Below are 257,221 nucleotides of genomic sequence, written 5' to 3' on the forward strand. Positions count from 1 at the left end.
CCAGACAGATGGTGAGTAGAATGTATGGTTTCTTAGCTGCCAGCAAGGGGAAATAAAGCTAGCAGGACTATGGAAAACAGAACCCTTTTTACCCGTGGAAGTAAGGAACACTAGAAGTCAAGTGCTGCAAGAACAAGGAGCAGAGTGCAGCTTTTGAGCCCAGGCACTTAAGAGCACCTCTCACCTAACTCCACGGTAGTTTGAGACTAATTCTTGTTCCAGGCTGCCTGTGGAAGGGCGCTGCTCCTGCAGTCTCTACTCGCTCTCCTCTGCCACGCTGTCTGTAGCTTTGGGGGCTCCCGGAGGCCCCTCAAATTCCACGCGCGGCTCCGGCGGTGCGGCCGCTGTCCCGGGCGCGGGGGGGTGCGGGGCAGGGCCGGGCCGGTGGAAGCGCCGCCCCGGCCGTGACTCAGCGCGCGGGGTGACGGGCGGACGCGGCGCCCGGAGCCGGGGCGGGGGGTTCGGGCCCGGTCTCTTTCCTTTCTCCAGCGGGGGCGGCTCGCCCGGCCCCGGGAGGGGCGGCGGGGCGGGCGTTAAGCCGGGGGAGCGCGCCGAGCCGGGGCCGGGCGGTGGCGAGGCTCCGCGATGCCGCTGCTGTTCCTGGAGCGCTTCCCCTGGCCCAGCCTCCGCACCTACACGGCGCTCAGCGCCCTGGCGCTGCTGGGCGCCGGCCTCAGCGCCTACCGCGCTCTCAGCCAGGCGCCCTGCGGGGCGGCGGGCACCGAGCCGGCCGAGCCTCAGCGCTGCGCCGGCCCGCGGGCCCTGGACGTCGCCTACTACCTGCTCTCGGACAGCCTCTGCGTCTGGGTGAGCCCGGGGCGGCGGCGGGGCCTGCGGGCCCGCGGCCTGCGGGGCTGGCAGCGGGATCGGCCTCTGCCGGCACCTCCCCGCGGCCGAGGGGCGGTGGGCGGCTCCGGGGGGTGTTTCGTTATTGTTGTTTGAAAACTGCTCGCGAAATGAAGAGGGGGCTTGGCTTGGTTTCCCCTGCCCGCCCTGGGCCGCCTCCGCAGCCGCTTCCCTTCCTGCCTGGCCGGGGCGGTGGGGCAGCATTAGAGCCGAGCGCACGGAGTTCAGCCCGCGGCTCGTGCTTCTCTCCCCGAGCGTCCCCCGCTCGTCCTGCCCGGGGCTTTGGCAGAAGCTGTTGGGAGCGTTTGTCGCGGACCCAGGCGCTTGATGGGCTTAAGCTTCGCCAAGCGCTGCCCGACCTGCTCTGCCAAAAACCTGAGTAAGGGGCTGTCCGGTATTCTTGCCCAAGCCTTGCCGCCTTTATTTATTTTTGTTTTAAAATAGCACTGAAAGTCTTGTAGGTAAGAGGAAACACTCTCACCATTTAAGGAAAAAAAAATTCTGTACCTTTTAAGACCCAAACCTCATAATGGTTTATGAATTTTGGCTCACTGATTTGTAGTTGAAATAAAGGCTCAACAAGGGGTTATTGGGATACCTTGCTGAGCTGTTGCTGTTGAACTTTTCATCTATCTGTTACTCAAAGGTGGCAGTAGTTGGACATCTGCTTCACAACATACTTGCTTGACTGAGGTACTGTTTTTTAATATACCAAACATATTCATCCTATTGAAACCCGGTCTCACAGCCTTAAGAATCCTGGAGAAGTTACGTCCTTTGGAAATGACAGGGCAAAGCTTTTTCATCATCTACCTTTTTAGTGTCCTGCTAAGGTCAAAAGTTAATTACAAGTGCCTTTGCCAAATGTGAGATGTCAGTTTTCCCAGGCCCATATCTTCTGCTTCTTGCTACTTTGCTGTGAAAAGTTTCCCAAGAAAGCCTCAAGAAGTGTTTTTACTGAAGGGGTGTGTGTTATTCAGCATGTTTTGAGGCAACCTCTGAATCCTCTTACTGTAAGAACAGATTCAAACTGGATTTTTCTCATCTGCCATATGTTTAACAAAATAACCATCTTGGTGATCTCTAAGTTTTGTCCTCATGTTCTTTTATGAAATCTGTTAGTCTGTATGAAATAATTTATTGTGAAGAGGTAGAGCAGTTTGTTGGCTTTACTGCTGTATCAAACTGTGTTAGTATTTCTAGAAAAAAAAAGTTAAGACTTATCAGCTACTTTATGTGTCTTGAAAGAGGCCAGGCTTAAATTTCATCAAAAGAAAAGGCAACTAATACTGTTCTGTGAAGAATGGCAGGTTTTGTTAGACTCTCCTTCTCTCCCTTCTTCTAAATAGGGCAAAAGCATTTGTCACTGACTGCTTTATTTCTTTCCAGGTACTAGTGAACACTGCCTGCTGTTTTCTGATGCTGGTTGCTAAACTAATCCAGTATATGGTGTTTGGTCCTCTTCGTGTCAGTGAGAGGCAGGTGAGACAGCAAACAGGGAAACTGTAAAACATGACAAATGATGTGATTTTCTGTATGGAATTGCTGAAACTGTACAAGAAAAATAAATTTACAATATATGTCTTACCATATACCATTTGGTTACCTAGTATATTCACAGCCACAAGCTTCTGCTGTATTTTGAAGGGAATTTTTCCTATTGTATTTTATAAGCCCACAGTCAACTTAAGAATCCTGTGTCTTTAATGGACTGTGTTAGATTTCTTACAAGCATGCCTCACTTCAAAACTCTTGTAACGTGTTCTTCTCTATCCTGCCTGCACCTGGCAGCATTTCTCCATTGCTTTTTGTAGTTGTCAGCACTGGCAGTTTTTGACTTTTGTACCTTGACTGCTGGAGAAGTGCTTTCCATTTTCATACACTGAGGGAATGGTTTATCATTCCTGGTTTAAGAGGGAGTAGGCAAGAAAATCCCCAGAGAAAGGAGGTGGGTAGGACAGAAAACTGAGGCTGTTTAGTCCTGCTCTTGTCTGTGTGTGAATGGTTATAAAAATTCAGCAAAGGAGCTATGAAAGCCCAGAGTTTTTAAAAACAGGATCCTGCAGAAGATGAAGGCAGCAGCAGGACCTTGAATAGTATCTCTATATATTTTTTTTAAAGTAAGGCAAATGTATAAGTTACTTGTGTAAATGCAGGAGCAGTGGTTTGGAGTGTGTTCACATATAAAAAAAAAAGCCTGTAAAAAGAGTTCTTTAGGAGGAATCAGGCCATGATGATTTTTGACATGCAGAACTGAGGCCCACAAAGCCTCATTAATAACTGTGGAGCTCTCAAAGCCTATTGTGTTTGTAATTCATACCTTGTAGAGGTTCTAAGTGTATTAAAACCAAGGCACTATCAAACTGCAGTGGGCCAGATTTTCTCTCCAGTCCATGTTGACTGTAAGGATGTGGAATTTTAGCTGGCGATGGTTTCCAGGATGTTCTCTGCCCTCTTAAAAACTGAAGTAAAAAGCAGTAGCAATGTGGATTGACTTGTGTTTGGACAGTGGGAGTTTGCCTCAGTTGTCATGTAAAGGAAAGCTGCTTATTAATACTGGTGAGCCCAAAAGAGCAGCATCATTAAGGAATTCAGGGCCTGTCTTAACTAAACTCCTGGTGATTTCATTGTGTACTTTAACAAAACATGTTGTTTCATAAATTTTTTAATCCACTCCGAGCTGGCTTGCTGTCTGCTGCTTGAGAACATCATATTATTTCTTCTGTACTTTGTGTGTGTGGGAATGGTTTTATTTTCATTGCTCATCCATCTCACTCTCCACTGTAGGCATTGTGATTCTGAAGCATAGACTTCATCATCTTTTCTTAATCATCTGTACTTTTTGGCAGGTTTTTGGAAGCAAGGTGCTAGGCAGTTCGGGCATCTTGAATAACTAACTGTGGTAGCTCTTCTAGCAGAGAGGACTGTGTGTTTGCAGCCTGGTAGCTGAGTTGCTTGGGCATGAAGAATCAGACTGAGATCAGACTTGCTTTGTGCTGAGCACTGTTTTAGGAATATAGCAGGAAACTGCATTGTGTGCTGTGTAGCACAGTTATGCTGCCATGGTACAGGAAACTAGATAGGCAGTAAGGTCTGCTGGTATTTTTAATATGTTTCTTACTTGAGTCTCTTTTATTACAGCATCTCAAGGATAAATTCTGGAATTTCATTTTCTACAAGTTTATCTTCATTTTTGGTGTGCTGAATGTTCAGACAGTGGAAGAAGTAGTGATGTGGTGCCTGTGGTTCTCTGGACTTGTGTTTCTCCATCTGATGGTTCAGCTCTGCAAGGATCGCTTTGAATATGTAAGTTTTGATTAAGGGCTGTCTTTTGGGGCATGCAAATTCTGTTTCTGGCTCAGGCACTGGCTCAGATAAGGTACAAACAGATCATTTAGACCTTTTCCACACCCTGCGGTACTGAACACGTGCATGTCCCATTAGCTTCAAATACTTGCTTTAAAGTACAATGTCAATCTTACTCCTTCAGTTTTCCCATGAGACAAATGGAGCTGAAGATACTTATTTTCTGTAATAAATTGCTCCTTATATGTGCCCTGTAATTACTGTTACATAACTGGATGAGATGGCTTCATAGCTCTCCTTAGTAAAGACATCTTAACAACAGAGCATCCCTTAGATTGGTGCCCTTTAGGATTGGCCTGTGGAGCCTGTTTCTGCAGATTATGTGCTCAGGTTTCACACTCACTTAGATATACTGAATTTTGACTGCCAGTGTCTTTACAATATGCTGTGCAATTTTCTCTCTAAGCTACATTCCACTTTCTGTTAATACCGGGAATAAATTAGGTAAAAATGCAGAAAATGAAGGCTAGGCAAGAAAGAAGAAACTGTAATTTAAACAGTAAATCTTGGCCTTTTAACTAAAATGGGCCTGCATTTTCCCAGGCTCCTCTCTCCCAGCATAGAACTTTTACCTGAATTGAATCCATGAATCTTTTTGGTAGCTCTGGGCTTTGCAGGTTTTTTTTTTAATAATGTCCAGTAAGGCCTGTTAATTCATGGGTAGCTAAGCACTTAAATTTGAAACTGCATTGGTTAGGGTTAGGAAAATTGAGACAGCAGTGAGCAAGACAGTCATCTGGTATTTTTAGTGTTGTTCAGAAAGCTGTGAAAGAATATGGGTCACATGGGAAGAAATCCTTATTATATTATTTTTGCATTCAAAGCATGCATAGTTGTTTTTTGCTTGGACAAATGATACTTATATGATTTGCCTTGTGAAAATGGGGCATGTGGAGCTGAACCAGATGCAAAGAAGTAAGAAAGAACTAATTTAAAAACAAAACATGGGAATCAACTTTCTAAGTCAGATCAGACTGAAGCTTTGGGCAACTCCTTCTTTCCTTGTCCTGTTCTTTCTCATCCTGCTCTGGAAAAAAGAGGATGGACCAACATCCACTTGGGTTGCCTTTGATTTAGACAAACCAGATGTAGCCCTCTGTTAAGGTAGTTTAGACATTTAGCACACTTTGCATGCTATTGAATGAGACAACTTTTTTCAGCAGAGTCTGTTCAGCAGTCTCTAGCTGCAGCTTAAATGGTTTTTTTGGGTAGACATCTTTTTCTTCCAGAAGGAATTGACAGTGGAAGAACTATGGGATGGAAGACCAAGCTGGACAAATTCACATCAGCTGTTTGGTGAAAAATTGGTGAAACATTGCTTGAAGACTGTGTGTTAGGTTAGGTGTCTTTGTAAAATGCATGTAAATCCTAAGCTGATGCTGTGGATTTGGTGCAGAAACTACTGTGTCTCTGGTTTTCTTGCACAGGTGATTTAAACAGCTCAAATAATCATGGTAATTGTAAAATAAAAAATAGTAACTGATTGTTAAAATGTGACTGTAAATGACAGTAACATGAACGAGGCTTTAGGATAGTGTGTGGATTTAGCTTTATTCTTCATAATTTATTACAACATTGCATTGTGAAATTGGTTTTATGCTAGAAAGCAAAAGATTTTCCTGAATGAAGTCTTGTTTGGTGAGATGACAATGGAAGGCAGGGTGGATGAAGTACTCATTTAAACTGTCACATATTTATGTATTTGTGTTGCAGCTTTCCTTTTCTCCTACCACACCCATGAGCAGCCACGTCAGAGTGCTGGCCCTGCTCATAGCCATGCTCCTGTCCTGCTGTGGATTAGCAGTTGTCTGTGGAGTTGTTGGCTACACCCATGGCATGCACACGTTGGCTTTCATGGCAGCAGAGGTGAGACTTCCTTCATGTGTGTTGTGGGTTCTGCTTTGCCTTTGGCCCCTCACTTGGGGGTGTCCTGGTACATGATGGATTTGCTTTTAATTCCCATAAGAAAGAAACTTTGAAGACACAAACAAATCCTCCCCTGTTTTCCAGAAGCTGCCAGATTGTCATGCTTTCTCTCTGTAGCCTTTAACCCTGAAAAAAATCTTAGTCTGAAGAAGAGAACGAGAGGGTAGACCTGTAAAGTGATCCTGAAATCAAATGGCAGCTTATGAAAAAAAGTAATGATTGTGCTTCGTGAGCATTGCAAAAAGGGTCGGTGAAACAGCACCTGAGAGATGGAGAGAGTGTGTATGAAAGTGTAATGTGCGCTTCAGCCTCTTTCTTTGAGGTTGTATTTTTTGTTTCATTTCTCCCCAAAAGGAGTGAGACATCCTTTCCTTAAGGCATACTCATGGCTTTTGCTTGTGTTTGTGTAACGAGTTGTGTCTCCGCTGAGATGAGCAAGGCATTTTTGTGCACTCCTGAACACTTTGCACTGTGGACTAAACATCAGTATGCTTGTGGAGTGAGCACCAGTATGTTTTTGATGTTGTGGTGGGTTGTTGCACTCTGCCTGAGGAAGTGATAATCTTTAACAAAGAGTGGGATCCAATCCAAGTATGTTGTGTTAGCACATCGTTAGTTCAGATAGCAAATAACATGTACAATGTATTTTTCTTCTCCTATCTTGAATTCATACTTGGAGCTAGACAGCAGGAAGGAAAACAGCTGATAATAGGAGAATATGATGCTTGTCACACCACAGTTCAGTTATCAAGATGTCTCTTTATTTTTCCATGAATATGAGAATGTGCAAGACCAGATTTGTAATGAAGCAGTGGAAGGGTACTGGAAGATTTAACAGTGTCTCTGAAAGGTGGGGTCTCTTTGGTGTCATGTCTCTTATCTTGGCTTGGCAGAAGGATTATCAGCATTGCACCAGCTCAGGGTAGGTTAATCAGGGAGTGTTGTGGAGCCTGTGTTGCCTCCTCAGAGCTGTGCTGTGTGGTAGTGTGGGTGTTTGGGGTTGCAGGATGGAGCCCAGTTGTTAATTTCGGTGGAGCTGTTCTGTGTGCTGATTAATGAAGGTGCGGCTCAGGCAGTGGAAGTGTGGGGAATGCACAAGTAAGGGTCTCCTAGCTGTGACTGCAGCCACTGGTGTTTGAGAACATTCCTGAGCTGTGGGCTGTACAAACCCATTGTGTTTGATAGTCCCAGAGGTACTCTGGAAAGTTGTATGATCATTCATTGAACTTTTTTTTTGTCAGCCTCTGTAATATCCAAAGGCAACAAATTCCACATTTACTTGGCTTTCTGTACATGAAAGATGTCCTCTTTGAGTTGTTCTGAATCTTGTGTTTGATAATCACAGAATTATTTCGGTTGGAAGGGATCTTAAAGATCATCTAGTTCCAACCCCCTGCCATGAGCAGGGAATAATGTTTAATCTTCACAGAATTTGTGATTTTATCATCGTTTTGCCTCTTCTTTACTGCCTTTCCTTCTAAGCAAAAGAATTCTAATCTGTTTAATCTTTTCTCATAGGAGATTGTATAATATCTTGGCATTTTTGAACATTTTAAATATTCCCTGTATGGATTGGGCAATCATGAGTAATTTCCTTGATTTTAATACCCAGAACTTATGTGAGTGAAATAAAATATTTAGGTTTCTTTCTGTACAAGTACTGGCAGTGACACCTCATAGCAGACTTCAAGCTCTTAGTAAAAAACAATAAATATTTGAGACTGAAATGTTTTTCTGGTGGTGGCTTGTGTGATGCTCCTCGAGAGGGACCCTGCCAAGTGTATTTCATTAGTGTGAATGAATTACATTAAGTTACATTAAGCTATTAATCTCTCTTCTGCAAACATTGATTTAGCTCAGTGTTTTCAATAAAGCAATATAGATGTTTTTCTTGTGTTTTAGGTAACTTCCTCTTGTTCTCTGTTTCTTGTCAGTGTTTTTTTTTTTTTTTTTGCTGCAGAGGGTGGATGTGAAATGTGCAAATGCCCAGAGAGAGCTGAGTAGGGACTTGCCTGTATTTTTGAGTAAACATTAATCTTTTTTGCCTTAATATATGGTGTTCAAGAATTATAGTATAGCAAGCAGTGTCCAGCCTGTATATCTTTGCATGTTTTTTTTAAAAGCCAGCTAGTAAACAGTTGGAAGATATGTTGGGTATTGCAAAGGGTTAAATATGCATAGAAGCACTTTAGGAATGCTTTTTTACAGACGGAAAAAATTATTCAAACTAACTGGCTTATTGCTACTTTGGGAAGTTAGTGGTTTTGATAGTTCTTCTGTCCTGTTCATAGTACTTATGCTGAAGGCATGCCACCAGACCAGTTTCACAGAAGTGGTTTCAGTTGCTCATTGTAAATCCCCTGCATCTCGGTGTCACTTGGCCCCTGCTACCTACAGGCTGGTATGGGCAGTCTCTGCGGGAAGCATGTCTGGTGTTTTTTACTGTGAGGATAGAATAAGAGATGGAGCACTGTGGGCTTGATGGGTTACAGAGAGGTGACAGGGCCATCTTCTCTTAGATGATGAGAGCCCATGGAAATGTAGTTAACCTTTTTGGTGACTTGTCTTTACACTTCTGATCTTACACTTTCTGATAGACTCAGGTTTTTTTCTCTGTACTTAGCCTAGAAACATAAGTATGATTAAAGAGAGAAGTTATTTTAGCAGCATTTACATCTCAGCGAAGGGAGGGAATGATTTGAAATTATCTTCCTCAAATTTCTGTTATTATTCAGTTCTTCCAGTTCTTTTTTTTTTTTTAAGAAGTGGGATAAAGAGAGGTAGTTGGTGGGATTGTGGTCTCAACACTTGCTGAGTGATAATAATTGAAAAAGGCAATACCTCCTTTGTAGTTGGGAAAAAATGACACAACAACAGCAATACTAGTGGCTGCTTTAAAAGCATGGTGTCTTTGGGAGCAATTTCTTTCATATTTATTTATAAGCTTCAAGGTTGTCTCAGGTATATTGTGCACACAGCCATCTATAATGACCATTGGTTCACAGGACTTGTTAAGGTGCAATAAATGAATTTTGTGTTTTAGCCCTGAGCTCCTGCATCTGCACCACTGTCCCTGCCAGAATGTTGATAATATGTATGGGTTTTTTCTTCCTCTTTTGCAGTCTCTGCTGGTGACAGTCAGAACTGCTCATGTGATTTTAAGGTAAGTTCTGTAAGTTCAGTTTTACAGGCTGTGTGTTCAGGATGGTCGTGCATATGGCATGTTTATGTAAGAGGTGTAGGTAATTACCTCATTGAATTGCAAATGCATGTTTGGAGATTGAGAGCAGCCCTAAGGAGAGACCTGGGGGTGTTGGTAGATGAGAAGCTTGACATGGCCCAGTAATGTCAGCCACATCCTGGTCTGCATCCCCACAGTGTGGGCAGCAGTCAGGGAGGGGATTCTGCTCCTCTGCTCTGTTCTGCTGAGACTCCCTCTGGAGTGCTGCATCCACCTCTGGGGCTCCCAACATGACAAGGATGTGGACCTGCTGGAGTGAGTCTAGAGGAGTCCTCAGAGATTTTTAGAGGAGTGGAGCACCTGCTGTGGAGACAGGCTGAGAGAGCTGGGGTTGCTCAGCCTGGAGAAGAAAAGGCTCTGGTGAAACCTTAGAGCCCCATCCAGTAACTAAAGGGGCACCAAGAAGCTGGAGAGGGACTTTGGACAAGGGTATGGTGTGAGGGAATGACTTCAAACTGACAGAGGACAAGGTTAGATTAGATACTAGGAAAAAAATCTTCCCTGTGGGATTGGTGAGTCACTGGCACAGTGAGTGGCTGCCCAGAGAAGCTGTGGATGCCCCATCCTGGAAGTGGTCATGGCCTAATTGCATGAGGCAGCCAAAGGATTTGGAAAGAGATGATCTTCAAGATCCCTTCAAATCCAAACTGTTGCAGGATTCTATGAGGTGAGCAAAGGTGGTTAGCTTTAGTCTGTGCTTTTAAGCACAAGTTCTGCAACTGACTTATTTTTTCGTTTTATGTGAGTGATGTGTGTGTCTTATCCTGAAGCCTTTATTTGAATAAAAGATTGTACTGGTGTTTAAGTAGATAAAGGAACACTTCTTTTAAAGCCACCTAGTAAACAGTTGGCAGGTATGTTGGATAGTACAAACGATTAAATACACGTTGAAGCATTTTAAGAATGATTTTTACAAATGGAAATGCATTTTAGGAGAGCTTTTTACGGATGGGGGTTGAAATGCATGGATAGCTTTAGTGGGTGGTATAGCTTGAGGCATGGATTAAAGTGGATGGGTGCTGCTGGATGAGGGTTGATAGATGCTACTTAATGTCATTCTGCAGGGTTTGTTTTAAGGCCCTGGTCTCTTGAAGGTTTGCTTTGAAAAAGTCTTGTGCATGTTTACCTGTACCACACCTGTGTGTGCATATGTGGGACATGGTGTGTAATGCAGGAGCCTCTTTGTGCAGGTCACTGTCAGCATTTCAGCTCTGACACTGAGCTGTAGTGACTCACCTGAGAAACACCTCACGTGCTGAAAAATGTGCTTCTGTAGTTACTATAGTCCTAAGATTGACTTTCAGTACCTGAAGTAGTTTTTAGCAAATGCTACATCTTTTCTATCAGCTGGCAGTGTCTGTAGTGCTAGTGTGGGCTAAGCATTGACTGCTTTTTGCTTTTTTAAAATGTCGCTGTTTGAAACCAGTAACATTAAAAAAGTCCCCCTTAAGTGAGCACAGACTGTGGGCACAGGGCCTCGGAAGGACAAAGAATCCATATCTAGAAGTTTTTTGAAATATTGACAAAATGGTTTGAATTATAGAGATGCTATTTAACAACAACAAATAAATAATGTTAATTTCCTCACTCTTGCAGATATGTAGTTCATCTCTGGGATCTCAACCATGAAGGAACGTGGGAGGGCAAGGGCACTTATGTCTACTACACAGATTTTGTCATGGAGCTAACCCTGCTTTCCCTGGACTTGATGCATCATATTCATATGCTGGTATGAAATACTGGACATAATGCTGAACAAATAGACTGGCCTTAAAATAAAGGGCACTCGGTATACATATTTTACATTTCTTTTTACTTTGCTTATTTTAGAAACCAGATATTACAGAGAAGTTACTTCCTCCTGTGTAGTTGAAGTCATCACAAATAACTTTGTTAAGGAGTATTAACCACTGTGTGTAATTATCTGTCTAATAGGTGTTTAATTAGCTTTTCTTATTGAGTAATACACGGCTGAATTATTTCATTGGCAGCAGGAGATGCTAAGCTGGACAGGACTGAATTCAGCTTATTCTCCATTATAAATGCTGTGCTACCAAATTTCTTTGTGAAGAGGTGATGAGTGGTAGTACCTTTGAACATGGGTGGTTGGTCTGAATGGACCCAACAAAAGAGAAATTCTTCAGGGCTGGTTTCTTGATTTCTTTTTCTCTTAAGACCTGATGCAGCTTCTTGTTTCTCATGGTGCTTGTTTGTAATGACTGCTCTGTGGTTTTCCCAAGCTGTTTGGCAATATCTGGCTATCCATGGCGAGCCTGGTGATTTTCATGCAGCTGCGTTACCTGTTCCATGAGGTGCAGCGGCGAATTCGGCGGCACAAGAACTACCTGCGTGTGGTTGGAAACATGGAGGCCAGGTCAGCCCCTTACTTGCTCTGCAGTCTTGATGTAGATCTAGTAGAGAGGATGCTAAGAAAGAACTTGGGATTCTTTTATGTTCCTTTGATACACAGTGGCATGGTGTAAGCTGGACAGATGCAATGTTCCAAACCTGATCTTAAGTCTCTACACTTGGAGTGTGTTTTTACCCATTTTATTTGTTAGTGGGGAGACTCTTTCTGGGTTTAACAGATATGTAGGATTGACTTGTATAATGGCAGTATTACTGGTAATGTATAAAGTGGCAAAAGAATGAACTCCTCTGTCCAGTATTTCTTCTGTATTTTTTTGCATGCTACCTTTGTTGGGTGACAGAAGTTTTGAAGAGCTCTGCCTGTTTTAGCTGTCAGATACTGGCTTTGGCTGTGATAGAAATCAATGCTCTTAATTTCATTAGGCCATGCCATTCACCTACTGACTGAAATCAAAATATTAATTAAACCCTTACTAGCTTTATCAGGGTATTTACTAAACCTGAAGCCAACTTTAAGACTTTACCTAAAGTGGAGCTAGGAGCACTTTGGCAGTACTTTAGTCCATTCCCTTTTAGTGAGGTCATATGGAGAAATTGGGGGGCCTGCTAAAACCTAATATTATACCAAATACTACTGCATTTCTGACCCAGTGTTTTAAAAATTCAGCTATGTTCTTAAATTCCCTATGGCTCTTAAAATTTTTTACTCTTTCTGTACATCACTGTACTGTTTTAATTTTGAGCCTCTGTGCATTTGATTAATTCTGATTCCTACTGCTGTAGCCTAGGTGGAGAATGCTGGCTTGTCTAGAAATTCCTGAGGGTTTTTTTTGAGAAGTTGTTTAATGTCTGTGATATTACCTTAAGAGCTGCATAATAAAGTTCATCCACAATGCATTGTTTCTTTCCAGTAAGATGCAGCCATTGAAACCCTTTGAGCTATTCACAAAGGTGTTTGAGTTGCATGTGTCACAGACTTCTTATCTGAATAACTTGATGTGTTTTGGTCATTGTGATTGTGCTGGAAGAACCACGTTCTAAATTCCCTCTGAAACTGTCATTGGCAGTTGCCTTTATGTCCCTGTTCTTCAGATATATTCCACACCATCAGTGCTGTGAAATGTTCTTACACCACTCATTTCTATATTGTCGTGTTTGGATACTGTGTAGTAAATGCTTACATGGCACTATAGCTTAAAAAAACAGGGAGAAAAGACAAACGGGAATGGCAAAATCTGAGGCCAAAATTAGTCACCATAAATGCTTATGATCCCAAACAGACAGCTTAATGGGTGCAGCTATTAAAACTCATTTAGAAAAATGACATAAACCAAATCTACACAGATTATAATTTAAGGATCTCAACAAAATGATCATATAATTGTCTCTTGGAAGGAACTAAGTCAAAGCTTTATGCACTTAGGATGTATGAGGAGATGTTCAAAAAAGTGCCTGCAAAAGGCATCAGAGGCATGTGTATGTGTGTATTCCTTTGCAGTGCAGCCTGAAGAATAACAAATAAAAAAAAAATAACAAATCTGTTGGTACAGGTCTCTTAATGAAAAGTTAGCATGGAGGGTAAGGTTTTCTCACTGCTGGATTCTCTAGAGAGGAGGCTATGCTGAGCTTGTGTAGTCATTCCTTCTGTCTCTTCCTGTTTCTTCTTTGTAGGTTTGCAGTTGCAACACCAGAGGAGCTGGCAGTGAACAACGATGACTGTGCCATTTGCTGGGACTCCATGCAGTCCGCACGGAAACTCCCTTGTGGCCACCTCTTCCACAAGTACGTGTGCAGGCTTTTTCACTCCAGTCGTTTTCATGTTTGGGTTGTTCCACCTGGTGCACTTCTTTTCCCCCAAACTAAGACCTTGTCAGCTAGTGGGTAACCAGAGTTGAGTTTCTCAAACACAGGTCAGTAGATTTGTTGTGTGGAGGTTGTGTTCATTTTCAGGTGAAGAAGAAAAATTGGAGCTGGATCCTTAAATACTCTCCAGGTATCAGCTTTAAGGAGAAAACAGGGAGTATTTTTATATAGTGCATCCTCACATGGTGGTGAGTCCCCCAGGACAGCTGTGCAGGCCAGGTCTGAATCTGTGGTTTCAAGGGGCAATGAGTCCATCAGGGCTGTAAAAGAGGTTAACCAAATCAGCAGAAATGGTCCCTTAGCAGCTGGTAGTTAGAACTGGGAGACTTTTGGCCAAGGAACCTCTCTATACACTGCTTCTTACACTCATTCAGTAGTGAATAGTAGCATATGCATATGGACATAGTGTGCTGAGATGGGTGTGATTTCCTTAGATCTTTTGTAGCAGTGCTTACACTTCCATGCCTGTGCTTAAATATGAAATGAGAAACAGGGATTGAAGCAGGCGTTTCTGGAGGGCCATGTGATGAATATGCAGGTCAGTTAAATTGTCCCTGTGGTGTTACTTTCTGTAAATAGCTTTTTGCTTTTCTGGTAACTGTCAAACCAGAGGTTGTAATCTGTGTGCTAATTTGTTGTCATTTATGACAAACCTTGCCATAAATATTTATCTGTGTTCCAAGAAGACTCTAATGAGATAATGTGCCTCCATAGCAGAAACTCCTTTTCCAGTGCTACTGAATCATGTGAATATTTAATCACCTGCTGAGCACTTGAGAAGCCCAGGGTCTTCTCTTCAGAAAGACATTTTCTCTATATTTAAAAGAATCCTTTTGTATTTTTTTTCTGAAGCAATTACAGTTCTGAATCAAGTTACACTCCTTGGTGCTTTTAGGGAGGGAACATGTTACTGTGGACAGCTTGCATATAAAACCAGATGTAGCTAATAACTCTATTTACAACCTGAGAGTGGTTTCTCTCCTCATAAAAGCCTGGTGATTTTGTCAACAGGCTGAACACTGTGTCCATTCTCAATTACGTGGGATTTTTTTCTCCACATGAGTTATTTGGAGTGGAAGAGAAGGTGGCAGGGAAGATTTGTGTGGCTGAGATCAACCCTGTGCCCAAATATTAAGGAAATTTAATGGGAGTAGTTGTCTGAATCTTTTAGGCATGTTGAAAATCTCCTTTACCTTCTAGGAAGCAGGCAATTTCAAGAGTTGCTGCTCTGAAAGGTTGCCAGGCTGGACCTGCTGTTTGCCCTCCTCCTCTCGGGGTGCTGTGAGTGACCAGGGTGTGACCACAGCTGACTTTTGGGCTCTGGTGCTGATGCAGCTGACACAGGATTGTGCCCATTCCAGCATCTTGGCTGTTGAGCTGTGGAGGAGCAGTGGTGTGGTGGCAGCTTGGGAAACTCTGGGTGTTTCCCAAGTGACCTTTGCAGTACAGCTCAGGCAGAGGTGTGAGTTTGCTGTGGGCAGGGTGGTTTTCCAGTGGTCAGGGAGGTGATGTTGGACAGCACTGCCAGTGCCAGCATGCTGGTTGTGCTGCTGACCAAGGTTTGCAGTTTTTTACTGTGGTGCTTTGGTTGTTTTGGGGAAACCCATCACTGTGTGTCCCTCCATTGCAAGATGATGGAAAGCAAAGTTTGCAAACTTTGGCAAAGTTTCAGGAATTGGACAGAATGCTTGTATCCTTGACTTCACTGTAGTCCTGCAATTAGAGCTTTTCCCTTGCTCTGTCAACCCAAACCTGTGATCTATGCCTTCATTTTGTTTACAAATACACAATTTTGGGAACAAGTTTATTTGATCTTTTTGTATGTCTTTACCTTTCTAAAATGTTTTGAGAACTTTTGGAAAAAAACCCACCTTGCAAAATGTGAAGTATGTGTTACAATAGTGAGAAGTGTTCAACCCTGTGAAATTCAGTTCTTCCACACTGAAAATTAGGTTTAACTTGAATAAATACTGTATCTGGGTATATCAACCTGAATCAAAAAGCATGCACTGCTTTGAGTGTTTCAACCTGCATTTCAAACACTCCTCACTTTCTGCAGGACAGAAAATTTCAGAATTAAGGAAGGATTGAGGCACAGAATTGTTAGTATTAATAAATATCTGTGTAGAGAGTTTCTGGAGTGGTACTGACTTTTGTGGTTTGGGTATTGGTATTTTGAAAAGCTATTTGAAAACACTGGAGGTGCTGTTGCCTCATCACAGGCAGAACTGCTATGAAAATGTGTCAGGATACATTAACTATGTGTCCAGTTGGGTTTTCCCTTTTTCATTTGGGAATGGTGAGAGAAAAGAGCTGGTTTCTTTTCCCTTCCAGGCAAAACTTGCTTATTCTGAACTAAAAGGACAGCAAGCTTGGAGAGTGTTTTAAGCTTGTGATAAATCTGCATGCATGTTTATAAAAGGTGAACACTTGAGTATTTTCAGCTGAAAGTAGTAAGAAACCTATGCCAGAGTCATCAGGAGGGCCATGTGATGAATTAAGCTCATTAAGGGTATCTCTGAGCAGTCCATGTGTTGATGTTGTGTACAGAATATGCTGCAGCTGCCTGATGTACTGGTGACAGTGGTGTTTTGGAAAAACACTGCAGGCTCACCCCAGCATTACTGTTTTTCTGTCAGCTCGTGCCTGAGGTCCTGGCTGGAACAAGACACATCTTGCCCCACCTGCAGAATGTCTCTGAATATCACTGACAGCCACCACGTGAGGGAGGATCACCAGAGGGAGAATCTGGATGAGAACCTGGTGCCTGTGGCAGCAGCAGAAGGCAGACCCCGCCTGAACCAGCACAATCACTTCTTCCACTTTGATGGTGAGCTGAGCACACCTGATACCTGCTGCTGGTGCCCATGTGAACCAGGGGAGCAGGAGCAGCCTTCTCTAGAAGGGACCTCACTCTAACCATGCTCTGCTTGTTTTTGTCAAACACCACTGTGTTTCTGATGTCTCTTTTGCAAGAGCTTTGAGATTTCCCAGAGCTGTGGAGACTTCTTGAAAGATTTTTAAGTGCTCCCCTTTTCTGGATTTGTTGTGGTCACCAACTTCAGTTACTGCCATTTATTCATTGTTTGCCATGTTGACAAGCAGAATTGGAAATTCCTGTCTTTTTTTGCTGCCATGTGATGGTTAAACAACAGCAGTCAAAGAGGAGGGAAAAAAGCCCTCTGTGGTGCAGTCTAAAAGTCAGTCTTTCCCTTATCACCTAGCTAATGTGTAGTTGTCAAAAGTCCATTTGCCACTCAGTTTACAGACACTTGCAATGCTTGGTTAGGTGCAGAAGATTGGTCTCAGAAGGAATCATGTAGCCACAACAGTTTAAAATATTTGGGGTTTTTAGTTGTGTGTTGTAAGTACTCTCAAAGCACATGTGATTCCAGGCCACAATAAGTTCTGTATATGGAGACAACTTGTTTTGAAAAAGGCAATTTATGTCATTTGTCTTCCAGATTTTTCTTAGAATTTTGGTATTGGTGAGTGCTGTTTTCGACAGTCTCCCAGATTCTGATGGCACTCTTGGTGTTTCTCAGATGATTTCAGTACTGCAAATATTGAACTTTGGGCTCTGCCCTTGTGGAGCTCCCATGAGGCAGTTGAAATGCTCACTGCAAACTTACACAGTGACCTGTTCCTCATCTGTGCTTGTTTTGAAATCTTTGGAGATTGGAGGGGGAGAATCATGGGCAGAGAAGGGTCAGACAATTTCTAGGTACATGGAAACTGGCTGATAGCTTCTGCATGGCTTCCACTTGTGGGGTGCTTTAGGTCTCCAAAGGACATTTATATTTAGAATAACACAGCATTTTTGATGGTTGTCCTCCCCAGTGCTCTCCACTGTCTTGGAGACCTGCAGTATTACCATGGAGATAGAAGGAGAAGTGGCATAGAGCAAAGCCTGAGTTTATTTAATTGGCAGCACAGAAGGAGGAGGGAGCCACCCATGTGCCCTACTCTGTTGAGCTGAAGCACACAATTGCAGCAGTCACTTTGTTCAGTTACTCTGTGTCCCTTTGAAGTAGTATTTCTCAGTGATGACCCATTTTGGGCCTGGATTCAGATTTCTTAGAAGCTGTCCTGTTTTTGTAAAATTGCTGGATTTATTCATAGATTCCAGAGCTGGAATTGACTCTGGATTATTTTAATTTTCACTTGAATAGGAACATTAAAAAAAGAAAACAAAGATGTGTTACTTCCTTGATCCTTTTGCAACCCCCAGATTGTTACAGCACTGTGACAGTGTTTTTGAAGAGAGTATGGGCAGTTAGTGATTCACTCCAGCCATCTCCATGTCTGGGAAACCTTAGGGATAGATTGCACTGAAGAACTCCCTGCACATTCCTTGTGGAATATAAAGATTTATGTTAAATACATGTAGAGGTACTTGGCCTGCTGAGATTCTCATGCTCTTTCTTGACTTTCTTGGTGATTTCTTACTCCCAGGCTCTCGAATTGCCAGCTGGCTGCCCAGTTTTTCTGTGGAAGTGATGCACACAACCAACATCCTTGGAATTGCACAAGCCAGCAACTCCCAGCTCAATGTTATGGTGAGACTGCACCTCAGCCTTCCTGTTTGTGCTGTGTAGGGGAAAAGGTTACATGGAGATGGAGAACATAAAGGGGAAGGAAGTCAAAACAGTGGTTAGACACTAGATGAAAGCTGTTTTTCTGAGAGAAGCTTTACTTCAGTCAAGTGAGGGCTATATTTGGGTTCAGATTTGCCAGCATAAAAGAACAGGTCTGGAGGTAAGTGAATGAGGTAGAAAAATGACTTGTACTTCCTGGGTAGATGAGTAGACTTCTTCTCAGCTTGCTCAGCGCAGCTTCTTCAGCTCTTTTTCAGTACTTCTGTGACAACTTGCAGCACCAAAAGGTTTGAGTCTGTAACCAGAGGATTTAGCTGTTGGTCAAGTAGTAACTGAGCAAACCATTCTATAGGTTTTGATTTGGTTTTTTAGTCTTTAATAGCACTAAGCTTCAAGATGGCAATTTCAGTGTCTTATCAGTGTGAGATGGGCTCTCTAGCACCCTCAGCTTTTGCTGGTTCACGATGATAATGGTAGTGTAGAGGATGAAATTCCATAATTGTTGAATTCATCCATAAAAAGTCTAATGCAGTACAAAAAGAAAAGGATGTGGCCTCATGAAATACTTCATTTTTTGAGAAGTGCTGTTTCCTTTGAGTTGAGCAAGATACTGTGTTCTTTCTATACCATGGTAATAAATGTTCAGTGAGGTGTCTCATGAAAGTGATGGAATTTTCTGAAAATTAGGTCTTTCCCACCCATAGTCTATACTTCTGTTTAAGCATCAGCAGGGTAAGGCCACTATTTTTAGGGTGTTTGAGGCAGGGAGGGATCAAAAAGATGTTGGCAGATGATTTATTAGTTAAATATGCAGGAACTCTCCATCTGAGGTCAGTTTAATTTTTCTTTTACTGGACACAGTGACACAAATAGGCTTTTGTTAAGGATGAGTAATGATTTTGCTAGGATTGTGTATTACCAAAAGTAGAGTAGCAACTTATATTAAAATGTCTACTTTAATGGAAAGCTGGTTAAAGGTTAGCAAATTATTAAAGTGTTATACATTTTTAATAGAAAATAAACGACATTTTCCTTTGTGTTACTGAATAAAACCCTAGGGAAATATTTTGAGGGGAAAGCCAGAGGCTGAAATGCTAAATCAGTTTGGTCACAAGTTAGTACAGTGGAGGGTTATGTTTGCAGTAGTTGCTTGTGGTTATGTTTGCAGTAGTTGCTTGTGTTGGAACTCTGTCAGTTGGTGCTTTGTTTTTGCTTTGTTCTCAAAACTTCTTCCACCTTTCTTTTCTTATTATCATTCTCATTCCCCTTTGCCCCCCATGACTTTGGGCATTAGTGAAAATGGACATTTAAATATTAAATGAAATCTAGTTCTTGGACTCTGGAAGCATATTATTTGTCTTCCCTCTTACCTTTACTTATTTAATTTGGATAATATTTAACTAACTTGAAATTCAGTCATAACAGTTCCCTGACAACTCAGTTTAATTTACTTGAGTTTTCAGACCCTATTCAGCTGCTTTGTAGGGAGGGTGGCTAGAGGGAGTAGGTTATTAAAACTTATTCCACTTGTCCTTGTCAGTACCATTTTGGAACCAATATGGCAAAAAGCAAAATAGTCTTTTTTCTTCAGTGTTGACCTAACTTTCAGTCACTCATGAGTTTTGTATAGACCTTTATTAAAAAGGCTGTCATAAGAAGAGGGCTGGGAAGTTTTTGAAACCCTTGTGCATCTACAGGCACTGTTCAGGGCCATGTGGTGTCTCCCTAGGAGCTGCAGTTTGGGTGTTGACTTCAGTGGAGGCAGCCCATTGCCCTGTAAGTCACAACCAGCATGGGTTTCCTTTCTCTTTTCTTTCTCTCTGTGGGTTTGCATATCATAAGCAGCATCTTTGAGCTGGTAATATTTTTAATCTCCTTCTGTTGACATACTTATCAACTGACTTCTATTTACTGCTGATAATGACTGTATTGCTTTCTCCAGGCCCATCAAATTCAGGAGATGTTCCCTCAGGTTCCTTATCATTTAGTTCTGCAGGATCTGCAGCTAACTCGTTCTGTGGAGATCACCACTGACAACATCCTGGAAGGGCGCATCCAGGTGCCTTTCCCCACACAGGTGAGTCATAAACTGTGCCCCTAAAATTACTTTCTTTCTTATCACTGAGCCTCCTAATAATGAGTGAGGGGAATGAAACGAGTTGAAGCACTGGTGAATCAGTGGGATTTGTTTTTCCCTGTGTTTAAATCTCTGTAAATGCTGTGTATTCAGTCATGTACCAAAAATATATTGAAAATGTCCTAGCTAGACAAGAGACAAATATTTACTCAGTTAAAGCAGCTCTTCCCAGTGTCTCTTGTGCAGAGCTTTTAGAACATTTCCAGTTGATTTCTCTGCTGACAGATGATTGAATTGTACCACTTAGGAAGATTTTTTGCAAAGAAAGTCGGCAAAATGATGCCTTGTTCTTAATTAGTACCAGCAGATTTCAGTAAAGCAGTCTGGGGACAGTGTTAATAAGAATATTGAATTCTGGTTCTGTGCACATCAGATAGTACTGTTATCTGGAGTCTGTGTGTGGGGAGGCAGAGACAATTCTCTCTCAACACAGAGCATTCTGTTTATTGCTAACTTATCTGTTTCTAAATTGAACACAACGCCTGACATTGCAGAGGGCAGAGTTTGAATGTGTTCAAAGAGCTCAGGTTTTGTTCCTCTTTCCCACACTGTATTAAACCCATGATGTTTGCATTTCAGCGTGCAGATAGCATTAGACCTGCATTGAACAACCCTGTGGAAAGGCACAGTACTGATCAGGAGGATACTGGAACTGTCACACAGGTAAATTGGCATAAAAATGGGCAGAAAGCACAATTAGAAGCTGCATGGACTGGTAGGTGCCTTTGGTTCTGTAATCAGGTCAGGTTGGTGGCAGCCCTTCCTTGAATTTCACATCAGAGCTAACACAGTCAGGCACATAAATCAGTTATGAATATAGTGCCCCTGTAAAGGATTATCTGTGTGCTTTTCTTTTTCTTCCTTGAGGGAAAGTGCTCTCAAATGCTACAAAGAACAGAAGATCATCATGTCTCTTTTCATGTCTGGTCAGCCCTTGCCTGTCTGTGGAATATGAGGAGCAGGTAGCTTTGCTCTTCCCCTTTTTCTTCTCATTCCCATTCTATACATCTCCAAACACTTCCATTAAAAGGAGGAGTATTTACTTTTTGAGTATAAGAATTCTTTTGTGTTTTGGAGGAAGCACTTTAGGACATGGGGAGCTTTGGTGGGAATGGAGTGAGATATGAACTGGACCAAGAGATAACAGCCCTTCTGGATGCAAAGCACAATAATGGGTTTTGCTGTTCTTTGCTAAGGCCTTTACTAAGCAGCATGTGCTAGCTAAAGTGTGGCAGGGAAAGAAAATTACCCTGTGAGTAAAGTAAGATCTCATTTCACTTCCGTTTTCCCTGACTGTAATAGTGACATCCTGAGGGCTTCTGTTTTATAAATCTCTCTTTCTGCTTACTGAGTAAATTTGTGAGGTATGTGACTTTCTCTGCAGCCTTTAGTGACCTGAATAGCCAACCTGTTACTACCTGGAATTCAATGTGGCGGTTTCCTTGTTAGCCGGTTGCAAGACAAAAGATCCTTTGATTTGGTCTGATTCTGAAGTTGAGGCTGAGGAAGAGGTGGTAGTGATGGTACAGATATTTGGTAAGAGCCTGAGGTAGCAACTACAGAACTGCAGGAATGAAAATCTTGGTCTGGATCAAGCATTTTTGGGTTTCTTTGAAGGTTTTGGAGGCATTTGCTCTTTAATGAGAGAAACCTCTGTTGGTACAAATGGTATCTAACCAGTTATCCTTAGCTTGATTCTGGCTTCACATCCCACTGTGAGTGATTGTGTTGCTGTTCATCTTTCTTCCGTCCTGCCTGGCACTGCCTGTATTTCTGTCCTTCCTTACAGAACCTGAAAAACCCGGGAGTGGTGTCCATACATCACAGCACATGTTCTCTAATAGAGATGCCTTTTTGCTTTGCAGTGCTGCTGAGCTCTGCTCAGATGATGTGTTCTGGCTGGAGCAAATGGTGGTTTGGATGGAGAACCCGTTTTTATCATGTAGGATAGCACAGAGATGACCTGGAGACAGTGGAACAGTTGTGAATATCCTGTAGTTTAGTTGGGCTGCTGGTGGCAACTTGTGGGGAATGAACTGGTGGCCTCTGTGAGGGTTTTCCTGGATGGATATGTACTGTGCCAGAGGGGGGAATCATAGGCAGGACCTGAGGTGGGAGACTGAGACTGCCATGCACAGAGAGAAACATGCTGCTGGGTAGTGTTGTGGAAGCTGGAGGGGGCTGCTGTCCTCGTCCTGCCTCAGAAATGCTTTGTGCATTTAGTGTTAGCTTAGGCTGCCTTTGGGCAAGCTGCTCACTCTTCTTACAGAACTCAGAGTTCTACCAAGGAGTCTTGCTTTACTCCTTGCTGTTGAGAGTATTTCTGTTGTGGAGAGGAGCCTTGGGAGCCTCTGGCTCTAGGAAACTCCTGTCACTTTTGTGTCCCCTTGATTTTGATTTTAATTTGCAACCAAATACCTGGTATGTCTCTCTCTGCTTGCCAGAAGAATCTGTTCCTGTAGTCAGTCAAAGGCTTGTCTGTGAGAAAAGGGCAAGCAGCAAACAAGCTACTTCAGCAGGGTTCACTGGAGTTTTTAGAAGCTTTTTGAATGCAAGTGGAAAGGGATATAAGAAGCTGCCATAATCTGCTCTCAATATGACTTAAATTTCCAAACTGTGGATAGATAGACATTGACACCTTATGACACAGTCTCTGAGAGAGACTGTGGAAACTCCAGTTCCTTTGGGCTGCAGCTTTAAAGTAAGTTTTTCAAGCATTCTACCTTTTTTTTTTATCCCAGCATACCCACTGGGAGTCTTTGTAGATCTCCAACAGCAAGTGGAGATCAACAACAACCCATCAGTTCTGCTTGTTGGAAACAACACTTCTTAGGGCAGCTAAGACACTCAAATAAAAGAACCCTTCTTCGTGAGTAGTGTTGGTTTTCCTAGTGCCTTATGTCATATTATGACTTCATTCTACTTAGAGTTCAAAGGTTTTAAGATAGAGCTAATGACTGTTTTTCCCCCAATTGTACCTTATGGTTTTGGGGAATAAGTGCTGATACAATGTAATGGTAGTTGAGTGGCATCTCTGAGCACCAGCGTGGTATAAAACCATGTTACATGTTTGTGAGATAATGCTCTAAATACTGACAGCCTCTATCAGTCCTGCCTGTACCCTTAGTGAGACACTGAGACACTGTGCATGTGCTTCCCTCCAGCTGTGCATGGGAATGCTGATGCTTCCAGTGATGTGCATAATGCTCTGCCTCCTCTCCATTCCTGTGCTAGATGCCTTCCCTTGCCTAAGTACTTGGTGGCAATTTTGAGACACTTCTGAGGTATCCCGTGGCTTTCATGAAACTTTTTCTCTTGGAGCCTGAAAGAAGAATAGTTTCTGTAGTACGCAGGCTTCTGCACCTGTGTTCCAGTGCATTACTGAGGCTTGTCATAACCTTTACTGCAATTAGTTGTGATAGTTTTTCTCTAAAACCTCCTTGGTGACTGTTCCTGTGCTCAGTTAGAGGATTGGCTCTAGGTATGGATGTTTGAATCTCTGTAACCTTATGAAAAACCCCCAAACCTTAGGTAAGCCAACTTACATCTTCTGATACAAATGGCCCAGGGGGACAAAGGAGTGATCTTGTCTGAACATTGACAGCAATGAGTGGCCTCCTCACTGCTTCCTCCAGCAAAGCTTCCTTTTTCCCTGCCCACCTGTGTGGGAATTGTAAGCAGCAATTGAGTTGCTCTGTACTTGTTCCACTGGGTCTGCCGAGGTCATCTTGGTCCCCAGTACAATCCATGGGATCATTCTGTGGGGCTGTCCCTCCCTCCTCAGGCAGGTAGCAGTGCTTTGAGGAAGTCCAGTGGTTGCCCTTATGTTACCCCAGTGCATTTGTGTGCGCTTTGGTAAATTGCAGCACTGGTGGTTTTGCTGAGAGAGGCTGAACACCCACACTTGTGTTTGTGGTTGCAGTGTCTGTACTGTGCTGACTTGGGCTCTGGGATTCCTGCTTGGCTCACCTACCTAATGGGAAGTGACATTTGTCTCCGTGTTTGCTCTCTGAAGGCGTTGTGTCGGGGAAATGGCATTACTGGCCTGTCTCTAGGGCTTTGGCATGACTCAACTGGTTTTGCACCTCAGCTGCCTGAGCCTGTGTGTTGTACTGAGATGCTGCCATGTCTGGGCTGTTGGGGCTGGAGCAGCAGTCCCGGGGAATCAGCCATTGCTGCTCCTTGGCAGCTCTGCCAAAGGCCCAAACCAGGCAGTAGGAGCTGCCTTGGCCAGTGCTGCCTTGGAGCATCTCACTGGCTTGAGTTGTTCTCTGGGATACCAAATGATGGCTACAGCCTTCAGCGCTTCCCTGGGGTGATTTGTTTCTTGATGCCACCACTCCTGGCTCTGGCCGTGGCTCTGCATCTCTGCATCGGGGGCTGATCTGATGGTGTGTGGCAGGGTGTGATCAGGATTGCTGTTTCCCCTCTGCTGTGCACCCACACCATCATCCAGCAGCTCAGTTTTCGGGTTAGTGTTATCAGCTGGCTGTCAGGGGGGAGAGGTGCCATGTGGGGGCTGCCAGCTCCTCTCTTGGCACACTGTGCTTGGGACAGTTGCCAGCCTTGCTCCAGCAGTCTAAACCAGGATGATTTGGGTGCTGCAGAACCCAGCGAACCGAAGCCTCATAAATTCCCTTCTTGAGCACAAATTATCTTTGCAAATACATTTGTTATTCTTTCCTTAGTATGTGGATTTCTGCTTTTTCAACTCTTTACTGTTGCATCACTTGTCAAGTCAGCTGCAGAATCTGACTTTCAAATGTCCCATTTTCAGAGAGCATTAATTATGAGTAATTAATGTTTGTCTTTGACATTACTTTCAAACATGGCATAAAAGATACAGCGTTATAGGATACAGGATCTTTGAGCATGGCTTGAAATAGCTTTGTTCTGTTTTTTGGCTGTGTTTTTCAAAGGAACCCAAAGGAATTGGGTATAGCAGGTGAGACTCTGGTTTCTTCCAGTGCCTCAGAAAATGACAATTATTTGTAGCTTCTTGTTTTGATGCAAAGAAGCCCAAATTTTGCAAAGATGTATGCTTTATTTCCTTTTCGCTTAGACTGAGAGAGTGCCACTTGAACTGAACTCCAGACTGGAAGAAATGGTGGAATTCAACGAGATGGAAGCAGAACCTAATGAAGCAGAAGATTTTGAGGCCAGAGGAAGTCGCTTTTCCAAGTCAGCCGATGAGAGGCAGCGAATGCTGGTTCAGCGGAAGGAGGACTTGTTGCAACAAGCTCGAAAGTATGTTCCTTCCTAAAACTCCACTCTTCCCACTCAGTGGAGTCCCCCAGAATGGGTTTCAAATGGATTTGGACCACTGAGAGCCTGGGTTGATATGAAAAGCAGTGAGAGGAATTAATACATCTGCCACAGCAGGCTCAGGATGCTGTACTGCTAAACCCAACTCAGAAATAGCATCATGTGTCCCAACATGCACACAGCTTCCTGTGCAGTTCATCCAAAGCTCTTTGAAATCAAAGGCTGATTTTTCCAGCTTCAGTGGGCTTTAGTCTAAGAATGTACTGAGAACAGGTTACTTGGGCTGAGTTCTTTAGCAGTCTTTAGTTTGGCTCCTGGCACAGATGTCAGCCCTCACTACCTGTGCTCTTACAGCTGAAATTCCTGTCAGGCACCACTTTTTCCAGATACAGAGCCCAGAGCAGTGCAGATCTGACAGGTGACCCTTACTAGATCTCACCAGAGGTGCTCAGCACCAGCCAGTCAGCACTGCTGAAGAGAGAGGGACCAACTTGAACTGTTTCTTTTAGCCCAACCAGTAATAGCTGTTACAGGTTGAATTCAACTTTTTTACTGGTATTCCAGTTACGTTGGTAAACTTTATTAGCATCCAGTTGCTGATTAAGCAGAAAAGGAAAAGCACTTTAGTGATGTAGAAAAAACTTTGTAGTGTTTTTAACAAGTGTTTTCCCTTCCTTGTATTGTAGGGACACTGCTGAGAGGGTCTACAACAACCCCACTGAGTTCTGGGTTCTCTGGTGTTGTCAGGCTACTGCTGCTCTTTTTCTTTTCCACACTGAAATGCCTTATACATACCTGGGGGTGTGACACCATTTATAAGTCTATAAACAGACTTGCTCTTAGACTTAATTTTTCCTTGATGTTTGAAAAAATGTCTTTTAGGAAGACAGAGTATTTTTGACTTTCTGGTTTACTGGTTTGAAGAGCTGTTGAATTTCAAACTACTGTTTTTTTGCCATTAAAGTGTAAGAATTCACTGGGATATTAACTGTGGCAGCAGCTTCCTTGCCCTCTGGCCTTAGAGTGTGCAGCCCCTAGTGCCCCTTCTGTCCCTGGCTTACCTGCTGCCATCGGGCAGTGCCTTGTTGTGGTAGGCAGTGCCAGAGGCTGAGGCGTGGAGTAACAGGAACAGAGGGACTCAGTAACTCACCTGCTGTGAATGGCTCTGAGCTGAGGACAGCCCTGACCTTTAGAACTGACTCCTTCCCAAAGGCACAAAGATCTTGCACAAAACCTAAGAGCTTCTGCCAACTCTGCAGAGCCTGTTGTAGGTGACGTGGGCTTTTTTAGGAGCACATAACTTGTGTGCACTTTTATTGAGGCATTTTCCTCCTAGTTTGCCTTCCAGCCCTCCCGACTGCGGCAATGCGTTTTTCAGAGCCAGAACGAGGTGGGTTCTGCTCACTCATCTTTTCCTTTTCTCCCTCAGGCGTTACTTGAACAAAACCTCCGATGAGGAGCTGAGCACAGAGAAGCCTTTGCCCGAGGGAGCGGCGGCCGACGCTGCCACCCTGCGCCGCAGGACCCTCGCTGCCGCTGCCGAACGGAGACTTCAGATGCAGCAAAACTCTTAGCGCTCGCTGCCCCTCCTCCTCCTCCTCGTGAGCAACGTTGAATAAATAAATTACATACAAAAAACCCTGCGCTTTCTATACCAGCAGGAAAGTGTCTCTTCAGAGTTCAGCTGGCTGTGCTGCCGAGTGAGCTGGCTGCCTCTCTGCTGTATAAAGCATGTGGTCTAATAATGTTTGGACAGCTGACAAATTAACCTTTTTTGTAATATTTTCTATGTGATGTTGATCCTCTACACAACAAAAGGCAATTTCTAAACCACGGGCATGACTTCTGCAGCTGGCATGAGCTATGGGGCTGACGGCACAGCAGAGGCTGGGGAAGTGTGTTCTGAGGTAGCTGTGGGTGCAGGTCACGGAGTGCACGGGCACGTTCTGCTCGAGATCAGGGCCAGTTACTCCGAGGAAAGGAAGCTTAGAAGCTTGCAGCAAGCCCTGCGTTAGACGAGCAGGCTCCTCAGTCCCTGTTCCTTCAGCAGCCGAAGTGTTACGTAGGGCGGCTTGAAGGGCTGGGGGAGCCTCGCTGGGAGGTTCTTAAAATGGATGAAGTTGTCTGGCTACACAACACAGAAAAACCTGAATTCATGAATTGTGCAGCAAAGCGCCGATTCCCGCATAAAATATTTCACTGTTGCTGGGCTCTTCTGCACTGGCAGAGGTTTGGCTCTGTCCATCCCCAGGGCTGCACTTTTCCTTTGCCTTTATGTCCAGGAACAAGCGAGGGACCGAGGGGAATGGAGTGAAGAAGAGGGACCTAAGGTGAGGTTACAGTGTTGCCATGAGCCCAGGGAGTCAAAACCTGCCTGTCCTGGACTCCAGCGCCACACAGACCGGATGGTGCGGAGATCGCTCCATTATCTTGCTTTTTATTTCATTTTTAACCCCACAACCTCACCCTGAGTTTATTCAGAAAGACTGGAGGAACGGGGGCAGCTGGACCTTTGCTGGCTGCAGCCCAACCTGCTAACCTGGATTTTCTTAAGAACTTTTGAGATCCCCTTGGCGCCGCTGACGCTAGCTTACATAGTTGAATTTTACATGGCAGTGACTTAATTTTTAAACTTTTGAAGAGTGAGTTCTAGTTTCACCGTCCTTTAGAAGGAGCCCAGTATTATCTAGAATTGTTGGTAATTTTTTTACTGTTGGTTTTTAGGTGAAGGTGAATTTAATGAGAGGAATTGCATCGATGTTTAGGTGAAAATAATTTATTTCAATAAAACTCTTTGGGAAGCCTTACCTTGCAATGCTATTAGTAAACCTCAAAAAATTTTTTTGAGATCTTTGGTTTTGCTTTGAACACAGCTGTTTTGTTTTTACTGTTAAAAAAAACCCAACGAAACAAAAATAAAACCTTGATCAGTGTTGAAAATTGTTTGTAAATTTCTGTAGTGTGATTTCTCATGTTTTCTCATGGTGTTTCAGAGACTCACGCTGTTCTTTCCAGGCTTCTGTTGCGCTCCTGACTTTTCCCGGCAGCTCCCTGAGGAGTGGACCCTGGCCAGCCGCTGGATGGCACCTTTGCCTGCGGCAGAGCTGCAGAGTGACCTACTTGAGCCGTGAAAGGCTGGTTTGTGCACAGGAGCACAGGACCAGTGCTGGCCTCTTGGCTGGCTCTGCCTCTCTGGGGAGGGAGGTCATCTGAGGAGAGGCCTGATCGATTTTCCCAGTGCCAGCATACGCTTCTGGTGGCTGTAAACAGCAGGAGCCTTGGAAAAGCCGTGTTGGTCAGGAGCTGCTGCTGCTGCTGCTCTCTGCCAAGCACCCCTCCCTCCCCGGGGCTGGGCAGGGGACACGCCAGGGTGGCACAGGGGGTCCTGGATGCCTGGATCACCTTGCCTATGGCTCCATCCCAGGGTGGTCCCGTGGGGTTTGGAAGTGTTCCCATAGTACGGGAGGGGATATCAGGTGTGCCCGGAGCCATCCCTGTGCCAGGCAGTGCCAGCACTGTGCCCAGGGGCTGGTGGCTCTCCAAGAGTCCCACCTCTGGTCACAGTGACCAGTGCTGGCAGGCAGAGGAGCTGGGGACCTGGGATGAAGGAGAGTGCAGGAAAAACCCAAACTGGGAAAAAACCCCAACCCCCAAAAAATTCAAACAAACCCTGAATCTCCCTGAGCAGGAGGAAGAAAACCTCAACTTTCTTGGAAAACCTTCCATTATATGTCCGGGGGGAAAACTTGAATATTGTGGGATTTCTGATGTTGCCATAAATGAAGGACTCACCCTGGTGATTAGCTTTGCATTCTCTAAAGAAATAAAAATCTTTTCTTGCCTGGGGAAATCTTTTGGGGGGAACCTTTCCTTTGGAAGCAACAGAGAGCTTCCACACCTGGCTTTCTTAACATTTACACAAATTCTATACTTGCACCCAATCTATAGTTCCCTTCTCCCTCTGCTACCAGCAGCAAATCCCCCCAGAATCTGATTTTTGGTATTTTTTCTTCCTCTCTTTGGAAGGAGGCAGGCAGGCGTGGGGTAAAGAAGGAGGCCGAGGCACGGGAGGGAGAGCCCGGGGTACAGACAAACATTCTCTTTATTGAGCTACACATGAATTTTTCCATTAGTCAGAGAAAGAGATTGGCAGTGTGTAATATATCACAGAAACCTCACTGATTGGTAATAGAAAGGCTTAGAAAGACCTGGCGCTTTTTATATATATATATATATAATATCTTTTTTTAAGTTTCCTCTTTATTTATTCATTTTCTTTTGAACAGGTGTGACTGCTCTTCTTCAGCAAAGGTAACTCGTAAAAGTGAAACTGTGAAGACGTCTGGTTACTAATCAAAGTAGAAATGACAAGGGATTGGTCATGAAAACAGTGGCTTCAATGTAAACACTACATTCGATTTTTCTTGTTTTTTTATTATTTTTTAAGTTATTTTTTTGTGGTTTTGTGTGTGTTTTTTAAAATTTTTAAATTATTTTCATTCTTGCTTTTTTTTTTAGTTTGCTTTTTTAAGTTTTTTTTTTCTTTTTTTTTCCCCTTTTTTCTTATTTTGCAGCACAAACATCCCCACATGAGAGAGAAAACACCATTCACTAAAAGGGAGAGAGGACTGGGGCAGGAGAGGGGGAGAGAAAAGCAGCACAAAAAAGCATTCACTGGAAAGAGTTAAAAATAATAACAAAACAGAACCAAAAAAATACTCTAAACAAAAAATAAAATAAACCAAAATATATATATATTTGTATAGCCCTCCCTGACGTCCCTGGTCGGCCCTGAAGGAGGGATGAGGGGGACCGTGGCTGGGGGGGCCGAGCTGTGCTTTTTTGGATACGGACCTGGAGAGTGAGCAGTGACCGGGAGCAAGGAGCTGTTAAACCAGGAGGGAAAAAATGGGGAAAACCCGCTGGCTCCAGCTGGTGAGGGCTTTGGCCTGAATTGGGGTGGGAATTCAAAAAATCCAACCTAACCCCCCCTGAAACCTTGGGAAGGAAGCAGGAGGGGGATGCCCCACTGCAGCCTTCCCCCCGAACAGTCAGGGTGGGAAATGGGAGAAGATCTGCTTGTTGTTTCCTTTTTCAGCTGTGACATATGGCTGGGGGCAGTTTCCAATTTTTTCCCTCCTTCTTAAAAAAAAAAAAAAAAAAAAAAAAAAAAAAATCTTTTTGTTTCTGAAGGTGGCAGCGGGGCCGGGGACAGGCAGGGGCAGCCCGGCCTTGCCCATGCTGGGAAAAAATAATGAAAATAACAATAATTTTAAAAAGCCAACCCACAATAATGAATCATAATAATCATAATTAAAAAATAGCAGCCCATGGTCAAATAAGTGCTGGGAGGAGAACCGGAGGGGCCCCGGGCGCTGCCCTTTCCCCTTTCCCTGCCTGGTACGGGGAGCTGTGGGATGGCGGGGCCGGGCAGAGCCCTGCGGCCCGGGGGTGCCCCAGGCTGGGACACTGCGGGCCTGAGGGACGAGCCTGGTGGGACAAGGCGATTCAAAAAAACAAACTAAAAAACGTGGGTGTGGATTTTTTATATGTATATATACGTATATATATAATTTTTCCTTATGCCTTTTTATTTACCAACTCGCATGATTATGATGACTATTTTTTTCTCTCCTTCAATCTGTTTTTTTCCGTTTCTTTTTTGTTTTTCTTTTTTTTTCCCCGCGCGTGTGTGTGTCTGTGTGTCTGTGTGTGGTTGCTTTGGGGTTGGTTTTTTTTCCCGTTATTTTTTATGTTTCTTTTCTCTCCTGGCGGCGGGATCGCCACCCAAGCAGTCGCTGAGCGCCGCGCGGGGTCAGTACAAGCCGCAGCCCCGCAGGTTGTTGGCAATGATGATGTCGGTGACGGCGTCAAAAACCACCTGGATGTTGTTCGTGTCTGTGGCACACGTCATGTGGCAGTAAATCTCCTTGTTGGGGGAGCGGTTTTTGCTCTCGAATTGTGCTTGGATGTAGGCGGCCGCATCCTCGTAGGTGTTGGGACCTGCGGGCAGAGCGGGGTCAGGCCTGAGGGCCGCGTCCCTCCCTCCCGGCACACCCGGCCCCACGCTGCTCGCGAGGAGCTTTCATTGTAACAGAAACTGGCAAAATTATTCATTTTCACCCACCCTCCCCTTCACCCCTTAGCAGGGTCCGTTTTCCTCCCATCTCCCTCCTTCCCACCCCCATTACCCTTCTGCCCCGCCTCTGCCCCATTTTCCCTGAAAACATCACACCCAAGCTCTGTTGAGGGCTCCTCCTTCCCTGGGTGTTGCTGCTCCGCTCTCTCCCCTTTTCCCCCCGGGAAGGCCAGGGCAGGGTCCCCCCAGGCAGGGCAGGGTCCTTCAGCTGTGCCTAGCCGGGCCGGGCCTGAGGGATGTCCCCATGGGGCACCCCCACAGTGCTCCTGGCCCGGGGGGGAATGGCCTGGTGGCCCCTTGGCCAGGCAGAGCTGGTGGCCACCCCAACATCACCCATGAACACCGGCTGTACCCCCTTGGTGGGGCTGAGCCCCTGTGTGCCCCACCTGGGCTGGCTGGGGGCTCACCCCGGCACTGGAGTGGTGCTGGTGGCCCAGGAGCCGTGTGGGGACACACGTGTTGTGGCTGGGAAAACTCCCAGTTTTTGCTTTGGGAAGGTGGGCTGGAGAGGCGCCAGATGTTTGAGCCGAAAAATGTGCATTATTGCCTTAAGCTGCTTAGGGCAGCGGGAGAGGCTGCGCTGGCCCCTCGCGGGAAGCCACAAAGCTGAGTTACGCCCCTGAAATCGCCTTTGCAAGAGCTGCTATTATCTGGAGATTTGTTTTCCTTTCCCAGCTCGCTAGTTCCCCTCGTTCCTGATGCAATGGGTGGCCGAAGGAGAGGGGGGCTGAGCCGGTGCCACTGGGCTGTCCCCCTCCATGGAGTGGCCTGGCTGTGCCATACAGCTGCACGTGGAACAGTCTGGATTGTTCTTTTGTGAGGAAAGTACTGGTGCCTTCGGGATGGAGAAGCCTGAATGCCTCTGGTGCAAATGCTGGTGTACTTATGCTGTAGGGGAATGGGTGCCATCTTGCTGGGGGACTTCCTTGTCCCCAGGGCTTGGCATCCAGGATGGATGTGCTCTGGGTGGAATAGTTCAGAGACATCTCAGTATCTGCAGGGGATGTTCGAGCCTGAATTTAAACTGGCTTTTTTCTTTCCCTTAGAGAATTCCAAAGGATCTACTCTTGCCCATCTTCTTGGTTATTTATCCTTTTCCCCAGGCCATGTTGGTTTCAGTACAAAATGGATGATTCTCTTGAGGTTCCACAGATTCCTGCTGTAAAGGGGCTCTTTCCTCCCCCAGCCACACCCAGCTTGAAGGCACTCCTGGGAGGATGCAGCCTGGAGGACCACGAGTCTTAGCTCCTCCTCTCACAGGAGCTTCCCAGGAACCACCAGCAAACAGGATGGCTCCAGTGCTGGCCAGTCAGCTCCTGCCAAATCTTCTTTCCACAGCTCCCTGTGCTCAGGCACGTTTCATCTCCTCTCCATTTGTCTTGACCCCCTCTCTGTCCCACCAGCTGCTTGGGCACCTTTGCCACAAGAACTGCCCAAACCAGGACGCAGCCCCAGCCCATGAGTGAGGTGCTGGAGCTGCACCACAGCTCCTGAAGGTGCTCTTGCAGTGCTTTTGCACCCCCAAAGGCACCCTGTCCCCTCTGTCCCCCCAGCCCCGGTGGCGCAGGGTGGGTGTCACAGCAGCTGTGCTGTGTCAGCCCCGGGACCTACCTGTGTACTCAGGGAAGCAGATGGTCAGAGGTGACTTCTTGATCTTCTCAGCAAATAGGTCTTTCTTGTTGAGAAAGAGAATGATGGAGGTATCGATGAAGAATTTGTTGTTACAGATGGAGTCGAAGAGCATGAGAGATTCGTGCATGCGGTTCTGCAAAGGGGAGCACAGAGGGAGAGAAGGGAGAGAGGAAGGCAAAGACAGAGTTAGAGGAGAGGAGAACATTTTTGTGAATTGAAATGGTTAGAAAGCAAAAAATAATCTCAATAATAAGACAGTGGCAAATGTGAGCTGGTTACAAAGGTGGAGGAAATGGGGTATTGTGGTCCTCTTGGGCTGGAGGCCAGGACAGGTGTGGGGCTGCAGCTGATCCTCCCCCACAGCCCTGTGGGGCCTCTCTAGCAGGGCAGACACTTGAAACCTCAAAGCGGAGAAAAAAGTCATTTGCTCCTCCCCTGCCTCATCAAAGGAGTAGGGAAGGGGCCCTGTCTCTCTTCAGGGACTGGGTGCCCCTGAAGCATCCTTTGGAGAGCCAAAATAAAGGATGGACAGACAGCATCAGCCAGCAGCTTGGGCACACTTGGCATGGAGAGAGGGATAGGAGGGGCTTTGGCCATCCCACAGTGGCCCTATGGGCCTGCCTGGAAGGGTACTTGGCCCTGAGTGGTGTCATTGTAGTGAGACCAGTGCCAAGGCATTGCCCAGAGGCTGGGGCAGGTCCTGTCCCTGGAAAAATCTTCAGCTCAGCTTTGAAAATACCCGTGGTGGCTGGGTGGCCCAAGGAGGTAACCGGCATGGTGGTAACCAGTACAGGTGCCTCTCCCAGCCCACTTCCCAGCTCTCCTGAGAGTTCTGGGCTTGCAGGCTGCTTCAGGGAGACTTTAGGCTTGGGAAAGCTTTGGTAGGAGCATAAGGGTAAATTTCTAAAAGCTGTAGTTTTGGTTTTGTTTTTTTTCCTTTTATTTTTTTTCCATTTATATTTGGACAAAACCCATAAACAGTAATCTTTCCCCTATGCTACCAAAGTTTCTTAAGAAGTGGAGAGCAGACAGCAGAACAGGAGGAGGCAAGATGAGGTTGTCCTGTGCCCCACTGGGTGCCACAGGGCCCCACAGAGCAGGGTGTTCCCATGCAGGTGCGTGCACTCACTGTTAGTGTGAAGGGGCCACTGGATAGGACAGATCTGGCCCTCCAAGAGCTCCCAGGCATTTTCTCCATCATTAACTTGCTCTTAGAATCACCAGAAAGCCATTCCCTGCCAGTCCACTGACAGCTTTGGGGGACGTTTCAGGAAGCCCCTGTGCCCCTTTCATTGTTTGTACCCAGCTCCTTTCTACTCGAACGTGCAAAGCTCCTGGTGCAAACCCAGGGCTTCCTGAATTCTGGAGCTGCTGCCCCTCCCTGTGACCCCTGCTGGGGGCTGAGCCCCCCAGTTCTGGCTCGACTGCCTCAAGCTCACATGGGGACACAGCTGCTCACAAAAGCCTTGTGGAAATCTCCTGGAAAGGCTCTGCAGTGGGTGGGGAACCCTTCTGCAGCAAACACCCCCCCACAACATCCCCCCACAGCCCCCTTTTTGGAGGCACAGCAAAGGGGGCTCTGGACTCACCAAAATCCGCGAGAACACGTGTGTTTGCTAATGAAATGATGACCCAATTACACATTTTGGAGTTTTCCATGAATGTTTTATTAGTGAGTCATTTTATTAGCTCCACTTCAACGGTAGCTTTTGCATGCAAAATTTAGCAGCTGTCTGATTTCATCTTGAAAGGCTTCGAGATTGCACTGTCGGTTCCTTGACAAAGAGTAGCTGGGGATGCCAGGCAGGCGCTTTCCAAAGCCTTGGGACTTCAATTTGATCCTTATCTTGAAATTAAAAAAAGGCTCTATTCATAGGGAAAACAGAAACTGCCACCAAAGGATGTGGTTCTTCTTGACTTGTGTTTGTTGCAAAATTGCTGGGTCTTGAGATTTTCATGGGGAGTATCAGGATGGGCTTTTCCTTGTTCATCCCCATTGTTGTCCTATACATGTATTTATTTAAATAAAGAAGTGATGGTGTTGGTAGAAGAGCAGCTGAAATAAAGCTTCTGCCCAGGGAAATGAGAATTCCCATTCAGGCAAAATAACCCTGATGACTTCAGGGTTCTGAACACCCAGGCAGAATCTGAGCAGGATGCTGTCCTGGAGAAAGTTCTAAAAATCCCCAATATCAATACACAAAGCAAAATCCTTTCCCTCTCAGCCATTTGCTTTTCTCAAAGCTGACCTGTAGTTCTGTCTGATTCATAGGATGAGCCATGTGGGAATTCGTGTCTGAGGATGGGTCCAGCTGAAGCCACATCATTGGAATTTGGTGCAGTCAATAGGAGCAATGGTTCATTTTCCTTTGCTGAGGTTTATAGATTTTCTCTTGATTTCTTCAAGTTCATTACTTCTATATTATGCCCCAAATAATGGAAGATCTTTAGTTTAAACATAAAAGAACAAACTGGCTCAAGCATTGTTTAAAAGGGAGGGAGGGATGCTCCACGTTTTGTGCTACTGCAAGGAGGAGAAGACACCATTTACTGAATTGAACCAGCAGTGGGTCTTCTGATTTTGTGCTCACACAAAGAGACAGTGGAAAAGCAAAGCTTGTGACTTGTGAAGGATTTGTAACTGATGTGGTGGAGGAAAGGGTGGGGCAGCATGGATGCTCTGCCCTGCTGCTGCCTCTGGTGAGCAAAGGAAAAAAAATCCTGCCAAATACTTACATAAAATGAAGTATCCTTTGGTTATATCTTTTTGGAATTCCTTATTTCCAGGTGGATGAGGCTCTGGTAGACAGTAGTGCTGTGTGCTGTGCAAGTGTTTGTGGAGCAGCCATAAGGTTAAATTACAAGTTTGAGAAGCTGGACGCGCTCAAGGGAGACACAATAAAACCACTCTCACACTAGAAAAGAGCTGGCACTTTATTAACATTTTGTAACTAATAAATACATTACCAACAGCCAATAAATTATTACAATAACTAATGCTCTATTAAACCAATGGACAGTCACTCTTCATACAAAATTACAGTTAATACAGTTTGGGCCATCAAACATGCAGGAGAAATGATTCAGCGGGAACCAGCAAAAGGAAAATGGTGACGGCCTCCAGTGATCCTCTGGGAATGTGCTGGGGAGCAGGAGCCCAGAGGCAGCAGGGTGATGGTCACTCTTCCCTTGTCGAGCTGAAGTGGGAAAAAGGAGGTGGGGGAACAGGGCTGAGGAGCACAAATTAGGGACTGGGCTAATTAACAGGGCCATGGCTGGTGCTTAAACAATCCTATCTGCTTGCCCAGCACCACCAGGTTGGTCCAGCACTGGAAAAGCTGGTGAGACTCAGGCACTGCTGAAAATGTGTTTTGCCTGCCATGATCTCTTCTCCCCACCTGGAGCAGCAGCTTTAGCTCTGGAGCTGATTGCCTGCACTACAGTCAGGACTGGGTCCTAATTTCCAAGACACTGGGTGGAAGAGGGCCTGGGGCAGTGAGCATCCAGCCAGCTCCCAGCCCCTCTACCTCCTCTCCTGGTCTCTCCTCCATGTGCCTACTGCACCCAGTGTCCATGAACAGAGCTGCCCTCCTGGGGAGATGGGGCTGTTTCCTGAATCCAGCTCCCTTTCCCTCTGCCTGCAGGGTGCCAGCTGGAGGCTTTGGTCCTCCTCTCACTAAGGCATCAGTGTTTAAGGGCTGCCCTTGCTTGTGTTTGCACACAAATGAAGATCTCACAGGCTGCTTGTAGGGGAATGAGTGGTCCTGTGCAAAGTCCCTTCCCATAGCCACATTCCCAATATAACTATATAGGTCATGTACCTATATCTGTCAGCATCAATTACCCTGTGTCAGTACTGGAGCTCAGAAATGACACAGTACCCTCCAGTCTCAGAGCCTTGGGGTCTGTTTGCCTGCTCTCTCCTGCAGGGAGGTGCAGGCAAGACTCTGGTCTGCAATTTTGTGCCACTTGGACCATGTCTCTGCTTTCTCGTGTGTGCACTGGGGATGCAAGTGAGTGATGGGTCTGGGTGCTCAGGGTGATGCTCAGTAACACCACTTCTACTGACCTTGACATGTCCAGTGTCAGATCACTGAGTGTTTTAGCCTCCTTGGAAATGGTTGTGGAGTTTTTGGTGGTAAGCCTGAAGACAAACCATGAAAACACCCAAGCACACTGGAACTAAGCTTCTCTAATTGACTTGACAGATGGTCAGCCTTCTTCCAGGAACTCAGCAACTCTCCCTGGCTCCAGGAGACTTTGTGACCACAAAAGGCTTGGGACATGTCAAACAAACTAACAGTGCAGGGTTGGTCCCCTTCCCAGCACTGACTGCAAATCCCCCAGGGGCAATGTCTGCCTTGTTGAGCTGCGCAGTGAGGCTGGGCAAATGGGGATTTCTGGCAAAAGGACATCTTCTATGTCACATCCTGACCTCCTGGAGACTGCACTCCTGGACTGAGAACAAGGTCTGTTCCCTTGCAGGCAAGCACTGGGCTCATGCCATGTTAGATTAAACCCACCAGAAATGTTTCAATGTACATTAAAGACCGCCCTCATTAATACCTTCAGTGTCCTGTGAAACAAAATCACATTGATAGAGGCGGCACGGCAGGCTCCTCCTGAGGCTCTGTCCCCTCCATGGAGGGACAGGCTGGCCGGCCATCCAGGAAAGCTGGCTGAAGGCAGGAAGCTAATTCCGGTACAAACTCCTGGGAGAGATGTTGTTGGAAGTGTTTGTGGGCAGGCAGTGGGGCTGTGGCCATGCAGGGAGGGCAGGGAGCGGGGGCTCAGCAGCCGGCGGCGATTAACAACTGCCTTTGGCAGCCTGGCGCTGCATTTCAGTGTGTGCTTTCCCTGGGCATGGTTATTGCTCCTTCTCCCAGCCAGCCCGGCTACTGCATCCTCCCAAGGAGCTCTGCAGCTCGGCCCAGCAGTGCTGCAAGACTTTTCTTGTGTGGGTTTCTCTATTTCATTGAAATTGTTGTTTAAATAAAGAAGCTATTTGCATTTTTGTGGTCTCATGGCTCCACAACCGACTATGGAGCAAGCCGACAGGGAGCTTCATTCTTTCTTTTTGCTGCTGTCTGAAGCTCATCATGAGTTGCTAATGCTGCTTTCAATGCTGACACCCCTTGGATGCTTCTGCTGCTGGAACAGTGACCTTAGTCATTAAAAACCTTCTGCATCCCAAAAAAGGCTTTTTTTTTTTTTTTTTTTTCAAATTCCCACATTAGCTTTCAAGGGCAGCAGGGTGTATACATAGCTGTTTCCATTTTGTGCTTTTAAAATCTATCCTCCATGCCCTGGTAGGATTTCTGATGCAGCTGTACCAGTTGCAACATCCCTGCTATGTGGAGACTGCAAACACAGCTCTGCACCTCCAAGGGTCTGGATTCAGAGCACAGCAATTGCAAAGCGCAAGGGGCTGTTAAGAAAAGGCTTTTGAAAGCAGGCAATGTATTTCAAGGTACTTTTTAGGCAACTGCTGCAAGAATTGCTTGTGTTTAGGAAAAGCAAGGGGCAGAAGATTGCCTGCAGAAGCCACATCTGTCAGGAAGGGCTTCAGAGGATGCAGAAGGCAGCAATGAGTAATGATTTGGCAGGCGCTCTGCAGACACAGATCTATACGCGGCCATCAAGCAGGAGAAATAGTAGTGTTTAACACTGGAAGCATTTCATCTTCCAAAGGCTGCTTCCAGCATTTGTCAGTGAATCCTCATGACACTCGTGTGAGGGAGGGAATGTCAGCAGCAGCAGCTGAGATGAAGCTTTAGACACACAATATGCCAAAGAAAATGAAAGAAGAGGCTCTTTGTGGCAACATTTCCTCTGCTTTTTCTCCCTTTTCTCCCCATGGGGCACCAGCTGTTGATGGTCATCAATGTGCCAGGGACCTGCTGGAGCAGCAGAGGGGGCTTGGACCTCCCAAAGCTGGGAATGGGTTACCTGAATCCAGCCTGGGGAGCAGTAAAAGTGCACTGAGCCAGCACTGGCCACTTGACTGCATTTGGCAGAGTTTGGAGTTAGTTTAAATTGTTTTTACCAAAATATTCCTGTGTGCTTTATGCTGGGAGCTCACAAAGTCTTGCTGTGGTGCTGCCTTCCCTGGGAACAGCTTCTGTTACTTATTTGCTTGGATAAAACATCAGTCACAGCAAGGGGTGGGAACAGAACATCTCCAAAACTCCAGTGCTTCTGATCAAACTCTTATAGAGCTTAATAAAAGACCTGCATCCCTGCCAGCACCAGCCATCATCACTCTGGGCCCAGTGGTTACACAGTTTAGGTATCAAATGTAACCAGTAAGTGGTTTTTCTGCCCTGATTTGACACAACACCCACGTGGATGCTGGATGTTACTGCTGGGGCTCAGACAGATGTGTGGGTGGGCTGTGGCATGAGAGGAGCAGAGAGGAGCTCCTGGTTTTGGCCAGCTCTTTTCAGGAGCTGATGTCATTGGAGGCATTTTAAGGCTGAGATGGTGAAGAGAAAGGTGGGTGCTGGCTTGTGCCAGAGCAGGGGAGGCAGGGAGTTGTGTTATTGCTGTTAGTGCCCAGCAGAGCAGCAGCAGGTCCTTGCTGCACAATAATAAATGCATCACTTAATGCTCTCTAGGGGTTACTGGCAGTTACCAGCCATGCTGGGCTGTAGCTGGTTGGATGGGTGACAGACACCTTGTTTTCCTCTGCAGGCCTTCCCTGCTTGCTCACATCCTGGCTGGGGATTTGTCACAAATGTCCCACAAATACTGCCCTGGCAGAGCACAGCCCCTGATGGGGACTCTCCTCTGGCTCCCAGGTGCCCTTCTCTTCCCATCCTTCCTGCTGTCTCAATCCTCAATCTGCCTCATCTCCCTTCTGCAGCTTGTCTCCTAAAACGTTCCCTAAGCCTCTCCCCCTGTCCTCTCCCTGCTGTGCCACCATATGTTCCTGTCACTGCCTCCTGCACACTGATGCCCACCTGGCCCCTCCCCTCCGGGCTGTGCTGCTCGGGGTTGCTCTCACACCATCTCACCTAAATAGGCACAGTGAGAAGAGATATTGTTCCTCTCAACCACAGCCCTGAAGAGACCTCCTGAGACCTGAAAGCCACTCCTAGCTCAGGCTCCCAAGAGAAGACAGTTGAACTTCTGGCCAGCCTGCAAAGATTCATGTTTTCATGATAATGGACTTCTAAGGGAGGCAGAGAAGAGGCAGGGATGGATCAACACTGCCCACCTGCCCCAAGGTGAGGTGGGCCCTGAGTGGGACCTCAGAGGTGGTTGTCTCACCCAACTAACAAGCTTTTGGGGTGGACTTCTAAGAGTCCCTCCACGTCCCCAGAGGTGACACCCCACTTCTGTGGGATTCCCACACATTCCCTTCTGCCTTTGACTCAGCAGCACCCAGAGTTCTTGGTGGTGGCCACACAAACCTCAGCCCACCTGCATTTGTCCTCTTTGAGCCCCCAGTTTTGCTGTGCTGGGTGCTACCCTCATCCTTCTCACTCTCCCATGCCCTTCCTTCTTCCTTTCCTTGCACTTTTCCTTCCTACTCCATCACTTGCTCTCCTTTGCCAGTGTTAACCATCCATCTCAATCCTGGTAGAGATGCCCTGACTGGAGACACCAACCCTGGAGCTGTCTCTGGGATGCTCAGGCAGGAGGTGACACAGGAAAGCCACTGGCTTGTGCTCAGCCAAGGAGGCTCAGAGCACCAGGTTGTGCTTCTCAAGGGGTTCAGATGCCCAAGGGGCAGTGAAGGGCCATGAGGTTCTTGCACACTTTGCTGCTGCTCAAGCACAGGGAGCCTTCCCAAAGCATCTTTCCTATCTCAGGCACTTGATGTTCAGACTCTGCCTACAAGAAGCCAGGGCTAAATATTTTTTGTGCTCCCCAGCATTTCAAGGCTGAAGTTTGGAAAGTGATGCTGTGTGTTTGCAGGAGCACCACCTCTGCTGAATCACTAAGGCTGAGAGGTGCTGTGGGAAAGGTCCCCAGGCTGGATTCCTTGTCAGGATGCCACTGAGTGTGGAGTCTCCATCAGGACACCATTCCTGGGGCATCTTCACTGCCTACACTCCAGGGGTCCCAGCCCAGTGCCTCCATGGCCTCCATGGAAGTGCCTCAGAAATGGGTTACAGCAACCACTAGATCAATTTTATCATTAATTTTGAAAAACTTGAGGTAAAACTGCTACCAGTAATGAATGCTTTTAGACAAGGCTTAGTAGATTTGTTACTGTGTCCCTGTTACTCGACACCAGCAGAACTCGATATGGCTGTTTTACTTGTTCAAATAGCTGTCTGGAAAAAAGGAGAATGTACAAATCCAAGCTATGGTAGCTGCATTTAACACCAAACCCTCCAGCTTTGGGGTCAGAACTGGAGCTGTAAGGTAACCTCAAAATGATCAGGTTGTATTTAGCACTTCCCAATGGACTAGTGTTTTTAAAAAAAGGCAAATAACCAGGAGAATGAACAATATCCCTTAATTTTCAAGGCAAAAGAAAAGTTTTGGTTCCAAACTACACTGTTCCTGACCAGTATTTTAAGGCTTTGATTTTTTTCTCTCTTTAAAACTGAAGTATTTTTGTCTTTTGGCAGTTGAAATGCACTTCGTGGGAAATGCGTTAGCTCCCTGCACAACACTGTGAATTGGAACGGAGGAGTAGAATGGGGCAGCAAGGGAATGAACCAAAAAATGAACCAAAATAAAATAAAATGGGTCTGGGGAAAGCAGAACTTGCTGCTGCAGAGTTTTCTGGGACAGGAGGAGGGAATTATGCATTTCTTCCTTGTCATCTTCTGAGGAGGAAAAACCAAGGAAAGGGAGGACCTGTCCGCGGGAGCGGAGGATGCTCCGGGCGGTGCCAGGAGAGGAGGAGGAGGAGGAGGAGGAGGAGGAGGAGGAGGAGGAGGGCCTTCAGTAGAGTCCACACCCCCGCAGGTTGTTGGCGATGATGACGTCCGTGACCGCGTCGAACACGAACTGGATGTTGTTGGTGTCGGTGGCGCAGGTGATGTGAGTGTAGATCTCCTTGTTGGCCGACTTGTTCTTGCTCTCGTACTGGGTCTGGATGTACGCCACCGCCTCCGTGAAAGCGTTGGGGCCTGCAGAGAGCCAGGGGAAAGGAGAAACAGAGGGTTAAAGCAACCGCGTCACCTGGAACCTGCAGGGTGCCTGCAAACAGCCCTTGTGGGATGTGGGAGCTGCTGCAGCCCAGGTGCCCTCTCTCCATCTCGGGGATGGGCACTGCTACCAGCCAGGATTGCTGCCAGGCAGGAGATGCTCCCTGACTGTCAGCTCAGCTGTATTTTTATTCTGAGTTGCTGTTTATAGAGATGAAATAGATGAGGGAGCTGAGTGTTAAACAGGCTGATGGAAGAAATTCCACATCGTGGTGACAAAAAATAGAAGAAATGCAGTAAGTGCTTGACCTAGGGAAAAGGCTTAGTTTTTTCCTTTTTTAGATTTTTTTTTATTAAAGCTTCAGTTTTTGATGGAAGAGTTAACATGAATTGAGGGCAGTATTGGTAGCTGTGCCCTCCTTTCCCTAAATGATTAAGAGAGAGGGACATGAAAAGATCCAGCCTCTGTTACAGGGCAAAATGGGCTTTTCTCAAAAAAAACCCCAAATCCCAACAAAAAGACTGATATGCAATGTCCCTTTTTAAAAGGGAATTAGGATTGCAGTACTGTCTGCTACAGCCATGACTAAAATCACACTGTGAGGAGTTTCTTGTGTTCATATATAGAGATATCTGTACCGAACCTCATTAACCCTCAAATTTTGTGTTAAAAAAAGCTTAGAAGAAGTCATGCAAATGAGTAGATCCTTTCTCCTCTGGCCAGCTCTGACCCAGCTCTTTTTGGGCACCTCCTTAAGGCTGATGAAGGCTCTGGTTGGCACTGCCAGGCACTGCCTGACCCCAAAAGGCTCCACAACAGTAAAAGTGCTACTGCTTTTGAGTGCCTTTCTCTCCATGATGCTTTACTGATGGGAAATGCTGTTATTTGCTAGAGAGAAGCTTACTGGGGCTGGAGATGTGCTGTGGTGGAAGGCAGCTGCTCTGGGAAATCCCACTTGCACACACATGCACTGCTAGGGGAAGACACAAATTCATGAAGATTGTGGAACTTGAGAATAAATGTGAAGTAAGAGAAGCAAAGTTTTTTCTGGGAGCAGATTCTTGCATGGAGAGCTGTGTAAAGAATCAGTTCCACTTGCTGAGCACAAGCAGGAGGTTATTTTATGAACAGGAAGTTGGTTGTTCAAACACATGAGGATTTAGATGCTTGATTCTGTCTAGGAGAGCAGGGAATCACTAATGCTAGCTTGGTTTAAATCAAGCTGTGGATTCTGCTGCTGCTTTACTAAGTATTGTGGATTAGTTAAAAGCATGAGTGAATTAAGGGGATGGAAATAGTGCTCCAGAAAACAGCAGGCAAATTTGTGGATGCAGTCTTCTAATAATTCCCTGTCAGCAGAACTAATGGACATCAGAAATTTCATTTCATTAAAAGCATTTTGTGGAACCTACTTGTGATGTTGAAAGTCTGCTTGTTCAGTTTATAGGCTTTTATAAAATAATTCTTTTAAACTCCAGGGCAACATTCTAATAATGTTGCTTTTTCATGAGGCCACGAGAGTTTCATCCTGTGGGCTGTGGCCAGCAAAACAGGGACGAGCAGACTGAATGTGTGCTTGGATCTAGAGCCTGGGCTGAATGTTAGCAGCACAGCTAACTTGCAACAGCATTGCTGAACACCTGGGTGAGATAACTCCTCACCTCAGATCCCTGTTGGATCAGTAAAAGGACTTTCAGCAGTCAGACTTCCTGCCCTCTCTGATGGCACAAGAGAGACAGGAGATCTATTGAGGGTCTCTGGTATTGTGAGAAATCCCAGCTTCCAGAAAAGCATCATGAAGAAATTAGGGCACCTCTGGGGTGCCCTGAGACTTGGGGAAGTTTGGTTTGGTTCACTTGTGGCTGAAATGCTCCAGAGAGAAGCTTTGTTTTCCTCTGTTTAATCAGCCAAGAGCTTGGCTCCATGTGTATGAATGTCTGCTTCCCCCATGAACTTCCCTCTTGGGCTGGGATAGCTTGGGAAGGAATAAAAAAAATCACATTCCTTCTTGTTCTGTCTCTCTGACATCAGGGGTTCTGTGAGAATGTTATTTCAGACTGAGGTTTCTGGGAGGCAGCAGTGAAGATCTACAAAACCAGGGGCACAAAATGTGATCAGGAAGGAGTGAGAGGTGAAGGTTTGCTTCACTGAGAAAAGGGAAGGGAAGAGGCATGACAGAAACCATCCAGGATAGACAAGTACTGCTATAAAGAAGATGGTGATGAGCTGCTCTACAAGCCATCAAAAGCAGCAATCTAATTTGCAACCAGGAAAATTTGGGCTAGGCATTATTGTGAGCTCAGCTGTAAAGACTGAAATTTCCATGATTAGATCTTTTCAGACAAATATGTTGGGAATCTGTTGGTTCTGTCTGGACCAAGCAGATGACTAGATGGCTGAAATGTGCTGGTGTGACAAACACCAAAATCTTCCCTGGAGAGGAAGCCTGCAGATGTTCTGAATTCAGCTGGAGTTGTTCAGCTCCATGGCCACAGACCATTCAGCCCAAAGCAGCAATGAGGGATCACTTTTGTCTATTCACAGTGAAAAATCAAGTGCTCAGAGATAAGAAGCTCTGGTTAATAATTTGTTGGCCTGCCCAGAACTGTGACACTCCTGGTGCTCCTGGTTCACAACTGTGTTTCCTGACAAAGAGATTGGCTTCTCTGTCTGTCGGCTTGATTCATCTGGATGTCTCCGGTGAGTTTAAATAATTCATGACGATGAAAGTTTATTTTTGTGCCATCTCAGAATGGTAATGAGGGTTTGTGGAAGCTGGGAGATGCAGAGGGAAGCAGCAGGGTGCAGCTGCAGCCTTTGCATGGGTGATGTATTCCCATCATTAGTGGGTCAGATGCCAGGCAGGCAGCAGGGGCAGGGGGTTCTCGCACACTGCCCATCCCAGAGCTCCTGCTCTCAGCCCCACGGATCACCAAGGCCTCCTTCTCCCCAGCCAAGCTCAGGGCACAGCTCACTGTGGCTCTCCTCTGCCTGTACTATGGGTTATGAGGTGTGGGAAGATCAAATATGAAACACTTTGTTTTCTACCTTCATTTAACTGGAAGTGTTTTCTTGTCCAGATGCTTGATGTCGACAAACCTGAGAGCAAAACTGGGGACTCTTCAACTGCTGTGATGAAAATGTGCTGCTTGAGCTGAAGCAGCCAAGCTGTGAGACCTCCTGTCTGCATACTGGAGGGCTGATCATGGCATCATAGAATGGTTTGGGTTGGAAGGGATCTTTAAAGGTCATCTAATCTAAGCCCTCTGCAGTGAGCAGGAACATCTTCAACCAGGTAATGTTGATTGAGAGCCCCATCCAGCCTGGACATGAATGTTTCCAGGATCATGATGATTCTACAGCCCACAGTGCCTGGAAGTGGAGAAAGTGTCCAGGAACTGCAGAGGGGTTCTTTCTCTCTAGCTCTGCATCTTTAGCCTTGTTGCCTGTGATACACTACAGCATCAGCCTGGCTGGGGAGAGCTCTGTGGGCCCTTTGCTAAGCACTCCTGTACAGCCACATTTCTCATTACCTGTGTACTCAGGAAAGCAGATACTCAGTGGAGATTTCTTAATTTTTTCCTCAAATATGTCCTTCTTGTTTAGAAACAGGATGATAGATGTATCTGTGAACCACTTGTTGTTGCAGATGCTGTCAAAAAGCTTCAGAGACTCGTGCATGCGGTTCTGCAATAGAAAGGAAAAATCACATCAGGCCAAAGCCAGCGACCCAGGGATGTTCAACATGTAGGGAAATCTAAAACAACTAAATTAAGGAGGAAAGCAACAAAAAAGAAAATCTACAATATACATAATAAATTTATGTATACATACAGCTGAACATATACATACACAGATGCAGTCCCTATTACATTTGACATACAATTAGTAACTTAAGGGCATTTAACAATACAGAGCTGTTTTGATTTTGCATAACATTAATTTACAGGATCCCAGCTCATAGAAATCATCATGCACCATGCATGGATGGAGAATTATTTTTGCCCTTTGATCAGATTTATGTGTTGGTGTAGCTCATGCAGATTTTCTAAAATGTTTTCAGTAATTTTTCTAAAATGTTTTTTCCACTTTCTTGAATGTGCGCGGCACACAACTGGTTACATTAACCAAGGACTGGTAGATCCTTGAATTAATCTAGAGTTGGAAGCAGACATCAAGGTGACATAATTTTGGAAATGACCTTGCCGTGACCTTTGACTGGTTTTGTTATTTTGTTTAGTGTTTTCTGTTGTTGCGCTTTTAATTTTAAAACTTTTTTGTTTTAGTTCTTTTGGAAGACAGCTCAACAGAAAGTGTCTTGTAGAGAAGAAAAAAGTGAAAAAGGAAGAGAAAATAGTATAAAAAGGAAAAACATAACAAAGAACATCTAAGAACAACCAGACTAGAAGTCAGGCAGCTACCACTGGTGTTAGCTCATGCTTCAAGAAGAAGATTAGCAGAAGAGCCATACATCCAAATGTACGCACAACGAGAAGTCAGCTTTTTGGTTATAGGTCATGCAAAAAAAGGACACGGAAAAGGAGAGCGATAAGAGGAATGGAAAAACCAGACCAGTTAGAGAGTTGCAAAGTCTGCCACATGGGTTTATGGTGGTGGAAAGAGCTCACGGCAAAGTCAACCAAGTGTCATGTTCCCCGCTGCTTTCAACTCCCAATTTGGTTTTTCTTTTTTTTTTTTTCTTGGTTCAAGAGAAGCTTCATACCTGCCAAATTTGGTTGGTCTCTCAAATGCTCATTTTTTGGCCTTTGTTTGGCTAGATAAGGTCAGACGGCCGAGGAAAAGCTGTGGAGGTGCCGAGGCTGGCGACGTTTGGCGCCGAGGCCGACGCCGGAGCGCGCACGCCGGTCGCGTGGCCGTCTCTCAGCCGGGAGCCGGGGAGCGCAGAGAGCAGGCGCGGTGAGGATGAAGCACACCCAAGAGTCAGGGGTTGTCAAAGGCAAAGCATGGTACAGACCAGACCGGCTCCTCGGCTTTTCCAGCGGGATCTCCTTGGGACTGCACTCCCCAAACCCGCCAGTGCGTGTAAGAAACCAGTTACAGCCATCACCACAGGAACACTGGAGAGAACAGGGCTGCACGGGAGGGTTTTTGGGGTGGGTGCAGCATGTCCTGTTCCCCCCAGCCCTGGATTTGGGAATGTGGAGTGGTACATGAGTCAGCTGGGGGCGTTCACCCCTCTCCCACTCCATTTCACACCTGTGCTGGCATAAAGTTGAGCCCAGCACTTCACTGATTAACACATATCTTTTCATTGATATGTTTTAGCGTCTACTGAATGTTTTATATAGATAGAAGAAGCTCAATAGATGAAAGAAACATCTGATTCAGCCCAGAGTGAAACAGGACACATGGGATTTGCTGTGCCCTGTCTTGAATGACCGCACATTTCCCCACCATTTGTATCGACACACAGGGACGACGCAATCACACACAAACGTAAAAATGCATTTGCTCATTGGGTCTCAGTTGCAACACGTCGCTTATCTGGATCATCCTGTGCCTGTGGGCTGGTTTTTGCTAACCCATTTGGTACTGGCTGCTGTGGGAGTCCCTGGAGCAATGCTCCCCTTTGCTACTTGTAGTGCCAAAATTGTAACCATGTAGAAACCTGGTGTACAAAGGTTTTGTGCAGGAGATCCTTGGAGACCCAAAGCCTTTGGGAGGAGAGAATGAAGTGGAACGTGGTCAGAGGAACAAAAACTGAGTACAATTAACCATCTTTTTAAGCAGGGTCCCTCACAGAACATTTTAAATGACATTTTTATAATTCTTGCTGATTTAAATTAAAGTGTGGAGAAACATGGGAATGCTGCTTGTGGGCTAAACCCACAGCAGCCATCAGCCACCTGGGCAGCCTCGTGCCATGGCCACCACACTGCACAGCCCTGGTGGAGAGCAGAAGGCTGGAACTGCTCTTCATGGCATGGGGAGCTCCACGGGTGACATCGGGTTTGTCTAAGAAACAGAAGCTGAGGACTTCTGAGCTGGCTTCATGGTTAGGTGAAACCAACTTTTCTACAGTTGTACGACTAGGTAAGGATCCTACAGAAGTCCTCCTACTTCTCTGGTCCAGTTTGATCAGTTTGCATTAGTGCACATTAGGAGATGAGACTGTTTTCCCAACAAATAGTGACTATTAGTGTTCAGTGGTAACCAGAATATAGAATCACAGAATCATATACACACAGCACAAACCAATACATCCCACTACAACATGAGGGTTACACTGAATGACCTCTATTCCTTTCAGATTCCAGAAACAAGGTCCAAAGCTTCCTAAGGCTGTCTGACCTGGCTTTCTGATCTCTACATGTTGATTTTTCCTCCAGCTTTGCCAGTCAGACAAGTAAACATAATGCACTACTCTGCCCACTCATCCTTATTTATGTGGGAAATGTTTTAGTCTTAAAATCCACCTTTTCTTCCCCACCACTAAAGAGAAGATGACATTATTCCAAAGCCAGAAGATGATGTTATTCAAAAGCCATAAATTGCTTTTTGTGTGTGGCAAAGGTGCAGAGCAATATTCTGGTGAGCAGGCATGGATGCTTCTGTTGCCATACCTGAATGCCGTATGGGATGCCATGTTGCATTCCAGGAGGGCTTCTGGGAGCCCATGCATGGACACAAGCTGTCCTGGTGCTGGCCAGCATCAGGAATCCTCACTATTTCCCTTTCCTTTCCCTCCCCAACTGTTACTAGTTCAATAGATGTTTGTAGGAGCCCTGCAACAGCTCAGGCAGACCCAGGTGCAGAGGCAAGGATGAGGAAGCAGTGTCTGGGTACCATATGTAAAAGGACAGACTGCTGCTGAAGGAGGAATAAGAAGTTAAATCTCCCATATCATCCCCCTCCTCCCAGTAAATCCACAGTGGAAGATCACTTTAGTCCCTTAGAACTTGGCTGGGGCCCCTTTCTGCTGTGATGGACCAGATGTGCCTATTCTGCTAGGAGGCACTAAAGATTACGCTCCTCATACTTTTAGATGAAGTGACACAATTTATTTCACCTGCTTTTGGACCCATCATGCTGCTTTTTCTCACTTTATGTTGGGTCTCTTATTAAGGGAAGAGCTCTTCAGACACTGATTTCTTAATGTCACTTCCTATTTCAAAATTGGTATTTTAAATCCTTACACTGGCAAATATTTCGTACCCCAACAAGAAAAGTAGCTCCAAGAACCATGTTGCACAGGAGTAACCACTCACCCATGCATATTGAAAGTCCAGTTAACTTCTCCTGCACAGGACAAGAGACAGAGTTGCTCATAGCTGAGATCAGATGTCATGGCCCAGCCATCACTGATGTGAAGAGCAAACAGCTTTTCACTCAGCATGACAGTCAAGACTCTGCCCAGGCATAAACACACTTATAAAAACCATATTTTTTTTTACCAGAGCATGAGAGGAGACCTGGTGTCTTCTGCAACACCCACTTGATTCAATATTTTCTGTTTTCCTTGGTGATTAAGTGCTAGCTGTCACATGAACTGTAAGGACACTGATGGTTATCCTAAGCACGGCAACTCCATATTCCCTCTCCTGCTTATATTTCCTAAGATGTCCAAGCCACTTTGCCTTGCTTTGTCACTCCTAAGGCAATTTCTGAGCGCTGCAATTCCATTTTCCTTGTCCAATGACAGCAGAGAGAGCACAGTAACCAGGTCATGCAGTGTGATACAAACCAAGAGGCCAACACTAATGCACCAAGGGTTACCAGCACAGAGCCTCCCACCCATCCCATCCTCACCAACAGGGACACAAACAACACTTGCATGTCTTGCCTAGATATGGTTGACCTAAATATCTTAGCTCCAGAGGCAGCAATGTGCAGCATCAACATCTCCCTCTCTTGCCATGACTCCTTTGAATTTGTAAGGTAAAAAAACAGAGGATAGTCTCAGTTCCCATGGCAGGTCCCATTCCATTGCTGTTTTAAAAAAATGCCATTAGGAATTCTATTTAGAAAGAACAATGGAAATCTACCTTTGTGAATCATCTTCTCTAGTTTTACTGAGTGATATGACTGTCCCTCTCTCTTCCCAGATTACAAAGCTGAGGCTTTTCCTTCTGTAACTTCAGTTTATGAAACAAAAAGATCAGTCACAAATGAAACGAAACAGCCTTGTTGTGCAAAGACATAATCCAGGGAGGTGTTCTGCCAGTTAAAGCAGGATGCTCCCACTGTGTACAAATATGGCAGAGAGCCTGGCAGGTCCTTGTGAAGGGCTTGGTAAAGGCACAGGCAGCTGTAATACCTTGAGGGCAGTGCCTTGTGTGTTGGATGGGCTGGGTACTGTTTTGCCACATGAGCTTAGGCTTGGGCTATGGCTGGCAGCAGTGAGACTGATGAAGGCATTGCTTGGATCTCTCTCATGCCTTGTTCCTCTCCCCTGGGGGCTGGGCACACAGGGACACAGTTTAGATTTGCCAACAGCAGCATAAGGTGTTGGAAGCAACGGGAGAAGTTGGATTCAGCAGTACTGGGAGTTTCTGTGAAAAGTGTGATCTTTACGGGTGTATGGGCCTAAAAAACACAGATGCAGAAAGTTTTCTTTATTTTCTTTATGTCTTTCTGATCTGGACATAGGGGAGTACTTGCTTTCCTTGACTCCTGCTGAGTGGCTCTTTGTGACAGAGAATTAGAGAGAAAATACATCCCTTATAAAAGACTGCCTGCCCTTAAGAAGCAGAGACAGCTTCAAATGCAATGATCTTGTTTTAGCTGCTGCTGGAGGGTGGGTGCTCAGTCTTTTAAAACAAAGAGCACAATAACCCACAAAACAACTTTACAAGCATAGAGCTGGGTTTGAATTTTAAAGGCAGGGACAGGTCAGAGAGTGCTTCACCCAGCCTTGTTTAACCAGCTCTTTGGAAAGGATTCACAATAAACCTGTTTGTGAGCTTTTTTTAGTGACACAAGCTGACCCTACACTTGTCCCACCTGGAGCTTACCAAGGTGAGCCTGTCCCTGGTCCACGTGATGCTGACTGCATCTGAAATGCAGTTTTCCCCACCTGAAGTGTGGTTTGACTTACAGAAGTGCAAAAAGCACCTGTGAAATCTTGTGCTCGTTGACAACAGGGTGCTGAGTGCAAGAGGAAAAGCCATTCTCTACATGCACCCAGATTTGGAAGGAGTTTTTTGGACCCTGATATGCAGTCAGGTTCTTTCTCTCTCATGGCTTCATGCCAGCAATGAAAGCTCTCTCCAAGTCCTTTCATACTCATGGAGACATCTGTACAGCCCCCAAACCTTCAGTGGCTCAACACAGCTGCCAGTGTAGTAAGTGTCCCTAAAAAATGAAGCTGGAGGAGCAGCATCCAGCTCACTTTCTCAGCTGCCTCCTCTTTGTGTGTTCCAAGTGAGAAGCAATAGAAGCTGATTGACGTCATGCAAGCCGGCAGATGTGACGGATGCAGACAGCAAACCAGCTGACTGAGGAGGAGATGCTGCTTTACTGCTGGGCTTTTGGGGAGGCACCACATTGCCAAGGAGGGGGCAAACGCTCGGGGGAAGTGTTTGCTTCCCCTTCGGATCACCTGGGAGGGGTGGGTGCTACATTTTCCACCTGCCATTTGTGATGGGGATACAATAGGGCAGGCAAGATCCAACACCACTGTTTTTCCCTGTGCACTGGCCTTGCTCAGGGCTGTTTATGTGGGTTAGGCAGGGGTGTCCTGCCGGCGATGCCGAATGCTTTCGCCATTTACGCCGAATGTGTAAATGAGCAGCAGCTGCCTCTGCCCTCCTGTTGCTCAGCATCCCCCAAAATGTGCTGTGAACAGGGACTGAAATAGCAAGCAAATGTCAGTGCTGTGCCAGAGCTGCACCAGGCTGCTCTCCTGCTGCAAAGGGAAAGTTGGAGATGCATAATTCCCAGTTTCTGCAGCGTGGCACTTCAGGGGGCAGGCTGAGCTGGCTCTGGGGTGGTGCTGGGTGAGGGACAATCACTGGCAGGGCTCTCCCCAGGAGAGATGCTCTAACCTCCAGTTCAGAGGAGCACAGTAAAGGCTGACATTTAAAAAATGGCATTGGCATTCAGGCCATTCCATTTTGTGCTCCCTGGCTTTGAATCACAGGCTCTGACTTGTGTAGATGGGCACCCAAAGGTGACCTGTATTAAATGCTGCCTTTGGCTTCACAATTTGGGTGTCACAATCCAAGCTATACTTACAGAGCACCTTGCTCTCTGCTCATATCACAGCTTTGCTCCCTGCTCCTGGACCTTCCCTCTCCCTCTGTGTTCTTCTGTGTCTCCTGGCTGATTTTGCTGCCCAGTTGCAGAGCTCTATAGTGTTGAGCTAATGGCTGGATTTTTCAAATCATGTCAGGAGATTTTGGTTCTTTCCCAGTAAATCCTACAGGGCTGAGCATCCTTCAACATATCAGGGCCAGGGTCAGAGGGAGGAGACAACTGGGGATTATAAATAAGTGGACATGACAGGATGTAGAGTGTCTCAGTCAGTATGGAGGGAGACACAGTCATGATCACAGAATCACAAGGACCATCCAATCCAGTCCTGGTTCTGCACAGAACAACCCCAAGAGTCACACCATGTGCCCGAGAGCATTTTCAAAATGCTTCTTGAACTCTGTCAGGCTTGGTGCTGTGACCACTTCCCTAGTGAGCCTGTTCCAGTGCCTGAACACACTCTGGGTGAAGAACCTTTTCCTAATTTCCAGTCTAAACTTCTCCTTGACACAGCCTCATGCTGTTACCAGTCCTGTGACTGGTAGTGTTAATATCATCCAGAATTCTGGCATCAATATGATTCAAACAACCAGGTGATTTCATCAAAGAGTTTGCTAGAGCTCATAAACCTGGCTCAGAGGCTACAAACCACAGTCCCCCTAGTCTTTTGGGACAAGACAAATGTCACCTAACAGCAATATTTCTCTCGATTCCATCCTCATCCACAGCTTTCTGCAAGCCTGACATCTTTACCAGCAGGAGAATAAAAAGCCTCAGAAAGACAGAGCTGGCAGGAGCAAGCACTCCATGCTGCTGTTGCAGATTGGGCACCGATGAAATAATTACTGAGTCTGAGTATGGCCTCCAATTCCTTTTCATTAGACAAATGTAACTGGGTGCCACCACAGCAGTTGTCATTTGTCCCCAAAACATGCATCTCCATCATACTGAATGAATGGTCAGAATGCAGCAATGAGTCTTACTGCATCCTTTTATGTGTATTCAATTCACTTGTATTAATTCACTCTAATACCAGGGAGCACACAGGTTCTTACCAGCTTTATTTCCAGATGGTATTTTGAGCCTAATGTCACAGTGGGAAGTCATAAAATCTCTCCTAGAGCAAATTACCTGAGGACTTAAACAGTTCCATTCTCACTAAGGAAAATGAATTTCTGTAGCCTGAAGAAATAGGTTATATTCCTGGGCTGAGCCCCAGGCGTGCACTGCTGTCCTGCACCTCTGCACCACAGCCTGACTGCTTCCCTGTTTAAACAGGGATACACCCAGCTGTATCCTCTTGCTGGTTATAGGTTCCTGTAATGCATTTTGAGAACACAGGTTGGCTAGAAAGGAGAAGCAAACCCTTTGCCTTTACTAATGTAAGGTAGCATTACCTGGGTATGCAGACTCGGTACCAAAGAAGGTGAAGGAGGAGAGCTCTCCCCAGGATTTCAGAGCCAAGGGGACAAAAGCACATTACTGCAGCACCCCAGGGAGCATTCGGCGATCTCTGAGGAGTTGCTGGCTGTGCAGTGTCCCACACAGAGCTGCTGGGGCCTCCAGGACCCACTTAGACTCACCGTGGTTTCGTCTTCATGGAGCACCTGGTCGTAGCCACTCAGCGCCACGCAGAAGATGATCGCTGTGACATCCTCAAAGCAGTGGATCCACTTCTTGCGCTCTGACCGCTGGCCCCCGACATCGAAGAGCCTGCAGCACAGGGGAGCACCATCACCACCCACTCCTGCCTAGCTGCCAGGGAACTTGAGCATTCTGGGCATTCTCTGACCACCTGGGTCCTGGGAGGCTCCAAACACAGAGCAGTGGGTCTTCCACTGCTAGCTTGGTCTTCTCCTCCAGAGCCTGCAGCCGAGCAGAGCCAGGAGGAGCAGTTACAGACAGGGATGTGGGGACCTGTGGGAGAGCCTGAGCAGCATGCTGAGTCCCAAAGGGTCAGTAGAGGTGGAGACCACACACTCTTGACTTTTATATGCTCTAAGTACTGCTTGTGTGTGGCTTTCTGTCGTTGTGCCCTCTTCCCTCTACTGGATGGCATCATGAGGGTCAATGTGTTGTGTTAACTACATGTGACCGACCCACTTAAGAGAAAAGGTCTGGCCAAATATTTTTACATTTTATGAGGTTTGATCAGATTTGGGGGTCAGTCTTGTATTATACATTCCAACAAAGAGGCGTTGCTTGGGTTAGAAGAAGTTGCCATGAGCTTCTATCTTACAGGCAGTGACTTTCAAGACAGGATTGCCAAACTTTTCATATTGTTGGCCCTCCAAAATGCTGTGTTTTCTGCAGTGGGAGCTGAACATGCATTAACCAGCAATTTAACCACTTCTTCTTTAGGAACTATGGGAAAGCCCTGTGATAAATAGTTGTTCTGAAAATTTAGTGTATTTTAGACTAACCTGAAGTGGAGGTTTTTGAATGTGAAATGGGTTTCTACGATGCCAGTTGTTTTGACCCTGGTTCGGAGGATATCCTGCTCCGTAGGCTGGTAGTCTGCAGCTCCAATTCGATCTAAGCTGTCTAGGTAGCTAAGAGAAGAAGGGAAAAGAAAAAGAAAACAGCTAAGAATAAGACACACATTAATCTTTGTCAATCTCAGATGGATCCTTCAGCTTCCTATTAATCTTTTTCAATCTCATTTTTCATGGCTGAATGTATTGTAGCTAAAGCAAAAAAATATCCTATTCTGGGGAAAAACAAACCTCAGTAAGCTAAGCATAAAATCTGATAGAGAACTGAAAGCAGGAAATTAAGCATGGGGTGTTGTGGGTCCTGCCTGCAATCTGTGAAAATACACAGTTTTAATATTAACTTGCTATTTTTATTCCCCAAGGAACAAGTGTCCCAATCAGTCCATTGTGCTGGATTCTGTACACAAAACCTTTTTCTGCCAGGGTTTATTCAGATAAGAGGCTGTAGCATACAGGTCTTGCTCCCAGAACACACAGGTCCAGTCCCCTTTGGCCATGCCTCTCTGTGCTGGAAGGAAGGAGGGCCATGCCAGGCCTGGCTTTCAATCAGCTCAGATGAAAGGAGATGAATCTGCACAGGTGAGTCACTGCTTCAGTTCAAAACCCAGCACAGGGCTGGGGCTGCACGAGATGCAGCTCTTGGAGAGAATCCAGGACTCCACTTAAATGGTGATAATCTGGGAGTACAAACTGGGGCTTTGGAGGAACAGAGAGGAGATTTAGCTTTCTAAAATGCTTGGGCAGTTTAAAATATGTAACTTTATTCTGCTTTAGGCTTAAAATCTATGAACACAGGCAATGCCTCCCTAGGCTGAAACTTGGGGTAGGAAGTCCTGTCTTGTGGCATGAAAGGTTTGTGTAGAGGAACCCAACATCTTTGCACATATGACCACAATCCAGTTTTCCATCCACATTCAAGACAATTTTAAAAACAATTTATAAAGAAAAGAGGAATTTGGATTACCATTTAATATGAATTATAAACACAGACCTGCATCACACAGCACAGTCCTTCTCACCACCATTAAGCCTGCACACAGACACTCCAGTTTCTCTTAAAAGGGGTTTGATGTGCATTACAGGGCATAAATGTCTACCTCTGGCCCTAGGAGCATCAATCTAATGCTCTGAGATTCTTTCAATATATTGTGAATATAATAGAGCATGACTGTGCATGAACAGTGATCTTTTCCTTTGATCCCTGTGCCTGGATGTCACCCAGAGAGGCAGTGGGGCAGGAGGTGACCTGATGCTGGCAGGACAGGAGGGCACCTATTCAGGTGCCAGAAGATGGCATTTTTGCCCAGTGCAACAGGCAGAGAATAAAAAGTACTAAGAGGAGCTGCACAGTTGCAGAGAAGGAAAAGACTGTTGTGTCAGGTAAGAGTTTGCTGGTGAGTGTGAGATGGTATGAGCTGGAACTATTCACTCAAGACAGCCATGAAGTCTATGCTTGACTTTCAGTTTAGCTAAATGCAATTTTTTTAAAACACAGAACATGGACTTAGTCCTGATGAGTAACCAAACCAACTCCCCTCATTGGCCTTGCCATAGCACATCCCATTTGGCCTGAACTTGGTCCTGACCTGCTGCTGGAGATTATATTCCTGCTGCATCCAAACCAGGAATTGCTTTCCATTTGTGTCCTGGAGGGAGTGCACTGAGCCAGAGCTCTGGAGCAGGACACCTGAGAGCTGGGGCTGTGCACTCTGCTACCCAACAAAACTCCCTGCCACTGTCTCTCATGCCTACCCCACAAGCCTGGAACAGCAAACAGACAGCCAAACTCTACACTAAGGTCAAACACAACCCTCACCCTGCTCGTATCATGTACATTCCCTACCCATCATATTTATACTTTATTTTTCCTAAACAATTCCAACAATCACGTCACCCAGAGGAAAGTATATAAGCTAAGCAGGCTTATTTTTGTTGTGCCCTTTTTCAAGCATTTAAAGGCATGGTGGTTTTGTGACAGATGCTCCTTTAATAACCCTGTGATGGGCACTGGATGGATGAATGGGGCTTCATCTGAAATCAGATCCTGGGCTGTGACGGCTGAAGCCACGATCACTCATCTATTCACAACTGGTGTCAACTGCTGTTATTTAAGAGACAGCTGCATCTCTTCACAGGGCCCTGCAGACTGGGGCAGCTCTGCAGTGCTGGTATTCAGAGACTCAGGCTCTCCTCAGGAACTTCAAGGTGATATTAAAAAGCTGAGGTGTAAGAGGGGGAATTTTCTTTTCCTCTTGAGGCTGCATTCCAAACCTGTTTAAATCTTTGGCTGCTCTACCCTAGAAAGAGACTTGGGCTGTGGCAGATATTTTTCCCCCTGCACTTGGCTGCAGCTGAGCTGGACCCTGTTGGTGTGTGCGGCCCATGAAGCTCAGCTGGAGGAGTTTGCCATGGCATGGCTGCCACACTAACACCCAGCTGTGGGAATGGGAGGATCAGCCAGGCTGCTGTTTGGATGCTGAGCTGATTTTAGCCACTGCTTGTTCTCCTGGGTTCCTGCTGGAAGCATCTCTGAGGTTTCACTGGAGTGCTGGTGCTCCCTGCCCATGCTTGGAAGGACCTGCTGGTGTGAGCCTGAGCTGGGGGAGGATGGTGTACTTTGGGGGTGCCACCTCTTTGGGAACAGGGAAACCCAAGTGGGGACAAATTGCTACACATGGTGCAGGATGGCAGCACTGCTGGTACGCCATTTGAGCTGAAAATCTCAAGGCCAAACTGTTGTGAGAGATAATTAGTTGTCACAGCCAACAGGCTCTATGACACATAATCCCCTCAGAAGCTGGCATCTGTTTAACCAGCAGAAATAAGAGCACTTTGGAGGCCTTGGAGTGAGAGCTTAGCTCTCCCTTCCACGTCAGTGGTGCTGGCACCAGAGCTCTTCCATTGCCCAGCTCCAGGGTTTGTACACTGGAGTGGAAGCATATCTGAAACGACACATCAGGTCTTACTTGCAGCCTGCCTTGCCCCGGGTTTGCAAGGGTTAAAAAAAGCTGAAGGAAGGTTAGAAGGTCTGTGAGTACATGAGTAACCCTCTAGCATTTCTGCTCCTGAGCCAAGTAGTTCCATTACTGCTTGTATCTTTTATTTTAAATGCTTTGTTTTGAAGCAGATTGCAGGTTTCTGAGTCACTCCCTATACCATGCTCAGGGAGGTGAAGCCCAACTATTTTATGCTGCTAAAAGCAAAATGCAGAGGAAATGGCAATCACAAATACAGGGAGAGGAGATCATTGAACAGAGGCTAAGAAAGGCAGGAGCTCTATACAGGCTAGTTAACAGCAAATAGCTATACACAGAAGTACTGGCCCTTCATTTGCTGTTTCCAAAAGCACCTGGTAGCAGCACTGTTGGTGCCAGAGACACTGCATGGAGAAAAGGAACTTTTGTCCAGGTGTCCCATGGGGATGGCTCAGCAGCAGCCTATGTGCAGTGTGTGCACAGGGACCCTCCTCAGGCTCTTGGCTACCACAGGAACCTTCTCCCAGGACTGTCCTGCCTGTGCCAAAAGCTCCACTGGCTGCTTCCTTGGATGAAGAAGTGCAGCTGAGGTTGCAGGCTGTGGTCAAGGCTGGATACCTGCGGCAAAGCTTACACAGACGGACATTCACATCTACTGAGCTTAATGGCAGTAAGATGGTTAAAGGTCTGTTGGGTTTTTCTTGCCGTGAGGGTGACACCTTGGCAGTCTTGCATATCCAGCTGTCCCTGTGCACACCCAAGGTGCTCACACGGTGCTGATGCCACGCTCACATCCTCAGTGCTCAACGAGCTGCGGTGCAGCAGCAGCCACAGCTGGGTCCTGCTCTGGGGCAGGTGTGCAGGGAGTGGGAGTTGGAGCTCCAACTCCAGGAGCAAGCCTGGAGACAGCAGCATCTTCCCAGTGGCTCCTCCATCCTGGCTGTCCTGAGTTCTGGCCATGTCTTCTCTGTGAAGGAAAGGCCATGTGTGTGTGGGATACCCCAGCCTCGGTTTGTTGGCTTGTGTTGTATTTGATGAGGAAGCAGATCCCCATTTGTCAACACATGCAGCTGAGTCACTGCTGGGCTATTTTGGACTCTGTGTACTGAGGCACTCAAGGGGCAGCTCCAACACTGTGTCCTGGCAAATGCTGAGTTTTTAATCAAGGTTGTCATGAGCAGGCTCCATGTCATCTAAATCTAAATGATTATGTAAAGATGGCTCTATCTGAACACTCCTTCCTTGCTCATGGATGGAAGGCTGCCTGTATCTGATCTTATCTTCCTTTCTTTCAATGATGAACACATGATTCAATGTATATTTAGCATTAAAACCATTTCATATTCAGTGACTGTAGAGTAAGGGTACAGAGGACAAAATTGGATTTAGGGAGTGTCAGTAGTGGCTCTACAACAGAGAGTAAACTCTTGTAGTTATCTCCTACCAGAGAGCAAAACCATGTGGGCACTGCTGCCTGAAGGTGTGATGCAGTTTGGTTTGGCTGCCCAGGGCAGCTGGCGCTGGGCAAGTGCCCAGAGGTCATGGAACCACAGTGTTTTTTCTGCAGACACTATGTCCAGTCAGATCTGCTGTTATATTTGAGGGAAAGGGGAAAATCAAGCACAGCCCACTCTCAGAATCCAGCACCAATCCAGCACACAAGGAAGCGATGTCACAGGTGTCTTAAATAATTATCAGTTATGAAAAGCATGAAATGTTGCCAAACAATGGCATCGTGTCCCTTCAGGAATCAATCCTGTCTGAGGGCAGAGACTGCAGAGCCCTCCTCTGCCCCTAGCAAAAGCCAGAAGGTGGCACACACTGTTCCTGAGGCGTTTCCATGTGGGTTATGGCAGGCAGGTAAAAGACCTTAGGGCATGAGTAACTCATCTGAGAGCAAGAGCATTGTCTGGTGTTTCCTCAGTCCAGCCTAGAAAAGGAAGGTCTTGGGAACTTGCTCCTGGACTTTGGGTAATGTGTTTAGTGTTTCTGGCTGTGCTGCTCCATCAGCCAGTCCTTCCTCCATGGCAATCACATGAATTACATGGCAAGCCCTAATATCTTGCTGCTGCTCCACATGATAAATCTCATCTCACGTCCAGCCAGATGAGGCACCAGCATGAAAACTCCCCAACTTCCTTCCCCTAACTTAATCCAACCAATGAGATGTCATTTCTGGTGCCTGCTTGTTGCAGGCTGCTAACAGCTGAGTGATGGTCACCAGGCTCAGGGATTACTGGGGCTACTTTCCTGAAAGAACCTTGCTGGATGCCCTGGGTTTTCATTACTGTTCTCTGGGGAGTGAGGAGGACGGTCCCTGCTATTAAAGGAAGGTGCCAAGTCTTGACAAAAGAGATGCTGCATTGTGATGCATTTTTTATGTTTTTGGCCCTGCACCAAAGCAAGGCTGTACAGGGCTTGTACATCAAGATCAACCTGACAAGTTGATATTAATACTAATGATAGGCAGGAGGAGTGAATAAAAGCAGGTTGGCGTTTAGCTGTCCTACTTAGACTTGCAGTTTTCCAAGGCATGACTGGATCCAGAATAATTTTTAGCATCACATGTGGATGAGAAGCGTCACTAAATAGCAGCTGTGTAACAAAGGTACTTGAGGACATGAGGGGGCTCCAGGTGCAAGTGCTGGCTGGCTTTGCTCACAGGTGGTCAGCTCTGGCCATGTCTCTGCTCCTTACTGCTGGAATCAAAGGCCACTGTGTTATGGTTTGAGTTTGTCATCACAGAGCTCTGGCTGGGGGTGAGATGGGTCTTGGAGGAAAAGCAAGCACGAGAAACTTAGCCAGAAAGGATTTTGGGGTCCTGGGAAAGGAGATGTGGACTTTTCTTTCTGCATGGAAGCTTGAAAATTGGATGGGATGTAAGAGGGTATGAAAAAGGTATTTTTGACATATCAGAGCCATTACAAAAGAGCAAAACAACATGTCTGGGTCAGATCAATGTCTCACCTAGCTTAGCTAGTGTCCAAGAGCAGATGTTGAGAGAAAAGTACGAATACAGGGCAAGCATGCAGTATTCAGCTTTTCCAGCCTCCAGCAGTTCATATGGATAACAGAGTCTCAAAAAGAAGTGTGATATCTTTATATTTATTACCCCTCAATGATTTTTCTTCCAGAAATTTGTTTAGACACTTTTTGCAGCAATTTAAGCTTCTAACAACCACATCTGCAGCAAGGAATTTCCAAGCTCAGCTACCCTGTCTGTGAACAAACTGCCTTTTTCCGGTTTTTAAACTGCCGTGTCAGAGTTAACTTTGTTAATTTTTGAATGGGAACAGCTGTCCTCTCTCCCCTCTCTATCTCCCACTTGTTTCTCTGTAGATATCTCTGAGACCTCTGCAACATCCACTGTGCAGCATCTTTACTCTGCTACCAAGACATTACTTCAGAGAAGCCCTTTGGAGCCTTTTGTTACATGGGAAGGGGTTTTCCTCATGTCCCAAATCCTTTCTGAGATGGAGGAAGGAGGGAGCCATAGCCGCCTTGTTTTACAAGTGACCATCTGTTTTACAGTGCCTCAATCTGATGCTATTTGGAGAAGCAGGCAGTGTCACACCAGGCTCCTGGGGCTGCTACACAGGGCAGATGTGGTGACCACAGCCCACCAGCAGTGCTGTGATGCCTTTTAGCAGTGTCCTCATCTGGGCAGTGCCACTGTTTTATATAAAGTCTGTGATTTAAATTGTTGTTTAGCTGCTGACCACAAGGCACCTTGGTTTCATAAGCAGAGGATTTTGACAGAGGCTGGCTCTGTGTGAGCCCAGGATGAGCGTGGCTTGGGCTGTGCAAGCTCCTCTGTCCTGGTGGCCCTGCACAGGGGTGTCCTCTGCACAGCAGGCACTGATCGAACTTGGGCTGAAGCAGAGGAAGGCTCAAAGCCCCAGCCTTGCTCCTGCTTTATGTAAGGCTCTGCTTCCTTCTGACACCCAGCTCTGAAGGACAGTAGCTGAGCTGGAAAAGGGATGAGAATGGTGGGACTTGGAACCCTGGAAGTGAGCAGGATCTGTGCCTAAACCTTTATGCAACAGAGTCAGTGGGTTTGAAGCTTTTTTTCTTTGCTCCAGGACTGCTGTTATAAGCTGGCTGACAGTGGAGCTGATGGTTTTCTATACTGTAAAAAGAAGAAAGGAAAGAAAAGGAGGGGCTAAAAATAAGCCCCAGGGAGTTTGGGATAATGAAGGGCTTGTTCTGGGAAGGAGTCTTGCTCAGAGAATGAAGGCTTCATGCTGCAGCAGGGCCCCTGGTGCATTCACAAGCATCTGCTGAGCCCAAAAAGGGGAGAGACATCAACTAACCCAGTTTGCTGCATGCACAGCCCCCAGTGAGCACACCAGCGCAGGCACGAAGGATTGCTTGCCCCAATGCTCCTTGCATTGCACAGCAGATATTCAATTTGGCCCCAAGGCCAAATGAGCTAATTACTCAGAATTACTCCAGCCCTGGAAAGCAGACAGCTGGGACCACAGATGAAACCAGTCCCACAGAGTTTAACCTTTTGATCAGCCGCTGGCCAGAGATATTCACTGGGGTGTGCACAAAGGCCTGGGACATCTATTTACACACTTGTTGGTGAAGCAGCGTTAACATCTCCATTTCTAAGCTGGAAGAAAAGAATTAGATAGAGTTGCAGTGTTTTGTAGTTCTTGCTGTCTGTCTGCAGCAGGGATAGCACCAGTGAGGGATTTAGATCTAATGCTGCAAAGGAAAGCATCACTTAATGAGATCTGTGTTCTCATATCAGGTAGCTGGAGGATGCCCATGGCAGGATGATGGTGCAATTACGAGGAGTGGGGTAGGTCTGTCGGGAGCTGACTTCAATCAGGGGCCCCATTTATCCACTCACACCGCTGAGGAAGATGCATTGCTGGAGATGGAGTGGGAATCATATCTCTGGATCTTCTCATCTGTCCATTTTCCTGACCTATTAGCAAGCTGTGGGGATTTCTGCTTTCAAATGTCATTTAAGCATCCCTGCCAAAAGCCATGGGTACCAAAATTAGCCAGTGCTCTGCCATGGGCAGATGTGACTCATAGGTAGCAAAAGCAAAACCTGGAAATTTTACCCTTGGCTGCACTCTAAAAATATCTCAGTTATGCCAGACATGGGTAGATCTCTCGGGCGTGTAAAATCTGTGCTACGCAAATGGACTTTCTGGTCCTTCTCAGCAGCTGTCAGGCTGAGGCTCCTTCGAGAGCAGCTTTGCTTGTGGTATTGCAGCATTTTGGTTTCAGTCCAGGCCGGATCCAGAAGGAGAGACACGTAAGGGAAAATTCATGGAGTTTCTCATCCCTTTAGAAAATGTTCAAGCGAATCGTTGTCAGGAGATTGTTTATAGAATCTCAAAACAGCTCCATTGTTCTCACCGGGAATGGCTGTCACCTTCTGGACCCCCATCTTCCCTTTCTCCCTCTTCTATTGGCACGAGAGTCTTCTGTCACCACACAGCCCCTCCTGGGGTTAGGCTCCTGCAGTCCTCCAGACAGTGGTTTGGGTTGCTCCCAGGCCTCTGCAGGAGCTGGCTGATCCCTGTGCTCAGCTCAAGATGCATCAGGGACATCTGCATGACAAAACCGATTTGGGATACTCTGCATGGGACAGCCCAGCCACAAAGCTGCTGTGGCTTTGTGGGAGATGAGCTGAGCACACCACCTCAGAGGCCTGTCCCACCACGGGGCTGGGAAAAGCTGTCTGCACTTGAGCTTGTGCAGGCTTTCCTCTGTGCCCTGGGGACATGTCCCTGCCAGAAGCAGCCTCTGCTGCCTGCCCACGGACCTGTCAGTGGCCACATCTCTTGGGAGCAGGCCACGGGCCAAGGTGCTGCAGTAAGCCAGGTGGGAGGAGCAGGAGTTCCTCCCTGCTCGTGGGAGAAGTCTGAACTGATCCAGGAGCACTTCACTTCCAGTGGGAGGATGGAGCTGGGCCAGAGAAACGCTAGGTCTGGAAAAAAGCAGTTCTTCCAGGCACGGTGGGCTTTATTCCCAATAAATGCCTTTGGTGTGCTTCCCCTTGGCTGCAGGAGGGGAGGAGAGCCCCTTGAGCAGAGGGCTGGTGAGCAAAGCATTGCCCCTGCTCCCTGCTGCTGCAGCACCTCAGCGCTTGCTGCGCAGGACTGATGTGTCCTCCCAGCCTCCCACTGGAGCAGGGAAATACTATTAATCACACTTGCTTTAGGAGGAATTGAAGTATCAAGGGGATAGGTGATTTGCCTGAGGACACGATGGGAAGTCTGTGGTGGCACTTGGAAGTCCCTTTGAGTTCCCTAATATGCAGTCAGAAGCTCTGACCACCAGAGATTTCCATATTGAGTGTTATAAACAATATTCTTCATGCTTTTAATAGAGATTTTGCCCACTTAGGGGGCAGGTACTGGTAGAAACATTTTTATTAGAAAAAAAAAGTAGAAACTGTATTTTATTAAGGCCCACTGCAAGAAAGAAATATATTCCCTACATAAAGAGCAGCTGATTTGTAACAGTGTTACAATTGATGATTAAATCACAAGTTAACCCAAGAATTTGAATGGAGATAAATAAATGCTTTCTTTGGTTTTTTTTTTTGGTGAACAAACAAGGCAGAAAATGGATGTTGTCATGTACCTTTCTGCTCCATCCAATATAATTTCATGCATTCCCTTATGGATTTTGATGAGTTCTGCAGATCAATGACACAGCACTTAAACACAAGCTAAGCAGTAATTACAGATGCATGCAAGATTTATTCATCTGGTGGCACTGCACCAGCTGATGGAAGGATCAGCCGTATCCAATCAATGCTTGAAGCTTCTCAAAATACAGAGGTTTTTTGGCTCCCACTGCAAAGTAAAAATAGAAATAACCTCCTGAATCCCAGGAATGCCTCCTTAGGTCCATACAAGGTAAGGCTGCAGGATGGATCTGGGTCATATCTGCACTGTTGCTTGTCCCTTGCCTCTTCATCCCCATAAATATTTTTCTTGTGGGGTCTTCTTCACATGCTCACTGCATGACCCACTTGCCCCTAGGGCTGAGGACTGGACTGATGAGATTTAAGGCATAGGTAAGGAAAAGAAGCAGCAGCATTGCAGAGAACAGGGCCATGCAGCAGGCATGCCCCAGTGCCCAGGCCTGGTGGGCACAGGCAGGGAGCCAGCGTGATGTGTCACTGTGGCACAAAGGGAGCACCTGGGGGACTGCAGCCAAAACCACAGAGGAGTGTAATGTGGCACTGCTGTTTTGGGAACATGGGCCAGGGGAGGAGCGTGTGTAAAGCAAGAAACTGGATTTTGTCCCATTTTTCCTCAGGCTTTCCCTGTGGATGTGAGTTATTCATTCCTATAGGTCTCACCTTCCATGCAGCAAAGCTGTTTGCTCCCCACTGTCACCATGGGCAGCCCTGACACATCAGGGAGTCCCACTGGGATGCCCTTTGCTGGGACTTCAGAGAGGGTGCTAATCCTGCACCTTGCACTGCCAGCCCTGAGTGCAGGTGGGACTGGACTGAGACTGTGGATGAGGAGATTCAGCTCTTTGTCATGTGGGGGGGAAGAGATCTTCCATCCCCAAGTGTGGTCCCTGGGCAGGGTATGGGTGGTTGAGCTCTGGGGCAGAAATGTGCAGCCTTTTTTCCTGAATTTGTTTGTAACTTCTGTGTTTGTGTCACTTCTTTGTTTATGCATTTTTGTTCAATGAGAGGGTCCTCTGGGGATTTCTTCATGTGAAGTTGCTGCTTAACATTAGTTTAATTTGAGCAAAGGTTTTTGCCTGGACTCCATTATCAATTCCCAGCTCTCTGCATCTGCTAACTAGCATCAGCCACCTCTGTCTCTTTCTTTCTTCTGTTCCTGCCCTTAGCATATTTGGCATCTCTGCACACTGGTGCAGTATTTCTCATGTTGGGCACTGCAAGAGCATGGATCTGTTTAACTGCAAATGTTTAAAGTGACATTAATGATGCTCAGTAGGATGTACTGACTAGTGTTTTCCTGAAGGAGGATTTGGAAATGGTTCTTATGCTATTGCCAAACCTCACATACCAACAGTAATACTGAGGGACTGGGAAATGCTGATCTATATCACTAAAAGTGCTGTAAAAGCCTCAGAGCTACAGTGACTGCTCACATGGTGTTTCATGGACCAGACTTGCAGTTTTAGAGCACTAAATTTCTTTTCAGTCCTGGTGTTCCCAGCAAACCTGTTGCTCAGCACTGGGGTCACAGTGTAGCCCAGCAAGGAAGGGGTTACAACGACACAAAATGCATTGTAAATCCCCAGCAAATGACTTGGACCAACCACCAAAACCAGAGCTGACACTTCCTCAGCGTGGCTCCATGGTGCAGTTTGTGCCTGGCTTCCCTCTCCCCTGTGTCTCCTCCTTCCCCTCCCAGCAGCATGGAGTAGGTGCTGCCTAAAATCTAGGCTCAGAATAATTTCTCTTCTTTTTTCCCCAATAAATTGAGTCTCCAGAGAGTCTCAGGGTGCCCAGGGACCTTTGAGGAGGTCCCTTCTCCAGGCACTCAAGCATTCAAATGCAGTAAATGCATTGGAGGTGGGGAAGGTTGTAAGCATGAGGATTTTGGCACAAGCATGGGTGTTCACTATGCTGTTCTCTGTCATGAACAAGCTGAGAAACCCTGCCCAGAGCCTGTGCCCCCCAAGCAGAGTGAGTGTGTGCCTGTCCCTGACAGTCCCTGCAGGAGCACCCTGAGAGCCTGAGCTGGGCAGGGGGAGCGGCAGGCTGGGGGATTACAGGGTTTTCTGGGTGGACTGAGAATACAGAAGTTTTGGGTTTGGATGTGTGTGATATGTCAGTGGTCTGAAGGCAAGGAACATACATGGGGAAGATGGAACAACAGTTCATGGACAGTCTCTGTTATTTTTACTGCAATAGTGTAAAAGGTGTGGATGAACGGACTGATATGAACCTAGCTAGTCCCAGCTAGTGTGTGGCACAGGCAAAAAGAAAAAAATATAGGAAAAGATCAAAAATCTGTCTGCAGTGTACTAGGCCCCCTGTGCTGATGGGGCTCATGCCCATCTTGTATGGTAGAGTGGCACATGACAGTGCCATGGCAGCATCACGTTTGTCTGCCTCCAGTTCTGCTGCCCAAATCAACAAGAGTCTCATCTGAGAGTGCTCTGGGGAAAACCAGGTACAAACAAACCCCTTGTCAGGTTTCCAAGAGACAGGGGAGGCAGGAAGGCCCCCTCTGGCACTGACACAGCCCTGGAGAGGGCTGTACTGAAATGCCAAGCAAAAGCACAGCCCCTGCTGCCTGCACAGCCTGCACCTAAATCCCCTGGTGCCAGGCTTCTCCCAGGACACTCCCTTTACCCACCACACACAGGGCACTGGCCATGGCCAAGCGTGTGCCCACGCTGCTGAGCCTGGAGAAAGGACCCCACATTTCCCCTCTTCCCAGCCAAACTGCAGCTCCATGGCTGGGGCTCGCTCAGCATCCCAGCCGCAAACACGGCCTGGATAAGCAAGACATAAAGTGCTGTTTGCTCCAGGGCTAATTAGAGCTATTGTACCAATTATTCTATGAAAGAATCGGTGCCCTCAGCTCCACGGAGCGAATCCCAGTGCACAGGACCGTGGTGTCCAGGTGCTGGGACTCTCCCAGCCCTGCTGTCCCTGCCCAGCCCCAGCAGCTCCTGCCTCGCTGCGCTGCTCTCGGTCAGCAGCTCATGGACAGCCCCTGTCATTGTCCCCATCAACAGCCCGGTGCCATTGTCCCCATCAACAGCCCGGTGCCATTGTCCCCATCAACAGCCCCGTGCCATTGTCCCCATCAACAGCCCGGTGCCATTGTCCCCATCAACAGCCCGGTGCCATTGTCCCCATCAACAGCCCCGTGCCATTGTCCCCACCGGGAACGTGACAAGGAGCTGCAGCCCTGCTGGCCGACAGCCCCACGGGGGCTGGGGAGCTCTGCCTTCCCAACAGAGGCTGTGCCACCCTCCCGTCATGGGCACAGATCTGCTGCTTCAAACCCAGCATTGCTGAGTCCTGTGATCTGGTGATTTCACAGCGTGGCACAATGTTTGCTACATCCTTGGTTTTTTCCCCTTCATTTTTGTTCTCTCAAGCCCCTCAAGGCTGGATATTAGATGGGCTATTTGCTTAAGGAAACAAAAAAGGGTTTTCCAGCTCTCCTGTTCACAGACAAAAGGCTTTAAAGTACAAGCCAGAGGGTTTAGGAAGCAGCAGATAAAAGCAATTTTCCAATGGTTCTCTTAATATATTCTGAAAAACAGGGAGTTGTAGCTAGGCTTGTGATTGGTTTTGGATTTAACTCCTAACCCTAATGTCAGATTTTGGATAAAACACCTAGCCTGAGGATGGGGATGCTGCATTCTTGTATTGGGAAGGGTGAGTGTGTGTGCACTGTCTGGTCCCCAGGAGGGGCTGGGGGGATGAGTGGCAGCAGCTGCATACCCCTGGCAGTCACTCAAAAGCCTTTGCAGCTCTCCTGCACCGTGGGGCTGATGAATGGCACCACTCTGGCACAGTGGTGTCAGAGCCTTGAGCAGGGCACAGGATGGAGAATGGGATGATCCATGGAGGACTCAGAAACTGTAATGGAAGGGAAAGGAACATAACTGGATCCTGAGCACACAGAGCTGGTCTGTCCTGCTTAGCAGGGCTTGTCCTAGGCTGGAGTGGCTCCTCTTGGGGTGTTCACCCCATGGCTGGTGCAGGCAGCTCTGCCCCAGAGTTCCCAACGTGCTGCTACCTGCTCCCTGGACTGCAGCAAAGTCCTTTTTCAACCTTTCCTTAAAAACTGGGATGACTTCTGGGATAGGACTCAGGGAGGGAGGGCACAGTATCTCCCCACTGGTGCCTGCAGACCTGTGTGGAAGACAGCTTGCTCCATCCTGGAGCCTGCCTCCAAAGAAACCCCTGCATTCCTGCCATTCTTTGCCATTTAAGGATTTCAAAGGGGTACAAACACATGGGGAAAGCACGCGCCAGGGCCAGGCTCACCTCCCAGCCTCACAGATGGTGCCAGCCCTGACGCCAGCCGTGTCAGGAGCCATGGTGGGCTCCTGACAGATTTTCCTGCAGACACGCTGCAGAGTCAGGAGGCTGAGAGCAGCCCATGTCCCCACGTGGTCACACGTGTTGCTGGGGGACAGGGCTCAGAGCCCCTGGTGCACAGAGCCGGGTGCTGACTGGCTGGCAGAAAGCAGGAATCGCACACACACGGGAGACAAATGCCTCGCTAGAGACATCCAATTCCCTAAGGAGCTTCTAGGAGCAATGGTTACCCTGAGAGCCTCTCTGGTGCACCCCTCAGCATCTCCTGCCCTCAGCCTGTGTGAGTGATGCTGTTTGTCTTGCAGGGCAGGGTATGATGGTGGAGCTGGGGGTGCACTGTACATCAAACCTGAGGGTGCAGAAAGGGAGAGGGAAGCTTGGATTCCTTGGCTTTGCAGGGCAGGAGGAGCAGGGGCTGTGAGCTCCCAGGAGAGTCTGGACTCCCTGGCTGTGGAGCTGCATCCCAGCACTGCCATGCCCTGGTGTGATGAGGAGCTTGGGGTGAAAGGTGGGAGACACAGTGAGGGGCTCACTGCAGGGTGTGAGTGCTGCCTGAGGAAGGGTGGGAGAGGGAGGATGCAGCCAGCAATAGGGGCAGCAGTGAAAAAACAAACTGAACGGAACAAAAAAAACCCAACCTCAACCCTTGGTGGCAGCCTGCCAGCTCCAGCTGGTTTCATAAGGACATTTCAGCCTAAAAATACACAAATACTCAGCCAAAAAAAGTCAAATCTTTCTGCGCCAAATCTGTCACCCACAGCCCTTCACAAGGCAGGAAGAAATTCCTGTTGGGTCTGTCAGTTGGAGATGAGAACAGATTATCTGGGGTTCAGGACTGTGGTTCAGCAGGTTTCCTTGGGGGGATGCCCTGTGCTGTGTTTAGAGATGGTGCTGGCTGCTCCTCACCACCAAGCAAAATGTGAAAAGAGGAGAGATCGTTTCCAAGCTCTTGCAGTGTCTCCTCCTCCAGGCAGTGTGAACTACCTCAGCTCCTACCCTTTTGGTGTGAGCTTTGCCAAAATGGGGACGGCCCTGATCTGATGAGCCCATTTAATTGTGTCTCATTAAATACCAATTTACTTGGGGTGTCAAGATTTTACTAATCCCAGGCCAAAGACAACACACTCACAATGCAACACAGAATGAAAAATGGCAGGGAGGTGGCAGGTACTGCCATGCCTTTGTGCTCAGGGAGTGAACTACCCATGTATCTTCTCTGCTCCTCCTTGCAGGGCAGTCTGTACCTCCTGTGTCTCTTCAGAGCTGTTCCCCAAAAGAGGGGGGGTCTGGGGAGCTCTGCCTCTGCCCTGGGGTCTGAGAGGGCCAAGTGGGATGGGCACTATGAAGAGATCCAATATCTTAGGATGAGGCTGTGCTATGCAGAGTCCTGCAGACCTCTCTGCCAAAGAAGCTCAATCCTCCTGCTTTCCTGTCAGCATTTGGGGGGATAGGAAGGTGACTTAACACATGTTGTCAAGATAATCTGATGTGGTCTCCACTCTGCTTTGAGCCAACAGAGGCAGCCCCTGGAGAGTTTGTACCCAATTTTGGCAAAATTGGGCGTTCCAGATGGATGAAGACTTAGGGGGGGATGCTGGAAAACATCCAGCTGATTTACAAAACAATGTCTTTCCAGTTGTTCTCTTCCTCCACCTCACACTCAGCCCTAGGTGAAGCCATACAATAACAGCAATTCCTTAATTTATGAGGATAATAACAAAACCTAAGACCTCTCCCAAGCCCAAGCCCTGCAAGGCTATAACAGGCTGAAGCTCAGATTGCCTGTGTCTCCCTCACCTTGCACTGCCAAGAAACAGCCCCACTCCAGAGCCAGCACCAGCACCAGCACCAGCACCAGCATTGCAGAGCTGCTCCTCCCTGGAAATAGATTTGCATCTCATTTGTGGGAATGGAGCAAGGTTGGTGATTCCAGTCAACCAGCTCTGGCCTTTATGGACTGTTTTGTTTTTCTTGTTGTAGGGGAACTTGATTATTCAGTGCTGGTGGGCATATTTACTTACTGGGGTAAATTAAACCATAAATTCAGACAAATGTACCTACCTCTACACTTGTGATGTATTTTTCCTTTCTGCTTTATTGGGCCTCAAGACACAAAGGTGCATTGTTCAATAAACAGTGCAATGCAAGTCATCCCAATTAATTGGATTGTTCCATTTATGCTGCTACTGCCTCCAATTAAATGCAAGGGAGCACAAGTGACAGGCACGAGTAAGATGGGTGTGCAGAAAACCATATTCTAATGCAAAAACTGTGATGGGAAAATGGAATCTACACACCTGATGGGAATATTAATGCAAAACCATGACCTATAATTTTTCTTTTTTCAGTCTGGGCGTGCCAGAAACAATTGCAGCTCATTAAAATGGATCATGTCGTGACAGTCCTGCATAATGACCAAGTCCCACAAGTCCCATGGTTTAAATGTTTGCCTTGCTGGTGAAGCCAGCAAAGTAAATGTTTAGACCATGGGACTTGTGGGATGTGGACATTATCATAGAGCTGCATGGTCCTGCTCGACTAGACACAGGAAACTGCAGCAAACCTCCAAGACCCCTTCTCTCTTTTAAACCCGGTGTTATCAGAGAAAGAGTGAAGGGAAAAAGAACAAACCCAAGAGCGCCAGTGCGGGTTGGAGCTCTGGAGTTCATCTGGCCCATCCCCCTTTTCAAAGCAGGACAAACTTCAAAGTTAAATTCAGTTTGAAAATTAGCTCAGGTAGCTCAGTGTTGGGCACTTCCAAGGATGGAGATTTTACAGCCTCTCTGGGCAGTCTGTTCCAATGCTGCCTTGTCAGGGCTCAATCTGGAAGCCATTCACCACATCACAACAACATCTGGCTCTACTTTCTTCACTGCTTTTTTGATGCAAAGTGTGTGTTGGCACGTGGGATGCAGTAAGAATCAGTAGGGAAGGTGATAGCGACGTGAAAAGACAATTCTTTTGCAAGAAAATAGATCAGAAAACAGTCCCACACAAGATGGGGTGAGAAGGAAGGCACTGCAGTATTTTCTTCTGAGTCTGGTGCCATTTTTCTGTGAGGCCCTGCCAGACCAATTCTTGAAGATGAAATAACCAAAGTGTTGTCCAGTTTGGGGTTGGTATTTGGCACAGACTTGAGATGTCAGTGCCGTGGTTAGCTGTGCTAGAGCAACAAACACAATTGCATCTCTTTCTCCACTGAGCAGTGAGGTCTGTATCCCTCTTCAGAGGCATCTCTCTCTTCCTTGGCTCCTGATGGAGGGAGCCAAAGGCAACAAACTTCCTAGCCCTGACACCTCTGATATGTGTGAAGATGGATGGGTTGAATGCAGGCCTAAAATATTTTACATTTTCACGGTAATTTCACAGCCCTGGCATTATCAAATGATCTTTCAAAGTACTTGGAAGCAGGAGGAGAAGAACTTGAGATAGGTTCTGGCTTTTTTGTGTCTGTGTACTTGCAAACTGTCTCTGCCTACACATCTTGCAGGGCCTGTTCCTGTTTGGAGATGCACAGGGAAAATTAGTGCTCATGTGGATGCTCTGTCTGCTCCATTTCCCCCCTGAAGTTTGGAGGCTGCTCAAAGCCAGTCCCCATCCCTGGGTGCTTAAGACCAGACTTGCCCTATGTGATGCACTCCACTGACCAGCCTAGTTAGGAACTTGAGGCTAGGAAACACAAGACAATTTTAAAATCTGAACAAAAGTCGGGCGTTAAGGAAACCAGCTGGAAACCTCTGTTTTGCTGATTTTGAAAGCAAAATGTGGGTCACAGATGTGCTTCTACAGACAGAAACCGGCTGGAGAAGAAAAAGACATCAGCATTGCCCAGACTCTTTGATGATCAGAGGTAGATTTAGCTCCTAGGCACAGAGACAAGAAAGGAAGAGGAGACTAAGTAGGAATAAAAACATAATCAAGATATTAGGAATGTGGAACGCAACCCACCCGTAAATTTGCCTTAGGGAACTACAAAAAAATGCAGTAACAAAAAAGGATGAAACCAATTGCTACATCTTACTCTCTTCCCTTGTCTTACCTTCCTTATGGTTTTGTTTTTTTCAGTCCAAGACACAGGGGGTCCATTACAGAACCTTCCCTCTTCCTCCTTTGTAAAAGTGCTGTTTTCTACTGCTCCTTTGCAGCAGCTACGAAATCCTTGCTAAGGACTGGCTGACTTTAGAGCCCAAAAGAAACAAAGCTTTGCAGGAAATCCATACTTGTCTGCATGTATCAGAGGCTAGAAAGCAATGTGCTCTGGCCCATCCGGCTCCAGAAGGGAGCTAACACTCACTTCTTTTTTAGTCTAACACAAAAGATTAAACTTATTTTCAGTGAAATTGATGACAGACTGGTAAGAGCCGTGCTGCTGACCCTTGCAGGCTGTTGATTAGCCTGTGACTTGGTCTCCCAGGGGCTGCAACAGAAGGCCTGTTGTTCCAGCCACTTAAAAAAGCTCAAGGTAAAGCACTGGAAGAACAATTAAAGACAACAGCAGCACTGACTCAAGAGAAGCCCAGGTGGTGGTTCCCTAGAAATTGCCAAGCAGCAGGGGGAGGCTCTGAAAGCATTCAGGGCATTTGGGGGGTGGTTCCTGGGGTGAAGTGCCCAGAGCACTCCTGAAGGTCTCACCTGTGCTGGCCACAACACGACCTGGTCACTTGGTGCCTTCAGGCTCTGTGACATGTGCTGAGCAGCCGTGGAGCACAATCTCCAGCTCCTGCAGGAAACCTCCCTCCTGCCAGCAAAATGCCAGCCCCTAAGGCTTAACACCAAGAGAAGCCTGAAATGAAATGCTAGTGCAGCTTACTGCCTGTCACTGTTTCTCAGACATTGGGGAACTTAGAATTCACTTCTTGTCTGGAATTTATTTTTCTCAGCCTTAATGAAAAGACATTTTGTAGTTGTTAGTATTTTAAATTGAGTATGAGTGTCAATAAAGACAAGACTTTTCCCAGGGTGGGGAAAAAATATAAAACTGTCTCAAATCTTCCACTCATGCAAAAGTAAACAACCCCAAAGCATTGAAGAATTAAATAAAATATGTGCTTCTTTTCACTGGGAGTTCACTGGCCATGAATAAGTGCCATCTGAGCTCTCACTTGCACCACCATCTCCTGTGGTGGCACCAAGGCCTAGAGGTGCAGAAGGATATGTTTTGGTGCCTTGCCTGTGACAACATCTGTGCTCCCAGTGGTGGAACCACCAGAGGCTCCTGAACACCTGCAGGGCTGTAAATGAGAAGGACTTTGTAATCTCCAGCTTCCCCATCCCACCTGGCCCAGAGAGAAAAGATGTCCAGCCACAGCACAACTCACAGTGCAGCTAAGGAGAGAGGCATCACACCACTGCCCTGGCACAGAGGGTCATCCATCCTCATCTGGATGCAGGAGATTTTGTCAGAGACACCAGAATTCATTTCGCTGGGCTGCAACCCCTAGATTGCAATTGCTGTGAATGCTACAGCACAGAGGCTCTTCAGTTGATGTCTAGAAACTGATTGTGGTTTCAGAGCTCTTGCTGATGAATTGCACAGCAGCTGGTCATACTGGGAGGGCTCTGCTTATTATTTTCAACTGCTATCTTGCATGGAAGGAAAATCAAAATACTTTCCTCAAGGTAATTGGTGCTAAAACAATTGAAGGTTTTTTCACAAAGTTGTAATGCAATTAGGACTGGCATTTTAGATAATTTATATCTCTAAAGGTATGTTTATGCCATCATACCCTTATTTTGTGGAAAAAAAAAAGAAAAAAAGGAAAAAGAAAAAGCTGCTGGCAAGAGAAAGCTTATTTTGCTACTACAGGCAATGAAATACAGATTAAAACCATCATCCACCTAGTACTGATTAAAAGGCAGCAGAATGCCAGGATCATCTCTGAGGTGTGATCATGGTTGGGTGGGAAGCTGTGTCACCAACCACACATCTGCAGGTTTCCCATCCAGTTTTCCATCAATGCCAAATGATGTTTCATCACTTGCCTTCTGCTGCAGCACCTCAAGAGCTGCTCTCCCCAGCTGCCCTGCCAGCTTGGGTGGGAGCAGCTGGTGCAGCTGGGAGCACCAGCCCCACCACACAGAGCAAAACCAGCAGCCACACCAGTGCCTGGGCTGTGTGTTTGATACCCAGGAACACCCCAAGCAGAGATGCCAGACAATCCAAACACAATAACAACTCCAGAAGTGCATGAAACAGCTGCTGAACTTGTTGATGTGGGATATTGTGACAGACAAAAGCATGGACATAGCATTGCCTGACCCCATTGGGAAGCTTCTGTTTCCCTGATTACCAAAAGGTCCAAGGGTACAGCTGGGGAGATGAATGCTCTCTGCCTGCCTGCTCCTTATGTTTCTACTTAACCACCTTTGGCTGACTCTTGCCCAAGACACAGTCCAGGGCCTGGGGCATTTTGCCTGACTGTAACAGATGCTGTGGTTGAAATTATGGGATGAAAGCCTTTGGTCTCCTGCCCTAGGTGGAAGCAAATGTATTGGATCAATTATCATTACAAATAGGTCTGAACTGAAGCTGGGGAGACACTGAACATCTCTTCAGAGCCGCAGCAGCCATTTATGGGTGGATGTCCTGTCCTCATGACAGTATGAGCCAAAGCCATGGATTCAGACAATTCCCACTGAATGACATCTGGATTTGGTCCCTAATGGTAGAGAAGTCACTGACTGCATTACAAGAGTAACTCAATACCCCTGGAAAAGTAAAGATGTCCCTTAGCCTTGGTTGTAATCCAGCTGACCTATCAGTACACTGTACAACTACAGAAAGTACAGTGGGAAAGAAAAGCAAACAGAGGAAAGAAAAGCAAACCCAAGAGCTGTACTGCTGTACAAAGCAGGTGGTCACACCCTTCTGTTCTCAGTCAGACAAAGGAGCCATCTGCTGTGCCCACAGGTTGATCTGCCTACACTCACTAGATCCATGTTTGCAAAAACCTACCTTGAGACATTTGGGAGCTGTTTGGGAACCTGGCCTTGAGGCCACAGACCTGACCCCAGACTGGCCAAGAGGGGACATGAATGTCCTGCCTGATCCTTTGTGCTTTGCAGTGGCCTGTGACACAACACACATCCCAAACTGAGCAGAGACACGTTTAGCTCCACTGCTATGAGATCATTCACTTCAGTTAAAACTTTAACAAATCAAATGCAGCTTGTTAACATGCAAGGCCATGGAAGGGATACTCACTACTGGGCTGAGTCGTTAAGCTGGTATTCCCGGGACCGGTTGAAGCATTCCTGGATCCCAGAGTCTGCCCAGAGCCTCATCATAGCTGACAGCAGCTCTGGGGAGAAGGGCTCTGTGTCCTCCATCCGACTCACGACATCGCAGACCATCTTGGCATCAGCCTGCAGAGGAAAGAAACAAGAGCTCACGTAGGTGCTTCAGGCAGAACTTGGAGCCAGAGATTTCAGAAACAGTTCACCAAACCATCAGGAGTAAAGAGGCCATGTTTCTCAGGATGGGATTTAGCATCCACACTGTGTGATCCAGCTGAAAGGGCAAAAGGAGGATGGAGGAAGGAAATCACAAGGAAAAAGATTGTTTGTGCAATCCACCTCATATCAACAAGTATTTCTATTCAACAGACAAAGCAGTCTGCACTGCACGTGTGGAATTTCATGGGAACAGATAGGAATTCATACATGTACAAGGATATTTAAAATTGTTAGCAGCAACGCCTTGCTTTAACTGAAAGTGGAAACTTGCTGAAGTGGGGGCTTTGTATCAGAAAGAACAGCAGAAAGACTCCAGAAACAATCTTGTCCAGATGCTGGTTTACTGCTTTTCCTAATTTCTTGTTTTTTGCAATGAGCCCTTGCTAGGAGGGCTAATTCATGTTAATGCAGACCACCTTGGCTGGCTGTGGTGCTCTGTGACTCAGAGGGGGAGGAATCTCCCACGGCTACAGAGCATGGCAGTGAGGGTAGGGCCAGCTGGCCATTTTTAGATGGAATCTTTTTCGGTGAGAAAAAATGAGATTCACTGGGACAGCAACATTTTCTGGAGGATAGTGCTCTGACACAACTTGGGTCTGGAAGATGTCTCAGATTTAGGATGGGAATGTCTAGACAGACTTGGAATAGCTGAGTTCAGCCTTCCTGTAATAGTCCACAGTGGCTGATGCCTCACTTGTTTGTGAAGAAGGACACCCAAATTCATGACCCCCTCTGCTTGCTCTGCAAGAAGTAAACTCCCACAGCACCCACAGACTCCTGAAACCCTTGGGATGCTGACTAATCTGCAGAGCTTTTCTTTCATTGCTTTGAAAATCTCATATTTCTACTAGCTGAAACAAACCCAGTTATTATTGCTATAATTAATTGGAAAAGAGGAGCTCTTGTTCCTTGTGCGTGTGCAGCAAACTTGTGAAGATTTCTTGTTTTACTCTCTTGTCTCTTGTGTGCTAGACTGAACCCATTCTTGGCCAAATGCAGGTGGAAATCTTTGCCTTCCAGGGTGTTTGATCTAAGCCAGCAAGTGCAGACCAGAAACACAAATCTTGAGAAGGGATTGCAGGTTCTGCTCATGCTTTGCTGGGAACATTAGAAGTGCCATCATTGAGGAGCACCACAATAACCTTTTTGTATGGATGGGAATGACAAGTGTACGGCAGGGTCTGCATGGTCAGGATGAAAACTCTGTAACCTCTTTGTTGAACACCGAAACTGTGGAAAAATTGTAGGGCACCAAACTGAAAGCACTGGAGACTGAAGCTGCTGGAGATTTTAGTGCTCAATGAAAGAGCCTCAGGTGCCTTGAACATCCAGCCTTTATGGGCTGAAGAAGTCTCAGTACTGTATGTCTCAGTATTGTATCCCATAAAACTTAATGGGGTGGACTCTATGCTTTGAAGGCTTTATGAACATAAAATCTATCTCACAGGGCACTTTACTTCATATTTTAGTGCCCAGGAATCCTCCCAGCCCTCTGTACAGACTCTGCTCATTTTGGAGAAAAAATATTGGTGACTCACACCTCAAAGCCAAGACAAACGAAGAACCTTGAAGAGTTCAGTTAATTTCAAAAGCTTGTTTTCTGCCCTGGAGTGCTTTGTGAGCTGAGTGAATATTCATAAATCATCTGTAGGGTTTGCCTGCCCTGCTGGAGCAGCAGTTCTGCTCTTTTCACAGACTCTAAATGACATAAAACCTGGTAATGGCTGCAGTCTGCCTTGGCCCCAGTATTTGTGTATGGGTGATGCATGAAAAGCATCCATGCTTCCAGTCAGGTAGAAGGATGTCTAGAAGGATGTCTTTGTATGTTATCTGGACTGCTGGAGGGGGTTACAGGTGTAAGTCACAGATCTGTCCATCTGTCTGCGATGCCAAAGCACATTTGAAGCTCTCCAGCTGTCGTGGGCATGGTCTGGGCTTCTTCTGAGTTTTGTGGATTGAACTGCAGGCTGCTCTTTGCAAAACATCAGAGGCAATGGCACAGACATCATATTTTCTGTGCTGGGAAATAGCTGCATCACCTTTTCAACTACTGAGACTTGTGGCAGTTCCCTGTGAGTAAGACCCAGCACAGGGGGGTTTTGAGCAGAAGACAGAGATGAACAGCAATGACAAGGCAGAATGGGAGTGACCAGGCACAGACATTTCTGGCTGTAGTTTTCTGTGAGTCTGTTGGGCCAGAAGTGGGGCTGAGCATGTAGGGCAGGGGATTATTTTGGTACATGCTCCTCTGCAGTAACTGGAGGTCCCTTTTGGGGACAGGAGAGGCTCTGCTCTCACAGTGTGGACACCTGCCTGCAGGGCAGACAGAGTCAGCAGGCTGAAACAGGGGAAGATCTCAAAGGAAAGTTTATTGCTTCTGCTGAACAGTGGTAACAATATTCCAGACTTAGTTTTATTTTGCAGAATGAACCACTCAACTCTTGGTTTTACAGATTCAGAAAAAGCAGGTGCAATGAGTACTTTTAAAAATACCCCTTCCCCCTGCCAAGGCTGAAGTCCCTCTGTCAAGGAGCATGGGGCCATCCAGGAGTTCAGGCATTTGTTAGATGATTTAACGAGCAATTAAGGATCCAAGAAGAGAAGATACCCCTTTCTTTTCTCACTCTCCAGGCCGTGTCTCAAGCTGGGAATGACATTAAAATCTCCAACTCCCCCTGGGCCCAGCAGGTAGATTTTTAAATACTGCCTGATTGACTTTTCCCTGCCTGCCTCCCCTGGGTGTGCTGCTCCTGCTTTTCCTGAGGTGAGAGGAGCTGAGCCTCCTGCCACGCTCTGCCTCTGTACTGCAGCCAGCAATTAAATAAAGCAAAACAAAACAGGCAAACCAGCCCCCCCATTCCCTTGCCTTGCAGTTCCCACCCGACAGGGCTGCTGTTAATGAACACCACGGTGGTATTTCAGCTACCTCGGGAGCTAAAAATAGGCAGAGCTTGGTCCCTGGGATTGCTGGAAGGAGCTACAAAATGGTGCAGGGCTCATTCCACTACTGCTGCCTCTGCCATTCCCAGCTGTTCTGTCTTCTGTCTTGGAACAAAACATCTGGGAGGAGGGCAAGAGGTCAGGCTGGTCTCCTTTGTGCTGGTTCTTACCCAGCACGAGCATCCCAGCCTGTCTCTGCAGCATTCTGACACGTCCTGCCGCCACTCCCCAGCGGCTTGCACCTTCCATAGCAGGTGAAACCTCAACACCTGAGCTGAATGCCTTTGGGCAGCTCATTATGGAGAGTGGGGTTTGACACTTTGTGTCACTCCTGGATGCTGATTCCATCCACCTACAGCAGGAGAATTAAAGCTGGCTGGGCATGGCCTGGGGAGACAGCTCAGCTGAGCTTAGAGACTGTGGTAAAGTGAAATTAGACATCCAGCCTTTAGACATCAAGCCAAGAGACCAAATAAGGCTTTACTAAAGAACAGACCTCCATTCTGGTTGGGGAATGGAGAGGGCTCTGTAAGGCCAGGGCAGGGTCTGAAATCCACAGGCAGATGTGAACAAGAAGCTTGTAAACACAGTGGGCATGTGTCATTCCTAACCCCAGGTTGTGGGCATACCTGTGCACCACAAATCCAGTTCAAAAGGGGATCTGTTCTCTCCCTAACCTGGATATAACTGCAGTTATTTAATTGTCTCCCATATGTCACTGTCACCAAGCTCACAGCCTGCGCTCAGCATTCCAAACTTGTGACTTCACTTGCAACAGCCACACAGCCCAATTAATGTGTTACCTGGCTGGAAGGGAGAGGGGCCCCTCCCTGCAATCTGACACTACTGGCAGTGGTGTTTGTCTCTGCAAGCAGGTTATTTTCCATCACCCTGATACAGACCACCCCTAATTACTTGTTTCTCACCACCACCCATGACTGGTGCCCACAAAGACACCAGCAAAGCTGCTGCCCTGGCTGCTGTAGAGCCAGACTGGAGTAGGACCCAGGTACTCATCTCTGACTACCCCAGGGCAAATCCTAGCTCTGATTCTTTGAAGTTGCCTGGACACTGACTAGGACATTTTCTATTTTAATTTTTTTTCCAAAAGGAATAGTTTTATGGAAGGAGAATTTTAAGGGAGAGGCAAAACCTTGTGTGAATCTGTGTGGTACAAATCTGCTAAACCTTACAGAGCTGTGCTGTGTTACAGCCAATAGAGGTATGAGCTGGTGTGCCACACTGTACTGTCCTTTCCTTTTGGAGAACTAAATCCCAGTAAATATCAATTTTTTTTGCTATTATTTGCTCTGATTAATGATACTTGGCACTTAGCCTGTCTCAAAGGTTAACCCTGGGGCAATTTCATTTGGTGGCTGGTTGTACCAGGAGCTGTTTCTCAGAACATATCAGAAAATCCATGCAGTGGGGGAAAAGATGAGCACTATAAGCACTCCAGTTTGGCTGGGGGTAGGCAAATCAGCACAGTACCAGCCATCAGCAAGCAATCTTGTGGAAATAGTCATGAGTCATGAACCTGGGGATAATCACACTGATGTCTAGAGACCATCCAGCACCCAGAAAGGACATCCTTGGAAGGGAAGCCTTGTGGGGGACCAGATCCTGATCTCAGGGCACAGCAGTACGTGCCTCTGCTGCTCCAGTGAGAAATGATGTCCTGTAACTTCACGGAAGAACGTGTCTCATAAACTGAAAACCTCCCCCTTCTCCTTACAGACTGTCTCAGAAATACGGACCCCACTTCCAGCCAAAGAGTGGTTGCATTGCAGCAAAAGCCAGTGATTTTCAGTCTGATTAAATCCTGGAAACAAAGCATAGCTGGTGAATATGTCTTTTCCAGAGACATCCAGGGCCCAGCTCCAAGTCCATAGAAGTTTTTGGAGACACTGAATAAATAGCTACATGTACGACTCTCCCCCTCACTCTCCCTCTCTTTCTCACACATCTGTGTTTCAGAGCTGACCTCTCAATCTGTGGAAGTCTGTCTGGCATTAAGCAGCTGCTGTGCATCGTGGGAGAGACAGCTTTCCTCCTGCACCCTTCCATCTACCCTCAGAACATTTAATTGAGGCCTCCCACCTTGGCTTGGCATTTGGCTTGCTGAGAGATCCTGGAAGGCACTGAGCAGGTAAAAATCTATCCAGTGGCTTATTAATATCTATCCCTTTGGAGATTACCTTGAGGTGGGCACCCAAACTTCACCTCTTCACTCTCGTTAGTTGGAGGTGGAAATGCAAAAAGCTCTGGACAGAGACGCCAGTGGTCTGGGAAATGGGGTTTACCCAAAAGCTCAGTGTAGTGCTGTCTTGCAGTCTGCATCACCCAGCAAAGCTAAGCCTAAAACGTTAAGTTAGGGATGGCTGGCTTTCCACGGAGTCACAGCAGCCATCCACCCTCATGCAAACCTCTCACAAAAAGGTTGGCTGACTTGGATACAATGCTGAAGGGCTGCTGTCTGTCTGGGGGCAGACAGACTTGTGTACAGAAAACACAACCAGGCAGCCACGGTGACATCCAGATCTTGTGATCTTGTGCTGTCCGGCTGGCAGTTAGCACAGCCTGGTTTTCACATCCTTCTGGAGCCAAGACGGCACCATCGCCTCTGACTATCTTGGCCAAACAGTTCTGTGTGTCTGGGAAGTGGTCTAGGATCTCTAGCCTGAAACCTTGTTATAGCTGGTTTTTTTCTGTTTGCTGCTTCCTGTTTGGGCAGACATTGAGCAGGACTGATATTGCAGATCATGATGATTCTTACAGCAGGCCAACTGCTCTGTGTTCAGTACTACCTTCATTCCCATTCTGGATGATACTGCAGTTGACCAAATAAAATTTGCCAGGCCTTATGTGGGTATTACCCTCTTTTCCCCTTCTTCAACACATATAAAATAATATTCCTGGTTTGCTTGGACTGATGACTGTCTGGCAATGCAGAGACTGGATAATGCATGGACTAGACTCAGCTCTTGGGCTGCCAGCTGCCCACCACCACAGTAAGAATTCCTATAGCTCCACATCCTGTAGAAAATAGTGGTTCATTCACTACTGGGGGAAAAATCCACGACCCAACAACACAGAACTCAACCTGCAAGGACAAGTTATTTCCTGAATTTGCTTTTTTCTAGGAAATGTAGGGTCCTCCCCTCTTCTCTAGGAGCTCAGAGTAGCTCCAGAGCTGGGCGAGACAAACGCGGTGGGTAGCTGACCTGATTTTTCCAAGCAAGAATGGGGAAGCCAGAAAGCATGTGTTAAATGGTCTCAAAATAGGTCCTGACCCACTAGCTGCAAAGGCAGGAAAGAAAACAGCACTCTGTTCATCCCAGTCCCCTCTATTTCAAGAAGAGGGCATCCCCAAGAGTCCAAGAGCCACTGCAGGCTCCCCCAGCATCGCTCCAAGAACCGGATGCTTTAATGGGCCCTCTGCCCTACAAGAACTGAGCAAAGGGTCTGGGTACAGAACCTGAGAGCCCAAATGTCATCCCTCACTGAGGACTTTCAGGCCATGCAGGCACAGACAGCACTGCCCACCAGGGAGGGGATGAGGCAGAGAGTCACAGATGGGGGACATTAGCCGCATGGCTTCATGCTCTGCAGGGAACAGCTCTGCCGCAGTGCTGAGGAGCAGGCTGGAAACATGGAAAGATGAGAGAGCAAAATCCTTGCAGCTTACTGCCCTTCTCCTCTCCCTAATATCCTCTGCTGGGTAGAAGTCCATAAAATGTAAGAGCACTGGAGTATTTGTGCTGCAGTAAACGGGCAGGGAAATGCCTGAGATGCCACAGTGGGAACACAGGTGGGGGAGCTGCACTGGCTCCTGGCATTTGTAAAATAAATGGATATTTTCCATTCATTGCAACGCGGATGGCTGAGGCTGAACAGAGTGGGAGTGGTGGTGATTCTGTGGGAACTCACTCTGGGTTTGGGAATTCCTGATGTCTTTAGCCTGTGCATCTTCCACTCCTGACATGTCCTTAAGATTTTCCACACCAACATCCCTCTGGGTGACGCTGTTAAAAGTGGCAGGGCAGAGGGGACAGTTTCGTTCCAAGCTTTCCCACCACAAAGGGGGAAAACAGCCTTTGTCTTTGGACCAGAAAGGGAAACCAGCTCCTGTGGTGGGTGCATTCCTGGGAGAAAGATTTTTTTAACATCTCTGGCTAAATGCCACTTGTGTATGATGGTTTATAGGGCAGTGCCTTCCTGCTGGGAAGTTGTGCAGTGCTGGAACCTAGTAATTAGTTTAATGCTCAGAGCTTGATGCTGAACGGTGGGTGCTAATCTCCACTCTACAATTAATCTCACAGATTTACCAGTGCCTCTGTGATGAGGGACTAAGCCTGTGGGTTACATTCAATTGTCCCTGAAGAAAGAGATGGTGTTTCAACCTGAAAGAGCCCTGTTTCACTTTATGGTCCTTTTTTACTTGATCTCTGTTGAAGATATATACCTAAAGGAAAACAGGGAGAGGGAGAATCTCTCCCTTCGCCCCAACCCTGTTAAATTTCATCTCCTTGTCGCCTCTTTTCTTCTCATAACCCATAATTTCTTCTGTAAACCATAACTGGCATATCTGGGTAGGGATTTCGTACTGCCCTCCACTGACAGAGCAGTCAGTAGGTTTGCTGTGCATACTCAAGCTTTGTGCCTGATGTGGGGGGGATCTCAAAATTATTTCTTGCATTGCTGATGTGACATTAGTCATCACAGCAGCCAAAGAATACTGATTCTTCCACTTGGCAGCAGAACTGAAAAATTAGGTGGTGTTAAAAATCAGCTTGGATGAAACGTGGATTCTCCTGCGAACCCAAAATCCTCTGAAAAATTTAATTTCACATCCAGCAAAAGCACTTGCCTTAAGTCCTATCAAAATATTTTGAGTTATTTAGGTGCTCAGTATTATTTTTTAGAAGTATGTCAAATTTCAAACAAAAATTTTGGGTTTGAATGAAAGTTGGGAAAATTAAAACAAATTGCTTTGTCCTTTCAGGAATGCAAAATCCTCTTGAAAAATTCTCACATAATTTCCTCTTGTCCATGACTACATGTACATTTTGACTGGAGTCATATATTCTAACTGGATTTGTATATTTTGACTAGATTTTACAAATTATTTTGGTTTATTTCAGACTATTTTTAGCCATTCCATCAAGCATTTCTGTCCAGTTCTATTAATAAGTAGAACAGGAACTTTCTCATCAGGCCTCCTTCATTCTCAACTTATTTTCTGTTCTAATTTCAGTTGTCACCACCTCAAATTTTCTGGTGGTTGGTCCCATGCTCTTTCACCAAATGTCCTACAAGATGCTCACTGCTGAGTTTTCCTGGCAATGAAGGGGTTTGCAGCAGTTCCCAAAGCAAATACCCAAGCTGGTGTGGTAACTTCTTGCTTTTTGGTCTCTGGCTGCAACACAACCAGTGATGGAGATGCAGGGTGACCCCAGACAAGGGGGAAGGACTTCACATGGACACATGGTAGGTTTAGATTAGAAATTAGAAGAAATTCTTCCCTGTGAGGGCGATGAGGCACCGGCACAGATTGCCCAGAGAAGCTGTGGATGCCCCGTCCCTGAAAGTGTTCAAGGCAGGTTAGTTGGGACTAAAGGCAACATGATCTAGTGGGAGGTGTCCCTGCCCATGGCAGGGAGGTTGGAATAAGATGATCAAGGTCCCTTCCAACCTAAACCATTCTAGGATTCTATGATATTCACATTGTGAAGGGGATAGAATGGAACAAGATGCCATTCACTGAGTGACTGGTGAGCAAAATTTTGCCTATGACTTCTTACTACAACAATCCTTGTTTAGCTTCTCTTCCTCTTAATTTCCAGGTGACTCTGAGCCCTTCTCTGCAGGGAGGAGTAGAGGTGGGGATAGAGGAGCATTTGGCTGAGGTTCTGCTGTGAGTGGAAGCTGCTTCTGATGGGGCTGAGGTTGAGCAGTGACTGGTCAAGGATTCTGTAGCTGTTTAAAAGGAGCCACAGAGTTCAGAGCAGATGAAAGACAGATTTTTAGCTAGCTCTCCCCTGTGCTGCTGTATTTCCAGCAAAATCAAGACTTGGGTGCTTGTAACAGGCTTGGAGGAGTTCTTCCTTTGATCAGCAGGGATTACAGAGAGTAACCTCCAGCGAGTTCCTCCTTACCGGAGCTGAGGCAAGTCACACACTAACAGATTTGCTTACGCATTGTTTCAGGTTGCTGCAGAGAAAAAATGTCCTATATTTTCCTTACAAGAGCATCAAGAAATTTCCCCAACCCTTTGATAGGGGGAGGGTGGGAGAGGAAGAAGAAGGAAAGGGGAAGAAGACAGAGGGGAAGGAACCTGTTGGGTTGAGTGTGAGCACTGCTGTTCCAGGGGAAGCTGTTCTCAGGGATATTAAGAGGAACTTTATTTTTATTAACTGCTCTTTTCAGAGAAAATGGATAAATGGGACCTCAGGTGCATCATTAGATGACAGGATAGTTCATAAGATAAGTGGCTGGCAGAGAACTACCTTTCTAACAGCTTAACAAGGGTAGGCAGAAATAGGCTGGGAGGCTGGAGGAAATCTTTGATGCTGTTGTGTGTATTTATTATTTATTCTTCTGGCACAAATATAGCATCAAAAATATCAAAACCAAAAAAAGCTCATAAACTGCTGTCACTGGATTAGTCCTACATCTCTGTAACCATGGCATCATGTAGTAACGACAAGAAAAATCTGCAACAATGGGAAAAAAGCACCCAGCATTTATGACACTTGTGAGGGTGAGGCAGACTTCTTTGCTCTGGTGAGGATGTGTCAGAAGGGATAAGAAAATCTGAGAGCATCTTACTAGCCTGGGCATCTGTGAAGCTCAGCTATGGTGGAAAATGCCACAAAACAATGGAATTGCTCCCTTGTGTGTAAGCCTGTGTTATACAAATAGAGGATAGAGGGTGGATCTCCCCCTAAAACCCTTTGCTACCATTACAGGTCACCTCAACCCCCACAGAACAGTGGGGATGGCCCCAGTGCCTGTAGCCAAGCATGGACATGGCTGCACCCTCTCAGCACCATGGTGGAGGCTCTCTGTCACTGTGAGCTGCGGGTGTTCATCTCTGGGAGTGGCACCGCCACTCCTCACCCTCTGCCTCTCACATTCATCCTCTTTCACTGCACTCCTTCCTTTCCCTCTGTGCTCCCTCTCTTTGTGTGCCACCCCTCTGGGTCTGCAAGTCCTGCAGCTGCTGCAGTGGGAAGCCCTCCCTGGTGGCTGCACAGAGCAGAGGACTGTGCTGACATGAGTAGCAAGGCACGGGCTTAACACTGTACAGACTATTTCTTGGGAAAATGTATATATTCACTTTTTAATGGAATACTTTGGCTAGATTGGAAATATTTCAACTACCATCTGGGGATTAGGGAGCTTCTTTTAATCTGCTTTTGTTTTGTTTCTTTTTACGTCTTTGCAAAAAAAGGAGAAAAAGCCTGCTCCAAAATGTCCTCCATGGAGGGACTGGGATTTGGCAGTGTCATGCAGTGATGCCAGTGGATAATGGGATGTGATAACAGTCACTGCCTGCCTCCCAGAGCCCCTCTGCAGAATGGGTCAGACTTCTCCACAGACAGATTTGGGGCAGAAGTAACCAGTATTCTCCAGCCATCCAACGGGAGCAAAGCTCTGGTTTAGGGTCAGTTCGTGCTGCCCTGGACTTGCCCAGCAGCACAGAGCAGAACTGACAGTAAAATCTTGGAGCAGAGATTTTCACAGCTGCCTAATGGGACCAGAAATCTGATTTGTTCTAAAATAAGCAGCCCAGGCCTGTAGTCACCATGTCCATCTCAGCAGCAGAGTGCACAGTGGTCCCTCCATGGCACAGCCAGTCAGCTGGAAAGTGAGAAGCCCCAATAAATCCAAATTCTGCAATTTCTAACTCCTCTCTATTTTCCCCTCCTGGCTGCTTTGGCTTTTTCTCTCCTGGCAAGCCCCTCTCCCCAGCAGTACTGCAGCTCTGCCTGCCTGCAGCCATCCCAGCCCCAGAACAGCCCTGCCTGTGCAGCACTCTCTGGAGATGCCGTTTCTCTTGCAGGCATTCAGCCCATGGTGCATCGCTAAAAACATCCCCAGAGGAGCGAATGATGCCAGTAAGGCTCTTGCCTTCCCTCCACCTCCCAGGGCTACTTTCTGCCTTGGCTACGAGCCTGCTGCATCTTTGTGTGGTTAATAAAAATAACCCAAAAGTACTCGGGAGCAGACAGAGCAATCCCAGAGACTCCAAACATCTAAGGGGCTTTGTTTCCAAGGCAACATCTTGTCTCCTAGCTGCAAAAGGCCACGGGAATGAAGGCAGCCTATGGAAAATGAATAGCTAAATGACAACAACAACAAAAAAATCTGCTGGGGAGCATTTCAGAGAGGGAGGGGTGTTCGTAGGGGGGCCAGGAAAGAGCGAAGCTAAACAAGCCAGGAGTAGCTGCACAGAGCATGCAAAGGGACAGGGTGCAATTTATCTCATGAGAAGCTCAGTCCTGCCCCCATTGAAATGCAGAGCACCACTTCCACAGACTTAATGGGAGCAGGGGAGCTTGCACAAATCAGCTATTCTTTTCTTTCCCCCCTTTTTTAAGCTACAGTGTTTGAAGATTGGAGCTAGTTAAAAATAATCTATTGTCCAAGGCAGAGACTTCCCCGGTCCCAGGAGCTCCCCAGCCAGGGCTGCAGCTCACTATTGATTTTGGTCACCCCAGTTTCCCAGTGCCAGAGCTGCCTCCTCCCTCCAGAGCCCAGGGCAGCAAGGCAGGCGGGAGGTGCCAGAGCACCAGAGCATCACTTCAGCTCTTCCAGGAAAGAAACATGTTTTCACCCATTTTCCAAGGTTTCCAGAGCCGTGCAGTGTGTTAATATCTGTGTGCAGTCCAAGCTGTAGTCAGTCCTTTCACTATGGCTGCAAGGATGGCTTTGCTCTTCCAGCTCTTTGAGCTAGCTGCCCGGATAGCAGGCTTGGAGCATCAGGCATGGGGAAAGCACAGACCCCTGTGCCCCCCATGACCCACCCGTGACAGCCATGGCCCTGTCTGACACCAGCCCCCCTTGATGAGGGCAGGCAGGCAGGTCTGGGGCTCCACCAGGGTGCTCTGATGTGCAAGCTGCCCTTATGTAAGTGCCTGCTGCAGTCAAATGCCCCCGGGATCATTTATGGCATTGATATCAGACAGGGAGGGGGAGGCTCCCCCGTGCCAGGCCTGCAGATGCACTCACTGCTCCTGTCTCTCCTCTCCCCTGTGTCCCAGGGGAGTGCTGAAAGATGAGCATCATAATGATGCCAACTAAGCTGCCAGAGCTTTTCCTCTGTGTCCCAGGGGGTGGCACAGATGCCCTGGGAACATGAGCTCAGGAGCTCCTCCAAGCTGGGTCTCTGCTCCTCAGCAGCACAACAGAGCTCCACCATGCCTGAAATGGGCTCCTGACACAGCGAGGGGAGGAGGGAGCCTGGACATTTCCCTGGGGTGGCCAGGAGGGATTGAGGGTTTGCTAGTGCTTCTCTCTGTCCTGGGCTGGAGTCAGCCTTGGGCTCAAGCTCTCCCTCTCCCTTCCTCAGAGACTCTTTGGGATGATGAACAACTCAGCCATTGATGTCCTGCCTGATCTTAAAACATTTTATTTAATTAATGTTTTTTCTTTGTTCCATCTCTCAATCAATACCATGTGGGCAAGAGGTTCCCAGAGGGAGAGCTGATGGGAAATGCTCACCTCACACTTTTTTTTCACACCGTCTGCTGTGGGCAGAGCCAATCCATCCACATGGATGGATGGATGACTGCTATTTATTATTCATCTTGGTGTGCAGAGCAGAGCCTCTGTCTGAGCAAGTTTTGAGATGATGAGGTTTGCTTCTCACTCCTCCTCCTTGAAATGGTTTTAAATTTAGCTTAACTTCAGGGAATTCCTCTGAAATTGCCCTGGAGAAGCAAGGCTGGAATTTGGTCCCTATAGCTCTGCCCAGAGCTGGAGGGCTGCCATGGGAAGCCTGCCTGTAGGGAAGTAGTGCTGGCCTGTCACCACTGATCCTGATGGGCAGTGCTGGTGTGTCACCCTCCCTGGCTCCTGGAGAGCAGTCGGGTACCTGCGGTGCAGGGCCAGCAGGCACAGTCTGACCAGTCATTCCGTTCCCCCTCTTCCCAGGGGACATTCAGTGGGGAAAACCCTGGGCAATGGGGAGCTCCTGGGGCTCAAGGATGGACCTGTAGGGATGATTGATTTAAGAATGGGGAGAGCATGGGACTTGGATGTTTGTATCAAAACCACCACAGCCATTTTACCTTCTTGTCCCCATTTCATCCTTCTTGCAAGTACCCACTGAGAGTATTGTGCACTTACTAATTTTCTATCCTAAACTCCTTTGCTGTGTTCCTGGATCACCTTCCACTGCCGTTACTTTCATCCCTACATGGCTGAACTTCACTTCTACATGAAATGATTCCTACAGATCACGCTGAGTTTTCACTTGCAAATACTCTTGGACAATTTTCAAGGCACTCACCCCCACTTAACCATGATATAAATTGTGTGGTACTCTCTGTACAACTGGTTGTCAAAACAGTTCAAAATATTAATACAGGAGCTGGGATTTTCCAAGGTAGTTGGTATTGACCTAACCTGATTCACACTGGGCTTGAGTGTAAATTGTTAGCAACAGGGAACAATGAATGTTCCTGAAAATCCCATCGCTTGGACATAATGATAGAGAAAATAGATTTTGCAGGACACATTATTATTGGTTTGTAAAAAATTCTCACCCAGTTGTCTTTAAAAATGCATCTGCTCAGGTTGTTAATGGCATTTGCATGGACAGTCTTGTCATTATGTCTGAATGAATAAATAGTATTGATTTATACTATAATAAATTTGTAGAATAAGAGCTAAAATACAGCCAGCTGGTGGCTGGATTATACTTTTTTGGAGTATTTGCTGGCAAATGTCTCATGTTTTGGTTTTTCAAGAGGGCTGAACAGAGGACAATACACCTGTTACCCTTGATCCTAATGTGATCAGGTGATAAGCATCTGTTGAGCAGTCAGGGCACTCTAACCCCCTCCTAAAAACCTGCCTGCCTCTTCATTTTCTGTACCACCCTTCTGCTTCAGGTGGCTTAGCTCATTGCCTTGGGCTCGACAGACACACACACTGAGGCTGGCTTCCAGACCCTCAGCCAGGGATAGACAATACATGCTTACATCTCCTCCACAGATAAAACCTGTCAAGCTTTCAACCTGCCTTTGAGCTGATATCTTCAGAGTAATAGGTCAGGCTGGAAATGCATTTTCAACCCTTGTCTGCCTACCAGAAGCAAGCTCTCCTTCTCTCCTTGCCACTCCTTGTGAGCCACAGCACTCAGTAATGAGGCCATTGATGGAGCAGTGGTATGTTCTTTTGTCCCTGCCAAAACCCTGCTCCCTCCTATTCAACTCAACAAGATGTGAAGCCCTGGTGCTGCCAAGTGTCTTTTCAGCTGCCAAAGGAAAAGGAGCTAATCAAACGAGGAAAAGAGCCCAAGTACCAGGCTCCATTCCCAGCTCAAAGCCTGTGCATACAATACCCACCAGCTGGCCTGGTGGGCTCTGAACAGCTCCTGTTCTGCCTGTCCTGGGGTGAGAGCTGTGGGCTCTGCTGCTCCTGGTCCACATTACTGCTGCCTCAGTTAGCCTGCGTTGGAAAGCCGCTGCATTGATCCCTCTCAAGGCACACCACAGCCTGTACTTGTTAGTCCTTTATTTTTTCTTAAATTCTGTTCTGCAGTGCCAGCTTCCTATCTGTCCCCTCCTTATTTCCCACACAAGGAGAAAAGGCTCACGCTGTGCCTTTCATGTCCCTTGGCCTGTCAGTGGACAGCACCTTTGAAGTCATCTTTTTGGCCTCTGTTTCAAACTGTGCAGCTCAAAGATTTTCTCTGTAAAAATGGCAGGACACTGTTGGTTTTCAGTATCAATATTTGAAACAGGGTGTGGATTTCCTTTCCATAGTGCTTCTCGGTCAGTGATGCTCACAGAGCTGTCTGGGCAGGGCCAAGCCCACACTGCTGTGCTGGTTTTGCTGCTGCTCCACGCCAGATGAGGATGGGATTTTTTTTGGCCGATCTGCTTCTCCACAACATTCTTCCATCTCTTCATTTTTAGCACTGACATTAAGTATTTAGAGCATAAAATGACTAATTTCCCTCTGCAGCCGCTATGTTTTGAGGCCATTTGGGAATCGCTGAAGTTATTTGCCACCTACAGCCCAGTGAGTTTTATAAAGGGATCATACATTTCCATACTACTTCTTCCTTGCAACTGCTTATTTACCACAGAGCCACCACTGTGACAATGACTGGGGGGCAGCCTCTGCTGAGGTTAAACGTAGAGATTATTGAACAGCCTGCTTACTACGCACGACAGTTTAGGATGGGAGGTGAAAATGCTGCTTTGCCAAATGAGTAACACCAAGTTATCTGTTTCAGCTGGAGCTGCTCCAGTGCTTTTGGCATTTCTAGGGCTGATGGACACCGCAAAGAATATTTAAGGAGACAAAAAGTAATCTGCACGCTTTGGAGGTTGGCCACAGTGTCTCTGTAAATGCCTCTCTGCTCTTGTAAAAAATGCCACAGGCCCTTCAAAGGTCATGGGCACTCAGCTGCTCGGGGTCACATCTCTCCTGCCAACAAGGGGTCCCTCACATTGAAGGGAGAAGTAGGACAGCTCTGAGGTGTAGAAGCATCCAGTATGCTCAGCAGCCCTGCATTCCTCCTCTGATGCTCTCCTTCCTCACAGGAAAGCCTGCCCGACCAATCTATCCTTGGGTGCACTGATCCTGGCTTGGCCAGAGCTGCTGGAGGAGGGGGCAGCCTTACCACTGCCATTGCAAACCATCTGTTGCTGGCACAGCACTGGTGAGACAGGGAACAGTGTCATGGGGCTGAGCTGGTGAGCAGCACAGTGCTCCCCAAACCCAGACACTGCAAAAACACACGGGGCTGATCAGTGTCAGCAATGGTGCTGGTGCCATATCACAGAGGGCTCAGCAAGGCCACTCCTGATGGACCTGTGACTGCTCATGCTGAACCCTGTCTCATGGCTACCCTGTACATCACTCTTCCACAGCACCTGTGGGTCATTGATGACCTTGCCCTGCTGTGATGTGAAGATGGCACAGGAGCTTTCCAGCAGCTCTGCTCCCAGCCTCATCATGGGAGGTGAAGTCTGGCATATGCCACTTGTGGACCCACGCTCCCTTCCATCACAGCCCATGACATTCACACTGCAGACCTCACCTGTGTTCTGGCTCATTCACCTTGTCACCTGTGCTCTTGCTCATTCTTTGGCTTCAGAAAAACCCCTTCTGCTCTCTGGCTGGGCTAGGCATGGTCTGGCTGCACCTGCAGTTAATGCCTGCTGAGGGCCCAAGACATGAGCCTGTGGCCTTTCTCTAGAGGCTTAGCTGAAGGGATCATGGTCTACAGCAGGCAATAATTTGTCAACCCAGTTTCTGTTTGTTGTCATGGGTGTGGTGAGTCTTGCCTTCAACACTCACCTGTGAGCTCTGCATGTTGCTGAATTAGGGATAACAAACTCCTAAGGAACAGCGTTTTGCAGGGAACATCCTTCTGAGCTGCAGCGTCAGGTGCTGGTGCCCTTCTCTGTCTGACGTGTCTGTGCCCTGGAAAAAGCTTTGCTTGCTCCATGGGAGTACTGTCTCCTCACCTTTGGCCATACTACCTTCACTGCCCAACCAGAACCAAACCTGAGTTTGTGTGATGTGGTATCTTACCTGCTTTCACTGCACTCCATCAAGTTTTCTTTCTCTTCTTTATTTCTATGACAAGCTGCTCCACCATTAGGGCCTTGTCAAACAAGTAACACCCCGCCAAACTTCCCATCCCACTGCTCCAGGCCAGCCTGATGGACTCATAACCTCACAAGCTTTTCCATTTTAATGTGAATGGTCCTCATGCCCCAGCTGGGGTACTGCCCACTGGCAGGAATTTTCTGTGTTCATAAAGATTTCCCTGCTGCTGTAAAGAGGCTGTTTTCCCACTCTTTGTATCAGATGAAGATAGCTGTTCTGCCAGCTCACCATGTAAATTTAATAGCATTCCAAAACCTCTGTCCTACATAAATATGAATGTATTTCATCCAAGAGGAACCTGTTATTGAAGGAGCTGCATTGCTAAATCATTCAGAAGGTTATTGTTTGAAGTGCTTGCAGTCAACGGTGTCTTGGCGATTACAGCTCAAAAAGGGAGGGAGGGTGGAGGAAAAGAATGAGTGGGGATCATGGAAACCTCTTTAAATGAGGGAGCTTATGTACCAAGATCATCAAGGTATAAGCAGGGCATTGCCAACCAGCAGGTCTGGCCCCAGGAGGATGGGCCAGCTGCAAGCAGCTCTACAAATTATTCACTGGCAATTGCTTTCTTGCTGCTGCCCTGACTTATTTACACTCCAAAAGATTTTTGAAGTGTGTTTATTTAAGAAAGATAAATCCAGAGGCTCTGGAAGGGGAGAGGAGCTTTCCAAAGGAATTAGGCCCTGGCACAACACAATTCATTTCACTCATTAACCCCTCCTCACAAGGAACACACTAAGTGCTTATGCATTATGTATCATCAGGAAATTCTGATTTGATGGAGACTGAAGGTTAAAAGGCATTTCTGTGCTTTTCCTTACTCATTGTCATGCTGGAAGATGGAGAGATATCATGGAGGTGGGGAAAACCGGGGGAGTGAGAGCCCCTGTACCCTGACACCAAGTGCCACAGTGCAGATGGGAAAAGCTTTATGGTTGTGGAAGGACATGTGTTCCCCTGATGTTAATGTCTCCTACTGAATTCAAACATTTCCACCCTCTTCAGTAAATTCCCTACTTTCTTTGAACAGTTTTGTATCAACAGTACACAAACCCACCCAAATCCTCACCTTCAGACCTGTTATGAAACATAGTTCTGGGTACTGCAAGAACGTGGAGAAGGCACAAGGTCCAAACAGAGACCTTGTTCAGGCACTGCACCTTCCTAAGTTTGTAAACCAACAGCTGGCAGACCTCAGAGTTTCTAAGCTGATTTCAGTCATTTAATTGATGATGCAACTGTAGATATCTACATCTCTGTCCTTTACTTTTTACTGATTCATCTGTTCCTCAAACAAATTTTTAAAATGAATTTGCTTTTTTACATCTGCAAGTTGCAAGTGTTGTATTGTAAGATGTCAGTCCAGTCTTTTGGAGGGCACATGTTTATCTGCCCATATCAAGCTGGGTGTGTTTCACAGGTAGCTGTAAGGGATAAAAGCCTTTTTACCCTGCAAAAGTGTCCTTTGGGAGCATGTGCCTCACAAACAAGGACCCCCAGTAGCATTTCAGAGATGTCCATTATGGCCATTGCTCTCCTGGTTCTGGTGCAAGGCATCCAAGACTGATGCCTGGAGAGCCCAAGTCTCTTGGGTTACCATGGCATGACAATGCCATATCATTCTGCTGTTGATCCAGCTCCAGATAAGAAGTAGTTATTTTCTTGTTGCTTTGCTCCTCCATGTGATGCTGTTCAGCCCTTTCTAGCAGCAAAGGTTAGGACCCCATCTTGTTTTTACTTAGGTTCAGCTGCATGGATAACTCATATGAAGTGCCCGCTCCCAGTGCTGCTGGCTGGAAAGGCACCTCTGATTCCACTGGCCTGGCCCCACTCTGGCACTTGAACAGCATGAACTGGTTTTTATGATGAGTGAAAGATGTCTTTCAGAGTTCTGCTGAAAGTTCTGCTGAGTTCAGGGTTCAGAATTTTGTTTTCTGGCAACGGGCTTTCACAGTCAGATACTCCTCATGCATTGCAACAGGATGAAGCTATTAAAATACAATTTAATTTTGGTCTCTCTGCTGATCAGTCTAGTGGGAATTCTCACTTTACTCAAACTTTAATGTTTTCCTTGTAAATTTCAGTGAAATCAGTAATTGGTCTGATAATTGAATTTTCAGATCATGTGTCAAAGAATAATGGCATGCATGGGATAAGTAGCAGTCTGCCTCTGGAAGCCCAAACATCTGAAATGGAAAATTCTGCAGAATTTAGATAAAGATTTGAATATACTGCTGTGGAGCTAAGAATAGACCACATTATTTATATCGTCAAAGGAAGCGGCAGAAATCACAGAGATGTTCAGAGACCAAAGATGGTGCGACAGCCATGCACAGGAATTGTGCTCACGGAGCTGTCACTGACGTCTCAGCACAGGCACACACTCCCAGAGGGCCCCTGGACCAGGCAGCATTTCATGCAGAAGAGAAATGCCAGGCTTTTCTCTCCTGGAAGTAACACTCAGGGAATCTTCCAGGTACCTGGGCAGAGAGTGGGCAGTAACATGGCCATGGCAGAGATGCCTTGTGCCCCACCAGGTGTTGTCTCCCCTGTTCTGAAGTCCCTGTGAGCTGCATTGTGTCCCATGTTTCCAGTGGAGGGACTGATGTCAGAGATTCATTAGTGTTTTCCCACTGAGTTATTCTCAAGGTCCATTCCTTAGTAGGAGCTGACTTCTAACTAGACTGGAGAATAAATTAAACAGCTAGTAAGAAAAATTCAAAACATCCTTTCAATTAAAAATAAAATAAAATATAGGCCATAACAGATGCCTGCATTTCTCTGAAGTTCACATACTTTAAGAACTGTGTCCCTCTCTCCTGGGACCATGACAGCAACACTCAGTTTTTCCTGTATTTCAGATGCTTTCAAGCTTGGAAGCATTTCCAGAAGTACAATAAATGCCTGCTTTCAGCCCTTGTTTAATTATTCTATATTTTCTCCCAAGCATGTTTCTTGTCTCTTCACTGACGTTCCACCTTCTCCTCTAGTTCACTATCTCCCAAATTCAAGGTGACCATCTCCAACCCTGAAAAAGCTGGAGGGGTCCTGCTTCCTCTCCCAGTTTGTGCCTTCAGTGGCTTTGGTGATTGCTTCTGCTCACATTAACATACAGGAGAGGAGGATGAGAGCCCACGAGCCCCCTCCTGCTGGCTCTGTGTGGTACCTCCTTCCATCAAGCCCAGGCTGCAGGGATGTGTGAGATGCAGGCTGGAGCGTGCCCATCCCAGGGGCAGGAGACAGATGCTGGGTGGGAAGCACGGCTCCGAGAGGCTCAGGTGCCAGCTGAAGGATCTGCTTTCCTGGGAGGAACAGGCAGTGCCAAGCACATGCTGCATCCAGGACACTCCCCTGCAGAGGAGGGGAGCAGGGGCTGTTCTCACCCTGCCCACGTGGGTGCCACCAGCCCCTTCAAGGAACTGCAGTCAACACTTGCAAAGAAGGTGAACACTCATCGCTCTCATCAACTTAGGTGTGGAGGGAGAGATGATGTTCACAATAATTCAGGCTTAATTCTGTTTTTCTTTTTTTCTTTTGACATGAGATGTCTTGTATGGCTTTGCCAATCCTATGTCCATCAGAGCCAGCTGGATGCTGGGGTTTCTTCTCAGTGCCATGACAAGAACTTACACTGGTTTTTGCAAAACAAATGTGCCAACAGATTTTGGCAGGTGTTTCTCCCCATGCCCTGTTTAGATAGTGTTCAACTTCAGCAGTATCAAATGTTTGCACTACAGCAATGGAAAAATATCCTCTTTCTTTTTCCTTAAATTTTAATTTTCCTCTCACTTTCATTTATCAGCTAAGCATTGGTATTGCTATGTAGGAAAAATTAAGATCTTCAAACTGTTCTGTTCAGCTTTTCACTGTCAAATATTCCTGCAGAACCACCTTCCCTGAAAATGGTGGATTTTGAAAAATCTTCATTTTTAGACAGAAAATTACTTCCAGGGAAATAAATAAAGTTGGATAGAGTACATGTGCTGGCATTAGCTCAGCTCCTTCCATCTCGGGGAAGGGGAGTTGTTTTAAAATTCAATCACTTGGATGTGCAGGAAAAAATGGCTCTGATTTGTTTTGATGATTAAAATGTCCAAAAATATCAGTTTCCTGCCCATCATTCAGAGTGTGTTTATGTCAGACAGCAAGATGAAGGCAAGTTTATCCTTGAACAGTAACAGAAGACCAAGAGACTGGCTACCTCCAGCTGCCAAGGGCCACTTGCCACTGCTGGCCTTGGTGGTCATTTCCACACTAGAACCAACCACTGTGTCAAGGTTAAAGGCTTACAGAGTTGTGAACACATTCACCGGCAGACCCAGAAATCTGTAGATAATTCCTTATTAATAGCTCCTACTGCTGTAAAGACCAGGAATTCTGTGCTAACTGATCCAACAGGCAGGTTGCAAAAGTGCTGGACAGCAAAAGTGCTGTCACTCTGATGGTAAGCAACCCCAAAGTAGGACTGGGTGGTTTTGCTGTGGGAATAGGAAGCAATCTCTGGCTTCATCCTTCAGCATTACATCAATGATGTTAACTACATGTTACTGGGAAGAAAACGTGGTCCATCTGCTACATTTCAAGAGATGGACAAAGAGAAGGGGCTCTGTAGTGGTTTAATAGCTCACAGCACCCTCAAAGGGTGACAGCCATGCTGTAGGGTGAGGAGAGCTCTTGGGCTGCTCAGGTTCCCTGGTCACTGCTGGTACCAGGCATTGTGGGAGGAAAAGAGTGGGTGGTTGTGTAGCTCTGATACACAAGGGGTGACTGTGAGATTGGCAGTCCTTTCTTCTCAAATGTGCTGATGAAAATCTAGCCTGAGAGGAATTTTCAAAAGGTATGTTAAGCTATGGACAAGTAGGTGGTTTGCAAGCAATGATGAAGAAGTGGTGGAGGGAAAGGAAATTACTTTCCAGAGTCATGTGTGTGTGATCACACTCTGGGCAGCACCAGGGATGTGCGTTTACCCAGAGCCAGCTCTTCCCCCATGCAGTTCACACAGCAGCCATGCTTTTCCAGGAAAATGTCAGGGGAACATACTGCTGTGCTGGCCTAAGCAGCATTCATTCCTCATGCATTCCTGGGGAGCCTGGCAGAGATAAGCCCTCCAAGGTCAGTGGGCAGCACATCCACAGGGGAGCACTCCTGATTTCCATGGGGCACACACAGCCAGGCTCAGCAGCTCCACACAAACACACCTCACACAGAGCCAAAGCACTGAACCCACCTCCCAGAGCCCTGCAGGCTCACTGAGGGAATGGCAGTGGGAAAGGCAGATGAACAAGTGTTAGGAGACTGACAGATGTTTCCAGTAGCTGCAAGTTGGACAGAGAGGTGTGGGATCCAGGAATCGTGTCTGTGGGCGAGCACACATCAGAGTCAGGCGGGCTGGGGAGCAGACCCTGAATCACAACCAGGAACAGCTACAGCAAGGCTCAGCCTAAAGATGGTCTGGCAAGTGCTTTGGGCCCAGTTTGTGGAGAAATTTTTTGTCAGGTGATTACACAGCCAGTACTTCTCATCTGCTAATGATGGTTAGCAGAGCCACATAAATGGACAGACTGCTGTACCGCAGGGGCCCTTGCTCTGAGGGACTGAGGAGAGCAGGATTCTGAAGGTCTGACCAGATGCAAGGAAAGCACCTCTCTGTTGTTGTCTACAATAAGTCAAGGGTGCTATGCACTGGAGAGGATACATCATGTTCAAATGTAGCACTTTAGGGCTTCTGTTAGAAAATCCATACTCTGCTTTAAGGGACTTCTGACAAGCAATAACAGGAGATTAGCAGAGTGCAGAGGGGCTCTGAAGCTCCCAACAGCAGAGTCCTCTTTAAGATGAAGCTGTTGATAGGCAACCAAGTTAAAAGTTGTCAAGATACAAATGATGTCTTCTCCCTCCCTTCACTCTCATCCTTCACTTCTAACCCTTTTAGCTTCTAACTGCATGCAATAGGTGCTCTAAAACAGTCACCTCTAAATCTGGAGAGAAAAAACTGCCCCCATTTTTTAAGGGTTACCCAAGTTATCTGCCCCTGGTCAATTCTGTCTGGAACCTGACTGCTCCTCTCCAGCCACCTGTTTGTCTGGAGGCAGCTTTGTGTCCTCTGAGCACAGAAGGACCCAAGTCATGGCTTTGAGACTAAGAATCTAAGTTTTAGACACTTTTCTTTGGGAGAGAAATAAGCTCAATCACCTTCACAATAAAGGCTTTTCTGGGCTCTGGCTCAACTGCTTGGGTGTTGCAGCAGTGTAGGAGGAACTTCTGGTTTTAGGGTTCCTGCAACTGAGAGCAGTCAGGAGCTCAGCCACAGAGGAGAGGGAAACCCAAGAAGCGTGAAATCTAAGCCCTTGTATTGCTTTTTTTAAAAGTTCCCAAAGAAGTGGAAAGTAGCAAACTGTACCAAAAACTTGGAAGTTTGACCCTTGGGAGCTCCTCTGACTTTGACTTCTAAACATATTTTTTACCTCTTTGTATCTTGTTTTTACTCTTAATTATACTACTCAGATTCTGATTTGTGTATGTGCTGTTTCCCTGCTCACCCTCTGGAAATGTGAAGCTGAATTGCCACCCTAAGGCTGTTCAGCAACCCACTGGTCAGATCCAGCCACAAAACCTCTCCATCAGACAACCCCAGGGTGCAGCCCAGTGTGCCAGGGGTAAGTGCCACAAGGAGTGTGCAGGAACAGCAGATTTCAACCTGCTGTGTCCCAACTCAAGGCATGGTACAGTCTGAAAACCCTCTTCACTCACTTAAGCTCAATTGCACAAACCATTAAAGCTACCACCCAGCTCTGGAACTGACTGATGCAAACCCTAAGTGCTTCCCAGCCCTTCCAGTGCTATAGAGGACAGTGGATTTGGATTCAGGTATCAGGAGTTCCCAGCTGGCAAGACATAAAAGCTTGTAACTTTGAAAGTCTAGTAGGCTGCTGTCTTTCAATGCCTGTGTATGAAGGGTGTGACGCTTGTTACTTGTGGGTACTGAGTCACTGGGATGCAGAACTTGGACTGAAACACTGGGAAAGTTCACAGCTCCAAACTACCTTGACCCCTACTGATGCTTCAGGTTTCAGCTTTTATATTTTTCAGATTCTGTACTGCTTCAGTGTGTAGTTCTGAGCTTCATATTAAGGGATGGTAAGCTCTCTTCACAGAGTAGCTAGACAAAACAATTCCTTTTCTAGCTTGGGACCAAGGGAAACTGATCCAAATTTCAGGCCCAAGAGCATAAACAACAGTAGACTGAGAGAGAGAGAGAAAAGAAGAGAAAAAAGAAGAAGGATGGGACTTCATAACCTAAAGTTGTAATTGGACAATTAACTCCAATATGTAAATAGACCAAGACTTATAAAAGTGAGAGACTCCATGACTGGTCGTGCATTTTGTGACCATTTTGGGTTCGTCTTGGGTGTAGCCCTGGCTGGGCTCTTGTGCTGCCCAAGATGGATCCATTGAGGCCTTTTAATAAATCCCTGCTTTGTTCTTTGACTCTGTCTGGCCTCTGTTCTAGGTCAGCCTTGACAAGGCTTCACTATGACTCGGGATGCCTGTGTAAGCACTACATGAAATGTAACTTTAAGGTCACGTTCAAAACCTTAAGACTCCAGCACTCTGAGAAACAACTTGAAAGAGTTTGGAGGAGTAACTTGCAAGAGTTTAGAGGACTAATATGAAGTAGAGACTTAGCTAAAAGATATCCAGCATCTTTGAAGGCAGGAGAATTCTCAGGATGTGGCAACTGAATGGGCAAATATTGCAACAGCCTCAGATACTCAGAGATTTCCCCACCTATTACCAGGCAGATGAGTTTGGAAACATCAGCACTCATCCTGTAAACCACCAAAATAGAGTATTCTGTGAGAGACCACTTACAGGGACAGAAATCCCTGAGGTGCTTCAAACCTCGTTTCAAGTTCCCAAAGTAGTACAGCAAAGGCAAAAGGGAGGGTAAAATTGAGAGATGTGGAGGACAAAAGGCAGAAAGAAAGATACAAACCCAAGACAAATAAATATTGGGTACTGTCTCACTTCTGAGTTTTCTTCAGTGTACAGAGCATACTCTGCTGGACTTTTTCTTGCCCTGCCAGCCTGCCATAAGCCCAAGTTAAGACTAAAGCACATTTTTTAAAATGCAGGTTCCCCCCCCGCCCATCTCATCCTGTTACTGGTATTGGACATGGGTAGCTAATATAATCAAGAAAGGAAGCACTAGAGTGAAGCTTGGAGTAAAGATCAGGAAAGCAAAGGTTATGGGAGGTGAGAATGGTCACTGGATACTTGGACAGCTTGACATGATTGACCTCATGGGAAAAAAAACCTAGAGAAGAAGCCATAGGGTGTTGGGGGAAAAGAAATAGCAGAAGAGGTTTATTGTCTCCTTGCACACATGCAGAGCATTAGGTGAAAACACGGAAAGTGAGATTGCATACCTCACCATTGGTTACGGGTCAGGCTGTCACCTCACATTAAATCATCTTACTCAACAAGCAAAATCTCTTGCTGGGTTAACTTTTCCCCAAATGCTCAATTTTTCTCCTATCAATTTTTCCTACGACAGTAACTTTCTGCTTGAGGAAAAGCTGATGTTTAGGATTACACTTGCAAATGCCAAAGTTGCCCAAGAATCAGAACAGAGCCACGATTACCTGACAAATATACTATTTTAAAATCTCTTGTGGCAAAAAAAATCGATTGTGAGGCAAAAGTATACATAAATAGCAGTCAGCTTGGTGTCATTATCCCAAATACAAAAAACATTTGGGGACCTCTTTTATGTGCTGAATATTTCATTCAGTCCTGCAGTGCAGTGACTCCCTAAACCTTCTCAAGCTGAGCTCTGCTTTTGAGGCTCTAATTTGCTGTTGCCATGACATTGTTAATGTCTGAATTGCTTTTTTTAACCATTTTTTTCCTTTTTTTCAATCTCTTGCAGAGGCATTCTGAAATAGTGGGCATGAGCTGATCTTGTGGAACAGCCTGCGTGTCCTCAAAAATAACAGAAGAGTGTTCATTTTTACAAGCTTTTTGGCTGATAAAATCTTGATGGATGGATAATTACAATCCTGATGGATGACAGCTTTTTAATTGGAGAAACCACAATGAACCTATCTGACCTAAGTGAGATTGTTTAGGCTTTGATGGGGGAGGGGAGAAGGGTGGGGGGCTACTTAATCTCTGTTTTTTCTTAAATAATGACAATCAGAAAAATTGTTATTAAAAAGAAGAAACATTTTTGTTCTCTTATGCTTAATCAGGCTTCCAAAGTGAGTAGAATGTACAGCATAACATTCAGTTTCTCAGCAGTGAGATTATAAACATACTTGCTTCCCAGATCCAAATGAGAAGGTCAGCATTAGCAGAATGGCATGACTTGCTCAGGAATGTTTTTTTTTTTTTGCAGCAGATGTACTTCCTTTAATGGGGTAATACCTTCCAATTGCCAGGCTTCATAATAAAACAGCAGCATTTGCTGGCCATGGGTTTTAAGATGATGGTTTTGGTCGTTCTGAAGCATAGGTCAGGTCAGCTCCGCCTCCCTGGGCTTTGAATTTTCCTTCTCTCTGATCAGCCAACCTGCATATGCCCATCTCTTTGAGACTGAGATGGCAGCAAATGCTCCCATTTCCCCTGTAACAGCAGCTACCCCAGAGTGGCAAATGCCCCTCTGCCAGGGAGGGAGAGGAGATGAAGCCCAGGCTGTCTCTGCTGCTTTCCTGAGGGGCAGATCTCAACAGCCCTCTGAGCCTGAAGCTGAAGTGACACAGCTGAGGTCACCTGCTGTCAGCTCCTCCCAGCAAATGCATCCAGTACTGTCCCAGTTCCTGTCCCAGCATGGGCCTGAGATAGACTCCAAAGAGGAAAAGGTGGAAAAGGGAGAGACAATCCTCTACCATCAGTATTTTGCCTTTGGGTTATGTGTCTGGTTACCAAGGCTAGAGAAGTGGGAAATGTTTAATGAGGGTCCAAATTTTAAAAAAAAGTATCAAGCTTGACCGAATGAAGAGCATATTCTTATTAATATAATTTAGTTTTAGGTGGTCCTGTGAGGAGCAGGATGTTGGATGTGATGAGCCTTATGGGTCCCTTCCAGCTGATATTCTGTCATTCTCTGATCCTCTAAAGGCACTGTTAGGATTGTAGATGGAACCTTAGCAACTGTCACAACACAGAAGGCAGGCAGGAGGGTGATGATAGTGCTTGGAGAGCTGTCCTGGCTGTCAGATGTGGCCCCTGCCAGCTCCCAGGGAAGGGCTGATACTGGGACATACTATGACACTGGCAGATCCCATTCCCATGAGCAGGGCTGTAGTGTAACACAGTGGCATGAGCAGCAGTGATGCCTCTTAATGGCACTGGTTTAAATCCTGACATACCAAGCAGAGATCCAAACCAGTTGCTCCCAAATGTTCACTCCAACAGGAGAGATGGTGTTCCTCAATGCCCTGGCCAGATGTAGTTGGTGTCTTTTCAGTCTGATCTCTGCTGGGTGGCTCTAACCTGGGCAATTTCTTGAGCAAAAACTCCTCTCTCACTAGGGCTTTCTCAAGTCAGTGATAGAATTCCTATTCAATGAAAGAAGAACAGGTCCACAAATGTTAGGTTTTTTGGGGCCATACAGAGTGCAAACCACTACTCAAAACCTAATAATCCTGTAATGGCTCTAAATATTTCCGTGCTTCAGTCTCAGTTTTTATAGGTACATCTGAAAATAAATACTGCTCTTAGAACACACTGACAGTGACATCTGAGTATTTCCAGGAACCTACACTATAAAAATGTCTGCCCACCACTGCAAGGAACACAGATCGACATTCCAGATAACAAACAAATGCCTTTGATTTTCTCTGTGTGCCAAGGAACACTGATATTGTCTCTGTCTCCTGGGCATTCCTCAATGTGCCTCATTAGAACGTTATGAAATGTTGCTCTATTTGTTCTGTTGTAAAATACCGAAACAAGCCCTGGGGCCAGATTGACTCCAAGGGAGCTGGATGTGCTCAGGCTGAGGATTGGCCCTGTGCATGGGGATGCTTGGGCCTGGTGTGGCTGGGGCAGGGAGGGCTGGGAGAAGAGGGGGGAAGGGGAGAGAGACTCCTTTGGCACCTTCCAGCTGTTTTCCTCCAGTAGCTCAGCTAAGGAAAGCCCTAACCTGGAGCTGCTGCTCTTTAACCTAGAAGCTTGACAAGACCAATTTTGCTGTATTAACACACATCTGCAGGATTTCAAAGGTTTCAGTCTCTAAGAAAGAGGTGGAGACAAAGGCAGATAGCGAGCATTTTTAGAAATGGTTGTTTTTCTGAAGTTAGAACTCTTAAGCTAAACAGATAGCTGAGAACATCTGAAAATACCAAGTGGTTGGTTTTTTTTAAAATAAACACTTACAAAAGCAAACCAGAGATCTAAGGTTAAAACATGCATGAAAAAACTTTCTGTGGCTGATTTTGCCAGTGCATTTAACAAGTCTTTGCTGTTCACTACCTGCTTTGTTTCCTAATGATCCAAAGTGGTTATCAGATCTGCACAGACAGGATGAACAGTGGTACAAACAGTCATTTACAACTCATAGAGAATCAGCCCACACCTCTTCTGCTGTTCCAGGTGCCAGTATGTTAAAGGGGAATGTCTAATCCTGCCCTGTGCTAATCCCATCATGCTTGCTTAACTACTTTAGTCCAGTTACTCCCAAGATCTTTCCCTCTACTATGAATAATCCTGAAGCTCAAGTGACAAAGGCCCATTTCCATTTTTAGAGATTTAAATGTCAGCCACAAACTTAGATGTAGATTGGTCTGGAGATCTACCAAATATGGACTCTTCAAAATTCAGTCCTTTCAGAAAGGTCAGAAGTGACTGGGATTGCAAAATCTCCTCTAGCTTGACAAACTTGCTCTGAGTTGCCATATTTTGGACTAAGCAAGTCCTAGCTTTGGACAGAGCTTCAACAGTGTCTTTTAATCCTGGTATTTCACACATTGTGATGGGATGTTGCCATGTGGACTCACATCAGCTTTATGTACAAATCAAAGTGGTGCATAATTGCTGGCTTCAAACCCTTGAAGAGTTTGCCCTGCATTATATGGTTAATACAAAACTCAAAAATACTGTGATGGAACAAATTAGAGTGGCGTGAAATAGGATTGTAGTTACAACATCTAATTAGAAAGCATTGTGAATTATACACTTTTTATTCTGTGTAAGCTGGTTATAAATAGGACAGCAAGATAGACCAACAAAAAGTTGCTTCTTGAAACCTGCAATGCAAAAGAGTATTATAGGATTGCTCTTTCACCACAAACCAGAGCACTTTATGGCTCTGGTTAGCCCTGGTCATCCCTGGATAGTTGATTCCCAGGATAGCAAAGATTAGTTTCTCTGGTTCCACATGCCCAAAGTAAGTATTTCAGCTTATGTTCTCTTCTGGGTAGAGACTAAGGGGTTGTTGACAACATTTTTAAAGTTTTTGCTTGAAGATGAGCTGCTTTCACTGAGGAATCATCTCTCAATGTACTGCACCTGTATCAGCCTAGCAGCTACAGAGGGTTGTTGATACAGAGGGTTCCTGGACCTAAGGCTCTGTTCATAATGGGCATGTCTCTATTACCTGTTTGAGGACTTCCCCTCTGGAGCACCTGGATATGGTGGTGGCAACAGAACCTCACTGTGTAGGCTGCTGAGGTTTAGCACAGCCTACAAAGGTATCGGCCTTCTTCCATCTACACATTAAGATAGAAATGGCTTTGCTGAGACAGGTGTCTCAGAGCTGGCTGGCTCCAGCATCCCTGGACTGATGTGTGAAGAAGGCAGGATGGCTGCTTTGGAGATGGTAGCAGTCCCAAAGGAACTGTCCCCTTCCCCTGTGGCACTGTGTTTGCTACAGGACCTCTCTTCCTGAATGAATGCCCAGGGATTCCCTGTGCTGACACCTTGGTGTCCTGGCATCATTTCTGTGAGACACACCAACTCTGTTTGACATTTGGTAAACTGGTCTGGTTTTAGTTTTGTTTCTTAGTTGTCAATAAAGTGCCTTATTGCTACCACAACAGAAGGACATTGATAAAAGCATGGGAAAAGCAGGGTTGGATTACCCCTAGCCTTGTCTGGCTATTCTGTGCAGAGTGGCTGTCAGTCTGTATGTGTGTGCAGCCGGGACTGTGGGGCACTTGGGTTTGACTTGGTATGAGAGAGAGAAAACATGCAGGCAGGCCTGCCAGTGATTCTTTCCTGACATCTCACCTTAGAGGGTGGAAAAAGAAGCCTGACTCCAGATAAACAGCCTCGGGCAGTGTATACAGAACAAAAGGCTCCTGGCTCCTGCCTGTGCTTTCACAGGGGTGCTGCCCAGCAGGTCTGAGCTCAGGGTGTGTGGCAGTGAGCACGGTGGCCGTGCCTTCTCTCCGCAGAGGGGCACTGCAGCATTTTGAAGCCCGGGGATGAAGGCTTGGTGGTGAGGATGGTCCACGTGAGCCATCTGCCCTCTCAGGTTGCTCCCTGCCATGTTGTGTGTTGTATCTGCAGAGGCAGAGCCTGCTTTTGGAGGCAAGCCATTCCCAGCGATAACGGATGGGACAGCTTTAGCCCTGTTTATTTCAGACTGTCCCAGCCAAAAGCTCAACTTGTGGATGAAAGGAATAGCTGTTCACAGAGCTAGGAGAGTACATGCAGATCTGACCTTTAGAACAACCTTTTGCAGTTACAGAGATGCTACGTTTATGACTCCACTACTTGCTATTCTATTTAGCATTCAGCCAGAATCTACTGCCCCTTTCTTTCCTGTAAGAGCTACAAACAACCATCAAAGGATCTTTGCTGGTGGTCCTGCACATGAAATTGAATCTCCTTTCCTTCCACACATCAAGCCCTTTATTTCTGACTGCTCCTAGCATACATCCATTCAGATTTAGGTGCTGGTCACTGCTTCAGCTGCCCTGGATTTACAGCTGTAATTTTCTGTGTCTGCAAAAGATGCTGGCGGTTCAGCAAGTTGTTTCACACAACATCATGATGTCTGGTTCAAGCCCAGAACTGTGGTAACCCTCAAGTCTCTGTGGGTCTGTAAGAATTTAATCTCTCAGTGCTACCACCTTTATCACAGGCATTAATGGGCACATTTCATTAGCAGTCTCCCTTTCCAGGCCAACTGAGAGGAAACAGAAATGAAGTTGGTGTCTCCCTGTGGGTACCCCCTGGGCTTGGCTGCCATTTGCAGAGGATACTTGAGCAAAGCTCACCTGAATCCTGCCACTTGCCTTGAGAGGAAGCAGTGATACTTACCCCAGCTCCTCCCCCAAAGGAGAGGAGCTGTCTGTCCAGCAAGGAAGATGAGAGTGAAGTCAGCATTGCCTCTGCTCACCTGATGAGGCCCCACTCTTTAGCCCATAGATCATCCCTCCTCTCCAGAGCAGCCAAGAGAAGAATGCAGTTCAGTGCTGGTGGGGGAGATTAGGGATGAACTGGAAACTGCCCTGGCACTACTAAACCTCCTTTGTGGTTTGAGTGTAGCAAACTGATCAGTAACTCGTGGTCTGAACTAGGAGCTGCACAATCAGTATGAAGTGGAATCTGATTTTTCTGTCTTGCTGGACTCATTCTTTCCAATCCCAGGCAATTCCCTCCAGCTTCTTATGGAAAAGGCCTTAGAATTGCACGGTGTGCTGGTGCTGCCTGACATGTATAATAGAGTTTGCATGGACGGCTGGGGAAAACATCTGTTTACATCTGGAATTTAGCTTGCAGAAAGCGGATGCTGTGTGGTGGGAGTTGGAGCCTGAGCTCACTTCTCTTCCTAAAGGGTCACTGAAGACTCTTGAGCACTGGAACTAATTTCTGGCAATCTCTTGGAGGATTTCAAGGCAAGTCAGATAATGACAGTGTGGACTGATAGGGTTCCCTTTCCCATCAGCCTTTACTGTTTATTTGCTGTCCATTCTTTCTTTGCAAAGTTGATGGCAAAGGAGAAAGGGACACAGTGCAATGGCCTGTTCACTCCGTCCTTTGTGCTCTTGGATTGGCCTGGGGATAGGAAGCTGAAAATGTGTGCTGGCAAGCAGTGTGACCCCAGAAGGGGGTCTTGCCTGGCCAGGATTTTAGGGGACAGATGATTAGTGGTGAAAGGGCAGCTCAGAGCTGCTGCTGCCTGTGTGAATTACCATTAGCAGCTGTCTCCTCATCATCTTTCTTCTTTATACAAATGTATCAGTTGATCATTCTTTCTGGTAATTTGGAATGTGGTGGGCATGGCTCTCTCCGTGGCTGTGCTGTGCAGCAGTGCCTGGGGAAGGACAGTCAGAGGTGTCTTGTGGTGGCTGGACTGGTTGTGGTTAAAGGCAGCTGGGGGACACTGAGCCCAGACACTGCATGAGCAGGCCAGGCTTTGCACCCTACAGCTCTTTCAGGAATGGGAAGAGGAGAGCCAGAAAAGGGGTGTCACCCCAAGAAGTGGCTTTTAAGCTGATTCAGTGTCTGTGCATACATGACTGAAATAAGCACAGCTGTGGTTTGGGTCTGATGTGTCTTGGTTTCTGAAACATCATGGCCTGGGGAGCCTTGATGCTGAAACTGCTCAGAGTCCTGATGCTGGAGGACAGGCTTCCTCCTCCTGGTATGCTGTGCAGGGCTTCAGGGCTGGGATTGTTTCACAGGTGTAAATTTTTTGCTTGCATCACCAACAGGAAATAGAAGATGCTCAACACTTGGTCTGCAACAACATAAAGATCATCTGATCCAAAAGCTCAGCCCTGCAGAGCCTTACATGCTGCTACAAATCATCCTAGAGCCTTCCCCAAGGTTCTGTTCTTGAAGAGAATGTTGAGGAAATAAGGATTTTTGCCTACTCACTGGTCACAAGACCTGCCTGAACTTGGCTCACAATCCACTGTAATGCTGAATATGGTCTTTTCAGCCCTGGTATGACTTTTGTCTCTGGAGCAAATTAAATGAAGAAAGCTGCAACAGCAGCATGCACACCCCAACTGCAGGCAGCAGATTTAACCTCGTGCCAATTCCTGGGTTAAGGATCTCATGAGTGGAAGTGAGAGTGGGAAGACTCAAAAGCCACAACAGCTATGAGATGCAGAACTTGAACTCACTAGCAAAAGGTGGAAGCTTCCGTTTTGGTGGGAGCTGCCTGCAATGTGCATTGAGGGCAGCTGGAGTTGACAAAAGCCTATTCAAAACCAAGGAACTCAAATGAGGATGACACAGATATCACCAGTTAGAAACACACCCATGGCAGAGGAACTTGGCAAGAGAAAAGCTTTCTAAAGCTTATAGGACCACTAACAGCAATAAGAAAGAATAAAAGGTGGAAGAAAAATGGCTGTGAGACCTTTGGCTAAGGTGGTGGGGAGGAAAAACTAGCTTAAAACTCCCCTGTCTTTGGCATTTACAATGTCACACTGCACCTCCAGACAGGCTGTGTTGCAAACCTGCCCTGCAGAAAAGAAAAAAACTCCACAAATGGGATGACATGTGGAAGGGAGAAACAGACGTGAGACCTGCTCCTCACTTGGAAGAAATAATTTGTAACTTTACAGAACTAACTCAAACCCACTGGATGGTGTCTACTGGCATCTCTTTCTTCTCAGGAAAAAAATATTTTATTGCCTGTAATATCATCTACCAGCCCTAAAAGCTCTCACAATTTTAAATAAAAACACAGTAAAATTGGCAAGCCAAACACTTTCCTGGACTCAGAAAACTCTACTTCTCTGCCACTGCCTCCTTTTGCTTGGCTTTGATGGCACGGACAGAGACAGGGTGGGAGCAGGGCTGAGCTGTGATCCAAAGGGAGTGAGCATGGCTGTGTCCTGCTGTGCCCTTCCTGAGGTTTCTCTCTGGAGCACAGCAGATGCTGGCTGTTAGAAGCGAGCAGGATGGGACCCTTTTTCCTTCCCAAACATGTAAAGGGTTATTTTAGAGATGTAATTCTGTTTGTATCCTCTCTTGTTGCTGGATGCTTCTTTTCCTCTGTGCAGTACAGTCCCCTCCCATCCCTACTGGTAAAACCTCATTGAACCAGAACAATTTCTCTGGAGGACAGTCTTGCTCCAGTTCTACTGTCAGACTAACTAAGGAGTTACATATATGACCATACAACCTGAATACCCAACTGAACATCTGTAAGGTGTATTCAGCATGTAAAATTGACTTAGTTCACATAAAGGAACAAACATCTGCCCAGGGAGGTTCCAAATACAGAAAGGTGGGTGACAAACACGGAAAGGTGGGTGAAACCATGCAGCTACCCTGAGCATTTACTGTAGGATTGCTCCTGTGTGTCACTTGAGTCTCCATTCCCACGATCTCAGTGAAAATCAAGAGTAATTCCCCTCTAATCAATGGAGTTAATCTAGTCTTAAACCAATCTGTAGGCAAATGAGGACTTAATTATACATAGCTAACCTCAGGGAATTATTTCTTAGTAAGGGAAAACTATCTAGCAACAGTCTCACCGTCAACACAGATACAATGTGTGGCAAACCAGAAACTCCTACAGCCCTGGAAAACGAGTAGCACAGCAAAAAGGGAGAAATGTGTTCAAAGCCTGTGGGTGAGATTTTCTTTGGCTCCTGAGTGGGTTTTGACACTCGGAAGGGATGTGCTGCTGCCTGGAGCGATTCCGGGGTGACGTGATGTGATGTGGGTCTCTGCTGGGGAAGGATGAGCTGTCCTGGGGCCCATAGTGACTGTCTATCAAAAACCCTAAACCAGACACAGGCTAATTCACATATCCTGCACTTTTTTCCTCCACATTTTCTCTCTGACTTTGACCACAAGGCTGAGCATTGCCAAGGTGCAAAATGATACTGTTTCACAGCAGATCTTGAGGATTTGTGGTTTCTAACCTTCATTTGGAGCTTGATTCTTTCCTTCCTTTCAATGGAACACCAAGAACTTCTGCCCAGTCACCTGCCACAGCAATTGTGACCTGGGTGAATGGCATCTTTGAGCTCCTGCAGCCCTGGCTGAGGCTGGTCCCTGCTGCACTGCCAGGCACCCTCACATCACATTCAGTGAGTGAGACTGAGGTCAAAGCAGTAATTGCAGCTGTTACATGAGTTCCCTTGTGGTATCTTTAATCAGTTATTACCAAGGTACACAATACTGATTAATAGCCTCAGTAAAACCTGTATTTGAGTAATAAAGTCCTCATGTGTGGCAGACATTCTGCCATCCCCATGATTGATGCAGTGCAAGGGACACGTTTGAGGTGCCACCACCCCACTGAGCCTCTCTGTGAGGGAAGGCAGCCATCCCACTCTCAGCTGATCCAGCCCACGAGAAGCAGCTGCTCCCTTTGGAGGGACAGGTTCCCTTTGGGTGGGGCTTGGGCACAGCATGGGCACATTTTAGCTTCCCTAAGGGCAGCAATCAGCTGGGAGCTCTGTGTCCAGCTCAGCAAAATTCCCCTTTTGGAAGGATGGGACTTCACAGCCACAGGCCATGAAATGGCTCCTCTGCTCCAGTGTGTTGCCTTGTCTGGGTTCATTCCAGGGTGTGAAGGGAGTGGGCTGTCAGCAAGGCCTTCTCACACCTCCCTGCTGAAGCTGACAGTGAGACCTGCTCTCACAGAGTGCGGGGTGGCCAAGCACCCGGGTTCAGTGTGCCCTTGGACTGGTGCTCCTGCAGGGGCACCTGACATCGTGCCCCTTGGGGGCTGCATTGTTTTGGGGTCTCTGGCCAGAGCAGACCATGGCAGAATAAAAAAAGCCCTGAGTTTGTGAGCATCTGCTGTAAGCAAGGAACATATTCCATGTCCCTCCTCTCCCACGTGTTTGGGCACAACAAAGCAGCTGCTCACACTCTCCTTCCTCCATCCCAAGCTGTGTCAAGTCCAGCCTGCCTGTGCTCCTGCCATTTTGGAGCAAAGATTACCCTTCATCACCACCCTTGAAAAAGCATCATACAACAAAGCCAAGGGATAGATCCCTTGTTTTATACCTTTTTGTGATACACATCAGAGATCTGTTTAAGGCCAGGAATACCCTACACAAACGTTTTCATTTTACATCTGGAAACATTCAAATAATAGGAACATCATAGAAGGCATGTGGAAAATAAATATTTTTAATGGCATTCCTAAAACTGGTGAGTAAGCAGCGTGACTCAGCAGTGCTTCCCAACATTTCCCAGAAGAGATGGAAATAAATCTACTTAATAACTGACATGTATTTGAAATGTGCTGAGTAGTTAGTAGTTATCTGCAATTGCTGCTTGGAAAGCTGACTTGCAATCATACCTGAAGGCAGCATCCAAGGCTGTGGCCAGATGCAACCTGAACTTCAGTCTCAAACATGGTGGTGACTTTCTAGAAGGACTTCAGCAAGTGCCTGATCACCCATGAAGGCAGAAACACATCTTTGAAGCCTCTGCCATGCCAGTGTTTAACTTCAGTGCCTCCATGAAGGACAGACAGTATCTGCCTGTGTTCACCCACACCAGGTGGCACCCAGGGCAAGGCCACTGCCACCTGCTCTGTGGGGAGTGGCTGTGCTGAGCCCCTTCCATAAGATGGAATATGCCTTGGCCTGGCCATCCACCAAGAAGGAGTGAATGGGGTGTGCAGCCAGCTCTCTCATGACCCTAGACCCAGGAGCTGCCAGGAAGCCCCTTTTCAAGGAACAAGGTTTGCCCCTTCTCAGGGCTCTGCTCCATCTGCCAAATATTTTTGAACAGTTTGTCTTTTGTGCTGTCCCATTCTGGTGCTTTCCAGGGGCTTCCAGAGAAGTTGTCTTCCATCACTGTCTTGTGGGAATGGAAAGCAGCACTCCACCTCTCAGTAATTTGCCACAAATGTTACAGTCCCATGTCTGCTTCACCCTCCCCTCTGTGCCTTTTCCTTGTCACACCATGGCTCTGACAGCCCTAACTGTGGCTGAATTTGAATAACAAATCTCAGGTGTAACAAATACAGGGGAAGGCACGCAGCCCTTCTTCCAAGGAACAGGAATGGGTGGGGTTTCTTCTTTTCAAACTAAAAATGTTCCCTGCATGATCCAAAAAATCAGTATCAAGCACATAAAGCTCATGGAGGAAAAATACATCCCTCTCTCAGTGAAAAGAGAAAGCTTGCACACAAGGAGGAGGGAAATCTCATCTCCCTGTGGCATGGGGTCAGCATTTTCACAGGTGAACAGGGGTGTTTGACAGTTTTAGAGGAGGTGAAGATCCTTTTCAAGGATGCTTTGGAGGATTAGGGTTGTTAATTCCTCAGAAATCAAGCCTGAAATGGCAGTTGACAGCAGAAGCACCATGAAAAACTAACATCTCTAGAGATCAATTTGCACCTGAAGAGGCTGCGTCTTCCACCACCCAGGGAGCAGACAATGCCAGGAGAACTCATCACAGATGCTTTTCTGCTGGTGGTTGGCTGAAGAGGAAGGCAATATCCATAATTTAAAAATTGCCCTTTGGGTATTTTCTATTTTCACTGATCCTCCCATACACAAACGTCCTCAGACCTCTCTTATCACTACACTCATCTGATACCCAAAGGGATGGGTGATCCTTCAGAGGCAGACTGCCCTGATCTCTCCTGATGCCATGGAGAGAAGAGGGAAAGCACTATGAGTCCAAGCTCATCCCTGACTTTAATTCACTCTCCTGGCACCAGTGACTGCTGCCTTGTCCTCTCACTGTGTTTCTCTGGGAATACTCTGGCACCATCTTCTTTAGAGCCTTTAAATGGTCAAAGATGTGATTAGACTCAGTCTGGAGCTTGGAGTTGGAAAGAGGTGACTGTGGTCTCTCTCTTATCAATGACCCCCTGAGACATCTCTTAATCTTCTGCCTTTCTTCAAAAGAAAATTAAATGGCTGGTTTTAATTGATGGAATCTGCTCTGGCCAGTGCTTTTATAGAACATTTAGCTATAAGATTCATCTCAGAATTAGGAAGGCAGCATGGACAGCAAGTATCACCAACCTACAGTGCCTGGCTGATGCCAAGTGCTCACCAAAGAAACAGATCTGGTGGCATTTTAAGGTGTGACCACATCTCTTGTTCTCATCTGGCTCCCTGAGAAATGACGCTGAAGTCCTTCACAATACTTTTTTCCCCCAGAAATGTGTTTTCTTAGAAACAGATTTCTGACTGCGCAGAGGGACTGGAAGACCAGGTGAACTTCTATTCCACCCTGTCCCCTGTCCTCTGCCCATTCACCATCCACGTCCAGGAGAACCCAAAAAGCAAATCCAGTGTTTACTTTAGAGTGAGGGTTGCTATGCCAACACCGCAGATATCATCCTGAAACAGGACCAATGTGAAAACCATCAAGCTGGCACATCACTGCTCAGCAAGGTGGCACCTTCCAGTGGGCTGCCTTCCACACCACGCACGTTTCCAACGCGCTGTGCGACTGCCGCCCACCTCCTGCTTCCTCTGGATCCATTTCAAGAGGTCTCTTTCATTCTTTAGGAATTTAAACTAAAACTGGTACATTGGGCCACCCTGGGGAAGTTTGGCTTTTTAGAGCCTTGTGAGTGATTAACAGTCTTCTGCTGAAAGAAGGGTTGCTGGTACAGCCTCTGGTGCACACTGGCCATGTGGTTCAGGCGCTTGCCTAGAGCATCCAGCTGTTTCTACCATTACTACTACATTTTCTGGCCATGATGTGTTTGCAGCCATGACTCCAGCAGCTTTTTCTCATTTCTAATACCTGTCTTTATTAGCAGCATGAGTACAGCAAAGCAGACACTGGTTCTAGGGGATCTTTTTTGCCATGTGAAGATCACTGTATGTTATAGACTTGATGATCATGACTTCAGCTCTGCAGGAGCACAGAGCCAGGCTGTACTGCTGCTGCTGCTGCAAAGCAAGGTCTCCCAGGTCCAGCCACAGGTCTCAGCTGACTTGGCTGGGATCCCTTCTGGTTATGACAGAGTTTGACTCTCCCTAAGCAGCAGAGCAAAGGCATGGAAGTAGACTGTTCCAAACTCCTTCAGCTGGCACAAAGTGCTATCATAAACTGCCTTTGTGCTCTGCTGTTAATTTAGTGCTGTCATTTATTAGAAAAGATCTTGTATTTTCAGGGGCTCAAGGGGTTTTCAAAGGAGGAAAATATATTAAGAATGTAGAAACTGCTGCTTTGTTTAGAGAGACTCCAGAGATGGTACCATGAGGCATATGGGTCATGCCCTGTGACCACGCAGGCAGAGCTCACTCTGGGCTTTCCCTTGTTCTTTGCTGTCTCCCTCTTTCTCCCACACCCTCATTTTGCAGCAAAGATTCCAAATACATTGGCCATCTTGGCTGGCAACCACAAGCGTTTCTTGAATGAGCCAAGCATCTCCCTGGCAACAAGGCAGGCTGTGACAATAACAAGTGCTTTCCTCTCTGTTTCATGTTTCCCACCTCTCAAGAAATGCCCTGCCCTTTATTTGCTCCCCACCCCTCAGAAACACAAATAATGGCTACTGAAATGTGCCTTGTAGAAGGACCAAGAGGGAGGTGTGTGAGAAAGATGGCTGCAGCCTTAATGGAACAGTGACAGACCTTTATGAAGGGCAGGCTGAAATATTTGTCCTGGACTCTTACTTGGATATTTGTACTGGGTCTGACACAGTACAGCAAATATGATTATATGTGAGCTGTGACTATGTCACAGCTATGTGACTATGTGACTAAGAAGACACTGTCTGCAGCTGGATATCTGGACAAATGCTGACACCAGGTAAAAATGGCATGTCTAGTGCCACCTCTTTATTCTGTTTTCCCTTTTCTTCCACTCCACCCTGCTCTTCTACAAAGCAGCCCTAAGTTCCCATCACTTACAACAGCAGACCAGCAAGGACTGGCTGCATCCTCAGTCAAGCAGCACAAGCCCAGGAATCCTGTGTCCATCCCCATGATCATCACCCAGTTAGCTAAAGGAAGCTTCCTACCAGCACAGCAGTGCCTGATTAACCTCACCTGCCCTCCCTGAAGTTATTAGCAGCCTTTTTGCATTTCTGAGAAATCTTGGGTTGGGGACACACAGTAGGTGCCAGCTGGTCTAAACAGATACCTGACTCAAATGAAGTAGCGCAATATCTTGAGCTGACAAGTACAAAAAGCCAGATATGCAGAGCAGATCTTATGACAGAGAGATCCTCGCCCACACTGCTCCCCTCCAGCGAAGGCAGCAGGTGACAGTGGCTGTGACTTTGCTCCTGCCACTACCAAGCAAGAACAAGAGGAAGAGGGCAGCTCCTAAATCCCCCTTTTGGCATGTGCAGAGGGGAAGGAGCTGGAGGCACCAGGTTTCTACAAGCACCTCTCTGTTCAGAAGCAGATTTGACACGGACCTCTTTGCCAGCCGCCCCGGGTGGGCTGTTCATTACACTACAGAAGGGTTTTGTCAAGGCTACTGGCCAGTATTTTAAAATGTCCCAGCACATCTTTGTGTGGCTTACAGTTCAGGAGTTGCAGACCATACATAGCAGAAGGTCACCACAGACACATTTTGCTACAAAGTCTGAAAGAAAAAACAAATCCCCATAGAAATATTTTAACATTTCAGCAGCTTTTTAGTTTTCCTGTTCATAGCTGAAGCAGAGACATGTCCAGACTCACACTGGGGAAAATGTGAAGATCACTGCCTGCCACCTCTGGACCCCAAGTGCTAAACCTATGACCTCTCACCTCAAACACTTGGATCTGAGCCATGCAAATGATATTTGCATTCTCTGTTGAGTACTTTCTGAACAATTTCAGTCTGTTTTTGTCTGATTTATGAAAATATGAGCACGCTCTTTCATACCAGCCTGCACAGGGCAGGATGCCCATTGCAGCCTGGGACCGATCCAACCTGAAGACACCCCCCAGGCCCCCCAGCCTGGCTGCAGCTCTGCCATTTCACCAAAGTGGGATTGCAAGTCTGCATTTCCAAGTGGGTTCTGGGGTCAGCATTAACCCACAGAGGAAGAGACCTTATGCTTCTTCTGGCTGGGGTTTCTGCAGCCGGACTTCAGAACCAGATTTTCAGACAGAGATATGAAAACCCATCCTTACCCTGCCCTTCCTGCTTGATCCTTTCCAAACACTTGGACTGACTTCTAGATTCCTGGTTTCAAACCTCCATTTCCCATTTCCTCTGCCTGAGTACACTGAAATGGAATCAGTGAGGAGCTTGTTTTATTAATACATTTGCACTTTAGAGGACCATTTAATCCACAGGCTACATGTTACAGCCTGACTCTTTCCTGCCTGTTAATCTGATTATCAAGGTAAGGACTGAGTAGTGCCCTACAGAGCAGCTGGAGAGTCCTGAGTAGGCAGGCAAGACTAAGCCTCAGCCTCTCTTCCTGTGCGTAACCCCTTGTCTTGTCAGGGATCCAGACCCAGGGCAGTGATGGCCCTGGAGATGAGCAACACCCACAGATGCCCCTTCTCCTGCAGCTGGCTCCTGTCTCCTCACTGATGCTCCTTTTCTGCCTGCCTTTTTGTAACAGGTGAAGGATTTGTTCCTTTGCACTTGCACAGCTTTTCTGGAGTTTCAGCCTGGCCTGCCATGCTGTGCACAGGGATAATGTGCTGTGAGCTGGCAGGATGTGCTCCTGCCTCCCCTGCTGAAGGTCACACAACAAGGACCTGGGTGCTGCCCACAGGCCATGAAACTTTCGTGAGCTGGGCAAAGCTGCAAGAAAACCCACTGCCCTGGACAAGGAGCACATATAAAAGGGAAATCTGATACTTAGGCTGTTTTGTTCTCGACCCGGGGACAAATCCTTATCAGCAGAGAGGTCAGCAAGACCTAGAGCATATGCTTTCTGTGATTTATTTTGTCTTTTTAGGTCCTATTTCCAGCACTGATCTTGCTTTGACCGCCAAAAGCAAGGGGGTTTAGTCTTCCCCCAGTCTTTTCACTTCTATTAGACTAAACTGGAGGTACAATAATGGGCAAGAGAAAAATGAGAACAGTGAGAGGATTTGGTTATTTTCTGTCAATAACATGCATTTATTAAGTAGGGGAGGGTTTTTTTTTGCTTTGATCATGGTCAAGGTACCATTTGGAAGGGATATGGGTGAAGATGATCTCTCAGAAAGAGGGATGGGGGAAGCAGTAATAGCCACGTGGTCTCTGGGGAAAACCTGTCCTAGGCCCAAGTTCCCTCCTTCCCTGCTGCTGAATCAGGCTGGAGCAGCCACAGCCTTGGCTCCTCTTCCTGAGCTCCCTTCTTTTGGGGGCTTAAGTGATGAGTAGGGGAAAATCCCCCACTAAAAGATTTGCATTGGAAACCCTTGGCTGAGGAGTGACTTTTAAAATAGAAAAGCTTTGCCTGAAAAGGGATGAACCACACAGCATAATACTCAACAAATCGCCTGTTTAATGGCCTCTCTTTTTAGCAGCTGTGCATTAATAACAAAAGCAGGGCAGCAGAAGCCATGTGCTTCTTTGTAAGATTAAAATAAATACTATTTCATACTAATACCAGCAACTTTCTGTGCCTAAGAGAAAGGAGCAAGTGGCTTGGTTTCCTTCCCTTAGTTTCCCTTTTCCTCTTGGTTTGCTTTTCCTTTGTCTGCTGCTGGATGAAGAAATATTTCTGCCATCTATGAAGGGAACAGATACACTGGACCACCCTCCCAGACAGTGATTTGGTTTATAGTGGTTTGTGGCAGGCTTGTCTCACACAGTCAGCATGACAGCATTGGAAGACAGGAGTAATTCCTCCAGAACTACATCTTAGGGAAAACAAGGCTGGGGAGAAATCAATCAAACTACTTTTTACTTTGCAAAAGCATCATACAAGGTCTTTACTGACATAAAGCATAAATTGAAACAACAGTGGTTCACACTCAACATAAGGAGAAACTTTTCATCATGAGGACTGAAAGAGCAGTGGAGCAGGGTGCCCAAAGAGGGTGTGAAGTCTCCATCCTTGAATGATTTCAGACCCAACTGGGTAGAGCCCTGAGCAACCTGGTTTGACCTTAGACTTTACCTGAGCAGGGGTTGGGCTCGACACCTCCTGAGCTCCTCTGCAGCCTGAGTTATTGTACAACCCTAGGAACATTTGGCATCTTCTCCACGGGAATATGAACGGACACAACATTTTGTTCAGCTCAGAACTCCACCTCTCGTTCCTGGCAGTCCTGATAACAGCTCTCCTCCTCCACCCCCTGTACTGTGCCAGGCCTGGCACTAAAGCACTGACAAGCTTTCCCTCCTCAAATTAGGACTTTAGGTGTTTAAAAAAAAATACATTTTAAAGCTGTCAGCCACAGACTATTTATCAGACATGGAGAATGAGTTGTTTCTGTTTTCCTAGCATAGGTTTTAGCTGTGTGAGATACGTTGCCTTGCTGGGAGCTGAGTCACTGAGTAATCAACAGATTAATGCATTCAGTTTGAAAGCCATCAGCATTAGTTCTCGGCAAGCTCACAAGAACTCCATTATGGCATCATCTCCACGTTGGGGATGGAAATGTCTCCAGGATTTAGAGTTCCTTTGGGAAAATCCCTAGATGCAAAGAAATCAAAGTACCTCTTTGTGATTGGGAGAAATAAGGTACCTTCTCATACAGTAACACCACATCAGGATTTTGGCATCCCTTCTAGGGAATGCTTTTATTATCAACACTCAGATAAGGAGTTTGGAGTATGTTGTACATCTGTCATTTGATAGCTACCCAAAAATAGTCATGACAAACTCACTGGCATACAGGACATTGCCTTTACCAGTTCTTTAATTTGAAATTATTTTATTTCCAGTGAAATCAAGTAGTTTTACCTTCTCTGGGATTGCAGCATGCAAAAAGGGTGGTTTTGACTCCACTCTAGGGTTCTGAGTTCCTCTGTGTGGGCTTGGCCTGAGCCAGAAATGCAAGGCAGAGGCTGGCAGGGGCACCTCACAGAGGAGCCATTGTTTAAAAATAGGGAGCTGGTGAAAGTAATCACAGACTAGCAACTGTAAAAGACAGGCTGGCCTAGGTGTGTGGTACAAGAAGGCTGCCAAGGATCACATAGCTGTTCTGATAAGACAGATGCCAATGCTGCTGCCTAAGAGCCTGTCCATACCAACCTTGCTGAAGTAATACATCCCCTTGTTTGCAACCGAAATTGCTGTTTGGGTACACTTAAATGGGGGATGTGTGAGTAGAAGCAAGTCAAGCCCAGTGAAGTTAATCCTAAAAGCTTTCCTACATTAGCAGGCTGGTGGGAGGGCTTTGAATGGCAGCAAGACTTCTCCCTGATTCATCAGTCCATGCAGCCTGTGTGTCCAGCACATGCACAGGAGACAGGACACATGTTCTCACTGTTTTCTCAAATCTACCAGTAGATCTGTCTAGGCTGTCCCTAGACAACAGATTATTTTTCTTCCCTGGCCTGACTAGAGCCAGGGCATGAGAGATTGTGCCTTTTGTGACACAGTGGTCCCCAAGGCTACACTTCCCAGCCTAAGTGTACAAATGGCACATCCCATGCAATTGTCTCTCTGTTGTACAAAATGCATGTGCAGGAGGCATACAGCAGTGAGTAAATCTCCCCTCCCTCCTTAGCCCTCCAAGGCACTGAGACTGTGCAAGTGCCTCCTGTTCATGGTCTGGAGCGTCTGCACCCAGGCAGTGGTGACTGAACTCACCCGTCGCTCCTTGTCGCCGTACTCAATGCCCAGGGTGTCCATGGCACGGACAATCGCTGCCAGGGACTGGATAGTGTTGCTGTAGACCACTGGCTTGTACTGCTTCACGTCTTCTCCAGAGAAGCCATCCTCATGGATGATCCTGAGGAGAATGCAAAGGACAAAAAACTCTTGAGAACATAATTTCAGTGGGAGAGACATTTAAAAGACAGCTGTGCTTTTCTGAAGAGCACATCTGCTGGCTTGATTCACTTAATTTAGTCAGCATTTCTTTTTAAACCTTTCTGGTTGTTCACCAGTAGTGTGTCTGAGCCAGTGCTGGAATTAGCATCCCTTTTGCTCTCTATCAAGAAGGTTTTGTGCGCAGTTGGTGCATATGGTACGTCCTTCCCAAATGAACTGCAAACACTGAAGCCTGGAGCACCTCGTGTTCACATGCTCAGTAGTCACAGTGGGGAGGCTTCCAGCTCCTACAATACCTTCCCAGTCAAGGTCTATGGAAATATGTTCAATGTGGACAAATGACCATCAGATCAGATCTTAACCACTGGAACAAGTGATAGAAACCCTCTAGTTCTTGTCTAGTCCTTTTAGTAGTAGTAACTTCTGGGGTATCTTACAAAAGGAACCAGAGTTGAAATACCCCGGTACACACAAGGACTCAGGCATGGAGGGGGGAAGTGTCTTAGTTATGAAGCACTTAAAATACTTACCCTCCACACTTTCTCCTCCCTCCTTCTCTCTCCTTTAGAATAATTGCTGAGATTTGTTTTGCTTTCAAGGCATGCTATGTTATCCCTTCCCCAAACAAGATGGGAATGTGACCCAGAGTCCTACCAGCTCTGTGTTCTGGATGCTCTGTGCATTGGTCTCTATTAAACTATGCAAAGGAACTATTTGATGGAGCAAGTTATTGCAGTCCCTTGCTTAGGTCAGGAGACTGACCCCTGTAATTTATTCACCTCTAAGTAACTCCAGAACCAAGTCTGGATGTGTCTCCAAAAACAACTAGGATTTGCAGAACTAATTGTGTTTGACAATAATTCTTCCCAGTGAAGACATAAGTTATGTCTTAGATGTCAGAAGAGAGGATGATCTGCTTAGCTAAAATGAAATCCTTGTTTGCTCATCCTCAGATGTCACTGGACAACAGAGGGTCCTTCAGTAACAGATCTGGTCTCTGATAAAACCTAGCACGCTTTCTGCAGCAGGATTTTTTTTTCCTAAATCAAATACACAACATCAAAGGTCCCGACAAGTGCTGGCATCCCCTGGGAGAGCGGGAGCAGTAGCTCACACCGTGAGCTTGCAATAGATCCAGTGCTGGGATGGAGAATGGGGCTGGATGCCAGCCCAGAGTTATTAACAGATGACTACACCAAGAACAAGGCTGCTAGAAACATGCTGACCAAAACAGAGATCTCCTTCCCCTGATGTGAAGCTCACAGAAAGGTTTTCTAACACAAGTGACTGACTCTCTGCTGTCCCCACCTCAACCTTTGCTTACTCAACACTGAACACGGAGCTCCTGGGAGGAGCTGCTCAACAACACCTGAGTCCTGGAAAACATGACTACAAGCAAAGACAGCCTCAGACAGACAATAATTCAAATAAATTGATTTGAGTCCTGGTGATCAGGATATTTTTAAGCTACTGATCAGAGGAACTGGGCAGAGCCCTCTGCTTGGGTACCCTCCAGCAAAGGCAAATGGTGCTGGTGTGCTGGAAACAGCACAGGGGCTGCTGGTTCCCCTCACCTAAACTGAGGAGAGCAAAGATGGATGAAAACCTTTCTGACTTAGTAAATCCAGACTTGACAATTTGCCCAAAAAATTTCAATAGCTTGTTTTGATTTTAATGGAGTTATGGGCAACAGCAGATCTTGTACTCTGTAGCCTTTATTTCCTGTGAATCCAGTGGTCGTGGTGAAGTTTTGGAACAATAGCATCTGAGTGATGGGAAGGAGGTGGGGCAGCAGAGCCATGTATCAGCACTGGTTCTCATGGATCATTTACTGTTAGTCAGACAAGTTGCTGAACTTCTGGGAAATGTGTTCTTTGCCAAAAGGAGCAGTCAACACAAAGAGTTATGGGGGGCACAAGGCAAAAGGATCTGCATCAATTCTGTTTGAATTCAAGAGAAAGTATACAGCAGCTCTTCCTCCCAGCTCTGAGCATGACAGCACAAGGCACAGCAGAGCAGGGGTCCCATGGGAGGCAGGCAGGCGGTTCATAAAAACATCACCAGGAATAATTCATTTTTTCTGGATGGTTGGCTTGTGGCTGTGTTTTGGGGCAAGCAAGATTAAATGCTGGTTTTTGAGCAACAAAGAGAAGGAAACACAAGGAGAGAGAAAGAAAGGGTGAGAACAGGCACAAGGGGCAGTGTAATGGCCTCAAGAGGATGCTGCTGAAATTTGTTTGGTCCAGCTGTTGGTCAGGATGGAGGAGATGAGAGCGATCCCACCGCTTGGGCAGGATTTGTGTCTGGCTTTTACTGACAGGCATCAACTCAGGAATTCAGAAGGCAAAAAGAGGGCTGAACAGCTGCATGGGGAAAGAGGTGAGCTTCGGTTTCTGGTCTTTTTCAGAGTTTAAACCCTTTTTAGCTTTGTGCCATGAAGCTGATTACTGACATTTTCACTTCTAAATACTCCAAGCCAGTAAGTTCCCTATTGAGTAACAGGGATCCCTGTGCTGAGGGGGCAGAATTAAGGGATGGAGAGTGGCTCTGGGATCCCTCAGTGAACACATTGTGGCTGGGCAGCAATGCTGCCGTCACTCAAACACAGAAGTGAAACTGGCACTTTTAAAGGGGGCAGAGAAAAAACACCCTGATCCTGTGTGAAATCTTTCTAGAAGGCAGCCATGGAGACTGCAAGCAGCACTGTGGATGCCAGTATGGAAGTTCTGCTGTGGGAAGTACCTATGGATTAATCAACCATGCAGTGAGCACATTACCTAATATTTGAGTGAGCAAATCCCCCCTGACTCCTCTTCCAAAGCCTGCTAGGACACTGTGAACTGGTTTATTGTCCTTTATGCTTTTCACAAGTGTTTCTCCATTTGCTTGTCTTGGTGATGTGATGGCTCCAATCCTGTAGCAGCTTTTTCCACAGTGCTTTGGAAATGCTCATGCTGCCACTCACCTGTTTGGGATACACCTTTCTTCTCACCTGCTGTTGTGCTTTACTGTCTAGAGGACATTTAAAGCTCCAACACTACTCCTGGGAGGTATCTTGCTATAGGACATGGCTTGAGGTAGCTCCTGCTGCCACAGGACACAAGAAGCAGTGGGGTCTGTGTGCTGTACTGAGCTTGACCATTAAAACCATACAGGTGTAGGAACTAACAGAAGTGACCAGCATGCCAAGACTGTAAAACCTTTACAGGTTTAGGCAGGGTAAGCTACTCCTGCAAATTATGGGAGCAGAGGGTTTTCAGCACCAAAAATGTGAATCCTCTGTTTTCTAAATGGCATATATTTTTCCCAGTGTCCGAATTACAAAGGAAGCTGCTGCAGGCAGGTTCCTCTTTGCCACACTAAAACTGGTTCTCTCCAGGGAAAAGGAAGAAAAGGGATTTAAGAGGATTCCCAGGGGCTTTAGAGGGGGGATAAAGTGCTGTAATTTAAAAAAGTGATTCTGAGCAATTAAAAAGCCATTTCATTCACCAAGTGACTAATAAAACACTGTGCTCTGAATGGAATGGTGAGAGACAACTGAAGCAACCTGATTGCCTAAGGTACCCATTAATGTCTGCTCCCCATTCCTCAGCTGCTAACAGCAAAACCCATATGCTGGCAGGTTTTGTTGTTGTACTCATTTCAGAATGGCAGTAACAAGCAGGTATTTGCTGGAGAAAATGGTTGCACTGCAGATCAGATCTTCTGCCATCCCCCAGCAAGTCATTAATCCTGAAGAAGTGCCCAGTGCCTCGGCAATTATTGCTTAATTACAAAATAAATGAAATACTTGGAAACAGGGGGTGCATTCTGTGTGGCAGCTTGCTTTGGCTTCTGTTCAACAAAGCACTTAGGTGCCTTTAGCCTTTCACTCCACAACCACTGCACCAAGAGGGCAAAGCCAGAGATGATTCTGTGCCTGTCCCTGCTGACAGCACGGCCCCTGTGCTGCGGGACAGTGCCCTGAACAAAGCCCACCAGTGCACTGGGGCTGCAGCTCAGCTGGGGGCTGATTCCACCAAGGAGCCACTTTGCCCAGGTCACTCCTGAGGGAAATACTTGTCCATCATCCTGAAAACTTCCTGGAGCAGAGGCCACAGTCATTGTCATTCCCATCCCTCAGTTCCAGCCAAGCTATTCTGGTGCTTTCCTTCGAGCCCTTCTAACCTGAGCCAGCTTTACTCAACACACTGACACTTCCCTACACCTTCTCAAGCAGGTCCTCCTCTTCGTTTTTGAGGCACAGTGCCCCAGAGTAGACCCAGCCCTCACATCTCCAGTCTGCCAAGATCATCTGAAGCTGTAAAGTTTATCCTCGGATGTGCTGAAGCACCTCTACCAGCTCCATATCACTGCCAGGGGTAAGTAATGATGTATTTCCACCCATTCTTCACTGATGAAAATTTAGAAAGAAATTGACACAGACCCCAGTGGATTCCTGGCTGACAGAGTCCTCTGCTCTGCCCATAACCCACTGATAACTGTATACTTTGGGAATGAGTTGTGCTACTCACCCATTTTTGTGTAAGACCTGTAAGGGATTTATCTGCACTATTTTTCCAGGTCACTTTTTAAAAATCCAGTGGAACTCTGACAAACCCTTCCTAAAATCTAGATATGGTACCAATTATTGCTCTCCTACTTCTGCTGAGAAATCAAATGAGACTAGTTTAACATGCCTAATTTTGTATAATCCTTGCTGTATGTCACTCATCTCCCTTTTTATCTTCTAGGTGGTTGCAAATTACATGATTGATAGTTCAATTCTCTTGAAAGCTTCTAGAAGTTGACTGGTCTATAATTCTTACTCCTCTTTTCTCCCTCTATATTTAGAGAGAGGCACCATGTTTACATTTTTTCCTGTCTTCTGGTGCCTCACCTGCCCTGCAAGAGCTCTCAAGGAGAAGTGTTTGTATTCCTGAGATGGCGCCTATAAGTATGCACTAAGAATTTCCTTCAACATGGCTGACCTGAAGGCATTTAGCCTTCCTAAACTTGTCCTTTCTGTGCCAGAAGGAGGAGTGGCATGCTCAGCAGTGGAGATTTGTGGATACCCCCTCTTGCTTCCAGTGCTCAGCAGCCTTCATCCTTTTCAGAGCTTCACATGCAGGTTCTCATGCCCCAACTGACACAGCCCTGTCTCATCTCCTGCCCTTTTGTCATCACTCCAAAACCTCAAGCCAATGCCTCTGAAATATTTCCTGCAAAATTCAGGGACCTTTGTGTGGCTTCAAACTGTCTGCATCACTGTGAAAGACATACTTATAAACTTCCAACTGCCTACCAGAGAAAATAAAACCCATACTGTTTCTGTTTTACCTAAGATGATTTACTTTCAATCAGCAAGATGTTTCCAGCTGAATGAAGTTTTCCCATATCAATGCACATCCCTACAATTACAGTGATTTGTTTGAATAAAACCAGGCAAGAAATCACCAGGAGATTATTACACTCAAAGTGTATCGCAAGCAAATACCTTACAGATGAACAGTCCCGTTCCTGTAAAAGCAGACCTGCTCCTCACCTTCGCCTGGACAAATTAAAGAATTTAAAGGTCATTGCATGGCTTTCCTACAGAGTCCTGTGCCTTGGCAAGGAGTTCCATCTCTCAGGGCTCTGGGGCACTGAGCTGGTTGGGGCTGGCAGTGGCACCACCCTGGGTGGCACCCGCAGGTTCCCTCCAGCCTGGGTGGCTCTGAATCCTCAGCAGCATCTCCTTCCACCTCAGGAAACCTGAGGTCTCTTCCAAGTCCACAAAACACTGTGGGACAATGCAAAGAGTGTGAGATGATGCTGGTGGGTGTAAAATGCTCTGTAAAAGGGAGGGCCATGGCAGAAGGGAGGTGGCATTACAGGGACAACAGAGAATTTGTCCACAGACACATTTTTGCTCAGGCTGTTGAGTCCCATCAGTACATTCACGTTTATGGTATAGACTGACCCAATGTGGATTTTAGATGGGGAATCTTAGAACCAACACACATCACAAAATCTATTTTTGCTCAGCAAACTTTTCTGATTTTTATTCCCTCCCTTCTTCCCCCTTTTTTCTTTCAAAAATAATCTTTCCTGTCTCCTACCCAGAATCAGGCACGTCATTCTGGTGGGGCTGGGCAGAGCTTGAGTCAAAAGAAAAAATCTAATTCTGAAGAAAACTCTGCAATCTTTGTTTGCAAATGGGGAAAAACAGCACAAAATCTGACTTTAATATGTAGAGAGGAGGATGATCAAATTCTGATGGAAAATCTCCTGCTAATCAGCTACTTTAAATTTATTTTTATCTTGATATGAGGTTAAAAACTTTGTTTACAGGGGAGTTATGAAGCTAAATTCCAGTGATTCTCTTCTCACTCATTTAATAGCCTGAAATGCGATTAAAAACTCCTGGATTATGTTAAACTAAATCAACGCAGATGCCCATGACCTTGTGTTCAAAGACTGCAAAGGCACAGTTCAGACCTCCGTGACAGGGTGCAAATCTCTCTAAACTCTCATTCTTCTTCCCCCCAGCTGCGCTAGGATGACATGTTGTACATCCTATTCCCACAAGAAATTCTCTGAGATGAAAATTAAGATGACTGTTTGCCTACATGCCCTTTTTTAAAAAAATAAAAACAACTTCCTTAGCCAGGGTCATCTAAAAACTGCAAATGGAGCTCATTTTAAAAAGCATAATTTTTTCAACCTGTACTTTTAACACTGGTCCAAGAAATACTGATGAAGCCCTGTGATAGACACCCAGCTGGGGAAAATCTCCTTTCTGGAGGAAATACCTTTGGGTCACTCAAAACTGAATTCTTACCACCAAAGTATTTCTTGCATGCAAAGATATTATTCTAACTAACCAGATGGTTCATGTTAAAAAATAAGCAAATCCATCAGGCGATTGAAATGCTGCCAAAATCTACAGCCCTGGAAATGGCCAAGCTTACCCAAATCAATTGCAGAAGTTTCACAGACCTGTACAAGGCAGAAGCATTCTTGCTCCTCTAAGGCACTTCAGTTTGTGCCTAATGCCTGTAAGTCCCTCTGATGCCTTCATGGAGTCTCTTTAGAGCCAGCCATGCGCTGCTGCACCTTAACTGCTGGCCAAAAAGTTTGAAGATGATGTTATAAGAAACTCTCTTGTGTCTGTTCAGAATCAACATTGCTACCATCTTATTTTTGTCTGTAGACAAGTGGCTATTGAGCCAAAAATGATTAGCTTCCAGACATACAAGAGTCAGATACTGTATCTTCCCCAAAACCTTTGATTTCAGATTGTTTTCAGGTGCATAAAATATTTACAGAATACTCTTTATTTCCAGTATAATATAGCTCTAAACTAGAAACACTTACAGCATTCCCAACATGGTGCTGTGTCCCTGCAGCCCTGTGGCTGTTTGGAAGTAGCTCTTAGTTTTCTTTTAATTATTATTATTATTTTTCAATTGAGTTCCACATCAATGCCTAATTTTGTCTTTGGGCTGTCTCGAGTGGTGATCCCTGCTTCAGCTGAATGCTGTAGCTGAGATGAGAGATGATTTCCTGGACTGCATGCTGAGGTTCCTGCTATATGTCCTTCACTGGACTGGGGTGTTGGGCTGGCTTTGGCACCCCACATTTGGGATGCACCAATGACCTTCCCATCTCTGCAGTGTGAGGATTGTTTCAGCATTTACATTTTCAACGGGAAGCAGTGGAGTGAAATACTTTGTTTTCAAGTGTGTGCATAAAACAATTTCAAGAGCGTAAACAGTCTACTGCATCCTGAAAGTAATTAATTAGTGTTGATGAATGAAAGACACCAGTCCTGATACTTCAAAAGAAGGCAAGGCTCTGCAGGCAGAGCAAAGCCAGCTACTGTGCTAATACTCCACCCAGCACAATAGGGAGGTAGTCATCCTTTGGAATTTAACACTACAAAGTCAGGAAAATCATAGAATTGTTTAGGTTGGAAAACACCTCAAAGATCATCCAATCCAACTCTTACCCTAGCATTGCCAACTCCACCAATAAACCAGGTCCCCAAGTGTCACATCTACATCTACACATCTTTTAAATGCATCCAGGGATGGCGACTGCCACTTCCCTGGGCAGCCTGTTCCAGTGCTTGACAACCCCTTCAATTCCTCTGAACTGCCAATCTAAACCTCTCCAGGTTCAACCTGAGGCCATTTCCTCTTGTCCCATGGCTTACCCGTGACAATAAGCATTTCCCACACCAAGACTGATTGTGCACAGTCAACCATACCAGTGCTTCAACCCACCTGAGGCAATTGAACAAGTTTTTTCCTGCAGAGATTTCTGGCCACTGGTCCCCAGATGGACCATCCTGCTCCCAAGTGTTAATGAACATAAATGAGCTTCTCCTTTCCTGGGAGCTGCTGGTTCTGGTGAGGGCCAGGCTATGGGCTAGCTGGGGGAGGAACACGGATGTACACAGGCACAGGACCTGACTCCCAGCATGGAACTGCAGGGATTCAGTGCCTGGCTCAGTCCCCAGCCCAAACCTCAGACCCTTCCCCTACAGCACAGATAGGGGATGGCACTGTAGGGGTGTGGCCAGGGGAAGAAAAACCCAGCACACTAGCTAGTACAGAAGCATGCACAGACCCTCTTTTTCCTGCTCCAAATGAGTTTCTCCTGCTCCTGAGAGGCAGATCTGCCCAGATGGGAAGCAAAGGGTGGGAGCAGGGTGCAGGCAGAGGCTGTCCCTGACCCCCATGTCCTGCACAAAGCTGGGAGCAGCACAGACTTGGGTTTTATGCAATGCCAGGCCACTGGCATAGTTTGGTTTTACTGAAATTTGCAGTCAGTTAACTTTGATAATGTACCCTCTCCTGGGGCCTTTAATATTAAGATCAAATATTGAATACCCTACATGGACCTAATTAGTTTTAATATGCATCCTGCTCGGCTCAGTAAGAACAGCAAAGAAACACAGTCAAAAACAATTAGATCAGGACTTTTTTTGATTAAAAAAAGACAGCTGGACTACACGGATTCCTGCAGCAGCATTTGCATTAGATGAGATTGCATTTTTCTGTGGAAAAAGCCTTGGAGCCAAAAGGGTTTCAAATAGCACCAGAGGAGGCTGACAGCTGCATTCTTTGTTGTGCATTCCCAAATAATAATTCAGTGAAGGAAAAAGTGTTCCTGCTCCGAGTGACTTATTGTCTCATCCCATGCAATGTGCTACATACTCAATCTACTTTGTCCACGCTCTGCCTGAGACCAATGAGATCCCTCAGGGAAAAAAAATCCACTGGGCTGGTGATGACCCACATGAGAGAATTCTCATTAATTCCTCGGTAATGTTACATAAGGTCATTTTGTTGAATTAAAATTATTTGGATTAATCCTCTTAAATGTTCTCTTAGATGCAAGGGGGATCCAACTGCAGCTGGATCATCCCACAGCTGGTTCTAGAAAGTCAAAATAGTGTTTTAAAGCCCCGTAATGGTTTTGTTAAATTCATCCCCTGAACAAGGACACAAAGCAGCTTTTTATGGCTTTTTTAGATCACTTACAACTTCTGTAAGCTGTCATTAACTATCATCAAAGCCTGAAAAACGAAGCAAATGGGTTCAATGTCAGTTTTACTGCCCAAACCTAAATAATATTTTTGGTTTCCCATCTGCCTCATCTGAAGTGTTTTGATAGCTGCAAGGTGACTTTGCCTTTCAAAACCTTTTCAGATGTTGCTCTCCAAATATTCTGTGGACAACAGAGGAAACAAGAGGCATGCACAGTCTCTTCACTGCCCCATGCACTTCATCCTCACAATCCACTACCACCATCAAAACCCACAATAAGGAGACAAACCTTGTGTATTTTAGCCAGACATCAAGAATGAGTGCATGACTCTCTCAGTGTATCAAAGCAAGGCTTTGGTAGAATGCACCTGGTTCCTTGCCTTAATGCAACAAACCTGGCTTCCAAAGCCCCTCCTTCCACTGAAATCCACTGGGATTCAGAGTTCCTCTTCCGTGTCTAGACCTGATCTTTGCACAGTTGACATATTTTTCTGTGTGTCCTAGTTGTATTAGTGCTCATTAGGAATTGTGTGCTGTCATGAAAACACTCAGCTAAAATAAAAAGATGCTTTAAAGCAGCTTTGCTTTTTTGGGATATCAAATCTAGCAGCAACTGTCTTTCTGAAGCAATAATTGATGTGTTTGATTAGGTCTGGTGGCAGATGGGGGTTTTTCAGTACTTTTGATGTTTCAACATGTTAAGCTGAGAAGGAATCAATTCTGGAAAGAGCGATTATGCTATTCCTTGTATCCTGTCCATCTTCTCTGGCACGATTACAGCTCAGGGGCTCCATCTCTGAGCACTGTGCTTGCCACAAGCCCCTGGGTGTGCTGCCAAGCTGACATTAGCCTCCACTAATCTCAGCTCAGAGATTTTTGAGTCATGGTGTTCCCAGCTCTGCAATGTGCTGCCTTTCTGTTAGAGGATGTAATCAAGCACCACACCACACCCCACAGAGCACAGGCCGAGGGAGAGTATCTGGCTGCTGGGAAAAATCCCTGAAGACTGCAATGGATCCTCCATCAACGGAAATTTTTGCAGTCAAAAGGAAGATGTCTGCTGTAGATGAGATACAAGTTGTGGATGGAGGAGCAGCAGTTTGGCCTCTGTCACTCCTGCGGGCAGCGGAAACCCCAACCTTGCCTGTCTAACCCTGCTATTTCTTGCAATGGGGCTGCACAGTTTCTGCTGTCTGTGTTTACTGGAGCCCCATGGAAGTCTGCCTGCAGCTGAAGCGTGGCTCTGATGGAGCAGGGGTAGGTGCCTCCCCAAACAGAGGTGGTGAGAGCTTGCTTAGGGCCCCTGTGCTCAGTAATGCCAGGTCATGGCTCTGAGTTCTCCCAGCCTGCCTGCTCGGGTCTGCTCACTGAGGCTTTCCAAGCTGAAGACTTTGAACTGAAACCTGGCAGATACAGTATTTTAGGATTCTGCCCACACTGCTAATAAGATTTCACAGCAGGAAGGAGATGTGTTGCACTTGTGGTTAATTACATGCATTTGGATATATTTGAATCATAACTTCTACACTTGCACTCAGAGAACAGGTTATCTGAAAGGAAGACAAATGCACAGCTTTTACAGCTTTTCCCTGACACCTGCCACAAGGCTGCAAATAACCCTTCAGTGGTTCTCAGATGCAGCTGATGTTGAGAAAATACCAGAGAGGGAACAAGGCCTGGGCTGGTCTAACTCAGCACATGCCCCCAGACATACCTTACCTGTAGCAAAGGGGGAAGGCCCCACCTCAGCTCTGAGTCTCCCATCTAAAACTGCTGTGAGAAAGATGAAGGAACAGATTTTTCCAGTGTTTTTCCAAGCTTTTCAACCAACCTATTCCAACACAATGCTGTTTGAAAGAGGATTTGAAGACCTTGGGCATCCTCAGTGTCTCATGGCATTTCCCGGCACAGAGGACACCTGCTCTGGTGTCCCTCTGTGTCCCTCTATTTCCTGTCTCTCTGAGCTGGGACAGCCAGTCAGAGCTGTCATGTGAGGCTCTGGGGCACAGGGTGGAACTGGGAGGTGGGTGCTGCCAGTAGAGGAAGAATACAGACATATGGCACAATGAATGCACCCACTGCCAAAAGACCACAAATAATTATTTGTCCTTGCTCTGCAGAGTGAGCTGGCACTTTGTAACCAGATCCAAGTGCTGTCCTGTGACCTCCCGGTGGCAGCAGGAGAGAAGGACAGAGCTCTAACCAGGAGAATTCCTATAAAATCAGCAGAGCAAGGGCTGGCCACTGGCACAAAGCACACCAGCTCCCCTGCATCCCTGGGTGACTCAGCCACCCTGATGGGATCTGTAGGGTTCCCTTGTGCCCCAGGCACACCTCTCACACCCTCTCTGGGTAAGGCACGGATCCCTGCACTTTCCTAGAGTTTCATGTCAGCTCTTGGCACAGCAGCTCCTGCCAGCAGAGAAAGGAGCGATCAAGAATCAAATATCTGGGGTACCCTGGCCAGACTCTTCCATCTGAAAGCCTGGCTTAGAGCCAGGCCAGCACTTAAGCTCTCCTTCCCAGGCCCATTCTTTGTTAATGGGAGCCCCAGGAGCCCGGCACTACCAAGAACCAAGGCAGAGACTGCCGGCAAGTGATCCTCTGGGGACAGCAGCCAGCCCTCTAGGGACAGCAGCCAGCCATTGGAGCCCACCCAGCCATCGGAGCCCAACCAGCCATGGGAGCCCAACCAGCCATGGGACCCCAGCCAGCCATGGGAGCCTGACCAGCCACCAGAGCCCAAACAGCCATCGGAGCCCAAACAGCCATCGGAGCCCAAACAGCCATCGGAGCCCACCAAGCCATGGGAGCCCAGCCAGCCATGGGAGCCCAACCAGCCATCAGAGCCCAACCACCCATCAGAGCCCAACCACCCATCAGAGCCTGACCAGCCACCAGAGCCTGACCAGCCATCGGAGCCCAAACAGCCATCGGAGCCCAAACAGCCATCGGAGCCCAGCCAGCCATGGGAGCCCAGCCAGCCATGGGAGCCCAGCCAGCCATCGGAGCCCACCCAGCCATGGGAGCCCACCCAGCCATCAGAGCCCAACCAGCCATCAGAGCCCACCCAGCCATCGGAGCCCGGCCCCTCCTGCTGGCACTGCCTGCTGGCCCCCAGACCCCGCAGAGGCAGCAGATGCCACGGTGCAAGCAGCTGCCCCTGGGGTACAGACTCATTCTGCTTCAGGCACCCCTGGCTTTCCAGGAGACACCATAACTGAGAGCAGAGCCACATTTAAACAGATGTAAAAATGTGTTTGCCCATTACGCTGGGAAGCGATCGCTGCTGCAAACACCTCAGAACATGAGGATATTCCTCCTACTGCTTTCATCAGTCTTTGTCATCCCCCATGTCCTCATCTTCAATTGAAAAATTCCTTATTGATTTAATTTGCAAATTTGCCTGTAAGTCTCTCCCAAGAGTACCTGAGAACATGCCAGGCAGTTCAAAGTGACTGTTTGAACCGTCTTATAAAGCATCCAGCTAGATATGGTAAATCTGCACTGTAATAAATTTATTCCACATCTGATCATCAGAGTTTAAGCTTATCTCTAGTATTATTTTACTGTCTCCAGTGTAAAAGATTACTGCCTTCTGGAGAGGTTTGATTAGATTCAGAGAGGCTGAGGTTTAATGAGCATAGACTTCTTTGACTCTCTCTTCCCACCCACGTAGTGGATGCACTGCTGCTATTTGGATGATGAGCCATTTTGATGGTGTACGCTTCTGTTTTTCCAAAACCCATCTAGGAAAGCTTGGACGACTCATTTACTTCTCAAAGCTTTCAAGTTTTCCAAACAGCACAGATCTTCCCTTCCCTCTCTGGCTGGGCTTTCCTCCTCTCACCCTTAGTCCCATGAAAAGGAACTGCTCCCAGCTTTACTACTGTTGCTCTGGGGAGATGAGCTGGGAGCACCTCTGCCCTTTGGGGGATGTGGGCAGGAAGAAAACAAACACAGCAGTGATCTAAACTTAGGAAACATAGGTAAGGAAGGGCTGATTTAGTATCTAATAGCCCTGACAATGCCCCCTTTAAACAGGGTGATTGTGGCTTACTAATACCCATATAATTAACCATCTACAGAATATGGAGAAATGCATGATAAAAAGCAGCACCTAATCAGTGAGCAGAGGCAATAGTGCTGAGTAACCTTTGGCAAACAAGTGGCTCATTAACCAATCAATTGACAGTGTTAAATGGAATAACTCACGCTGAATGCTGCTGCCCTGGCACGGCTGGGGAAGGCAGGCGGGGGAGGGGGGACAAGCCCATCCCCACTTTGGGAAGGATTGTCACAGGCGTCTCTGCTTGGGAACTGGAGAGCTGGAAATCACATTTATTCCAACTAATGCCCAAATAAGAGCCCAAGACCCGGTCAAAGGTCCCCTGAGAAAATCCTAGGAAACAGACTGGCCTTGAGGCTCCTTCATCCAGCCGATGGAAGTGAAACTTCTATTGCTGTTCTTCACTGATACCTCTCAGGGACCCCCAAATCCTTCAGAATATCGGGCATGATGCAAGATTGTTCTCTCCTCTTCATTCCTAAATCCTTCCTTTAGAGGATCCTGGGCAATGAGGCTTTCACCTATTCTCTAGGAATAATAATCCATAGCATAACACATTTAATCCCTTAGAAATAATTCCTGCTGTCCAGTCAAAATGTATGTATTGACAAACTCAAAGACAGTTTCCACAATGTCATTCACACAGTTATTTTTAGTACCAGTGTTGCCAGCAAAAATAACAGGCCTGATGTGTTTCCTCCCCCTGGCTTAGAATGAGGCTTCTGAAATTATAGAGGGGGGCACTAATTGAGTACCAAGAATGTTACAAACGATTTGCACTGCTGTAGAATCTGGTGGCAAACCAGTGTGCTTCCAACCCCACTTGCACATGCAATTATGCCACTGTCCACTCAAAGGGTGCATATCCACTGGCAGGAGTATTTGTGACCACAGATTACATTTGCTGCTACAAACCATCCCTGACAAGAAAGCATTTCGGACTTTTTACCCAAAAATAACATTAATCTTAAAGAACTTCCCCTCCCCTTGTTTTTCAGTTGTGGTTCCGCAGACATAATAGGGCTGAAATGAGTCTTTCGATTCTTTTGGTTTCTGTGGTGGGGCGATGGACTCATGCCCACGGTTCAGGACTCCGGGACCACCTCCCAGTCCCACACAGGACAGCCCAGGAAGGTTTCCTTGCCAAAGCCTCGCAAGCAGCCGTGCACAGCTAAGGCTAAACTGCAACACAGCTACCGAGCAACAAAAGGAAAGAAAAGCCTTCTGTTCTCCAGTCATTTAAACAAATAAGATAAACAGCATTTCCCAGCCCAGGAAGATTATGTGTGGCTTTTGTCTCTCCTGTTTTGGTTTCCTGTGCTAAGCACTCACTCACCCATTCACAGTCACTAATGCCCAAGGCTCAGAGTAGCACTCCCTTGTGTTGATTTCCATGTGTACTTTAGGGTTTCTTTACATACCCAAATCCTCATTATCACTCTAAACCACGGTAAATTACAGGAACAGTGGGCTGATAAAAGTCCTCCTAATTCAAAGCAATAGTGAGCCTATTGCTAGTGAAAGCACTGGTCCCTAGCTGCAGCAGCACACAAGAATTGAGTGGGAGAAATAAAAGGAACCTGGCTGGCTAAACAGCCGGGATGGAAGGATGTACCAACAGCACAGAGTGACACAGCTCCAGCGGAGCGGAGCAGAAGGCAGACAGGCCCCCCACCAAGGCTGGGGGAACAGAGTCATCTCAGAGGACTATTTTCCACCTCAAAACCAACATTCAATTTCCTGATCATTCAATTCAGATCTCTCTTGTCCCCTCTCTAGTGTCTTCCTAACTCAACATACGTATTTCTGGCTTATTTTTCTTTCAGGTGCCCCTCATTTCCTTATTTTACTCACTCTCCTTTTCTCGAAGCGTGAATATTAATGTCAATTTCGGCTCATTTCACCTCTTGTTACCTCACTCCCTTCAGGAGCTGTCTTTGGCAATTTGGATCCTCCCTTTTATCAGTTTGTCCACCCAGGGGCTCAGAGCTTCATGAAACCTTGCAAACCTGTGGCAGCAGAGGGAATCATGTCCCACAGAAAGCAGCGTGTCCGAGCCCCCTGAACCCGGCTGGCAGAGCAGCTGTGGGGGACCAGGGGCTCGGACCCTGAGCTGCCTGCCAGGTGATGGAAAGACACAACGCACTCAACGCTGAGTCCTCGCTACACTAATTTCCTGGGCCCTGTGCAATTAGTCATCAGCAAAGAGGCTGTTAAGTGCTGTATAGAAACTCTGCTGAAATCTGTGAGCGTCTCTAGTTTCTTTCCGAAGGTTGGATCAGGCCCTGGGAATGCATTTGTTTGTTTTTCCTTTGTCATCAGCCTGCCTTTGGCTGAAAGCTATCATCCATTCAGGGAGGACCTGTTTGTCTGTGAGAATAGCACCATTGCTGTGAAGAGGTAAGAGTGGGAGCGTGCTTCAGGCAAAAAAATGCAGATTATAGCCCCCTAGTAATGAATTCAGCACAGAAAGAAAGAAATGCAGGCTGTTCTAATTTTCTGAATAGATGTAATTCCATTTTGTTCCCTGTGAGTCCTTTCTCTGACAATTGTCTGAGTGGAGGGAGGAAAAAAGGGTTCCAAGCAAAACACTTGTCTATGAAGGATGTTATTAAAATGTCCTACTTGAACACAGGCTCTCTGCAGACCAGGGTTGCAGAATACAAACGTCCTCTCTCCCTTAGACAAGCTTTGTCTAAATGCAGAATGTTTGTCAATTATTTTCCAAAAGCACAATTGCTATCATCAGAATTAGAGCTGGCTTGACTTGTCCTCCCTGATTAAGCACCCACTTTAACAGGGTAGGTTCAGAAGTTCAACATGAACTTGAGGGCTGTTGGATTTTCAGCAAGCTTAAAAAATGCTCCAGAAAAAAACACGGCGAGGGAACAGATGCAAGATATACAGAAAATAGGCACAAAACCTGAGAGTGGTCACAGAAATTAAAAAAACCTGTGGTGAGTGAGAATCCACTGAAGAAACTCCATGGCCAAAGTCTTTGACTGGGTGAACTTTCACCATTTGGCTTCTGAGGTCTCATGTTCATTCACACCTGCATACAAACCTGGTTCTATAGGTTTGCTCAACCTGGCAGTTCTTTAGCCAAGAATTTGGCTGGGGGTCTGCAGCATGGATGTCAGTTAAGTTTTAGCACAGAAATTTGCCCTACCATCCTCCAACATAACTTCCTTTTCTTAATTGGTCAGGGCAACATGTCCTGTCTCAGGCATGTGCTACAAACAGGATGGGTGTCCCATGAAACAGGAGAATGTGTATTTTTGTGGCCATGTGTGGGGTTTGTTCACTGCAAAATTTAAGAGTGATGGGGCTTCCCAAGGCACTCCCTGCAATGCCATCAATTACATCACATCATGAACCTATCTAACCTGTGAAGCCTGAAAGCTCTCACCCTGTCCTCCAAGTGCTTTTCTTCAACCTCTCCTTGATTTGTGGGACCAAAGGTGTCTTAATTCTGCAGGGCTGGATTCCAACTAGACACAGTGACTACCATGGGCTAGGGCTGAAATACAAATAAACGAGAGACAGCCTGACTGTCCCTCACCCCATCACTCTTGAAGGTTGAAGAAACTTGTTCTGACCTTTCCTCTTAAACTAGAAGAAGTTTTGCATATGAATTCTGACCTGCCTCTTACATTTACATTTCCATGCCGTACAGAGGTAGCAGGGGCACCAAAGCTTTATGCCAAGAGCAAAGGGAACTGGGGAAAAGTGCTAAGGACAATCACATTCTGTTCATTATATCAGCAGCAGCACCATCCCCAGTGTGCTAGGGCCATGTCCCTTGTGAAGAGGACACAGTCCCTTCCCCTAAACTCTGACTATGTGACTGTGCTCTTATTGGTACACTCAATGCTGAATGGCCAAAGGAAAATGCTGCACTGGCTCCTGCTTTTTTCAGATACAGAAAGGACAGCAGGCACAAAGGCAAACATAGCCTCTCCTGTGCACATGTGACAGTCACCGCCTAAGTGACTCGCCATCAAAATGCCTCATTCCTCCTGACAGGTCTTGTCCTAAAACAATGTCTTAAAGTCTGCAGCTGGGCTGGATTTTCCAAATCCAGCTGAAACTGCCAAAAGAACAGCAAAAGCCCTGCTAGCAGAAAAGATGCCTCTTGGTTTGTAGAGAAAAGCCTTCCCAGCAGTCTGTCTATAAGCAGTGGACGTGGTTTGCCATTTTCCTCCTGAGTGGATGTGCAGCTGTGGCATCTTAAAGCAGAGTATGCTTGGGAAAGGGTGTCTGCTCTGCTCCATGCCTGTGCAGAGCTGTGGATAAAGGGTATTTCACAGAGAGGGAATGGTACAGTTCCCATAATCAGTGAGGGTGGGTTTCCTTTGCTATATTCACCTAGATTTGGGCTCTTGGCTCTGAAGCATTGAGTCTATTTTCACATGGCTCCTGCTTGGTACAGACCATACCCACATAAGAACTTGGCTAAACTTGGGTGAAGCACAGTTGCAGTCTGGGACAATGTAGTTTCTTCCTCTTAAATGCAGCACCTTTATATTTGTTTCTGAGTTTTACCTCATTGATTTTCCTGTGCTGTTTCAGCATCACTGATTCTCCTACTGCCCACAGAAGTGCTTGCAATTCTTCCCCAGTATTTCTGAGCTATATCTTATTCTGAATTGTACTCTTCTTATACTACCACACCAAACATGAATGGGAACACTGAATAGCGCTGTTTGAAAGCACATAAAAACAGTGTGGGCACTTACAAACCCACTGTACACTCAGTCTATGCTCAACACTATGTCTTACAAGGTGCTGTTTATAGGCTGCTTGATAATTTTTGATGGCATCTCTCACTATCAAGTTCAGGTACAGAAACACTCAGTTCTGTAATCCCTCTTTGTTTTTCTAAATTAGTGGTCTTGCTTTCTCCCCCCTGTACGCAGAGTTTTGAGGATAATCCATAAAAGAAAAAGGTGTACCTTTCCATTTCTATCCAAATGATTGCTTCTGAGCTGTTTTGCCATAAACAAGTCATCCCTTACAAATGAATGAGAGCACTTCAAACACAGCAGCCTCTAATGCTGCCACTGCAAAAGTCTCTTTGGTTTGTATCCCTTATGAGAGAGCAGGGGAAAAAAATCCTGAACTGATCAGCAACCAACCAGCCTCTCCTACCCAGATGATCCCTGGCTTCTTTCCAGCCTAAAAGAGTAGTGAGAACAAAACCCTTGCTGAGCGCGCTGCCTCTGATCCTGCCCCGCTTCAGCAAGGGATGTGTTGACACCAAGTGCTGCACGAAGACAGGCCAGAGCCAAGCTGAACTGCTCTCAGCTTGGCTGGGTGTCAAAGCACTGCTTGGAGCTCAGCTGATCCAAGGGCAGGTAGTGTGAGGTGCCTGGCTGGGGGAGCAATGCTGAGCTTTCACAGCCAGCTCAGAATACAGAGACCAAGTCCCTGTCCTTTCTCCCAGGGGTAGGTTCCCCTCCTTTCTTCCAATAATGTCTCTCACAGGTCTGTGGTTTGAAGGCTGTGGTGGCCTTGGCAAGCAACAGGGGACCTCAGGCACCTGCCTGGAAAAGGAAATGCACGGAACATCAGGAAAGGAGCTCCCGCAAAACAAATTAGCCCTGTTAACTAGCACACATTCCTTACAGCATGTCACAAGGGAATCCTGGCCAGCATTTCTAAGCTTTATCCATCTTGCAATGGTTTCCACCTTTGCTGTTGTTTACAAGCTTAACAAACTGAAGACTGTTTGAAAGAGATCACTCCTTAATCTGGCTTGTCCTAAAACCAATAGGAGAGAAGGAAGGCAAGGTCAGGCATATCCAAGGCCAGCACAGAAACATCCTTATTTATCTTCCCTAAGCTGTTTTAAATGCTAACTCCTTCAAGATATACTGAGATAGTCAAGCTTTAAATTTGGTGGTGACTGCAAGTGAAGTAGAAACCTGATACTTTGTTAGCAATTAGTTTTGATTGGGTTCGAACTTCACCTGTTTGGTCCCTTTGTGCAGGTCCAAGCCATAGGACCAAATATACAGCAAAGTCCCAGATAAGCATCTCCTGCCTGCTACTTCCTACTCAGCTACAAGCTGTGGGTCAGCCTCAGAGCCCCACTTCTGTGGCACTGCCAGGTGCCTGAAGCTTCCAACAGTCTAATTATGCATCCCCAACATGAAAAGCCATCCTCTAAATATCTGATTGGGGAACACGGAGCCAAGGAGTGAGACAGACAGCTGAGCATAAAGTTATTTTTTAGAAGCTGAGTTTAAGGCTGGCTAAAAATATGGCCTATCCCTTTCAAGGGTTATTTTGCTTACGGTGTTGACAAGAATAAAGCTATTAGTAACAGAGCATTCAGAGTATTTGGAGCTGGTGTTTGTCTGTCAGTCACTCATCCTCCAAAACACTCTTGTCAACATTTGGAAAGCAAGTGGGATGTATGCTCCAGCCCCCTCCTGGGAAGGCTGGGAGAGGATAACAAAGCTGTAAGAGTTGCAAAAACCTGGGGCTAAAGAAAACAGGATGGGGGAAGAAAGGGGGGAAAAAATCTTTTCAGAAGGAAACATATTAGAAGCCCCAAAATGTCTAGAAAAATGGTTTTAGAGGAGAAAAAAAAAAACAAGTAGAGGGAAAAATAACAAAAACAATTGTTTACAAGAAACCATGAAAATAAAATAAGAGACAATGAGTGGAGATTCCATAGGGGAAGAGGAAAAGTGACCATAGGAAAATAAAATTACCATCTTTTTCTTGCATAGCACAAGAACTGTGTTCATAGAGCATGGATTCCCAGGACATGTAAAACACTTCCCTTAGAAAAAAGAGCTCTGTGCCTCAGGCACCCCAGAAGTATAGGGCTGGGGGGCACCTTGAGCACCAGCCTTGCAGTCTGCTAACCCAGCTTGCTTGGCTGCCAGGTAGAAGAGGTGATCACAGGGAAATTGGTTTGCTGCTTATGCTTCTCCTTATCTCCCACAGCCAGTGCACGAACATCTGCAGTCTGCACTACCCCAAACCAGCCTCTTGTCTCCCTCCTCTCTGCACCTCTAACAGATCCTGTAACAAGAACATGTTGTCTCCTTTCCTCTCCTCAGCTCTTCAGGACTGAGCTCCTCGTGTCTTCCTTTTTCAAAGGAAATCCTTTACATTTCCCCTTGGTGCTCCCTATGGAAGGTAAGTGTTCTGTTGTCTCACAGCACGTTAAACACGATTGTCATTTAAAGTACCTGCTTGGAAAGGGAAGCAGGAACCTGGTAGGGGCTGTTCCCTGTGCCCATTGCCCTGGGCAAATTGCCTGCTCATTTTCTGCTCATCACAATACCAGCTCCAGCCTCACTCCGACGTCTCCACCACCAAGTTAAAGATCTGCAGAGCCGAGAGATATTCAGTGCTTAGCACAGCAATTTCTCTCGGACTAATCCTGCAGTTAGACACCTTTTCCCAGGGATCCCACTGCTGACACACAATCGGTTCCCTGTCTGCCTGGATCCATGGCACAGGGTGGACGAGAAGGCTGAGTGAGCTCAGCCTCAGCTGCTGCCTGCGCCCCTGTAACTCACAGACAAAGATGCCTCTCCCCCCGTGGTGTAGAACCTCTCACCTGAGAAGAAGGGCTAAGCTAAGCATGCCAGGCAGTAACTGTGGTCTGCAGACACAGAATAATCTCTCAGCACAGTAAAACCCTGAGGTGCCCAGCTTTGCCTTCAGATGCTAGAAATTATTAACTGAGCAGTTCTGAACCAGGGGGGTTGGACACTGAGGTACCACTTATGACAATGAAATGTGCACAAGCCAAGTGTACCTTTCCAGGCATAACCCGGGGGATGAGAAGTAACTTTACTCAGGCTCAATTTCCACCTTAGTCCGTGAAGTTGGTCTAAGCAGATTGAAAGCTGAGTCACTTAGAGCTATCTTCACAAGGAGCTCATCAATTTGAGTAAGCCATCAGCCCCAGGCTATAGCACGTGGCCATCCTTGCTTTCCCCCTCCAAAGCAGCACTGCTGAGATCCCTGGAGCTCTCTGGATTTACATCAGTAACAGCAGAGAAGGAATAATCTCAGTGCAAGAAAATGGTTATGGTCCTGCTCCTGTTGAAGCTCGTCTCAAAGCTCTCAGATGTAACCAGGGATGCAGCTGCCCTGGCCAACTGTGCCCATGAGTAAACACAGAGCTCAGGAGAAAACAAAATTATTGTAGAGGAAGAAAGCCCTGAGATGGGGTTCCTCCCCTCTCACCTGTCCCCTCTGCTCTACAGTGAGTCACTGGAATCTCACATCTGCTTATTGCTAAGCTGACAAATAGCTTATCCCTAGGCCTGAGACCAGCCTGGAAAGGCTGCCACATTCCAGAGGGCACAGCTCTCTGTGCACATGGACTTGCTCTCCAGCAGGACACACCACGTGCTGAGGGGAAATGGTGAAAGCAGCAGAGAGTCTGTGGGAAAGACATGAGCAGAACCCAGATCTCCATGCTCTGCATTAGTTCGCATGAGACCCATGAGAGCATTTAGAAGAAAACGGGGGAATTAAATGGTTTTGTGAGCAAAGACACATTTTCAGGGTTTTTCACCTCGTGGCTTTGTCATTAGCTTTCTAAAGAGGCACTTCTATGATGAAAAATGCAACCCATCCCAGTGGTTCTCCAGAAAGAGTTAAGGTTGCAGTGACCAAGGGTGAAATCCTGTTTGCTTCACTTGTGGGCCTTAAACACACAACATGCTGAAAATCCTGCTCAGTGCAGGTTTACAAGGTGGAAATCCTTTGGAGACCTTTTACTGCAGGGGAAGGAAGGTAAATATGCCAATGATACGAACAAATTCTAAATATTTAGTTGTTTAAATAAATAAAGCTTTGGAAGATTTTTGGGATCTATTATTAATGGTGTGCTGGGAGTTGTCTAGACTGTGTACCAAGGCATGAAACCATTTTAAGAGGGTTGCAAATGACATTTAGGCTCAGAAAGGTGAATCTGTTTGTGTACTGAGTGCTGGTCCAGGCCCGTGTATCACTGGACAAATAAACTCCAATTACCTCAGTACAAAATGTGCTACAATTCACTGGGCATTGTAGCAAAATGACAAATAACAAGACCAGAATGCAATTATTTTCTTTTCTAAGCATATTGAACAAGGGGGTCTCTGTCAGCAGTAACATTCCAAGGTGTACATGTCCCCAGGAAGGGGCTCAGCAAAGGTGGAAATAAGCAGCTGTGCTAATTCATTCACTGCACACGACATCAGTCTAGAAACGACCTGATTTTCAGCTTTATGAAAACACAGAACATTTGAAGTGCTTCAGTGAAATGATTTGTTTGAAGCAGTTGGAGGACTAGAAAAAAGGCCATTGTAATCCTTTTGGGATGCAGCTTTCCCAAAGCAGTATGCCAGCTCAGTGTCACCATCAGAGCTTCAACACAGGCTTCCTGCCTTGATAAAAACACCACCCTATTTCTCTAAGACTTTAAAATGCCATTCAGAATCCAGAGTTTTCCCTGTGCCTGTGTCTGTAATCACACTGCATGATCTCAGAGAAAACACAGCTAACCAAAGATGGGCTGCTCTGACCTGAGCAACTGTCTCCGTGTATTTGTGCTTTTGTCTTGGCATTTTCAGCAGGGTACAATTAATTAAAATTCCTGATTAATTAAAATGTTTTGCAACAACAGCAGCAAAAATTGCTTGGAGAAAAGCCTGTGCAAAGTGAAACTGGAGCCTGGTTGGTATGAATATGCATGGTGCCCAAAGTACACTGTACTGGCATGTGCAGCCTGTCCCTAAAGTAAATGACACAGTGAAGGAAGAGGAAAGTAGAAGCTTGACAGATGATGACACAGGGGTGTAAAAATTTGCATTACCCCCTGTATTTCCCTTAGTGCCTGTACCTCACAGTGCAAGTGCATGGAAATACAGTGGCTTTCAGTACAGCTGGATGAATGCACGGCTCTGCCAAGGAATTAGCACTTGGCTAGTGCTCCTGCTCCTTGTTCTGACCATAACTGCCTGAAAAAGCTTGTACAAGTTGCTTTCCTCTTCTGAGCCTCAGTTTCCCCTCTGTAAAATGCAAACAACACCACTTCTCTATCTTGTGTGAAGTGCTATGAGGAGGAGAGAGAAAGGAGTACAGTACAGAAAGAGAAATCCGTGTTAGCAAGTGACTCTCTTTCCTCTTGCCTTTGTCAGATCCGCGCTGTAACGGGAGCCAGCTCCGGTGGCTCGGGGCTGTGAGGAAATCCTTGTTGTGCTCTGAAAGCCCTGCAGCACACTGTCATTGTCAAAGAGCTGATGAATGGTTCCACTGGGGATCCAGAGCCTGCTCGGGCAGGAAAGCAGCAAGGCTCAATAAACAGCTCCTGCTCTTGCCCAATCCGGATAATTAACACTTCTGCAGCTCTGTACACAAAATGCCTCCTTGTTGCACAGAACGCAGGGGGCCCTTGGCCCCGTTCTGTCAGTGAGGCAGCCCCAGCCCTGGCTCTGCCTCTCAGAGGGAATGCCCTCTTTGAAATGCCAGCAAAGGGGATGAAGCTTCTCCCTTCCCCTCCTTTCATTTTTAAAACGGGGTTTCTTTGGCAGGCATGACTCCCACTTTAACAATTTAAGGGCTACATGGAAGAAGTCATACTCTGAAAGAGCAATTTCGAAAAACATCTGCCTGCAAATGGTGTGTGTTTATGCAGCAGCTCTGTTCCTGGAGGGGGTGCAGACTATGGACCGCTCATTTTTAGGGTCAAAAATTAATTTTGCAACTTCCACACCAGGAGGGCAAAGAGTCAGAAAGAGAGATCTCTTGCCTTGAGCAGGATTACCAGAACCTTTCTCCCTAGGACACATGGCAGTGCCAGGCTAAATACTCTCAGGGCAGGATGACACATAACAACCAGACCACCATGGTCACTGGCTATGGTATGTACACAAGTCAGAAAAAAAATCTTGATTATGAGATGTTTTGCAGATTTTCAGGTGTTTAAAGAGATGCCTCATATGAAATTGCTGCTCTAAAGCATATAAGAATTGCATTTCTCAAATCTCTTATATTAAAGTATAATGAACACACATAATTCTTTCAAGGTTTTTGGGTCCACTGTCAACTTCTGTGCTGCTACGGAGGATGAGATTTTATTTAAAAAAAAAGCTCTAGAATTGAGGTTTCTCAAATTCATGTGCCTCCAAGGGTTTTTAAGGAAAATTCCGGAGGTATCATAAGGCTTGCAAGAAGGAGTGGGAACCCTGCAGTGACTTTTGAGCATAGTAAACTGAAATTATGAGAGTAGAGCCACAGAAGCTTAATATTAGCTTTTTTTTTAAGAAACAAATCACCGAGATAAAATTGATAACTATCCAAAATTATTTACTACACTAGAAGTCCAGTTATGTTCACTGATTGCTCCAAAATGCTGGCTGTCAAACTGAAATGAATAATTCTTTGTGTTTTAAAGATGACCAACCCTATTTCTTCTTTATTTCAAATAATATTTCCTTGGATTATGCTTCAAAGAGGGATTGGGATTTTTTTTTCCTCAAAATCCAGCAGGTAACCAGCTAGGAGGCTCTCAGGCCCACACAGTGTCACAGCACTATGCAGTGTGCTGTGATTCAGGAAGCTCAGTGATTCAGAATCATTTCCACCAAGACTCAAAGGTAGCAAAGAATACTTCCTGGGAACATAAGTGGCCATGACAAACAGTCCTTCCAACTCAGAGAAGCACCAACCTGTTCTTTCAAATGCTACAGTTTCACCAGTGAAGTGCTCTGAGATTCACTAAGAAAAATGCTCTGGATGGGTGTTATTTTCATTTATTCATCTAGTATTGCCAGTCCTGTTGGCTTAAATGAGCTCATACATGTGAGTAAAAAGTATGCATAGGCAAAATGCTTAGCATATTAAAGGAAACATGTCTATAATATTAAGCATAAAATAATATTAAATATTAATTTCTATAGTATTTATATAACATTAGGCCACATTTAGGGCTAACAGCTGGTTGCAGAACAGAGAAACTGATTAGCACAAGTAAATATTAATTAAAATTACAGTCTGTATTCACACACAGGTTTTCTTTCCCATTCTGTTCCTCGGCTTTTTTATTAGAAAATAATCATCACATTACACAGTATTTTCCTCATTAAGCTACAAAGATCCCTTGCTTCTTTGGCCAATTAGTGCCCGTGTACAATCATCAGGAATACAAATCAAAGCATGTTCCGGCTCTGACCTAGTAAGTAATCTACACAAAATCTAAGCTCTGTGTTTTTCTGTCACTACAGCAATTCTTTTTTCTTTACCCAAAAGCAATCAGCGCTGAACAGAGCCCTTCCTTTCTTAGGAAACTACAAACCCAAATTGCATGGGCTGGGGGCTGCCAGTCACCTCCAGCATTGCTGGTGGCTTTGTTTAAATCAACAAACCCCAAGAATCCTTGTGCACTCTGCTTGGGTGCAGGGCTGGCAGGGTGGGTGGCTCCCAGGACACGAGGAGAAAGAGGAAGCTCTGGGAGACTGGAAGAAATCTGCATTTTCCTCAGGGCACATCCTGCAAACAGGGCCCTTTGTTCCTGGCGGCTGGTACCCACTTCTCACCACAAACAGATCCCTCCCCGGCCTCTCCTTTTTTTCTCCTCTCAGAAAAGGCCGTTTTCAGAGTTTGTACTTCTACATCCACCCCCGCCCCAAATCTGTGTAAGTTATTCTCACTTAGACCAATTTTGCTTTCCCACTGAGTGCCAAAGCGTTGTGAGTTACACTGCACCGTGCTGCGCACGCCCACCCGACAGCCATTTTCTGACCAATTTCCTTCTGACATGCATCTTAACCATCTTCAGCTTCACTTATCAATTTGGCCTAAATTGGAGAATAATATACTGAAACTGCTAAAAGCAGCACATAATTGATCCCTGCCAGAAGAGGGGTAGGAGCTTTTCTGTTGTTTTTCAGGGAGACAGAGGGGGAGGGTGTGCACGAGTGTGAGCGGGTGTGCAAGAGTGTGCGCAGGTGTGCAAGAGTGTTTGCGGGTGTGCAAGAGTGTGTGTGGGTGTGCAAGAGCTTCAGCTCCTGTTTTCTGCTTCCCCAGCTTCTCTTACAGCAGGCAATTAGCAGTGTCTGTTCATCAGTGTGATTCTATTTATTGAAACTTGTTAATAAGCCCGGAATTAGTTTTCCTTGTAAAAAATGCTTCAGTGAAGAATGATTTCAGAGTGGCTTTAGTATCTCTGCTTACCTAAGAATAATTAGGTTTAATATCTGCCCAGTGGTTTAGGAAACCTGGGTGAGAGCTCTCCCAAAGCGTTTCTCAGTCTGCTCTTTCTCCAGGCATCACCTGCTGCATGGCCACCCACGTGCTCCTGCATGATCCTCCTGCTCCTCTTTCAGTAATGTTTCAGTTTCTTGGTCAATTTTAGCAAATCTGGTGGAGACCTCAAAGGAACTGAGCTCCTAGAGTAATTATACAAGGTGTGGTGGAGGAGAAAAACCCTCCCTGTTCCATCTCTTGGGGACAGGCAACCCTGAGGAACCAAACTGATGCTTGCTTTTGGGACAGAACTCACTGAAGCTTGAACTCACCATTTCCAATGCACAAGGCATGATTTGATTGATTGAGAGGTTTAAAAGGAGCAGGGAGAATCAGTGAGAGCACACCTCTCTGCAGCAGGCACCACCTCTCTGTGCTGGATGTAGAGTTCCTGGTGTGATGGGATCTTGCTCAGGTTACAGCTTGCTTGTGCTCTGGCAAATCACTGTAATAGAGCTGTCCTGATCCCTTACTAACTTCCACTGGGTGGTTTTCCATGGAGGAGAGCCTTCCTCCATTACTGTGAACTTCCCTAATCTAATTACTGCTAATCAGAAGTGTGGAGAAAAGCATTTTCTCTGGGTCTCAGGTGCACAGCAGGTGGGGCAGCCAACTGGAGTATGGATATCTGTTTAAGTGGGTGGGGAAAGTGATGGACACTGCAAATCCTGCAGCATGTCAAAGCAGCTGAAAGCCCCATGAAATGTTAGGATTGGGTCTGGAATCTGTGTAATCCCTTTGAATTTTCTAGAAAAGACTATGGGAAATTTTGTGATGGCAAAGGGGTGGAATTAGCCTATTTCTGCTGTGATTCACCTCACCGTAGAATGTGTGGCACCTGCAGCTACAGACTGGCCCAATATGTTTATTTACTGAAACCATCAAACCATCTCTTGCCACGTGCTCCAATCTTCCAGCCCAAATTAGCGGTGGCTCCACTGCTCCAAGTGGAACAAATGTCAGTGTTGTGTTTCACTTGGTCTCCTGCTGCTGCTTTGTTTTATTTTGGGTCCTGCTGCCTGTCAGGGAAGAAGCACAATCCTGATTTTGTGAGGTTCAAGTGAGCAATTTCACTTTGAAGCCGAACAGGCCATTGCCAAAGGGTTAATGACCATTTTTATCAGTATCCTGGAAAATTGAATCTTTCTCCCAATGACAAATCCTAAGGGCTTTTTGTGGCCTGTGTAAGCCAGCACATATCAATTGCTGCCCTTCAGCTGGCTTGGCAGTGCGGGCACTGAGGGTGTGATGTCCCCTGTGTGACCAGTGCTGGCACACCACAGCATCCTCTAAGCAAATCCACCATTCCCAGACACTGCAAAGGCAAATCATTCCCCTGCTAGAAACCTTGGCCTCTAAAAAGCAAACCCATCAAAAGCATGTACTGCTTGCTTTACATTAATGGGATGCATTCCAGGCATATTTGCTCTGCTGATCAATGCATTAAAAAATCCATCCTTGGCTAGGTGTGCAGAAACACATCATCAGCGAAACGACCGTGCAATGGAACAAGCCCATCTGATGCAGAGGAAATTCTGTTAGCCCAACACAATCTCAGAATAGTTAAACAGAGCAAAACAACTTGTATTTGTGCTCAAATCCTGATGATGTTTATTTACTAGGACAAATATAGCTGAGGGTAGCAACTTATCAACGCTTGCTTTATTTCAAGAGCAAATTGCTGCCATGGAACCAGACACTTGATGTTTCCCTGCTCTTGCCCAACAAAGAAAGCTCGCTTTACTGACTCGGCTAATGACCAGCAAAGTCGCCTCACGTGGATTAGAAAAGTAAAAAGGACAAAAGCTCCAGGATGAAAAATAACAATTTCCCTTGCTTGCTTTTGTGATCAAACAGTAGGAAATTCGCAGCAGAAAACTCTGCTTTGAAATAGAAAAATAATAGTAACAGTGAAAATAAATGACAAGGTCTTGGTTCTATTGAGCTTTAGTGAGCCTGAAAACCCACAAGTTTTGCTGCTGGAGAGTGTATGAGGATTCATTCAAAAGTCAGTAATCAGCAGAAAGGGATTAGTGCCTTCCAATAACTGTTCTAACTACAAAGACAGTAAAAGGCTCAAGCTACAGCCATTATCTTATCCCTTTATACAGGTTCATGGCCCTGAGCTTCACATGTACCATGTTTACTATAATGGCAACAAAGCAAATTTGATCAGAGCAAAACCAAGAAATAATCAAACAGCACCATTGGATAAAATGTGCCTTGGTACTTCATGAATTTGCTGAGCTGCTGCACCCCAACCTGGGTTTCCTGGACAGTGGAATATGTTCTTGCACAGCCTGATCGCATCTGCAGGTGTGCAGCAGACTCCTGCATGCAGGACTGTGCACTTCTACCCTATGGGACAGACTTCCCTTCCTGTTCCTTGACTGACCAAAGTCCAGAACTCCCACATGTCAGCTAGGTGGGAGCAGACCAGTACATTACCAGTTTGTTCTGTGCAGGCATTGAAAAACCAGGTGTGATAAGAGCTGTTTCTCCATGTTTTGCAGTGCCTACAAATATATTTACTTAAAAGATTCATAATGTAAGAAATCATCTGGAAATGGAAAGTTCAATATCAGATTAAATTGGTTTGGCTATCTCTGACACAAAATATTTATCTACTAGGTTCCCAGAGACATCAAGGTCTGAATCAGTTATCTTAATACAAATCTACAGTTGTAAGTTCTCTCATTTTGGATTTGAAGTCACACTTCCATCTTGGGCAACAAATAGCATTTTACTGCTGTTCCTTATGGCCACTGCCCCTTCAGCTTTACTGTTAACATGTTTCTAGGTTAAAAAAAAAATTAAAAGTCATCTCCATGCTTATGCATTCTTCTCTTCATGCTTAAATTTATTCCTAGCTGAAGACCTCAGAATGCTTGGTGAACTGGTTGGCGACACCTGGCCCTGTGAATCTACCTCAGCAGCCACCCTAACAAGACAGCAACCTGAATTTAGTCTTGCGCATAAACAAGGTACATACCAGACTCTACGCTGAAGTGTGGTGCAAGCTTGCAGGGCACATTTGGTCCTGAGGGCTGATCTGCAGAGCAGCTGCACTGGAGCCTTGCAGCAAGGATGTGAGGCAGTACGGGGAAGGGCAGGTGGCTGCACATGGAGGGCCACTGGATGGCTCCTGGAACAAGATGTCCGTTTTTCTGGCAGAAAGAAAGTTGTTCTTCTCTTATGGGCTTGTGTCTTGGAGGAACTGCCCTACAAGCCACTGGTCCAGAGCAGAGTCTGAGACTTAGGTTTCTTTATTCACTTCTTGGTTTATATTTTCAAGACTTTTCTGGGAAGATCAAGCCCCTGAAGAACAGTCCCCGTGAGCCAAGTGGGATGATTGCATGATGAAAGTGTCATGCAAAACTAGGTTAATGCTTCTGTGACATCTCTGAGAAAAACTCCTCCTGGTTTCCATACCTGCACTGCTGCTGGTTCACTGTTTAATGCCAAAACCAAATGCCTGGTTTTCTTGACTCAAGTGAATTCAGTGTAGGCTGGTCACTGCTCCAAAAGTAGTTTGTCTTTTGCTCATATGGCGTCTCTCAAAGTGGGGAACACACCATATGTGTGCAGTGTCTAGGCTCTAGGAAGACATGAGGACACTGCACCAGCTGGCTTCCACTTCAATGCAAACATGTCACAGGGGGTGCTACAAGGAGTTGTGCAATGCAGAGGTCAAACTACTTTGGTGTCAACCAGCAAGCAGCAGCCCTTTTTGTAATGATGTAGTGCAGTCTTGAAATCCAGCAAGCAATGCCTATCAATGCAGTAGGGTCATTCATGGTCTGCAAACTGACTGGAGGAACCTCTTGAACTAAGGCAACCCATGGTAGGACAGATGGTGTCTCTAGAAAAGGAGTTATGAATCTCAGCGAAGGGGCCTTGTGGAGATCTGTAAGCTTGAAAAATTTGAGTCTGTCCCTATCTGTGTTTTTGTGTTAGAAAAGGCAGAGAGGTTGGGAAAGACAGGGGAGTCTAGATCCACCTTAAACACCACCAAAGAGATGCAGACTAAAAGAAAAGATAAGCCCAACAAAGGCGCTTGCTGAAAACCAACTATATCAACAAAGCCCAGCTCCTGCAGCTTGGTGGCTATGCTGCCCAGTGACTTCTGTTCATAAAGGGCTGATTCTCCTCCCTTTCAGAACACAATGTGTTCCACACACTGAAATAAATAACAGCCCCTCACCAAGGCCCCGGCAGTGTCAGGGGGTGTCAGGCTCTGCTCAGCAGATAACAAAGGCGTCAGCATGGAGCCAATCTCCTCCTGCCATCTCAGGCTGCCCTTGCTGCACTGAATGAAATTTTTCTCCTAATGGAAATGAAGAAAACCTCCAGTGCAGATAATCCTCTGTTATAATGGCCGTAGATTTGGGCAAGGGGCCAAGCAATGTAAAGAACAAGCCAAATCTCTTTTACTTAAAGCCTGGCCTGAATGTGATAATGTAATGACTTTGATTGGGATGTTTCAAATGCCATTCATTGGGATCGACTTAGCACATAGATGATATCGGCCAAAATAATTAAGAACGAGTAATTGAACAGATAGAATCAGCTGACTCCTCCTTCCCAAGAAAGCTGGCATCCTTTTCCAAGTAGTGGAGAGGACTACTTGGTTAAACACTGCTTAGTCCAACCCAGCCAGCACCCTTTCACTTCCATTGCCCCTTGCTTTCTGCAGAAGGATCAATAACTATCATCTTAAACACAGGCTGAAGTCCCAGGAGCCCTCTTTGCAAAGGCAGAGTTCCTGGTTATTTTGTGCCCAACCTCGATCTGGCCACTGCTGGTCCCACTTTGCACTCAGAACCTGATCAGAATCCCACTTAAGTCCTTGGGAAGATTCATGTTCCTTTCACTGGATTCTGGACTGTGAGTTTCTTTTTGCAATGTGTGTTTCCATAAGCGTGGTAGCCTTGGCTGTTGTTTAGCTTCCTAGTATCTGTCATAGCTAACTATTATTTCTGTTTTACAGGAATAAAATGCAGCTCAAACTCTGATACTACATGCAAGCTTAAAATGGCTTTCAATTGCTATTAGCAGGCATTTAAATGGGATTGTGGTGACAACCCGAAAGAATCAAAATACTTAGGGGAGAAATTAAGCTATTGGAATGACTGGTTATATTGAACATGCTCCTCACACAGCTGGCAAAGAGCAAAATAAAGCTGAAATAAATTGATGATGACCACATTCTGGAGGAATGGCAGTTCATCTTAAAAGAGAAAAGAACATTCAGCTTCTCTGCTAAAACAGCTTATGACACTGAGTATTTGGACACTTCTCCCACAAACCAGGAAACCAGTAGCAACCAGAATAACCACAATAGATGACTTTCTATATCCCACACCAGCATAACTGAGCACAAAATGTAAAATGAGTGCAAAATGCCACCATTCTGAATTTAATATGTCAAATTAGCATCATTCTGATGGCTACAAAGGATGGAAGGCAACAGGGGATTACATTCATTTTCCATTTCAAGTCTTCCAGTATGCAAATAAACTGAGACTTTAAAAAAAATCTAAAAAAAACCCCAAACCAAACCAAAACCAATAAACAAACAAACAAACAAAAAACCAAACAAAAAACCTCGTACATTGGACAAGCTTTGGAATGGTTAGAAGGCCAAGATCTATTGTTCTGGTTGAATTTGTTACAAGCCCTGGACATATCATAGAAGAATATCTGTATTTGAATGTTTTCATCTTCCTGGTCATCTAATTCAGCTCCTTCCAGGGAGGTAATTTATTTTCTTCACTGTCACCTTCATTCACTAGGTTTAGAGATGAAATCAAGATGCATCAGCAGCCTTGAGCAGGGCGTCAATGCTACTTTGAATTTTCCTTCTCTTCTGTTTAATTGAATTTTCATTTGTATCTCCTCAGTTGTTTCCCCTCCAAGGCCTTTCTCCCCTCTCTCCCCCCTTTTCTCCACTCATCCATATAGATGATACAAGCATTTCTGGCAAGCACCAGCTGCAGATATGAGTTCTTGGGCATCTTCTACTTTTAGAAAAGCACCAAGAGCCCAAATAACACCAGTGCTTGTTCTGTGAAGCTTGAAGTCTGCTTTTCAGAAAGACCAGTCTCTTTATTAAATCCACTGCCCTCTCAAAGACATATGATAAGACATGGAGGGCTGCAGAGCTATGCAGTTGTCACTGCAGTGGACAAAAAGCTGTGTCTGGGTTTACAGCCTCTGTTTTGCCGGGTCAGCATAGCCAAACAGGACTTTGCAGTAGCATTAAAAAGTTATTTCAAGATTTCTCCTCCACATTCCCCAGAAATTTTCCTGAGCTCCTGGCAGGCCAGCACTCCAAATGCAGTCTAGCCACAGCCTCTCCACTTCTGATTTGTTTGCCATCAGCATAATCTTTCTTTCAGCTTTGAGCCTGCTTTATCAGACACAAATTCACTAGGAGGGATCTCAGATGTAACCTGTGAAATCTCCCACCTTGAACTGGCACCGCATCCTCCAACCACTTCTTTTCATTGTGGGGATGGAACAATTCCCATCTGTGGTTGAGGATGGTCCCTCTTGCACTGGAAATCTGCAGTACAGGAAAACACACCAACTCCTCCATCCAAACTTTGATACAAAGGCTAGAAAAGATACAGTTCCTCACAGAGATTCACCAGTCATACTTACTACTCCAGCTGAAAGTGATAAAAGCTGTTCTGTGTGGAGAAGTGATTAGGAGAAGCAAGAGAAAATTTCAGACATAATTATCAAGCCGTTGGAGAAAGTTCTTTAATGCAAAAACTACCTGCAGTTGAGTGATACGCAATTCATATAACAATTTAAATACTCATGTTTTAAGTCATTTATGAATAAACCATGCAGAACACTGAGGAATATGTAATCTAATAGAATTCTGCATTAGGACAGAGATGGACAAAATGACCTTTCCATGATCTACTCCATCACTCACTGGTATAATTTCTGCTTGTAATTCATTATTCTGAAGCTGTTTACTGTTTTGTCTGTGACAAGGGCAACTTCCATCAATGAGTTCTTGAATGTGGAATTCCTGGCTCGTTCTCAGAGGAAACTGAGATTCTCATTTGAATATTCACCTTTCTTGCTCCTGTACACGGTACTTGATCCATCACTGAAAAGTTGACATTGTCTTTGGCACTGATGCTCTGTCGATCTGACATAACCTGAGAGATATTCAGGGTATGTTTTGCTACTTAGTGAAAAACTACAGCACTTCAGTCATTAATAATTAAGTGTGAGTATGCAATTGGATAGAAGATCTGCTTCTGTACCTGTGGGTTTGCATTTATTTTTACACTCAGCACACTGCTGTTGGAGATATACTGCTGGAGCTCGGGGCAAATGGTTCAGTGTCTCTCCACTTACAGTAAGGACCACCACTTGCAATAATATGCATTAAGGAGGTCTTATAGGAGAGAATAAATCAGACATTAAAGAAAGCTTGCTTGTAACTGAAGTTGAATTGAAACAGTTTTTCTCAAGGCACTTTGTATCTTTGTATCTTTTAGCTTGCAGAGTTTTGAGTCCTGCTTCTTCAGCCTCATTTAGGAATCAATCTTTGAATCTTACCATGGAAAGAGAGCTTGCTAGGATCTCTCTTGTGGGAAATCTCTTATGGTTACATCCTGCACTGCGAATGGGGGGTTGCCATTTCTGCTGCCAGCTTTTGCCCTTCTTAACAGCTCTGACAGCTCTGATCCTCTTACTCTTGGCACTTGCTTTGAGCAAGGTTCACATAAAGATGTCGGCGTCCAGTCTGTGCATTGTTGTGTCAAGCTGCTGTCATTCTTCTGGATGACTGCTTAGCAAACAACCTCATTTTGTTATCCAGAGCCTGAACTTGATCATGATTGCTTGTTTGACTCTTGCTTCAAAAGATCAAGCTCTGTCACTTTCTGCCTCTTTTTCACTATCTGCACTAAGTTCTTGTCTTGCCTGGTGGTGTTAAACCTCTGCCAGGCTGGCCATTTCTCTCCTGCAGAGAGATGTTTGTAAGTGATGTAACAAGTAAACAAAACAAGTATTTGTTATTATTTTCTATTTCCTTGGGGGATAATGCAGGAACACAGTTGAAGCCAGCAGGTAGCTACTGCAAAAGGCAATGGGAGCAGTGAATTGTTCAAATTCAGAAGCAAGTGGGGCTTCAAAGAACACTAAACAGCCTGGTGTGCTTTCTTGGTTTTTCCTAAGTTCCTTAACATAAAGCATCTTCTTTTGGGGAAAAAGGTGTTTAAGTGGGAAACCTTCTTGTAAGGAAAAGAGGAAAAACAAAAGTTACAGAGGGAAGGGATAGGGCAGGCTCCTTCTGGAGCTTTTGAGAAGCTATGAATGTGACAAATATCTTTCACAAGGAAGACTTTCTAGCCTGGTTTATTTACAGTAAGAGCACAAAAGGTGTCCTAATGAAGCTGTGAACTGGTGAGCCCTTGTGAGGCCAGAGGAGCACTGGGATAGCTCACTGTCTCAATGGGAGATGGGTGAGGATGCAATTCTCTATCACCCTTTAAAAGAAAGTGACCTATGCAAACCACCTTGAATATCAAGGTTAGGGTAACCACATCAATGACAGGCTTTTAATGCAGGCTTCAAAATTTGCTCCCAGTAACATGGAACTTGAAAATGTTGTTCAGCACTCCTGTAATCAGGATTCTGTAACATCTTGGCACCTCAAGAGGGAAAGTTACCTTATAAATGACAAAGACTGTGTCTAAGACTGAGGGAAAATAGAAGAGAGAGGTCTCCAAAGCCCAGGACGACTAAAGCTTGTTACAAAACCAGAGCGATCATTCTAGTGTGAAGCAAACCTGAGCTTTGCATTAAAAATGTAAATGTGATTGAAATAGCATAACCAGACTAAATGGATTTGACCTCTAGAAGCATGAAAGATGGTCTAAATACAGTGAAACAGCAACAAATGGCTACACTTTCCTTTTCACTACGTTATGCATCACAGGAAATTTATTTAAACAACACAGACATTTCAAGCCAGGGAGAGATTTGCATTTCTTTTACAAGAACTCACAGAGAAAATAAGGCTGGTTTGGGAAAAAACATCATTTAAATGCCTAAAGGTACAGAAGAACTTAGAAACTGCTTTTCAATCTTGAATGTGACTGATTTACCCTCAAAAATTAAGCCCTAGCACACAGAACTAGCCAGGAGAGACTGAATCCTTCAATACAAACCCACATCTCAACCTTCAGTACATTGCTGCCTTAAGGGAGCATTTGACAGACATTTCTTTCTGAGATTTTGGGATATTGTTTTGAGTTACATTAACTCATATCAGTGCCACAGTCTGGTTCACTGCACTGCCATATATCACCACACAAGTACCACCATGCCACCACAGCTGGTAGGGACAGACGCCACCAACAAAACGAGATGTTAGTCAAACCCCAGCTTAGGATTTCAGAAGGCTGGCAGTAAAATGCTGTATGGAATAAATCCAAGAAGACAACACTCAGAAGCAAAGAAACAAACCAAAGTGATGTGAAGGGGAATTGGGAATGATAACCAAACAGTCCCAGCTAAGCCTGGCTCTTTATGCACTCGCAGGGAAAATTCTGCTAGTGCTGTGCAACACCGTCCCTCTGGTTTCCAATTAGAGAGGCAGATCTTCAGTCAACATGGCCATTAGGAACACTGAGTAAGGAGACTAATTTGGATTTTCTCATCACAGAATCATTGAATAACTTGGGGTAGAGGTCCCTGTCCAGAGCAGAGCTACCATCTCACATAGGCCAGGTCGCACAGGTCCTTGTCCTGTTGAGTTTTGAAAATCTTCAGGGATGATGATTCTCCCCTTTCCTGGGTCCAGTTCCACCTTTGCATCAACCTCCCCATGAAACATTCTTTCCTTATATATATTTCCCTGAAATGCTTCTATGTTGCCTCTCATCTTTCACTGTGTATCTCTAAGAAGAGTCTGGCTTCACCTTCTCTCCTGCTCTCTAGGTGGTGGAAAGGAGCAGCAAGGTCTTCCTCAGATTTCTCTTCTTCAGCTCCCTCAGCCCCCCTTTACTCGACCTGTGCCCCAGCCCAAATACCTTGGAGGGCCCAATTTATCAGTGATTCACCCCTTGATTTAGGAGATCCAAAACTGAACGTGACATTTCAGATGCTGCTTTGTGAGCACCAAGTAAGGGGGAGGGAAAGGAAGATTTAGTTCCAGATGATTTCACACAATCTAATTTCTTGAAGTCATTAAACACATATAAAATGCTACAATTAAACTGCTCTTCCTAAAACCAGTGGTTTTTCCTTCTCCTTATACAAGTAACATGGCAAAGAACTGTAACTGAAATAAATTTGAAAGCTGGTACCTGAGAGCTCCTGTGGCAAAAGAGAAATGCATGTGGCATGAAAAAGCCCACAACACAAGAACCACTTTTCCCCCTGATCTTTTATTTTCCAAAAGGAGTAAGAAACAGAATAATATTTGGACAACGGTTAGATACACAGAGTGGCACTAAAACTGGGTGGCAATCAGCACAAGCAGAGATGATGGTCTTCAGCAATGCTCAGGTGTTAACTCAGTTCTGTTCAAGCCCATTGATGCTGATGTGCACAGCATTAGAAAACTCAGTTGTTCTGGGGTTTAGGTCTGAAAATGAATGAAACGTGAGCTACCTCCTAAACTTAACCACATACAGATCAGTGGCAGCTCTAATTTGGAAGGCCTGTAAGTCCTGTGGCCTCAGTGCAGCAGTGCTGAGCTGCACAGTCCTCACACAGCTGCTGAAAACCAACAGCAGAGAGTTAAGCATGGAGTGAATCTTCAGGAGGATCCAGACAATCGTTCTGCTGAACGAGGAGGATTCTCCTGGAGAACAGACTGAGCAGGATGTGTCTGAGAGCTTCAGACAGGCTCTGTGCTGCACCAGTGTGTGCCCAAGTTAGTGAGGGAGCCACTAAAAATGTTATGATCTTGGTTATTTCAAAAATCTCAGTATATTTATCCAGTTACTTTAGAATTTAAATACACCACTTTGGCTGGGCTTATATCATTGTTCTGGACAATTTGTAACAACTTTTTCCCAATTTTTTCCTGGAAACTCCAAAAACCTATTTTAAAGACCATGAAGGAGTAGTGAATAAAATCAGAATTTAAATTTAATCCTGTATACGATATATCTGTTTATGTCAGAAGGCCTCACCTACTTGTTTGATCACAGATGGGGAAATTAGTGCTATTTGATCTCACTGATCAGAACTAAAAGTACCAGTGTAATAATTCAATTTTCATGCTCTGTCATGTAGGAAAACCTCTATAATTTGTTCAGCTAAATATAAATTTAAAATAAAGAGATTTCTTAAAAGTATCGGTAAACAGAAATAGTAGATAAATTAAAACTTACATAGAAAAAATAAAGGTTAGATTCTTAATTATTTACTGAATGATAGTAAAATTACTAATCACTAATTACTAAAATCACTAATTTTTTACCATTTATGGGCTCTCTTAGTATTTCTTTCCTCTTCACGTTTGTTGTTGTTGAATGCTTTTAATAATTAGCTATGCTGAAAGACATTGAACAGGCATGACTATCACCACAGAAGATACCAAGATTTTGATTTGCTATCAGCATCTGGATTCCCCAGTGCCAACACTGGCTTTCCTCTGTCCTGCACATCCCACCTCACTGCAGAGATAAGATCTGGCTGGTCCCAGCAGCATGCTTCCAGGGGAATTCTTATTAGGCACAAGGCTGTGCCAGGATGAAGGTATTGGGGGCCCTTCCTTTTTTCTAATGTGACCCTGATGCCATCAGTCAGTGCTGGAGAAATGCCAACCCTGGAGCTGGGATTTGGCACTGCACTCTCCTGTTCCTCCTTACCAGTGTTTCACAAGGGCTCAGGGCATGCAGAGAGATGCAGATAACAAACCATGACCATCAGCTCATGTATCTACCCTTTAAACATCTTAAATGCACACACTGAGCAGCATCAGGTTTCTTGTTGAAGAACTGGCTGGACAGAAACCAAGAGCAACAAGTTGATACAGCACGGTGGCTTTTTTTCCTGAGCTGTAAAGGCAGGAGGATATAAATTTATCATACTGCTAAATTGAGGAAAACAAGGGCATGCTTCTAGGAGCTTTCTGCTTTATTAAGTAAACATCTCCTCATTCATGTGGAAAATTTTTTCCAATTTGGCTAAATAATTAATCACCAAAGAGTGACTGGTGATTAATGAACACTGTGATGACTTTCTGAGGTGTATGTTCATCATGACAATTTTCTTTCATCCCGGTGATTTGTGCTGGTGTTACTGACAAAATGTGATGATAAAGGCTCTGCAGTGTCTGTGGTGATACAGACATTCCAATGATACAAATCTGCCCATTTTAGAACTTACAGGAGGTGAGATGGGGTCCCCACCTAACCCTGGGAAGGAGCATCTATCACCTGGGCATCAATGCACCAGCCTGGCAATGCGTGACCAATTTCTTATTCTCTCAAGAGCACTGTAGTAAGAGCTCTCTTTGGCCAGTGGAAAGAGCTGGTTTATTTGCAACAAGCTAAACCACCCTGTAACCACCCCTGCTGTAACACCCTTTCACACTGCTTATAGATGTAAAGAGGCTGTGAGTAAATAAAAACAGATTCCCAAAATGCACTGAATCAAATACTCCGTTCTGCACTACTTAAGAAGCCAAGCTGATTGTGATACATTTAAAACTCATTATGAGGATGGTATTTCTCTCCTGTGGATGAAGCTGAGCAGAAACCTTCACACTGTGGAGGAGCACATGCCCTGCCATGCCAACCATTTAGAAGCACAGGAGAGGAGGACAAATTCACATAGCCTTAGCTATTGCTACAGGGCATGCAGATCCATGGATTGTGGTACCCTGGAAGTAATTTTAAGATCTCACCATGAATTTTGGAGAGCCCCAGACCTGGTCTGCACCAGTTCCACACAAAGTTCCTCCAGAAATGTATACATGGACTATTTCATTGCGAGACATCAAAATGAGATATTCTCCCTCCTTCGCTTTAAAGGCAGGAGCTGGATTATAGCAAGGTCCAGCTGTAATGAAAAGGAGCACTGTAATGGCAGTGGGGAATCATCTCTATATCACTGTGAGATGGCACACACTACAGCTATAGAAATCCACCTATAAAACTTCTCATTTTTTACCTAGATAATTCTGCTTAAGGTCCATTTTGTGCACTTAGCCTTTCCTGCGCACTTTTACCTTATGCCTTAAAACTGGAGCTACTAACTCCAATGAGCTCTAAGAGTGTGAGGATAAACCACCCAATTCTGCTAGAAGGTAGTACACATTTTTATCATTTAAGTGATATTTTCCTCAATAGAGGCCCATTCTCATCTTATTCCCTTCTGTAATGATTTCCAGCTGATGCAGAAATACTCCAAGTACCAGACTGTTATGGTGTGTACAAGTTGCTGTTGATTATGCTCTTGTAGACAAGAGAATTTAATACAAGTCTGAAGTTGCTGGAATCTCAAAGCATGAGTCACTGCTCTGCCTTCCAGACTGTTTGAAGCACTTGGGGGCTTACGTTTCAGCGGAGGGATGTGCACAGAGACAAAATGTCCATTGTCAGCCTCGCTGCCAAGGTGTAAGACTGGGGTCATGAATTCTCTAAAGAGGATATTTTCTCTTGTCCAAGTGAAAGGCTGCTGAACCACTCAACTGAAGACATTTTTCATGGCCTCCCAGTGGAAACATGGATCTTCCTATTCCTACACTACGTAGCCTGACACAGGCCAAAGAGAAGAAAATCCCTTTCCTTGTTATAAAACCCTATATTTCCTACCTGCATTGGATCCTGCTGAAACCTGCTCCCAATTTTGCTGGAACACCTCAATCCTAAACAGTCAGTCAAGAGCTATGGGCTTTGTCAGAGATGACATCTCAAAGCACTTACTAGGTTCAGCATCTCCCAACCTTCTGCCATAAGCAGCTCCTGCAACATGAACCAGCAGAATTTCTGCTGAAAGACAAATAGAAGATATGATAAATTGTCTTTGGCTTTTGAGGACACAAGACCCCACAGATGGGCCTGATGAGGAGAAGAGGGTTATTAACAACCATGGCCCAAACTCTTTATATTGCAGGAGGACCCTGTGTTACCCATCTCTCTTGTCTCTCTCTCAAGCTGGTGTATTCCAGCTCCTTTGTTTTAGGCTTACAGATTTTATACTCAGATAAAAGGTTTGCTGATGAACTGAAATAATTTTTGGTGACCAAGCAAAGTAGGACATGCCCAAGAATAAAGAAAAACAGAGTAATTTCAGCTCTGCCAGTCATTCCCTTTCAATGTCAAAAACTTTATTGATTAGCAATTAGAAAAAAAGAGTGATGTCAGCTTACTACAAAGTTTCCTGGGCTCCCATTTGAGGGCACTCCTCAGTTCTTTCTCAATTAACGTGAAAGCTGGGGAGAGTAAGCATTTTTATTGGTAAGTTAAGAAATGCCTCCATCAAGAGTTTTATTCTAATATCACAGTAAGTGCACAATTATTGAGTTTTGGATTAAAACACTTTTTTCTCTTTTTTTTTTACAGCACTAGAAAACCATCAGTTCCTTTGCTTCGTGTTACTCAGTAACATTTTCCAGCCTTTTGGCTTTTCTGATTTTAGGCAGATTCCTAAGAGCATCTTATAAATCAGGACTCTAATCCTCCAACCTCCCTTACATCTGTCATTTTCCTGAATGGTCTTAAAAATAAAATGAGAATGATTCAATTAATGGTTTAGGGGGATTTTTACATAAGGCAGAGCATTTCTTCAGCATTAGAAAATGCATGGCACAAATCATTAGTATTTCCCTCTAAGAGTAAGAGAAAAAAAAATTAAGGCAAGAAAAACAGCTGTAGATTTAATGTGCCAATGCCTTTCAGATCCTTTTGTTTCCTGGTTTTGGTTTTGTGAATGAAACTTAGCAACATCCAGGATCCCACCAAGTGTCACAGAAACATTTGAAATTCATCACATTTCATAAAACCTACGGATTGAACAGATATCATCTTCAGTGTAGGAAGAACTTGGCCCAAAGTCCAGAGAGCTCCAAGAGAGGATTTGGGGTCAGTAGCATTCAAATTGATTTGAAATAAGCGAGGTTGCTGGTTTCAATATTGCCGATGCTAAAAGGTATCAGGCTTCAAAAGTAACCAAGCCATTGAGATGTGTTTGATTTCCTCACCTTCATTTTGGGAATACTCAATTCTTGAGTACTCAGGCTAGAATAAGGTAATTTATTTTTTAACTTTTCTCTGAAGTGAGGAGAGCTGCAAGTTTTCTTTCAAAAACAAAGTACACATCTAAGCAAAGTCCACCTGAAATCAGAGCTGATCCAGTCATCATCTGAGCCCAGCTCCAGAGAAATAATTTCAGGCTCTACACAACTCCCAAATATCAGGAGATTTGCAATAGCACCAGGAAAAGGGACTAGACTCTATAACACCCTGGCCACTTGAATTTAAGGTTTTGGCAATTCTTACCTGCTGGAGCTCCTCTTTAAACCAATGTAATAAATAAAGGACCAAATCCCATCTTTCACACTCAGCTGCAGTCAGGGTGTAACCATGGACTTCAGAGTGTAGAGGATGGGTCTGTCTGTGCACTGTGTACTGCTGCCTCATCAGAAAAGCTTTTTGGCTTCTTCACTATCTGAGCAGGAGTTTGCAAAACTGAGCTCTTGGACCTGCACTTGCATTGTGCTTTCTGGCTGCATATCCACCAGCTTCAACACTCCTTTGTGATTTTGTATCCTGCAGATCCAGGAGAAACCAAGGGAGCTCGATACTTGCAGACACAGGCTGTAACTCTGAAAGGGGACTGAAGAAAACTAGGTAATTATGAGAGTGTGAGACATTCCTGACTGCTCTTACTCTCCAGCAACCTGCTTCTGCCTTGGCCATCAGTGAAGCACTTCTTTTCATTCTTTCTCTTGACCAGACCAAATGGAAGAGCCAACACAGTGCCTTGACCTCCATTATTTGTGTCTTTTTCATTCTTCACCCATTTTGATTATCTCCCCCATATTCCACAGGTAAGCACCCTGGAGAACTCACATCAGGTATGAAGTTGTATGTCAGACAAATGGGAAAGGACAGACTGAAGAGGAAAACCATAACCTTCTTTAATTTGTTACCTAATTCATTTGTCAATCTAATGTTTCTTACAACCTCTGGGTTAGCCAAGCCATAAAACAAAACAGATCCCTGGTTACATTTGTGCAGCAGATTCGTCTCTTTCTTCGAGCTCATTAAAACAACTGCTTTCATCTCATTAGATTGCTAAAACATTTCCAACAGGACTAGATGTGTCATGTCAGAATATGACAGGCAAATTTCTTTTGAGGTTTTAAAACTGGGTTGGAAGAGGAGAAGCTATGCAGTTCACTGTTGTCACTGAAAGATATTTTTACTTTTATGAGTCCCTAAAACAAGAAACAAATTAAGAACTGTCAAGGAAAAAGAAAAAACATGAACCCAAAATGTATTCCATCTTGCCTCCTAATATTGTTACTGCTTTTCTCTGAAATCTCTCTCAGTCTAATAACAAGAACTTCAAATATAAAAGAAGGAACTATGGTTGTTACTGGTTTGGCACAATTAAAAATCCAAGAGGAAGGAAATAAATGCTGAAAACATGATTAGTCTTTGCAACTACAAGCCACAATGAACAGCCTTACTCTCTATTCTCAGCTCTCATTCTTGCCTGTTTCAGGAGCAATCTCCCTGTGCTTTGCCGCTGCAAATTGTGGAACATGACACCCACAGCATCCAGAGATGCAAGAAAGCATCTGTGAAGGTGGGGAAAAAAGTTGTCGTGAGGGTAGAGCCCCCTCCTACAGCAGCCGTCACTGAGATGATCTCTGACACCCTGGCAGGAGACCCTGCCTTGCTCAGGGTGGGTAACACAGCGCCCAGCTGCCATCCCAACATCCCAGAGCTGCCCCAGCAGGCAGTTTGCTACTGCTTTCACTGCAGGCTCCACTGCCAAAACAGCCCTGCTGGGTCTGTGTGCCACATGCACGGAGCCAAATCCACACCCACGGCAGAGAGCACTGGGGCAGGTCTTGGGAGAATGATACAACTTCATTGGGAAGGCTGCAGCCCTTTCCCCTGCTTGGGCTGCAGCTCTTTCCCCTCCGTATTGAAACCCAGCTCAAATACTGCCCAGGTGCAGCGTGTCACTGCTCTACTTTGGGCTTTAAATCACAGAAATCCTGGAAAACAGCAGGAGACAAGTAAGGATGAGGATGGCTCGGTCTGACCTGGTGCTCCAGTGAGGTTTGTGCCTCTGGGCTGCCAGCTCCCACAATGATCAAACAGCTCCCAGATGGAAGCAGAGCTGAGTGGGGCTCTGCACCCAGTGCCAGAGGGCAGAAGAGCTGTGCTGGGGAGTGGGACAGACCATGAAGGCACAGTTTGCAGCCCTGTCCCTGGGAAGATGCTGCAGAGGCGAAGCAATTCTGCGCTGTTAGCCCCTGTGGGGTGAAGTATTCCTGAGGGAAGGGGCTGCAAGTGTGAAATCACTATGGATTTGAGACACAGACATGCAGCAAAGAGCACTGAAGTGGGTGTTCACAGCACATCATTTCATTTCAACGGCATTTGGCATCAAATTGCTGTAAAACCAGTGGGCGGGGGCTGCTTCTCACTGAAGAAGTTCATTAGATTATAAGTAATTTGGTTACATAGAGAGCAAGTAGAACCTGGGGCTGTTTTGAGGGGCTTTTTGAAAAAGGTCAGAACAATATATCAGCCGGCTGTTGGGACTGATGGCTGTTGGGGAGAAGATAGTAGATATTTCAAGATAAACACTGTACACTAGTGTATTTTTCTCCTGATTGTATATTTCCATTCTTCTCATACTTAACATAAAAAACATTTTGTGAAAATGACTGGCACAGCAGAGAAGCCTATCAACTGAGTTACTGCCAGCACTTCTGGTGAAGAGGCACGTAGCTGCTCTGGAGGACAAGCAGGGCTGGAAAGCTCTGGCATCTTGTGAAAGGGAGCAGGACCCAGCTCTCTGTGCCCAGCTCAGCAGGGGACAGAAGCTGCTGCTTCTTCAAAAGCAAAATCCAAAACCCAAGCCCTGAGATTTTTCCTGTGGGCAGGTGAAGCCGTGTCTCCTCTGGAGTGCCACACCTATTGCTAAACCCTCATTTGGGAAGGTGAAATATTGCCCTGGCTCACCAACCAGAACAGTGGCTGCTGAGTAGGTGGCAGGACCTTGTTTTTGAAGCCATGCCAGCTAACTCAGCCTCTCTGCGTAAGCACCATTAAACACTGGATTCCCTGGAAGCCTGGTGCTGATGGCAGCGGATGGTGTCCCCACCCGAGCAGTCCAGCCTTGCTCACCACTGGATCATGTCACAGATTTAAGTGTCCTGCTAAGCAGTAAGAGATGGAGATATGCTTGGTGTCCTGCTCTGCTAGGGCTTTTGATGAACAAGCATATTCACCAGAGTTTTAAGTCCCCACAAAAATATCCTAGAATAACAACAGTCTCTATTTCATGCTACAATCCAGGTATTCAAAAAAAGAAGATGATAAGTTCCAAATTCTGCATGTGCTTGACATTTATTTGAATACATAAGATCTAAAATATGTTAACATCCATTGCAGTCCTACCTTGTGAATTTACTGAGATAGGGTGGTGTGAGTGGAAGATGAATTTCTCTTGTCCAGTAACTCTCACCTTCTAGCTTGGGTTTTAAAGGAAAGTCCGAGCTTTGCTTGGTTACAGATGGTTTTTAGATTAAGCTGAGTGAAAACAGAATCTGGACACAGCCTGATTCTGAATGCTGTGGCACACTCTGGAGTCTCATTGGCTTGCATGGCACAACCATGCCTTTCAGAACTGTTCGTCTGACTAGCTTGGCTCCAACCCTTCATTTTGAGGCATGGGTAAAAGTATCTGGACTACAGAACTGGTTGTGAAAAAATACAGCAAAATTAATCAGCCAAGGTGGAGTAGTCAAAGTGCAAGGCTGAAGGATGTCAAAACAACCACGGGTTCTAAGAAGAGTGTCATTCCTAGCCTGTGTTGCCACTGTTTGAGATGTACATTCCAGACTCGTTCCACCTCTCTGTCATTCACCAGTACCTCTTGTTTTGATCGATAACCCTCCACTCACCAGCTAAAAGGTACCTCCAAATATTTAACAAAAAAATCCTGAATTACATTTACAAATCCTTATCTACATCTTGGTTACACTCTCAAATTACTGTAATTTCTACTTTTTCTCCTGCTACCTAACATTTTGAGGATTAACTGGGCATGTTCTAGTCCTATGTAACAATGTCTGCTCTCTGTTCCTTTGTCTTAGCATTCTCCAATCTGTCTCTAGATTCCTGTGCTTGTTTTCAAGGCAATATCCAAGTGTGAAGCTGCTTTAGCCATTCATGAGGATGAGATTTATTATCTAGAAGCACACCAATAATACAGTATTAAAAAAAAAATAGCACTCTTTCATCAAAATCTAATGAACATGCGATTTAATCTTTATTAAGAATTCATTAGGTTCTCAGCAAGGCTGTCTAATGGAGCTTGACCAGGTGAAATGCTAATGCCTAGATTATATTTAAATTAATTTTCAGCAGTGTTGGTTTCCCGTGTTGCTGCCTGCACATCGCTCTCCCCGCGCCCGCGGCTGCGCGGCTCTCTCCAGATGCTGCTGCCGTGCTCATAGCAACACCGCTGTCCCCACCCCAGCCTCCGCACACTTCACTGGAGTTTCCACACTCACAGATGCCTCCCAGTTTCCAGCACTATAAGCCCATCCACCATAGCAGCTTCCTTGATGTTTTCATATTAGGTACAAAGCTGCAAGCCTGGCATGCCTTACTTAGCGTAGTTTTAATGAAATTTATGTATATATATACATATATATATACACACTCACACATAAAATAGGTATATTTCAGTCCTCAATATACCAATCTAGTCCAGCAAACAGATTATTATCTTTATGTGATTTGCTTCAAAAAACAAGAGCTCTGCCTTTGGAAAACAAGAGTGATTGTATGCTTATTGTATAGCCAGTGTGGTCACTGCCAGCCCTCCTGCCTATGGGCTCTACATGTGCACTCCGCTGTTGTAGTTCCTACAGCCTCTCCCTTCAACCAAAACCCATTGCCCGCCATTCCAGCATGCTTCTGCAGAAGCAATTCCTAGAGATTAAATAATTTATTGGTGCTCATCTGCAGCGACATGTCTCCTGATCCACCTTCTGCACACAAACAAGAGCAAATCAAACCTACCCCACCCCAGACCCAAATCAGCTGTGGGGGTGAAAGGGAGAAAAGCCCTCTTTCAAACAGTGAAAGGGGATAATCAGAGCCTCTACAGAAGTAGGGTACACAAACATCAGTGGGAAAAGCCACGGACACCACTGTGCACTAGAGGCGAGTCTCCTCACAATGAGACCTCCCAGCCCCGCAGCGCCTTGGGAAAAGCACTGCCTCAGGCGGGGATGATGGTTTCATTGAACCCCCGAGGGGTGGGCACAGCGGCCACGGAGCTGATACAGAAATATCCGGGTCACCTGCTAAGCCACCCTGCCTGGAGGGAAGCTGGGCTGAAGGCCCAGATCTGCCCCCGTGATGCACGCACATGCACGCGCACATGCACACCCACATTCACACACACACACACACACACACTCTCACACACACTCACACACACACACACACATACACACACCCATACACACACTCTCACCCACACTCATACACACACAGGCACACACTCACACCCACATTCACACACACACAGGCACACACTCACACTCACATTCACACACACACACTCACACTCTCACACACACACAAGCACACACTCACTCCCACATTCACACACACACAGAGGCACACACTCACACCCACATTCACACCCACACTTACACACACTCATACACACACAGGCACACACTCACACCCACATTCACACACACTCACACTCACACACACACACTCATACACAGGCACACACTCACACCCACATTCACACACGTACACTCACGCACACCCGGGGCGGCTACGGGAGCTCAGGGCTGCAGCTTACGACGGGCACGGGCCCCTCTGCTTATTCCGCAGCCCCTTAGGCTTCTCCCGGCCCCTCCGGAGGCAGCCGAGCGCGGTGCCAGAGGGGCCCCGCCGCCGCCGGTTCGAGCCCCCGCCGGGCGCTGTCCAGCGCGAACCGCCTGAACGCCGCGCCGGGAGCCGCCCGTCGGCCCGCGCAGCCCCGGGTCCCCGCGTCCCATCCACACCCATCTCTGAGCCTCTGCTCCTCGCTAAGCAACCCCGGTCCCGAGGGGGCCCCTCCCAGGCACGGTTTCCTCTGCAACCACCAGCATCGCAAAGCGGCAACCGCTCCCAGCTGAAATCCAGACCCTGAACCAGCGCCCAGGCTCGTTCCGTGATGGCGCCCGCCTCCAACCAGCCCGTCATGTTTGTAGCGGTGGGAGGACGGGATATTTCATTGTATTTTAATTTTTTTTTAAAAATGGGTGGGGGGAGAATAGTCGCACCTCGGGTGTACCTCCACCTCTATTAGCCTTCCCTGCACCTGCTTTCCTACGGGGTGCATTTACACGAGCCACGGGGATGCTTGGAAGAGACCTTGCGGTGGGGCTCTTCACTGCTGTTTATTACACCGTTACATATAATTAAACACAGAAAAAGGGTGTGGGAAGCCCCAGCGAGGAGCAGCGCCTAGTACCATAGGGAGACTCGGATCCCAGAGCAGGAGAGGTTTGAATGAGATGAATGGCCAAGCTCGTCGTTCATTAATTAAGAGAAGAAGGTACAAGCTCAATAAAAGGGGCTTTCAGCGATAGGGAGCCTTGGTTTAAATCCGCAGAGCCAGTAGATAACACCCCGACATTAAGCTTAAGTGACAGCGGTTCGCTTCAGGGGGACATCTGCGCCGAGGAGGAAGGTGGGCTGCCGGCCTCCCTGCACGGCCGCCGGGGGCGAGGCCGCGGGGCGCCGCTTCAGCACCAGCGGGCCCTGGACAGCGCCGGGAGCGGCGGCGGCCCCGCCGCGCTGTGCCTGCGCGGTCCCCTCAGGTAAACATGGCGCCCGCGGCCCTCGCTCACCTCCGCGAGCCCCCGCCCCGCTCTCCCGCCCCGCACCGCCGCTCGCTCGCTCCCCCCTCGGGACTTACTTCATTTGCTTCACGATGGTGCTTTTTCCCGACTCTCCGGCTCCTGTTGGAAGAGAGATGAGGTGCGATAAGCACGGGGGAAGAGGAGGAGGAGGAGGGGGGCGATGGGGGGGAGACCGGCGGGTTCTCACCGAGCAGGAGTAGTTTCACGTCTTTGGCCGCGCTGATCCCGTCCTCCTTCAGGTTCTTCTCGATGGCCTTGCTCCGCTCCAGGGCGGCTCTTTCCTCAGCACTCAGGGTACATCCCATGGCGGCGATGAAAATTAAAAAAAAAAAAAAAAAAAAGGAGGAGGGGATGCAGCCCCCGCCGCCTCGGCTGGCTCCCGCGGGCAGAGAGGAGGAGGCGGCCGGGGGGCAATAAAAGAATTAAAGCAAATGGCTGTGAGGCTCCGGGTAGCGCAGCGCCTCCGCGGCGGGGCTCCCGGCTCCCTCCTGCCCCTCTCTCCCCGCGCCCGAGCGCTCAGTGCATCCAGCGGGGCTGCAGCGGGCACGGCGAGCTCTTCCCGGCCGGGAGGCGGAGGCGGAGGCGGGGGAGGAGGTGGAGGAGAAGGAGGAGGAAACGGGTTGGCGGCGGGGGAGGGTGCGTCCCTCTCCCGTGCTCCCGACTGTCGCTGTCCCCTCCTCGGCGGGCGGCGGCGGAGCCGAATGGAGGCGCGGGAGCGGCGGCGGGCGGGCGGGAGGGAGGGAGGGAGGAGGGAGCGCGGGGGCGCGCCTGGCTGCGCGCTCCCGCCGGCCTCGCCCGTGACGCGCGCGGCTCGCGCATGCTCGGGGCCGCCCCACCCGGGCCCGCGCCCGCTGCCCGCGGCGGGGCCGCCTGCTCCTCACGGGCGGGGGGCGCGGCCCCGGTGCCCGGCCCCTCGCCTGTCCCCGGACGGTAGAGGCCGTGCCTTGGGCTGCTGTCCCCCGTTCCCGGTGACTCAGAGCTGGAGACTGCCTTGGTGGAGGGTCTAAAGGGGAAGCGTACGAGGAGCGGCTGAGGGCATTTGGCTTGTTCCGCCTGGAGAAGAGACTGAGGGCAGAAATCATGGTGGGCTGCAGCTTCCTCGGGAGGGGCAGCGCAGGGGCAGCACCGATCTCTTCTTGCTGTGACAGGACCCGAGGGAACGGCTGGAGTCGTGCCCCGGGGGAATTAGGTTGGATATTAGGAAAAGGTTCTTCACCGAGAGCGTGCTTGAGCACTGGAACTCCCCAAGGCAGTGATCACAGCTCCAAACCTGGCAGATTTCAAGAAGCATTTTGTCAAGGCTCTCAGGCACATGGTGTGACTCTTGGGGATCTCCTGTTCAGGGCTAGGAGTTGGACTCGATGATCCTTGTGGGTCGCTTCCATCTCGGGCCATCCCACGATTCTGTAGGAATGGTGCAGTGCAGAGCAGAGGATGTGACAGCAGTGTGTGTGTCCGTGGGCACTGGGCTCCCCTGGCACTGCCCCGGGCACTGTGGCAACCCTGGCTCCCCCCGTGCCCTGAGGTTCCCCCACAGCTCCTGCCCCCACCCCACAATGCCGTGGTTGTGACCTGACCTGCCAGGAGCCCTTTGGGAGCTCCTCACAGTTCAGGCACTTTGATCAACACTTGCAACATGAATCGTTTACATGCTCCGTGCAAAGCATCAGGTTTCAGCACCATGTTGGATTATGTTTTCCTCAGTGTAATTAACAGATGGTTTGGGTTTTTTGTGCTGCAGTGTGGTCACAGATCTCACCAGATGACCTGCCTTCTTTTCATAACCATTCCATGACATCTAACAGTGATTTAAGAATTCTAGTGAATTAAAGTCCCATAATTTTCCTGGCAGGTTTTGCCATTTCACAAGGTTGGAAAAGAGAGAAGAAAACAAGTGTCAACAAGGAAAATAAAATAAATTGAACTTTGTTTAAAATGCTTTCCTACAGGCCCAGACAAGTCACAATATACTCAACTTTAATCCATAACATTGATTGATATGTGACAATCTGCTATAAAAAGATCTAGAGAGGAAGGAAGTATTGAGCACAGCAAGGTAAAATGCATCAAACTAAAATGAGGATAATCAAGGATTGCTACCTGATCCATGGAAAGGACACCCACCATTTCAGTAAACAAGAAATCTGCAAAGGGAGGTTTGGTTGTTTGGAAGTAGATGTGAATGCTGAGGCTGCTGATTTTGCCTCTAAAAGCCACTCCACCTCTCTGCCAAAAAGCACCCAGCTACAGGAGGCCTGACAGGAAATCCCTGTGCTGTGGGAAGGAAATGGAGGGCTGCCCCACAGGCCTTGGGGAAGGCAGGGGGGCTGCTGTTCGTGCTGTTGGATATGGGTGACCAGGTGCTTACACTGTGTAGGTTTTCCACTTGGGACCTCTGCTCACTGCCTCCTCTGTGATTGTCGTACCTGCTCTCCTGAGTTCACCAGATCCCATATCCAGGACCATTTCCTTAGGGGTAGAAATATCATTTCTAATAGCACTTAGAGTATTTTAAGCATGAAGTCACAGGCACTTTCCTTCCAGGCAGCCATCATCTCCTCCCAGTGCTCTTTCCCATTCCTTCTTCCTCACAGAAGATGTTCTTCCCATTTTCCTTCCTGACCTCTGAAACAAAAGGGAAAAACAGGACATGTGGTTAACGAGGTAAAGAGGGGGTATGAAAGAAAAGCAGACAAAAGAAAGCAAAAGTTAACTCAGTGGATTCAAAGACCAGTAATATTTACTACATGTTTGTGAGCTAATAAGTGCAGTGTATTTGAATTTTGGGTAATTTATTTCTGGAAGCTCAGGGGACTGAGATGGACAAGCAAGCCTACAGCATGTGTTCAGCAGGGAATAAATGGAGATGGGTGCGGTTACAGAGCAGTTCCTGCTCTTTCATATTCGCACAAATCTCATGTGTAAAATCAATAGGATCAGAATTTCAATCAATAAGTTTCATTTCAATGGTTCTAGCCAGAGGGAATTACAAAAAGTGCCGTATGGAAAAAACACAATGAAGAAATCCAGAGGCAGTGTCCTCATGAGATGGCTGCATTTTCTTCCCATCTCCTCCAGCAGCTTACCAGCCTTGGACTCATATTGGGAAACTCTCCAAGGGTTTTACTAAGAGAATTAGTCTTTTGTATCAGCCTCTGGCTACTCGTTATCTGACAAATTTGTAGCCTGAGTCTCCTGCCATGGAGAAAATTATTTCTCTTCTTCTTGACCAGTGTGGAGTCTGCAGTCAGCCCTTTGTCCCATGAACATCCCCATTGCTACACCATAATCTGCTAATTTCTTTCTTAAGAGAAAATCAGAAATTGGCAAGTCTTCTCCTTGCTCTCTCAGCTCTCAGAAAAATTCAGGGGAGCAGCTGTGAAATTGAGCCATTTCTGAGCCATTTTTCTCCTGCTGCTAACTGAACAGAGCCGGTGGAAACGTTTCTTTCAAAATTTTCTTAGAGGGAAATTTAATTTTTTTTAAAAATCTGCTTATTCATGGCAGATGAATTTCAAGAACATGAAAGAAAAAAGGTTGCCTCCTCCACCAAACAAAATGCATTCCAGCCTACTTGGCTTTTGAGATAAATATATTGGGTTTTGTTGCTGAAAAAGATGTTTCCCTTTTTCAGGAGCTGACAAAAGTCCTCTTTTAATAAAAGAGGACTGGTTGCTGGTAGTAACAACTTCAGATGAAAATAGGCTTCTTTTTTTTCCCCCTTGTAAATGAGAGAACCTCTCCATTAAAGGTGGAGAGGAAGAACTTTCTTTCTGGCTATTCCTGCAATAAAACTATTTCATCAAGGTGCATAAAGAACTCACTTGTTTCTGCTCAGACTGCTCTCTCCCAAACCTAAGAGTCAGCAGTGTATTTTAAGGAGAAGTCTTCATTCTCCTGTATCTGATCTGTGCCTCAGCAAAACTCAGCTTCTTTCTGCAATCAGTTTTCAAACATTGTGCTAGGAAAGTTAATCAGATAGTAATTTCTTTAAGAAGTGAAGGATGGTAACAGAACTAATGGGTGCCATTGAAAAAGACTGTGCCAAAGTCAGATATTGTGGGGTAGATGACACCTTTATGATCTCACCTGTGTTGCCTTATCCTGGCTGCTTCCAGACTGGGGAGAGATGAACCTTCCAGCATACATCACCATCCTGGACTCTGCTACCCAGCTCAAGGGTTTGTAGAGTGCTCTGGCCTTCTTCCTAGACTCACAGAACTGTTTGGGGTGGAAGGGACCTTTCAGAGCCATGTAGTCCAACCTCTCCGCAGGGAACAGGGACAACTTCAACTGGGCCGTGTTGCTCAGAGCCCTCCCCAGTCTTGCCTTGAATGTTTCCAGGAATGGAGCATTCATCACCTCTCTGGGAACCTGCAGTGTTTCACCCCCCTCAAAATCAAACATTTCTTCCTTATATCTAATTAAAATCTACCCTCTCCTAGTGTAAAACCATGGTTTCTTTTCTTATCGCAACAGATCTTACTGAAACGTTTGTTCCCACAGCTTGCCAGGAGGTAGCAAAGAGGGGTGAGAAAACTCTTCCATGGGCCTTGAGAAAGTCTCAGAGCTACCACGACACTCCCACCACCACAACAGAGGTTGCAGTAGTATTGGAGGGAGTGCCACATTGATTCCATCCCCATAATTAGTTGATATTGTGGGATCAGCACATCCTCAGAGAACTGGTGGGTGGTATGAGGAGGGAGTGGGGCAAGCCCAGAATGATGTGATCATAGGAGGAAAGCTGCAAAGCTTTGCAGCTCATCTTTCCCCTCCTACTTCAGGGTTGTTCTGTCCAATCTATAATCTTATATTCCTTCAGTGTGGTTTTAATGTACATGCTAATGGAATGGCCACCAATCCCACGGAGAGATAGCGATGCATTCTAGCAGATCTCACCATTAGGAAGTTTTGCCCAGATATTCAGCTTAATTTTTCATTCTTTAAATTGATGTCAATTACCCCCCAGCTAAACCTAGTTATGCAGTGGAAGACAGGTTTAAAATACTGCATGATCTCACTAAATTGGAGAAATGGACAGAAATCAATACAATGAGAGGCAATAAGAACACCCATAAAGGTTAAGTGGTTGATGGAGGAAGGATTAATGAAATGCACAGATACTAGGTTAAATTGCAAATATCCTTACTTCACTCTTACTAACTCCATACCCCACAAATATGTTCTACTCCAGCAAATCAAATGAGGAAGCACCTTAGAATTTGACTAGCGATTTGGAGAAGTAGAGATGAGTATTAAGGGAAGAGATGGTCTAAGGTGGATTTATTGTGCAGAAAATTGGCTATAAGACAAGAGTGAGACACCAAGAGTAAAAAAAAAAGTAACCTGTTGATAAGAATATGACCTACAATATAATTGGTGTCAAAAAGTAAGTTGGACAGCCTGATGAAGTGTAGAGAAATGCAGAAAAACCTACTTTTGTTGATAGTTTTTCATGCCTGTCTGGGTGGACAATGGTAACTACAGTACCTGGGAGTCACTGACAGCTTCTGTCTTGAAATTGGGTGAAGTTTTTGGGCTAGGGCTTATGGGGTTAACACATTTCATGGCAGAGAGATACAACAGCTTGTCTTCAAAGTACTTGGAACTAGAAAGTTTTCTGTTCAGGTCTGTCATGCCACAGAGAGAAGAACGGGGTGTATTCTGAGGAAAGTGACGAATGCCAGAGAGAAGATCTGCAGGGGAAGTTGAGGAGAACTGCATGTTCCAGGGCTGGAGGAGGTCCTGGGGCTGGTCTGTCTACCAGTCCCAGAAGACAGCAGCTGAATGAAAGCACTGCTCAGTACTGTGCTTCAAACCAATGATTTCCTGAGCATCCACATCAGTTTCTTCACAATAAAGTGTTTTTTAAATATAAAGTAAAGGTTTCTACTACTTATTGTGAAAAGACATTTATTTTGGCCCGAAACATTACCTAAGTTTGCAAAGGCTCCCAAGTTATGGTTTCTCAAAGTGAGAAAGAACTTGTCAATAACCCTTAATGTGGTGTGAGCTTCTCTCTCTTTTCTGCAATGACTTTCAACTCCCAGCTCTAAGGAGTCTTTGCAGTGTCAATGTTTTCCATTTTTTAATGGTTCATGGACACATAGTAATTAAAAGACTTGTAGGCTTACAAAAAAAATCAGAGGAGAAATTATTAACTCTTTTGCTGCTGATCATTGGGAGGAAATCAGTACAGATTCCCTCATGGTTATTTTCATTGTTTGGGACAGGTTTACATAATGATGGGCTATCTTCTCCCCCTTCTTCTGATCCAATTTCTGCCTGTGTGGAAGTTCAGATATTCATCCTTTGATGGTGATGGGAGAACCTAATGGAACAGAACTGAAAGGGGGGAAGAAGCCAACATCTATACACTTTCCCCAGTAAGAAATATGGAACAGCATGGGTGATTCAGCAGGTGCACCAGTAACCTTGAAAAGACACAAAACTGAAGCTATGCAATATTGTCCTTCAGGCAAGGGTGAAATGGTGCCAAAAATGAGACAGAGAAGCTGCCCCTGGCTTGGAACTTGATGATGACAAGGATCCGTCAGCTCTTTACTATTCCTATTTCCACAACATCAAGGGTGATGATTTAGTAGAAATTAAATTATTCCAGCCACAATCCAAGAGTGCTGGTTAGAGGCAAGGTCTTGATTACTCTGTGTAGGAAAATCAGTCATTGCTTGGTCTTGGTGAAACTGAGCTTAATCTTCTGCATTAAGCATTCAAGCTCAGGCATGCAACTGATTGCATGCAAGTGTCATTTCATTCAGCTACTGCCATCACATGCAAGACTTGGATAGACAATTAAAGCAGCTCCATTTACAGCACTTCAGGAACATTCCTGTTTTTATACAAATGCTATCCAGAAACCTTGCAGCTCTCATTCACACAAGTGGTCCTGACAAGTGATCTTATTGAGGAATGCTAATTCAGTCCCTGAAAATATCAGTGTATACTTATAAGATTCATTGCTCTCAGAAGCTAGCTCCAAGTACAAATATGCCATCAGTTACATACAACTCCTGTGCTTTTTCTCTGCAAAAAAGTCTCCTTTTTTAAACAGAATTATAATTGGTTTTCTATCAGAAATATCTGTTAAAATATGAAAAGAAGCATTGGCTCTAGCAAGTGTTGTTTCAATGTTATGCAGTGCTTCCTGATTCTAAGTACTGATGTGATTCACAAAGGCTGGCTTTAGCTGACAGAGGCTGTAATCAGTGCAGGAAAAGAGACACTCCTCTCTGGAGGATGAATAACAGGAATCATCTCTCACCTCTGATTTTGAAGAGAGCCTACAGTCTGGCTGTCCTTGGCTGAAGCTAACCTTCGTGAGCATCCCTCACAATGCCCTAAGACAAGGACTTGCTTTCACTGGGAGAGGATGTGGGAGAACAAATTCTGCACATGCAAAACAGGCAGTGGTATTCTGAGAAGGTCATGTTGGGGGAAATGACATCTCGGGCAAGAATGAAACAGTACCTGAAGCAAACTCTGTATTTGGAGGATCAGTGCACTCACTTAATATCAAAATATTGTCTCGATGCTAAACCTGATCCAGGTTCAAAAAGCAAAAGAAAACAGTTCTGTAGAAAAGATCCATCAAAGGTTTTTAAATACAGAAAATGACTGCCTCTGGCAAAAGTTGTCCCCAGGTGACAGACTGCCAGGAGCATGAGTGCAGGAGGAGAGGCTGCAGTGCTCTCTCCCTCCTGGTGCAGCCTGCACTGGCCTTGGAGACAATCGAGAAGGCTGGGCTGGGCAGCTCATCAGTCTGCTGTGGTGTGCCACCCTTTCCTACTGAGTTTGGCTGTGGCCAGCAAATACCATGAAATTGCCAAGAGCAGGGTGTTGCCCCGGGAGCTGCTCTTGGCTGTTTCTCATGGCTTCACCAGGCAGCAGTGAAACTCCCCTTGATTTCAGTGATGTCAGAAACTGAGCATCTGGCCAGCTCAAGAGACTTCTACATAAATGACTAAAACATTGAAAAATGCATTGTCACAGCATGAGGAATTCAATTTCTGTAGTAGTCCAGCTTGTCTGAGATATATTTCATTGTTGCCTGGACCAGAAATTCCAAATATTGGCTGAAAATGCTTATTCTGTGGCTGAAGAAGCATTTTTCAAATGTGCTACATGAGTTTCCTGATGTCCTAACACAATTGTTTCCAGGAGGTTTGTGTGCTGGGGTGGGATCTTTGGCAACCTGCATTGATAGTTCACATGAGCATTAAGCTGGCTGCCACTTGCTTTCTCAAATTCATGGAACATTGTATTCTTTTCTTCACCTCATTTACTGCTGGAAAACAATTACACTAAATTTTTAAACACCTGTCCTATTCCACCTTTCAGCAGGAGGTGACATGAGACACAGGAAGTCCTATAGTTTGGTGTTCTTTTTTGGGGTGAACAGATATGTAAATATAAGTTATTAATATCTTTTTGATTTTTTAAAAACCTTTGAAAAAAGTAGATGACCCATTAGCATACACATAAGGATGGCATTTCTTTCTACCCTCTCTCCTTTTCTTTGCTTGATGTGAAGAACAAAGTAGGTCAATGAGAAGGGTTTTTTTAAGTATTGAAGATGAATGCGGTAGGACTTACCCTGTGTGCAGAGCTGGAAGTTGTTTGGAAGAGAGAAAATTCTGGCTGTATGCAAGTCCACTGCCTTCAACAGGCTAATGCCAAGGTAGAATTAAAATGTGTTTTCACTAAGAAAGAAAGGATCCTAGCAATTATTTTTTCTTCCTGATGATAATCAGTGGTCATAGAGGGTTTGGTGTGACAGCTGTAGGTCTCTTTTGTCCCAGGACAGCCCTGACCTGCACGAGCTGAACATCAGAGGCATATTTTGGAAAGCCACCTGTACTCCTGGCAGGAGGAGGGTGGTTCAGGAGGGGTCCCTGACAGCTCAGCACTACAAGTGTTATCAAGCAATGAAATGTACCTCCCACGCACATCAGCCCTGTCCACTTTAGTATGTGATTACAAAATAATCAAACCAAAGTCCAGCAAGGAACTGAGGATATATCCTGGGCAGTTTTGACATAAAAAAGTAGTGAGGTCATTTATTTCCTCTATCCATTGTAGCAAATGGGTCATACTGGCTGGCTGGCTTGGGAATAAATGCAGTTTTAATCTCTTAACCAAGTCTACAGGAGATCAGTCTCAGTGAATGCCAGCTAAATGAAGAGATATAATGGATATATTTGAGGAGAGAAAAATCTGCTTGCAGTGTGGCTGGGCTGCTCGGTGTGTGGGTTGCAGGGCTCACCCTCCATTCCTGTGTGCCCAGACAAGCCAGAGGATTTTGGGAATGACAAATCATGGTAAGGCTGCACAGTGGTGCACTCCTTGATCACACCATTCCAGGAGGAGCCCAGGAGGGCTTCTTGGGGTACCTGGTCACCATCCTGAGCCTTCTCTGACGAGCAAGTGGCTTCCCTGGTTGCTGGGTGATGGCAGCATAGAACAGCAGCACAAACACATGCTTGTGTTGCCGGGCTGGTCCAAGGCAGGGGCTGGTAAAGCACAGATCTCTGCCTGTTTTTCTCTTTCCAGGTAAGAAGTTCAGCCCCATGCCTTACTCTTGGGTCCTGGTCTCTGTTTAGCCACGGTGAAACTGCATTTTGTTTTCCTGTGCAATATAAGACAAAAAGGAAATTGGGCTGTGCATTACTACCAGGAGGGTCACAAAGAGGAGAGGACCCCAAATCCTGGATGTCCTCTGGAAAGTGGCTGCTCTGTTCTCTGAAAATCCTTTTCACAATTTCTGTTACAGTGCTGTGGATAAATACATCCCAAGTCCTCAAGCATTTGCTCAAGTTGCAGTAACAGGGAACGATGCAGGGAAGAGAAGAACAGAGCACTGAATCCTTAAGTATATAGAGAGTTATCAAGTGGTATCTAAGTTCCTTGGGTTGTGACCATAGCAGGACATGTAGGTCCCTACTGTCTCCCTCCTAAAATCTCCCTCTTGTTCCACTAGACACATAGGAAGAATGATGAAGTATGTCTGAATGATTTTTGGGATTGTGTGGGGCAGATGAAAGTCTAACAAAATTCATTACTTTAGAGAAATAAGTGAAAAAGCCTTATCTGAAGAAAATCTGAACCTGTAAAAATCAGGTGTCTGAGATCCTTCTCGAGACCATGTTTTACATTTCCTCTTTTCTTCCTGTGATGTTTTGTCTCCAGATTTTTTCTCCTTCTCTCTTAACTGCCTTTCCTCATTTCATTCCACACTGCTATTCCCAGGTTTTTTTTTCTTGCTCAAATTCCTGCTCCCTTTTAGAGAGCATGGGGGTAGCTGGGAAGATGTCTGTGAGTCACAGATAAACAGTCTCCACTGTGAGTAACTATTTCAGATCTTGCCATGCAATGACACAGGGTACTGTCAGTGCCTGTTAAAGAGAAACCCTCCTTTGGGAGCATGTCCTTGCTGATGAGGAAGTTTTATCTTCCAAATACCTTTTAACCTACACTTGAGTCTGCGTTTGCTTGTCTCAAGACAAAACTCAGTGGCTGCTGTTGGTGGTGCCAATGTGAGGTGACGTGAGCCTGTGGGTAGGGGTGCCCTGCTCTGGCTTTGCTGCTCTCTGCACTGCCAGGAAGCTCTCTGAGGGTGGTTGGACACGGTTTATTTGCACAAGGCTGGGTGCTGCAAGAATTACGCTTGTGTGACTTCAGCTTAGAGCAGAGCAGATCCTGGCAGGGGGATGTGTTCCCCACTCTGTGTTTGAGTGGGAGATTCTGGGAAAACTGTCATTATTTGGAGCAATATCAACACACTTGGTAGTGATCCCCCAGCCTCCCTCCATGCCTGTGTGACAGCCTGAAAAATGTTCTTTCTCATGTGACACTGCTCTGGGGCCAGATCCAGGGCACAGGAGGTGCCCAAGGCCTCCTCTTTGGGTTTCCCAAGGGGTGCTTCTTCTAGGATCACTTGGTATGACGAGATGAAGAGCTGCAGGTCTGTGGCATGCTGCCCATGTTCCCATGGCTGTGGCATTTCAGGAAGGTGCATCAGGATCTGCTTTGCAAGTTCTGCTTGCCAGGAGATTTTCCCTGTTGATGTCCCTGTGGTGGTGGCCCTGGGTGGGCACCATGTGAGAGCAGAGCTGTTGTTTCCTACTGGCAAAGAGCAACTGAGGCAGCTCCAGTCTGTGCAGTGCCTTTGCTGATACAAACACTTTTGCTTTTCCCCTGTGACAGGACAATCTTACCTTGGTTTGCTCGGCTTTATTGAGAGAAACAAGCTGAAGGGGTAGGAGTTATCTGAAACTCCCACTCATCTGCCTGGTACATTGCTTCTCTTGCAGAATGTTTAGCTTTCAGGCCATGGAGACTGCATCAAGCTTCATCAGCTGATGTTGAATGTTTTTGAAGTTTCAATTGCTTCCTTGCCCGAGATGGAGCTATCATTTTTATTGCTTTGGTTGCTTAGGCAGGGAAAGGGAAAGATGAACAAATCAGTACAGCCCTCTTGAATTAGGATTGATTTTCATGAATTCTTCTTGTTGATTTTGAAACACAATTGTTTCTAAAACATTTAATTGATTGAGGTGGTTTTTTTTCTCCATTCTTTTCAGCAGCATTTGTCCTCAGCCATTTGCCACTGCTGGGAGAGGAAAAAAAAAAGAAAATAAGCTCTGTGTGAGATCAAGATTTCAACGCATTACACACCAAAACATTTGTTGCTATTTACTTTTAAAAGTGCCCTTCTGAGGCTGCACAGCTACAGCTGCCATCTGTTCGGGATTACGCTTTGGAACTCCTGGTTTCTCTGCAAACCTCCTGCCTGGTGCTGCTCTGCGGGCACAGGGAGGAGGTGCTGGGGACAGGGCTGGCTGCAGGGGAGCAGCACCTTCACAGCTGGATGTGGTCAGGAGACCACCAGGATGGAAGAAGATTGCAGTTAATGAAGGCGACTCCAGAGTGTTTTTTCCAAGATTCAGGGAGATAATCATTAGGTGCTTGTTGAAACTCCAGAGAGGGCCGTGCCAGGGGTGCTGCTGTACATCTCCTCTGTTTAGTTAGGCAGCAGGGGATGTGTCCAGAGTGTGCCTGAGCCCCTGGAAAAGCTTCTGCCCAGCTCAGCTTCTGGGCTGTGTCATGTGGTGGCAGAACAGAGTTTTTCAAGGTGTGGGGAAAAACATCATCCCCTGAAGTGGCAGGAGCATAACTGTCTCCTGGAGTCCATCTCTTAGGCAGGGTGAGTAACTTCCAGTGCTGGAAATCCCTCACAAGTGTGTGACAGCATGAAAAATGCTTTTTCTCACACAAGCCAGTGTGCACATCAGCTGGTGAATCAACTGAGGGAGGTTTTCTTTAGCAGCCAGTGCAGGCTGTGTTTAGATCTGTGTTTTGGGAATAAAGTGCTTTTCCAGTACAAGAAACATGAGGTTTCATTGTGGTGTGGTCTTTTGCTCTGTTTTCCAAAACAGGTTTGTGGATTAGGTCTAAGAAAATTCCCTGGGATTTGTTTGGCAAGGAAAATGGTGGAGCTCCTGTTGCCAGATGTGCAGGCCCTGCTCTGAACTCACAATTTGCAGTGGCTCCAAGAGCCTTCACTAGTCCCTCCAGGTGGTGGGAAGCTGGAGAGTCCCAGTGACCAGCCCCAAACCCAGTGGAGATGCAGGCACAGCATTTTCCTCCCTGCTTGGATCTTGCTCACAAGCCCTGATGGCAACAGATGCTAATTATTAACATAACAGTTGTCACCTTTGTGGCTGGAACTACTCTCTACACGTCCCTGTACCCTCAGCCCATCCCAGCTCCGACATCACTGATGTAACAAATGGTTAAACTACACAGGAGCCTGAAGATGGGTCTGTGTTTACCAGCTTTGCAAATCAACAAAATGATGTAATAAGGGCTGAAGGCAGGGTATTGCTTGAGCCTGCAGTGAGGGAATTCTGCCGGGCTGAAAGGGTCCTGCTTTTTGCAACATGGGCTTCTGAGGCCAGCTTTATGAAATTGCTCAGAGACATGAAAAACGAGCAGTGTTTTTCACAAGTATTCAGCAGACAAGAATTCTTCTTGTGCCAGTGCTGTGCATATGAAGGAAACTTGTTTCTCTGGGCCAGATTCTGGATGATTTTTTTTTGCATTTTTTTTGTCTTGTGGGCTTGGATATCTGGGGAAGGTCTGAATTATGGAGACTACAGTAATGCTGTTCCTCTGGGTCCCCAGTATATGCTCTGAGTCCCCAGTACACTTTTGCTACAGTGGCTAAACGGATCTGCTTTTCTAGATAGTCTCTTACTCAGATTTGTAATTACAGCCAGAAATAATAAATTTTTTAGAAACTGACAGAGTTTAACCTCCCAAGTGGTGAGCAGTTTTTAAAAATTGCCCTGCTGCTTCTCAGTGACTTGAGTAAATTAGAGAAATAGATCCTCTCGTGTGCTTCTCCTCTATTTACTTGACGCTTCTGCTGCCCAGAAATTATTTGCACAGCTACTGAAGAGGCAAGCCAAGACAGCATCCCTGTTTATAGCAGCACTGCCATTTGGAGGATCTATTCTTGCTTTGGGTCACCCTGGCCATGCAAACTCCAGCCCCCCGAGCAGCACAGTGAGCTCAGTGCTGGCACTTGCCATTCCTCAGCCAGCCCAGGGAAGACGGTTTGGGAGAAATCAGTGTGGTTCTGTGGCTTGATTCTCAGCTTTCAGTGGTAAGGAGCTGCTCTACATTTGGTGTGCACAGCACAGCTGCTCCAGCAGAGCCCTGGGATGGTCTCATCCAGTTATTTTGCTTCACATCTCAGATTTTTATGGGTTTCTCACTAGTCACTTTACATAAGCAAGGTTAGTTGTGTAGAGGTTTTGCACTTGCTGGACCCTGCTGACTCAGAAAAAAGTTTCTATGAACTTGGTGCCAGGTTTGTGAGGAGCTGGGCATGGGGAGGAATTTCTTTGCTCTTTAAGTGGCCAGATAGGCTGTGCTGTGATGTGCAAGCATTTAGCAGATCTATTCTGGAACTAAACTACATGTTAGACCTTTTCATTTCCTATAGAAGTGTTTTCTCCTTTTTCCCCCCTTGGTATCTGGGTCAATAGGATCTGGACTGAAATCGTGCCAGTGCTTTTCCAGATAATATCACCAAATGCAGGGGAAAGGAATAATGCACTTCCTGGATGGGTCCCTGGGGGCTTGCAGGGCTTCTGGTGACTGCAGGGATTCTGGCTGTGGCCAGAGAATGAGGCAAGAAGCATCTGGACAGCACTGGGCTGGGAAGGCAGTGGCCAATTTTTTCTTGGACTAATCACATCAGGCAATGGAGCCAGCAGCAAACTGTGTCACGAAGAATGTAAAATATTGGCAACATCCCAGGCCTTTCCATTAGGGCTGGATTTCCATCTCATCTCCCTCCTTCCTCAAACTGTGTTGATGCTATTTTTCCTTGAAGAATTAAAGTATGTCAGATTCTGGCTTCTGTCAGGTCACAGTGTTGTCAACTCAGGCGTCCTGCCACAGCCCAGTAGACTCTGCTCTCTAAGGTTACAAAATCAAGGCTTGAATTTTAATAGAGAATGAATCTTTTCAAATTCACCTTTAGCCCATGCAATTCTGACCATCTCCACATTCATATTGTGAGTGGGTTTTATAAATTTGCTGGAAAAAGCAAGGGATAGTTTGTATCCTCCTTGCTGGAAAGCAACATTGTTTAACCCTTTAGGTCTGATACCTGTGGCTGGAGGGAGTGGGATTGGCTTTTGCTGAAGGCTGGGGTTAAATTTGAGAGGCATGGGGGCTGAGACACAAGTGTGACCTTTCCCTGCCCGGGTTTCCAGCACTCCAAGGGTGACCAGAATCGTGGTTTGCAGCCTCTCCAGTGCTGGAAGGGTGGGCTGGCAGACCCTACCCAGAGCCTTCACAGAGCGGCCTGCAGCACTCAGTCCCAGCATCAGCAGCATGTTCAGATTCAGAGCTGCTTTTCCACTGCAGCCTCTTGCTTAAGCCCAGGATTCAGCAACTCTTTGGACAGAGATCAAAGGCTTCATCAGGGAACGGGGGTGCTGCTGCTTCTGCTTGGTCTGCAATCAAAAAGACACAACCCATCAGCAGCTCTTGTTGACAGGACACGCAGGGCAGTGAATCCCTTCTTTCTTCCAATGCTTCAGAGGTGGTTTTGATTTTCGGATGCGTGATTGTGTTCCTCGGCTGTCAGGCTGTGTTTAATTATTTAATTAGTCATGCAAATTTCCCTGGCATTTTTGTACATCCAAGTTGTTACTCTAGCAATTAAAAGGCTGCTTTGATGAGCTCCTCTCATGGTGCGTGGTGCAGCAGAGCCTGCTCAGCAAGGTTTGGATGGGGTGGGCGGTGCAGTGATGAAGGAGATTTGCTTTCTGGCTCATTGAAGGACCATCAGGGCTACAGAGAGGAGAGATCTGCTCCTGGCAGTGGAAGTCTGGTGATCTCCAGACCTTGGGAACCTGAAGACACCAAGCAATAGCTAGTCTTTGTTGGAGTGAAATGTTGGCCTGGGGCAGTGCATGAACTCACCACTTCAGTGTTACTGGTGGCAGTAAAAGTCCCCTGGAGTCCCTCAGAGGATGCATCATCAACCACACATCTAGGCAGAAACCTCCCAGTTTCCCCTCTCAGCCTCACAGGGAAGCAACAGGAGGAAACTTTTGATGGGCAATGAGCTTCTTTGAAGGAGAAACATCCAGTGCCATGTTCAGTGGTGCCTGCGGACCAAATTGTACATATTGTGTGAATTGGACAAAAACTGCCCAAGGTAACTGGAAGAGCGAGTCCTCAGGCTTGTATGATGGAGGCAATTATTTTCTAGAGAGTATGTGTATGATATGTGCTGAGCTAAGAAGCAGCATCTGTAGGTTCCTCCTCTGCCAGGGGAACTGGTGGTGAGCAGGATTCATTTCCAGTGGCCCATGTGAGCACTGTGGGAAGGGAGGTGGGGATGGTGTCACTGCGTGGGAGTGGCTCATTTTATGGAGTGTAAGTGACTTCTGTAGATGGGTCCAAGTGTTATGACCCTACAAAGCCTTGAGGGTAAAAACATGTTTTGTTGGCTCTGGAATGGCAGGAGAAACCCTTGGGAGAGAGAGTGCTTGAAGGGCACAGCCTGGTGTCATGCTGGGAGCTTTCATTCAAACCAGCATTGGTGGGCTTGAAGTGAGCTCAAAAGCTTTGGTTGTTGGTTCTTTGGAAATCCATTTATCCTGCCAATCACCCTCCTAAAATTAGGTTTCATTTCTCAGCCCTTAATTGTTTTACTTTGTCAAACATTGTTTGATGGGAAATCAATCTTAGTGTTTTTGCTATTGCTTTCTCAAGGAGGCCTCCCCTTTCTCCAACTTGTTCCATTAATATTTATTGCACTGGAAGGTAGGATCCTGAATTAAAGTTTCTATTATTTCCCCATCTCCCTGCTGCTTTCTCTGTACTTTTGATCAATGTTCAAGTTGCTTTGACTCTATAAATTCATTGCCCTACATTTTCTCTTGCAGCCTCTAAGCTGCAGCTGTATTTTGCTTGCAGGTCTCCTGAATCCACATCTCCTTAGCGTTGTCTTCTTCCAGCCTCTCTTGTCTCTGGCTCTTTTAGATCATTGTAAGGATCTAAAAGCTGCTTTGGGACCTCATTGCTCACCACTGTAATTAATGCTGCATTTCAGCCCTCTCAGTGCTGGGGGCAAGCTGGGGCTTCATGTTGGAGGTGGTGAGGAAGTTCTGCACTGGGGAGGCAGCAATTTCATTCTGTCCCCACCAGGCATGGTCACCACTGGGCTGGCACCAAGGCTGGTGTGTCTCTGTGGGGGCCTGGCCTGCTGTGCCAAAGCCAAATGTAGACAGAGGGTGGGTGGCTGGAGGGAGCTGGGGAGGCAGCTCTGCTGGCATGGAGCTGGCATGGATGCTTCAGCATGTGAGCAGCCACTTTGTGCCTCTGCCAGGGAGGTGCTTGATTTCTCTCACTGAGAATGAGACTTCCTTCCTCCTGGAAATCCTGCCTGGGAAAGCAGAGGAATGAGTTACATGAATCTGCTGGGAAAATTCACAGAATAGAAAAATACTGTTTCTGTCTCTTGGAGCTAAACAATCCAGGAGCCCAGCGGTGGGCACTGGCATGGGCTTGGCAGGATGGGCTCTGCCCCAGAAGCTGCAGCCCTGGATGAGCAGAGCTCTGCAGTGCAGGGCTGGGAGGGGAAGCTCCCCAAAGGCAGAGTTCATTCTGACCCAGCCTCTGCCTTTTGGGGCAGGGGAGTAGAAAAGATGCTCTGGGGGGAGAATGGGCTGTCATATTAAAATAGCAAATGGCTTTTGCAAGCTGGCTTACAGAGGAAAGAGGGTGTTGCTGGCAGCACAGGAGCTTGGCCTTTCTCCTATCCCAGCAAGCCAGAGGGTGAGTGCTCATGCACTGCAGCTCAATGGCAGCAGGTGAGTGATGGGAAGTGGCTTTGTCCCCATCTTCTCTCATCATCCCACACTCCAAACCCCCTACAGTCCCTACAATGGGTGCTCCAGCAGCACCCAGGGGTGCTCTGACCATCCTGCAGCCCTCAAGGAGGGGATGTTGTCACCCAGAAGCCTGGGAACACCACAGGGCTCCCAGCACAAGGGGCAATATGTTGCAATGAAATAACATTTTATACAATTAATAAAGAGCAGAAGCTCCTCTGTTTGTTACATGAGGCCAAGTACCAGATCACTTACTAACTGAGCAGAGACCAAGCACAAGAAGAGAGGGAAGAGGAATAATTCAGTGATAGTTTAGCAGAAAATGATTATTTATTTATGTTTATGGCTGGTTCCCACATCAGCACGTGGGTCAGGGTGGGATGTGCCCTGTGTGCTGTGTTTGGCAGAGGACCAGAACCCAGTCCCAGCCCAGGGCTCTCCTGCACACTCTGGCAGCTAAATGAACATTTAGAAAAAGGAACTTTGGGCAAGTCCTGGAGGGAGATGGTGTTTGTGCAGCTCAGTGAACCACTGAAGGCTGCATGGATGGAAAACCAGGACAGAGGAAAACACTGACATTAGAGTCAAGAAATCACCTACTCTGTACCAACTTGCTCAGCCCTGGCTGTATTAAAAATACATTTTCTTCCCATCTGTCTCAGAGCTAAAACCCAGCCTTGAGGAGACAACATGCCCCACTGTGGCTGAGGGTGGGACCTGGTCCCTCGGGGTGATGTGCAGGACCTTTCCCTCCCATGCTGGATGCAGAGGGCACATCTCCCATGAGGACCCTGTCCCAGCTCAGCCCTGGGCAGCACTCAGGGGAGCTCAGGTTTCAGCCCCTTGGTTTGCTGATCAGCGCTTTTGGCTGCTGCCACTTCCTGCAGCTCATTGTCTGGCCATGCTTCCTTCCTCGCCGGTCCAGCACCGCTGGGAGTGGGATCTCCTGGCTGGAGAATGAAGGATCATGCTCCCAAGTGCTACCCCCATTTTCAGCACATCCCCTTCCCCATCCTGCCACAGCAGCCATTTCCATGTAAGGCTACAGAGGAGGGGAGAGATGCTCCCTCCCTGCCTCTCCTCTTGCAATCCTTAGATCCACTGGGCACTCAAAATCCACCACCACCTTCTGAATTAATCCTAAAATGACAAGCTAAGTTGTGGCACCATCTGGGAGAAGCCTGCTAGGACACCCTGACCAAAGTGTCTCACCTTGACAACTCCCTGGTTTTAGGCTCTGATTATGTAGAAATGGGTGTTTAGGAGAAAATGTTCTTCAAAGGCTTTTGTGTCTTATGGAAATGGAGAGATAAACAGAAATTACTTGAAATGTGCTGAATGAATGATGGATGAAATCTGGCTTGGTCCAACTGGTAAAGATTTTATGCAGAACATAGTCTAGCTCATTGTTGGGCACCTAAGCTTTGCTCAACCTCAGATTTACAGAAAATAATTTTAGTCCCATTAAAATGTGTCCCAACAGTCATTCAGTCTCATCTGTAAAAGAAATTGTACCTTTCCCAAGGCCAAACAGATCTCATTTGTGCTTCATTTGTTCAGCCCATTTATGTTTCTTCTTTGTGTTGCTTCCTTTCAGCACTGTTTGAATAAACCAGAGCTGAATTATATCCTGGAAAGAATGCAATTGGTCAGTGGAAATGAGGAGCAGAAGTGGATTATTTGGATAAATATTCATTCCTAGAGGCTTTTGGAGGTAGCAGAGCTTCCAGGGAATCACATAGTCTTGTGGAGGATGGGGTGAAGGCTGGGTCTGAGCAAGGCTTGGGATAACCTCTCCATCCAGGACAGAGCTGCCTCTCTTGGGGGCCCATTTTATCCCCATGAGGTGCCTGTTCTGACCACATTTCCTGTGTCATTTCAAGACCTGTCTTCAGCTAAACCCTCCTAACCCAGCTGCTCACAGCAAGTGCCTGTGCTCTGGCAGGGCTGGCAAAATGCTTGGCCATAGCTCAGCGTGGCTGTCCCTGCTGCAGCAGTGCCAGTGTGTGCTGTGTGGTGCAGGGATACTCAGGGAGGTTCAGCTCCTCCTGCTGTCACTCACCTGGCAAAAAATGCTTCACTAATCCAGGCTGACTCATGGCCTTTGGTTTGTTTTTTTTTCTAAAAAAACCCAATAAAAATTATCTACCTTTGTTCATCTCACCTTGGGTTTCTTTTTCTGTTTTTTCTCACCTACTCCTCCCTCTCCTCCAGCTGCACTGCAGTTTCACTAAGGTAGCCCAGCTGGCCCTTCCAGACTGCAACAAACCCCTTTTCAGAAAATAAAGGGAGAGATTTTATTGTATGCCCATTCTAAAAATAAAACAGTTCTGTATTTCTAGAGCATCTTCCAGCTGCTTATTTCAAAGATCCTTGAAATTCTCAATTAGTGAAGCATCCCAGCTCCCTCGGGGAGGAGGCCCTGGGTATTGTTGTTGGTGCACCCTGTGAAGGAAGGACTGTTGCTTGTTCTGGGCTTTGCTCAGTCCCTGAAACTGTGAGCTCCTGCATGACAAGAGGGAATATGAGGGGATTTGAGGCCTGGCTTGCTGTCTGCCAGATCCCAGCAGGAGAAAAAATTCTATTTCTTGTTCTAAATTAGGAGATACGGTCCCATGCAGTCCCTGTCTGTATTCTGCTTCCATCTTGTATCCCAGTTGCAAGAGGCAAAATCACCTTCTTCCTTTCATTTTTATACAGCACTGTGTGCAGCCATGACTTAGTCCAAAATCCCCCTAAATCAGAATATGTTAAAACTGAGGGGTTTTCCCCACAACAGGCTATGTTACAGTGGAAGAGGGAATGATTCCCATGTCAGGTATGACAGAACAATAATCCAACAGCCCAGTGTGCAGGGTGGTGCAGACACCCAGCCCTACCTCAGGCTGCCCAGCTGTCCTCCCAGCAGCACATCCCCGCGCAAACAGGAGGAAAATTTCAGCATCTGTGTGAAAGCCTCCAGCACAACCCCATGTACCGAGCAAGCTTTCAAGGCCTTATGTTTTTTTTCATGAAGCATCCTTGAAATATAATGTTCCTCATGTTAGATGCTTTTTAAAAGCTTTTTTGCTTGCTGGAGGAGCGGGGCAGGAGCAGCAGCTGGGCTCTGTGGCTGCCTCACCCCGCGGCACAGCGCTCCCAGCCCGGAGCATCGCCCCCGTGTCCTCAGATGGAACCCAAGGCAGGAAGAGCAGGAATGGGAGAGAGCAAACCAGAGCCCTCAGGGCCTCTTCCCGGCCTCAGGGAGGGGAGGGATGGGGGAGGTTTATTTTGGGAGCTGTGGCTGCTCTTCCCGGCGCTGGCCATGGGGCAGCTGCGTGCACGAGCTCTGCCCCAGCTCCTGCTGGTGCTGCGCTTGTGGCAGGCTCAAAACTTGTGGGAAAGGTCGGCAAGGGCAGAAAATGTAGAATTTTACTTTTCTCCACCGATACAATGTATAGAGAACAAGCTATTTTTTCTTCTAAACACACCCCCCCCCCTACCCCAATGAGCCAAACTATGTTTGAGTTACACCAAACGGGTGGGTTGAAACTTGTTGATCCTTCTTAGCAAGAATGGCTTGCAGTCCTTTGGGGGCCAGGGTTCTGTGGGGGTCACTCCGTGTTCCTGGCTCCCTGCAAGGGACATCTCCTGATGCCCCTGGCACACTCTGCTAGAGGGGGTGGGAGCAGGGACTGATCCTCCCGGGCAAAACAGGAGAGGGGAGGAAAAAGGATGCTGAAGCTTTTTATGTGGTGCACAATATCCCTGAAGCCCTCAGATGCTGTTTTTCAGAGCTTGGAGCCCTGTTGAAGTTTTCCCCATGGTTACAAACCCATGCTGCCAACTTCATTGCTTCTGTGCCTGCTGATTTCCAAAGGAGCCAGCACAGTCCTGCAGCCCACAGGACCCACGGCAGAGATGTTCTGCTGGCATGCACAAGGCTGTGAGATCCCCACAGCCTTTGATATCCTCACTCCTGCTTGCAGCTTTTTTATCTTTCCAAGAATTGCTCTTTTCCAATCCTATTTTACTACCCCTGTAGCAAGGCTTTCATCTGCTGAGGCATCAAAAGCTTTTCTGAAGTCCAGAGTGAGTCCTGCCCACTCCTTGCACCTTCCTGAGTGTTTGATTGCCCCCCGAGCAGATGACGGCCCTGCATCATGCTCTGCCAGCCAGGAGCCCGAGCTCAGCCCGAGCCAGTTCTGGCACAGGGAACCTCAACCCATCCCATCTTCCTGCTGCTTGGATGTAAATGAGAACCCTAAATACCTACATCCATCCCACAGCCAACTCCAAAGTGGAGAGTTGTTCAGGTAGGGTACAAGGGAAAAAAGAAAAAGCAATTTTTTTTTTTGAAACGTGATTTTTAGAATTATTTTTAGAGCCTGATGCGTGAATGTGAATCATGGGTTTAGCTGTATGAAACCTCCTTTTCATCTTTTTTACCTTATCATTATCCTTGCACACTCAGTTTTATCTGTGGTTTGACATCTTTTATCCCCAGCCTTGCAGACAGCAGAAATAAGGGCAGCTCTGCTCCCCAGCACTGGAAGCACTGCGTATGCAGGGCACACCGATTTGAAATTATAATCCTCTTTTTGTTGTATCCTCTCACTGTTTATTGTTACTGTATATGCTGCTTGTTGTTGTAGTTTTCCATTTCATGCAAAATACATTAAAAAAAAATGCCACAAATGCTTGAGGTCTGTTTGTTATTCTCTGTGTTTAAAACTATTTCCTAAAAACTAACTTCCCTGAAGTGCCTGCGTTTGCCCTTCGCTTGCCATCCCTCTGACTCCACTTGCATTAGCACAAACCCTCCGAGCTTCCCAACAAACTGCAGCAAGCTCTTTGTTTGCAAAGGGTTGGAGGAAAATCTGTGAGTATGTTCCCAGAACCAGGAGCTTGTCCCTTTGCTTTGATTTGCTGCTTGGCTGATGTAACTTGGGACTGTTTAGATTTCTTTGATGTGGCTGGTGCTGTGGGTCTGTGATGCTCCTATGGCTTTCTGGGTAGTCATTATCCCGTCTCTGTCATGCTGCTGACAGCTTTTACGTGGCCTTCCCCCCCCTCACCCCCCACCATTTTAAAACAAAACAAAAATACATCAAATGGCTTGTTGTCCTTTGTCTTTAATTTGGCCCCAGCCTGCAGTTTTGGCAGTGAGGAGAGGGTTTCTGTATGCACCAGGATGCAAAGCCTTCCCCTGCAGTCCTACTAAAAGAACTGTGGAAAAAGCACCCCACAACCTGTGGATTTTCACCCTTGAGCTGTGTTTTGGGCTTCCCCTCATGCCTCTCCCTCTGCACAGTGCAGTGAGCAGGGCTGTTGGTGCTCTGGGTGAGGCTGGTCTGGTGGCAGGGCTGCTGGTGGGAGGCAGGAAGGAAGCCGTGCCCCAATCCTGAGTGTGCGGCTGCCCCAGCCCTCCCTCAGCCCCTGGCTGGAAGTGGGCCCCAGAAAAAGAGAGAGCTGTGGTCACTGCTGCTTGGTGGAGGAGTCTCTAGGGAAAGCAGGGACCAGAGGACATGAGCTGCATGCAGGGAGATTGAGTCTCTTCTCCCTGATCCAGGGCAGGAAGTCACTGATGTCCCCAGATAAAAGTGCAAAGCTGGGTGCTTCTGTTCAATGGCGTTATACAACCTGGCACAAAGAAATCTCATTTATTTTCTCCTATCAGCCTAATGTGATGATTTGGGAGAGGGGGGAAGAGTGATCTCCTGAACAGTTGGGCTGGGATTACACTTTTTCTATGGAGCTCATCACCGTAATAACCAGGAGCTCTGTTTATCAGCCCACCAGCCATGCCCTTTTAGGAGATTACCATTTTCCAATCTCATTTCTCATAAAAGAGGATTGCTGCCCATCCCCTCCCCATCCCAAACCACTTGGTTATGAGTGTTTATCTGCTCAGGGTGTTTATGAAGCTCCAAACAGGAAACTTCTGTTTATCCTCTGCGTCATCAAGAGCTGGAAACTCAATGGGATAATTACTCTTTCAACAACACATGTAGCCCATCAGTAGACTTTGGCATTTTGCTGGTGTCAATAAAATAGATATTTACCCTGCAGAGAGACATAATGCTTATTTGTTTCTCTTTGCTGTCTCTTTAACTTGGCATGAGATTGGGGTTTCTGGCTTTCAGGGTATTTCATGGAAGGGGGGATTTTTACTTAAGGTTAAGGGCATGTGCTGATTCCCTCAAAACCAGTGGCACTAAGGTGTCCCTAGCAAGAAGGGACAACTTGCCTGGACATTGCCAGCCCCAAGACATTGCTCGCTCTAGCAGGATATTACCAACTGCTCTCACCCAGCAATTGGAGAAGTCACATGTGGAGATGACTTCAGATGTTAACACAAGCACCTAGGCTGGGAGAAGTCTGGGTAATTAATCATTTATTTGGCAGAGCTCTTCCCTTTCCTCTCTCTCTGCAGGTTGCAGGGAACACATTCTGATTCCCTTCACCCTTCAGATGACAATTTTTGAGCTATGCAAAATGCAGAAGTAAGTTCATTAGTGATATCCACCCAATGAAATTCAAGATGTGAAGTGTTTTGACTAGCGCTGTTCAAATAGAGGAATCACTCAGGAGTATATTGCAATCAGTGCATTAAGATAAGATCCCAGAGCATTGGGTTTCCAGAGCATTGATTATAGATTAGCATCCCCCTGCTTCAGAAATGAAGTCAGCCATCCATGTATAAACCAGAAGAGCTGACATGAATGGACTCACGAGGGAGAGGCAGGGAACGCCAGAGAGCACCGGTGTGCAGTGTGGTCCCCACTGCCACGGCCAGCTGAGCACGGCCAGGCAGTTTGTACACAGCAGCAAATCCCAGTATCCACCTTTTCTGCAGGGGCTGCATCCTTCCTGCTCCCCAGGGGCTCCCCTGCTGCCCCCAGGGACTTGGCCTCCCTGACCATGCACGGAGCATTATTTTGGCGAGGCTACAAATGTGGAAACCTCGTGCGGTTGGTCAAAGCAAATTCATTCAAAGGGAGTGAGTGCTTGCCAAGTTGCCTTTTTTTTTTTTTTTTAATTCATTTTAGCTGTATTCACAGACCACAAATCTGCAGGCAGGAATGGGAGCCGTGTTTCTAATTTGGTAGGAAACTTTTATTCCCACTTGGCGCAGAGCTGTTGCGAACGTTGAAGGCTGTTCCTAATCCTCTGCCCTGTGCATTGGAAATGCGCTCCATCCATCCGGAAATGGAGTTATTTGCATTGCAGAGCAATTTTCGGGCGATAAATACAAGGTTCAGTGTTTGTGGGGACAAGGACGTGGCATCATTGCTGCACCATATGCAACCAGAAAGCAAAGGCAGCAGTGAAGCAACGCGGAAGGGCCGGGTTGCAGGAGCTTGTAAAGTTCAAGGCTGCCTTAAAAAATTTAAAGTCAACTTTTGCCTTTGTAAACAGAGTATTTTCAAGATCCTGTTGGAGGAAACTAGCACTTGGCTGTGTGCTTAAGAAGGGGACTTGTCCAGGTTTTATTCCAGTCGATAGTATTGGCCACATGCCGAGGGATAAGCACCTGCTTAACCAGCGGGGTGCTGGGGTTTGTGGGGCTGCTGTGCCCAAGTGAGGCAAGCCCTGCTGACCTCTACAGGTTCCAGGTGATGCTGTCTGTCAGGATGTGATGTGGGAACACCTAGGGTATGAAATGTTGTGTGTCAGGGCTAGAGGTCCTGACACACAAAAATTCTCCAAATTCTTTCACCAGTCAAGAAACTGACAAACCAAATAAAAATTATCTGCCTTGTATCAGGTGTAAATGTGTTCAACATGATCTAAAAGTGATACTTTTCTGAAATCAGCTCCATGGTTGAATCTAACTGGAAGCTAAATTTCCTTTTGGCAAGCATTCTGGCCTTCTTTTTCATGCCCTTTCTTGAATTCAGATGTTTTCCCTATGCATAGCTCTTACCCAGGGCATACCCAGAGGATATGTAGCAGAGAAGCTGTGGCTGCCCCATCCCTGGAAGTGTGCAAGGCCAGGCTGGATGGGGCTTTGGGCAGCCTGGCCCAGGGGAAGTGGCTCCTGCCCATGGCAAGGGGGACTGGAACGAGATGAGCTTTAAGGTTCCTTCCAACCCAAACCATTCAGTGGTTCTGTGATTCACAAGAGGGTTTAAAAGTCCTTATCAACATTGATACAGATGCTAACTCTGCCACAGATCACTGCCAAGGATCACTGCAGCTCTGGTGGCTGTTGGCTGTGGGCTGTGGTTATCCTCCCTTTGGGGGGCTGTATTTACCAGCAGAGTGCTTGTCTTGTTGCTCCCTTGGTGGGAACTGGATCAGCATGTGCTGACAGCTGTGAGTGGGGTTTGCATCACTGCTAGCAAGGGCCAAGGGCAAGAATTCCCTTTTCAGTGGTAGTTTTTGTCTGACAGGTGTTGTAGCCTAGGGAAGGGGACAGATGCTGCATTTGCAGAGGTATTTGTGAATAGTGGAGGAGATGTGAAAGAGAGTGGCCAGAGCAGTGTGTCTTGAAATATGGGGAAGATTATTTTGACAAACTGCATAATTGTGAGAATTTCTGTTTCATAAAGGTTTTAATAGCACTGGGAACCTCCAGGGCTTCCAGATCCTGGAGCAAAGAAATTGGACAGTAATAAAAAGAGCTCTGCACACTGCCACAAGCCTGGCACCATGGGAACACACCTTTGCTCCTCCAGCAGCCTGACTCCACGTAGGAATCCAATCCCTTCTGCAGAGCCCGAAGGAGGGGAGCCAGCACAGGCTGAGCTGCTGGGAGCTCTGCACATCCCTCCTCACACAGTGGAGACTGTGCACTGATGCCGTAAGGAGCAGCCTGGGACAAGCAGCAGGGAGCTGTGCCTCAGATGTCAATAGGGAAGAGAAGGGTGGGGCAAGAATAGCAGGGCTGTGATTATTTGCCAGAAATTTGAGTCCCAGGGGCAGCAAGCTACAATAAGGGAAATCCTTGTGTGTGCATCTCATTCCTCTGCCAGGAATGCATCTCCTGCATCACCCCAGGCCAGGAGCTGGACATTTTCATGTGCCACCTGCAACCAGAGCCTGCAGAGAGCAAGGCATGCTGAGGGCACGAGCCGTGTGCCCCCACCATCCTCTGCAGTACCGAGCAGAGGGGTTTCTCCCTGCCCCACTGCTCCTCACTCCCACCACTGGGCAGGAAATACCACAAGGAACGATGCCAGAGCCAGGGAGGGAGGCAAAGACACCCACAGAGATTGACAGCAGCATCTCCCAGGGTTGGGAGCTGCCCAGCCACGCTGGCATGTGCGCTATGCAGGTTTCCATGGAAACACAGCACACGATGTGCTGCCACAGAGCAGCACCAATGATGCACAGTGGACTGCAGGGTGACCTCTGCTCCCCACTCCGGTGCCATGGTGGGGGTTGTAGGGCAGAGGGGACATGTGAACCTGCTTTAGGATGAGCTCCACGTGCTCCTGGGGATGCTCTGGGTGCTGTGCTGCCTTTGCTCTGCTGCCCTGGAGGGAAAGGATTACAAAGGGTTCTTCAGCTGGGGCGTGCTGGGAAATTGCAGGGGTGTCCCATGGGGCCCCAGCAGAGCAGTGAGGGCATGCTTTGAGAAGGGGACGGAAACCCTGACACATCCCTGGGGTGCTCAGGCCCTGGCTAAGATTGGAATGGGGCTGAGACACCCTCTCTAGGGTGTCAAGATGGAGAAACAAGGCTGCTTCATGGGGTTTTTATGGTGCCTCTGTTTTTCCATCCTCTAAGGTTGCGAAGGATCCATCTCTGCTTAGGTTTTAATATTTCATTAAATTGCATTGCAGTTTTCCCTGCATGGCCAATGGAGAGCAGCATCTCCAGGTCAGACACTGCCAGATTCATCTTGTCTGCAGCAGGCAGCAAAAACCATGTCCTGGATGTTTCCATCAGCCCCAGTGCAGTGCGGCATCCACCTCTTGGAGATGCATTCTCCCAAGCCCTATGACTTTGAGCTGCCCATGAGGGAGTGGTCCAAGAGATGTAGCAGCTCATGCACTGCTGTGCCCCAAGCAGGGCACAGGGGAATTCTCCTGCCTCATTTCTGCTGCGAGGTGTTGTGGCCGAGCAGCTCTCACAGAGGGTGGCTTGGATTGGTGCAGGAGAGAGGGGAGCAGGATTTGGTCCAAAGGGGCCCTGCCCCTCCATGCCCACGGCTGAAAGCTGGGGCCACAGCTGGGATGAGTCACTCTGGGCTTATTTTATCATCCCAGGAGGAAAGCAGTGTGAATCATCTCATCCAAATGCAGAGGTGTGCTAGGGTGCCTGATGTACCTTTTGTTGCCTGGGGCTCCCTTCTGGCTGCACACTTTACAAGGGACCATAGGGCTTGGGAGTCAAAATCTGACTTTGAGGCACTGCGAATCAGCTGAGCTGAGCCTGTGGCTGTCCTGGATGGCCAGAGAGCAGCACACAGTCGCACAGCAATAGGTGCATCACATCCTAGAGCCAGAAAGTAAACCCCAAGGAGGAGGACCCAGGTATTGTGACCTGCAGAGCAGAGACCTTTCTGCTTCCCCACCCTTCCTTCCAAACCCCGGCTTCTCCTGACCCCACAGGCTGTACATCCCCCTTGCTCTGTTTCCTGGAACTTGATCCTCCTAACACCCAGGATTGCTGATTCCCAGTGGAAAACCTCCCTGCAGGGAGTGGTACCAGCTCCAACACCTGCCAGCGATAGCAAGGAAGGAGGGCGCCAGCTGAGGATGCTCTTCAAGGTTGTAATGAGGAGCAGAGGGGCTGTGCTGGTTTTAAATTACCTGTGGGTGCAGAGGCAGCACTTCACCAGGTGAGTGATGGAGCAGCAGTGTCATGTACCACTGGGCTGGCCAGGGAGTGTGAGATGCAGAAGCCGTGTCCGGCTCCAGGTGCTTTGCTCAGCAGTGCTGCCTTTCCTGGGATCTCCTCATCCTGTGCTGGGACCAATAACTGGACCCAGCTGGGCAGTGCATTCAGCTGCAGAACAGAGCTCATCTTCACACCCTGCTTCCTCCTGCAGAAGCACCTCCACACCATTTCCCCCTGTACCAGCTGAGTGCCCTTGCTGCCCATTGTTGGCTTTGTTGGAACAGGCCTTACTTGTTTTGTGAAAATTGGCCACAATGCAGCTCTCATACTCAATGGAGATGAGCAGTAGAATTTCTGTGTTCCTCCTGCCCTCCCCCTGGGGATACTGGGAGGATTTTGGGTTTTGACCACCTCAGCCTTTGCTGGCCTGACTCCCAGAACACCATTGTCCCTAGGCTGTAGTTTCCATGCAAACACAATCTTGGGTGTCTGACAGCTGGATAGGAGAGGGAATTGAGGGATGTGGCACGGATATAGGTGATTGCAGATAGTGCTGGCTCTGCCTGTTCCACCTCCTGGTGGTTTTCTTTGAGTTCAGGATGGAAAATCATTCTAGGCTGTGCACAGCACGTGGCACTGGTGATGTTGGATGAGCCCTCTGCCCAGAACATCACCCTGCTTGGAGCAGGAGTAATGGAATTGGTGGTGGGAGAGGCACCTGGTTCAAGGGAGTGTGAGTGGCACGTGGTGCCCTGGCACTGCTTGTGGAGGACAGCAGAACCATGCTTTGCCTTTGGAGGTAAAGCAGAACTGTGGCTCATTAAATGGAAACACAATCTCCCGACCATTTTGGGGTTTCTCAGCCAATCCTGGCCCAGCCCTTGCAATGCCTTTCAGGTTTAAAGCAAGGGCACAGATCCCCAGGGAAAACTGAGCCAGAGGGAGGTGAAAGGCAGCTCTCCCCAGGATGCTGCCCATGGTCTTCAGCTGATTTTGAGGTCAGTCCTTTGGACCCAGGAGGGTCCTTGGGATCTAAGCCACAGGGCTGGGCTTGCAGGGGGAAGGGACCCCTACAGCCCCCAGCTCAGCTCTCCCCAGAGGGCATTGCAGAGGAGGGAGAAGAGTGAGTGGAGAGACTCAGATTACAAATGTACAAGCATAGGAAGCAGAGATATATATTCCCTGGATATTAATTACCTCTAAAATGTCATTTTTCCGGTGAGTGGGTACTTTAGGCAACTGGATATATGATGGAAAGGAGACTGTGTCAGGCAGTGGGAGGACAGACACAGCACAGGCAGCTGGACACCACTGAAGGGCTGGGTGCTGCATGGAGCACTGGAGCATCCCACAAGGCTCAGAGCCAGCCAGGGACATTGCCCTCACACTCTGCCCTCTGCCATCATTGTGGTCTGACTTGGTCCCCCAGCAGCACACTCTGTTTGAGAGCTCAGTTCAGAACAAAAACCTGCTGAGGGGAAAAGCCTTGGGTTCAAATAAGAATAGGTTCAAAAAAAGTGTCTTAAAGCATCGTGCTCTGCTCTGAACTGGGAAGGGGCACCTCTGATTCCAGCAAGCAGGGCAAGAGGCAGAGGCAGGGAATAGCCAGCATGGTGTGAGTGGAGATGTTCTTCACATGATCAGCCTGTCAAATTAAAATACAGAAGTCACTGAGGAAGATATTTTGGGGACTACATTGAAAATAAGGGTTGCAATTATTTCCCCTCTGTGGTTTGGAGTTAACTCTCCCCATGGATGTTGCTAAAGGGCTCAGATGCCAGCAACTGGGCTTTGGAGATCAAAGCTGCATTTTGGGGGTTTAATATGGTGTAAACCTGCTTCTGCATGAGAGCTGGATCCAGGCAATGCTGGCACCTCCTGTGGGAGCTGCCTTGGCCTCTCCTGCCATTCAGGAGAGCAGGAAGAGGCAGTCCTGGTGTGGGACATTCTCACACTGATGCTTTAGCACAGAGTGGCAGCAAAATCAGCAACAAGACTTTTTAAAGTGTCAAAGCCTTTTGTTTCACCATTTTCCAAGTGAAGCACTGCAAATGTTGGCTTTGAACTGACCTTTGGTCACAAAATTACCTTGCCTTAATTAAATATTAAAACCAAACAGAATGTCCTGAGTGTGGAATGAATTGTTTTGCTCCACCTACAGGGATTTTTTATTTCACTTGAGTGGAAAAACTGAGAACCCAGTGTCACATTGTCTCACCCTGAAATGAATTTTTGTTCTCACTTCCTATCATTAAATGTCAGCAAATGAAGAAAAGCAATTATTTGCAGACTATTTTTATGACATGAGAATGTACCTCCCTTCCAACACCTCTGCTGGGATTTGGGTGGTTATTGCTTTTTGCTGGCTCCAGGGAAGACTGGTGCCTGATGCTGGGTTATAGTTGGACCCACAAAACCAGTTGGGCTGATGTGCTGGGGTCTCCTGCTGAGGCCTTGCTGTTCCCTGCTCTTTGCTATGTCAGTATATTCACCATTATTATTGTTTTATTGTATTATTTATTCTACATAACTGCTTTGTTGGTTTTTCCCATTGGGATGCTGAAAAATGAGCACATTTAAATGTCCTATGAATAACACTTGGACTGGCTACTGACCTTCCAGTCATCCTGACAGGAATTCTTTCATGGAGTCACAGAAGAGTGGAATGGGTTGGGTTGGAAGTGACCCTAAAGGACATTTTGTTCCACCCCCTGCCTTGGGCAGGGATACCTTCCAGACCTTCCTTCTGGACCAGGTTGCTCAAAGCCCCACCCAGCCCAGGGTGAACGCTCACAGGGATGGGGCATCCACAGCTTTTCTGGGCAAACTGTGCCAGGGCCTCATCACCCTCACAAGGAAGAATTTCATCCTAATATCCCATCTAATACCCCATGCTTGCCCTCTGTCATTTTGAAGCTGTTCCCCCTTGTCCTATCAGTCCATGTCCTGCCAGTCCAGCCCCTTTCCAGCTCTCTTGGAGCCCCTTCAGGTCCTGGGAGCTGCTTTAAGGTCTCCATGAGCCATCTCTCCCCAGTTTCCACGAATTTCCCTTCAACAGCCCAGACAGTCCCTGGCATGGCTACTGCCCTGCTATGTGGTGATGCTGAGCACTTGGGTTTCACAGAGCACTCTTCCTTTCCCTTCAGTCCTTCTGCTTTTTGGGATGGACAGAATGGATGGGTGGGGTGCTGTGTCCATCTGTCCATCTGCCTCCTGCCCACCTGGGATGGGGATGTTGTGCTCCAGCCTGGGTCACCCCAGGTTAAACCTCACAGAGAGAGCTGGCCCGAAGAGAGATTTACAGCACCAAATCCCATCCTGAGCCTGAAGATGGATATTCATATTTCACTCAACAGGGATATTTACCTACTTAGGAAAAAAAAATACAACACTAAGTGCTTTCTTCCCAGGCATGTTTTTTCTGACAATGTGTGTAATCCTAATCCCCTGGCAGGGCTAAGCCAGCGCTGGCATGGGCAGGTGCCTGGCACAGGGAGGGAGGCAGGGTCTGATGGGCACTGGGACCGAAGAAGGGCTGGAAACATCATCAAAATGGCTGTAACAGGAGAAGGAGAGGAAGAGTTGGCATAGCTCAGAGGAATCTGGGTCCTCCACCCTGCTCATGCCAAAGGCATCGTCACAGACAATACCACGAATTTTGGGACCTGAGATGTGGGGAAGCTCAGGTCTGGTTCTGAGGAGGACCACACTGGTTTGAAAGTGGGTGAAAAGGCCTGAGAGATGCCACTGTATCAGGTCTGGCACCTGGACACAGGATCCTCCCCAGCACTGTCCTCCCCAGATGCTGAGTTTGTCCAATTTCTAATTTAGAAAAGGAATGCCAAAGGAAGAAGGAACTGGTTTATATTTTCCCGAGAAAAACCAGTACTTTGCACTTTTCCCCCAGGCAGGCAGGATTAAATTGCAGCTCTGGGTATGTACAAACATTCCCTTGTTTTCCCAGCACTGAGCTGGTCGAGGGGGCTTAAAGGTCATTACTGAAGTTTGGGTTGATTTGGTAGCAAAAGGGTGACTCAGAGAACAAGTTCAGGTTATGTTATCACAGGATTATGTAGAGTTTTAGAATAAAATCTTCTTTAGAGTCCTTGGGCCTTAGCCAGATGTCAGATTCCCCTCTGAGCATCCACCCGATGGGGCTCAGCTGTGATAAGGCACCTCTCCAACAAAATGGCTTTTACTGTGGACAAATGAGCTGAGCCCTGCATGCCAGAGAAATGTGAAAGACAGAAACTGTGTGCAGCCCCTGACTGTGCTTGAGACGTCCCAGGGTAAAGGGATTTTTTGTTTGAAAACCCATTGAAGCCCTCCAGTCTGAAGGCATGTAATTTGTCCCCTAAATTGTTAGAACTGAAGGATGAGCAGCAACTGGTGGGAAATGTCTGCTCATGCTTAATGCAGTGTCTGGGAGCCTGGGAGCTGGGCTCTGTGCGCTGTCACTCTGGTTTGGCAGCAAAGAGCATCCTTCCCATCCCTGACAGTGCAGGGGTGGGGGGGAGGAGCAGTGCTCTGCTTCATCAGGGCTCTCCTCCCAAAATCAACCACATCAGCTTCCTGCTCTCATACCCATCCTCTTTCTCTGCCTTCCTCCTTTTCCTGGAGCTGAAGCTTTCCATGCCTTCTCTGAGATCATTAACCCCACGGGGATCATGAATAAATGTCTTTGCATTTATGCAGAGCACCCAAAATTTCTGCCTTTGCTGGCAGTGCTGAGTGATGGGGAGCTGGATCTCAGCAGGGGCTGTTGCCAGCATCCCCTGTGCTGTTGAATTCTTTAAAATGGCTTAATCTGGGAAATACTGTAATCCTCGTCTGACTTTGCACGCAGAGGGATCCAGGTGGCATTTTGCAGCGCCAGCAACAATCCTGTTATCCTGGCTCTGTGTTTTACACTCCCTTCAGTGTCCCTGGGAAAGATGAGCCCATCAGCTCAGCAACTGGCAGTGCTAAAGAAATAGGAAGTTTTAGAAAATCAGATCCTTTGCAGGGAAGAAGGAAAAAACAGTGCACCAGCTGCTTTGTAAGGTCTGAAATGTGTTAGCCCAGGCACAGGGCAGCACCAGGGAGCTTCCTGTCCCTGGCTGCTTGTGGATCCTGGTGGGAAGCAACCTGTAAAAAATGAAATATCCATGTAATATCATGGCTGTTTTGGTGGGTGGAAAACGAGCTAGCTCCTCAGCCCCCTGGGGAGATGAAAATAGCATCTCTGGATCTTTGCTCTGAAAAATATTTGAAATATTTTCAGAAAAAAAAATAGGAAAATTCAGAGTTATGTTTAGCAACAGAAGGCAGTTGTGTCCTGAGCTAGAAGACAATGTGGGTTAAGAGTCATTTCAGGGCTCTGGAATCACACGTGCCACACTCCAGGATTTGTGTTTGGGCTCCATGAGGAAGGGTGTGAGGAACAGAAACCTGCAGTGGATGGGGAATCTGTGCTGGGCAGTCCAGCAAAGCCTGGGGCCAGGGGGGCTGCACTGGGGGCACAGGGTGCTCCTGGCCCTGGCAGCAATCCCAGGACATTTGGGTGAAAAGTGAGCAGTCACAGTCAGGGAAATGCAGCACATCCCTCCCTGGCAGCCAGGAGAGGTCTCAGCCCTTTGATTCTCGTTACCATCATTTATATTTTATGCCTTTTTCAGGCCTAATGACACGGGAATGCAGGAGCCTCATGAATAATGTCTGCTGGTGTGAGCCTGTGTTAAAGCTTACCCAAATTCCTTCTGGGTCAAGGGAGAGGCCCCAACCTCAGCCCTTGGTTGTTTCCCACTCAACTTTGCTCTCTCTTCATCACTGCCTTTTCCATCACTCATCACCATCTTTCCCATTCTCCATCTTCTCCTTCTCCACTCTCTGTCATTGTCCTTCCCATCCTCCACTGCTACCCTCTCACCCTTCCCATCCTGATCATCTTCTCCATCTTTCCTCCATTCATGTGGTGCTGGCTCTGCCAAATCCCAACATCCCCAACGAGCCAGCACAGAGCCTTGTGAGCCACCAGCCAAGCCCCTCTTTGCACATGATGTGAAATTCAGGGATTTCTTTTGGACTTCTTCAGGGAAAAAAGGAGTTGAGCAATCACGTTCAGTTCCCTAGCAACACTTCTAATTCCTGGTTATTTTTTCCTTTTGGGGGGATCCTTCACATGGTGTGCCCTGAGGCACAAAAACTCTCTCCATCCCCAGAGCAAGGAAGAATCCAGGCAGGAGGACAGTGCCAGAATGTCCATGGCGTGGCCAGGGACAGAGAGGGCTTGAACCCCACTGCAATGGATTCCCAGACCCACAGCCCTCCTTTTACAACCCAAATCCTCCATTTTTTAAAACAAATGGCATTTGTGAGTGTGGGGAGACTCCTGCCAGTGCCCTCCCCACTCATGTGGGTGATGGGTGCTGATGTCAAGCCATAAACATCAGCAAAACCATGATGGTGAATGGAGCAGCTCTCCACAAATAATGGATGATTCTCCTCATGCACAGAAGTTATTCAATAAACCAGCCATGAACATCTCAGAGGAGATTGCTGCAAGTAGAAACAATTATGTACTTAAACAAGGAGGGAAGTAATTTTAAAGGCTTTGAAGTTATTTTAAAGAGAGCCACTGCTTGGAGGAAAGTTTTCCTCCCAGTGGTGGGGTAGGAATATGTGTCATTACTGGTTAAGGTGGCTTTTGGCTGAAAATTGAGACTTTAGGCTTTGTGGGTTTGGATCATGCTGCCAATGCTTTCCACAGGGAAAATAAATAAAGCTCTGACAAGGAAAAATGTTTTTGGGGTCTTTTAGGTCAAACATTAGGAAAATTCTCCCAATATTGCTTAGAAGGGAATATTACAAAACCCAAAGTATTTCAGGGCTCTTCACTGTGGCATTCACACAAAACCCCATCTCTCACTGGCCAGGGAGAGGAGATGAACCTATCTCCCCATGGTCCCCAACATCTCTACAGTCACCAGCACCCCTCTATCCCCTAAACTGCCTGAAAGTAAAATTAAATTGCCCTCAAATCAAGGGGCAAATGCAACATGCACAGTAAATCCACAAATGTCAACTTGAGACCCCTTTTCTGGCAGGGAACACTCCCAGGTCTGACTGGTGCAGCTGCAGGATTAGGACAAGTCTCAGGAAAAACACCCGGCTGCATTTTGCAGAGCTCTTTTGCTTTTCCATATCTTTTATATTTTTCTTCTAAGCAACATAATGGAATTTAGTACAAAGCTATATCCATGCTGGAAATTTCTTTTGCAAGTAAAAGCCTGCCAAAAATGTATGATTTAGCTCTTTCAAATTTCTAAATATACATTTGCATGCAAATTTGTAACTTGAAATTATAAATTGAAATGTGCATTTCCCCTTAGCTGATGTTAGGAGTGTTTTCCTGAAGCCAGAAACATTATCCTCATTATTTGACCGAAATGTGTAAGAATTTTATCGCCTATAAAATAAATGTTCTTGTTATTTAAGGCGTGTTTAAAAAAAAGCTCTCAATACTACTCTCTTGGCTTCATTTCACAACAAATGTATCATTTCCAATGACTGGCATGGAGCAGGAGATGAATTTAAAGTGTGTCTAAATCCAGCTGGTTTATTCCCAGCACTGGTGTGGATGTGGCCAGCCAAGCTGAGCAGAAGTGGCTGCTCCCCACACTGGAGTCAGACCCTGGTGCAGGACAGATCCTTCTCCTGGACCTCCTGGCTCAGGGTTTATATTTGAGACCAGAAGGGGTGGGGATGTCTGGCCTTCCATCCCCTGCTCCCATCCCACCACGAGAATGGTGCAGTTTGGCACCCACCTCTACCTGAGCACGTGATGAGGCGTGTATGCTCATTCTGTGTGGGTTTAAAGGCAGTAAACCACCCCCCTCCGATAACACGCCAGAAGCTCCCACGGTTCCTTTTTGTGAGCAGGGGTGTCCCACATCCCCAGGCTGTTCCGTGTGTCCCAGAGCGATGCTCCAACCCCCGGGGCCCCTGCCCCAGGGCTCTGAGCTGTCATGGTTTGCAGTTCAGCTCTGCCTGCCCTAAAATCTCTCCTCATCCTGTGTAAAATCATACATCCCCTGGGGCACACTGCCTGATCTCACCTGCTCTGTTCCCACCTGCTCCTCCAGAGTCAGGATCAACCCCTGGGAAAGGAAAGTCTTCCCCTGTCCTAAGGGTGGTGGCCAGGCTTGCAGCAGCAGCAGCAGCACAGACTCCTGTCTGGAGCTGTGCCAGGCAGCAAGCACAGAAGGATGCTCCAGGTGTTAAGCACACCACTATTTTGATCCTTTCGTTGTGGGGAAATTGCTTCAACAATCTTTTTTTGGTGTAAGCAAAGCTGGAGTAATTACTGGGGAAAAAAATTTTAAAAATCAAATGTTAACATTTCTATGAGAAAGGTCTCATGACGATTAAATATTTCAATGGGTTCCTCTTTAGTAATGCAAAACTAATCAACTTCCAGATGATATTTAAAAAGCAGAGAATGGTGTATGGTTTAATATCCTAGTTTCAATAGGCCAGGGTTTAGAAGACAGCTAATTATAAAATAATCCTTTTATGTTGTGTAAAACATCATTTAAAGCAGATACTCACTACAAACACAGGGTTTCCTTATTGCTGGAGGTAATTAGCTGGGTGCTGATTAAACACGTGAATGTGCACGTGGAGCAGCTCTCAGGATGTGCTGAGATGATGGAGGTGATTTTGGGGTGAAACATCCCCTCTTTGGGCTTGTTACCCGGGTCACATTGATCCCAAAGGATGTTCTGAGAGCACAGAGTCTCACAGCACTCAGTACATCCCCATCCCTTTTGGCTGGGATGAGGAATGGAGGTGCCTGAGCCTGGAGCTGGGGCACAGCTTGGTGACAGGAGGGGTGATAAATGCCACCAGAGCAGGCAGCACCACTGCCCAGCAGGACACACGGCCAGGCAGCACCTCTCAAACCTCACAGCACCCCACGTCTGGGGCAGGAGATGGCTGGGTGAGGGGGTAGGCACCCCATTTCTGTGGTCTCACAGCCAAGGTCTCGCTCCCTTGGAGCCCCCTTCAGCTCCAACAACAACAGACAAATCACTGGAGCCATAATTAAGGCCTGCTCAGGGGCATCCCTACCCTTCTCAAGGGCTTATCACCAGCAAGAGATTTTCATCAGGTTCTTCAGCTTTGCAGCTCCAGTTTTGCTTCCTTAGAGTGGCAGAAAGCAATGGGAACCAGTGGCAGGAGCAGCACCGAGCCAAAATAAATTAACCTGGAATTTTCCCTCTGGAACTGGTGTGAAAAATATCCTCAAATGATGCCAAATATCAAGTCAATGCAGGGATTTAAGGGTCTGGATGGGATTTGCACGGGGGAAGAATTGTGAAGGGCATTGCCCACGGTAAGTGCAGCAGCAGAGAGGCTCCAACACGTGCCTTGAATACAAACCCTGTGAGTGCATTGAGGCTCACTGGGCTCCTGCCAGCCTGATAAGCACCACAGCAGGATGTGTTGGCAGGGGGCTGCTCCCCAGGAGCACGGGGAGGGATTCCTTCTGTGTCCTGGCACACAGAATGGGGCTGGTGCTGCCCCAGGGGTGGGTGAGGTGTCTGTCCAGGGCCTGTGGCACAGGCTGCAGGGACAGCACCCCTGCCCTTCCCAGGCAGTCACAGCACATGCATATTTCATGGCCAATAATGGGATTTCACTGTCGATACCACTCCCTGATTCCTTTCCACCCTGCTACGTTTTCAGGTTAAATAAATGTAAGGCTTTAGGATCTCTCCAGTTCCAGGGGAAGGAGCTTTCCTGGTCAGTTGGCAATGTCCCATGGTAGTGGCCAGCACTGCCCAGAAGACAGGCAAGTGTGGGCTTGGGCTTGCCCACTGCAAAATCCAGCCCCAGCAACTCATCTCTGTGAGCCCATGGAGGGCTCTGAGTGCCAGCTGCAGCCAGACCAGAGGTCTTTGCCCTGCAGTTGTCCTCATGTCTGCAGGTGGCCTTTGGCTGAGAGGGATGGGGACAGATATGGGGACAGAGATGGGGAGCATGGGATCACCCCTGACCCTGTGAGCATTCCTTTCAGAGGGGTAGGAGAGCAAATTTTTCCAAACATCCTCCCCACTGTCCCAATCCACTAATAGCCTGGTAATCCTCTTATGGGGGTCAGCCTGGGGCACCCACAGAGCCTTTGTGTAATGCCAGGGAGGAGAAATGTGTTTTCACTGCAGCAGTGAGAGGCTGGTGCTCGTTGGCTGCCACTGCCCCAGGACAGGGATGGGGCCCAATGCTGCCCCATGCCCCTGGGTACTCCCCACACATCAGAGCTCCAGACATGCTGGTGCTGCTCTTGCCAGCCTTTTGGGGAGCTCCCTGACAGAGCAGCCCCATTTGGGCATCCCCTGGTCTCAGCAGCCTATTTTGGGACCCGTGAGTGGTGGTTCCGCTTTGCCTCTATGAATATCCTGCCCAGCTCTCTGCATGGTTAGCTCCCATTTAATGCTGGGCTGGTGCCAAGTGAGACTCCAGGAGGGTGAGGATGGTTTGGCAGCTGCTCAGGGTCTCCAGTGCAGCCTCAGGACATGTCCAAGCCCCCCTGGTCCCCAGGGCTGGGTGCACATGGCCCTCTGTCTGCTCCCTGACTGGCACTGCCAGCAGTACAGCATCCTGCAGGATCAGGATTGATGATCTGCGAGTGGACTGCATGTTAAAATATCTGTAATTTCCTCCAAAACCGGCTACTTTTCTCTGCAGGTAGTGGAAAATGAAGTGCAAACTCCAGAGCAACAAGGACTTTATGGCAACATCAGACAGCAGTCTGGTGTTGAGTGCCATCAGATGAAAAAGAACCATTTTCCACCATATGCCAAAGGCTGCCAATTGGTGACGTTGCTGATGAGGCTCAAGGAGACACTCAAGGACCGGGGTGGTGCTACCACAGCCATGGCCGTGCTCTGAGGTATGATCTAAGCATGTGGGCTCCCAGACAAAAACACATACCCAGCCAGACCTCCTCCCTGCGGCCAGGAATTTTTTCCTTGGGGCTCTTTTTTTAATCTCCAAGACCTTGCAAGTGCTAGCCTGGGGCCTTATTTACATATTTTGCAGGAGCCATGCTGATTGCCCATCCCTCCTCATGCCCTTGGGCCAGCACGCACAATGCTGCAGCCCAGGAGAGGGTTTGGGGAGTGTCAGCCCCCCAGGAGTGAATTGTGGTTGTCACCAGCATGAACATCCCCAGCAAATGAGCTGCTTCATATCAACATATTTATTTCTTTTTGGTAATGAGACAACTTCATTTCCGCGGGTTGCTCGAACAGTGCACAGCATCTGATTATTAAAAATGCTGCTGGAAGCCAGCCCACAACCTACTTAGGCATTAATCTTCCCTGACAGATGCTGACGAGGAATCGCTCGGGCAGCCGGGCCCAGCTCCCCTGCCCCGCGCGTTCATCCCTTAAGAGCTGGGAATTATCCGGCAGAGCCACGGCTGCTGCCACATCGCAGGGGAGGCTGAGCCACGCCAGCAGCAGCCCTGACATCCCCGGGGAGCTGCCTGCCCGTCCCAGGGCTGCTGGAGATGCCCGGGGCTGGATGGAGCTGGTGACAAGTGGCACAGGAGCTGCTCCAGGACCGGGCAGCATTACTGAGTCACAGATCACAGAGTTCCTATTTTTTTTTTCTCACATAGAAATAAGCAGAGTCATGTCAAGTCAATCACTCCATGGATTCCTGTTTTTTTTATCACATGTTTTTAGGAGGGAAAAAAAAAACAACAAAAATTCTCTCCCAAGTCAGACTCTTTCACACTGTTTGTCTCAGAAGAATTTTACACTTTTTGTGCTGACATTTTTTCACCAAATGCACCTCAGTGCACTTCAAAGAAGCAATTCCGGATCTGAAATTAAATATTTTACCCAATTCATTCACCCTTTTCTCATACCAGTCTCTACTAAACTTTTTATATCTCCATTTACTCCAAAAACACTTCTTTCCTAATGTTTTTTCTTGGCTCATGGTTTGGAGAAACCCATCCTTGTTGCTGCTCTCCCATAAACTCCCCAGTGCACATATTTGGGGGGCAAATATAATACATGAGCAGCCAAGTAATCACCGAGATAGAATTTTTAAAAAAAACATATTTCATATTTCTGGTGCTTGCTGGGACATTTGGACATTTTGAGTACTTGAGATGTCTCAGCAGTTTCAACCAGCAACTGTTAGAGGCAGAGGCAAACCCAAGGAATGCTTTCCCATGTTTTAGCAGAGTTGTGACACCTCCCAGGGCAGGAGCTGGTGGGGGACCACACTGGGTGTGAGCAGGCAGGAGCTGTGCTCCCAGGTTGTGGGTGCTGGCACGGAGGCACAACCATGGATTTCCTGTGCTCCACCTCCCACCTGCTTCCTGGGCCTTGATAAAAAAACCGAAACCACAAAAAAACCCCAAAGGAAACCAGGGGCAGCACTTGCAGGGATCCTCACCTGCCAGCATGAGCCAAGGTTCCCTGGCTGGTGTGGGCAGAGGAGGTGCAGGGATGTGGCCAAGGCCACTGGGTGAGTTGGTGGCAGGGCCAGCTCCATCCCTGCCCACGGCTTTACGGCCGCTTTTACGAGAGTCGCGCTTTATGGCAGTTTTACGACAGTGGCGCTTTACGGCCGGTTTTGCGACAGTGGCGCTTTACGGCCGGTTTTGCGACACTCGCGCTTTACGACACCTTTTACGACAGTCGCGCTTTACGGCCGATTTTGCGACAGCCGCATTTTACGGCACCTTTTACGGCAGTCGTGCTTTTCGGCAGTTTTGCGACAGCGGCGCTTTATGACCGCTTTTACGACAGTCGCGCTTTACGACACCCTTTACGACAGTCGCGCTTTACGACACCCTTTTACGACAGTCGCGCTTGACGACCGCTTTTACGACAGTCGCGCTTTACGGCTGATTTTACGACAGTCGCGCTTTACGTCTGCTTTTACGTCAGTCGCGCTTTACGGCTGTTTTTACGACGGTCGCGCATTACAGCGCCTTTTACGACAGTCGCGCTTTACGGCGCCATTTACGACAGTCGCGCTTTACGGCCGCTTTTACGACGATCGCGCTTTACGGCGCCTTTTACGACAGTCGCGCTTTACGGTCGATTTTACGACGGTCGCGCTTTACGGCGCCTTTTACGTCAGGCGCGATCTACGACCGCTTCACGACAGTCGCGCTTTACGGCTGTTTTTTACGACGGTCGCACTTTACGACGCCTTTTACGACAGTCGCGCTTTACAGCCGCTTTTACGACAGTTGCGCTTTACTGCAGCTTTTATTACCACAGTTTTACACCTGATATAAACCGGGCAGGGCAATTTCAATGCCTTTATCAAAAGGAATTAGCCCAAGATTGGGAAGCTCGATGGGGCTGCAGTCTCCCTCTCCCTTCCCAGCGTGGCTCACAGAAGGATGGTATGCGCAGCTTTGTCCACGAGGGGCAGAGCTGGCAGTCTGCTCCTCACAGCAGCATCCAGGCACGAACCCCCGTGTTGCTGTCTCTGCACGGCTTCTCGGCTCCAGGTCACTGTTCCAGGTAGCTTCCGTAGTCACGGCGAGGGGCACAAAGGTCTCCCAACATCTCTGCAGGTCTAGCACTCTGTTCCTCACGTCTAGGAATCACTCTAATGTCTTAATTTTACAATTGGCTCGTTCTTTTCGGGGTTTTTATAAGTTTAACACTTCCCAGAGTACACTGGGTCTGAAATCTACATATTGTAATGCCCCCCCCCCCCATGTTTGTCTTCTCTCCTCCTCTGTCTGCGGAGAAGGGCCATTAACTTGCCCTGGCTAGGGTCGTTAGTGATACAAAAAGAACCATTAACTCTTAACTACTTGTAATTAACATAACAAACAGGGTGGCAGCACCTCAGCAGCTACCCGGGTCTGTCTGGTTCTGCAACTTCTCTCTACAAAAAAAATATTGCCAGAATTCTGTTCATTACACGACCGTCGTGCTTGACTGGGAAAGCCGATTGGAGGGAATCTGTGTCTGGCCCCTCCCCGGAGCTCTCCCTGATTGCAGGGTGGATGGGGAAGGTGGATCCTCTTCCAGGGCCCTTGGGACAGCAGTGTGGCCACGTCAGCCCTTTCAGCCCCATCTGCCAAAATGCCCCAGCACTGTGAAGCAGAGCTGTGAGGGCTGGAGTGCTCGCTGCATTCTCTTTGCTGCCTCTGAATTATTTTTAGCAGCTCGATAGTGGGAGGGTGGCGAGGAGCCAAGGCGGACACGCGGCGAGGTCGGGTCCACTACAGCCCGAGGGCAGCGGGCGCTGCTGTGCATTCAGGGGCTGCAGGAAACCCTGCGGGGCTGGAGGTGCTGCTGTGCATTCAGGGGCTGCAGAAAACCCTGCGGGGCTGGAGGTGCTGCTGTGCATTCAGGGGCTGCAGAAAACCCTGCGGGGCTGGAGGTGCTGCTGTGCATTCAGGGGCTGCAGGAAACCCTGCGGGGCTGGAGGTGCTGCTGTGCATTCAGGGGCTGCAGGAAACCCTGCGGGGCTGGAGGTGCTGCTGTGCACTCAGGGGGGCTGCAGGAAACCCTGCGGGGCTGGAGGTGCTGCTGTGCACTCAGGGGGGCTGCAGGAAACCCTGCGGGGCTCCGGGCTAGTGTCCCCTGCAGGGGTGGGCTGGCTGAGGTACTCAGGCACCAGCCAGACCCCGTCAGGCAGACAGAGCCAGAGCGTCGCGTCCCCAGGGCTTATCAGACCTTGGGACACTTCCCTCCCTCGCTCCCTCCTCCTGTCGGCTGCGGTTTTTCCAGCCAGCCCCTTCACCCGACACCCACGTAAGGCGACAGGTCACTATAACCCCCTGGGGTTTAGCTTCCCAACAGATGAGACCAAATTTAACCAGTTTTCCTGCTTCGCTCTGAATTACCGTGGCGCTCACAACCTCGGCATCGTCCCTATGTGATTTTTCTCAGAGAAAAGACGAAATAAAACCAAGTGTCCCACCGCTGGCGGGTCCTCACTGTCCCAGTGCCCCTCCCCACCGCCTCTGCCGATGCTGGGTGCAGCAGCCGCTCCAGAGTATCCTGTGCCGCATCCAGGGAACAATGGGCTGGCAGCCCTGGCCAGGGGCAGCCGGCGAGGTGAGCAGTGCCCGCAGCTCCTTCCTGCCCGAGCCGCGGGCTCAGGCGCCTTCCCGGGCTGTGCTGGCACCTGAGCCACAGCTGCAGCTCCTTCAGCAACCAAATTTCCATCCAGAGGCTCTCGCTTCCCACTTCCCTGAGCAGAGGCAGCTCTCCCTCCCTCCCTCCTGCTTTGTCCAAAAACAATTGCAATTAATTAGGAGGATGGCTTCATCCTCAGCCAATGTCAGGGAAATTACCAGGTGCATTGCTTTTCTTTCCCTTTTGCCCTGTTTGCTACGAGCCCCTGGCTGCTGAGGGGATGCTCTGGTCTCCCCAGGTCCTTCCCTGGCCATGCCTCTGCTTCTGGCCAGAGTTCCATCCCTTTGCAGGAAATCACTGCTTTGCTTCCAGTTTCTGTAGTCCAGCTTCCTCCCTTTCTCCATTATCGTGTGCCACACAATCACTGAGGGCATTTCAACATCAAATAAATGCCCTATACCTGCCCTGGGAGCAAAGGAATCCTGGAACGGTTTGGGCAGGAGGGGACCTTAAAGCTCATCTTGTTCCAACACTCTGCAACAGGGAGAGCAGGTGGAAAAGCATTTCTTGACAGAGGGCCAGGCTGGGAAGGGAAAGTCCCTTTTACAGATGGAATGGATGAATCTGGGGTAAGTGTGGAGCTGCCCTTAGATCTGCTCTGGTCCTCCCTGGCCAAGTACCAGGGATGCTGAGAGCAGCAGTGCCCTGGGGAGTCACAGAGGGGCTGCAGGCATCCTCAGGGATGAGGAAGCATCCTTGCCTGTGACAGCCACAAGAAATCAGCACTGTGCATGGCAAGAGAGGCTCTCCTTAGGGAAAATCACTGACCTGTGTGCCAAGCACTGAACCCACCCCACCCCAGCCTGTGGCACCTGCTGTGCCCGGTTTGGCTTTGCTTCCCACCCATCCCTGCTCCTGGAGAAAGCCAGGTGAAGCATCTCCAACGAGCTGCACCAACCCTGCTCTGCCCCACAGACAGACACACCTGCCCATGCTGGCTGTTCTCTGGATTTATAACTGGAATTGGGGTTTATTTCTTTTTGCTCCTGGCCTACAGCAAGACAAATTTCGAAGTCGGGATGTTTTTGTGCAGGGAGATGAGGTTTGCTGCCGGCCGGGTCGCTTTTGCCGGTGCATGCTGCCACCTTCAGCATCTCGCAGGAGGAGCCGGCTCTGCCCGAGCCCCGCCACGGCCTCTCCGGCTCCTCCTGATGCTCAGCAGCGCTTGCTGCTGCCGTGTTGGTTTAGTCATTGAAGAAGAAACCCCCTCTGGATGTACACTCAGCTGTGTGAGCTGGGGAGGGGGAGTGGAGCAGCTGATGGTGGCTGGAATGGCAGGAGCCAAGGGTCAGCGTGTGACAACCATAGCACAGTCAGGGAATGAATTTTTAAAACCCCCAGCAGGTTACTGTGATGTTTCTGGAGTATTATATGTTAGATGGGACATCTTCTAAGCTAACCAAGCATCTCAATGTCTATCCATGGGGCAAATCAAGGGGGTTTTATGACAGCAGGAGGGCACAGTGATGGTGTGGGGCAGAATTGTGGTGTCCACAGCCACAACAGCTGCAGACCCAAAGGTGCCATATCCCCAGCACCTCCCCATTGACCCCACAACCCTGGGACCAAGCCATGGGGCTCTGTGGCTGGAAATTAATTTCAATTCCTTTGCCAGCCACTGAGGGCAGATCATGGAGCTGGGAACTCACCAGCGAGCTGGGATCCCACATCCGTTCTCCCTGGTGATGTTCCACACTGCTGCTGCTGCTATTAATCACAGCTGCAGTAATGAAGTTAATGATCTGGGATCTCTTCTAATTATGTCTTCCCCAAACACAGGTCTGCCTCTGCCTTCACTGAGGGGACTCAGTGTGGGTGATTCAAACTCCACATGCTGCAGATGGCTCAGATTTCTAAATCAGCTTCAATTTACAGGATGGCCTCAGCTGAACTCCTGTGTTTTCCCCAAGCTGCCTGACTGGGGAGCAGGGCACCCTTGGTCACAGAGCAATCCAAGGGAGACTTGTATTGTGTCAAAGTTTTAATAGAGTGGATTTCAAAAAATAATTTAGTATAATCTGGGTGTTTGATTAAAACCCAGAGCCTTCTGCAGCTCCTTACAGTCAGTAAGACTAGCTCTTTGCTAGTCTTGGGTAGAGCAGATCCACCCTGGTATTGGGAAGATTTGGGGTTGCACTGCTCAGGAAACCCACTCAGTTTCATAGCTTGGAGCCTGGCTGTGGGGTGCACTTGTTTTGCTACCAGGTGACACTCAGGTTTCTAAAAGAAACCAAAGTAGGCTTCATTTTTATCTTTAGACACCAGCCCTGGGGCTCCCTACAAAGGATGTTTAGTTTTGGTAGCCACAGGAGGTGAAAGGTAGTCACAGTCTGTTCATCCCCCAGCAAGACCAGCTCCCACCAGATCCCAAATGCACAATTTTTAGAACAAAGCATGAATATTTCAGAAGTTTCTGAGGGAGATGCCAGCCCACACTTCTGGAAGCTGATCAGGTGCCCCAAATGACAAAAGCATCATTACAGCTCCTGTGGGGAAGAGCTGGATGTTGTGAGGCTGAACGATGCTTTCATTTCCTTCACCCTCACCAGCTTCTTACAGAGCAGTGTTGAGCTGCTCAGACGTTCAAGATGCTGCAAGAGGTGGCTCCTAACAGAGTTGGGGATGTTGTTTCTGGTTTGCAGATTGATTGCAGCCCAGAACAGGCACGGGGAGCAGCAGTGTTTGCTCCTCGGGGTAGAAGCAGCGTGTTTGCACAAAGCGCCTCTATAAACTCCTGGGGGGGTGAGGATGGTTTGGCATTATTTTCCTCCCTTTCCTTTATTCTTCATACTTGAGCACTAAATCAACACCATATGATGTCTGGTTCATTCTCTCCTTAGAGCAGCTCTGCTGACTGTGTAATTTCCCAGCCTCACGTTGCAGCTCTGCCCCTTCTCCATCACACCCCAACAGCCAGGGCTTGTGTGCTTGGGCATCTGGGCTCTGCTCTACACAGCAAAACAAACAACTTGTCTCCCAGGGGTTTCTCTGGGTCCCAGAAGCTGAGGGAGCATGGCAGAGAATCACAGAATTCTAGAGTGTTTTGGGTTGGAAAGGACCCTAAAGATCGTCCAGTCCACCCCCCTGCCATGGGCACAGACACCTTCCACTAGAACAGATTGCTCAGAGCCCTGTCCAACCTGGCCTTGTCAGGGCAGCCAGTGCCAGGGCCTCACCACCACCACGGGAAGAATTTCTTCCTAGTACCCAATCTAACCCTGCCCTCTGCCAATTTAAAACCATTGTCCCTCATCCTGTCACTCCATGTCCCTGTCAAATGTCCCTCTCCAGCTCTTGGAGCCCCTTTAGGTACTGAAAGGGGCTCTAAGGTGTCCCTTGAGCCTTCTCTTCTCCAGGCTGAACACCTGCAGCCCTCTCAGCCTGTCTCCAGAGGAGATGCTCCATCCCTCAGAGCATCTTTGTAGCTTCCTCTGGACTCACTCCAGCAGATCCAGGTGCTCCTTATGCCGGGGTCCCCGAGCTGGGCACAGCACTGCAGGTGGGGTCTCAGCTGGGTCTCCCTCTCCTGAGGTGTTGGGGCCATCCCAGCAGATGTTGAGGTGTAACATTGCAAATATTGAGGCATGAGCAGCACACGTGTTAAACCCAGATGCAAACTCCTCTTCTGATTAGGGGCTGAAATCGAGATAGAATATAAGAAATGGTGAATAAAATATTGAGACCGAGGGGAGACAATGTTTTGTTTCTAAACTGCAAAGTTTCACACTGAATGTGGTAAATTAATTACAAAGAGTGTCTGAGCAGCCATTGAATGCGGTCCAGAGCCCCGGCTGAGCTGTCGCCATCCGTGTCCAAGCCACATCCCTCTTTGGAAAAGAAGGCCCCCATAACATGTTAGTAAACAATATTCAGTGCTGGAAAAAAACTATTTACAACTCAGCGGGGAGTAGCCCAGACATTAAAGAGCTTTTTAATGCTGATGGACGTGGCAGAAATCCTTTCCTGGCCCCGGCGGGAGCCCCGGAGCGCTCCGGGCCCGCCGGACGCGGCTCGGAACCGCCCGGCCCGGGGCGCGCCCCGCGCGGCCACCAGGGGGCGCGACGGGCACGGCCGGGCTGGGGGTTCATTGGTTTGGGGTTAATTGGTTTGGGGGTTAACTGGTTTGGGGATTAATTGGTTTGTGGGGCTAATTGATTTGGGGGTTAATTGATCTGGGGGTTAATTTGTTTGGAGGTTAATTGATTTGGGGGTTAACTGACTTGGGGGTTAACTGATTTGGAGGTTAATTGATTTGGGGGTTACCTGATTTGGGAGCAATTGATTTGGGGGTTAACTGATTTAGGGGGTGTGTAATTAACCCCCCTGCCCCCAGGGCTGTGCTCGGTGGGTGCTGCACGCTGGGGCTGAGCCCGGCTCTGTCCGTGGTTTTCTCACTTGCCAGATAAGGGATTGGGATTTTTGCAGCCTGAGTTCTGCTGCTCTCCCACTGCAGGTCGGTTCCAGTCCCGGGGCAGTGTGCCTCTCCCAGAAGCACTGCGGGTCTGCATTCCTGTCTGGAATCTCTTCCATGGCTTTATTCTTCCCGACTGTCACTGGTGAACATGCAGACCTTTGGAAATGAACCTTCACCTTCGGACAGAAACATCCTTGCAGGGATGAGCTCACTAAGGCTCTGCTGTCGTCATCAGAATTCTGGGCTAGAGGAGCACGTTCCCTCTTGGAATTGTGATTTCCTATCAACAGGCTGCTGGCTCAAGGTCACGGCTGCAGCTGCCCCATCTGGTGACTGTCACCATTGGATGGGATCACTTCTCATCCCAGGCTCAGATTTTGCTCCTGATGTGGTTTCCAGGCAGAAGCATCAGCTGTGCCCAGGAAAGCCAGATGTGTGGTACCCACAGCTGCCTCATGCAGCTGGGTAAGGGCACAGGTCTGCAAATCCTTCCCCAAATAAAAAAGATATGTGGCCTATAAATCCTGGATCAGGGCAAAGTCCGAAAGTGAAGTCATCAGAAAAACTTTATTTCTTCATTATTATTTTTAATTCCTGGATAAATGTTGCTTAGTTCCCTTCTCAGCTGCTTTTATTCCTCCACATTCTGACAGGATTTTCCACCTTGTCCCTTTGAACCCATTTTTGGATTCTCTTCCCAAGCCCATAGACACCTGAGGTGTAAATCACTGCTGTGGGATCAAATGTCAGGTTAATCCTCTCAGGAGACCTTTTCCTTTCCTTCTTCACCTGACTGATAATGTTCTCAGATTCCTTGGCCACTGTTCAGAAGTACAGATGCTCATTTTCCCTTACCTACAATGAGATCCCAGTGTGCTTGCAGCCTGTGTGTCAGCCTGCATCCCAGTGCCACCCCAGTGCCACCCCAGTGTCACCCATCAAGGGCTGGCACATTCAGCTCTCACTTTATTCTCTATCACAGCCCGAGTGGCCACTGCTGGTGTCACTTGGCAGAGAGGTTGTGACTGCTGCACATTTATTCCCTGGGATAAGTGCTGGCATAGCTGAAACCATCTTTTCTGGCCTCAGGGTGTGGGAACAGCCACAAGGTTTGGTTTGGGGGGAGGTCAGTGATGAGTGAGCCTGTCGGATGCAGCAGGGGGGGTAAACCCCAGGAGAGGCCAACCACGGGTGGTGGTGACAGGGAGAGGGCTTGCAGATGTCACTACCCCAAATCTCATCTCTCTTCTATTCCTGCTGCTGCTGGTGTGAGTCAAGGCCGTTGTTACGCTTGTGGCCATCCCCAGTGCTGCCAGGGACAGGTACCAGCTCCTTCCAGAGCGTGGGACATTTTAACAACAATGAACACGGACTGCCAAACCAAACTGCGAGAAGACAGGCAAGGGGATGAGCCTCCTCTCGGGAAGTGCAGGGACCAGCTCTCCTGCAGACCCTCTATATTTATGGCATGTCTCTACTGCCTTTGAGCCATAAATATTGCCAGTGACTGTGCCTTGGTGCCTCTGTGAGATGCTCTGTCCGGGATTTACTGCTCAGCTTTGCCACGGAGAAATACAGCCCTGGCCACAAACAACTCACCCCGAGCGCTGCGGTGCCTCCCCAGCTCGCCCTGCTCCGGAGCCTGCCCTCGGGCACCATCACCTTTTATTTAGGGCTCTGTTTGCCGCTTTGTCGCAGCTCTCGGGGTCAGTATCTCATGTCTCGGAGCCAAGCAGAGCTGGTGCGGGGCAGGCGGGCGGGGCTGGCCTCGGGGGCCGCCGGCAGACGCCGCGGGCGAAGGAGCGAGTGATGGTATCGCGTGTTGCTGTTGGGTTTCATGCACCACGTACAGCTCTGGGCTTCCTGTTCTCCTTGATATCGCAGAGCCCATTAAAGTTTCACATCTCATGTTATGAAATATGGCACACGTCAGGGGTTTTTTTCCCCCTTCCTGGGCTCCTCTCGGCTTTCAGCTGACAGCCTGCGAGAGCCAGCAGCCCTTCCGGCCAGCATCCCGCTCAGCATCGTCCTGGAAGGGCTGCTACCCACCCATCGCTCCTTGCCCATGGTCTGCCGGGAGCTGCCTGTCCTTTCCAGCCCTTCTGCCCCTCCAAGACGCTGCTGAGCCTGGCTGCCCGCCCCAGCAGCTCTCTCACTACACGAGTGGCCGCTCTTTTTGCATAACTGCTCTGCTTTTTCTCCCACGTTGAATGCGAGACGATTTTGCCTGTGGAGCGATCCACCCTCAGGGTTTGATGGGATCGGCCTGGCCCACTGCCACCCCCGAGCGGGGCAGGAGGGAGTTTCCCAGCTTCTCCCCGGCAGCAGGACAGCCCCGGTGGCAGCGCAGCGGGCTCGGCGGGAGACGGGGCGCTCCCACGACACGCTCAGCCCGGCGCTATCGGCCCCGGCATCTCCCGGCGCGCCTTCCGTGGGGGATTTATCTCTGCCAAATCTGCAAATCGTAGCATGTAATTTTCCCTCTTTCTAGTCCGGGGGAGGGTTTGTGGCCGGAGCGGGACAGACAGATATTTGAGGCTGGGAGCAGGGAGCCTGCTGCGCCACGTTCGCAGCCAAGCCCAGGGGGCAGCCCTGCCGGTAACAGCCAGGGCGAGATCAAAGATGCTGTTTGCCACCGGGACCTGTCCCTGACAGCCGATGGCTTCCTGCGGCCAGCTGGGTATCTCATCTCAGAGAGGGGAGTCATCTGATGTCTGGATGGTGGGGAAAGATGAGCGCTGTGTTCCACCAGGCCTCCCCAGCCTGCTGCATCAGTGCAGTAATTTCAGTGCGGGACCCTCGCTGGCCGCCTGCAGGCCCAGGTTTCTACACCCATGTCCCTGCTTTTCAGCAAAGCCTCAGATTTCCACGGGCAGAAGATGAGGTTGTTTCATACTGGCAGAGATGGGTTCATACTTCTAGTTTTTAGTGTTTCTCCCCTTTTTCAGGTCTCACGAAAGTGCAAGTTCAGAAAGTGATTTTAATGGGTTGTGTCCTGATTCTGCTTAGCTAGAAGTTATGGAAAATAACATTACACCAGACAGGGATAAAACAGGCTTCAATAAAACCAAAACTGTGAGTATCTGGCCTCAATACCCAGTGAGAAGACATTTTTTCCCCTGTCTGGCTGCTGAATCCTTCCCCTCTGCGGAGCTGGAGCTGACCGTGAAGTATCACCTTGGTAGCTTACTTGCCACAGAACCTGCTTCGGGGAAGAGAGTAAATACAATTCAGAAGCCCCTGGGGACAGGCAGCCCCTGCTCCAAGGAGGAGGAGGATGACCCTTCTCTGCTGACCTCCCCACTCTCCAGTCAACACTGTTTGGCAGCAACAGGGCCAATTAGTGCAGCTACAAATTGTCACCCGCTCCCGCTGCAGCCAGGGTGGGCACCGTGTCGCTTCCCCCGGCCTCCCGCGCCGCAGCTCCCGGCGGGGCAAAGCCAGAGGTGGTTAATGAGTGTCCCGGGGGAGGCCCGGGCTGGGGCTCTAATTGCTGCTGCCAGCCGGGGGTCACCAATTAAGCGCGAAGTGCCGGCGGTGCCGCTCAGCCGAGCGCGCTGCAGCCGCGCCGTGATGAGCCGGAGGTGCCGGAGCTGCTCCCCCCTGGCTGCCCCTTTCAACAAGTGCCTTTGTCTCGTCACCGCAGGCTCTCCTGCTGCCTGGGCTCCCGGGGTTTCGTTAGCACCGAGCAGCGCACGGGCAGCCGGTTCTGCCTCCCCAGGCAGAGGCTCCTGGCCCGGCGCTGTGCGATGGAATTGCGCTGTCAGCCCCATGGCAGGGCAGCGTCCGACCCTCCGCAGCGGCCCTTCGGCCATGCCCAGTTTAATGACACTCTCTCAGTCCTGCCGGTGTAAATAAATGCTCCCAGACCCTGTGTGATGCCTCGATGCCCGTGGGTGGGGCAGCAGGCGGGGACAGAGCGCCGCAAACCCGGGGGCGTCCATCGCCCCTCGGCTGGTGTCAAAGGAAGCGTCTTAGGAGGGGAGCGGCAGTCCCTGCAGCCCTCCGGCAGAGACCTGGCAAGGCCGGGCATCCCCAGCGCCCTGGCACCGCTCCTGCGTGCGGGGGTGCTCCCACCCGCTCCCTCTGATGTGGATTCTCTGCTGTGTGCTAAGGGTTGGGTCCCCAGTGCAGCCCCAGCGCCCTGGTCCCCGCGAGGAAGAGGAGGGGCCACCGGGGACAATCAGATAGAGCCAGAGCAAAGCGCGGGGCTCCTGCTGCGGCTGGGTGGGCCAGGGCCGCCCAAAGCCCCGGCGGGGTGCCAGGGCTGGCAGCGCCCCGGGGAGCGGAGCCGCCGCCGCCTCCCTGCCGGCAATCGCCTCCTGGCGGGGGCTTGGGGGGTTTGGGGCGCCCCCACAATGGTGCCCGCGGAGGACGATGCCTCGGGGTGCCCCTCCAGCTTGGGACACGCAGCTGGGGTGTCCCTGCCGCGTTGGGCTTGGACTGTGCCACTCTGCACCGGGATTGATGGGGAGCGGCTTGCAAGGGATGGCGACAGCCTGGGGGAGCTGGGAATGGCCCAGGGTGCTGATGAAACTGCCGTGGGGAGCCGGATCTCCTCTGCTCCTGCTCCGCCTTGGCCAAGCTTTTAACTGCTCATCGCCCAGCTCCGTACCTTTTGGTGAGGATGCTGCCCAGCCCTGCGTGCTCATCGCCCCTGGCACAGGCAGCATCTCCCCGCGCAGGAGAAGGCTTTAATTCACCCTTCAACCCCTTCTTCCAGCAAAACGCTATCCATTACACGGGACAGAGGCGCAGGGCACCCCGGGCTCCTCCCTGCCGGCTGTGCCGATCCAGGGGCAGCACCAGCAGCGGCAGATAAAGCCCCGGACGCTCCCCAGGGCCGGCAGCAGCTCCTCGCTGCCGTGGGGCAGGGCGCGGCTGTGCCTCGGTGAGCGATGCAACCGGAGACCGGGGTGAGGGCCAGCCGTGCCAGCCAGTGACTTTGCCATTGCCTAAACTAAAACCCACCGGGGAAAGAAAAAGAAAAAGAAAAAGAAAAAAAAGAAAAAGAAAAAGAAAAAGAAAAAGAAAAAGAAAAAGAAAAAGAAAAAGAAAAAGAAAGAGAGAAAGAGAGAAAGAGAGAAAGGAAGGAAGGAAGGAAGGAAGGAAGGAAGGAAGGAAGGAAGGAAGGAAGGAAGGAAGGAAGGAAGGAAGGAAGGAAGGAAGGAAGGAAGGAAGGAAGGAAGGAAGGAAGGAAGGAAGGAAGGAAGGAAGGAAGGAAGGAAGGAAGGAAGGAAGGAAGGAAGGAAGGAAGGAAGAAAGAAAGAAAGAAAGAAAGAAAGGAAAGAAAGGAAAGAAAGAAAAAGAAAGAAACCCGACTGGATTAATAATTCAGGCTGGCAAGAGAACAAACCCATCCAGAATCCACCTTCCATTATATGCCCACAAACCACATAAAATGGAAAAAGAGAGAACAACATAAAAGCCCAACGACCTTGAGTTTCAGTGGCAGCCCCAGATGTGCAGGGGCACAGGCAGAGGGACCAGGGTGCAGGGATGGTCCTCGGGTGTGCCCTCCTGCTGCTGGGGCTGGGCAGGAGGGATGCTGGGGTGCCCCTAGCGAGGTGGGGTGTGCATGCTGTGCTCGGGGGTGGCCAGACCACACAAAACACAGTCCAGACAGCCCCCAGCCCTCCCTGCAAAAAAGCAGTGCAGCAAAAATGTGCTAAATCCTCAAACTCAAACAAGGTTTGCCTGCCACAAATTGCAGGGGAGATTTGGGAAGGAATTTGCTACCAGAAAAGTGGTAACAGGCTGGATGTTAAATATTTGGGGTGGAGACGTCCAGGTCCATAGTGGGGGAATGCTGAGCTGGAGCAGGGCTGCTAGGGACTGTAGGAAATAATTATAACCAGCTAATTATAGAGCCCTTTCCAAAAGAAATCCCTTTGGAGAGTCTTCTCACTCCATGGAAGCACAGATGCTTGACCAGCACCTGGATGGCACACAGATGTGTGCCCAGCCCACCCAATACCCAGCCCCCTCCCTCCCTGATGCTTCTCCAGCCTCCAACCTGTCCCAGCCAGGGAACCCTCAGGCTGGCAAAGCAAATGGAGCAGCTCAGCCCATTTTTCTCCTCCTCACTTCTCTTTTCTGGCTGTTGCAATGAGAATTGTTCAAAATGAGCCCTCTGCTACAAGAAGTCTGCCTGGCAGTTAGGACATTAGGGAAAGGGATGAATTCTGCCCATGTGAGCTTCTGGGGACTTCCTGCCACCTTTCCCTGTGGAGCAAGGGAAATATTTTAAGTCAGTGCCCTGGGGATCTGTGGCAGAGCATCCCAAGAGCAGCCCCTGGGTTTTGGATCTTGCTAGGTGTTCTCTGGGCCACCAGCTCAGGGAGCAATGCCACCTCTATAGCCATGCCCAGTCCTCAGACCCAAACTTCCTCTGCTAGTCAAAGAGCAAAGCAATGCAAATTAAACTCTAAATGTCTCATTACTCTGAGCCTGGGAGTAGTGCTTCCTTGGTTTCCCCAAACAGAAATGGGAAGCATGGCTGGAACAGCCCCCTTCCCCCTCACTCTGCTTTGCATGTTCAATATTATTATTATTCCTTTTATTCTTTTTTTTTTCTCTTGAATAAACTGTCAGCACAGCATGGCCCCAAGCACTACCTCAGCTGCTGCTGCGCCAATTTAAACTTCTGATTTTCTATTAAAAGCTCCCAGCATCTCCCTGTGAAGGTGTTTTCCATGGAGGAGGGCAGGGGAAGGGCACCAGAGAGCTGTGGGACAGGAGCCCTCTCAGCCAGGGTAGGCAGGGGCTCTGATGGAAATGATTACATCTTAATCCCACCCTGGAGAAACTCTCCTGCCTGCCCAGTTTCTGCCTCCTGTGGTTTCAGAGCTGGTTCATGCCCCTGTGGCAGCTCCAGGAGGATCTCCCCCTGGGAAATAGGGTGGTGGCTATGGGGTGACCAACCCCATGTCCCTAACTTAGCTAGGGTATGTGTTTAAATGTGCTCTGTGAGTTACACAAGGGTTGTGCATCTCTGTTCTGCACCAGTGTTGCTCCAGTGACACAAAAGAAATCTCCACTCCCCAAACCTGAAAGGGAAAAATCTCCAGAAAAACCCTTTTAACCCCAGAGAGGGGTAACAGCTCTGGTACTCAGTACCAGACCAATGGAGCAGGGCAAGAAGGGACTGGGAATCCAATACCTTCAGGCACCAGGGGAGTGAGCATTAATTGGGCTGTATTAATGAGCCAGCAGCCAGAAGGAAAGAGCTTTGAGTATGGGAGTGGGGCAGCCCTGGAATGCTGAGCAGGGATAGGGGCTCTAAAAACCCACGGGCTGGGAAAGCAGCAGAACCCCCACCCTCCCCAAATCAAAATACATGTATATATTTAAAAGAAAGCACAGGCCTTGCAATGAAATAGCTATATGTGGTTTGAAATCCCCAGCTCAGCTCATGCCAAAGGAATTTCCAGGCCTGGTTTAGATCTGATTCAGCAAAGCTTTTATAACAGTGTGGGGGGTGTTCAGAGGGCCTGGGGCTGTGCTGGGTGCTGGGGCACCACAGTCCCTGTCTGGCCAGGGCACTGAGCCTGGCCCTCCATTGGGATCCCTGAGGTGGGGAGGTGGGCATGGGAGCTGGGGGCTGCCTATAGAGCTTTTGTTGTCTTTCTCCAGCCTCCATCCTGGAGAAGAAGGAAGCTGGTGCCTTCCTGGGGAGGGATGTGCACAGTACTTGTGGCTCTGGATCCCACTCCAGCCCAAGTTTTGGGCTCAGTGGGATTCAGAATCAGCCCCAGGGGTGATCATGCTCTCCCAGGTTTCATGAAATCACTGCATGGGGTGAAGGGAGAAATTTTGTCTGCCAGCACCACCAAAGCATCTGCACAGTAGGGTGGCCCCTCTGGGGACCAGGCACATCCTAAGCCCTGTTTTGCTGCTGGGGCTCTGGCAGCAGGAGAAACAACCCCCCACACACACCCCATCCTCCCAGAGTGAATAATTCAGACAAAACAAAGGGAAATGGTGAAAGTTGTGGTGTCCCAGTGCCAGGCACTGAAGATGATGGTTTCTTTAGGCAGAAGTAGGAAGAAAAACAAGCAGTGCAGGCAATTATCTCCCCCATGAGTCACTCAGGACTGGGAATTTTTTTCCATGGCTAAGATTTCCCAGAAACTGGTGAGCTGTCTGTCTGGGGGGTGTCTGTCTGGGACTGGGGGGGAGTGTCTGTCCAGGGATGGGTGAAGCAAAGCCAGCCATGGTCCAGGAGCTGTGTGGTTCCCCCCTGCCAGTGCAAGTCCTAAAGCTTTAGAGTCAGAGAGGGGTCTGGGGGCGTTCTCTACATCCATACCCAGGGATGTGGAGCCCCCCAAACCCCACAGATTCTCCTCCATCCTTCAGCCCCCAACACCAGCTGCATTTAATTGTCAGTTTAAATAAACCTTTTGCCTACAGGGATACAAGATAGGGACAGCATGGACCAGCAGGGGTTTCAGAATCAGCCTTAGCAAGGAAACTCTGTTGGATTTTTGGGTACTTCCACCCATGGATGGATTCTCCATGCTTTTAATAGAAAATGTCCCTGTCCATGGCAGGGGGATAGAACAAGATGACCTTAAAGGCTCCTTCCAACCCAAACTATTCTGTGGTTTTATGATCCCTGCATCCCGGCCTGAGATCCCTCTGGCTGGGAAGGGTTATCCAGGGACGACAGCACAGCTCCGTAACCCGGGGGAGTTCTGCAGATGGAGATGCCTCTGCTTTGATAAGGCCCTTCAGAAGCTTGATTTAAAGCTTGCAAGCCTCTTCCGAAACACTTTTGAGCCTAATTATTTTTCAAGATGAAAGGGAAAAGAAGAGCCCCAAAGCCTCCTCTTTGCTCCTCACTGTTGAGGTAAACACTTCAGCCAGCTCCGTGTGCAGAAGATGCCCCACAGCCTGTGGCCCTGGCCCAGGGCAGGGTCCAGCACAGCCCAGGCATTACAGATCCCAACCAGCACTGCACACTCTCCCCCCTCTTCCTTTCCTAATTGTATTCCATTTCAAGATTATTGAGGAGTAATTGCATTACAAAAGACAGATCAATCTGGCATTAAGGAGCGTTCTCCCCGCCTGCACATCTCCGAAGGTCCCAGCCCCGGCGGTAATGGAGCTTACCGCAAGCACTCAGGGAAAGAGCTCTCAGCACTTCAGCTGAAACACTTACTTGCTTTGAGCATATCCTGAGTTTTGAATCTCTTCCCTCCTTTCAAGGCTCGCATTTGCCAAGAGCACACCTGGGGCAATGGTGAAGGGGATGGGTGTGCTGCAGGGGTGTTGGATGTGCTGTGGGACAGCACCACGTGCCTACAGGATGGATGGCATTCCTCTCTCCATGCCCCAGCTGGACAGAACAAACCATTGCTGGAGATAAATTAGGTCTTTGTAGGAGGCAGAGAAAAGGGAATGAGTGCAGCAAAGTATGTGCAAGGAGGATGCACAGCAATACTGCAGCCTCACTTCCTCTCTCCCCTTCCACTCCCCTGCTCTGGAGAGAACTTCCCCATCCCACCTCGAGCAGGAGCTGACCCTTCAGCACAGCCAGCAAGCTCCTTTTGGTTTGGAGCCAGGTCTTCCTTCACTACCTTGATCCCTGATCCCTTTCAGCTGCCGCCACTGTCTGCCTTGTGGTCCTTTATCAAAGGCTGTCTTGAAACCCAGATAAAGGGTGGTGTACAGCAAGGCTCCCACCCTCACATGTGACCACTCAGTCCGGCTGTGGAGATCAGCCAGAGCCCAGCTCTGCCCTGCTCACCCATCTCTGCCAAGAGCCAGACCAACCCAAGGCAGCGATAACAGCGTGTGTGTCTGCCCCAGACTGAGCACTGGCTCACGTGCTACAGCAGTGACGTGCTCAGTGTGGCACAAAGACATCACCCAGAGCCAACAGTGCCACACAGACAATCACCAACAGTGCCACACAGATATCACCCATCACCAACAGTGCCACACAGACAATCACCAACAGTGCCACACGGACAATCACCAACAGTGCCACATGGACATCACCCATCACCAACAGTGCCACACAGACAATCACCAACAGTGCCACACGGACATCACCCATCACCAACAGTGCCACACAGACATCACCCATCACCAACAGTGCCACATGGACAATCACCAACAGTGCCACACGGACATCACCCATCACCAACAGTGCCACACGGACATCACCCAGAGCCAACAGTGCCACACAGACAATCACCAACAGTGCCACACGGACATCACCCAGAGCCAACAGTGCCACACAGACAATCACCAACAGTGCCACACGGACATCACCCAGAGCCAACAGTGCCACACGGACATCACTCATCACCAACAGTGCCACACAATCACCAACAGTGGCACACAGACATCACCCAGAGCCAACAGTGGCACACAGACATCACCCATTGCCACACAGACATCACCCTCACCCATGGTGCCACACACACATCACCCCGGTAAGGTGCTGCACAGAGGAACAACATGTCTGTCTGAAACGTGTGGTCCTCAGAGGGGGGTCAAACATGTGACATTCAGAGCCAAATCTGGAATATATTTTGGCCAGTGGCCGGGCTTGTCAGCGTTGCAGATGGACGAGCTGTTGTCACAAGCCTTATGACAAATGTTCTGCTGAGGTTTTATGTGAAGGTCTGAAAAGGCTCCAAGAACAAGCTCACCTTCAAGCTCAGACAAGGTCTGGATTTGGCACCATTCCTCTTGTTCCCTTGCAATGGGCTGAGCAAAGGCTGGGCTGTCCTTGGGGGCTCTGCACCAAGTGTGGTGTTCCTGCAGGGAAAAGCTCTTCCAGGCAGAGCAGGAGCAAATCCAAACCAGCTTTGCAGCTGGGTAAACTGAGGCAGGAGCAGACAGGGACTTGCCCCAGGTCACCCTGCAAAGCTGTCTTCTTCTGTTGATGCTCCATTCGCCCTTTTAGCTCTGCTAGAGCCATTTCACACCCTTGGGTCCCAGTACAGCCAGCAATGCCAAGTGATAATGATTTATTATTATTGTTATTACTCCTGCTATTATTATTGCTGCCTAGATAATCCCCTGTCAGAATATAAATGTGCCTTCCCTTCCAGCATGAGAGTGTCCTGCTTAATGATGTTGTTTTCCTCTCACTGGTACCTTCAGCTCTGACATATCGAACGTTAATGGCACCAGGAGAGCTTTGGCTGTGCTGCTTCTTCAGAAGACAGGTCATTATAGCATCAGCCATCCTGCTACGAGGACTGCTCTTCCCTCCTCCTTTATTAAGATTTGCCTTTCCTTGATTAAATTAGCTTGAACGGGCTGCTTCCGTGGAGGGATGGATGCCTCCATTATCGCCTATTCCTTCTGAGAAGGACGGGGGGGAAGAAAATACAACGTGGCCCGGGATAATTGAATGAAAATTTAATGAGCACTTGCGAGAACACGTTAAGAGAAATGCCAATCGATAGAAAACTGATTTCCTGTTTTTAGCACCAAATGGACTCGTGCTGGAGAAGTCATTCCCTTCCACCTGTAGCAGGAGTAAGAGGAAAGGCTGGAGCAGCCAGCCTGCCCTGCTGGCAAACACGGCTGAGAACCTGGGACTCAGAGGCAGAATTAAGTTATCAACACACACTGGTAATCACCTCCTAATGAGTGCCCTGGCTGCTGCCGTACTCTGGACAGAGCAGGTGGCTGTTGTAGGAGGAATAAAAGCTACTGACTACAGAGGAACAGGAATGGAGGCTGAGCAGTACAGGCTGTGTGACTGCAGCCATTCCACAGTGAGGATGTGGGTGATCCCATCACTTCCAAAGCTCTCACATGAGCCTCTCACTTCAGGGGTCTGCCTCCCATATCACACACATTCCCCTCCCCAGGGACACTGTGGGGGAATGGCCTTTCCTGTGTCGCAGTTGCCTCCCTGGCTGACCTCAGATACATCCTGGAGCAAGATTTTCAGAGGGGCACCATGCCAGGTTTGGGAAGATAGCACATGTCTCAGCCAGGTTTTCCCAAGGCACTGTAGCTCCCCCGGTCTGGGTTTTCCCAGGAGCTCAGCCCAGCACCTTCCCCAGTTTAAAGCCATGGCTGAATCCTCGATGAAACAGCAATGCTTCTGCTCTTGGGGCCAAAGGCATCCTTGGTAGTGACCCACAAAGGTCACTGGAGCAGCTCCAGTTCAATCCTGTGGACAATTTCTCAGTAAAACTTATCAATAAAATACAGCTACCTGAAGAAGAAGAGTGCAGTTTGCAGGTCTCCGCCTGCTGCTGTTGGAAAATCCTTTTTTTGCTTTCTGATGAATCAGCAGGAGGTTGCTTAAAACCTGCACTTTATTAACAAAAAGAGTCCCCATACAGGGCTCTTGGCATGCAGTGGGGCATCTGCCTACCTGCTCCCCCAGCAGGGCACATGCCATGGCTCCTCACTCCTGCAAATCAAGATCCTGAAAACTCAGGCCACTTTTCCACTTGTTATTACCATCTTCCAAGAAGGAATGATCTGAGCAGCCATCGTGGCAGGAGAGCAATCCGGCTGCCCCACACCACGAGACTGTCCCCGTGTCCCCAGATGGCCCTGGAGCCCTGTGGAGAGGCCTTTGGACACACTGCCACTCTCATGTGCACGTCCCACAGCCCGTGTCCAGCTCATGTCTGAGCTCCACTGTGCCTGGGAAGCTTTGGTTTCACCCCAGATGCCCTGAGCAGGAGGGGACCCCGGGAACCCCCACCCTCCCACAGCTGCCCCGCACAAAGCAGCCCATTCTCAGCAGCCTCCAGCCCTGCTCTGCAGCAGTAAATATTGCATTAGCTGTGGTGGGCCAGGCCTCCGGGCCCTTTTCCAGCTTGGCAGGCTCCTCTCAGCCGGCCAGCAGAAGAAGCAGGGATTATGTGAACTGGGCACAGAGTGAGAGGGGCAGAAAGCAGCCTGGGGAAGCAAGAAGTGCTGCCAGGGCAGCAATGGGTCATCCCTGTCCTGCTTTCTGAGCTGTGATGGCTGACAATACCCTTGTGCCACATGTGGCTTTGGTGGAGACACAGATTTCCCCCTGGGGAAAAAACCAAGGAAAAATATAGTGATTTTTGGACTGAAGCATTTGGGAATCAGAGCCGAAAAGCTTCCAGTGTCGATCTGAAAAGGGCTTTTCCGCTCCCAGCGATGCTCTGGGGTTTTGCCATCGTGATTTTGAAACTTTCTGGAATTTGTCGGGTTTTGTTTCTGCTTGCTGGGAAAGGTCACGGCTTCCCAGGCAGGGAGGGAGAGCTCCGCTTTCTGGCACAGCCCTTTGGACCCAGCCTGCCCTGGAGTGCCTGCTGTGGAAGTCTGGGGCAAGGGGAACCTGGGGAGACAAGACAGAGGCATTAATAGATCACTCCACGAACAAAGCCTACATGCAAAATCCAATTATAATGGGGTAAAATAAATCCAAAGTGGTCCTTCCAAAACTGCCTGGCTAAGTGAGTTCCCGGCCCCGACTCTGGCGTTTCCCCTCCATCCTGTGCACAACAGGCCTTTTGTTAAATTTCACATCCTGAAAGAATTTAATAGCATTTTTATTTTTAATCCATCACATGTGTTTTGTTTGGACTAATCCAACGGGGCTCCGTTCACAAGCAGCTCTTTTCCAACATCACTAAATTTCTCAAGGCTTAACCTGTTGACAAGGACGGGATGTGTTCGGCCCGCGTTACGCAAGCATCATCGGGTGCACAAGGACTCGAGCCCGTGAGCAGATGGAGCAGTCAGGGAATTTTGCTGAGGATGGCTGGAGAGGGGGATCCCTGCATGAAGGGGAAGCTGTCCCCCCTTTCTTTCAAAGGTGACCTCAGGGCTGCTCAGCGTCTTGCAGGAGTTTTGCATTGACTGGTGCTCCTGCAAACCAGACTGTGAGGTTTTGCTGGGGAGGAACTGGTGTTGCCACCGCCCAGCTGAAGGACTGAGCTTGGAACTGTGGAAAGCAACAACACTCGTGTCCCTTATTTGCTGTATTTTAATTAAGCCCTGCCATGGGTGCAGCCAGGCAGGAAACCAGCCCATCCACCATGAGCTCAGGGCTGCTACATAGCCATAAGACATTCAAGCACAGGGCTAACTTTAAGCCTGGTTTGAAGATTATCTCTGCTTATAAAGGTGCTCACTCCTGAGGTGGTGTGTCCTCAGGTCCTGTTGCTTTGCTGCAGCACTCGGGCAGGGGAAGGCTTGTGTGCTGGGCAGCAGAGCAGGCGGGAACGGCCTCAGCAGGGTCAGGAAAGGGCTGGGGAGCCCACGGGCTTACACACACTGCAGATGCGCCTTTGAGCACATCTGGATCCTGTAATAATCTGGGCCGTGAAGAAAACGCGCCGAGGCGAGCTCACACCCCCGTGAAGCGCCTTTGTGTGATCCCTCAGAAGTGCCTGGTGCCCAATCTGCGGATTGCTGCTCTAATGAACTCCAGACGTTGTTTTGAATGTCAGACAGATTTCAGGCGCTGCTGCAGAAGATGTTCCTCTCCCCATCCCTGTGCAGGCAGGGCTGGGATGGCAGGGCTCAGAGATCCCTGCAGGCTGCATGCCAGGGCTGCCCGCCTCGCCAGTGTCTGTGGACTAAAGCTGGATGGCGGCTTTCAAAGGACAATAGCACAGTGAGAACCCCCACTTCAGACACTCCTTGCTCAAGAGAAGCTCAGCCAAGAAACCGCCAGCGAGTCGGGTTTTATCGCTGCAGGGCTGAGCCGTCAGCCTCCGGCACGGCTGCAGTCAGCACGCCTGGCTGCCCCTTGGGTCATGTCTGCACGCCGGGCTCTCCCGGGCTTGGATTTGAGCTGGGAGTTTTTAAGGGGCACCAGATTGTCCTATGATCATTATTTCTATGTGCAGGTGACCATTTGGTTTAAATCCAAGCTAGAAAATGATGACATTACAACATATTCCCTCCCGGGCAGGCAGCCGGCTGCTGCTGAGGCCATGAATGGAGCGAGTGCATTTTATACAAATCCATCTGTTTTCAGCTCCTCAGTGACAAGCAAGTAAATTTCCCTCCTTGCAGTTGGTGCTGGCAGCAAGGGTTCTGGATGCAGGGATGTCCTGGCTGTGGGTGGACACAGCTCTGTAGGAGCTCCCTGGACTTGATGGCCAGTTGAGTTTCTGAGCATTGTGGTGAGTTTCCATCTTGAGCTCCAGGATCTGGAGGCCTCTGAAGATTTGCTTTGATCAAAATGTGAAACCAAAGGCAGAATAAGCTCTCACGTGCTCAAGTTTGGTCTGTACCACAAGGCAAGTTCTGGGACACCTTCTTTCTCAAAGCTGTGAGACCCACTGAGGGCAAACCAAGGCCATCAGCACTCACAGAAACATGCCTGCCAAAAGGGACAGCAGGATATATCGCTACCAGCAGCAAGGAACAAGGGGCAGCAGCTTTGCTATTCACCACTGCTTAACAGAGCAGCTCCATGAGGCTTTCAGGAGGCCTGGAAGGATGCCTTGACCCTGAGGTCCTACAGCAGTCACCTGGTGACAGTCAGTGGGTGCCCTGCATTTATTTATCCCCCTCCACAAAATGCCTGAGCAGCTCATGCCAAACCAGCGTGTCCCCCTCCTTAAACCAACGTGTGCCTGGCATGGCAGGGCTTGGACATCACCCAGTAGATCACTTTGGGGCGGGTTCTGTGTTTGGGTTATGTTTGATACTGCAGTCAAATTTAATTATCTGACAAATCCAGGCTTTGTCACAGATTTGCAATAAAGGCCCAAACTGGAGGAAAATTCTGTGCTGGGTGGAGTCCAAGGGTGCTGCATTGCACAGGGATCATGTTCAACTAATGGATTTATTTTGTCCCTGGGAACTGGATCCCTTCAGGCTTGCTCCTGGGCTGGGGCGGCACAAACCCCAGCCACTCCCTGAGAATAAACCTGGCTGGATAAACTGTGAAGAACCAGGAGACAAACATCTCATTCACCAGCTCTCCTGGAAAAGCCATCGGGATAACAGTCCTTGCCAAAGCCACTGCAGCAAAGGCATTTCTCCTCGGCACACAGGAGCAGGCAAGGATGAGCCTGGGGGTCAGGGTGACTCGGGAGGAGATGGGGTGATAGGGCTCAGTGGGGTGGTCTGTTTGCTGTGTGGCCGTGGGAAACCTCCCAGTGTGGTGCTCATCTCAATGGGGGAATCTCTCTGCGTGGTGCTTTGGCCCCTTGCCTGCAGGGAAGGACAGCAGTGCTTCTGCAGGGAGTTTCAAGGACAAACTGAGGCTTTGTGTGGGGAAGTAGACTTTAGTGTGGGGAAAAAGGGATTGAAGAATGGCCAGTGAAAGCAGGGAGAGGACTGAGGCCTCTTTGTGCCCTGGCAGGGCTGCCCAGATCACACTGGGGACATGGTGCTGGGAACGTATTGGGAGCACATTGGAGAAATGAGATTAGATGAGATGAGATGAGATGAGCTGTACTGGCTGCTCTGGGATAGACCCTGCTCAGCCTTTTCCCTGCTTTGCAAGGGAGAACTGTCATCCATGCAGGCACACCCCTGTGCCCTTGTGCACTGCCATGCTCACATGCACCTCTGCACCACATGCAACCCCCCATGACCAGCCTGGCATGCCAGGACCCACCTCTTACCAACACAGTGCCCTCATTCCTGCTTTTTGTGGGGTGATTTTTCACTTATAACTTCTTCAGCCCAGATCCCAAAGTACTGCAGATTTAGGCCTAGCTAACTCAGGTCAGCCTGCCTAATTTAACAGCATTCAGTTTAGGAAGAAAAGGGTCACCTGCTGTCACATAGATGAGTGCAGAGCTGCCCTGGGGCAGAAGGGTCCACGTGAGGCAAGAAGGGATTTGGCTCAGGATGGGACATGCCAGAGATGCTGCACTCCAATGCTCCCTGAGCTCTGTCCTCTGTTGTATCTGAAATAGTAACTTCCTCATGCAGAGAGAAGCATCCCCCAAAATATCTGACCTGCTGCTGCCTTTCCTACTGGGAAATCCCTGTCCCATGAATTGAGCCCACTCAGGTGCCGCCTCTGCAGCAAAGCATCCTGTGGAGGAAGTATGGGATCCAGATGCCAGGGGTAGGGTTTGATTTGCTTTCAATACAAGGCATAAGAAAAGGTCCAAGCAGAGACTATTTATGGATTTTAATGAAAATAATATGTTGCCTTGAAATGAGGATGTTAATTAAAAGGCACCCGCTGCTGTTTATCGCTGGCTGGGTCTCTGGCAGCAGTAAAGAGAGAAGCGAATGGGGGAGCTCATGCCAAAACCTCCCCGCAGGGAAGGTGGATGGTGCTGGAGTGGGATGCAGGGCTGGAGCATTCCTGCTTTTCTCTGCTCTGAGAGAGCAACTCTGAAAAGAAACTCTAATGAAAGCTCGGCCTGGCAAGCGATGGTGCTGGGAAAGGGGGCTGAAACACAGGCTGTGCTCCGGCCAGCCCTGCCCTCACAGCACGTGAGTCTAGGCAAATCCCGCCCCAGCTCCCCTGTTTACTCAATAATTTCACACAATAGCATCCTTTAGAGAGATAGAATTTTTGTTTTCCTTCTCCTCGTTAGGAATGAGACCACTATGCAGACAAAGAGGCACCATGCACATAAAAACTTGCTACATCTTGCCTAGAGGCAGCAAATTTAAAAGCAAAATTGAATTCTTAAGGCCCCATGGAAAGTGACTGAACCTGCCATGCAAGGTCTGCTGGCACAAAGGCAGGGACGCTAAATAAAAACCCCTGGGTGAGTACTACAGTCTTCTGATATAGATCCAGCAAGCAAAGGCAGTGGGCTGGGAGGCGGGGAAGAGCTTCTGAGGTATTTTTTCTTGTCTGGAAAAGGATGATCGTGGCTCAAGAAGCATTCAGCTGGTGAAGCATCCTGCTTGATTGCCAGTTGTTCCCCCTGTGTGCTGGCTTGCTGGGGTTTCTGCTCTTCCCCAATCCTTGGCCCTGCACAGCATTGCCCCGCTCTGCAAAACCCTCTGGGTAGTTTGGAGGGTTTATGGGTTGACTTTTACCCCCAGGCATTGAGCATTGCCCTTGCCTTCCTCCTCCAAAGTTGCTCTCTGGCGATGGATCAAGCTCTGTTCTTGGTGTGAGATTTACAGTCCACTTCCATCCATCAGAGCTTGGATTTCCTCTCCTTCCCACCCTCCTTTTCTCATACAACCCACTTAGACACCAAAAAACCCAACTTCAGGGTTGGGTTTTTTGCAGGGAAGTGGGTATGTGAGCTCAGGACTGGGCTCCTCAGCTGCCCACAGAAGGGCTCACCCCAGCACTCTCCAAGATCGCTGGCTGATGCTGAGAAACCCAAAATCTATAGAGAAAATATATTGGGTTGCTTTATTAGGAAATAATGCATTAAGAGAGCTTCTGTGGGCTTTGGCCTGCTTAATACAGAGCTTGGGGCTAAAAGCAGTGTCAAAGCCAAGACCAACCTATTACTGGAGGTAATTCCTACAATGTTCTATTCAATTGCTGCTATGAGATGTTCAGAAGCCTTCCAGAGGCTTTTGAAATATCCACGTTTTTTTCTCCTCTCTCTTTCCACGTCAATTCTCACCCAGCCCATCTATGGCTGCTCTGTCCCAGCAGCTCCCTGGGTGTCCCCCCATGCTCAGGAGGACAGGAGCAGGCAGGGACATGCCCAGCATGCCCATGCAGAGGTGGAGCCTGGGGTCCATATGGGCTCAGTTTAAATGATGCTCGGGGGACTTTGCAACCAACAATTAGACATGTTTACTCATGTGTTTGCCGGAGGTGCCTCCCTGAGCTCCCAGTAAACAGCATCAAGAGCTGCTTCTCCTCCACAGAGACTTCCCAGGGCAGATCCTGACTCCCCTGAGGCTTGTGGTGGGGCGGGCCGCATTACTGCAGAGTGTGGCAGCAGGATGGCCAGGTCCCACTCATCAGATGGTGGCAAGTTTGTGTGGATGGTGAAGAAAGCGAGAGTGCAGCCGTTCACCTGTATCGACCCCAGCTCCTGCCAGGCTCAGCCACATCAAAGAGCTTGTGGGGATTACTGAAAACTCGAGTTGAGCTGCGTGAGGCGGCGGGCAGGCTTGGCAGGGCTGGTCTCGCAGCCTGCCCATGGGCACGCCAAAAACAAATGCATTCAAACATTTGGTTGGAAAATGGTTTGGGAAATTTTTTTTTCCAGGGTTGTTTTCTCTTTTTTTTAACTTTTTTTTTTTCCTAGGTCTGGAAGCCATGGGTGAGTCATGTCCCAGCTTTCCTCAATGAGAGATCTAAAGCAGGTTAAAAAAAAATAAAAAAGCCAAGCAAAACACGTCTGTTGTTTTAATCACGGCTTGGTTTCACAAGACATAGCTGGTCTGGGCTGTGATGCAACTGAGTCTCTTCTTCCAAGTCACACAAATGGATTTTTAAGTTTCTTCTGAGATCCTCTACCAGGCTGGCAAAGCTGGTACATGCACTCTCAGACTCCCCCAGGGACCTGTGTTGCTGTACATAGTGACCTTGAATGTCCCAACATGAAAAGCAGGATTTCTTACCTTAATTTGTTCCTCTCCAGCACTGGTCACGGCAGCTGCTGTTCTAATTTGAACTAGAAGCCACTGCAGTCAGCCGCCCACCAAGGCTGCTGTGCATTGGCAGCCAAAGTGCCAAGGGATTTAGGAGCTAGGAGCCCATGGCTGAACATGCTGGTGGTCAAGTGCAGTTTGCCTCCTTCCTGCCTTAGTCCCTGTTGTGTGAAGCATCTGTGTGTGTGTGGGGAGGGTTAAAGAGTGATTTATTTTGCCTGTGGGAAGGTGGAGAGCTGCAGCCATGGGGATTTCTGATATAAAACAGCAATCGATTTTTATCTGGGTGTAAAACCCCGCCAGAAACCAGGGCACGCTGTGGTGTGCAGGCACAGCCAGCATGGTTTGCTGCTCGGAGAGAGCTTGGGTGAATAATGCACCAGTGAGAGGCTGCAGGGCTGGCTGGGAGCCTGCAAAGGCAGGCAGCACTGGAAGCCTGGCAGGAGGATGCTGGAGCAAAGGGCAGAGCTGGTTCCTCCTCCAGCAATGAAGCCCAGGCAGCTTCAGATGCAGAGCTGCTGGGTGGGTTTTTCTTCTTTGCATTTAACACAAATAAAGAACTCACAATCCTGGTTTGCTCCACTTCACTTCCCCCTCCCCTCCAAGAAAAAAAAATTCCCCCCCAACTGTGGAGTGAGTGGGAATATTTATGAACTGTGAGAACATCAACCACAATGTTATTTTTAAGTTTGTTTTTGATGAGCAGCTCTGGCTTTTCCATGACATAAATCAGCTGCTGAGTTGTGTTCAGCTGCAAGGTTACTTTTTTGATGTGAAGGTGATATTTCCAGTGCAGGGAAACACCCAGAGAAGGCTTACATCCTGTGGAATGTCATGCTGGGCTCTTCCCATCTGCAGTCAGGATCACTTGCCACGTGTTATCATTTAGAAACGAGCTCTTCTCATTTGGCCAGGCAGGAAAAGTGGTTGGAAAACATCACAAACCCACACAGCCTTTTCTTCCCTTCCTGTACCCTGTATCTCTTGGGAGAAGCAGGGCAGCAGACTAACATAGGGTCCTGTGTAACATTTGACAGCCCAGATCCAGCCCACGAGCCACCAGAGAGCTGCTGCTGATTGTCCAGGATCAGTGTAAGCTGCCCAGTTAGCTCCAGTGGGCACCAGTTCTGAACCTCCTGGGAAGTGTGAGGACAACCTTTCTCCCTCTCCCTGCACAGAGATTCCTGCCTTCACCAGAAAATCATTAAGTTTTCAATGTGTCCAAACATCAGCTCTCAAAATCTGCCTCTCTACAATGCATGAAAAATGCATCCCTGGCCTTGCTATGAAGAAAAATGTACAGCATAGAAAATACTACACCTGGTTCTTGTATTATAGGTGTTTTCCAGAAAATGGCTTTCCTTCCAACACGAGGCTAACACTGCTCACATGGGCACCTAGGGAATGTACCAAACCCAGAACCTCCCTCACTCAAAGGGAAAATGAGCTCTAGAATTCATTCCTGAAGGATGTGCAGCCCCAGGGATGTCCCTTGGGGGCCCTGCCCTTCCACCCAACTGTGCAGTGGGCTTGGGCCCAGATCCCCCTTGGGAAGGGGGAGCTGGGGTCTCATCAGCTGCAGGACACCCTTATAAATCTTGCAGCAGGGATTGTCTTTCTATTCCAGAAGCCTGGAATAGACAGAGCAGTCTAAGGAGTCTGTGGGTCTGTGTGTGCAGACTTCATTAGGAATCAAATGCACCTTTACCCTGTAGAGTTTTAGAAATGTGCTGTTTGATTGCAGGGGTGAGCAGGGCCTGAAAGCACAAATGCAAGCACGTGTGTTTGTGTGTGTTGGAAGGTTTTGGATCCAGAGGGCAGCTCTCCCCAGACTGGTGTCACCCAGTGCAGAGCCATGAACTTTGAGGGAGCAGCTTTGTAAAAGGGATACAAGAAGCTGCATGAAAGGGATGGTGTCAAACCTTTAGGTCCTGAACCCAACACCAAAGCAAATGCACTGGCAGATTCTCAGCTGAGATTTGTGGGGGCTTTGAGAGTCACAAACCCCCATGGGTTATCAAACACCTCCTCACATTCCCCTGCTGCCATGGAGGAGGAGCAGGGCGCTGCCTCCTCTTCATGTGGCCAGGCATGTGCTGCCACTGTGCCACGAGCTCAGCACAGGCACTGAGAGAGCGTGGCCGTGCGGGGAGGCTGGAGGTTTCACTGGGAGGCAGGAGGATAAAGAGCACACACCTTTGTGCTCTCTCCTATCACACATCCTACACCCTGCAGAGGGGTGTGCTGCTGCTCCCTGCAGCTGATGCTTTGGGATGGGGGTAGTGAGCAGCCACTGCTACAGGAGGGCTTGTTTGGGATGGCTGGGGGCAAACAAATGGAATATTTCCTTGCCAGGCTGCTTGAGAGTAAATTTAATTTGCTCTTTGCATGCTGGAAAGCGAAAGGCACCAGCTGCATATGGCTGACATGTCCCTGGAGCAGGATGCAGCAGTGCAGGGCAGGGTTTTCATATCCACGGGGCACAGGGAGGGATGTGGTCACTGCTGGATGAAACAGAGCTGCTGAAAGGATGGAGGAGGACCAAGAGGTCATCCAAGGAGGGTAAGGATGTAGTAGATCTAGAGAGATCTAGAGAGTAATTATGGGATCACTTCTCATGCCTGCTGCCCACCAGAAGCTCAAGTCTCTTCTGCCCGGGCCTTGCAGTCCACTGCACTGCCCAAAAGGGTCCCAGTCCCATCCACATGAGGCCACCACAATGAGATCTGCAGGGCTGGTGCTGATGCCCAGACTTTACTGCCCAGTCCTTACCCTGCTGACAGCTGGGCTGGCACCCGCCTAGAAAGCATGAGGTTTTCTAACTTGGAGTAAGCTGTTACTGGTGTAAATCCTGCCCAGAGCTGGCACAGAGGGACCCTGGCAGCCCCTGATTGCCTGGAGAAAGTGGGCTGTCAGCTGGGGTGTGAGGCTGTCCTGCCATCAATCCCCACCATCATCCATGCAGGTGGGGAAGCTTGGCAAGGGCCGGGAGGAATGGCCTCAGTGCTTTGTGCTGCGCCTCAGTCAGGATCCCCTCCAAATTTAAAACATTCTGCAAATGGTGGGATCTGTCCAGTGCCGCCCAAGAGGGGCAGGAAGCAATGCAGGACCTGGTGCCTTGGCTCCGTGCCATGGGAGGATCATCCTTGGCCAGCTTTGCCTCGCCTGGGGTCAGCCACAGGAGCTGCGGTGCTCTGGGCAGCGGGCAGCAGCTCCCGAGCCCGGGCTCGCCGGCAGCGCTGCGAGCCAAGGCGCCCGATCGGGGCAGAAGAGGAAGCAAAGGCGGATTTGCATGCCACGGCTACACCCTGCCCCAACCAAATCAGCAGCAGATGAGCCCCGGCGCACCTCCTGCCTGTTCCCTAATTTATGGCAGGAGGAGCAGGGAGGGGAAGGTGAGGGGGAGTAGGGGAGGGAGCAACAAACATGGCCATTATACATGCAAATACAGCACTTTGTGCTCCTTCTGTGCTCTCCCTCTGAGCACCCCCGTGTATTTTCCCATCACTAACAAACTGGTCGCTGTCCTTTAAAGGACTCCGGGGGGACAAGGGCAGCCGGTGCCGCCTCGTCCCGCTGTGGGCGCAGCAGTGCTGGCTGTCTCCGTGGCTGTCCTGCCGGCCGGACCCGCCTGGCCCGGGGCTGTGCCGGGCAGAGCCGCTGCCCACAGCCGCCTGCACGGCCGGGCGGGAGCCCCGCGGCTCGCCCGAGGCCCCGCGCTGTGTCTGGGACGGAGAACAAAGCCGGTGCTTCGCCTCCCCACCGGCCCGCGCAGACTTCCTCCTTGGAGTATTTACCGGTTTTCCACGGCAGCCTCCCATGGGGACAAGCCAAACAGAAGCTCCTGAGGCTGGCCGTGCCCGCTGGGTCAGACACATCCTCCCCACGTGCCCGCCGCAGCTGCTGCCCCGAGGGTCCAGCTACGGAACGGGGATGTGCCGACACTCTGGAACCCTTTCGAGCGGCATCCCCCAGCTTTGGTACCTCTGGTCGATGCTGTTGGAGAGGCTGAGGTTTGCCTACCCCTGCAAATCGGGAGCAAACCTGCTGAGCAACTTTGGTATTAAAAAAGCGAGTTCAGGGCGAAGCAGTGGGAGAGCAGGATCAGTCCGTTTGCAGCTCCTCCAGCAAGGCTGTAATGGAGCAGTCCTTTGTGCATAGCAGGAATGGAAACAACAGCCCTCAAGTCTGACCCCAGACAATTGTTTTCAGTGAAGAGGGCTGGGGAGGCAATTAATAATGTTTAAACAAAAGAAATAAAAAGAAGCAATACTGTATCTAGAAATTCTTCTGAGGGCCAGAGCTGTGACAGAAGGATATATGCTTTAGCATTGCTGTCAGAATAAATGACCCTCCTGAGAACAGGAGTTTCCAGGCTCTTTCTGCCCCACTGGACACAATTTAAGAAATGCATTGCAGCTAAAAATCACTAATTTTAGCCGGAAGATGAATTGCACAGGGTCATGTTTTAACTCGTGTGCTGGAAGGACAGGGGATATATTATTAGAGAGCCAGAATGCAAACGGTGGTTTCTGATTAGAAGAGAACATCGTCAGCATTTCTCCAATTAGGCGTGGACATCAAGTTCCCCGGCTCGCAGAGGGGCTGTTAGCAAACCTTTGGCTCCTCCGCTGGGAGCACAGGAGCTGGCTGAGCAAAGGCAGCCCAGCTCCTCAGAGCTGGTGTGGAGTTTCTCAGAAAGAGCCACCTCCTCGCCTCCAGCTGTCAGTGTGCTGCAGCCCTGCTGCCAAGGGACTCCCTCTAAGAATAAGAACAGGGGTGTTTTCCACATCTCCTTCCAGAGGGGCTCTGCAGTGCCGATTTTCTACGACATGGATGCTCATCCCCTGAGACGTGAACCCAGATCACCAAATTCATTTTGCAGAGACCACCAAACGGCCATCTGAGATCAATTAGCTTGTCATTACTCATCCCCATCAGATCTGAACTGCTGACCTACAAGTGAAAGCCCGTATATTTGTCTCCCAGCGATGTGCAGACTCATCCAGCTATCTAATGAGAAGAGCTTCCTCCGTAAACAAAGCCAAGGAGGTCGTGCTCTGGCCGTCCACCGCCTGCTCCAATTAGCTTCAACCCAAGGGCCAAGTTGAGCTCAGTGTGATGGAGAGGTAGGAGTCTCTGGGGTGTCCAGCTCTGTGACAACAGGCTGCTGACTGGAGCAGAATGGCTCCCATTAGTGACAATTTCAAACAATTTTACCACTTGAAATGCCATTTTAGCTTTGCATTTGAATGGCTGCTTTGTTATTTTAAACTGCTATTCATAACTAGTTAGTAGTTGAGAGTATAGCCTTATTTATTGAAGATACTGAATGTGCAATCTGGAGGCAGCATTCATCGGGTCATGTGCTTTGGAAGTTCATTATTTAGATGAGGATATGAAACGTGGAAGGAGATACAGCTCTTTTAATTAAAGGAGCGTGAACTTGACTGAAGCATTTGCTGCCTGCAAAGGCTGTAATTATCACACATGATACAATTCTTCATTTAAATCTAAAAGATCCACAGCCCCTTTCCTCATTTAAATGTATGTGTTCTTGCATTATCTGTTTTCTGATAGTGTATGGGGAGCCCTTTGAAACAGCATTAGTCCCAGCTTTGAATCGCTTCAGGGTGCCTGGGAGGCACCGGTAGGTTTTAGACCATGTGGGAGAATTGCTCCAAGTTTCCAGAGCTTTCTGGCATGTGTGGATGTTGCTGTACAGGTGTGGTGGGTGCTGTTTAGGTGTCTCATTGGAACAGAAATACAGAGAATCATTTAGGTTGGGGAAGACTTCTAAGACATCAAGTCCAGGCTGGAGCATCATCAGAGGGAGCATTTCTCTGCCCCTGTGAGAGGTTGCAGCTCCCTCCTCTCTGCTCCCTGCTCTGCAGGAGAGGATCTCTAGCAGCCAGCCCCTAAAGCAGCTCAGGCTGTAAATCATCCCATCCACACCCCTGAATGCACGGCTGCAGCTGGATCAGTGCCTCTGTAGAACAAGACACTGCCAGCAGCACTGGGGCTGTTACTCGTGCCTGTCTGGTGCTGGAAATGCAGCTGGGGGCACCAGCCTGCTCAGGGACATCTTCGTGACAGCAGCTGCACAGGCAGACCACTGGTGTGACCCTTGCTCTGTGATTGTGTTGCCCTGAGCACAACTGTCAGCCTTGCTTAGAATTCACTGGGTTTATTACTGTTTAATTTTTTGACCTAAATATAGACCAATTGTTCTTGCCTTAGAGTGATGGAGAATTTTATTGTGAGCTGCATTTTCCAAAACCTTCTCAAAAGGGTAAGGGCTATCAGGGAAGCAAGTACTGGTTCCAGTGGGTAATTTTGGATTTGTCTTAAGCTTCCCCTCTTAGGTGTGGGTGGGGGTCCATTGCTGGTCCATAATTAGTTTAATTAGAAATATCCAAAGGCAAATGGCAGCTGGATATGACAGATGAGGCTAGTTTGGTGTTAGTGCTGTATGGCAGAAACCTAAACAGTGCATTTTTTTTCTTTTAGAAACAATGTGCCTCTACCTAAAGTGTTGGTATAAAGAGAAAGTTTTTTGGAAATTGCCACAGCTTGGAAAATAATTAGTTCTTTTAAAAAAAATCCTAGAGTTAATCAAAACCATACTCTTCATGATTAAGACTCTTTAAATGTTTTCTTTACTGTACCTTTAAATTCCAAATAAATCAATGTCTCTATGGAATTTTCTATTGACACAAATTTGTTCCACCTAAAATGAATAGTAAGTCTGAGAAAGCAATAGGAAATTGTTAATTCATCACTGCCTGCCTTCCCCTGCTATATTTTTCTCCTAATCAAAATGCAACCTGATATTCAATCCAAGGAAAATATTTCAAGGAGTCCATCATATGCCACAAGCTTCCAAATTTTCTGAATCTGATAGCAAGAAAACATCATACATCTTAATCATTAATGCACACTATGAAAAGATAAATGTAATGTTCAGTTTTTACCACAGTTGCAGCAACCTGTAACTGATGGCCTTTCCACAAGATTCATGAGCTGATGGAACAGCAGCAGAGGGACATTTCAATATACTGTGTTACAGTCTTGGGTTTCAATGTTTAAATGAGCAGAAAAAAATATCCTCTCTATCAGGCCTTGACTCAGAACAAATCTGAGGCACAAGCCTGAGGCTCATTCAGGTCAATGGCTTTTAGGCATGTGCTGAATAAATGTCTTCCTGAGCTGGGGCTGTACCCCTGGGCACGGCGAGAGCACAAGTCATTGGAAACATATTGGCTATGTAGAGAAAGCAGCTGCTCTTGGTCTCGTGTTTCTGCCTTTACAAGTCAGGATAAAGCTGTGCCTGACAAGCCAACCCCTTGGGGTTAGGACAATACATCTTGCAGGAAAATCCCTCACAAGAGTAATGAAGCTTTGGAAGAAAGATTAGGCTGGAGCTTGTGTTCCATTGCAATTGAAGCACCTCTGAGCTCTGTGCCAGGTGTGTGTGCCTTGCCTGCACCAGCAGTGCCAGAAATGGACAAGTGGTCCCTTCCTCGCCTCCCAAGCCATCAGCAGCTGGAGCACCTTCTCTGGCCCAGATGACTTTTAATAACTGCTGCTGGCTTAGTACCCCAAGGAGCTGTAATTGTCTCTGAACACGTGCATCTCACAGGTGCTTGGCACTATATTTAAGTTACAGGTTCATCAGCAGAGAAACTGGAGCTTTGCTGGAGAACGCTTGTCATAGCAAAGGCTTCACGTGCTCGAAATGGAAATTAGGAAATCAAAAAGACAAAGAAAGTATTCAAATAGTTTCTGAGCAGAATAATGGAAAATGCAGGGAAGTAAGAGTGTGAACATTGCCTCTGCAAAGGTCCAAGACTTTCTGAAACACTTGGGGAGCTAGGGAGAGGATAAAGCAAGGGAGACTTCAATGCTGGGCAGCTTTCACAAACCAGTAAGTGAATAGTTGATGAAAATATAACTAGCTGCTACTGCAGATGGGGGTGTGACTTGAAATTGCAGTTGCTGCTTTGCTCCAGCTCATTTTATGCAGCTGAGCTGGAAAATAAACTACACCTCACTTTCTCTACCTCTGCTCTCAGGATTTGGGGTGCTCATTTAGCTGTCTATAAAGTATTTTCTGAAGTCTTTGAAGAGAAAGCAGGATGAAAAAAGCAAGTACTTAGTGCAACCGCTGATAAAGACAAAGTGCTGAATTTTAGGCTCCTTTTAATCTTTCAGCAGTCATGTGCTCCCTGGATACATGTGTTTTCTTACAGAGCAAAGCATAATCAGCTTTACATCCTGCATTGCCACAAGCACTTCCTCTTCAGTTCAAAGGCAGGGCAGAGGGATCGAGATGGAGAGACCCATCTTCATGTCCATATTCATGCCCACCTCTGCTTTGACTCCATTTCAAACGTAGCATCCTGCACTTAGCAACCCGTGATCCTGTTTTCTCACTTCTGTGTTGTGGCAATGTCTCTTTCCTTGGAGAAAAGTTCTTGTTTGTCATTAAATACGGGTGTTTGAGAAACAAAGCGGAGGAGGATGGTACTTCCAAAGCAAGGGCATCAGCATGTTTTTAACAGCCTGCCTCAGTGCTTGGGACTGCAGCTAGTTACCCGAGGTACTCCCTTTTGCCTACGTCAGCATAAAAAAAAAGGTGGATTATAGGCAGCTCCAGAGGAAAACGTGCAGAGCTGACTTTCAAAGCACTTTGCACGCCCTTCACATAAAGCAGAGGGAAAGCTGGTGTGCAGACAGGAGCTGTGGGAGCAAGAAGCTCCCAGGCAGTGAGTTCAATCACTGCATGGTGCTCCTGGGCTTTTGTTAGATGTTTGCTGACAATCACACTATTCCTAATGCAGTGTTAGTGATAAATGCTGGGAAACAGACCCACTGAGAGCACAGCCAGGACTCTCTGTACTCCTGTGCTGGGTGGGGACGGCAGTGGTGTGTGGCTTTGACGTTGAGCTCTAGTTAGCTAAGGACCAGAATGACTCAACCGGCTTCAATTTCAGCATGTGCCAAAGGAATTCAGGGACTGCAGCTACTTGAATTCAAAATTACTAGAGTGTGTTTTTAGTGGGCAGAAAGTGGAGGCTTTTCCCAGCTTTGTGGTTGTCAGGGGGAGTTTGCTTCCTGGGGACACCTTCAGGTGGCTATGGCTTCTTCTGTGGGAGATAAAATTCCACCCAGGGGAGAAAACCCACTGAAATTCAGCCTTTAGCAACCAAAATGCACAATGTGGTGGGTGACAGACTGTGAAACAGGGAAAGCTGGACCTTAGGGCTCTGCTCTGAAATGCTTTATTTTTGTTCTTACATGAAAGTGTTTGAATCTATATATTCTGCTAAGAGCAATTTCTTGGTCATTGTCTAATCCCCTCTCAGATGAGTGGTGCCCAGAGAGAACAGGCCTGCTCTGACAACTCACTAACTGTGACAGAGCTGCAAAGTAACACTTAGGCTTGGTTTCTCCTTCATAACAACCTGCAAGATTTGCCTTGGAGGTGATGAAGGACTGTACTGCCTGCAGGCAGAGCTCTCAGGAAGGTAATCCCTGAGTGCCTTTGCAGGTTGTCTCTGGCACACTTTCATCCAGATTGTTGCTGGTGAAGCCTAAGGTGTGAATCCCTGAATCTGTACTTGGCACTTCCCAGAGACAGAAGCCTAAGGTGGGTGGCCAAACATACCCTGTCTTGACCCTAAGTAGCATGAAGAGCACACCAGGTTTTCATCTTTGGAAATGCATGCTTCAGGTTCCTGCCAGATAAGAAGATACTAAAGGGCAAAACTCTGCAATGGCAGTAAGACAGACTCCTTATAAGAGCAGAAAAGAACCATTAAGATGGCATGGTGGAAGATGAGTTTGTTGCCAAACTGAATGTGATGGGGGCCAGGATCCAACACTGTGAAATCAGCCTGCAGAGTGCAAAACAAAAACCTCTGGATCCCAGAAGATCTGTGTCACTCAAAATTGATACTCATAAATTTGTTATTACACAATAACATCAAGGAAGCTGCTGCTAAGAGCAAAAGAGAAGTGGTGATGAAACAAGCCAAGGTCATGAGCTGCCCACCAGACATCCTCAGCTAGGCAGCAGTGGGATGTTCTGACATCTGTGGAATATTCTGGCATGCTCAAGTGGCTTCCTTTGATTCCCAAATGATGGCTCTTTGACTTCCTACAATTAAAACAAAGCCTTGAACAAGAAAGAACAGAAACATCAAATAAACAGGATTCCCCATTTTATGAAGTAGTTAGATATACAGTGAAGAGCAGCCAGGTTGGAACTGAAGCAATAGAGTTGAAAAGTAGATGACGAAAATGGGGAAGAAAAGCTCTCATTCAAGATCTTTCCTCAGAAAGATGAAACACAGGAGACTGCTAGATAAAAGGGACATAAGCAACCTTGGATCTGACAGCAGAGTGGAAATCCCCTGGCTGGAGAAGAGAGGATGAGCATTAAGGAGATCCTAGGGTAATGGGCTCAAATAAACCCTAGAGCAGAAGAAGAAGCAGTCAAAAAAGGAACTCCATCAATCAGTGGCCATAAAAATGTGTATGTGAACGTCTAAGAAATTCCCAGGGAGAAGAACAATTTGGGTTGAGAAGTGATGAATGCAGAACTCTAAATGCTGGTCACTGGCCCTACCCAAACTAGTTTACTATGAGCATGGAGAGGTCACACAGCCTCCATGGGCCTCTGCTTCACCACTCCTTTCAGTCTGGGGTAGAGATATTGTCTCTGTTAAAACATGGATGTAAAAATAGATCGCGTCAACAAGTATAAAATCCTTTCACTAAGGGAAGAGAATTATTGCTGACTATTAGCATGTGTAGATGATTGTGTATAGAGTAAACAGAGCCTTGAAGTGTCACCCAGTTCACTTTTTAGCTGCTCTTTGCCATATCAGGGATGATTGCACTCCATCTGCTTCTGACAACCTCCTCTGATGGAAGTTCAGTTCTCCTGGGAAACCTATCCCAGGACTCAAGTTATCTTCACAGTTAAACCTTCTCCTGTTACCTAATCTTGATCTAGCTGCTGTGACTTGAACCCTTCATTACTGCTCACCCTATCTGCTCTGGAGCACAGGTTTCTGTAGATATGAGAGGTGTCTGGGTTTTTATGAGTGGGTTTGTACCCATCAAGTGTGTCGTGTGGTTTTCACTCTAAGAAGCAGTCTGACTACTTACAGCTTTGCCAAAGCTCAGCTATTTAGGCTAAAGCCTTTCCATGCCAGGCATTTCCCTCAAGCTCTTTTCCACCCCCTGCTTTTTTTCTTCATCTCTTTTTGTTTTAAAATGCAGCCAAAAATCTCAGCTGTTTCTGAGAACAAAGTTAGGGATTGATACTGCTGCATTATGGCTGAACAGGAGAACTAGAGTGGGGACTATTTTTGGAAACCTTGAGTGCTCTGATCTGAAATCTCAGAGAGGGGCTGTGACTTGAAGATCAACCAGTCAGGTGCTAACCCCCCCAAAATGACAGCTCCCCATGGTGGACACAGGTTGGTTGGCCTGGAAATCTCAGTTCATACTGAGATGTTCCTTGTAAGAGGCTCAGGAGTTACTCTTCTTGTCCTGAAAGGACTTTTCTTCCACAGCACGAACTCATTTGGACACAGAACTTGTAGTAAAGTAAGGTGTGGGAGCTCACTACACCTGTGTGCATTTTTTCCCTCTTTTCTGTTCTCTTACACCACAAATTGTTCAATCTGCAGGTCAAACTCAAGCAAATTTGAGCGTGGGAGGGAAAGCAGACTTCAGAAATTCCTTCAAAAGCCTTTAGATTATTAGATTTAGGTATGAGTGAAAAGGGAGAAGAGAGATGCAAATCCTGAGGAAGCCTTTGCTTTAATGCTCTGCAGAGCAGACCGTGTTTGTGGAGAACACTGTCATTTGTTAATGTCCCTGTGACATGATCCAACTTTGTATTTAAGATGTATTTTTCTCCCTTCAGCTTTCCAGGGTGGTTTTGTTTGGGTTTGTTTTTTTTTTCTTTCCCCAAACAGTTAAGACTGTTTAAAATCCCGGATCTCTGATGAAACCAGATCTGCCTTCGATACACATTAATCATGGCTGGATTATGGGGTTGGAGTAGCCACTGGAATTTCTTTCTGATGAAACTGGAAGTGACCTTTGTTTCTTCTTGTTCTCTGGGTCAGTCTCAAGCTTAACTGGACATCTACAAAGGCTGCAGCTGCTAACAGAGACCACAAAGGTGACTGAGGGGTGAAGAGCCACGTCCGCCACTCTCGTGCCTTGCTGCTGCTGCTGCTGTAGTGTTGGCTGTGGATGTCTTGCTGATCTCCTTCCTCTTGGTAAGCATAGGTCTGGGCAGAACGGGAAAGGCACAAAACTGCAGAGAATTACAATGCTAAGCACTTGAAAAGAGGGAAAATCCACATCTAATAGGAAAATCCTGTGGTAGAATGTGCTGAGAAATCTGTCTTGGGACATAAAGAAGGCAGAGGAGCTGTTGTAAATAAGCCCTTCAGCCTGGAACGTGCAAGCAAACCTGCAAGGGGAAATTCTTGTGCCCGTATGAAGTCAAGGCAAAGTCTATGAGGCTTTGTTCTGACCCGGGGCATGCCCCTTTGGATCAAGGTGGAGGACTGGGGCCATCCTAATTCCGAGTCAGTAAAAACAAATAGCTCTAGCAACAGAGGAGAAGCATGAAAACAAAGTTACTATCAACACTCTGCCTTTTTGAAATCCCTTCCAAATTCTCCAAGGATAAGATCAATGCGAACAAAAACAATAACAGCTCTGTGTGGAAAGAAGGTGAAAAGGCAGCTCCCTCAGCAGCACACACCCAAGAAATGGGCTTTGCTTTGCTTTCTTGGAGCTGACATGAGCCTGGCACAATTCAGTAGCACTCCAGAGCATCAGCCAGGTATTTTTTTTTAACTTTACGAGTTCTGTAATGAAAGCAGCGGTCGGCACCCCCTGTGCCAGAGCACTCCAAACCTGCCCGCGATGGAATGTGCTGATAAAGAGGAATATTTCCTTGTGGACTTTGTTTGAGACATAAATTTAAATATTGCTAATTTCCAGTATCAGCCTCAGCAAGAGATTCAATCCTTGGTGATCCATCTGTAAGTGGTGGCAGCTCTTTCTAGCCTTGAATGTTTAATTAGACAACACATTTCATGACTTTGTCTCTCAGTTTCTCCCTTCTCCTAAGTGGACCAGTGTTTTCTCTGAAAGCACAATAAAACAGTCAACAATCCATTTGTTACAATGAGACGTGGCAGCCTAGTGTGTTAGGTGTATGAAAATGTAAGGTTTTGATGTGATTGCTGTGTAACAAACTAGCAGAACTCAGCTCAGTTCTGAAATGTTCACCTTGAGAATGAAATTAATTCTTTCAATAAGAACAATATTTCTAGAATAATCTGCTGCCTTGTATAAGGCAAATTTAAAGTTGGGCATGTGGATAAATATGAGTGACCAAGGTGACTGAATAGCAGGAGACTAACTCACAGTATCTTCAGGAAAACCCCATAAAAAGAGAAGGTTAAAAAAAAATCACATTCGCAAATGCAATTTCTTTCCACCACTGGATTTCTGAGAGGAAATAATTATATCTCAAAACTTACAAGAATAATCTCTTTAGAATCTGAAAAGTCACTTGGACATTATCTGTACCAAGACTGAATCACCTCTAACTGTTTTACTAAGTATAACCAAAAGTATAACAGACTGTAAGACAGCTTGCTCAGTAATAAACATTCACATGTGAAAGAAGAACAGAGCTTTGAGTCACTGTTTAGCTTTCTTCCCCATGATCTCAAATTAAACCCATGAACAGCTATCCCTACAAGGGCCTTGCTTCCATGCTTTGAATCCTGACATGCCCTGTGCTGGTCATGCAGGAACAGACACTGATGCAGGATACAAGCCCCTCTCTCTCTCACATCAGCCACCAAATTACTTTGTGTCAACCAATGTCTTACAGCACTGTGTATGCTAACAGGAGGGGAAAAACCCAAAACAAAACCAAAACCCAAGACCCCCTGAAGACTGGAAAAAAATACAGTTAATCCAGAATGATGATGTTGCATTTGGCTTATCAGATTGATTCAAGTGGTGGAGGCTGGTAGAGCACATACATATTTTTACTACCTTTTGTACGGGGTCTCTGCTTGTGACCACTGTCACCCTGATTCTTTCATTTGGAAGGAAACTTCAGATATCCTGGGTGGGCAGGTTCACATCCCCTCTGAGCTGCCTGAATACAATAGCTGGCTTGTGCTAGGCCTGAGGAACTGAAACTGTCTGCATTGTCCATTCTCATGTCTGGAAGCCCTCGATATATGAAAATCCACAGGCACTTTCACAACAGCTCCAGGATTTCACATCTTGTCTGGCCCTTTTATGTCTGATTGTGCTTAATGTTTTTAAACTATATAAAAGGCTCTCTACCATTGCTTGCCACCCCCCAAAATCATGCATATGCTTTTGAAGAAGGTCAAGGGAGCCTTTAATCTGCTTTGCTGAGACCCCATCTGGAGGACTCCATTCAGCTCAAGGGATCCCAGAACAGGAAGGAAATCAACCTGCTGGGGCTGGCTCAGAGAAGACTGTGAAGATGATCAGAGACTGCAGCACCTCCTCTGTGAAGACAGGCTGAGAGCTAGGAGTATTCAGCCTGAAGAAGAAAAGGCTCCAGGGCAACCTTATTGTAGGTTTTCAGTACTTAAAGGGGGCTTATAGGAAAGGTGGGGACAAATGTTTCAGCAGGCCCTGTTGCAATAGGACAAGAGGTAATGGTTTTAAACAAAAAAAAGGTTGATTTAGATTAGATATAAGGAAGAAATTTTTTACAGTGAAGGTGGTGAGGTACTGGCACTGGTTGCCCAGAGTGGTGGTGGATGCCTAATTCCCAGAAACATTCAAAGTCAGGCTTGCTAGGACTCTGAGTAACTTGGTTTAGTTGACGATGTCCCTGCTCATTACAGGGGGATTAGGCTAGACAGCCTTTAAAGGTCCCTTCCAATCCAAACTATTCAAGGATTTTAAGTTTTTAATGGATTATCAAATGCAATGTAAGAAGACAGTGTGGCTGATAGCAGCACAGTAGGTAACACAGAAAAAATCTATGTCTGAACAACATACAATTGAGTGCCATTAGCACTGTCTGTGTACTGATAAGAGCATCTCCAGAGCTATTTTCACAAAGGCAGTTCTTAAACACTTCCTTTTATGTATTTAGGCTTGTATGAGTCACATTTTGTGCTCAGTTAAACTTTCTCCTCATTGCTCAACATCTAGGATAATGACAGTGCCTGCTTCTTTACATAGATATCTCAAGATCTTCATCTGGATATCTCGAGTCACTTGATAGGTGGGCGAATTAAGGCATTAGAGGTGAAGCCAGATGCCCAAAATCATCACTTAGAAGGCCAAAGGCAAAGCTGGAAGAGGCACCCAGTCCTGGTTTCTGCTTGCCAGACACGGGAGACTCTGAGTTCAGATAATATTTATTTTAACAGTTTGTACTGTGATTGATAAAATGAGAAAAAGAGGGGGTTTAAAATAAAAACTGCATACTTCCATTGCCAAAACACATATGGATAGCACAGAATCATAGAAATGTGTACCTGCTGCAATCATCATCACTATCCCAAATAACCAGTATGAAAATCAAGTAGCCTTCTGGGGTAATCTGTTTTAATTCTCTAACAATTGTGTAGCTCAGGCTCCATTGCATCATTTGGAGGAATAATTTGTTCTGATGTTCTCAAGTTTCATTTAATATTGTTTTTACTAGGAAAAAAAAAAACCACCAAACCTGTATTCCCCTGATTAATGGAAAGAATTTAAACACATTTTCAATTCATTAGGATGTTGTGTACCAAGGTCATTGATCAGAGGCAAGCTTTGCTACACCAGAATCCTGAACCTGGTATCACACTGCACTTTCATATTTGCACATTTGTGACGTTTTTATGATTAAAAAGTGGCTATCAAGCGTCAGAAAGATGTATTAGGTGGATGTTCCAGGCTGTACAGGCCATGCTTTTGGGGAGAAGCTGCACATGTATGTATATTAATGAAACAAAGGCTGTTCACGTGTGAAGCACACTGTTGAACTGCCAGTGCTCACAACCAGAGGCAGCCCAGGGTGTCAAAATCACACAGCTGGGAAAGGATGGCCGTGTCTACTGGCTTTTCATGTTGGCCATGAAGACTTAGGTATTTTGTTGCACTGTAGTAGTAACCCAGGAACCCAGGCTGAAGCAGAGGTGTGGATACAGCTTCTCCACTGTGAGAATAGTTGTGACTGGGATGCTCACAGTGGAGGCTGGGAACTTGGGCTTCAACAGCCTCAGTGAGGGAAGGGTCCTGGCTCCTGGCTGAGTATTCCACATGCTTTGAGTTATTTTCAGTAGCACCTGCAGGCATTTTCTTTTAGGAAAAAAGGCTCCAGCTTTGGCATCTGGAATGAAGAGATGAGTCTGTTTTGTAGCCTGGTTTAGAGAGAAGAGACATGACATGCTGTTTCCTCCCTCATACCTGCCATGCTTGGTGTTTTTTAAGTGGTAGTAGGCAACTTCCCACTCATAATGCAAAATTGGATTGTTTTGTTTAACTGTTATGGTATGGCTCTTATCTCTGTGTGCTAGGTAAGATGTTTAGCTGTCAACTTTGGACTTGGCCAAGTCCTCAAAGCTGCACATTGTTGCCTCTGGAGTTCCTACATCCATCTCTGCATAAAGTGCTTCCACTTTATTTAGTGCTTCCACAGACATGAACTGATTCTGATGGCTCATGGTCCTTTTCATTGTCCATATCCTTCACTTGGGTTATTTTGGGAGTCCTCAGATAGGATAAATCTTTATGCTGATGTATGCAGGCTAAACATGAAAGGCTGCTGTGGGGATGAGCTGCAGTATTTCGGGTGATTTCTGCATGTGACTGTGGGTCCATGCAGAAATCTAATCGTACTGATCAGCAGTACCCCCCCACTGGTGGGGTGACTCCCATGAAGATATTCTGGCTGGGAGCATCAGTTGTAGTAGCAGGGAAATGAAAATTAGTCTGGGCAAAAGAGCAATTAATTTGCTCAATTCCTCCCCCTTCCCCCCTCTCCCTCCACCAGTTTTGTAGTACCCATAAGCACAGACCTTGCATAAGTGGATTGCATTTCACACCTAATGTGCATAATTATATCTTGCAAACAGTTTATTAATGGATCTATAATCACAGAGTAGCTTGTACATACATAATGCTGGTGTTTGATTATACTGCAGCTGCCATAGATCAATGGATACACAGGAGTCTGGCTTATTAGTGTCTCACACGTGTGAAGTCTAGAGAACAATATAACACCAGTGCCATGCAGTTGCTCATCAAATGCTGCTACCTAGGGGAAAGCAGAGGCTTTAAAATATGTCAAAGAAGCGTTATAGAGAGAACAGTACATAACAGGACTAAGAATTTGAAGAAAGCTCCCTTTCTCAAAAACATTTCATCCGTAAATCCTTCAGTGGTGTTCTGTCTCAATTATCAATGCACTGTAAACATGCTAGATCTTACTTTGGAAAGGGATCCGTTCTGAGAATTCACTCAGAGAGCAGCATGCCTACAAGCTTGACCATTTCTGTTTTCTGAAGGTGACTCACCCAGAGACTGATGAACAGCCTAAGTTCTTGTGAATCAACAAATCAGGGATCTGCAGACTGAGCTAAGCCTACTAAAATCTGAGCAGCCTGAACCACGGTGAAATGCTTTGTGGAGATATCACCAAGACGCCTTTGGGAAGCAGTTGCATTTGGTTATGCACAAGGAAAAAGGTTCTAGCTTGTTTTGGTGTGTTGTGCTAAAAGCAAATAAAAAAGTTTGGTGAGCTGCAGAATTCCCATGAGATTGCATCCCATCTCTCACACGTTAACCTCAGCTTTCCTCTCATGTCCCCCAGCTACCACCTGCAAAGCTGCCTCTGATCTGTGTTGACTCTCTGGCTGGTGGCCAGTGACTCTGGCCAAACAGGGTAAATAACTGCAAATTATGCTTTAGACTTTCTTGCAGCAAAGACATTATTAGTTTGTGTGCCTCTCCTCCATCTAGTTAGGAATTAAAAAATAAGAACTTCGCTGTCTTTAAGACTCTAATTGTCTTGTTAAATGTTGGGGGCTGAGAGAGGTGGAGAAAGGAAGAACTGCTACAATTTTATAGCTTTTCTTGATGACAAAACATGTCTAAAATAATTGTTTTCTTTATATGAACATGAAATAATTGGTTCCCTTTGCTAAGAAGGTATTCATTATTCAGAGCAAAAGCTCTTAGCTAGCTTAGTGTAGAGAAACTGGATAAATTCAGAAGAACAATATGATCCTGTGCCACTGTGCTCTATCTCACCCCTTCCTGCTATCCTGTTTCTGCATCAACTAACTGAGGCAACAAGCAGGGGCCGTGTCTGATCTCTTACAGACTTTCTGATAATATTGACTCACTTTATTTAAAAGAAAAACTTTGGAAATATGAAAGCTGCAGGATGACAAATGTTAAACAAAGAGCTGCATGGGGGAAAGTAGTCAAACTTGATATTGTTTCCAAAGTCTTGAAAAATATATGCCAAGGTCAAAACAAAGCTTGCTAGGTGATTGCATCTCCTGTTCCTTATTTTAGGGTTTTACAACCACTCATCTTGCTTTTGACCTTGGTAGTTTGGTTTTTTTTTTGCAAACTGTTGTTTGGAAAAAGGCACAGTCAGTTTCGGGGCTGAGGAGGTAGAGCTGGGTAGTGAAAGATTATTGGAGGTCAAGAGAGCAGATTTCTACCTTATGAACTTGGCAGCTCTCCTGCAGGCCTACGCTCCTGGTATTGATCTCACTGTAAGATGAATAGTGATATGGATTTTTTTAAAATGTCTTATTTTGGGACCTTTTAAATGTGGCTGACATTCACGAAAATTTCACTTAAGGGTTGATATTAATCTAAATGAATCAAGACAATACACAATATTTTATGTTTTCAAGCTTGGTGTATTTTTAGATTGGAAAAACCCTTTCAAACAGTTCTTTTAATGCTTTTAACTTCTGAATTTACCTGTATGTCTGCAATACAGTAACATACCAAAAATCAGAAGAAATAACTTAAACAATTGTCTGCAGTTTTCCTATTGATCAGAAATGTATCAAGTTTCTCATAGCATATTTTCTACATTTAGAAGAAAAGTCTAAAGTTCTTTTCTGTGAAGTCTGTATACAATAAGTTAGGGGTTACAGTTACTTCGCTCATTTTTTTATTATTTTGCTTATACTTGATTCAAATTATGTCTTCTGGCTCACCTTAGCATTGCTGGCTTCGATTTGCATGACTATGTGTAAAGTTAAGATCATAATACTGAGAGGTTAGAAAACCTCATTTCTTTATCAGAAGATCTAATATGCTTTAATATTTTAATGTTGGCAATCGGTATCGTAATACGCTTTTTGGCTCATGCTGCCATCCTTATGATGCTCCAGAGCTGCTAAAAACCTGGGGGAGTAGTTGTAAGAAAAAAAAATCTCAGAATATTGAGTTGGCAAGGACCCACAAGGAGCATAGAATCCAACTCTCACAACTGCACAGGACATCCCCAAGAGACACTCTATGTGCCTGAGTGTATTGTCCAAATGCTTCTTGAACTCTGTCAGGTTTGGTGCTGTGATCACTTTCTTAGGACTGTATTCCAGTGCCCAACCACCCTGTGGGTGAAGAACCTTTTTCTGCCATCCAACCTAAACCTCCCCTGACAACTTCAGGCCGTTTCC

General features: G+C 47.3%; 2 protein-coding genes across 3 annotated transcripts; one reads left to right on the plus strand and one right to left on the minus strand.

The window, feature by feature from the left end:
• Positions 1–448: 448 nt before the first annotated feature.
• AMFR (autocrine motility factor receptor) lies at positions 449–28,563 on the plus strand. The gene is made up of 14 exons (XM_030956121.1): positions 449–807; positions 2,236–2,328; positions 3,988–4,152; positions 5,926–6,078; positions 9,261–9,301; positions 10,976–11,108; positions 11,620–11,753; positions 13,421–13,531; positions 16,252–16,442; positions 18,068–18,171; positions 20,153–20,287; positions 20,927–21,010; positions 25,410–25,594; positions 27,042–28,563. Exons 1-14 carry the CDS (start codon positions 586–588, stop codon positions 27,184–27,186), a joined length of 1,896 nt encoding a protein of 631 aa, XP_030811981.1. The 5' UTR covers positions 449–585; the 3' UTR covers positions 27,187–28,563.
• A 1,133-nt stretch (positions 28,564–29,696) lies between these two features.
• On the minus strand, positions 29,697–170,929 carry GNAO1 (G protein subunit alpha o1). Of its 2 annotated transcripts, none has more exons than XM_030955717.1 (8): positions 170,381–170,929; positions 170,250–170,292; positions 121,035–121,176; positions 76,422–76,582; positions 55,133–55,261; positions 54,293–54,422; positions 33,363–33,516; positions 29,697–31,615 (listed from the first exon to the last, which is right to left on the minus strand). In XM_030955717.1, exons 1-8 carry the CDS (start codon positions 170,496–170,498, stop codon positions 31,428–31,430), a joined length of 1,065 nt encoding a protein of 354 aa, XP_030811577.1. In that variant the 5' UTR covers positions 170,499–170,929; the 3' UTR covers positions 29,697–31,427. The 2 variants fall into 2 exon arrangements, with proteins under 2 accessions (XP_030811577.1, XP_030811576.1); XM_030955716.1 differs by lacking the exons at positions 29,697–31,615; positions 33,363–33,516 and adding exons at positions 38,585–42,475; positions 46,028–46,181.
• Positions 170,930–257,221: the final 86,292 nt, after the last annotated feature.

This window comes from Camarhynchus parvulus, chromosome 11, assembly GCF_901933205.1.
Source record: "Camarhynchus parvulus chromosome 11, STF_HiC, whole genome shotgun sequence".
Lineage (NCBI taxonomy): Eukaryota > Metazoa > Chordata > Aves > Passeriformes > Thraupidae > Camarhynchus > Camarhynchus parvulus.

Coding starts and splice junctions, on each gene's coding strand:
- AMFR (XM_030956121.1), top strand. CDS start 586: ATGCCGCTGCTGTTCCTGGAGCGCTTCCCCTGGCCCAGCCTCCGCACC. Junction 20,288..20,926: donor AGGTGCCTTTCCCCACACAG/GTGAGTCATAAA, acceptor TTTGCATTTCAG/CGTGCAGATAGCATTAGACC. Junction 21,011..25,409: donor ATACTGGAACTGTCACACAG/GTAAATTGGCAT, acceptor CTTTTCGCTTAG/ACTGAGAGAGTGCCACTTGA.
- GNAO1 (XM_030955717.1), bottom strand. CDS start 170,498: ATGGGATGTACCCTGAGTGCTGAGGAAAGAGCCGCCCTGGAGCGGAGC. Junction 121,177..170,249: donor ACCATCGTGAAGCAAATGAA/GTAAGTCCCGAG, acceptor CATTCTCCTCAG/GATCATCCATGAGGATGGCT. Junction 54,423..55,132: donor TTCAAAAACCTCCACTTCAG/GTTAGTCTAAAA, acceptor CCTGTGCTGCAG/GCTCTTCGATGTCGGGGGCC.